The 258,275-nt window shown below is 41.8% G+C and overlaps 1 protein-coding gene across 1 annotated transcript; it reads right to left on the bottom strand.

Annotated features, from left to right (window-relative positions):
• Positions 1-16,426: 16,426 nt before the first annotated feature.
• On the bottom strand, positions 16,427-238,083 carry SLC7A11 (solute carrier family 7 member 11). The gene is made up of 9 exons (XM_044277144.1): positions 237,273-238,083; positions 191,498-191,624; positions 176,190-176,305; positions 144,969-145,094; positions 134,358-134,457; positions 118,749-118,793; positions 20,179-20,302; positions 18,148-18,251; positions 16,427-16,532 (listed from the first exon to the last, which is right to left on the bottom strand). The coding sequence occupies exons 1-9, from the start codon at positions 237,559-237,561 to the stop codon at positions 16,427-16,429; spliced, it is 1,137 nt and encodes a 378-aa protein (XP_044133079.1). The 5' UTR covers positions 237,562-238,083.
• Between the last annotated feature and the right edge of the window lie 20,192 nt (positions 238,084-258,275).

Raw genomic sequence — 258,275 nt, 5'->3', positions numbered from 1 at the left:
CAACTCCTGTGCGGTGTGGGGCCTGTCCCCCAAACATATGAGTTTCAGAATGGCCTCTGACGTTTACCCCGGGCTGTGCTGAAGTTGGTGGTGAAGGTGTGTGCTGACTGGATGAGCAGGTGGAAGAAGAGGAGGAGGAAGCCGAGAAGAGGAGGTGGCAACAGGAGCAAGAATTTTGCCCTGCGATCCTTGGCGGCGGAAGGACGTGCGCCAAACAGCTCTCCGCCTGGGACCCAGCTGCCACTACATTACCCAGTGTGCAGTTAGGAGATATAGCGTCCCTGGCCGTGCTTACTGGTCCACGTATCTGTGGTTAGGTGGACCTTGCTACAGATGGCGTTGCGCAGTGCACACTTGATTTTATCGGATACTTGGTTGCAGGGAAGGCACGGCTCTCTTGGAAAGTAGTGCCGGCTGGGAACAACATACTGTGGGACAGCAAGCGACATGAGCTGTTTTGAAGCTGTCTGTGCCACCAGCCTAAATGACAGCATTTCATAGGCCAGTAGTTTAGAAATGCTGGCATTCAGGGCCAGGGATCGAGGATGGCTAGGTGGGAATTTACGCTTTCTATCAAATGTTTGTGAGATGGAGAGCTGAACGCTTGGCGTGTGACATGGTTGGACGCTTGTGACGGAAGGTGGTGGTGGTGTGTTGGTGGTACATCCCCTGTTTGCTGGGCGGCAGGTGCCAACGTTCCTCCAAGGCGGAGGAAGAGGCCGAGGCGGCAGCAGCAGAATAGGCCGAGGCGCAGCAGCAGAAGAGGTAGCAGGGGGAGCCTGAGTGACTTCCTTGTTTTAAGGTGTTTACTCCACTGCAGTTCATGCTTTTGCATGCAGGTGCCTGGTCATGCAGGTTGTGCTCAGGTTCAGAACGTTAATGCCTCGCTTCAGGCTCTGATGGCACAGCGTGCAAACCACTCGGGTCTTGTCGTCAGCACATTGTTGAAGAAGTGCCATGCCAGGGAACTCCTTGAAGCTGCCTTTGGGGTGCTCGGTCCCAGATGGCGGCGGTCAGTAGCAGGCGGAGTCTCTTGGCGGCGGGTGTCTGCTTTTGCCCACTGCTCCCTCTTTTGCTACGCTGTTGGCTCGGTCTCACCACTGCCTCTTCCTCCGAACTGTGAAAGTCAGTGGCACGACCTTCATTCCATGTGGGGTCTAGGACCTCATCGTCCCCTGCATCGTCTTCCACCCAGTCTTGATCCCTGACCTCCTGTTCAGTCTGCACACTGCAGAAAGACGCAGCAGTTGGCACCTGTGTTTCGTCATCATCAGAGACATGCTGAGGTGGTATTCCCATGTCCTCATCATCAGGAATATAAGTGGTTGTGCGTCAGTGCATTCTATGTCTTTCACCGCTGGGGAAGGGCTAGGTGGATGCCCTTGGGAAACCTGCCAGCGGAGTCTTCAAACAGCATAAGAGACTGCTGCATAACTTGAGGCTGAGACAGTTTCCCTGGTATGCATGGGGGATGTGACAGACTGATGGGGTTGGTTTTCAGGCGCCATCTGTGCGCTTTCTGCAGAAGACTGGGTGGAGATAATGTGAACGTGCTGGATCCACTGTCGGCCACCCAATTGACTAATGCCTGTACCTGCTCAGGCCTTACCATCCTTAGAACGGCATTGGGCCCCACCATATATCGCTGTAAATTCTGGCGGCTACTGGGACCTGAGGTAGTTGGTACACTAGGACGTGTGGATGTAGCAGAACGGCCACGTCCTCTCCCAGCACCAGAGGGTCCACTAACACCACCACGACCATGTCCGTCCGCGTCCCTTACTAGATGTTTTCTCAGTTTATGGTTCACCACAACAACAAATATATTATTTGGCCCAATGTATTGTATTCAAATTCAGCGGATATAAATTTGAGGCCTAGTATTTAGGCGCTGGGTGACCGGTATGGATTTAGTGACAGAATTAGACTTGGAAATGACAGAAGCGTGTGTGTGTGAAGTTTTCTGAATGACCCAATGTGCACCTTGAATATTATATACCCTTTTAGGGATAGATTTCAAATAGCTCTGATATAGCAGAAACCACTAAATTATGAAATTGTTAAATTGGGAATTGTATTTAAACCCAGAACAAAAATGTGCTTTGACGGACACTAAATAACTTCCCAGCCACAACAGGACAGCGTTAATGAGAGATTTAGCAGGATATAAATTTGAGGCCTAGTATTTAGGCGCTGGGTGACAGGTATGGGTTTAGTGACAGAATTAGACTTAGAAATACACAGTAGCGGGTGTGTGTGAAGTTATTCTGAATGACCCAATGTGCACCTTGAATATTATATACCCTTTTAGGGATAGATTTCAAATAGCTCTGATATAGCAGAAACCACTAAATTATGAAATTGCTAAATTGGGAATTGTATTTCAACCCAGAACAAAAAAGTGCTTTGACGGACACTAAATAACTTTCCCAGCCACAACAGGACAGCGTTAACGAGAGATTTAGCAGGATATAAATTTGAGGCCTAGTATTTAGGCGCTGGGTGACAGGTATGGGTTTAGTGACAGAATTAGACTTGGAAATACACAGTAGCGGGTGTGTGTGAAGTTATTCTGAATGACCCAATGTGCACCTTGAATATTATATACCCTTTTAGGGATAGATTTCAAATAGCTCTGATATAGCAGAAACCACTAAATTATGAAATTGTTAAATTGGGAATTGTATTTAAACCCAGAAAAAAAATGTGCTTTGACGGACACTAAATAACTTTCCCAGCCACAACAGGACAGCGTTAACGAGAGATTTAGCAGGATATAAATTTGAGGCCTAGTATTTAGGCGCTGGGTGACAGGTATGGGTTTAGTGACAAATTAGACTTAGAAATACCACAGTAGCGGTGTGTGTGAAGTTATTCTGAATGACCCAATGTGCACCTTGAATATTATACCCTTTTAGGGATAGATTTCAAATAGCTCTGATATAGCAGAAACCACTAAATTATGAAATTGCTAAATTGGGAATTGTATTTCAACCCAGAACAAAAAATGTGCTTTGACGGACACTAAATAACTTTCCCAGCCACAACAGGACAGCGTTAACGAGAGATTAGCAGGATATAAATTTGAGGCCTAGTATTTAGGCGCTGGGTGACAGGTATGGGTTTAGTGACAGAATTAGACTTGGAAATACACAGTAGCGGGTGTGTGAAGTTATTCTGAATGACCCAATGTGCACCTTGAATATTATATACCCTTTTAGGGATAGATTTCAAATAGCTCTGATATAGCAGAAACCACTAAATTATGAATTGCTAAATTGGGAATTGTATTTCAACCCAGAACAAAAAAATGTGCTTTGACGGACACTAAATAACTTTCCCAGCCACAACAGGACAGCGGTAACGAGAGATTTAGCAGGATATAAATTTGAGGCCTAGTATTTAGGCGCTGGGTGACAGGTATGGGTTTAGTGACAGATTAGACTTGGAAATACACAGTAGCGGGTGTGTGTGAAGTTATTCTGAATGACCCAATGTGCACCTTGAATTTATATACCCTTTTAGGGATAGATTTCAAAAATAGCTCTGATATAGCAGGAACCACTAAATTATGAAATGCTAAATTGGGAATTGTATTTCAACCCAGAACAAAAAATGTGCTTTGACGGACACTAAATAACTTTCCCAGCCACAACAGGACAGCGGTAACGAGAGATTTAGCAGGATATAAATTTGAGGCCTAGTATTTAGGCGCTGGGTGACAGGTATGGGTTTAGTGACAGAATTAGACTTGGAATACACAGTAGCGGGTGTGTGTGAAGTTATTCTGAATGACCCAATGTGCACCTTGAATATTATACCCTTTTAGGGATAGATTTCAAATAGCTCTGATATAGCAGGAACCACTAAATTATGAAATGCTAAATTGGGAATTGTACTTCAACCCAGAACAAAAAATGTGCTTTGACGGACACTAAATAACTTTCCCAGCCACAACAGGACAGCGGTAACGAGAGATTTAGCGGGATATAAATTTGAGGCCTAGTATTTAGGCGCTGGGTGACCGGTATGGATTTAGTGACAGAATTAGACTGGGATATGGCCAAAAAATACCACACTATTGCTGGTTAAATGCACTTGGTGACGGGCGCAGCTTGCCCCTGATTAGTATATGGCCAAAAAATGAACAGACTATTGCTGGTTAAATGCACTTGGTGTCACAGCTTGACGCACCACACTACTGAGGGTTAAATGCACTTGGTGACAGGCGCAGCTTGCCCCTGATTGTGTATATGGCCAAAAAATGAACAGACTATTGCTGGTTAAATGCACTTGGTGTGACAGCTTCACCCTGATGTAGGCTTTAGCCAAAAAACAACCACACCATTGAGGGTTAAATGCACTTGGTCGCAGCTTGGATGCACTTGGTCGCAGCACCGCACAAGACACAAAATGGCCGCCGATCACCCCAGAAAAAAGTGACTGACAAACGGTCTGGGCAGCCTAAAAACAGTGAGTGAGCATTTGAATTTCAGCAGCTCAATGATGCACAGCTGCAGATCGATCGATTAATCAAGTGAAGTCCTTTGGAGGAGTTAATCTGCCTAATCTCGCCCTACTGTCGCAGCCGCAACCTCTCCCTACGCTAATCAGAGCAGAGTGACGGGCGGCGCTATGTGACTCCAGCTTAAATAGAGGCTGGGTCACATGGTGCTCTGGCCAATCACAGCCATGCCAATAGTAGGCATGGCTGTGACGGCCTCTTGGGGCAAGTAGTATGACGCTTGTTGATTGGCTGCTTTGCAGCCTTTCAAAAAGCGCCAAGAAAGCGTCACAAAAGCGCCAAGAAAGCGACGAACACCGAACCCGAACCCGGACTTTTACGAAAATGTCCGGGTTCGGGTCCGTGTCACGGACACCGCAAAATTCGGTACGAACCCGAACTATACAGTTCGAGTTCGCTCATCCCTAATAGCAACACATCTCCTTTTTTTTCTAATCAGTTTTTATTTTCTGATTCCAGATTTAGTTTTTATTCTATTTTTCTGAAAGTTATTGTGGGAGCTGCCATCTTGCCTGAGCTGTTCTTAACAGCGTTTACAAAGCATTAAAAAAATGCTTTACGGCAGCCACATGGTCAGGAGGGGATTCACTGATTCCTATGGAAAAGTTTTCTAGACATGCTCTGTGCCCTGGGCAGAGGTCATTGTACATGGAAAGAATAGATGAGCTCTGACAATCAGCAATTGTAAATGGTGGATCCTGTCTTATCTATACACAGAGGTGATATCTCCTTGTTAGTGTTGGTTGAGCACCAAAGCGCTCGCGTGCTCTGGTAGAACACATCCCAATGCTTGGGTCCTCTACAGAGCACCCAAGCACAATGGAAGTCAACGGGAGAACCCGAGCATTAACCAGGCACCCCCTGACCTGAAGAGGGGAGGGTGTCAGGGACCTTTAGTTCAGCCTGGATATAGCTATATATTGAGTAGAGCAGGGACTCCTAATCCCTGCTCTTACTCAATATATAGCTATATCCATATATGGAGTCAATGCTAGATGACACCCCAGTGTATTTAAATCTTATTTAGCCTCTATTTCTGAAAAGTTTCTGGTGGGATTCAAACTCACAACTTTCTACATTACAGCCAAAAAACTTCACCACTACACTATAGAGCTGCATGACCAGTTATTTAAAAATAGGAGAAATCTGCTGTTACAGATGAAACTCTAAAAATTAAAATATTGTGCAAAAGTCCATTATTTCAGTAATGCAAAGGAAATAATTAAAAGGAATTGCATTAATGCAGCTGAAAATTAGAATTTTGTGAAAAGGTTCAATATTCTAGGCTCAAAGTGTCACACTCTAGTCAGATAATGAATCCATACCCCCTGAGAAAAGGATACCTTAAAATTGTGACTTTGGGGTTTCATAAACTGTAAGCCATAATCATCCAAATATATAACAAATAAAGGCTTGAAATATCTCGTTTTGCATGTAATGAGCCTATCTCATATATTAGTTTCACCTTTTAAGTTGCATTTCTGAAATAATGAACTTTGCCCGATATTCTAATTTTTCGAGTTTCACCTGTATAGGAACACTCTAGTATAATATTCCTATACCGCAGAAGGTCTCATATTTTTTATTTTATTTTTTTTAAGTAACTAGTCATGCAGTTCTATAGGTAGTGGTTAACATTCTGGGCTGTAATGTCAGAAGGTTGTGAGTTTGAATCCCTTTAGAAATAGAGGCCTAAATTTAATTTAAACATATATACGTTTTTAGCCATAATATAGTTACAATATATTATTATATATTTATAATATATGTAAATACCGTATTTTTTGCTTTATAAGACGCACTTTTTTTCCCCCAAAAGAGGGGGGGGGGGTGACAGTGCATCTTATAAAATGATGGTTGACTTTTTTTTTTTACAGGGCTGACACTGATATATCGCTGGTCACTATGCTGCACAGCGTGGCCGGCGATACATCAGTTACAGTGCGGGAGGGAGGAAGGGGATGGAGGCAACTCACAGCGGGGCCCGGTGCAGTCACTGTATTACACCGGGGCCCCGCGCACAGAAGTCTCTTTGTATGTAAAATCTTTCATTAATCCTGAATCAATCGCTCTCCTTTTGATAAACTAGCCTAATCGCCTGCATCAGTACTCACTATGAATGTAGTGTGCGGTCCCTCCAGCGAATGACTTCATCCTGCTCCTGCTCATTAATGAAGTGGGAGGAGCGTGACTGACTGAGTGATGTCAGTCACACGTCGGCCGGACTGGCACGCTGCACTCATAGTGAGTACTGATGCAGGCGATTAGGCTAGTTTAATCAAAAGGAGAGCGATTGATTCAGGATTAATGAAACATTTTACATAAAAGAGACTTCTGTGCGCGGGGCCCGGTGTAATCAGTGACTGCCCCAGGCCCCGCTTTGAGTTGCCTCCAGCCCCTCCTCCCTCCCAGCACTGTGACTGATGTATCGCCCGGCCACACTGTGCAGCAAAGCGGCCGGCGATATATCAGTGTCAGCTAGTTTAATCAAAAGGAGAGCGATTGATTCAGGATTAAAGAATAAAGTACTGTAATGCTGTAAACATAGGGCCATGAGGGGGACCAGCATAAGATGCCTATATATGTGTGTCACCCACCACTATAGCATCTATATGCTGGCCCCCTTCATTGCCCTATGTGTCACAACACACATCCCCCATAACAGTGCATCATTCATAGATCCCACCATAACAGTGCATCATCCACAGATTTCCCCCATAACAGTGTGTCATCCACAGATCCCCCATAACAGTGCATCATCCACAGAGCCCCATAACAGTGCGTCATCCACAGATCCCCCATAACAGTGCGTCATCCACAGATCCCCCATAACAGTGTGTCATCCACAGATCCCCCATAACAGTGTGTCATCCACAGATCCCCCATAACAGTGTGTCATCCACAGATCCCCAATAACAGTGTGTCATCCACAGATCCCCATAACAGTGAGTCATCCACAGATCCCCCATAACAGTGCGTCATCCACAGATCCCCCATAATAGTGCGTCATCCACAGAGCCCCATAACAGTGTAATTCCCAGACCATTAGTTCAAAATCCACCAAAAGCACACCTTTTGGTTCAAATTTTTCTTCTTATTTTCCTCCTCAAAAACCTAGGTGTGTCTTATAACCAGGTGCGTCTTATAAAGCGAAAAATATGGTATATTATGGCTAAAACATCAGTACTAGTTTCCAACATATTATGCATTCATATGTCAGAAGTATGATTATATGCAGTCGAGTCCATAAATATTGGGGCCATTAACACAATTGTAACATTTTTGGCTCTATACACCACCCCAATGGATGTGAAATGAAACAAACAAGGTGTGCTTTAACTGCAGACTGTCAGCTTTAATTTTAGGGTATTTACATCCAAATCAGGTGAATGGTGTAGGAATTACAATAGTTTGCATATGTGCCTCCCACTTGTTAAGGACCAAAAGTAATGGGGACAATTAACTTCTCAACTGTTCCATGGCCCGTTGTGTTTATTCCCTCATTATCCCAATTACAATGAGCAGATAAAAGGTCCAGAGTTCATTTCAAGTGTGATATTTGCATTTGGAATCTGTTGCTGTCAACTCAAGATGAGATCCAAAGAGTTGGCACTATCAGTGAAGCAAGCCATTCATTAGGCTGAAAAAAAAAAAAAACATCAGAGAGATAGCAACAACCTTAGGCGTGGCCAAAGGTGAGCTCAGCAACACCAAGAGACCTGGAAGACCACGAAAAACAACTGTGGTGGATGACTGAAGAATTCTTTCCCTGGTGAAGAAAACACCCTTCACAATAGTTGGCCAGATCAAGAACACTCTCCAGAAGGTAGGTGTATGTGTGTCAAAGTCAACAATCAAGAGAAGCCTTCACCAGAGTGAATACAGAGGGTTCACCACAAGATGTAAACCATTGGTGAGCCTCAAAAACAGGAAGGCCAGATTAGAGTTTGCCAAACAACATCTAAAAAAAGCCTTCACAGTTCTGGAACAACATCCTATGGACCAGATGAGACCAAGATCAACTTGTACCAGAGTGATGGGAAGAGAAGAGTATAAAGAATGAAAGGAACTGCTCATGATACTAAGCATACCACCTCATCAGTGAAGCATGGTGGTGGTAGTGTCATGGTGTGGGCATATATGGCTGCCAATGGAACTGGTTCTCTTGTATTTATTGATGATGTGACTGCTGACAAAAGCAGCAGGATGAATTCTGAAGTGTTTCTGGCAATATTATCTGCTCATATTCAGCCAAATGCTTCAGAACTCATTGGACGGCTCTTCACAGTGCAGATGGACAATGACCCAAAGCATACTGCAAAAGCAACCAAAGAGTTTTTTTAAGGGAAAGAAGTGGAATGTTATGCAATGGCCATGTCAATCACCTGACCTAAATGCGATTGAGCATACATTTCACTTGCTGAAGACAAAACTGAAGGGAAAATGCCCCAAGAACAAGCAGGAACTGAAGACAGTTGCAGTAGAGGCCTGGCAGAGCATCACCAGGGATGAAACCCAGCGTCTGGTGATGTCTATGCGTTCCAGACTTCAGGCTGTAATTGACTGCAAAGGATTTGCAACCAAGTATTAAAAAGTATAAGTTTGATTTATGATTATTATTCTGTCCCATTACTTTTGGTTCCTTAACAAGTGGGAGGCACATATGCAAACTGTTGTAATTCCTACACCGTTCACCTGATTTGGATGCAAATACCCTCAAATTAAAGCTGACAGTCTGCAGTTAAAGCACATCTTGTTTGTGTCATTTCAAATCCATTGTGGTGGTGTATAGAGCCAAAATTGTTAGAATTGTGTCGATGTCTCAATATTTACAGACCTGACTGTGTATGTATATATATATATATATATATATATATATATAGCAGAAAAGGAGATTTGGCGGCACCAGCTATTGGCTCAGGTGCTGGGTCCAAAGGAATATATATATATATCATTACACAAAAAAAATATAAAATATATAAATTTTGACGGGATTTGAACTCACAACCTTCGATGTTACAGCCCAGAAAGTTAACCACTACACTATAGAACTGCAAGTGCAGTTGTGGGGGAAAAAAAATTATATTTATGTTATATACTACTAGTAACTATTCCTATACTGCAGAAGTCTGAATTTTTATTTTAATTAACTGGCCATGTAGCTCTATTATGTAGTGGTTAACATTCTTGGCTGTAATGTAGAAGGTTGTGTAGCAGGCTGTCAGAAACTTTTCAGAAATATAGGCTAAATTAATTACACTGACTCGAGCACACGTAATATTCGGCCGAGCATGTTTGCCCAATAGTACTCATACTCATTCTTGATATTACTTTTAAACCTTTGCCCCTCTAATTTAAAACTATGTCCTCTTGTAGCAGTTTTTCTTCTTTTAAATATTCTCTCCTCTTTTACCTTTTTGATTCCCTTTATGCATTTAAAAGTTTCTATCATATCCCCTCTGTCTCGTCTTTCTTCCAAGCTATACATGTTAAGGTCCTTTAATCTTTCCTGGTAAGTTTTATCCTGCAATCCATGTACCAGTTTAGTAGCTCTTCTCTGAACTCTCTCCAAAGTATCAATATCCTTCTGGAGATATGGTCTCCAGTACTGAGCACAATACTCCAAATGAGGTCTCACTAGTACTCTGTAGAGCGGCATGAGCACCTCCCTCTTTATACTGTTAATGTCTCTCCCTATACACCCAAGCATTCTGCTAGCATTTAATGCTGCTCTATGACATTGTCTGCCTACCTTTAAGTCTTCTGAAATAATGACCCCTAAATCCCTTTCCTCAGATACTAAGGTTAGGACTGTATCACTAATTTTATATTCTGCTTTTGGGTTTTAATGCCCCAGGTGCATTATCTTACACTTATCAACTAGTTATTGGTCTAACATTGGTTTTTGCAGTGTTATTTGGCTAGGGGATACCGTCCATGGTAATCCTGCATTGGTAATGAGATGACTACTGAAAAGTGATTTCTGCAGAGCAGGAGGTGTGACATGGAAAATGAAAAATAACATCACCGAAAATTCAAAAATTGATTTTCTGATGGCCCATTCCATTTAACAGTCCTGCTATGTGCTGCCACATTAACCTATGCATTGCCTTTATTCTGTCATTCAATTGCATAAAACTCCTGGGATAGGGCAGAGAGCACTGATGTGTAGTGTTCTGGAAAGACCACTGATCAGTGATGGTTTCTTCTTTATTTTTTTGGATGGCAGCCGTTCATAAATGTTTATTGTAGTTACAGTTTAAATGAACTGCCAAACAATAACTGAATTTAAAGACGACAATGAAAATTCCCTTAAGAATCTGGATAGACTAAAATGATATTAAAAAGCACAATATGTTATTTGGATTTTTTCCCTCTCTTATCCTAACAATTACACAGCTATGCAAAATCGGATTGTTTATCAGACACTATTGTGAGTTGGGCTTACTTCTATTGAAATGCAGAAAGTGCAATACCAGCGTCTCAGAGCTGAAACCTGAAGCTCCTAATGTAAGGTTGTTTCTTATGTGCCATTACAGTTTACTCGTACAGTATGTCTCATTATGCAACTTCTACCTCTGCACTCCTATACATAAACATAGGCTGGCATGGAAAGGCCACTACTGTTTTGCCAAGAAATCTCAAGTAACAGCTGACCAGAGGAATATTCAGTGATATTGTCACATTTTTAGAAATTTACAAGAATCCTTATGGATATTGATGGCATATCCTCAGTATATGCCATCAATATCAGATTGGAAAAAATATAAAGGGTGGTCCCTTGAGGTGGTGCAGAAGCACCCCCCAGATAACTACTCGTTAATTAGAACTATGTGAAAATAAGGGGTAGTAACGTATTAAAACCTAACTTTTATTAGGATAATTAAAGATCCCTATGAGGGGAGGAAAACCCCTACCAGACAAACAAGACACACAACAATAGGTAACCTGTAGAACAGGTCGCCTGATGGTCAGGTCCACTTTCACGTCTCTGAATGTGGCAGAAGGTGGACAGTGTGACCTATAAACATAAAACAAAAAATGAGACCGTGGCCGTCTCCCATGGTCTATAAACATGCCATAAGGCGAAATAAGGGTGGGTCTTACCGGTGGTGATCGGGGGGACCAATAAGTTCAATACCCAGGAGAAGGTCAATTAATATCAGATTGGCAGGGAGTCTGACACCCATCAACCCCACTGATCAACTGTTACCTCATAGTCTGAGATGGGCACCAGAAATTCACCACTCCATCAAGCTGGGCTGCTCCTATTGAATTTAATGGAGGCAGTCATGTAGCTACCAGCTCTCCCCAATGCAGAATGGACAGATCTTTGTATGTTATGACACCGACTTCTGTCCCTGGGCCTACAAAGTATCAACTGATCGGTGGGGGTCCCAGTTGTTGGACCTCCTCCTGAGGATAGACCATCAATATCAAAATCCTTGACAAGCCCTTTAAAGGGAACCTCTCACTGGGATTTTGTGTATAGAGCTGAGGACATGGGTTGCTAGATGGCTGCTAGCACATCCGCAATACCCAGACTGCGGGCCATGATGTATTTTCTAAACCAGTGCATTTTAATTAATTGGCAAATTACTGATAATTTTGTTGTAACGAAGGAACTTATGTTATTGATAATGGAACAATTTTAGGGATAATTTATGAATATTTTATTCACAGATTCGGATGTTCTATATAATTCAATGCTCTTATTTTGCCATAAAATTTTTAAATTTACACTGCATGGTTTATTTTCCAGTTCTTCCTGCAAGCATATGTTTTTATATCTTGTCCTTTTTGCCTGTAAAACATACTTTTAACCACAGATTCAATTTACTGACTAGTCTTTTTCCATTATAAATGCGTACACTTGTTTGTGTCCTTCATTACAGTGGTGCCTCTGATGAGCCATTGCGAATTCTCAGACGATAGAGCTTTACTTCACTTCCAATTAAGCAAATTTAGGTTTTATTAGTCATACCTCTGTTTCAAAAGACTTCATGTCTAGGAAGGAGCCTGAAATAATCAGTCCCTTTCCATCCATACAATCCCAGGGAACACACACTAATAAGAAGTGATTTACTTTCCTGCCTCTGAGAGTTAAATACCAGGAGCAGATGCACAAATCTGCCAGTGAAACTGATAACAGCATGTTGCTGCATGGCCTTCAAATACAATAAAATAATGGAAAAACGCAAAAGTAATGTTACACTAATGATTTATCATTTTCTTCCTAAGAAATATGGACAAGTTTAGGTCTCCAGAGAACCAAGAAATACTGTTTAAAGGGACAATCAATAACTATTAATAACTCATTGTCGTCAAGCCAAATTAAACTGTATATTTTTAGCAAATTGCGTAAATCCAAGACTTAGAATTTTATACAGACTTTCAGTGGATGTTTCTGCTATTTGCAATTTTTATTTCATTGAATAAAATAAATTATTGGAAAATAAAATCATTTGAGATATTTGATATGTCTTGTTTGCAATGTTTTTAGAGCACCCAGAGAAAACTTAAAGGAACTTGGCAGATTTGTCATTTCTGGGGTAAATAGCTATAGCTACATCCATGTCTGAGGGGTGACTATTGCACCACTAAGTTTTTCCCAATTGCACCACTAAACCTTGCCCCATCAGCCAGTTTAGCTTCATCCCCCATCTAAACACTGCTCTTAGTTTAGCAGTGCAGTCTGAGAAGCTGAAAAGGACCCTCTTCACATCTGAGCCCCTGCACTGCTGAACCAGCTGCACTGGTGGTATGTCCATCCCTCTAGTCATTTCTTTCTGCCTACCTATGGAGGCCACCTCGGGGAACCCTGATCTCTGGGGTCCTAAACATTTGCCATGGTGGTAAAGTCTGCCACTGCACAGGGAGAACAAACAATCTCCATGCAGATATTGTCCTTGGTCAGATCTGAACCTTAGAGTTTCCCTCATAGTTCCAAAATTGTCAACTGAGTAATTTATAAAGTGAATGACAAGAATGCATTTACATATTTCCCTAAACTAAAGACTGCAACATACTGTACATGTATGGGGCATAAAACTTTAAGTAAAATTAAGGAGTTATGAGCTCTTTAAAATAATTTTCTACATCATCAATGAGTCCTAAAGGTCCCTTCAGATGGGACAATTCAGTAGGCAACTGTCGGAAAGAAAGCATTCTTTCACGCAACGCCTGCTCGTCAGTGCAGAGATCTACTCCACAGACTTGTTTCCCAGCATCAGAGACTGTTTAGGCTACTTTCACACTAGCGTTCGATCGGATCCGTTCTGAACGGATCCGATCATAATAATGCAGACGGAGGCTCCGTTCAGAACGGATCCGTCTGCATTATTTTAGCATATAACAGCTAAGTGTGAAAATAGCCTCGTACGGATCCGTCCAGACTTTCAATGTAAAGTCAATGGGGGACGGATCCGCCTGAAGATTGAGCCATATTGTGGCATCTTCAAACGGATCCGTCCCCATTGACTTACATTGTAAGTCTGGATGGATCCGCACGCCTCCGCACGGCCAGGCGGACACCCGAACGCTGCAAGCAGCGTTCAGCTGTCCGCCTGTCCGTGCGGAGGCGAGCGGAGCGGAGGCTGAACGCCGCCAGACTGATGCAGTCTGAGCGGATCCGCTCCATTCAGACTGCATCAGGGCTGGACGGCTGCGTTCGGGTCCGCTCGTGAGCCCCTTCAAACGGAGCTCACGAGCGGACCGACGAACACTAGTGTGAAAGTAGCCTTACACAGCACAATCTTCTGCCAGCAAATTGCGATTTAGGTGCCTACACAAATGGACCAATTACCCGATGAATGGCGGCACCTTTACACCACCAGATAATCGCAAGTGAGCGTTCCTAAGACCGCTTGTTAGAGATCATCTAGAGTGTTCTCTGTCCGTGTAAAGGGCCTTTAAATATAACTACTACTGTGCTGCTACACAGTTAAAATCTATATAGTTTAATTCATTGAACCATTCATATATTCTATATTTGGTTATATGCTCCCATCTAGTGTCCGTTTTTGGTAATGCACTTGTTTTTTCTTGTTCGTGATATCTGACTCATTTCATTTCCTTGCTCCACCCCTTCTTCTGTGTACTTCACTTCCTGTATCTTCATACTGCTCTAGACTATGTACAGGTACACATGTATTCTCATGTACGCTTATGAAAGCATCATCTTTTGACTGCACAATACCAGAATCCATCTGTTCTGCTGTACTCTTATCTGGCTTACAGAATAAAGCAACTTACACGTATAAACTCGTATCACACACTATAGGTAGGTTAGTGGTAGGTCCCATGCTACACTGAGATACCTCTTATATTTTCATCCACACATTATTTCATCTTGTGTAGGATGTTATTGTGGTATATGTGGTTTGCTGCCGGCATCCTCCATTGTATGCATTGTTGCTGGGGATTGCCATTAGCAACGGATCACATGTGGAGGATCCTCTCCCCCGGTTATAAATACGCTACAGTATTTGGTGTTTGAGCATTTCCTCCCAGTTAGGCCACTCAAGCAGAAAACTATCATAGGTGTTATAATATGAAATTGTCACATTGTAGGTGTAGATACTGTATATCATAGATGTCATAATGTCATCGGTGTCATATTACTGATTTTTTAGGTGTACAAGGTATAATATCGGAGGTATAAATCATAGTTGCGAATTCATAGATGTCATATCATAGGCATACACCTCATATCAGAGGTGAATATCATAAATATCATCTATATCATAGATGTCATGTCCCAGGAGCATATCACAGATGTTATAACATAGGTTTATATCACATATACATACATATACTGTATATAATATAGGCATAGCATAGGTGTGCAGTACCCCAAATCTGGGGTTATCTGAAATTATTGTTTTATTGTATATAGTTCTGAATTGTTATGTAGATCGAATGTTTTGGCCATAAATACCAGTAAAGAATATGGTTGGTAAATTGTTAGCAGAAACCACCCAACCTCTATGTAGGAGTGAGCTGGTTCCTATCCTGAGACACAGAGGAAAGGAAGCACACTGCAGAGCTCCTGCAGAACTAAAGTCAGTCTCAAGAAAATACTTGAGAAATCAGACAGCAGAGTGAACAGCTGAATACCTGCATAATAGACACTGCTGTATGGTAAGGGACTAGGGTTTAGTCACCCACACTACTACTAGGCCAGTTAAAACTCAAATCTAGACCTGATAGTGGATATCTACACCCACAAGTGTTAACTTGCAGCCATTCAACCTGCCTCTATACTCTTTTACTGGTGTCGGAAATTGCACTGCTGTTGAATGCACGAAAAGTTGTATGCTACATTTAGTAAAATGAGACTGTTATACGTTCACTGGCCTCATTCTTCAAACTACATTGTCACTGCACCGATTTCCAGGGAGCAATGGCTTGAAAGAGTATACCGTGACACAATACCTTATCAGGGCTACTACCATCACTCCCATCCACTGCACTGGCTCCCCAGGGGATCACTGTACATGTCATAATAGTTTACAGCATAGGTGTTATATGTAGCATAAGTGTATATCATAGCTACCAATTTTGGATTGGTGATACGCTGACAGCATTTTACCTGCTGAATACTGAGTCAGTAGCACAAATTTGGATAAATGACTCTGAGATGAGACATTTCTTCATGTGATCCGCTGATCTTTATGCTGTTCGCTTATAAATATGCTTTTTAGCATCCAGTAAACAGCACAAGCTAATGCACCACAAATCCATTTTGCAAACATTCCTATACTATGCATGAGAAATCCAGTCTACATACACTTATCATAAATATAAACGTGGAGAAGATGCAAAATGAATGTGAATATATTACCACTAATAAATGATCATGATTAAGAGTGCTACATCTAGAAACAGTCAAAGATGTTCTTAGCTTACCAAAACAATGACAGCTGGCAGAGGAGTATGCTTGTGTACATGAATCATAGAAAGGATCTCTGGAAGGTGACCTTCTCGAGAGGCTACATAGAACATTCTGATGGAAAAAACACAGACTTTACAAACAACTATACATTTGTTCAGCTGTTTGATATTTTCTGATAAAATATACTGCAAAGTTTATTTTACACTGAACATGAACTTTACATAATTTAACAATATTTAACATATAGATGGTGCAAGGTTAAAGGCTTGCTTACATGAAGCTATTGCTAAATATCTTTCTGTTAGGTGTTATGTGTAAATGTGCTTAAGGCTGCAACAGCAAAATCCACATGTGGATCACCTCGGTCATACCCTGGGCCATGTCTGCATGTAATTTGAAACAAATGGCAAATATAAGTATGGCCCGGAAAGTATAGGTACAATTTACAATGTACCTCAAAGCGTGCCTCCTAATCGATAGGTATCGTCAAGAACTTCAACTTTCTCTATTACTTTACTTACCTTTAGGTTGGGGCTACACGTTGTGAGACCGCAAGTTTCAGAAAAGTTGCTCAGTAAGTTTAGAGCAGTGATTTGTCTCTAAAAGTACAACCAAATCTCATAAACATTGCAGGTAAGGCTTCATTCAGCCTTTCCGTTCCCCTGCTCGGATTAGGAAAAGGCACATAACTGAGTCAAACGGAGCCTAATGACCACATAGACTATAATGGGGTCCATTATGTCTTTGTTCAGAAGATGATTTCGGAGCAGAGACAAAAGTTGTGCGTGCAGGACTTTTGTCTCCGCTTCAAAATCATCTTCTGAGCAGAAACATAACAGCCTCCATTATAGTCTATGGGGTCCTAAGGGCTCTGTTTGGCTCAGTTATGTGCCTTCTCCGTCCGTTCCGTTCTCCTGCTCCTAAATGGAGCAGTAGAACAGAAAGGCTTAACAGTGAGGTGAACGAAGCCTAAGGGTCCATTCACACGTCCGTAACTGTTTTGAGGTCAGCAAATTGCGGATCCACAAAACACGGACACAAACGCATTTTGTGGACCGCACATGGCCAGCACTATGATAGAAATGCCTTTTCTTGTCCGTGACTGCAGACAAGAATAATACATGTTCTATTTTTTTGCGGGGCCGCGGAGGGAAAGTCCGGATGTGGACAGCACACCGTGTGCGGTCAGCATCTTTTGCGGCTCCATTGAAAATGAATGGGTCCACACCCGTTTTGCAAATTTGCAGAATGGATGTGAACTCATTTTGCGGACGTGTGAATGGACCCTAAGCCACAGTCACATCAGACTTGCATTGTGGTCTATGAGACATGCGTCCTGCGATCAGAAGTCCAACAGTGTTGAGTTTTCTGTGATTGTTGTTTTGTCACTGGGACACTATTGACAATCATTCAATTCAATGTTGCACAACTTTCATGTTGCTTGACACGTCACTGAGCAGCCGCAGCCAAAGGGCAGCCATGCACATTGACAGCTATCTCTTCCGACTCCCCCATACACATACACGTTTAGCTTGGCCTCTCTTTCTGATACAAGACCCCAGATCCCCTGTACATCAATATATTTTGAAGATAAAATGCTGAATAACATAAAGCCACCTCTAGAGGGAGCATGCTGCATTTCAACATGCCAGCTTTTTACTAAACCCAAATGTTCTGATCTCAATCCAGACTGCAGAATAACATTTTTTTTTAATATATTTATTACCTTGAAACAGCAAAAACTCCACCATTCATTGAGCCAAAGCAAGACAATGCAACAAAAATGGGAACAGCCAGGGAGAAGTTTCCCAGGAGACGTTCAGCAAATGTCTGAAAAGAAATGAAACAAAGGAAGTTCACTTTAAAATACATTTATTCTACAAGTGTTTTTTTTTTTTTTCTTCCCCAGAAAGATGTTTGACAAAGTGAATGTATTCTTTAGATGTGTGTCTATTGGGCCAATAACTATTTAAAATCTTCTTGGGTCAAACAGAAAGACCAACATGTTTTTTCCTCTCAATTATAACCACAATGCTCTGTCTAGTTAACTATATACTTGTCTACACTTAATATGGCAGAGCTGGAATATTTGGGGGATTTATTGAGTTGAGGTCATCTTGATTGTTTTTTCAGTGCAGAGCTAAGTTGTGATGGAAGAGCCATTTGAGAATGAATGCTTGGAAGTTTTTTTTTTTTTTATGATATGCAACGTATCACTTTTTTGTACACCAAAAAATGTATTATTTGTATTTACTTTCTAACTGTTGAATTGTCAAAAGATTTTGAAATGTGGTTTCCCATACAATGAACCTACTATGTGGAGGAGGTTAATGAACTATAATCACTAGGCAATTTATTTAAATGAGTTCTATGTATCTCACTGGCTTTGTTTGTTGCTAAATAATTCTGTGTTTCTACATACAATTTAAAGGTCAAGTTTAATAAAATGAACTTACCGTAGCAGCAAAAATGCTGATTTTAAATTCAAATCTTTATATTTTTTTTCAAATCTGTTAGCTTTTTAATGACCAGTTCTGAAAGGGTGTCAATGACCTGAGCCATTATTTTTTTATTTTTGCCTCTCTGCATTACAGCAGCCATAATTTTTAAAAACATTTTTTATTCGCATGGCCGTCTGAGACTTTGTTCTATGTTTGAGAAACAGTATTATTTTTTAAATTGTTTTCTAATACCTATAAATTATGGTGTATACAAGCAAGCCATTTTTTTACTTAGTTTATGTTACACACCAAATTACCTGATAATTAAAATCTTCGGGTTATTACAGTTCTGTGAATACCTGATATGTGTATCTTTTTAATTTCATTTCATTTAATGTGTGCACAATAAAATGTATTTTACAGCAGATAATGGAGACATTTTTTTTTTCTAGTGGGGGGGGGGGCGTGAAAATCGCAGCATGCTCCTCTTTGTGCATTTTCAACGCAACGCAGGCCCCATAGAAGTGAATAGGGCTGCGTGAAAATCGCAAGCATCCGCAAGCAAGTGCGGATGCAGTGAGATTTTCACGCACGGTTGCTAGGAGACGATCAGGATGGAGACCCGATCATTATTATTTTCCCTTATAACATGGTTATAAGGGAAAATAATAGCATTCTTAATACAGAATGCTTAGTAAAATAGGGCTGGAGGAGCCACGCAGCCCGGCTTGTCTTCTGTCTTTATCTTTGCTGTGCACAGGAAAAGGACTTGTGGTGATGTCACTACGCTCATCACATGGTCCGTCACATGATCCATCACCATGGTAAAAGATCATATGATGGACCATGTGATGAGCGCAGTGACGTAATCAAGGGTCCTATTCCTCAAAGAAGAAGACAAGTGGATTAAGGTGAGTAAATTATTATTATTTTTTTAACCCCTCCAGCCCAATTTTACTAAGCATTCTGTATTAGGAATGCTACACAACACCTAACCCAAACCCAAACTTCTGTGAAGAAGTTCGGGTTTGGGTACCAAACATGCCAATTTTTCTCACGTGAGTGCAAAACCCATTGTAATGTTTTGCACTTGCGCTGAAAAATCTTGCATTTTCCCGCGACGCACCCGCATCTTATCCAGGCCAAAAACATGACGCCCGTGTAAAAGAGGCCTTAAGTGTTTTGAAATCCAACATTCCTGACCTTTAAATCCCGCAGCTGCTGTCAGGTGAGAGTCAGGAGGCCCCATACACATTAGGTAGTCAGCAGACATTACTATGCATGTTGATTACATTGTTTCATTTTTGCTTCCTTACCACTGCAACTGCACTGGAGAGGACGAGTTCTTCTGCTGTAATGGCTGTATAGTAGGCCACATTGGTCAAGACGTATCCAACTGTTACGATCGCCATTGATATGCATATTGCAAGAGGTATGTTTCTGGTGAAGAAAACACAATTATGGCATTAGATTATGACATTAATACAGTTCTAAATCTAACAGCTGGTATCACATATTTAGTACAAGTTAGAAAAGTATAATAATTAAACACTGAATTATTGGGGTTGTCCAACCTATTCTCATAGTAGGCCATCACTAAATGATTGGCTGGGGTCTGACACCCCAGTCGGCGCTAGAGCTACAGAGGACCATCAACACTGTAGTGGACAGCACTTGTAAGGCTACTTTCACACTAGCGGCAGGCCGGATCCGACAGGCTGTTCACCCTGTCGGATCCGTCCTGCCGCTATTTTGCCGTGCCGCTGGACCGCTGCTCTGTCCCCGTTGACTATAATGGGGACGGGGGCGTAGCTCCGGCGCAGCACGGCAGTTCGCGGTAAGAGGCTGTCGGACTAAAAAGTCCGATATGCAGTACTTTTAGTTTGGCGGCCTTTCGCCGTGCACTGCTGTGCTGCTCCGGAGCTCCGCCCAGTCCCCATTATAGTCAATGGGGATTGAGCGGCGGCCCGGTGGCATGGCGAAATAGCGGCAGGACGGATCCGACAGGGTGAACAGCCTGTCGGATCCAGCCTGCCGCTAATGTGAAAGTACCCTAACTGATACAATGCTGCACCCATTGACTTCAATGGTAGGAGCGCTGTAGTAGTGAGCTCCTTCCTCTACAATGTTGACAGTGATATATAGCTCCAGTGGTGACTTACAGTGATAGAGCTACACCAAACATATGTGGGGTTGAGGGGTGTCAAGCACCTCCCAATCAGCTGGTGATGGCCTATCCTAAGGACAGGCAATTACTTGAAAAAGGCAGGACAACCTCTTTAACACTGTACCTGTTTATTTTAGCCCAAATGAAATTGCATTGCATTGCCTGTTTTATAAAGAGACAATTTCTTCTGAATGTGGTATTTTTTTATTCAACAGCCATAGAAAATGTACTTTTGTAGCAATAACCTCAGGGACATAAAAGCTCTCAATGGTAGAAGAAAGTCATCTTAGTTTACAAATTTGCTGCACAGGGAAGGGTTTATATGGAAAGTAATCTTGATGGACAAAATGACAGCTCCATAGTCATATTGATAGACCAGGATAATACATGCAAACAGAGGAACATTGCATTGATAAATGTAATGTAAAAAAGGCTGTGATCAGCCACACAACTGAGATAACATAGGGGAGTTGTGGTGGTGTAATTGTTTCCCCAGCCATCACCTCTGTCTAGTCTGAAAAATAGTCTGAAAAAGAGAGTTAAGTGAAATTCTACAATGCTAAAAGTCCATACAGGGAGTCTAGAGAGTTAATTACTCTGTTTGGCTTAAAGGACTTTTAATACTGATGACCTATCCTCAGAATAGGTCATCAGTATGTGATTGGTGGGGGTCGGACTCCTGGCATTGGACTTCTGTCCATTAGATAGCAGCTGTGCTTGGTGTTACAGCTCAGACCCATTCACTGAGACTGAGTTGCGCTTAGGCTATGTGACCAATAATGGGATGTCACTGGCCAAGGAAGAAGCTGCAGTGCTGACAAAGAGCTTCATGACCTCTTCAAACAACAAACTGGAGGAGGTGTCGAGAGGACCCCCCTCCATTAAGATATTAATTACCTATTCTGAGGATAGGTCGTCAGTATTAAGCACTTAGCCAACCCACATTTTTATTTCTAAATTGAGGATAATATTATCTGGGTTTCACACCTATTAGTTTAGACTGATGGTGGCTATATACACCAGAGAAAAGTTGTCTAAATCCTCTGGGATCAACCAACGTCCTCATGAGTATGAAGCCCAGAAAGCAGATGGTGGGGTAACGAAGAATTGGGCATTTCAGATGTCCCCCCGCATCTGCACATGGGTTATTCAGCTTTTCTAATTAAAAACACAAGGAGGCTTGGCTACTTGAAATGTTCATGTATAAATATCAGAAAAAATAGATTCAGCAAAATGAGCTTTTTGCCAATAAGTATCGAAGCATCATGGGCATCTTTACCTTTGTTATGATGGTGGATTCTTATGTGTTAGAACATAATGCAATGTCAAGGATGAAATATAGTGTCAAGTCATTTAGAACATTAAGATTTTGCAGTGGCTTTGTTTGTGATAAAGACCCTAGATGGTCTTCATTGACAAACCACAATCTTTGTATTTTGTTAAAATTATTGTTCATTGCTACTAGTGTTGAGCAAAGTGAAACATTCATAGTGGAATTTGGTCCAAAGTTTAAGAAAACTTTGATTCAGAGCAAATTTTTTCACGCTTAGTGGTTTTCCTAAAATGGCAGTTGCACTTGTTACAAAGAGAAAATAAGTATAGAGGAGACAAGCTCGAGAATGCAAGATCACCCATATTGTTGTGCAGCCAGCCAATCCGCAGATAGCTATCCCCTGAGGTGTCATAGCCCTATAAACCGCTCATCCTGCATGGTCTCCGTCAATTTCCTGTGAGCTGAGCATAGAGACGTGGCAAGCGCTCATGCGCTAGGGACAGTGTTGCTGCAAATGATTAATATAAAAATATTGGAGAAGGAGAGTGCAGGGAGACTGCAGGAAGAATGCAGGCAGAGTGCAGGGAGACTTATTCTGCATCAGTTTTATTTATTAATTCCTACATCGGCCATAAACTAAGATATGTAATTAAATACCAATAAGAAGGAATCCTTTATTATTCCACTTCCAGTGTGCCAATCAATACCATCCAGTCTGCTCCACTTAGAGAGGGGGCAGGTCTTAATAATGAACATCCTCATCGATTTGTTGGCTTTACTTCTTCCAAATCATTCATTACAGTCTCTATGTCCTAGGGAAATCAGTAAGATGCAGAGAAAGGAATTGGATGTTCCTGATGACATATTCTCCTCGATATTTGATGATATGGAAAAGGTGAAAAGGGTAGAATAGCAGATGGCAGAAGAAGGGCTCCCACCTGTAGGGAAGGAGAGCGCTGTGGTGGTTGGAGAAGTGGGTACAGCCACTGTTTAAAGGTGCATTAAAGGTGCCACATGGCCATTAACAATGAAGACCGACTATTTAGTGCAACCTTCATTATTAAAGACAGATGTAGGCCACGCGGTTCTTCACCGCAGCATAGCCGCAATCATACAGCAGCATTGCCGATCCATGTGGCCGTATCCTAAGGCAGATTAGACTGGGTATACCTAATTTATAGTGATTCATGACAAATTCATTTGTAACTAATCAGATCTCTTGTCGAACTTTGGGGAAGCTGCTGAATTAAATTTTTCTAAATTAATTGCTGCTATGCAACATTCTGACAGACAGCATTCTGTTTCCCTGTATTTCATTTTACTGCCCTGCTATCCATGTTTTCTACATTTTGTTTTCCTGCAGTATAAGTCAACCTCTTTATTATGTACAAGTTATTAAAATATTAAGGTCACAATCTTTTTATTTTTCGTGTGAATGTAATTAATTATTCAGAAATGTAATAATGAACCAGTCAGTATCATCACTTTTAAGAGAACTAATTAGCTCAAATAAAGGGAGTCTGGTGAACCTTCAATAAAGGTAAATACTAGTGATGAGCGACAGGGGTCATATTCAAATTTGTGATATTTTGCGAATATTTTGTAGAATATTCTTAGAATATTCGCAAATTCCAATATTTGTTAGGAGTAGTGTTGATTGCGAATTTTCATAATGCAAATTTTTGTAATGCACATTTTTGGAATGAGAATTTTAGTAATGCGAATTTTCGTAATGAGAATCAATGAGATCATGAAAACTATATATTCGTGAAAACTATAAAATTGCTATATATTCTTGTTTTACAATATTCCAAATATTCTAAAAAACATTCATTTTTTAGAATATTTGTCTTTTTTTTTTTTTTTTTAATCTGTACAGTTGTTCCACTTTGGCATACTCCAAATATGAATATGTATGAGGAAAAGTGATGGAAGTAGCTATTGCTCATCCCTGCACAGTGGAGGTGATTGCTGCATGTAAATACAATTATTTACAATTATCGGGAAGGAATGGTTCCTTTCCAATAATTGTTCACTCACCCGACATGTCTAAATGAGCCTTTTCTCTTTACTGCTATTTCTGGAAGAAGAAACAAAATCACCATGGGAACTCCTGGGGGTTAGAATATACCATCGGATCTGAGTTTTCACGATCTCTCTGAATCTCATTACGAAAATTTGCATTACGAAAATTTGCATTATGAAAAATCTCATTACGAAAATTCGCAATCAACACTACTCCTAAATTCAAAGATATTGCAGCCTTCTCATTGGCCCACAAGCTAGAAGCAGGGAGTGATCATGTGTACTGATAAAAAAATTTTTTTGAATATTCGAAATTACAAATATATATCACTATATTCTAAATATTCGCAAATTCTCGAAGTGCCGATATTCGCAATAAAAATTAGCAATTCGAATATTTGTGATCAACACTAGTAAATTTTGGTGATTTTGTTTCTTCTTCCAGAAATAGCAGTAAAGAGAAAAGACTAATTTAGACATGTCGGGTGAGTGGACAATTATTGGAAAGGAACCATTCCTTCCCGATAATTGTAAATAAATGTATGTACATGCAGCAATCACCTCCACTGTGCAGGGATGAGCAATAGCTACTTCCATCACTTTTCCTCATACATATTCATTGTTTGTGGGCAGCAGATCCTTGTTTACACAGCACAATCTACTGCCCATTTCACCTGATGAACGAGCATTTTGCATGTACATTGGGTGATCTGCAGTACATTTACATTGGCTGATCAGGAATGAGTGTCCATACTAATGTTCATTACCGATAATCGACCCTACAATTGCTCTGTATAAACCTGACTTTAGTCAAACATAGCTTTTTGACCCTTCAGAGACACTATTGGAAGTTGTAAAAAGTAATTCACCTGTCACTACCATGTATGCGTCAAATAATAGAGGCAGTTAAACCAGTTATCTAGTATAAAGACCTTACAATCATCTCTCCATATCTCAGCTTTCTGGACTCCTGAGAGTGTGACAGAAGGAGAAGTAGTGGGGTATTGAGATTAACTGCGGCAAAACCTTAATTTTTTGTAGTGTGCCCAGGAAACGTAGGGTTGAGTTAACTGGTAAAAAAATTATCTTTTCGACCCATCAGAGACATACACACACACACAGATTCACCACAAGTTTAAAATCAGTGTCAGAACATTAGAACATGTTAAGGCTACATGCACACGGGCGTATGTGTTTTGCGGTCCGCAAATTCAGTATGTCATCCGTATTTTTTTGCGGATCCATTGTAACAAGAATAGGACATGCTCTATTTATTTATTTTTTGTGGGGCTACGGAACAGACATACTGATGCGGACAGCACACCATGTGCTGTCTGCATTTTTTGCGGACCCATTGAAATGAATAGGTCTGCATCCTATCCGCAAAAAAAAAACGGAACGGACACGGAAACAAACAACGTTAGTGTGCATGAGGCCAAAGAGGAATGCTACATTAAGGAGCAAGTGAATGGTCAGTTCTTGAAATGAATGAGTTGGAAGCAGAAAAATGTAAAAGCATAAGGATCTGGGTGACTGGGTAACAGGGGTCAAACTGTGATGGCTAGACAACTGGGTCAGATTTTCTCCATGTGATTCCATAAGAGAACTTCATAGGTATTGTAGGGCACACAGTGAAGGCAGGATTGAAGCGCTCACCATGAGGCATCCATACTACAAACAGACAAGACAATCATCAGATCCCCAACAGAACATGAAACCGTTCCAGTCTGCAGCAGTCCAGGTTTCTCATTTACGACATCATTGCAAACATTGTGGAAAGTGGCTGGCTGTCAATGGCAGAACACTTAATAGGCACCATGACACAAAATTTCCTTCTGCTAAATGTCTGGAAATGGTTCGGAGAGACAGGGGTGTTTAAAGAGATTCTGTCACCAGGTTTCACCCCCTCCAGATAAAAATATGGTTATGTTCAGGGAGCTTTAACCATTCCTAATGTGGTCTTATAAATGTAATCTGTAGGCTCATTTTGCAAAAAATACGCTATTACTAACCTGTCAGTCATAAAAATAAGGTGCCCAAGGGTATGTAAATGGCTCCAAGCTGCCGCCCTCACCTGCTGCCGTTCGTGCCCAGCGCCGCCTCATAATCTTCTGTGACGCCTCCTGCTCTCCCTCTGTAACATGTTGTGAAAGCCTCCTGCTCGCTCTCTCTCCCTCCCCCCTCCTCCCTCTGTAACATGCTGTGAAAGCCTCCTGCTCTCCCTTCCTCCCCCCTCCTCCTGCTGCTGTAACATTGCGATGTTACAGAGGGAGGAGGGAGGAGGGGGAGGGAGAGAGAGCGAGCGAGCAGGAGGCTTTCACAGCATGTTACAGAGGGAGAGCAGGAGACGTCACAGAAGATTATGAGGCGGCGCTGGGCACGAACGGCAGCAGGTGAGGGCGGCAGCTTGGAGCCATTTACATCCCCTTGGGCACCTTATTTTTATGACTGACAGGTTAGTAATAGCGTATTTTTAGCCTACAGATTACATTTATAAGACCACATTAGGAATGGTTAAAGCTCCCTGAACATAACCATATTTTTATCTGGAGGGGGTGAAACCTGGTGACAGAATCCCTTTAATGAAGGTGCCACCTTTGTCTAAATCATGGAGAACAAAACTGTAGGAGTTGCTGTAGGAGCTGCTCATGCCTGCCGGCATTGTATTCCAAGTGAGCCATTCGTGTGACAGACGATTCCTTCTTAACGGATATCCAGTCGATTCTCCAGATTCCCAAGTGGTCCAAGTTTCTGGGGTCCTGTCTAGGCTAGACGCGTTTCGGGGTGTCACATTACCCCTTCCTCAGTAGCTATCCAGAGCTTCGCAAAGCAATAACTTCAGCTCATCGGAGCCAATACATTCTAATACTGTACAGAACTCCTGCTTGTACAGTATTAGAACAAAGGTTTATGCGAATCGACTTCGGATGTTCCATCCGAAGTCGATGCAGTCATCCCTACCTATCACATCCATAAATAATGATAGAATTTTGTTTGGCTCAGAAGGACATGGCTGAATACTGCCCCCTAATTGGCTGATTAGGCTGTCTGTCAACCTCTGAAACAACCAGGCAAACTCTCCCACACACTTCTTGTCACACCTTCTTTCTCCCTCCTGTTTTCGACACTAATTGTCACAGTAAAATGATGTGTAATATATATACACTCACCTAAAGAATTATTAGGAACACCTGTTCTATTTCTCATTAATGCGATTATCTAGTCAACCAATCACATGGCAGTTGCTTCAATGCATGTAGGGTTGTGCTCCTGGTCAAGACAATGTCCTGAACTCCAAACTGAATGTCAGAATGGGAAAGAAAGGTGATTTAAGCAATTTTGAGCGTGGCATGGTTGTTGGTGCCAGACGGGCTGGTCTGAGTATTTCACAATCTGCTCAGTTACTGGGATTTTCACGCACAACCATTTCTAGGGTTTACAAAGAATGGTGTGAAAAGGAAAAAACATCCAGTATGCGGCAGTCCTGTGGGCGAAAATGCCTTGTTGATGCTAGAGGTCAGAGGAGAATGGGCCGACTGATTCAAGCTGATAGAAGAGCAACATTGACTGAAATAACCACTCGTTACAACCGAGGTATGCAGCAAAGCATTTGTGAAGCCACAACACGCACAACATTGAGGCGGATGGGCTACAACAGCAGAAGACCCCACTGGGTACCACTCATCTCCACTACAAATAGGAAAAAGAGGCTACAATTTGCACGAGCTCACCAAAATTGGACTGTTGAAGATTGAAAAAATGTTGCCTGGTCTAATGAGTCTCGATTTCTGTTGAGACATTCAAATGGTAGAGTACAAATTTGGCGTAAACAAAATGAGAACATGTATCCATCATGCCTTGTTACCACTGTGCAGGCTGGTGGTGGTGGTGTAATGGTGTGGGGGATGTTTTCTGGGCACACTTTAGGCCCCTTAGTGCCAATTGGAGATCGTTTAAATTGCACGGGCTACCTGAGCATTGTTTCTGACCATGTCCATCCCTTCATGACCACCATGTACCCATCCTCTGATGGCTACTTCTAGCAGGATAATGCACCATGTCACAAAGCTCGAATCATTTCAAATTGGTTTCTTGAACATGACGATGAGTTCACTGTACTAAAATGCCCCCTGTATATATACACATCCAAAAGGTGAGGCAGCACACCAATAGATTAAGAGAAAAACGGTGGACCCTTTATTGACCCCTCTGCAACGTTTCAACCGCTCAATGCAGTCTTTATCAAGTTTATATATATATATATATATATATATATATATATATATCAGAGGATTAGAGTACATCTGTGAACATTTACTAACCTTGATATTTTTACAGTTTTAAAAAGGAAATAAAGTGGACCATAACCTTTTAAAATGAGCCCCACAGAAAATAACTCAAAGAAAGGAAGTTCTTCAGTACTCTTATATGACATTTAAAATGCTGATGCAATGTTCTTACCCTTCGTCAAACCTACTCTGAAAGAAATTGCTCTTGGTAGATGAGAAGAATTTAATAATGCTTTTGTGTTAAATAACACTTTTTTGTAATAATGTATTTTTTTTACAGAAGTGCTGAAAACACAAAGAATAAAAAAGATAAGTGAGGAACCATTAGGAAAAATACAGTGCAGAAAGCTGTTAAGCAACTGACCTTTGCTATTGCATGAAAACTTGGTTACCTTTCCTGAATGCAAACTATAAGCTCCCTGAGGAACATCTACCATTCTGCTGGCTACTTATAAACGATCATTTCCTATGATAATGGGAATCTGAAAACAATAATCAAATACAATGTTTCTAAGTACAATGTATTTTGCTAGCTGTGCTTTTGTCCTGTATAGTGACAAGTAACCTCTGCTAAATGTGGAAAGCTTCAGTCAGCCAAGAGAGTCACAGTTACAGTAGACATTACATATATCCAGCATCATATGTGGGGTTGTACTAAAAAAGGGGTAACTGCTTACAAAGCATAATTCATAAAATGTCAGTTTAGTATTTTAAGCCAATGCAGTCTTGGGGTAGAATAGTTTTTCAATGCAATATGGGGACCATAAAGTTGTGCATAGCATTAAATAGGTGGTATAGAGCAGATAAACCACTTTATCTTCAAGAACTTTCTCACTATTTCATTGTGAAGAAATACATGAGGGATGAAGCATGAAGCTCCTGGAGCTATCACAAATAAGATGCTACCTCATGGTAAACTAATAATTTGGGTGCTGGGTTGTCACTCGGTTGGGAAGCCCACTGAAGAGTATTTCAGTTACTATTGTACACAATTAGGTGGCGCCAGATGGAGGGCTTGTAAGGCCAAACAATCAAAATACTGTAGAAGATACCATGACACTCAATGGATCTTTGCATCAATAAGTTTGCTTTATTTTACACATAATGAGGTCCAGAATATTACATATGAGTGGCCTTAAACTATTATAATATGTAATATTGTGGACCTGAATGAATTGTGTATAAAGTAAAGCAAACTTATTGACGGAAGCTTCCATTGAGTGCTGTGGTATCTTCTTTTTCAGTTGCAGCACCCTTCACTTTTCACACTCAAAAAATGTATGGCTGGATCACAAATAGATTTTAAAGACATTTTTTGCAGGGTACCTCTCTTAGAAAATAAAATTAAATCAGAACTTAGAGTTTGCTCCTTTTCAGTCATACATCTTGCAACCTTTCCCCTCCCTTCTGTTGTTTGATTACTGCCTTATCACAGCAAACTGGATAATAGTTATGAGCGGCAGGGGTCATATTCGAATTTGCGTTATTTAGCGAATATTTAGTAGAATATTCGTGAATTTGAATATTAGTTATAGTCTACATTTTTTTTACTCTAAAAATCGGCAATGTTATGATTGCATAATATGCGAATATTACACGATCAATACAGGCGTGGATCAGAAAGGAATATATATCACTATATTCGATACAGTGCTATACGATATATTCTTTTTTTTTTTATATTCGTCATTTTTTTCCATCTGAAGTTATGAATCTGATTTCTCCCTGCTTAAGTTGCTTGTCAAGCAACTTAAGCAGGGAAGAATCATCACTTCAGATGGAAAAAAAATTACGAATATTCTAAAAAACAAATATATAGCACTATATTGAATATAGTGCTATATATTTGTTTTTTAGAATATTCGTCATTGACGAATATTCAAAAAAAATATTATATATAGCTCTATATTCAAAATATTTGCAAATTCTTGAAGTTGCGATATTCGTGATAAATATTCATAATTCAAAGTGGAATGGAGACTGAACTGATGCAAACTGATGCATTCTGAGCGGATCCTTTTCCATTAGGAATGCATTAGAATGCAAACTTATTTGTTTTGGGCCACTTGAGAGCCCTGAACAGATCTCAAACGGAAAGCCAAAACGCAAATGTAAAAGTAGACAAATTTCCATCTTCAGCTAAATATCTTCTCAGTCCCTCCTTCCTTTTTGCTAGTGATGTTCAGATGATTTTACTTAGCCAATGTAGAGTAGCCTGAGTGACACCTGATAGAAGATGTAAAAAAAAAAAAAAGTATGTGTGCTGGGGAGCCTAAAAGTCCTTCTATATATGCTTAGGATCAGGATAATTATTGGGGACAAGTATTCTTATGTATACTTGTTCCCAATTTTTGGCCCATGGAAATGGTCCACCAATCACCCATTAGCTGCAAAAGCGGCTAATTGTCGGAATGGTTAGAAAATTACATTCATAGAAATGTTTCTTCCTGATCATTACCCACTGTCTTAGCCCATGTAAAAAGGTATAAAGGGTGATTGTTAGTAAATCTGACTACAAAAGAGCCTCTTTGTAGTCAGGTTCCTCTATTTCACTACAACATTCTGTGCAATATTAGAAAATATAACCAATAATGAAACATAACTAAATAGATGATTGCAATATATCACACAGTCATATTGTATAGCTATTAGTCCCAACTTATCTAATGGAAAACTTCCAGTTTAAAGGAACACTATATTGCAACAATATGATAGCTGTTCTGTCTTCGTACACATTCACACAGTGTGCAGTCTGACATTCAGCATAAACCATTCCTGACTTCCAAATAAGAGGACTGTTCTTTGTAGTATAACTTGTTTATTGGTCAACAGGTTGTACTCTCTGCGCAATGCATGTGAGTGAGAGATTGTACAAGTGTGGTAAAACTACAGAATACAAATAGCAAGTATAAGTATAAATAGCATGTACTATAACATTTGCATTAACACTGAAAGCACATAGTAAAATAGCTGCCTATACATAGGATTACATGTCTAGCTAACAGTAGTAACGGCTCCCTGAGTAACAATTACAACTAGCTAAACAGCTCTCTATAACACAATATCCCTGAAACAAAGGTAGATCTCTCACCAGATATGATTTTACAAGGATGGTGAAGTCTAAGAAGGAGATATGCAAAAGGACAACTCTGATGATGTGTCCTGGAGACTGGAGGCTTCTTTTTCCCAGCATGCTTTGCACTCCCACAATGCTTTGCACCACCCACAATGTAACATAAAAACAAAGTGTAATACAACTTAACACCGCTAGATGGTGCTCTAACCATGCTAACGACTTCAGGAATGCCATGACTCTGGCAGAATGACTTAGAATAATTTTCAAACCCTGCTGGGCAGAACAATAGCAATATGGTGCACAAATTGACTCCGTATTGCAAAACTAAATTTACACCCAAGTAATGTCACAGTTACAAATTCAGCTTGGATAAATCTGTATAGTAATATGTCACCGAGTGTTGAAGGTTTCTTATGCTCCACAGCTGCCTATTGGCCTTTAGGCACTGGGGGCTATGCTACAGTTATAACCATTGCTCCTCTTATTTTTAAACTATACTTTTTCAACATACAGTATGGTGTAATTCTGCAATATGATTACAATGTGTTAGAAAGTTGTTGTGTTCAAAACCCAATGGAAGCTTATTATAAATGGCCTGTCAGGTAAGAACAATGCTTCATTCATCCCTACTCCGATTTGTATGATGATATTACAAAGGTCAGGCGGCAAACTAATTGCAAATATTATCTATCAAACCTTATAATGGGCTATGTTTGTGATGAATGACAATTTCATATCATGTGAAAATGTCACTATATAATGTTTATTGCTTCTCTTTGCTCTTCTTCAGTCTTTGAGAATTTAAAAGTAAAAGTACATTTGCAATAGGCATCTCTTAGTCTTTCAGCAATCCACAGAGCAGTTTGAAGGAGGCAACACTGGAGAATGATGGATTTAATTTTACAAGCAATTCAATATTAAAGAGAACAAAAATGGACATAATTGGAATTATTTAGGGAAAAACATATCCAAAAGTAATCTCTCTACCAATTTCCAGGGCAATTGGAGCATATTTGATTTGGATAGAGTTCATATATATATTTTTTTTTATTCTGCAGAATCGGAAACTGATTTTAAGAAATTGTAGTTCACACCACTTAACTACAATAATAATAGTCTTTTATTATGTAGCACATTATAGCTAAGGAACTAACAAGCATGTAAAGGATAAGGGACAATGAAACAAATTTGTAGCCACCATAGCACAACCAACAACTAAGAAAAGATGCTTTATGTTGGCCATGTAAAAAAATAAATAAAAATCACTAACGTTGTCCGAAGGCTAGATATTTTATCTGAGGCTGAATACATTTCTTCATAATATTATGTTCTCACAGCTTCTCTTTATATTGTATTGTATAAAGTGGTCCAGCCTTACAGCATGCCATGGAGAGAACAAAAGTATCTCAAAATCCAGAGAAGCTGAATGGTTTTGTGTTTGTTTCAAGGTTTTGCATTCATCTTATAAAGTGTGTGTACAAGGCAAAAGGGGCAAGGATGCCATTACAAAAATGATAAGAACATATTGAAATACTACAATAATCTGATTTTTACCTCAATAACATTTATTCTAAGATTCAGTGGACGGAAGAAAAACATGCACGTACTACATTATTTCTTTTAACTAAATCAGCCAAGGGGATCTCTAAGTAAACAAGCATGAACTGATAGAGTTCAATTGCATGCATCCATATGGATACACTTTAGTAATATAATATATAATATAGCAATATGGTTTTCTAATTATATTATTATATTCTAATATTTGATGGTCATTTATAGGGATGAGCGAATTTCATGTTATGAAATTCAATTGCGCTTCGTTTGATGGTAAAAGCAGAATTGCGTTATGGATTCTGTTACCACGGTCCATAACGTAATTCTATAACAGAATGCATAACAGAATGCCTTTAGACGCAATTCTGCTTTTACCACCAAACGAAGTGCAAACAAATTTCAAAATATGAAATTTGCTCATCTCTAGTCATTTATAACACAAAAAAAATCTAAACAAAATGCAGCATCCTCACGTGACTTCATTTATGCACTTCATAGACCTGTGACATCTTTTCTTAGGACTATATGTTGTTTGAAATTTAAGGTCCAGATAGATGCTTCCAATTTGGGGTGTGTCTCTGCACAGTCTGACACTATCCAATCAATGCTGGACAGGGACACACCACCAGCTGGTAACACCCATATGGACTGTCATTGTAAATAGCTTGAAATGTATTTATACCTTTTTAGAAGGAATTATAAAGGAATGGTACAACATAGAGTCATTAGTAGGGATGCGCAAAACGATCTTCAGATCCAAGATCCGAAGTTGACTTGTTTGGACACTTGTGCAGCATTAAAATGTATGGGCTCCAGCGAGTTGAAATTAGTTATCACTGAAGTATCAAAAGAAGTTGGCTTAAGTACCTGCTGTTACCTCAGTACCAAAGCCAGCTTTGGATCCAAGTTTTAAAATGATTTTCAAGTTGAAAAATCAAATCCCAAAGTTATTCACCGAAGAATCTCCGTACAGCATTGAAACGAAGTTTCGAACACTAATCGCTTAACACTAGTCATTAGAATAGAGAACTTTTACTAAATGGGGAGTGCAAGTAGCTATTACACCAGACATGTCAAGAAAGGTGACATGCTGGTGAGGGTGCATTCACACGAGCCTATGAATACAGATGAGGTCTGTGTTGCATCTGTGTTTTTTTTGCGTATCCATTGTAACAATTCCTATTCATGTCTGCAAAATGGACAAGAATAGAACATGTTCTATCTATGCGGACAGCACACATTTTTTTTTTTACGGACCCATAAAAATTAATGGGTCTGTGTGTAATTCAACAAAATGTATATCGTATCCAGGGCAAAAATACAGTATGTTCATGTAAATGGGGTTTAAACAGTATATTTAAGGCTAGTTTCAGATCTATGTTTAATTGGTTACCGGCCCCACACTGACTATATTGGGATCTGGTTGGATTTCAGTCAGACCAAATTTTTTTTGTCCACATAGACCTGGCACTGAATTCCATTATAGTCAATAGGGTCCAGCGCTGATCGGCAGTATCCAGCTAGGACGGGGCCGGTGAACTCCGGCAGGATGTTCCTTTGTTGGAACAGCCTGCCAGATCAGTTAAATGCAGATGTAAATCTACTTTAAGGCTATATTCACATATAACAGATTTGTTGCTGAGATTTCTGTGACTGAATATCAGTTCCATACATGTTAATTCAATTAGTTGACAATTACATGGATTTCTGCAAATCCCATTCCTATAAATGGAGCTAATGCAGAAATATAGGATAGGTCATCAATATGTGATTCCTAGAAAACCTCTTTAAGTAGCAGATTTCTCCTTGATGCCTCTGAATACAAGCCATCATCAATAACAAAGGTGTAGTGCATGGCTATCCTCACTTGGTAAATATTGGTATCTTGACAAATGTCCTTCATCTGTGAAGTTGAAATACTACTACTGCATGTAACTATGAAATAAACCTCAGTTGGCTATTTGGAAGCTTTTCTTTACATTCTGGCATATTATCTTTCAAAGATTGTAAGCTCTTCAAGCGGGGCGCTCACTCCTCGCGTTTCAGTTGTATATTAGCTAGTTTTGTTGTTACGTCTTTTGTTTTGGACATGAACCCTCTGAATTTGTAAAGCGCGGCGGAATATGGTGGCGCTATATAAATCAAGATTATTATTATTACTATCTTTAAGTTATAAAATTCTTTATCTGATCATTGGAATATACGCTAAATGGAATATGATTTGGAATGATGTGCGGCCATTGTTTACAGCTATACTAACTATCTGTAACCCCCTATTGAATTTATTCATAAACTTCACATTCAAGACTTGAATTTCCCAGGGGTTTGTAAAGCGGATCAGTAATCATTTTTAAATGATGAAAAGCAGCATTTATTTAGGTCTTAATGAATGTGCAATAGGGATTGATATCAAGGGTCATCATTTCAGAAATTGTTTTCTGCGTGCTTTTATGCACACTTTCAAACTTTAGCAAAACAGCATTGTTTGCATAAACATGCTATTCATTCCTAAAGTTTTTCTTGTTTGATTATGCATCTACTGTACCTAATTGTTTGCAGACAACAGGCAGCAATCAAGGTTATTTATGCAGTGCGCTACACCGACTAGTTTTCATTCTGTTTAGTGTGTTTATCTTGCTTATTTGCGTCCTTGTGTAGATTCCACAGAGACACAGCAGGATATTCACAGAAGCTGGCTTTAACCATTACATTTTAGTATTGTTTTCAGATGATTATAATAGGCATTGAACCGTTAAACTTTATAACATATCTTTTAATTAAAAAAATATATATAAAATTCTGTGGCGCCTGTTGTGTTGGGGACTATCAGAGTGTTATCTAGTTAAACCATTATTATGGAACAAAAATGGGGTGATGAATGAAGTACTGAAGCTTATTGACAGGTTTTCAGAAAATTGTTGATATTTCTGGCAGAAATTATTGCAATTTATTACCAGAATACAGCTAGTGTCTGCTCAACAAAACAACTAAAAAAACAACTTGAAAGAATTGATAATTTAAGTGAGGGAACTGGTTTAGAATATCAACTCTTTTTTCACACTAGCGTTATTCTTTCTAGTTCCGTCCTAGGGGCTCAATACCGGAAAATAACTGATCAGTTTTATCCCCATGCTTTCTGAATGGAGAACAATCCGTTCAAGATGCATCAGTATGTCTTCAGTTCAGTCTTTTTGACTTTCCAGGATTGAGATAATACTGCAGCATGCTGCGGTTTTATCTCCGTCCAAAATTCCGGAACACTTCAGATCCGGCATTTTTTCCCGATTAAAAAGCAATAATGCCAGATCCGGTCCCGATTGTTCCGGCAAAACAGATCCGGCATTGCGGTCTGCGCATGCTCAGACCGCCAAAAAAAAATTGAAATGACGACACCAGAGAAAAGGATCCGGCATTTCAATGCTTTCGTCATACGGATCAGGATCCTGGTCAGTTTGACAAATGCCATCAGTTTTGAACGATCCGGCAGGCAGTTCTGGTGACGGAACTGCCTGCCAGAATCTTCTGCCGCAAGTATGAAAGGGCTTGTACCCAAGTTCTGGAATTGCTGCAGATTTTCCATCCAGATTTGCAGATGGAGACTCCGCAGCGGATTACCTGGAGCATGGATTTGTGGTTCTATAGAGACTGGCTTAAGAGCACGCAAGGGAAGTGCCAGGGAAGATTAGCATGGTGTTTTTGTTCTCCTGATCTCCAGGTCCAGCAGCTTAAATCAGCAAATCTACTCTCAAAATTGAGCAATTGGTCACTGCAGATTTTCCTGTGGATTATTCTGGAATTGCTGTGGAAAATTGTCTATAACAATTCTGGTGTGTGTGAACATACCCGAATACAACAATATAACACTGCATACAAGTTTGGGCATCAATAGATATTAAAGGAAGCAGAACTGGAGATGGTTCAAAGTCAGGCAACGAAATAAAGGTTTTATAGTCAGTGATGGAACATAGAATGTATTATGAGGTTTAATGGCATGAGTGAAAACTGCAAGATTTCAGTATTGTTTTTAGATATATTGTAGATACTAACATGGAAATTATAGCATTGTTATTTTCTGATGGAACTTTTGCATTAAACCTAGTCATTGGTGGGTAAAGGGGTGAGATAGACTGTATTTGATATTTATTTTATTTCTTTATGTTTGAAGTTCTATTTTTAAATTTAATAAATAAATAACCAATAAATAATTTAGTACTTATCCCCTGTCCTCAGCACTATCTCCTGTTGATAGGGGATAAATATTTTTAAGGGGAAAATATGGGTACTGTAGGCTACAAAGCGTCAAAGTGTTCTATTGCCAAATGCACTGTATAAGATTGTTGCTTTTAAATGTAAACTTGATTTTTTAGTGACATCATTTTTCTTGAATACATGAAAGGAACATATAATGTAATACATGAAGCATCAGATACTGTAAGATCGGATGGTCTGAATACTGTAGAACTCCTTATAAGCCCCAAAAAAATTCATTTACAGTTTGGAACAGTTCATCGAATGGTTTTAAGATAATTTTTTATTGCTGAAATTAGAGTTAAAGGGTATGGCCCAGAGACGTAACAAGTCTTTGGCAAGTATATGATTTGTTTGTCAACACCATAGCCTGAAGCTGGCCATACACACGAGATCTACGTCAGCCTAACCCATGGATTTTGGCTGGTATGGTTGGCAATTTAATATCTAATGGGCCATCAGATTCACCTTTGATGACTGATGTTTGGGATGATAGGTATTGTGCATGTTGGTTTTTGACTGTCTAGTCCTTTTTGTTCTTAAAGGGGTAATCCCATGATTAATGTAAAATATGAAAATCAGACATCATGTAGTACATGACTAGTGTTGAGTGTGAATATTCGAATCACAAATTTTAATTGCGAATATCTGTCACGGCCATGGTTATGGCCGTGACTTCTGAACCGCATGCGGTTGTCAGCGGTCTTTGGTTTGGTTGTCAATCACAGGTGAGGGCTGTGGTATTTGCCTCACCTGTGGTTGCCGCTGGCAACAGTATGTATGTGGCAGCATAGCGGTCTGAGCTGTTTCGTGGCAGCTTGCTATGTTGTGCATGCGGTTCCGTTTGGTATGTGTGCACTTGGTTTTATGTTATTGTGTGCACTTCCCCTTTAAGTGGTGTTTTCCCTTCCTGGTGGTGGAAGGGTTAACTCCCTTTCTGTGTGTGTGACACTGGGTGTGTCTGTGTGGGTGTGGCCACTTAGGCCTATAAAGCCTCTGTGTTTGGCATGTCTCAGTGGGTTGCTTCAGCCATGCTTAGCTGGAGCAGCCTCCTGTGCATTCCATCTGCCAATGGGGGCCACCCTTGTGGTCATAAACAAACTAACTGTGACTCCTAGGTTTATGTTGATGTCCACTTGATGTTTTCCTTTGTTATGTTATGCACCTATGGATCTGGGTTCCTGTGTGTTTGTGTGTGTGCTGTGTCCATTTGTGTTTGGGTGTGGACACTTGCTGTCTTGCACGGGATCCAGTCTGAGTGTCTGTGGCAGGTAGGTGTGGAAGTGCTTTTCAGCCTCCTGCCATATCCATAGGCTGTTTATGTTCCTTTCCCTGCAGCTTGGCCAGTGAGACCCATGTTCCTCCGTGTCCAGAAAGAACAGGCCGTCCTACCCTGCTCCTTGTTCCAGGGCAATCCTGAGGGCTAGTAGGGACCCCAAGGCATCCGGTGTATGAGTCCTCCCACCTTCAGGGTTGACTCATATGGATAGGAGTCAAGGTCAGTTTAGGGACGCGATAGGAGGTGTCCTGTCGTCCTGGTCAAGCAGCGCGTAACATCTTCTGGCATCGCACGGCTGAAGGTTTTCCCCATCCTCAGCCGTGACAATATCGCCACTTTGAGAATTCACAAATATTTATAATATAGTGCTATATATTCGTATTTGCAAATAATGTTCGCGAATACTCTAATCACGAATTTATCGCAAAATTACATTGCCGATTTATATGAAGCTGACAGCTCAAGGGGAGTGTCTTTTCTTCTGCAGCTAAGTGGGCGTGTCTCAGTTCTCCCTATCACAGCTCAGGAGGCAGTTGAATGATGAAACTGAGCATGTGCGACCTTTTCAGTGAGCAGGTCAAAGAAATAAAAGAACAAACAGCAGGTGGCGCTACACAGATACATTTCACTGAATAACTCAGTGGCTATGCTAAATTTGCAATTCCATGCAATTACAAAAGTATTCAAATCCAGGTGCTGGTTTGAGGACTGTGGAATATTTTTCATGGGACAACCCCTTTAAGAGATAGGTCACTGCCAGAGTCGTCTGGCAGCAGCTTTCATCTCTCTATCCTGGCTGAGCATGCATATATAATGGAAGATTTGGAGAGAGCTGGGCAAGTGTGTGCTAAGGTTTAGTCAACATGTGCAACCTGTAGCAACTAGATGGCATGCAGAAAATGATGCTTCTTTGGAGGGAGCTGGTTAGAACGAATGATCCTTCTATGGACTCCTCTTTTTATGATGACATGCAATCCTTCATCAAAGGGCAATAGAAAAAGCGACCATATCAGTGGCAGAAGCATTTTTCTCAGAAGTAATCCTGAATTTAAAATGCCCAATGTTATGGCCGATTACTGGAAATGAGGGTTCCAATGAATGTTCATTCCTGATAATCTGCCCATCTAAAGGTTCCGCTGATCCCCCAATGAATGAAGGAAACACTCATTCATTGGGTAAAACAATCTTTCATGCGGACACCTAAATCATTGGTTATGGGCAGCAGATTATGCTGTCTAAATAGCACCCTGCTGTTCAGAAACAATGCAGCTGTAGTAGGACAAGCAAAGGCAGTAGCAGCCTTTCACCTCCACTAACAAAACAGGCAATTGTCAGGAAGGAACACTTCCTTTCCAACAATCGGATCGCTTCCGTAGGGTTTCATCTTGTACTTCCGTTCCACAAAAAGATAGAACATGTCCTATCTTTTTGCAGAAAGGCCGGATCGCAAACCCATTAAAGTGAATGGGTCCGTATCTGCTGCGGCTGCTCCACAGAGACGGTTTTCGTGCATTGAGGCCCGCATTTTGTGGGCCGCTGCACGACCACGGGGCGCACACGTTTGGGTGCAGGAGGCCTTATCAAAAGTTTACTAATGAGAATTTTAGGGGCATAGAAAAATCTCAGAATATGTTCCTCTTCTTTCCTAAAATGAGCAACAGTTTATTTTAATCAGCGAAGTCCTGCTGTACGAAACAGGTACAGCACTTAGATTTCTTTAGTTGGCAAGCACAGTATGCCAGCTTTAAATATATACTAAAATAAAAAGAATAAAAAATATTTTTAACTACACCAGAAATGTGTATTTATTTTATCCCAGAAGATCCTCAAATGAATGAATTATTGAATATTCCTGAATACCTGATTTATGAGCCGGATAACGTTGCCTTAAGCCCAAATCATTTCTAATAAAACAAGTCAGGCTTCCTTAAATTCATTGGGGACATGAAATAATAATGGGAGGATGTCTGTACACATCCGCTACGCAATTCATAATCTAAACTCTAAGGGGGTCATTTACAAACAGATATACGCTACCTATGGAACTGAGCACGTGTGACCACCACAGCAATGTTACTTAAGAGGATGGAGTCATAATGAAAAAGAGCAAATACTAGGTGGCGCTATACAGATACATTTAGAATTGCATGTACGTAATTGCAAAGGTATTCAGATCCAGATGCTTCTCTGAATAATGTTGAATATTACATTGATCATGAATTACAGCCTGAATTATAGCCAGAGTTTTAACTGTCTGTATATGAACTAACAGAAAATCCTATTTTGCTAGCAAGCTACATTTGCCCAATTCTACAGGTCTATTTGTTTCCACTACTGTACAATAGATAGACTAAAAGTGGAATACGGTGGTGTCATAAACTTTCATGTCTGAGCTCCAGCAGCCTGAACCTCAGCCTAGTCATAGCATTCTTATCAACAGAGTGCAGCGGGTGTGTGCTGGAGGCGGTTAGCAGTGGGTTAATTGCTCAGCTGCTCTATTCCTGCGACCACTCTGTCTCTCAACCCCGTCTGGTTCTGACCTCGACTCGTCTTTTAACCTCTCTCTGTCTCTTGTTTTTGACCTTTTTCTGTCTCTTGCATTTGTACTGCATTGTCCTCCTGGTTCTGACTCATTTACATATGACTCTGTCTTTGTGTCGTTTGTCTCTAGGTGTTTGTCTGTCTCTTCACGACAGTCCCTAGCCCAGGGACTGTTGACCAGTTGCGGTCTTGCTACCCAGGACTTGCACTGCAAGTAGGCAAGGAAAGTGGTTGGGTTTTAGGTTAGAGCTTACTGTCCATATCTATCCCTACCTACAGGCATCACAGGGGCCAAAGAATGACTAAAGAAAGATATAAAGAATAAAGAAACCTATAACTTTTAATGATCAGAACTGTGTTCTGTCCTTGCGACATATGTATATTAAATGTAGCAAAATCACATTAGCCATATTCAAACTGGTCAACAGGTTGCAGAACAAAAACATGCCTATAATAACAGGACGCATCGTTTCAGACAGAGACATTGTAATGTTTAAGCAGTTTAATAAGAAAGGCTGATTTACAAAAGTTCATAAGGGTAAGAAACTATGGATTTTACTTTTTTTTTTGAAATATTTGACATTTAATTTCTAAAGAGGGAATCTTAACTGCTTCAAGGATCATAAAGGAGCAATTTGCAATTTGATGTATGCTACCAATGATATTACAGTTATAATATAAATTGTACCATTCACTTATGAATAGAGCCACTTGTAGGTCCAGCAGCACCATGGTTACCAGAATATCATTAACCAACTAAACAATAGTTACAGAAAGTCATCAGTGAGCACAGAAGCACAGATGCTTTATAGAATTACACATTGTAGCCAATAAAGAAATGTTTGCAAAATCAATTAAACTATATGATGAGAGAAATTTCCATGGTAACGCTCATATTAGAATAATCAAAAAAGTTGAAGTGAAAGCCTATTTACCTTTCACAAATCTATACCACCTGCACGAAGATGATATGAGGTAGTTTGGAAGCAAGGCGTACTGCCAGGGCATGTGGCTCAGCTGCTGGGCATAAAGGGGGTCATTAGCACCAGAAGTCAGAGTTGATAATATTTTAACTTAATATGGAAATACATACTATGTTGCTAGTAGATGCATATGTGGAGTAAAATGTTAGCATTTTGCGCACTGTTCAGGAAAAATTATCGATGCTTCAATGTGTAATTATTGCATTAGCATTGCTATGTGACTAATAAATGGCGACTTTGCTTTGTCTGGACATATAGAGAGATATATAGTGTTGTTATAAAGGCTGAAGATGGAGCCAGAAACCAGGGGGCAAAGACAGCACAGCAGCAAGCGCTATAGTCATTGGGAGAAGTCATCATGGCAGTCTGAGCCAAATAGAGAGGAAAATGAAAGAAAATGACTACAATCTTTGTGAGTCACTGGATTCGTAGAGGACTTGTCTCCTATCATGACATGTTTGTTTTCAGTAATTCTTATGTTCCCAGGATCTATGTCTTACTTAACATAAAGCACAAGTCCCGCTTATGATGTACCTGTGGGTTATTCCCAGAAGCACGGATAACACCTGGTACCAATCTTGACACAAAAATATGGACACTGTTGTCTGTGTGTATGGCTTTTTAAGTTTTTGCTGTTTTTATGGAAACTGGAATTCTCCATATTTGTAATGCCTACTTTATCCACCATTTTTTTAAGTTTGACTATGCACACAGATTAAGACTGTAACCAGTTTTGGAAGGACCTACATTTATTACTATTTAAATACTTATTGTGTGGTTCTGGCAAGCAGCAACGACTGGACTCAAGAAATAAGCTGCACTACAAGCAGAAAATGTTTGATAGTGGTGTAGATGTGGTCTTCCTTACCTTTCCTCTTGGCTCAACATATCGTAAGGCTACTTTCACACTCGCGTTTGGTGCGGATCCGTCATGGATCTGCACAGAAGGATCCGCATCAATGATACAACCGCATGCATCCATTCAGAAAGGATCCGTTTGTATTATCTTTTACATTGCCAAAACGGATCAATCTTGAACACCATTGAAAGTCAATGGGGGGGGGGCGATCCGTTTTGCATTGTGTCAATGAAAACGGATCCGTCCCCATTGACTTACATTGTGTGTCAGGACGGATCCGTTTGCCTCCGCATCGCCAGGTGGATACCAAAATGCTGCAAGCAGTATTTTGGTGTCCACCTCCAAAGCGGAATGGAGAAGGAATGGAGGCAAACTGATGCATTCTGAGCGGATCCTTTTCCATTCAGAATGCATTAGGGCAAAACTGATCCATTTTGGACCGCTTGTGAGAGCCCTGAACGGATCTCACAAGCGGAAACCAAAGTGCCAGTGTGAAAGTAGCCTAAGATGTGTGGCGCAAGATGACCAGCTTTTAAAATAAATGTACTTTATGATTTTGCAATCTGTCAAGGCTTTTTCTAGCAGGTTGTGATATTGTATTGAATTGGTTTTAAGAATAATTGGAGTAGTTTACCAAATTTGAGCTAAGGCAAACGTAAATACATTTGTATGTTCCACGCAAGGATATTGGTCAAAGAGTGCCTACTACATAGACACAATTTAAAGGGAACCTGTCATGTGGATATTTGATTATAATCTAACTAATTATATACAATCATTAACTACTAAAAAGTACCTTAGATGTATTCACTTACTGGTGTGACAGATGGTTACCTCATAATATACACACAAAGATGCCTCATGCTGCATGCTAATGAGCTGATTCGAGTCCGGTGTGTCACGAGGGTGTCAAGAGCCACGTCTGACTCCGTTATACCCGGGGTCAGGAAGTCGCAGCGGGTGGCTGCGCGCTCTGTCTAAAGATCACGTTGTTTCTTAGTGATTGTTTCCTGTGTTTGCCTTGCAATCCTTTTTGTCTCACTCAGGGATCTGTAGCTTCTCCTCCTCAGCTGTTTCTTGTCTGCCACTCCCAACCTCCTTATATTCTCCTCTCACACTTCTCTAGTTGACAGTTATAGAGCTTCCTGCCTGGACTTCTATACTGACCCACTGGAGCTGTGAATCCTGGTTGTTGTTCCAGAGTGCTACCCTCCGGATCCCTGTTGGGCTTTTTGTTATCTCCTGTTGTCGCCCACCTGGGATTATATGTTGAGTCTGTATTGTCTGTCCTCCCCTTGGTGTTTTCCTTTAGAGCTAGTGGTGCGGACTAGTGTTCCCACCGCCCTGTTCACTATCTAGGGCTCATCTTAGGGAAAGCCAGGGTTTTAGGCACGTGATCGGCGTACGGGTGAGGAACCCGTCTAGGGACGTCAGGGCAGCCAGGTGCCAGCCGCAAGGTGAGTCAGGGGTCACCACCTTCCCTCTCACTTGGGCAGGGCCTTCCTCTTTCCCTCCCTCTGTGTCACGTATGTGATAGTCACGCCGATCGTGATACGGTGTGATGTAATTGAGTCCAGCGCATATTTAATTCAGAGCTATAGCCACTCCCCTGCCCACCTGCTGCTGATTCATATGGAAAAAAACTGTCATTCAGCAGCAGGTGGGCGTGGAGAGTCAGGAGCTCATGAATATTCATGACTCATCATTATCAGCTGGAGCTTTTCAATACAAGATCTTGGCAGATTGACTGGGTCAATTAAAGAAAGTGACCGAGCATTTTGCCAAGAGAATCAGTCACTTATTTATGTTGCCCTTAGTTAGGACACCATAAAACTGGTGACAGGTTCCCTTTAAATATTTTGATGTGTTTTGAATTTATGGTGACATTTTATACATATACAAGGCACTTTTTATTCCATCTATGAGATACAGTATACAGTGCATTAACGTAGGTTCATTTTTGTTTATTTTGTAACCACTACTGCGGTCTGGGATTAGGATTATTTGGTTCCTATTTCCCAACCAAGCTAAATACAGATGTAGTATAGTTAACACACATGCTTTATGAGATATGTTATCTAAACTAAATGCGTTAAGCAAACACCTTAAATTGCTTTTCAATGGCTTTTGTTTCAAGATAACACGATTAATTAAGAAATTTGAGTTACGAGGTTGTATGTTAACCCTGCTACATCTGTAAGTTCTTTAGCAAAACATTGTTGTGGATTTCGTCATGCTATCACATTAATGGCCTTTGACACGAGCCTTGCATCACAAAATGCAGCATAGTCACAGTCTACGAATTACTGACACATATTACCAGTAAGGTCACCTTGTTCTTTCTGTAATTGAATAATAGCGCGGCCTTGTTCTTACAAAAAGCATGAGTGTGATTATATCATGACAGAGGAGTAGAAGGTGTTCCAATGACTGCACAGGTCATGATTCTTCCAGAGTGACTATTTGTGAATTTTTAGTGTGCCTTTGAATTAGTGCATGCAGCTCTAAAACGTTTTTCATTGCCTAACAATGGATATTGCATATAAAGTGCCTTTGCCATGGACCGAGGGGTAATTGCATCAAAGCAAAGGCTCTGTGTTACAGGACATATTTTGAAAAGTAGGATCTAGAAGCAATAAGCACTAATCACCTTTTCCCTTGACATTACATGCATTATAGCAATATTGATTATAATTATCTTCACTTCTCGAGCTGAAATATCATTTGTAGGCCTGAATTTTCAATTAAAAAGATGGTTAAAATGCAGATCAATTATTTCTGTGTCGACAGTTCAGGGAGTAACATTTCAGCAGCATGTAAACCACAGTTCTCTTTATGTGTTATTTCAGCGATGGCCTTGCATAAAGAGTAATATAGCATTTTCTCGCAGACCTTGACGATTGAAATGCTTTGGAGCAGAAAATGTCATTGCTGAGGTAAAACATTATATTTGTTTTGCATTTATATACTGTGCATAATGACAAGTATGACGCTCCTTGATTAACCCCTTAAGGATCGGGCCATTTTTCATCTTAAGGACCAGACTGATTTTTGCAGATCTGACATGTGCCATTTTATGTGGTGATAACTTTAAAAGTTTTTACTTAACCAAGCCATTCTAAGATAGTTTTCTCGTCACATACTGTTCTTCATGACAGTGATAAATTTGAATCTAAATATTTAATTTTTATTTATAAATAAAAATACCAAATTTACCAAAAATTTCAAAAAATGTGCAACTTTCCAAATTTAAATTTCTCTGCTTTTAAAACAGATAGTTATTACTTTACATTTCCTATATGTCTACTTCATGTTTGGATCATTTTGGGAATGCCATTTTATTTTTTGGGGATGTTAGAAGGCTTAGAAGTGTAGAAGCAAATCATAAAATTTTTCAGAAAATTTCCAAAACCCACTTTTTAAGGACCATTTCACTTCTAAGGCTTATATAATAGAAACCACCCAAAAATGACCCAGTTTTAGTTTTAAATACACCCCTCAATGTATTTAAAACTGATTTTACAAACTTTGTTAGCCCTTTAGGTGTTCAACAAGAATTAATTGAAAATGGATATGAAATTTCAGAATTTCACTTTTTTGGGCAGATTTTCCATTGTAATATTTGTTTTTTTTGTGCTACCAAAGCAAGGATTAACAGCCAAACTAAACTCAATATGTATTGCCCTGATTCTGTAGTTTACCCATGTGTGGTCCTAAACTGCTGTATGGCCACATGGCAGGGCGCAAAAGGAAAGGAACGCCATATGGTTTTTGGAAGGCAGATTTTGCTGGACTCGTTTTTTGACACCATATACCATTTGAAGCCCCCCTGATGCACCACTAGAGTAGAAACTCCAAAAAAGTGACCGCATTTTCGAAACTACGGGATAAGGTTGCAGTTTTGTTAGTACTATTTTAGGGTACATATGATTTTTGGTTGCTCTATATTACACTGTTTGTAAAGCATGGTAACAAAAAAATTGCTGTTTTGGCACTGTTAAAATTTTTTGCTATTTACAACTAAATATTTGAATCACAAATTTTAATCGTGAATATCGCCACTAAGAGATTTCGTGAATATTTAGAATATATTGCTATATATTCGTATTCGCAAATAGTGTTTATTGCGAATATTCTAATTGCAATTTTTTATTGCGAATATATTACACTGTCGATTTTCATCAAGTAAATAATGACTGGAGATCACGAATAATCGAATTTGCCAAAAATGTGCTAAATATCGCTATTTTGAATATTACCTATGCCGCTCCTCACTATTTACAGTGTTCATCTGACAGGTTAGCTCATGAGCAAATTTTATAGAGCAGGTTGTTATGGATGCAACAATACCACATTTTTTGGGGTTATTTGTTTCAGTTTTACATAATAAAGCATTTTTTGAAAAAAAATCTTTTTTTATGTCTCCATATAAAAATATGGAGACATTAAAAAATCTTTTTTTTTTTTTTTTCAAAAAATGCTTTATAAAAGCCATAGTTTTTTTTAAAATTTTTGGGTGACTGTTATGTAGGGGCTCATTTTTTTCTGTATGAGATGACGGTTTTATTGGTACTATTTTAGGGTGCATATGACTTTTTAATCGCTTGGTATTACACTTTTTTTTTTTACGGTGTTCACCTGGGGTTAGGTCATGTGATATTTTTATAGATCTGATCGTTATTGACGTGGAAATACCTAATATGTATACTTTTTTTTATACAATATCAGCATTTTTTTAACCAAAAAAATCATGTTTTAGTGTCTCCATATTCTGAGAGCCATAGTTTTTTGTTTGTTTTTTGGGGCAATTGTCTTAGTTAGGGGCTAATTTTTTGTGGGATGAGATGACGGTTTGATTGGTATGATTTTGGGATGCTTATGACTTTTTTTATTACTTGGTATTACACTTTTTGTGATGTAAGGTGACAAAAAATTGCTTTCTTGATACCGTTTTACATATATATTTTATTATAGTGTTCATGTGAGGGGTTAGGTCATGTGATATTTTTATAGAGCAGGTCGTTAAAGACGTGGCAATACCTAATATGTATACTTTTTAATTTATTAAAGTTTTACACAATAAAAGCATTTTTTAAACAAAATAAAATAATGTTTTAGTTTCTCCTTATTCTGAAAACCATAGTTTATTTAAATTTTTTGGGCAATTGTCTTAGGTAGGGCCTTATTTTTTGTGGGATGTGGTGATGGTTTTAATGACCCTATGTTGGGGTGCGTATGACTTTTTGATCGCTTGCTATTACACTTTTTGTGATGTTCAGTGACAAAATGGCTTTTTGATACCATTTTTGTTAGATTCTTTTTTACGATGTTCACCTGAGGGGTTAAATCATGTGATATTTTTATAGAGCAGGTCGTTATGGACACGGCAATACCTAATATGTATACATTTTTAATTTATTTAAGTTTTATACGCTTTTTTTCCCCTTCCTTGTCCAGGGTCTTGCAAAGGGTCTTGCAAAGGTGAGTAATTAGGGTGTGGCTGTCTAATTAGGAGAAGTTAAATATCCAGCCTTGAGGGCAGCTCAGTTCTTTGAATCCAGAGAAAAAAAGCTGACTGGTTTAACATGGTTATAATGTAAAATAATAGCATTCTTTCATTCAGAATGCTAAGTAAAATGTCCATTCTGGGGTTAAAAATAAAAATTTTTAACTCACCTCATCCACTTGATTGTGCAGCCAGGCTCGTCTTCTGTCTTCTTCTTGAAGGACCTGGCTGGAAAAGGACCTTCGGTGATGTCATCGTGCTCACCATGTGGTGAGAGCGGTGACGTCAGCGCAGGTCCTGCTGAATGAAGATAGAAGAACATTCTATCTTAAGTCAGCAGGACCTGCGCTGACGTCATCGCGTTCACCACGTGGTAAGCACGATGACATCACCCATGGTCCTTTTCCAGCCAGGTCCTTTAAGAAGAAGAAGAAGAAGAAGAAGAAGAAAGAAGATGAGCCTTTCTGCACAATCAAGTGGATGAAGTGAGTTACATTTTTTTTATAAAATAATAACGTAAATTTGGTCCCGGATAACTCATCCCTCCTCTCCTTAATAACCATGCGTGAAAATCACATTTCATCCACACTTGCTTACGGATGCTTGCGATTTTCACGCATCCCCATTCATTTCTATGGGGTCTGTGTTGCATGAAAAACGCAGAATATAGAACATTCTGCGATGTTCACGCAACACACAAGTGATGCGTGAAAATCACCGCTCATCTGAACCGCCCCTTTAAAGTGAATGGGTCCGGATTCAGTGCGGGTGCAATGCGTTCACCTCACACATTAAACCCGCGTGGAATTCTTGCCCATGTGAAACAGGCCTAAGTGTGTTTGTATTAAGTGTGTGACTTTAGAGTACATGACTTGATATTCAGGGACTTTAGGAGGCGACTACAGTAAGTTATATACTTATCACTGTGCTAAATTGTATTTTTCTCTTTGTTGCATAATCCCCATTTAGTATGTGTTGCAATATTGACAGCGCAGTCCAGTGCATATCGTATCTAATGTATGCAGTCCTGGAACAGCCGTTTGAGGGAGTATATATTTGTTCAAAATGTGAGCAAATTGCCCGTTTGTAATCGCACATCGAGTATCTAAATGGGCGAGTTTCAACACTGAGAGGCGTTGACAATTTGGAAAAGAGTTTGCTGCTCACTGAGCAAGCACTCTTTGGGGTAGATGGGAGGAGGGTGGTAGCGAGGAGGCAGTGTAAAGTGAGGTAGCTAGCTGAGTAACAGTTAGAAAGCATGGTAGAGGGAAGAGTTCCAGGGAGGCTAGCCCTGATCTGACACACCCCAACAAGTTTGCAAGGTTGGAAGATGAGGGGGATGTCAGTTCAGAGAGAGCACTGCTGCAACCTGACACTTCCTCTACCAATCAGGGGAATGTCGGCTCCAGTAAGCAGGGAACCAGAAGAGTAGGGAAGGCCAGACAGATGCTGGTAGTGAAAGACTCAATTATTAGGGGTACAGATAGGGCATCTGTCACAAAGACCGGGATCGTCGAACAGTGTGTTGTCCTCCTGGCGCATCGCTGATCGGGTTGACAGATTACTGGGTGGAGCATCCTTAAAAAATATTTTAGGAATTTAGGTCAAAAGCTTAGGGCAAGAACCTCAAGGTAGTATTTTCTGAATTACTGCCGGTACCACGAGCCACACAAGAAAGGCTGCAGGAGATTGGGGAGGTAAAGAAGTGGCTCAAGAACTGGTTATGGAAGGGGGGGTTGGGTTCCTGGAGAACTGGGCCAACTTCTCTCTCCTCTACAGGCTCTATCGTAGGGATGGGCTGCACCTCAATGGGGAAGAGGCAGCTGTGTTAGGGAAGAAGATGGCTAGAAGGTTGGAGGAGTGTTCAAACTAGGGACTGGGGGAAGAGTAATTATGTTATAGAAGGGGAAGGTAGTGCAGATAGAGACCAGGGGCAAGGTATGGGACTGGGGGAGGAATGTATGGAGGGACTAGAACAGTTCAGAAGGAAAGGTGTAGGGTAAAAAATATACATAAACCTCTTAAATGTATGTATACTAATGCCAGAAGCCAGACTAATAAAACTGGGGAACTGGAATTAGTCATATGTGGGGAGGACTATGACATAGTGGGAATAACTGAGACATGTCTGGATGATAGCTATAACTGGGCGGTTAATGTACAGGGTTACAGTCTGTTTAGAAAGGATCGCCAAAACCAGAGAGGGGGAGGGGCCTGCCTTTATGCAAAGTCCTGTTTAAAGCCCACGGTCTGAGAAGATATAAATGAGGGACATGAACATGTGGAGTCACTGTGGGTAGAAATACAAGGAGGCAAAAGCAATAATAAATTATTAACAGGGGTTTATTATAAACCACCTAATATACCACAGTCCGCAGAAAATCTGCTACTAAACAACATAGAAGAGGTGGCAAATCATAATTAGGTCAATATTATGGGGTACTTCAATTACCCAGATATAGACTGGGAAACTGAAACCTGTACATTTCATAAAGGAAACAGGTTCTTGGCAATAACCAAAGACAATTAAATTTCCCAACTGGTTCAGGACCTGACTAGAGGGACAGCCATACTGGACTTAGTGTTAACCAATAGACCTGACAGAAAAACAGATGTGCAGGTTGGGGGACACCTGGGAAATAGTGACCATAAAGTAATAACCTTCCAATTATCATTCAAAAGAGTGTTTCTTCAGGGAGCAACAAAAATACCAAACTTCAAAAAAGCTAAATTTAGCCAAGAGAGGCCATAGGCCTAACTAACTGGGACAAAGTCCTCAAAAATAAAAATATAGCCATAAAATGGGATATTTTTAATGTATCTTAAAATCTTATAATACATACCTTATCGGAATAAAAGGTTAAGGAACAAGAAGAAACCAATATGAATAAATAGAACTGTAAAGAAGGCAATACATTACAAAAAGAAAGCATTAAAATCACTAAAACAGGAGGGTGGCGAGGAAGCACTGAAAAACTATAAGAAAAAATATAGAATATGTAAAAAAATGTATAAAAGCGGACAAACTAGAGACCGAAAGATTAATTGCCAAAGAGAGTAAAACTAACCCTAAAATGTTCTTTAATTATATAAATGGTAAAAAGTATAAATCTGAGAGTGATGAGTGGGTAGTTGAAGAGAGGGATGAGGAGAAAGCAAAGCTATTAAATATTTGTTTTCTCCACCGTATTCACTGAAGAAAATAAACTGTCAGATGAAATGCAGAATGTAAAAGTAAATTCCCCATAACAATTGCCCTGTCTGAGCCAGGAAGAAGTACAGCGGCATCTTAAAAAGATTAAAATAGACAAATTGCCAGGACCGGATGGAACACACCACCATATCCTAAGAGAATTAAGTAATGTCATAGCCAGACCCATATTTATGATATTTAAGAACTCTATACTGACAGGGTTCCACAGGATTGGCGCAAAGCAAATGTGGTGCCTATATTCAAAAAGGGTCCAAAACAGAGCCTGGAAACTATAGGCCGGTAAGTTGAACATCTGTCGTGGTAAACTGTTTAAAGGTTTTGTAAGAGATGCTATCTTGGAGTACCTCAATGAAAATAAGCAAATAACGCAATATCAACATGGCTTCGTGAGGGATCGGTCATGTCAAACGAATTGAATCAGAGTAATACACTAACAGGTTGCCTAGGAGACGCAGCCTGAGGCTGGATCTCCTGGGCACTCGTAGAAGGCAGGTCCCAATGCCGTGCAAGGCATTGGGCAGCCTATGCACAGCATGGGGCTGCCTTATCACACATCGGGTCCCACACCACAGCAGCACGGGGACCCGATGTGATCCTTCATCAGCGCTGACCGCGGCATAGAAGGGGTTAATCCACCGGCATCGCTGTAAACAGCGATGTTGGCGGATACAGCAGGGGCCTGACTACCAGGTACTAACGGACCCCTGCAGCGATCAGGCAGGCGCAGCTCCTGCACCTGCCCGATCAGCCCGCCGTGCATGTACAACCGAATGCGCTCTGCAACAGCTTCGACATTTTGCATTAAGGGGTTGAAGCATTAAAAGTGTTCAGTACAAAAGGGTAAAGCTAAATAGCTTTTGGATAGCAACAAGTCTAATGTATACTCTCCTGGCACAATAATTATCATTAAAAGCACCATACATCTACTTTTCTTTTTTTTTTTTTTTTTACTGTTCTTGATGTTTGTAGTACACTTTATCCCCATTCACAAAAGGTAGATGCAGATTTCCAGGATCTGACTGGCACATCTCATATATTGTAATTCAGCTAATATAATTAGTATTGTGCAAATCGAAATCCACAAAGTGGACTTCGATCCGAATTTCTGAATAAATTCAGTTTGCTGCGAAGCAAAATTTTCTTGTGCTTTGTGGTAACGAATCAATTTAACCCTTTAGTGTAAAAAAAATAAAACCAAAAATATTCATACTTACCATTTGCTTCTGAAAGGCCGGCCACCGCCATCTTGCTGGAAGATCTCTCATGAAATCCCATGTGCAGTGGCGTACGACGTCACCACGCTGGCCGATAAAACTGCAGGTAATACCATTTTAAGGCACGTGACTGTGGGAAAAAGAACTAAGGAGGAAGGAGGGTGGTCACATGACCCTGAGAGGAAGTGTGTGGGGGATAGGACTTGCCCTGACTAGAGGTGTCCTTGTAGAATGTCATTGTGTGTTGGGCTGTGAATAAGGGCGGTTGGGTCTGCAGTGTCTGACAGAAAAACGATCTCATGGAGTCAGGGACAGCCAAAAGTCATAATCAAGCTTCTATTCCACTGCCAGGGACATTGAGAGGGAAGCTAGAATTAGAAAAAAAAAGAACTGTATGTGTAGAATAGGGACACAGAGGGAAAACTGTCAGCCAGGGAGTGAGAAGTGAGGAGCTGATGCTCGGTGTGTCTCCTAGCACAACTGCAGCTGCTGCAAACATCAAAAGCATTTATTTCATTTTTTTCCGTCCAGAAAATAACAGAAATAAATTTGTTGCAAAACTGTACAACATGTGTTTTACCATCCAGACCATAGATGTAGCATTTCAAATCTCAGTGAAAACACCTGAAATACTAATCTAAACTCTCTGTCAGGGCATCTTCACATAGTTCATTTTTATTTTATTTTTTAAAGTTTTGAAAACCAGCATAAACTGTAAATGTCTTACAATATGTAGGGTAGCGGTTATCTGAGTGATAACATGACATACTGTATTAGGCCTGTATTAGGCCTAAATCTGTGTATTTCCGTCTCCCCACAGTTCCAATAGAATTAATTAAAACCAGCATATATGTGTATGCAGGGTAACAAAGGATAACATCTGTGTGTGATAAGGTGATATACTGGAACGAAATCCAGGTTGATTAATTTCCAGGCACTTCAAGTGTTGGTGTGCTGGGGGAAATAACTGCATAGTAGTTTGTCAAATTGTGTTTTACACTGGAGATATTTGTTTTCTGAATCTGCATATTTTAACGAATGGAACTGCATTATTTCCACAGTCAACTATCGGTATCAGTGTCTTCAGTATGTTTGGGAAAAGGGAAGGACATCATGCGCCATCCTGTCTTTAATTTCTAGAAACACATTTGGAAACCGTTCCATACTTTGTGTGACTGTGTACATTTAAGCCCAAAAAATTTCAGGGCTACAGAGGGGTTAAAAACTTAAGACCCAGGGCTAGAATATGGATATTAGCAGCACCAGCTATCTGGCCAGTAGTAATAGAAGTAGTAGGCCGCAGCTGTTCCTGGCTTCGAAAAGGCGCAAAATTATCATTGAGGAGAAAGAGGATGAGATTGTGAATTGTAACCCAAGAGAAGGCTTTCAGTGGAGTCCTCTCAGTCTTCACTGCCCCTTCCTTGTGGAGCACCTTCCTTTTTCCTAAGATGTGGCAAGAATCTCCGACCACGTCCTAGAACAGATAGTCAAGGGAGTCTCCCTGTTGACAACCTGCATGAGAGTAGTCTCTGTACTGCCCTGAAGAGGAGGTTCAGGTGAAGGTTGCAGACTCTATGCATAGCTTTGATGATGGTGGTAATAGTGGCACTTGTAGCCACTGTATTGGTGTTGGGGGCAGTTACAGTGGCAGTTGGGGTAAATGCAGAGCAGGGGAGGGATCCAAAGAACCCTACCATGATATCTCACAGTCTGATAGAAGTGTCAGGAAGGGTGAAGACTCTGATGATGATTGTGTAATGGATAGGACCCGGGAGCCAGATTGAGGTGCTGAAGAGGAGGAGGCAACATCCGAGGAGGAGGGTGGTAAGAGCAGCAATAAATAACAGAGGCCACGTACCTCCCAAAGAACAGCTAGGACCGTGTCTGCTTCAGGATCTTGTGCTGCCGCTGACACAGTGGGTGGGTTAAGCATAAAACATGTCAGAACTAAGCCAAACTAAGCTGCCTCTAGCTCTGCACAAGTTTCTCCCCTCCATGCTGCCGGAAAATAAGCATTGTCCTGTGCAATAAGGGACGATTTTGGGAAACTTTGGAATATGAAAAAGCATAACACATGTGACAGTGCGGTGTGTTTTTGACCCGTAGGATACCAGCGCCGTACATGTACAGCGCTGGAAAAGGGATCAGAAATCCCAGCGCTCTACAGCTACGGTGCTGTGTACACCCAGTCCCTGAGCAAAATTGATTGGTGACCGGGGCACGATGGCTGCTCTACATGTGCAGGCTGCCATATTTCCTACGGGCACAGGGGGGTTTACCCGTCCCCCTGCAGCTCAGATCGCTGCCATTGGCTGGTTTCTGCAGACCGGACAATCGCAGCTCCAGATGGTTTTTTTAGCCATTCATGGAGCTGCAGGGGGGTTGTACAGGGATGAATGGGGCTTAAAGTGTTTGGCGTGCCCTGCCGGCGCCACGATTGGCTGGAACGACGCTCCAGGCAATGGCAGCGCTATAGCAGCACAGGAAGGGGCTGAACCTTTTTTACAATTTTCCTGCTCTGCACTACTTTATCTGCATGGGAGCTGTGACCGCCAAGTGCTGTTCAGTGCATACGTGCTTGATCAGCACCTGGGATTATTTTTTGCACTTTTGATCCGTGTATGTGTGCTGCACAACATTTTATTTTTTTTTGTGTGAAAAATGACCTGCAGTTAGTGGTAGTTTTATATATATATATATATATATATATATATATATACAGTACAGACCAAAAGTTTGGACACACCTTCTCATTAAAAGAGTTTTCTTTATTTTCATGACTATAAAAATTGTAGATTCACACTGAAGGCATCAAAACTATGAATTAACACATGTGGAATTATATAAATAACAAAAAAGTGTGAAACAACTGAACATATGTCATATTCTAGGTTCTTCGGATGAACTTATCCTCCACAGCAGAGGTGACTCTTGGTCTTCCTTTCCTGGGGCGATCCGCATGTGAGCCAGTTTCTTTATAGAGCTTGATGGTTTTTGTGACTGCACTTGGGGACACTTTCAAAGTTTTCCCAATTTTTCGGACAGACTGACCTTCATTTCTTAAAGTAATGATGGCCACTCGTTTTTCTTTACTTAGCTGCTTTTTTTCTTGCCGTAATACAAATTCTAACAGTCTATTCAGTTGGACTATCAGCTGTGTATCCACCTGACTTCTCCACAACGCAACTGATGGTCCCAACCCCATTTATAAGGCAAGAAATCCCACTTATTAAACCTGACAGGGCACACCTGTGAAGTGAAAACCATTTCAGGTGACTACCTCTTGAAGCTCATCAAGAGAATGCCAAGAGTGTGCAAAGCAGTAATCAAAGCAAAAGGTGGCTACTTTGAAGAACCTAGAATATGACATATTTTCAGTTGTTTCACACTTTTTTGTTATGTATATAAATCCACATGTGTTAATTCATAGTTTTGGTGCCTTCAGTGTGAATCTACAATTTTCATAGTCATGAAAATAAGAAAACTCTTTGAATGAGAAGGTGTGTCCAAACTTTTGGTCTGTACTGTATATATATAAATTTCAATTAGTGTCAGTTTAGAATTTTGCACGAATACACCATCTGCGTGCGTGCACTTTGCAACCACTGAGCATCGATTAGTAGTGTCCATTACTGATCGTGTCTGCTCAGTTTGCACTGCAAGTTTTTTTTTTGTGCAGAAAAGACTTTTTTTGTAAATCTTTTTTCTCCTAAATTTAATTTAAAATTTATTACAACCCCCTTCACGTGTGAAAACACAACATACACACCCCTCACACTAAATAAAGGTTTACACATTTCACACGTCACACCCCAATAAAATAAAAATGGCCCGTCCAGCCCAACGAGTATACTCAGCTGCAGAGGCATACACCATGTTTGCCTCCGATACTAAGTCTGCCAATGGGGGAGAAAAGGATGCCACTTTCCTCTACTCCTCTACCCCCTCCTCATCATCATCCGCTGATGAGGGACCCTCTAGAAGGTGCCCCAGAACAACAGCTGAGGCAGCCCCATGGACCCCACCCTCTGAGAACTATTAGCCCCATATTCCTGAGTTTGTGGGCAACTCAGGAATTCAGATAAATTGTGCGGGCTTTACAGAAATTGATTTTTTTTAAATCTTTTTCTTTGAAGATTTTATAAATTTGATGGTAACCCAAACAAATTTATATGCCCTGCAATTTATTTCCCAGAACCCCACAATGCCATACGCTAGACCCCAAGGTTGGACCCCAGTAAATGCAGCAGAGATGATGACCTTTTGGGGGCTCTTGCTGCATATGGGTGTTATAAAAAAAAAACTAAGATCAGTATTGAAGTGTGGATGTCTTGTACCACACTCCAATTTACAGTAATACCATGGCCCGTAATCGATTCCAATCAATACTTAAGTTTTTGCATTACAACTATAATGCACATTGCCCACCCCAGAATGACCCCACATTTGACCGTCTGTTGAAAATCCTTGACCACTTCAACACAAAGTTTTCAGAAGTGTACACTCTAGAACAAAATGTCTGCATAGACAAATCCCTATTACTTTTCAAGAGTAAGGTAAGATCCTGCAAGTACCTTCCCAGCAAGCGGGCAAGGTATGGCATAAAACTGTATAAAATCTGTGCGAGTAGATCTGTGTACACTCACAAGTTCTGGGTTTATGAAGGGAGGGACACCCAGAGCCTTGCTCTCCTTAATGTGAACATGTTGGTGATTAAGTTCAAGGACAAGAGGGATGTCCTTTTGCTGACCACCAATCACAGTAACACCAGCTCCCCTGCCCCTTTACGTGGCATCACTACCACTGTCCCCAAACCAGACTGCATTCTGGACTTCAACAGGAACATGGGCGGGGTTGATCTTTCAGATCAAGTTCTGAAGCCCCACAGTGCCACACGAAAAACAAAAGTGTGGTACAAAAAGCTGGCCGTGCACATTGTACAGATGGCGTTGTACAATGCGTACATGCTATTTAGAGCTAGAGGCCAGACAAGAACATTCCAACAATTTCAAGAGCTGGTGATAATGGCCCTAATTCTTCCAAACCAAGCAATGGAGGGCCCCAGTACTTCTGCAAATTACGGTGCCAGAGTTGTACCAGGGCAACATTTCCTTGGTGAAGTCCCCCAAACAGCGAGGAAGGGAAGGACCCAAAAAAGATGCAGAGTGTGTTCCAAAAGGAAGATAAAGAAAGACACCATTCACCATTGCGAAACCTGCCCTGAAAAACCTGGCCAGTGCATCAAGGATTGTTTCAGAATCTAACACTCATCCATGGAGTATTAATTTAATTTCATCCTTGATGTACCCTGTAGTTTTACCACCTAATATCTCTGATTTAGTCTGCATAGCTTATATATCCACTTTTCACCAACCACTACAATGGGAAACACATACTGGGGTGCATTTTCTCCTTTAACCCCTTGTGAAAGTGAAAAATTAGGGTCTGCTTGTAATTTTTTTCATTTTTACAAATGTGTGCTTTGAAATCCTTTAACAAGTGTTTCTGCCTTCTATTGTGATACCTGTTTGCTGAAAAGTACCCTTTCCACTACTTAAAATGTTTGTACGGGGGTGCTCTTTCCAAAATGGGGGTCACTTTTTGGGACTTTTAATTTCTGGGGACCTCAGGAATTATTAACGTGCAACATGGCACCTAAAATCCATGTCTGTTTATTCAAGCCTTCAAAAACCATATTTTGCACTGTGTGCTAATACAGCAGGCTACAAGCACATATGGGGTGTTGCCGTATTCAGGGGGAAATAGGTAACAAAATGTGGGGTGCATTTTGTCCTGTTACTCATTGTGAAAGTGAAAAATGTGGGTATAAAGCAAGTTTTTCTGGAAAAAATGCAAATTTTTCATTTTCACAGCCAAGTGTTTCCTAATTCTGTGAAATGCCTGATCGTCAAAAGTGCTCACTACAAACCTTTAAAAACTCCTTGGTCTAGTTTCCAGAATGGGGTCACTTTTTGGGGGTTTCCTCTGTAGGACCACCTCAGGGTGTCTTCATATGCGACATAGCTCCCAAAAGCCAATCCTGCTAAATCTGTCCTCCAAAAGCCCTATGGCGCTCATACGACCCTTTTGAAGCCCGCCATGCGCTCATACGACCGTTTTTGAGCACATATTGGGGGTTGTAAACTGAAGAATCAGGGTAATAAATAATGAGGTTAATTTTCCTTTTAACTCTTGCTATGTTACAGCAAAAATTAAAGAAAATGGAAAATCTGAAGAAAAAAAAATAGAAATTTAGAAATTTTACCTCAATTTCCCGTTAATTCTTGTGGAACACCTCAAGGGTTAACAAAGTTTGTAACATCAGTTTTGAATAATTTGAGGAGTTTAGTTTCTAATATCTGGTCATTTATGGGTGGTTTTGATTACATACACCCCTGAAATTCACTTTATAACTGAATTGGTACTTAAAAAAATGGTTTTGGAAATTTTGTTGACATTTTGAAAAATTGCATCCAAAATTGTAAGCATTCTAACTTAATAAATGAAATAACATTTACAAAATGTAGCCAACAAAGTAGACATAGGGAAAATGTAATGTGATAACTATTTTGTGAGGTATCACTATTTGCCATAAAAGCAGAGAAATTCATATTTTGAAATTAGTGAATCTTTCCAAAATTTCTGTTAGTTTTGAGCTTTTTTTTTAAAAAAAGGTGAAATATATTGACTACAATTTACCACTAACATGAAGTTTAATGTGTCACGAGAAAACAATCTCAGAATGGCTTGGATAAGTTAAAGCGTTCCAAAGTTATTACCACATAAAGTGACACGTAAGTTTGCCAAAATCGGCCTGGGATTTAAGGTGAAAAGTGGCTCGGTAGTGAAGGAGTTAAACACAGTGTACGTTAACGCCATCAAATGTGCATTTACAGACATGATTTACTATTGCTTTCATTGTGTTCGAGAGCTTGGGGGAAGGAAAAGAAAAGAAACAAAATAAAAAACATTAACAAAAATAGATAACAAGTTTGGCTAAACATTCGGTGTCCTAGGATACTAGAGGGCATTTATATCCCAATGTTCAGGGCAATTAGCCGAAAACCACTTTGTTTAGGCTCAAATTGATTCCAGTTCGAACTGAACATTTTGAAAAATTCAGCGACCCTTAACTGAACCAAATCTTGAGTGGTTCGCCCATCAGTACCTCTTTTCCTTTTCCCTTGACTCAATATATTCCTTAGCTCTGTTCCAGCTAATATAAGGGTAGTCACATCTGTATTACTGAAAGGACTATAATTATAGTCATTAGCAGCCATAGCACTTGCTATGGATCTTAACGTATTGCTATAATGTGGGTATTCTGATATATTGTGCAATTATACAATTTCATACCTATAATTGTTGCTATTTATGTGTTTTTAATTTTATTTTGTATTCGGTGGTGAGAGCCCCATAGGGCCCTAAGAATTATAGTTACGCCCCTGAATGGATTCCTAAGAACCGCTGACTAAATACTGACTCAAAGATTAGTAACTTTGAATAATTTTGAGTTCAGTTGTTTTAGGTTAAAGGGGTTGTCTGGGAGTTTGATACTGATGGCCTATCCTAAGGATAGGTCATCAAAATCAGATTAGTGGCGGTCGGTCTCCTGGCACCCCTGCTGGTCAGCTGTTTGAGGAGTCGATGGCCTCTTCCTAGGCCAGTTCTGTCACGTTCATATGGCCTAGGTACAGCTGGAATGAGCTGAAATACCGACCACATTTGAGTGCTATCAAATGGATGATGAGCTGTGTGGAGGCGTTTGCGGTCACTAAAGCGCTACTACCTCCTTTAAGGCCTGTATACATTAAGCGTAAGACTAAAAAGTATTTTGGACCCAGCCTAACTGTAAAAAAAAGTATAGTCAATGCCAGTGGTTGCTATTGTGAATAGGCGCAGATATTTGTTCTTGATACATTCTAGTAGCTCGTGATTCTTTTTGCATTATGTAAACTATACTTACATGCCAGGCCTTCCTACTGTGATAATTTAATTTACCATGAAAGCACAACAGTTGCTTTCCCTGTTGCACTGCTCAGATCTCTCTGTATTCTGTTATTTTCTCCCACCAGGACCATAATATTCTAAGTAACTTTCAGAGTCTGTACTAGTCTGTTATTAAAATAGCTTGTCTCTTATGGTATCCAATTTGCCAAACACAACAGCCGCACTTCACACTTCTGTCATTTTCACATTAAAATAGAGACAATACTTTGGAGGCAGCCACCAGCATGATAGGAAAGTTATCCACTTCTAAAGAACAGGCAGCTGGCACTTCTGAGGAAGAAAAATAATTCTAGGTCATATAGATTGTCAGTAAGAAGCCTCCAGTGGCAGAAATTACTGAGGTCTAAACTGCATGTAATTTCTTTTTCCTTTGCTATAGTGTGACAGTAAATGAACCTCTGTGAAGACTTCAGCTGCCAATATGACACAAAGCAACTTGAGAATTGAACAAAACTGGATTACAATGGGCCACCTATGTCTGTGATATTGAAAGATTGCATTGCGTATTCTAGGCAACAGAACAGCTATTCATCTTTTGCATTATTTAACTTTGTTAAATTTGTGTTAGAAAAATTGTTACATTTTTCTACCAATATGGTTTTTGTACGAGCAAAAACGCATTTAAATAATAGAAGTCTAAATATTATTTTAAGATTTTTCGCTATAAGTATTATCTTAGGGGTCTTACATCTTTTAAAAAGTTGGAATATCACTAGGATATCCCATCAGGTTATGATTGGAAGGGGCTGTCTTCAGGAACCCTCACAGATCTGACAATGAAGGAGCAGTGGCACTGGTTTAGCCATGCTTCTTCCCTCCACAGCGGCACTCTCAGACACCCAGCTGAGAAGAGAACAGCAGATCCCTGCACAGATAGTGGCCATGATGCCACTATGCAGAGAAAAATAGTGAAGGGGACACAGTACTGCATCAGGGCTGTGACACCTTCTTCCTCAGGATCACTGGAAGTCCCAGAGTTTCGACCTCCACCTAACATATCCGAATGATGTCTGTGAAGCCTCTCATTTGTCCAGGTTATGGTAAACCAGTAATAATATGTAAGTCAGAGCAAGTGGACTTGTATTTTGTCCTAAATGGCCACCTAAAAGAGCATTGAGAAAGCCAGTTGAATGAGTAGTGAAACGTCTTCAAAAGAAAATACAAGCCCAATTGCTTATTACTACTGATATATCCTAATGATTTGCCATGATTTTATGAGATGGGAGTATCCCTTTGGAAGTCTGTAATCCATTTCTCTACTACAGAGCACCAATGATGATCCTGTAAATCAGTGGACAAGCCATCACATTATCAGTAGTGGACAAGTCATCACAGATATACAGTGATATCACAAAGCTCCATATACAGTAACAGATACATGCCATATACCTTACCAGCCACATATAGCCCAATATGGAGTCCAGGTATGGAACTTGCTAGCAGTTTTATGCTGCCCTAATCATAGCCAACATGAAATACCAATAGGCTCCCTCAATACAAAAAAACGGCATATTACTGTTACTGATGGGCTGCAGCATTTCAGGGAAAACTGGGCCTGCTGGGCAGCTTCCCATCAGCTTGTCCCCTTTTGGCTCTGCTAGAATGACAGATCTCTTCCTGTTTGTTTAAAAATAACGTACCCCCTACATTTTGTTTTACTAATTAAAACCAGATAGTAAAACATATTCCATATTTTTTATCTGCTTTTCATTTTCTGTTGTAGTTTTTCATTTATTTTTATGTACATGATCATGGGGGCAGCCATCTTGAGTGAGATGTTGTTAACAGCCTTCAGACATATGTTTTACAGAAGCTAAATGGACCATAGCACAGAAGAGGACTCGACTTCTAGGGGAGAGTTTTCTAGACATGATTTTCCAGATATTCTGTTATCTGCATAGAGATCATTGTATAGAGTGGAGTAGGTCAGCGTTGATCATCACCTATTGTTAATGGAAGTTCCTGCACTATCTATAGAGAAGTGTAATTTGCCAATATGTTGAGGCCTCTTATGATAATAAGATGACTGATCTCCGCAGAGCAGGAATTGTCTAGCACGAGGCTCAGTGGCCAGTGTGAAAAATGCAGGTTTATAGTATATACATAGATGGAAAATCACTTTCAATTCTTACAAATATTTTTAACATACTGTAAAAAATGTATTTAAATATTTTCTTATACATACCTTTTAAATATAGAGATCTGTACCCCTTAATGGTTCCTTGCCTTATAGAACACTCTCTTGGCTTTGGATAACTGGATTTGACTTTGAGACTAAGATTTTGGCTGCTGCCGTTCTGGTATCGTATTGATCTTCTGGTTCTGACTCTGGCATTTTTTGTCCTGTATTGATGACTGGCTTTTGACGCTTTTTCCATACAACTGCTTTCTCTGCATTTGTTTGTTTGCCCTGTTTGTGTGTTGCCCTTCATGTATTGCAGTATAGGGACTGTTGTAAAGTTGTTGGTCACTGCCTAGGGTAATCATGCAAGTAGGTATGTAGGGATTGTGGGTCTGGGCAGTTTAGGGCTGCACTATCTCTGTTTGGGTGTGATCGTAGTCTTTGTCCTGACAACTGACTGCTGGAACACATCCAAAGCCATAGCTACAACGGTTACACCATAAATATGCAAATTAATATTGAGTTGAACTTATGGAGTTGAACTTATGGACATGATCTATAGCTATACATATGTTTCTAATGTATAGGTTAACAGGGATAAAGCCCAATTAAGCACTTATACTGCATCTATTGCTATTTTTCTTTGCATAAGCTTTCTAAAAATATCTTAAATCACAGATTATAGGGTTGCGCTTCCTTCTTCATGCTTCATGGGAAATTAAACAGAGGCAGCGTGGGTGGGCACAATACAATCTACATTTCATTATGAGAATACGGGTCAGTTCAGAATCTAGGTTTTAAAGAAATGGAATATTTCACAATGCAGCTTGTCTATTTTAGGTGAGCATTAAAGGGAATATGTCATCAGAAAATGACCTATTATTTAGATAATTTTCCAATGTTATTTTTAATTTCCCATGTCACTATCTATATTTAAACAAAAGCTATAAATTCCTGCAGTTTTCACATTGACCATTAAGACTAATAATAGGTGCCATCTCTTGGTTTGGACAGATTATTTTACTGCAGTTACCTGCTTATGTGTCATAATAATCCTGCCTTTAATGATATCACCTTTGTGTATAGATAACACAAGATCCACCATTCTCAATAGGCTATTGTCAAAGCTTATCTACTCCCTTATGACCTCTGCACAAGTCACAGCGCATGCCTAGAAAACTTTCCCATAGAAGTCAGTGAGGTCCCCTCCTGACCATTGTGTCTATGTCCCATGTGGCTGCCTTAAAGCAATTTTCTTAATGCTTTCTAAATGCGGTTAAGAACAGCTCAGACAAGATGGCTGCCCCATAATCATGTTCAGGAAATAAAATAAATAAATATTCAATAGTGTTGATCGCAAATATTCTAATCGCAAATTTTTATAGCGAATATCGGCACTTCGAGAATTAGCGAAGATGTAGACTATAGTGCTATATATTCATAATCTCGAATATTCTAGATTTATTTTTCATCAGTAACCTCCCTTCTTGCTTGTGGGCCAATGAGAAGGCTGCAATATCTTTGTCAGAGATTAGAAACATCCCTAGCAACCATTACGAAAGTTGCCTACCCCTTACTATATGATAAACTCCCCAGCAGCCATTTCCTGCTGTTTTTTGCAGTTCTGAGAGAGACAGCAGGGACATTGCTGTGCTCTGTTCTTTCATCTGGATCCTATTCCTTATCTAATTACATTAGATAGTTAGTTAGCTCATATATATAATACAGATAGTTAGTGTGAGATAGTCAGTGTAGGTTAGATAGGGATATAGTGTAGCTGATAGGTTCCAGTGCAGGGTGTTAGGTAGTGTGATAGGAATTACTGTTTTTCTGCTGTCCATACATACATGCTACAGATATAGTGTTGTGATGTCACAACAATACTTAGTGCACCAATCGGTAATATCTACTCAGACCTGACGCATCATTAGTGTCAATTTGCACAATCACAAAAATAATGACTGGAAATCACGAATTCTAGAATTCACGAATTTATGGCAAATATGTGAAAAATTCATGAAATATAGAAAAAAAACGAATATTGCCTATGCCGCTCATCACTAATCTTCAATCAGAAATTAAAGAAAATTAGAAAAAAAAAATACGTGTTGCTATCATGGTTTTAACTAGCAGATAAACTTTTGGGTGACACATTTTGATATCAGAAAGGTATATGGAGTATATAGATTTATTTTTTTTTACATTTTAAACATACAGGGTTGCCTAAATTTAATAAAAATCATTCACATTTGAACTTGAATATGATAATGCACAGACCGTACATGATTCAAAAAAAAAACTTTCTGGACAGAGAAAAATAGCAAGGGCCTCAAGAATTCAGATTACCGGTTAAAGGGAAAAAAATGATAATAAGCAAATGTGATAAGCTCCGAACCTCAAGGACGCACAGAGGCAATTCATCTCACAGCAGCATCACACCAGATTTATCAATCCCGCATCTCTATAATATATTCTATGCACTATGTCCTACTTGAGCAATGGCATATTGTTCTTATTCAGGTGGGAAAATATCCCTAGAACACCTCTCCTTAGTGCAATATATAGAAGTATGGTTTAAGTACATTGCAATGTGATATGCATACTGTAAGTATAACTATATGTATATTCTTATTTGTGAAAATAAGATACAGTTCACTCATGCCAAATAAAATAAGTAATAGATACCCCATAACATACTAAATGACATTTAATTTAAAAAAGAAATGAGCAAATTTTTTGATTTGTTTAGTTTCAAATTGATTGAATAGGCCATCAGGCTTGATTTGCTCCAAATAAATTTAGTACAATTGTACCTGGATTGCCCTAAAAATTGTCTATGATTTCCTGGGGTCTCCTAGGACGTTTTTCTCTTCTCTTCAACATCTAGACAGCATTAGTAATGTCAAAGTGACAGTGAGATATACAGTACATCTATGTGTAAACAGATGGTAGTCGGTAGTAACACTGCATTGTCTGATATTTTTATGCTTTTTAAAAGGATATAATGGTCCAAAAATGTTCCCTTTTTTGGAGTGAAAATGCCTGTTAGTGTTTAAACACACATAGAAGCAGTGATGTTTTAACGAGCTGTTCAAAAATGATACTGTTTTGGGGAAAAGCAACAGGTTTGGTACTATTTTAAACAAAAAAAAATACATACTCACCTCATCCATTTGTGTGCAAAGAGGCCGCTGTATCCATCTTAATTAATTTGCTTGGTGTTTTCAATCAAGATGGCCATGACAGCTTCTATGCGATCAAACGGATAAGGTAAGTATTTTAAAAAAAAATTGGATTAAACCCTGAAATCCCTTAATGTTAATCTCAGGTGAACGCAGTATCTGCAGGGTTCAATGACGGGAGAGGGGGTTTAAAAGCAGTTGCCCATCATTGTGCCCATTACATACAAAGAAATGTGTTTAGTGACAAAGTAATTAGAGATGAGCAAATTATAAAAAAATTGGGCTGGTTCGCTGAATAAAACAAAAAAAATTAGCTTGGATCTGAATTTATTTGCGGCGAATCACGTTAAAAACGGCTATGTGAGAGCCTTTATAGTGGTACAGAACACTGTGCCTTGCAGTAACACACATAGAGAGTCTGCTTTGGCAGTAAAATAATACTGTGAGTCAGTATGACATGCAGATGACAGGCGTCACTCTTAGAATCGCTGCACACTTCACTTATTAGGGCAGTCACAGGGCCAAAACTGACCAAATAACTCAAGTGTGCACTCAGCCTTATAGGTCGATGTTTGCGCCAGGAAGAAGTCCACTCCCTTTACACCGTCGTCAGCTGATTCCATATAGTTGTCTACAGAACCTGTTCTATTAAACGCTTATACAAATAAAACCTCCCTGACAGAGTGGAGAGGGTGTCAGCAGTAAGCTTGTGTTGACGTCACTGATTAATTTTCCCCATCTTCTGAACAGTCAGAATACCCAGAAAAAACGGATCCTGTCTGTGGAGCATCCGCCTTCACTAGGTCAGCATTTGCTCAATAATCCATCAGTATTGCTAATGCCAAAAAAAAAACAGGACTGGATCTAAAACAGATGACACGTGAATGGAATATTTGCATGTCTTCCGTGCATTCTACCCACTCCTGCTTTTGGCTACCAAACCATAAGCTAATTCTGATGGTACCATACAGGCCTTAAAGCTGCTACACAGACAGGATCCGTTGTGTGTCTCATTTTTCCTTCCTTCTGACAGATCAGAAGATGTGTCAAATAAATGATGATGTCAGCCAGGCCGAAAGCCAAAATAGTGTACCAGTCATGAAGTGGGGAGGGTGGAAACAGCATGAGAAGTCCACAGAGTGGACCTATGACATAGTGGTGAGGTAAAAGCAGCATAAGAAGACCACAGAGTGGCCCAATTACAGGGTGGTGGAGGTGGAAGCAGTATAAGGGAGGCCACGAGTGGCACAATGACAGTATGTAATCATATTTAGCATGGCTGGATCTTAACAAGGTTCCAAGTAGAGCTTCAACATGCAACAAGAAGAAATGGGAGTAAGACAAAACATTTTTTGAGCATTCATTTTAATGAAAACAACGAATAAACTGAAACAGGCTGTTTTTCAGCCGATCAAAAGTTTAGGACCACACCTCCAAAAAACACTAAACCCCCCCAAAACAGAAATCCAACTTCCAAACATGAACTCAGTAATGAGTAGCTCCGCCGTTATTGTTTATGACTTCCAAAATTTGTTTCGGCATGCTTGATGCAAGCTTTTCCATGAAGTGAGTGGGAACATTTCTCCAAGTGGTGAAGACGGCCGCACGGAGGCCATCTACTGTCTGGAACTGTTGTTCATTTTTGTAAACTTCTCTTGCCATCCATCCCCAAAGGTTCCCAATTGGATTTAGATCAGGGGAACATGCAGGATGGGCCAAAAGAGTGATGTTATTCTCCTGGAAGAAGTCCCTTGTCCTGCGAGCATTGTGTGGTACTGTAGCGTTGTCCTGTTGAAAAACCCAGTCGGTACCACACAGACGAGGGCCCTCAGTCATGAGGAATGCTCTCTGCAACATCTGGACATAGCCAGCGGCCGTTTGACGCCCCTGCACTTCCTGAAGCTCCATTGTTTCACTGAAGGAAAAAGCACCCTAGACCATTATGGTGCCCCCTCTACTGTAGCGCGTAGAAAACATCTCAGGTGGGATCTGCTTGTCAGGCCAGTAACGTTGGAAACCATCAGGACCATCAAGGTAAAAAAAATTCTCATCAGAGAATAAAACTTTCTTCCACCTTTGAATCTCCCATGTTTCGTGCTCTCTTGCAAAGTCCAAACGAGCAGTTCTGTGGCGTTCAGGGAGACGAGGTCTTTGAAGACGTTTTTTGTTTTTGAAGCCCTTAAGTCTCAGATGCCATCTGATGGTTTTCGGGCTGCAGTCAGCACCAGTAAGGGCCTTTTTTTGGTCGAGGGTCATCCAGTGTCTTGACGGCCAGCCAATTGGATCCTCCTGACTTTTTTGTTCCATAACCCTCAGGATCATTTAAGAAATGCACGCTATGAGAGACCCTGCTTATGCAGTTCAACAACCCAACCACATAAAAAAAAAGGAGAGTTTCTTTGCCTTTGCCATCACAACGTGTGACTACCTGACAAATAATGACAATGAATCCACATCTTTGCGCAGCTTTGGCCTTTTAAAGGCATGTGGTCCTAAAATTTGGATCAGCTGAAAAACAGCCTGTTTCAGTGTAATTGTTATTTTCAATTAATTGAATGCTCAAAAAATGTTTTGTCTCACTCTCATTTCTTCTTATTTCATGTTGAAGCTCTACTTAGAACCTTGTTAACATCCAACAATGTAAAGATATGATTTTTTGCCATTTTTCAAGTGGTCTTAAACTTTTGATCTGGACTGTATATCTTAATTTTGGTTGGAGTCCCATTTTTCATTCACAGAGTGTAACATAAAAATTAAAAAAAATCATACTTCCCTCATACATTTGATTGTGAAGAGCCGTTCACCGCCATCTTGATTGAAGAACTAGCTCGAAATCCCATGTGGCCCGTGATTACATCAGCACGTTGGCTGGCATGGTGATGTCATATGTCACCGCACATGAGATATTCAACTAACTCGTGCAAGATATTCAACCAAGTTGCCAGTGGCCCGCTCTTAGCGCTCAAACGGATATGGTAAGCATTATTTTTACATTTTTTTACCGTTATTCAGAGAAAATGGATTCACTACCTGAAAGCACGAAGAAATTTGGTTTCGCAGAGAAACAAATTTTCCCTGAAATTCGGATTGATCAATTCGCTCAACGCTACACTAGACACTGGATAACAAAATAAATTTTACTGTTTCTCTTTGCAATCAACTTTGATCTTTCACTTTGAAGGGGTTGACTGTGATTTCATGAAGTGCTATAGTATTTTTTTTCATAGTGTAAATTATTCCCAAATCTGAAGTTTTAGAAGAGAACAAAAAATCAGACTATAAACAAATACTATAGCACTATATTAGCTAAATTACAGTCTATATGTGTATTTTACGAATATTCATTATACTGCTATATATTGTTTTAGAATATGACAAATATTTAAAAAAACAAAGTTATAGCAATATAGCGATCATCGTATATACAGTTGCAAGAAAAAGTATGTGAACCCTTTGGAATTATATGGATTTCTGCACAAATTTATCATAAAATGGGATCTAATCTTCATCTAAGTCACAACAATTGACAATCACAGTCTGCTTAAACTAATACCACACAAATAATTAAATGTTACCATGTTTTTATTGAACACACCATGTAAACATTCACAGTGCAGGTGGAAAAAGTATCTGAACCCTTGGATTTAATAACTGGTTGAACCTCCTTTGGCAGCAATAACTTCAACCAAATGTTTCCTGTAGTTGCAGATCAGATGTGCACAACGGTCAGGAGTAATTCTTGACCATTCCTCTTTACAGAACTGTTTAAGTTCAGCAATATTCTTGGGATGTCTGGTGTGAATCGCTTTCTTGAGGTCATGCCACAGCATCTCAATCGGGTTGAGGTCAGGACTCTGACTGGGCCACTACAGAATCGTATTTTCTTCTGTTTAAGCCATTCTGTTGTTGATTTACTTCTATGCTTTCGGTCATTGTCCTGTTGCAACACGCATCTTCTGTTGAGCTTCAGCTGGTGGACAGATGGCCTTAAGTTCTCCTGCAAAATGTCTTGAAAAACTTGGGAATTAATTTTTCCTTTGATGATATCAATCCGTCCAGTCCCTGATGCTGAAAAGCAGCCCAAACCATGATGCCCCCACCACCATAATTCACAGTTGGGATGAGGTTTTGATGTTGGTGTGCTGTGCCTTTTTTTTCTCCACACATAACTTTGGTTTCAACTGTCCACAGAATATTTGGACAGTATTGCTGTGGAACATCTAGGTGCTCTTGTGCAAACTGTAAATGTGCAGCAATTTTTTTGGACAGCAGTGGCTTCCTCTGTGGTATCCTCCCATTAAATCCATTCTTGTTTAGTGTTTTACGTATAGTAGAATCACTAATAGGGATGTTAGCATATGCCAGAGACCTTTGCAAGTCTTTAGCTGACACTCTAGGATTCTTCTTCACCTCATTGAGCAGTCTGCGCTGTGCTCTTGCAGTCATCTTTACAGGACGGCGACTCCTAGGGAGAGTAGTAGCAGTGCTGAACTTTCTCCATTTACAGACCATTTGTCTTACCGTGGACTGATGAACAGCAAGGCTTTTGGAGATATTTTTATAACCCTTTCCAGCTTTATGCACGTCAACAATTCTTAATCGTAGGTCTTCTGAGAGTACTTTTGTGTGAGGCATCATTCACATCAGGCAATGCTTCTTGTGAGAAGCAAACTCAGAACTGGTGTGTGTTTTTTATAGGGCAGGGCAGCTGTAACCAACACCTCCAATCTCATCTCACTGATTGGACTCCAGTTGGCTGACACCTCACTCCAATTAGCTCTTGGAGATGTCATTAGTCTAGGGGTTCACATACTTTTTCCACCTGCACTGTGAATGTTTACATGGTGTGTTCAATAAAAACATAGTAACATTTAATTATTTGTGTGTTATTAGATTAAGCCGACTGTGATTGTCTATTGTTGTGACTTAGATGAAGATCAGATCACATTTTATGACCAATTTGTGCAGAAATCCATATCATTCCAAAGGGTTCACATATTTTTTCTTGCAACTGTAGATCATGCAAATGTATTACTATAGTGCAGCCAATGACTCAGTGGACTCCTGCTGTCAGCAGGATGCCATGCCGGGATACCACAGACCGCTCACGGCCGTGTGCATTCGGCCTTAGGGTGTCACTACATTTTTTCTTTGCACTTAGCTTTGGTTTCAAATATACTTTCTTAAGGGAGAAAATAATCTTACTAAGATTTCTGGATTTTAGCTTCTTCTGTTTCCTAGCCTACAATATTCACACAAAACAAGATGTGAAGCAGATTCAGGTCACTGGAAATGTACCCAAGAGATATTTGTTTGACATGTAATTAAAGTCAAACTACTAACATTAAAATCCAGTCCAACCTGCATGCTATAAAGCAAGAGGAGCTGCACAGATTAATAGTTTTGTGGGAAAAATTCTGTACAATTTGTTGTTTATGCGAGTGCAAAACACATTACAATGTTTTGCACTCGTGCGGAAAAAACGTGCATTTTCCCGCAACGCACCCGCACCTTTTCCCGTAACGCCCATGTGAATCCAGCCTTAGATGGAGCAGAGATTGAAATGAAATAAATCAAAGCTGTACTGAATGTCTGTCTTCAGTGTTAATGGCCATGGGCTAATTGTGTGGCCATTAACAACGAAAACAGAAGAAACCATGTGGATGTAATTGGTTACTGAAATGCAAAAAAACTACTGTATATATCAGTCAGCTCCTCTTGCTCTACAACATGTCGTCTGCTGATCACATACCCATAGTAACAGGTTTGCTCCAAGTCTAATTTCCAAATCAGTATTTCTGCTCTGAGTTTGGAATGGACAGCACCCGGACTGACTACTAACCAATTCAATTGAATGGGTATCATCATTTGAGCAAGTTTCCATACAGACCATAAGTCCATGCTGAGAAGATCACAGCATGTTCTATAGTTGTCCAATATACCCACAAGAGTCATTAATTGAAGTGAATGGTTCTGCAGAAAAAAATGGACTGCGAACAGGCTCATAGAAAGCACCATCCCTGTGGAAGAGGCCTTAAGTGGTCAAGCAACCCCAGATCTGCTATGCAGTGATCACTTGATTGACACATAGAGACCTGATAATAGCTTGGAGTTAAGGGTACACAGATCTAAGGGTACACAGAGCTAAGGGTACACAGAGTTTGGGATGTGAGCGTCTGCTGTGGATAACCGCGCAGTTGTATGAGCTGCATGCCTTTAACTAATTAGGGTGCACTCACATGCTGAGGATTTTATTGCAGAAATTCCCGCATCTGAAAATAAGTTCCGTTCACCTAAATTGGGCTTGCAGAAATCCATCTTCTTGCCAACCCATTCAAACAAAATCCACAGCATTTGAGTATACCCTTACATCCAGTGGCGTAGCTACAGAGGTTGCAGTGGTCGCAATTTTCACTGGGCCCCTAAGCCAGGGGGCCCATCGAAAATTAACGTATTTTTTGGTTTTATAAGACACAGTGCATCCTATAAGAGAGTATTAGTGAGTTCTTCCATTATGGAGTGTGCGCACTATGACCTGACACTGCATGCAGGCTACAGTGCAACACGGGCCCAGAAAAAATCAGGAAGCTGTGACTGCAGGAGACATGCAAATTAGCGGCAGCACTGGAGATATAAGTTAATTTATTTTGGGTCTGATCTGAGGTCTGAGATGGGGCTCTGAGGATCTGATATGGGGTCTGAGGATCTGATATGGGGGTCTGATCTGAGATCTAATATGGGGGACTGATCTGAGATCTGATCTGGGGGTCTGATGTGATGATCTGATATGGAGTCTTATCTGAAGTCTGATATGGGGGTCTGATCTGAAAGGTAAGAGGAAGAGGGTATTTTTTTACTGGCACACATTATAAGGGGGTATTTTCTGCACTAGAGCACATTATAAGGGATATTTTTATAGTGATGTATACTGTAAGAGAGTGTTTTTTGTACTGGCACACTTTGTAAGTTTTTTTTTTTTTTTACTGGCACACATTGTAAGGGGGTATTGTTTGTACTGGTGCACATTAAAAGAGGGCATTTTCTACTGGCACACATAAGGAGAATTATTACTGTGAGGGGCACCCCGGCACAATATCAGCTTAGCATAGTCATTTCTGGGATACATTATGTTTATACTTTTATTGTCAGGGACACTATTTGTTGGATATAGAGTTGAGCGAACACCTGGATGTTCGGGTTCGAGAAGTTCGGCCGAACATCCCGGAAATGTTCGGGTTCGGGATCCGAACCCGATCCGAACTTCGTCCCGAACCCGAACCCCATTGAAGTCAATGGGGACCCGAACTTTTCGGCACTAAAAAGGCTGTAAAACAGCCCAGGAAAGAGCTAGAGGGCTGCAAAAGGCAGCAACATGTAGGTAAATCCCCTGCAAACAAATGTGGATAGGGAAATGAATTAAAATAAAAATTAAATAAATAAAAATTAACCAAAATCAATTGGAGAGAGGTTCCATAGCAGAGAATCTGGCTTCCCGTCACCCACCACTGGAACAGTCCATTCTCAGATATTTAGGCCCCGGCACCCAGGCAGAGGAGAGAGGTCCCGTAACAGAGAATCTGTCTTCATGTCAGCAGAGAATTAGTCTGCATGTCATAGCAGAGAATGAGGCTTCACGTCAGCCACCACTGCAACAGTCCATTGGCATATATTTAGGCCCAGCACCCAGGCAGAGGAGGGAGGTCCCGTAACAGAGAATCTGTCTTCATGTCAGCAGAGAATTAGTCTGCATGTCATAGCAGAGAATGAGGCTTCACGTCAGCCACCACTGCAACAGTCCATTGGCATATATTTAGGCCCAGCACACACACAGGCAGAGGAGAGAGGTCCCGTAACAGAGAATCTGGCTTCATGTCAGCAGAGAATCAGTCTGCATGTCATAGCAGAGAATGAGGCTTCACGTCAGCCACCACTGCAACAGTCCATTGGCATATATTTAGGCCCAGCACACACACAGGCAGAGGAGAGAGGTCCCGTAACAGAGAATCTGGCTTCATGTCAGCAGAGAATCAGTCTGCATGTCATAGCAGAGAATGAGGCTTCACGTCAGCCACCACTGCAACAGTCCATTGGCATATATTTAGGCCCAGCACCCAGGCAGAGGAGGAGGTCCCGTAACAGAGAATCTGTCTTCATGTCAGCAGAGAATTAGTCTGCATGTCATAGCAGAGAATGAGGCTTCACGTCAGCCACCACTGCAACAGTCCATTGGCATATATTTAGGCCCAGCACACACAGGCAGAGGAGAGAGGTCCCGTAACAGAGAATCTGGCTTCATGTCAGCAGAGAATCAGTCTGCATGTCATAGCAGAGAATGAGGCTTCACGTCACCCACCACTGCAACAGTCCATTGGCATATATTTAGGCCTAGCACACAGGCAGAGCAGAGAGGTCCCGTAACAGACAATCTGGCTTCATGTCAGCAGAGAATCAGTCTGCATGTCATAGCAGAGAATGAGGCTTCACGTCACCCACCACTGCAACAGTCCATTGGCATATATTTAGGCCTAGCACACAGGCAGAGCAGAGAGGTCCCGTAACAGACAATCTGGCTTCATGACAGCAGAGAATTAGTCTGCATGTCATAGCAGAGAATGAGGCTTCACGTCAGCCACCACTGCAACAGTCCATTGGCATATATTTAGGCCCAGCACACACAGGCAGAGGAGAGAGGTCCCGTAACAGAGAATCTGGCTTCATGTCAGCAGAGAATCAGTCTGCATGTCATAGCAGAGAATGAGGCTTCACGTCAGCCACCACTGCAACAGTCCATTGGCATATATTTAGGCCCAGCACACACAGGCAGAGGAGAGAGGTCCCGTAACAGAGAATCTGGCTTCATGTCAGCAGAGAATCAGTCTGCATGTCATAGCAGAGAATGAGGCTTCACGTCAGCCACCACTGCAACAGTCCATTGGCATATATTTAGGCCCAGCACCCAGGCAGAGGAGAGAGGTCCCGTAACAGAGAATCTGGCTTCATGTCAGCAGAGAATCAGTCTGCATGTCATAGCAGAGAATGAGGCTTCACGTCAGCCACCACTGCAACAGTCCATTGGCATATATTTAGGCCTAGCACACAGGCAGAGGAGAGAGGTCCCGTAACAGACAATCTGGCTTCATGTCAGCAGAGAATCAGTCTGCATGTCATAGCAGAGAATGAGGCTTCACGTCACCCACCACTGCAACAGTCCATTGGCATATATTTAGGCCTAGCACACAGGCAGAGCAGAGAGGTCCCGTAACAGACAATCTGGCTTCATGTCAGCAGAGAATCAGTCTGCATGTCATAGCAGAGAATGAGGCTTCACGTCACCCACCACTGCAACAGTCCATTGGCATATATTTAGGCCTAGCACACAGGCAGAGCAGAGAGGTCCCGTAACAGACGATCTGGCTTCATGTCAGCAGAGAATCAGTCTGCATGTCATAGCAGAGAATCAGGCTTCACGTCAGCCACCACTGCAACAGTCCATTGTCATAAATTTAGGCCCAGCACCCAGGCAGAGGAGAGAGGTCCCGTAACAGACAATCTGGCTTCATGTCAGCAGAGAATTAGTCTGCATGTCATAGCAGAGAATCAGGCTTCATGTCAGCCACCACTGCAACAGTCCATTGGCATATATTTAGGCCTAGCACACAGGCAGAGGAGAGGTTCATTCAACTTTGGGTAGCATCGCAATATAATGGTAAAATGAAAATAAAAATAGGATTGAATGAGGAAGTGCCCTGGAGTCCAATAATATATGGTTATGGGGAGGTAGTTAATGTCTAATCTGGACAAGGGACGGACAGGTCCTGTGGGATCCATGCCTGGTTCATTTTTATGAACGTCAGCTTGTCCACATTGGCTGTAGACAGGCGGCTGCGTTTGTCTGTAATGACGCCCCCTGCCGTGCTGAATACACGTTCAGACAAAACGCTGGCTGCCGGGCAGGCCAGCACCTCCAAGGCATAAAAGGCTAGCTCTGGCCACGTGGACAATTTAGAGACCCAGAAGTTGAATGGGGCCGAACCATCAGTCAGTACGTGGAGGGGTGTGCACACGTACTGTTCCACCATGTTAGTGAAATGTTGCCTCCTGCTAACACGTTGCGTATCAGGTGGTGGTGCAGTTAGCTGTGGCGTGTTGACAAAAGTTTTCCACATCTCTGCCATGCTAACCCTGCCCTCAGAGGAGCTGGCCGTGACACAGCTGCCTTGGCGACCTCTTGCTCCTCCTCTGCCTTGGCCTTGGGCTTCCACTTGTTCCCCTGTGACATTTGGGAATGCTCTCAGTAGCGCGTCTACCAACGTGCGCTTGTACTCGCGCATCTTCCTATCACGCTCCAGTGCAGGAAGTAAGGTGGGCACATTGTCTTTGTAGCGTGGATCCAGCAGGGTGGCAACCCAGTAGTCCGCACAGGTTAAAATGTGGGCAACTCTGCTGTCGTTGCGCAGGCACTGCAGCATGTAGTCGCTCATGTGTGCCAGGCTGCCCAGGGGTAAGGACAAGCTGTCCTCTGTGGGAGGCGTATCGTCATCGTCCTGCCTTTCCCCCCAGCCACGCACCAGTGATGGACCCGAGCTGCGTTGGGTGCCACCCCGCTGTGACCATGCTTCATCCTCATCCTCCTCCACCTCCTCCTCATCCTCGTCCTCCTCGTCCTCCAGTAGTGGGCCCTGGCTGGCCACATTTGTACCTGGCCTCTGCTGTTGCAAAAAACCTCCCTCTGAGTCACTTCGAAGAGACTGGCCTGAAAGTGCTAAAAATGACCCCTCTTCCTCATCCTCCTCCTCCTCCTCCTGGGCCACCTCCTGTTCCATCATCGCCCTAAGTGTTTTCTCAAGGAGACATAGAAGTGGTATTGTAACGCTGATAACGGTGTCATCGCCACTGGCCATGTTGGTGGAGTACTCGAAACAGCGCAACAGGGCACACAGGTCTCGCATGGAGGCCCAGTCATTGGTGGTGAAGTGGTGCTGTTCTGTAGTGCGACTGACCCGTGCGTGCTGCAGCTGAAACTCCACTATGGCCTGCTGCTGCTCGCACAGTCTGTCCAGCATGTGCAAGGTGGAGTTCCACCTGGTGGGCACGTCGCATATGAGGCGGTGAGCGGGAAGGCCGAAGTTACGCTGTAGCGCAGACAGGCGAGCAGCGGCAGGATGTGAACGCCGGAAGCGCGAACAGACGGCCCGCACTTTATGCAGCAGCTCTGACATGTCGGGGTAGTTGTGAATGAACTTCTGCACCACCAAATTCAGCACATGCGCCAAGCAAGGGATGTGCGTCAAATTGGCTAGTCCCAGAGCTGCAACGAGATTTCGCCCATTATCACACACCACCAGGCCGGGCTTGAGGCTCACCGGCAGCAACCACTCGTCGGTCTGTTGTTCAATACCCCGCCACAACTCCTGTGCGGTGTGGGGCCTGTCCCCCAAACATATGAGTTTCAGAATGGCCTGCTGACGTTTACCCCGGGCTGTGCTGAAGTTGGTGGTGAAGGTGTGTGGCTGACTGGATGAGCAGGTGGAAGAAGAGGAGGAGGAAGCCGAGAAGGAGGAGGTGGCAACAGGAGGCAAAGAATGTTGCCCTGCGATCCTTGGCGGCGGCAGGACGTGCGCCAAACAGCTCTCCGCCTGGGGCCCAGCTGCCACTACATTTACCCAGTGTGCAGTTAGGGAGATATAGCGTCCCTGGCCGTGCTTACTGGTCCACGTATCTGTGGTTAGGTGGACCTTGCTACAGATGGCGTTGCGCAGTGCACACTTGATTTTATCGGATACTTGGTTGTGCAGGGAAGGCACGGCTCTCTTGGAGAAGTAGTGCCGGCTGGGAACAACATACTGTGGGACAGCAAGCGACATGAGCTGTTTGAAGCTGTCTGTGTCCACCAGCCTAAATGACAGCATTTCATAGGCCAGTAGTTTAGAAATGCTGGCATTCAGGGCCAGGGATCGAGGGTGGCTAGGTGGGAATTTACGCTTTCTATCAAATGTTTGTGAGATGGAGAGCTGAACGCTGGCGTGTGACATGGTTGAGACGCTTGGTGACGGAGGTGGTGGTGGTGGTGTTGGTGGTACATCCCCTGTTTGCTGGGCGGCAGGTGCCAACGTTCCTCCAGAGGCGGAGGAAGAGGCCGAGGCGGCAGCAGCAGAATAGGCCGAGGCGGCAGCAGCAGAAGAGGTAGCAGGGGGAGCCTGAGTGACTTCCTTGGTTTTAAGGTGTTTACTCCACTGCAGTTCATGCTTTGCATGCAGGTGCCTGGTCATGCAGGTTGTGCTCAGGTTCAGAACGTTAATGCCTCGCTTCAGGCTCTGATGGCACAGCGTGCAAACCACTCGGGTCTTGTCGTCAGCACATTGTTTGAAGAAGTGCCATGCCAGGGAACTCCTTGAAGCTGCCTTTGGGGTGCTCGGTCCCAGATGGCGGCGGTCAGTAGCAGGCGGAGTCTCTTGGCGGCGGGTGTTCTGCTTTTGCCCACTGCTCCCTCTTTTGCTACGCTGTTGGCTCGGTCTCACCACTGCCTCTTCCTCCGAACTGTGAAAGTCAGTGGCACGACCTTCATTCCATGTGGGGTCTAGGACCTCATCGTCCCCTGCATCGTCTTCCACCCAGTCTTGATCCCTGACCTCCTGTTCAGTCTGCACACTGCAGAAAGACGCAGCAGTTGGCACCTGTGTTTCGTCATCATCAGAGACATGCTGAGGTGGTATTCCCATGTCCTCATCATCAGGAAACATAAGTGGTTGTGCGTCAGTGCATTCTATGTCTTTCACCGCTGGGGAAGGGCTAGGTGGATGCCCTTGGGAAACCCTGCCAGCGGAGTCTTCAAACAGCATAAGAGACTGCTGCATAACTTGAGGCTGAGACAGTTTCCCTGGTATGCATGGGGGTGATGTGACAGACTGATGGGGTTGGTTTTCAGGCGCCATCTGTGCGCTTTCTGCAGAAGACTGGGTGGGAGATAATGTGAACGTGCTGGATCCACTGTCGGCCACCCAATTGACTAATGCCTGTACCTGCTCAGGCCTTACCATCCTTAGAACGGCATTGGGCCCCACCATATATCGCTGTAAATTCTGGCGGCTACTGGGACCTGAGGTAGTTGGTACACTAGGACGTGTGGATGTGGCAGAACGGCCACGTCCTCTCCCAGCACCAGAGGGTCCACTAACACCACCACGACCATGTCCACGTCCGCGTCCCTTACTAGATGTTTTTCTCATTGTTATGGTTCACCACAACAACAAATATATTATTTGGCCCAATGTATTGTATTCAAATTCAGCGGGATATAAATTTGAGGCCTAGTATTTAGGCGCTGGGTGACCGGTATGGATTTAGTGACAGAATTAGACTTGGAAATGCACAGAAGCGTGTGTGTGAAGTTATTCTGAATGACCCTATGTGCACCTTCAATATTATATACCCTTTTAGGGATAGATTTCAAATAGCTCTGATATAGCAGAAACCACTAAATTATGAAATTGCTAAATTGGGAATTGTACTTCAACCCAGAACAAAAAATGTGCTTTGACGGACACTAAATATCTTGCCCAGCAACAACAGTACAGCGGTGGGTAACGAGAGATTTAGAGGGATTTAAATTTGAGGCCTAGTATTTAGGCGCTGGGTGACAGGTATGGGTTTAGTGACAGAATTAGACTTGGAAATACACAGTAGCGGGTGTGTGTGAAGTTATTCTGAATGACCCAATGTGCACCTTCAATATTATATACCCTTTTTGGGATAGATTTCAAATAGCTCTGATATAGCAGGAACCACTAAATTATGAAATTGCTAAATTGGGAATTGTACTTCAACCCAGAACAAAAAATGTGCTTTGACGGACACTAAATATCTTGCCCAGCAACAACAGTACAGCGGTGGGTAACGAGAGATTTAGAGGGATTTAAATTTGAGGCCTAGTATTTAGGCGCTGGGTCACCGGTATGGATTTAGTGACAGAATTAGACTTGGAAATGCACAGAAGCGTGTGTGTGAAGTTATTCTGAATGACCCTATGTGCACCTTCAATATTATATACCCTTTTAGGGATAGATTTCAAATAGCTCTGATATAGCAGAAACCACTAAATTATGAAATTGCTAAATTGGGAATTGTACTTCAACCCAGAACAAAAAATGTGCTTTGACGGACACTAAATATCTTGCCCAGCAACAACAGTACAGCGGTGGGTAACGAGAGATTTAGAGGGATTTAAATTTGAGGCCTAGTATTTAGGCGCTGGGTCACCGGTATGGATTTAGTGACAGAATTAGACTTGGAAATGCACAGAAGCGTGTGTGTGAAGTTATTCTGAATGACCCTATGTGCACCTTCAATATTATATACCCTTTTAGGGATAGATTTCAAATAGCTCTGATATAGCAGAAACCACTAAATTATGAAATTGCTAAATTGGGAATTGTACTTCAACCCAGAACAAAAAATGTGCTTTGACGGACACTAAATATCTTGCCCAGCAACAACAGTACAGCGGTGGGTAACGAGAGATTTAGAGGGATTTAAATTTGAGGCCTAGTATTTAGGCGCTGGGTCACCGGTATGGATTTAGTGACAGAATTAGACTTGGAAATGCACAGAAGCGTGTGTGTGAAGTTATTCTGAATGACCCTATGTGCACCTTCAATATTATATACCCTTTTAGGGATAGATTTCAAATAGCTCTGATATAGCAGAAACCACTAAATTATGAAATTGCTAAATTGGGAATTGTACTTCAACCCAGAACAAAAAATGTGCTTTGACGGACACTAAATATCTTGCCCAGCAACAACAGTACAGTGGTGGGTAACGAGAGATTTAGAGGGATTTAAATTTGAGGCCTAGTATTTAGGCGCTGGGTCACCGGTATGGATTTAGTGACAGAATTAGACTTGGAAATGCACAGAAGCGTGTGTGTGAAGTTATTCTGAATGACCCTATGTGCACCTTCAATATTATATACCCTTTTAGGGATAGATTTCAAATAGCTCTGATATAGCAGAAACCACTAAATTATGAAATTGCTAAATTGGGAATTGTACTTCAACCCAGAACAAAAAATGTGCTTTGACGGACACTAAATATCTTGCCCAGCAACAACAGTACAGCGGTGGGTAACGAGAGATTTAGAGGGAATTAAATTTGAGGCCTAGTATTTAGGCGCTGGGTCACCGGTATGGATTTAGTGACAGAATTAGACTTGGAAATACACAGTAGCGGGTGTGTGTGAAGTTATTCTGAATGACCCTATGTGCACCTTCAATATTATATACCCTTTTAGGGATAGATTTCAAATAGCTCTGATATAGCAGAAACCACTAAATTATGAAATTGCTAAATTGGGAATTGTACTTCAACCCAGAACAAAAAATGTGCTTTGACGGACACTAAATATCTTGCCCAGCAACAACAGTACAGCGGTGGGTAACGAGAGATTTAGAGGGAATTAAATTTGAGGCCTAGTATTTAGGCGCTGGGTGACAGGTATGGGTTTAGTGACAGAATTAGACTTGGAAATACACAGTAGCGGGTGTGTGTGAAGTTATTCTGAATGACCCTATGTGCACCTTCAATATTATATACCCTTTTAGGGATAGATTTCAAATAGCTCTGATATAGCAGAAACCACTAAATTATGAAATTGCTAAATTGGGAATTGTACTTCAACCCAGAACAAAAAATGTGCTTTGACGGACACTAAATATCTTGCCCAGCAACAACAGTACAGCGGTGGGTAACGAGAGATTTAGAGGGAATTAAATTTGAGGCCTAGTATTTAGGCGCTGGGTCACCGGTATGGATTTAGTGACAGAATTAGACTTGGAAATACACAGTAGCGGTGTGTGTGAAGTTATTCTGAATGACCCTATGTGCACCTTCAATATTATATACCCTTTTTGGGATAGATTTCAAATAGCTCTGATATAGCAGGAACCACTAAATTATGAAATTGCTAAATTGGGAATTGTACTTCAACCCAGAACAAAAAATGTGCTTTGACGGGCACTAAATAACTTTCCCAGCTACAACAGGACAACGGTAACGAGAGATTTAGAGGGATTTAAATTTGAGGCCTAGTATTTAGGCGCTGGGTGACAGGTATGGGTTTAGTGACAGAATTAGACTTGGAAATACACAGTAGCGGGTGTGTGTGAAGTTATTCTGAATGACCCTATGTGCACCTTCAATATTATATACCCTTTTTGGGATAGATTTCAAATAGCTCTGATATAGCAGAAACCACTAAATTATGAAATTGCTAAATTGGGAATTGTACTTCAACCCAGAACAAAAAATGTGCTTTGACGGACACTAAATATCTTGCCCAGCAACAACAGTACAGCGGTGGGTAACGAGAGATTTAGAGGGAATTAAATTTGAGGCCTAGTATTTAGGCGCTGGGTCACCGGTATGGATTTAGTGACAGAATTAGACTTGGAAATACACAGTAGCGGGTGTGTGTGAAGTTACTCTGAATGACCCTATGTGCACCTTCAATATTATATACCCTTTTTGGGATAGATTTCAAAGAGCTCTGATATAGCAGGAACCACTAAATTATGAAATTGCTAAATTGGGAATTGTATTTCAACCCAGAACAAGAAATGTGCTTGAACGGACACTAAATAACTCGCCCAGCTACAGCACTAGGGACAGATTTAGCTGGATATAAATTTGAGGCCTAGTATTTAGGCGCTGGGTGACCGGTATGGATTTAGTGACAGAATTAGACTGGGATATGGCCAAAAAATGAACAGACTATTGCTGGTTAAATGCACTTGGTGTGACAGCTTCACCCTGATGTAGGCTTTAGCCAAAAAACAACCACACCATTGAGGGTTAAATGCACTTGGTGACAGGCGCAGCTTGCCCCTGATTTTGTATATGGCCAAAAAATGAACAGACTATTGCTGGTTAAATGCACTTGGTGTGACAGCTTCACCCTGATGTAGGCTTTAGCCAAAAAACAACCACACCATTGAGGGTTAAATGCACTTGGTGACAGGCGCAGCTTGCCCCTGATTTTGTATATGGCCAAAAAATGAACAGACTATTGCTGGTTAAATGCACTTGGTGTGACAGCTTCACCCTGATGTAGGCTTTAGCCAAAAAACAACCACACCATTGAGGGTTAAATGCACTTGGTGACAGGCGCAGCTTGCCCCTGATTTTGTATATGGCCAAAAAATGAACAGACTATTGCTGGTTAAATGCACTTGGTGTGACAGCTTCACCCTGATGTAGGCTTTAGCCAAAAAACAACCACACCATTGAGGGTTAAATGCACTTGGTCGCAGCTTGTGCTGGCGCACCACAAGACACAAAATGGCCGCCGATCACCCCAGAAAAATGAGACTGACAAACGGTCTGTGCAGCCTAAAAACAGTGAGCAATTGAGGATCAGCAGCTCAATGATCCACAGCTGCAGATCGATCAGTTAATCAAGTCCTTTGGAGGAGTTAATCTGCCTAATCTCGCCCTACTGTCGCAGCCGCAACCTCTCCCTACGCTAATCAGAGCAGAGTGACGGGCGGCGCTATGTGACTCCAGCTTAAATAGAGGCTGGGTCACATGGTGCTCTGGCCAATCACAGCCATGCCAATAGTAGGCATGGCTGTGACGGCCTCTTGGGGCAAGTAGTATGACGCTTGTTGATTGGCTGCTTTGCAGCCTTTCAAAAAGCGCCAAGAAAGCGTCACAAAAGCGCGAAGAAAGCGACGAACACCGAACCCGAACCCGGACTTTTACGAAAATGTCCGGGTTCGGGTCCGTGTCACGGACACCCCAAAATTCGGTACGAACCCGAACTATACAGTTCGAGTTCGCTCATCCCTAGTTGGATACAGTTATTTTTCAGGGCACCAATAATTATCGAAGGGCACACTTTTTGCATGACACTAGTATTTTCAGGGGGATTTTCTGTTTCTGCAGTATAGAATTATAGAGCACAGTGGCCACAGTATTGGGGTATTGAGAAGGATAATGAAAAAGTGGGAAGCTAATAAACCTTTTTGGCAAACTCTGCATAGAAAATAGATGGCTGGAAGAAATTATCATGGCGGTCTGGTCCGAATCGAGAAGATCCAGAAAGGGAACATTTACATCCGAGGAGACGTCAATGAATGTAAGAGGTATGTGGCGGTGTATTAGCTTGTATATTTTGTAGTGCTGTATGTAATGTTTTCAAGTATGTCTTTAACAGTAGGGCTGGAGTGAAGGGGTTAGGTTGAGGATTTGTCATGGGGGGTTCTTTTTCTATTTTGCCTCGGGCAGCAGAAAGGACAGGGGCACCCCTACCCTTTGCCACAAAGCACTGATGGAAGGGAAGCCCATGAGTCCCTGATTACATCTGCATTGTTTCTTCTGTCTTCATTGTTAATGGCTGAGTGGTTTGGCAAAATTAGTTAATAGGATGCAACTGTAGCTTATGCGCTATACTGTATATTACTGTATATTACTTGGCCGCAGGCGAATGCACACCCAAGGCTGCACGACCGCTCCTTGTGGTCATACTTTTAATCTATGGTATAAAGCTCACAAATACTGATTAGAGATGAGCGAATCGAAGCTGATGAAGTGTAATTCGATCCCAATTTCAGGAAAACTTTGATTCGCAACAAATGCAATTTTCCTAAAATGGCAGCTACACGTGTAATGACTAAGGTCATGGGGCAAGGAACTCTGGGAAGGCAGGATCACCCAGGTTGACATGTCTGCATGCAGCCAATCGGAAGCCAGCCAGCCCAATAAATACAGCAGCCATTTTAGATTCTACCATTTTCCAGCGTTCAGAGTGCAGGGACAGAAGTGTGAAGGGCGCTAGGGACAGCTATTGGAAAAACCTCTATGATTAAAAAAAATATATGAGAAAAGGATTTATAAGTGCAGGGAAAGGATAGCATCTTAGTGCAGGGAGAGACGTCAGAAGGTGCAAGGGACATTGATAGGAAAGTGATTTACAAGTGCAGGGAATGAATATTTGGGTATCCAAATAGTCATTAGGCAGCTCTGTTATTCCAGCTTTTTGTTATTGGGCTGCAAGTGTTATGTTGGAAAGCCTTTAGTGGCTTATATCTTAGTATCTTATACAGTACGACAAGAAAAATATATAGGCATTTCACTACTGCAGTTATTTCTGGTGAAAGGGTACAGGGGCGTATTACAGTAAAAAAAGAAAAATATAAACGCACTGCACTGTTAAAGTTATTTCTGGTGAAAGCGTATAGGGGTGTATTACAGTAAAAAATGAAAAATATATATTCTCAGTGCATTTCTGCAGTTAATTTTGGTGAAAGCGTATAGGGGCGTATTTCAGTAAAATAAGAAAAATATATAAGCAGTGCACTATTTGTTTTCTGGTTAAAACGTATAGTGGCCTATTTTATTCCGTAAAATATGCTGTTCAGTATGCCTTCAATTTTGAATAAATCCCCAACAGTGTCACCAGCAAAGCACCACCACACCATCACACCTCCTCTTCCATGCTTCACGGTGGGAACCAGGCATGTAGAGTCCATCCGTTCACCTTTTCTGCGTCGCACAAAGACACGGTGGTTTGAACCAAAGATCTCAAATTTGGACTCATCAGACCAAAGCACAGATTTCCACTGGTCTAATGTCTATTCCTTGTGTTCTTTAGCCCAAAGAAGCCTCTTCTGCTTGTTGCCTGTCCTTAGCAGTGGTTTCCTAGCAGATATTCTACCATGAAGGCCTGATTCACACAGTCTCCTCTTAACAGTTGTTCTAGAGATGTGTCTGCTGCTAGAACTCTGTGTGGTCTCTAATCTGAGCTGCTGTTAACCTGTGATTTCTGAGGCTGGTGACTCAGATGAACTTATCCTCCGCAGCAGAGGTGACTCTTGGTCTTCCTTTCCTGCGGCGGTCCGCATGTGAGACAGTTTCTTTGTAGCGCTTGATGGTTTTTGTGACTGCACTTGGGGACACTTTCAAAGTTTTCCCAATTTTTTGGACTGACTGACTCTTAAAGTAATGATGGCCACTCATTTTTCTTTACTTAGCTGCTTTTTTCTTGCCATAATACAAATTCTAACAGTCTATTCAGTAGGACTATCAGCTGTGTATCCACCTGCCTTCTCCACAACGCAACTGATGGTCCCAACCCCATTTATAAGGCAAGAAATCCCACTTATTAAACCTGACAGGGCACACCTGTGAAGTGAAAACCATTTCAGGTGACTACCTCTTGAAGCTCATCAAGAGAATGCCAAGAGTGTGCAAAGCAGTAATCAAAGCAAAAGGTGGCTACTTTGAAGAACCTAGAATATGGCATATTTTCAGTTGTTTCACACTTTTTTGTTATGTATATAATTCCACATGTGTTAATTCATAGTGTTGATGCCTTCAGTGTGAATCTACAATTTTCATAGTCATGAAAATAAAGAAAACTCTTTGAATGAGAAGGTGTGTCCAAACTTTTGGTCTGTAGTGTATATATGCATTTTTGACTAATGCACTTTTTTGTGGCAAAAGCGTTTAGTGGCCAATTTTGGTACAAAAAGAAAAATATATTCTCACTTCACATCGGCAGTTATATATGTTTAAAGAATGGCTGGGAGTCAGCAGGGTGGCAGCATTGGAGGCCGGGAGCCAAACGTGCCCGGGGTAGAGCACCTGATTTGCAGCAGCCTACCTGCCCGGGAAGTAGTGGTGCAGGGGTTTACGGAAGTAGCGGCTGTAGCAGTCAGTCAGTGCAGCAGTTATATGTGTTATTTTGTATTTCAGAACAAACAGAGAAATGCATTCTCAGTTCACGTCGGCATAGGTTAGATGTGTTGAAAGCGTTTAGTGGCCAATTTCACTACAAACAGAAAAATACATTCTCAGCTTATGTCGGCAGCGGTTATACGTGTATGTGTTGAAAGCGTTTAGTGGCCAATTTCACTACAAACAGAAAAATACATTCTCAGCTTATGTCGGCAGCGGTTATACGTGTATGTGTTGAAAGCGTTTAGTGGCCTATTTCAGTGCAAACAGAAAAAATAGATTCTCAGTTAACATTGGCGGCGGTTAGATATGTTGGAAGCATTTAGTGGCCTATTTCAGATCAAACAGAAAAATACATTCTTAGTTCAAGTTGGAGGTTATATGTGTTGAAAGCATAGCTGGGATTCAGCAGGGTGGCAGCAGTGGGAGGTCGGGCGCCAAACATGCCCAGGGTAGAGCACCTGCTTCACAGCAGCCTACCTACCTACCAGAGAAGTAGCAGGGGTTCATGGAATAAGGGCGGTAGAAGTCAGTCAGTGCGGCGGTTATATGTGGTGAAATCTTTATTAAAGTATATTGGTCGAAAAACAAAATGTATTCATTGGTCAGTGCTGCGATTATATGCGGTTAAATCTCCATGATGTCTTTATGATAAATCTGCAGCCAGGGGGCCCTGTGTGGCTTTTACACACTTTCAAAATATTCCTTTAGCAGAGCGAAAAGATGCCGGATGACCAAGACGCTCCATGACCTTCCCAGGAGCTGCTGTCGGGAGCAGCGGTTCATTTCTGAGACGTCCATATAGTGCAGGGGGAATAAGAAGACCCATTCCATCTCTGTGCTCCATCATATGTGGTAAAGTCTTTATTGAAGTATTTTGGTGGAAAAGTAAATTTGATATAGCGTTTAGCGCTGCACTTATATGCATTAAAATATTTTGTGAATTACTTTGGTGGAAAAACTAATTTTATTTAGCGTTCAGTGCTGCAGTTATATGTGGCAAAATCTTTTGTCACTTAATTCAGTGAGAAAAAAAAATGTATTCAGCGTTCTGCGCTGCAGTTATATGTGGTAAAATCTCCATGATGTCTCTATGATAAATCTGCAGCGTGGGAGCCCCTGTGTGGATTCTGCATTCTTTTAAAATAATCATTCAGGGGAGCGAATAGATGCCGGATGACCGGGACGCTGCATGGCCTTCCCAGGAGCTTGTATTCAGCAATGCTGTTATATGTGGTAAAATCTTATGTGATTTATTTTTGTTGAAAAAAAAATTTGTATTCAGCATTAAGTGCTGCACTTATATGCGGTAAAATCTTTTTTAAATTATTTCGTTGGACAAAAATTTTTGTCTTCAACATTAAGCACTGCACTTATATGCGGTAAAATCTTTTTTGAATTATTTTGGTGGACAAAAAATCTTGCCTTCAGCATTAAGCGCTGCCCCTCCATTAACTTCCTCATCTCATCATTAGCATCGGACACACTAACTTTAAACCCCCCTAGCTATATATATAGGTGGTGCAAGCACCACCTAGCGGCCAATAAAGGTTAACGACACTGCCAGGCTGTTAAAGGGAATTACAGTATGATAGCACAATACATTTGATATGACATTTAGCAAGAGTTTAAAGTGCCCACATATAGCACATAGTGGGACACTGTATCAAGATGAATCAGGCGTGGATCATCCAGAATTTCCACACACCAATGCCTGATGCATGAGACTAGATCATCCACACCAACAATTTGACAAAAGAGACCGTTTTCTTCTGGCTACCTGCCTCAGCTACTATTCTAATTCTGTTACCCACCTGATGCCCACACATCTGATACCTAGTGCTCTTTCTTTTACCCATCATCTTCAGTGGGTACTGGTATTGCCACCCACCTCCACAGTATGTCACCTCTAGACTCTGTCATTGTACCGCTCTGTGGCCTCCTCCCGATGCTGCTGCCGCCACCTCCAGCCTCTCCTTCATTCTGCTGCTCTGTGGTCTTCTCATGCTGCTGGCACCACCACATTATGGAACGGTATTTACCTTTTTTCCGTTGTGCTACTACACTTTGTTTTTTTTTCATATGCTCCTCATGTTGCTGCCACCTCCAGACCCTGTCATTGTGCCTCTCTGTGGTCTCCTCATGCTGCTGCCACCTCTAGACCCTGTCATTGGGCCACTCTGTGGTCTCCTCATACTGCTTTCACCTCACCACTATGTCATAGGTCCACTCTGTGGGCTTCTCATGCTGTTCCCTCCCTCCCCACCTCATGACCGGACCACTATCTTGGCTTTCGGCTTTGCTGACATTTATTTGACACTTCTTCTGATCTATCAGAAGGAAGGAAAAATGAGACACACAACGGATCCTGTCTGTGTAGCAGCCTCAAGGCCTGTATGGTCCCATCAGAATTGGCTTATTATTTGGTAGCCAAAAGCAGGAGTGGGTAAAAAACACAGAAGACATGCAAATATTCCATTCATGTTTCATCTCTGTTTTAGCAATACTGATGGATTATTGAGCAAATGCTGACCAAGTTAAGGCATGTGCTCCACAGATAGGATCCGTTTTTTCTGGGTAATTGTTCTGACGGATCAGAGAATGGGGAAAATTAATCAGTGATGTCAACACAAACTTACTGCTGACACCCTCTCCACTCTGTCAGGGGGCTCTACTTGTATAAGCATTTAATAGAACAGATTCTGTAAACATTTATGTGATACCAGCTGACGAGGGTGTAAAATGAGTGATCTTCTTCTTGACGCTAACATCTACCTATAAGGCTGAGTTGATACTTGGTCAGTTTTAGCCCCCTGACCGCCCAAATAAAGGAAGTGTGCAGTGATTCTAAGAGAGACGCCTGTCATCTGCATGTCATACTGACTCACAGTTTTATTTCAGTACCAAAGTAGACTCCCTATGCGTGTTACTACAAGGCACAGTGTTCTACACCCCTATAAAGGCTCTCAGCAGCCATGAAATAGACATTTTTAACGCAATTTGCCGCAAATGTATTCGGATCGAACCCAATTTTTCCCAAGAAATTCAGCGAACCGGCGAATCAGATTTTTGAAAAATGTGCTCATCTCTAGTACTGATGGCAAATTCTACAAAGAATAGTGAATACCTGCAATCACCTTGCTCTTTAACAAGCTACCATAGAATATGGTTGTATATCGATAGAATTTGCCATAATTCTCATTGTAATGTTTCACACTAGCAACAGTGTCTAAATGCAGGACTAATTAATAAGGCTTAAGAAGTGTACATTCTGCCCTGTCAGTGTGTGAGTTGTGTTCTATAATGACAGTTTATAATGCAAGTGTCTTTGCATGTTGTGAGCAGATGTCCTGTATAAGATACTGCTTCCCGTGTCGTCGTCGTCCCCCCACTGCCAGGTTTCTTACTGTGTTCACATGCTTCCTATAAAGGATTCTGCTGTCTCAAATATAAAGTCAATTACCGTGCTGGGTTCTTACTTGTTAAAGTTATTATAGGTGTGTGAATTAAACAATATGCATAAATGTGCTTAATAATGAAATGAAAATGCCATCTGTTCCCATATTTGTTGGTAAGTGGTCTAAACTGGAAGTTTTACTGTACTGAATGACTACAGCTAGTTTACTGCTACTAAAGCACAATGATTTAATACAGAGCCTAATTGTTGCTTTAGTTTTGTTACAATTAAACAGGTTTAGACATTATTTTATCAAACTTTTGCATTTGAATTTTAAGGGTGTCAACTAAAGTAATAACTGGAATGGGTGACTACACTACCCTGGAAGATTATCAAAATTAGGGTTATTCAGTTTAGAAAAAAGACGACTGAGGGGAGATCTAATAACTATGTATAAATATATCAGGGGTCAGTACAGAGATCTCTCCCATGATCTACAGATGTAGCAGGTAGAGATGAGCGACTTTTTCAAAAATTTGATTTGGCCGGTTCGACAAATAATTTTTTTATTTTTTTGCTTTAATCTGAATTTATTTGTGGCAAATCACATTAAAAAGAGCTATTTCCTGGCTGCAGAGATCCTGTATAGTGGTGTAGAACACTTTGCCTTGCAGTAACACGCATAGGGAGTCTGCTGTGGTAGTGAAATAATACTGTGAGTCAGTATGACATGCAGATGACAGGCATCGTTCTTAGAATCACTGCACACTTCACTTATTTGGGCAGTCACGGGGCCAAACCAGACCAAATAACTCAAGTATGAACTCAGCCTTACAGGTCGAAGTTAGTGTCAAGAATACAATGTCATGCAGGCCTTACAGCTGTTACATATACAGGATCCGTTGTGCGTCCAATTTTTCCTTCCTTTTGACAGATCAGAATGTCAAATTGAGAATGTCAGAATGTCAATAAATGAGGATGTGAGCCAGGCTGAATGGCAAAATAGTGGCCCAGTCATGAAGTGGGGAGAGTGGGAACAGCATGAGAAGTCCACAGAGTGGCCCTATGACATAGTGATGAGGTGGGTGGCAATACCAGTACCAGCTCAAGATGGTGATTGAAAGAAGGAGCACTTGGCATCAGATGTGTGGCATCAGCCGGTTGGCAGCATCAGAACAGTAGCTGAGGCAGGTACGTAGCCAGAAGAAACCGGTCTTTTTCGTCAAAGTGCTGGTATGGCACCACTGTTGATCTAGTCTGATGCATCAGGCATTGGTGGGTGGAAATCCTGGCTGATCCACGCCTGATTCATCTTAACAAAGGTCAGTCTCTCCACATTTTGGGTGGACAGGAAATTTTTTCTTGGGGTAACTATGGCCCCCAGTGCATTAATCACCCTCTCTGATGCCACACTACTGGCCGGGCAGGACAGCTTTTCCAAGGCAAACCCAGCCAGTTGGGGCCATAAATCCACTTTGGCTGCTCAGTAGTCCAGCAGATCTTCAATGTGGGATGGCAGGGTGCTGTACAAGTTTGCCACCACCTGCTGGTTCAGGTTCTGCTCCAGGTCTAGCTGCTGCTGCTGCTGGTGAGTAGTTTATTCACTAGGCGGGTAAAGTAAGCTGCTCGTAAGCTGCTCGTAAGATGCTCAGCTACTCTAGTTTCAGGCTGATGCTGATGGAGCTGGTACTGCTACTGCCACCCCACCCCTCCCCAGAAGCCATGGCAGTGGAACATTAGCGCAGAGGGCCCGGTAAGACCTGCGAGAGGATGGACAATGGCGCAGATAGGCAGCGGCCAACTGACTACATAGGATGTCTCTGTAGTAGTTCACTTTGTCCTCCCTCTCAGTAGGTGTAAAAAAGGCCCCCATTCTGGACCGGTATCGAGGGTCCAACAAGGTGAAGAGCCAGAAGGCATCCTTCTTCCGAATGATGACAATTCGGCTGTCACTATGCAAGCAAGTGAGCATGCATCGGGCCATTTATGCAAGTGACTCGGAGGGACTCCCTGCCTCCATCTCCACTGCATACTGCCACGGTGTGTCTGGGTCCTCTGCCTCATCTTCCTCATTGCCCTGTAGCTCGTATGCCTGCTCCTGCTCCTCCTCTCCTGTCACCTGTGTAGAAAAACAACCTATTTCGCTACACATTGCTTGTGCTCCAATGTCCTCCTACTCCTCCAGTTCAGCCCCCACAGGGCTTATGTGGCTGCGAGATGTAGGCGCCGTGTCTACAGTCCCCTGACCAGCCTGATTTACCAGCATCTGTTTCAGGACATGAAGCAGTGAAATGACGTTGTTCATCCCATAGTCCTGGCGACTGACAAATAACAAGGCCTCCTCAAAAGGCTTAAACAAACGGCAGGTGTCATGCATGAGCTGCCACTGTCTGACACCGAAGTTACAGGGGAGTACTACTGTCCTCTTGGATCATTAAGAAATTGTTTATGACCTTTCTCTGTTCTGAACAGTTGGTCCAACATATGGAGGGTGGAATTCCAACCAATGGAAATGTCACATATCCGCCTTGCGGTGTACTAGTGGCTGAAGTGCATGCAACGTTTCCTGGCCATTTTTAGGATATCTTGCAGATGGGTGGAAAACTTCAGGAAACGCTTGACAACCAGATTGAACATGTGTGCCATGCAGGGCGCATGGCTCAGCCCTCCTTAATGCAGTGCTGACACCATGTTCTTCACGTTTTCTGTCACCATGGTCCGATTTTCAATTGTCGAGGAGAAAGCTAGGATTCGATTTCTTGATGAAAGACACAAAGCAGTTCCTCCCCAGTGTGACTCAGTTCGCCCAGGCAAACGGGGTGCAGAACAGCGTGACACCGCCGTACCCTGCACATGTGGTATGCTGGAGGGGCACTGTGACTTGTCTCTGTAGAGGACATGGTGGAGGATAACGAGGCAGAGGCGTACATTGTCGCAGGACCAACAGCGTAAGAACATAGAGGCAGAAGCAGCATCACCTGGCCAAGTTGCTGGTGTGGCTGTGCAGAAACCTCATTCACCCAGTGGGTCATAAAGGACATGTATTGTCCCTGACCGTAGTTACGGCTCCACACGTCAGCACTGCTGTGCACTTTGGCAGACACTGATAGGCTCAAGGACTGGCCCACCTGCTGTTCTACATGTATGTTCAGGGCTGGTACTGCCTTTTTGGCAAAGAAATGACGACTTGGGACTCTCCACCTCGGCTTGGCACAAGCCATCAGTTCTCTGAAAGGTGCAGAGTCCACCTCTTGGAAAGGGAGGGACTGCCGCACCAGCAATTTGGACAGGAGCACATTCAGCTTCTGCACCGTTGAATGAGTGCATGCATACTGTTGTCTCTTTGCAATCGCTTTGGTGATAGATTGTTGACGGAATGACTGATGAGGAGTAGGAGGATGTGGAGAAGGAGAATCAGGACCAGCAGATGGTGGGAAGGACAGACAGCTTCCTTTGGATGAGGTCGCCTTTACTGCCTGAAATTGGCTGAGTGCCACTGAGTGATGAAGCCGTTGCTGCGGCAGGCTGGACCACCACATCGGACCCACAGTTCCCCCAGGCCACCTTATGGTGACGCTGCAAATGATGATGCAGGGCCATGGTGCCAACATTGGCACCCTGACCATGCTTCACCTTCAGCCCACAGATTTTACATAACGCCATGTTCACCTCCGGCGGCTTAACAAAAAACTGCCATATCGTCTAGAAGGTGGTTTTACCCCCAACACTATGCACTGACTGACTGCTACCGACGCTGCCTCTGTGAACCCGTGCACCGCTACTTCCAAGGGCAAGTAGGCTCCTGTGAAGCGGGTGGTCTACCTCAGGCATGTTTTGTTCCCGACCTCCCACTGCTGCCATCCTGCTGACTCCCTGCCACACTAGCGAATGGTTAGCTCTGCTGCCACCCTCTTCTTCCGATGATAATGAAGCCCCTTCGTCACCCAGCTCCTAAGTGTGATCAGCTACATCCTCACCATCGAGTACTATCTGCACATCACTAATTTGCTCCTCAACCGTCTCTGGATCAGGAGCCTGAACGCTCGCAACACCAGCTCTCACGCCACTCTCCTCATCACTTTTTGCCCGCCTAGTGGAGAAAGCGTCTGATGTCTCCACCATATCTTGGCTTGCCAGGAGCTGCTAACTGTCTTCTAATAGCTCATCCTCACTGTATAGTGGAGCTCAGCCCACAGCATACAATATTTATTTGGCTGAGGAAACAGAAAAGGACTCAGGTAGGTTGAGGACAGGTGGCCTGTTCCCGGGCCATGCCAACTACAGGTTATGTCTGACGAACTCAGTGACTCTTGGCTGGGGGCATCTGATGTCATTTGCGACAAAGTGGAAAGATCTAGTCAACCATTTAAGAACCACTGGGTTGCTGGTCAAGACACGACCACTAGCTGGCACTGGGAGCTCAGGCCTCTTGAAGTGACCCTGCTGCCACTGCCCCTTACCCTGCCGCAACCTCTGCCTGCACCAGGAACTTGTAGGCTTCTGCCACTCTCCTGTGCAGGGCCTGGTACTTCTCTGTCTGACATACTGTTAGATCAAATAAATAACTAAAAAGGATATTAAAACACCCCAAAAAGTCTGCAATTTTTTCTCTTCACCACACAACGGCTAATAAGCACTTTTTTTTTTACACTAATAAACCCAAAAAGGGCTTTAGAACATACAACTGCACCGCTGAACGGCAAATATATTTATATTTTGCCAATTATACATGCCACAAAAGGCTTTAGAACTTATAACTGCACCCCTGAACAGCAAATATATTTTTCCTTTTCCACTTATTTACACCACAAAAGGCTTTAGAACATATATCCGCACCGCTGAACGGCAAATATATTTTACTTTTGTCACTATTACAAGAGAAAAAGTGCTTTAGAACATATACAGTGGATATAAAAAGTCTACACACCCCTGTTAAAATGTTGCGTTTCTGTGATGTAAAAAACATAAGCCAAACATAAATCATTTCACTTTTTCCACCTTTAATGTGACCTATAAACTGTACAACTAAATTGAAAAACAAACTTAAATCTTTTAGGAAGAGGGAAGAAAAAATATAAAAATAAAATGATATGGTTGCATAAGTGTGCACACTTTTAAACGAATACTTTTTTATAGCACCTTTTGTTCCATGGTATATCTAATGCCTTGGAAATTCTTTTGTACCCTTCTCCTTACTGATACCTTTTAACAATGAGATCCCTCTGATGTTTTGGAAGCTCTCTGTAGACCATGGCTTTTGCTGTGGGATGCGACTAAGAAAATTTCAGGAAAGACCAACTAGAGCAGCTGAACTTTATTTGAGTTTAATCAGAGGCACTTTAAATGATGGCAGGTGTATGTTGACTCCTATTTAATATGATATTGAATGTGATTGCTTAATTTAGTTTTTCAATTGAGTGGTACAGTTTATAGGTCACATTAAAGCTGCAAAAAGGTCTGAAATTATTTATCTTTGTCTCATTCTTTTACATCACAGAAACCTGACATTTTAACAGGGGTGTGTAGACTTTTTATATTCAATGCATCTGCACCGCTGAAAGGCAAATATATGTTAATTTTGCCACTAATTCACGCCATAAAAGGCTTTAGAACATATAACTGTACCACTGAACTATAAATATATTTTATTTTTGCCACTAATACACGCCACAAAAGGCTTTAGAACATATAACTGCACCGCTGAACGGCAAATATATACAGTACAGACCAAAAGTTTGGACATACCTTCTCATTCCTAGAGTTTTCTTTATTTTCATGACTATGAAAATTGTAGATTCACACTGAAGGCATCAAAACTATGAATTAACACATGTGGAATTATATACTTGTCAAAAAAGCATGAAACAACTGAAAACTTGTCATATTCTAGGTTCTTCAAAGTAGCCACCTTTTGCTTTGATTACTGCTTTGCACAATCTTGGCATTCTCTTGATGAGCTTCAAGAGGTAGTCACCTGAAATGGTCTTCCAACAGTCTTGAAGGAGTTCCCACAGATGCTTAGCACTTGTTGGCCCTTTTGCCTTCACTCTGCGGTCCAGCTTACCCCAAACCATCTCGATTGGGTTCAGTTTCGGTGACTGTGGAGGCCAGGTCATCTGGCGCAGCACCCCATCACTCTCCTTCATGGTCAAATAGCCCTTACACAGCCTGGAGGTGTGTTTGGGGTCATTGTCCTGTTGAAAAATAAATGATGGTCCAACTAAACGCAAACCGGATGGAATAGCATGCCGCTGCAAGATGCTGTGGTAGCCATGCTGGTTCAGTGTGCATTCAATTTTGAATAAATCCCCAACAGTGTCACCAGCAAAGCACCCCCACACCATCACACCTCCTCTTCCATGCTTCACGGTGGGAACCAGGCATGTAGAGTCCATCCGTTCACCTTTTCTGCGTCGCACAAAGACACGGTGGTTGGAACCAAAGATCTCAAATTTGGACTCATCAGACCAAAGCACAGATTTCCACTGGTCTAATGTCCATTCCTTGTGTTCTTTAGCCCAAACAAGTCTCTTCTGCTTGTTGCCTGTCCTTAGCAGTGGTTTCCTAGCAGATATTCTACCATGAAGGGCTGATTCACACAGTCTCCTCTTAACAGTTGTTCTAGAGATGTGTCTGCTGCTAGAACGCTGTGTGGCATTGACCTGGTCTCTAATCTGAGCTGCTGTTAACTTGCGATTTCTGAGGCTGGTGACTCGGATGAACTTATCCTCCGCAGCAGAGGTGACTCTTGGTCTTCCTTTCCTGGGGCGGTCCACATGTGAGCCAGTTTCTTTGTAGCACTTGATGGTTTTTGTGACTGCACTTGGGGACACTTTCAAAGTTTTCCCAATTTTTCGGACTGACTGACCTTCATTTCTTAAAGTAATGATGGCCACTCGTTTTTCTTTACTTAGCAGTTTTTTTCTTGTCATAATACAAATTCTAACAGTCTATTCAGTAGGACTATCATCTGTGTATCCACCTTACTTCTCCACAACGCAACTGATGGTCCCAACCCCATTTATAAGGCAAGAAATCCCACTTATTAAACCTGACAGGGCACACCTGTGAAGTGAAAACCATTTCAGGTGACTACCTCTTGAAGCTCAGCAAGAGAATGCCAAGAGTGTGCAAAGCAGTAATCAAAGCAAAAGCTGGCTACTTTGAAGAACCTAGAATATTACATATTTTCAGTTGTTTCATACTTTTTTGATAAGTATATAATTCCACATGTGTTAATTTATAGTTTTTATGCCTTCAGTGTGAATCTACAATTTTACAATTTTCATAGTCATGAAAATAAAGAAAACTCTTTGAATGAGGAGGTGTGTCCAAACTTTTGGTCTGTACTGTATATATATATTTTTTTTTTTTCACTTAAACACGTTACAAAAGGCTTTAGAACAAATAACTGCACCGCTGAACGGCAAATATATTTTTATTTTGCCTCTATTACACAACAAAAAGGGCTTTAGAACTAGTGATGAGCGGCAGGTCCCATAATCCAATTTGCGATATTTCACGAATATTCGCTAGAATATTAATTTCATATTTGCGAATATTGGTATTCGAGATTATTTACGTGATTGCGATTAATCTAAAATGTAAAAATCACGTAATGCAAAGTTGATCAAAAAAGAATATATAGCAGTAAATATAGTGCTATATATTAGTTTTAAGAATATTCATCATATTCTAAAACAAGAATATATATCAATATAGCGAATATATATATATATATATATATATATATATATATATATAGACTGCAATTAAGCTAATATAGTGCTATAGTTTTTATTTTTTTAATAGTGTAAATTATTTCCAAATCTGGAGTTCAGAAGATAAATAAAAAATTAGACTATAAAAAAAAAGATTATAGCACTATATTAGACTGTAATTTAGCTAATATAGTGCTCTAAAAAAATATATATAGTTCATTTTTTTTTTTCTCTTCTAAACTTCAGATTTGGAAATAATTTACACTATTAAAAAAACGAAGTTATAGCAATATAGCGAATATTCGTAAAATACACATATAGACTGTAATTTAGCTTATATAGTGCTATAAAAAAAAACTAAGTTATAGCAATATAGTAAATTTTTTATGAAAACATGATTCCTTCCTGCTTAAGTTGCTTGTGGGCCAATGACTCATTGACCCACAAGAAAGAAGCAGGGAGGAATCATGTTTTCAGATGTAAAAAAATTATGAATATTCGATATAGCGAATATATAGCACTACATGTATAATCAAAATATTTTAGAATTACCGAAGTTGTGATATTCGCGATTAATATTCGCTATTTGAATATTCGCACTCAACACTATTTTGAACATATAACTGCACCACTGAATGGCAAATATATTTTTCTTTTGCCACTAATACACACTACATAAGGCTTTAGAACATATAACTGCACCACTGAACGGAAATATATTTTACTTTTGCGACTAATACACACCACAAAAGGCTTTAGAACATATAACTGCACCGCTGAATGTTAAATATATTTCACGCCACAAAAGGCTTTAGAATATATAACTGCACCGCTGAACGGCAAATCTATTTTACTTTCGCCACTAATACACACTACATAAGGCTTTAGAACATATAACTGCACCACTGAACGGAAATATATTTTACTTTTGCGACTAATACACACCACAAAAGGCTTTAGAACATATAACTGCACCGCTGAATGTTAAATATATTTTACTTTTGCCACTAATACACGCCACAAAAAGAATTAGAACATATAACTGCTCCACTGAATGTTAAATATATTTAACTTTTGCCACTAATACACACCACATAAGGCTTTAGAACATATAACTGCACCACTGAACGGAAATGTATTTTACTTTTGCCACTAATACATGACAAAATGTGCTGTAATTTTCACACTTCACCACACAACGGCTAATAAGCATTTTATCGCATTAATACAAGCCAAAAAATGATTTAGAACATATAACTGCACCGCACAAGGGCAAATAAGACATAGAAATATTTATTTGTAATAAACACTGTTAATGGCTGTATCACCCCAAGAACAAGAAAAGTGTGCTGGAATTACAGAGCTGTATAATGGCAATATGGGTGCCCAGTCAGTGCAGCAAGGTGTAATAGGATTGTTCCTACTACCCAGGCTGTAACCTCCCCTACTGAACCCTGTTCAACATAAATGCTGTGGAAGGATTCCTCCCTATCCTTTCCCTACACGTTGAATAATCTTTCCCTGTACTTGTAAATCGTATTTTTTATTTTTCTTTAGCACAATTACGTTTTTTCTAGCACTGTCCCTAGTGCCTGCTGACATCTCTCCCTGCTCTAAGTATACTGGAAAATTGCAAAATCCAAGATGGCTGAGGCTATTTATAGTCTGCTTGCTGTCATTATGTTCTGCACCATATGACTGCTGCACTGCCGCAACCTCAGCTGCTACTCCCTGCTTCTAATCCTCCAATTGCCACTCCCATTCCCCCAACTGCTACTACCATTACTGCTACCCAGTCATCATTACTACTACTACTACTATTATCCCTAAGCAGCCATACACATTTATTTCCTTGTCTATTCCACGCTGTGCTGCTGATACTGCTGCTGATACTATTGTAGCCACATACCAATGTTATGCTAGCCCTTCTACATCCACACTGTGCTGCTGATGCTCCCAATTACGAGGGATAATGTTTCCTGGCTTGCTCAGAACAAGCCACTGTTTCTTTTGACAATTAACACATGTGTGTAAATATGGGCAGACATTCTGCCCCAATTAACACATCATTTATGGACACTTGTGCAGATCAAGCAACAGTTTTTTTCCCCAAAAAACTCTACATGTGTTCAACTGCTATCTGCCCCCCACCATAACGGATAATTTTTGGAAGCTTTCTAATACGAAAAATCCAAACACATGACGGTGTGGTGTGTTTTTAAACATGCAGTTTTTCAACATCATCAACCACACATTTACCCATAGCTACTGTATATATGTCAGGGTCACTCTGACATTATTAGCTATTGATGACATTGCATTCCAGAGCTTAAAAGGATAGATGAGGGAATGGAGGGAAAGAGCTAAAATTTGGAAAAAGGGGTTATTGAAAGAATGTTTAAGGAGACCTCAATGTATCATATTCCAGACAAATTGGAGCATATTTAATTCACGTAGAGACAAATTGGACACAAATCACATTTTTAAAAAACGCTGACCAATTGGACCCAAATAAAATTTCTCAAAATTCACTAATTTTTACACCTGAACCCCATGAGCAGGTGTTATCATCACAAGAATCATACTGAATCTGTTATGGTTACATAAATCCATTAAGTCAAATTAAACATGCAGAGCTAGCAACACTGTTTAAAACTTTATCTTCAAGGCCAGAATGCAATGAAATAAAATGTAAAAACAGAAAACCAGCACTAGATTCTTGTTTTCAATAAATTCATGTCATGCATTTTTTCTTTAAAGCTTCATTTACCACAATCCATTCCTCAGCAGCACTCCTATGGTTCGATTTTAATTAAAGCGACTGTTATTCTTGGATATATTATTTCTCTCTGAGCATTATTTTCTGCTTTGTTTGTAACCTGTAATGTAGTCTACATTATATATTTTTTGGTACAGTGCATTTCTTTTATGCTGCTGCCTCCGCAAGAGAACCTCACAGTATGCAATTCAATGGGAAAAAAAAGTGATTTGGAACTGGTATCTTCTGTTTTTTGATCAAGGCTGTTAATAATGTGCATAGGAGTTCATACCTCTTGGCGATGTCTGGATGTTATAATTTATACATGGTATAGCATTGTTATTTTTATTAATGAACATATAAACCCTGTCTAAGGGACCCGTGGCCATATTTTGAAATAGCTGATTGTATATGAGTTACATTTTAGATGCTTCTTCTTCTGCTGCAGTATTTCTCAATACTAGTATGTAATTTAAATGGACAATGGCATATCATTACATAGTGGATGGCTGCTATTAGGCGAATGAAAGCGAATGGGAAATGAATGCTTAGTGAAAGAAAAGAAGAGCAATTTCCAGTACTGCAGCAAGTCCTTATGCACTGATAGCTGCATCCCCCAACACTTTATTCAATCCCTGTAAGAGACTTAAGGAGAGTTGGAAGCTATTGATTATTTTACTTTTGATGTTGTTGGAATGATTTATATAGATTGCAGCCTACGTTCATGCTGCCTCTTAGTTTCCATTTGCAAGCTTACAGTGCATATATTTTATGCAAAGATATTTCAGGAAATGTACAAAAAGACACAAACTGTTTCTTTGAAGATCTGAAATATGGTAGCTCCTAACTTGAATGAAAGGCTTTGAATCCATGAGGCTGAATTTCTGTCAGGAGTCTATTCCAAGACACAACAGTGTCAACACTTTTTTCAATAGTCTAACAGATTGATTTAGTTGATTTAAAAACTATATATATATATATATATATATATATATATATAGTGGGGTTTTGCTCTGGTAGACAGGCTAGCGGACGCCGTATAGAGGCAATCACAAAGTCTTTAACTGAAACAGTTTGGTGTTTTTTCACACATAAGGAAAAAAACTAAAATGACTGTTCACAGTCTTGGCCCTTTAGCACAACACAACTTCACAGGTCCCAAAACACAGAAACTCCCCAGCTTCTCTGTCAGATGGAGGATAAACCACACCCAGCTGAGACTGCTGGCTGGGTTTTAAATATGCAAAAAAGACCTGGCCTGGAGCGTGGGGAGGAGCCACCAACCCAGCACTTTGGCTACTCCCAGTAAGAGCCGGATCGGTTTTACAGCCATACTAACAACAAACAGTGTCGACCAGCACTAGCTGCCGCTGACACTTAAAACTACCGGCTCTTACCTCACCGAGGCCAGGAAGCTCGGTGACACACACCTTCCATCAATGACGGCCCCTTGCGCCTTCCTAGAAAATATATATATATATATATATATATATATATATATATATGTATTACATGTGAGGGACAAAGCACCCATCAGGTTTGGACTTTAATCAAGCAAAGGGAAGTTCTTCCCCAAATAAAATTAGTTGAGAAACTTGCCATCAATAGGGAGGAAGGAGAACATGCACAGTCTTTTAAAGGTTAATTGGCTGTGTAGTGGAGGTGGAATAGTTCACCAAAACGCAATTTATGTCGGCATGACTCAAGTGGGTGGAGAACGGGGAGCATTTCATAAATAAAAAAAAACTGTTCCATCCAAGAACAGTTCAGTTGTGGGTGTAGCCTATAGGTTAGCAGAAGCAATAGGTGTGCACAGAGTTGCAATAGAGATGATTGGCTAACTAATGTGGGATCGATGTAGAGAAGCGCAGTGCTAAATTGAGCACCCAGACACGAACACTTCATCAAAAAAGACACAGAAAATAAGCTACACTGAGAAGCAAAAGCTAAGCAGCTCTGAATGCCGTGTGCAGTGTTATTCAATGGAGGCAGCAGATGAAATCATTATTTAACAGATCTTGTAGACCCGATGAGGCTGTTGTACTTATTAAAAAAATTGTGTCATAATAGCTGTATAATCCTTAACGTTTTCCCACTAGATATTAAAACAAGAATTTTAATAGTTCAGGTAGAGAGTGAGAGAGCTCATGAGTCTGTGTATTCACAAGCTAGATCTAGTGCTCCTCCGACTATTTTCCAAACTTGTAGATTGTAAGCCCTCACGGGCAGGGACCCCTCTCCTTCTGTGCCAGTTTGTAACTCGCCTTGTTCATGCTTACCACAATTGTCTGTATTATGCATGTATACCCCTTATCATATGTACAGCGCCATGGAATGAATGCTGATTTAGTATTTAAAAATAAAAACAATAATAATAATAACAACTCCCATAGAAGTGAGTGGGGAGCACAGCGCATGTGCACAGTGCACTCTCATTAACTTTAGGGGTGCCACTTTAGAGAAAGTTGCGGGTCCAAGCACCTACAGTATATGCCACCAATGTGTGAGGTGACACAACCCCTTTAAAGTTATGAGTTCTGAAATATATTTCCAGTTATTTGTGGTATTTCCATACATTCACGTGAATCCCTATTGCTAGTCTTCAGTTATTGCACAGAGGTGGCAATTTTGTACATCTACTTTCTACAAATTTACTAAGCATTATCAAATCAGTTATTGCTTCTGATGATGAAAAGAGTCAAACAATTGAAGTTTTATGGGAATCATCATTTGCTAAAGAGATTTCTTAAAAGGCTTGTCCTACAAAAAATATTCTACAGTTTTCAAACCAGCAGTTTTATAGCTATTGAGTTTTCCAATGAAATGTGTATGACACCACCTACTGTTTCCTTTTTTCTAATTTCTCTGTCCTGCTCACTGAGACAGAAGCATATGCTCAGATCCATCCTATAACTGCCACCAGCTGCAGCAGAAAGGACTCACCCCTAGGAAAGGACACGTACACTAAGGCCTAGTTCACAAATTTTTCACACATTTTTTGATGTTATTTTCATCAGTTATTGTGAGCCCAAATCAGGTGCGGGTCAAAAACACAGGACAGGTGCAGACCTTTACATTACACTTTATCCATGTGTAGCCTCACAAAAACTGATGAAAATAACTGATCAAATAACGGACGTGTGAACAAGGCCCAAGCTGACAGCTTGAAATTATTCTGTCTGAGCAATGAATGGGGAGATCTTTGGATTCGTGTGAAATACAGGGCTAGTTGTAGCTTTGTTAGAAAGAGGTTATCATGTGCTTGATTACTGTATGTATGATTTTGATTTTTTTACATTATTCACGGGATAAATTATTTCACAAAGGATTCTTAGTCTGGTGGCTACTAGGGATGAGCGGACACATGGATGTTCAGGTTCGCTGGGTTTGGCTGAACTTCGGGTCAAAGTTTGGGTTTGGAACCCGAACTTGACCCGAACCCCATTGAAGTCAATGGGGACCTGAACTTTGGTGCACTAAAATGGCTGTAAAATAGTCGTAGTAAGGGCTAGAGGGGTGCAAAAGGAAGCAAAATGGGGGGAAGAGCAGGACAGTTTCCCTGCAAAAAAATGTGGATAGGGAAAGGACTTAAAATAACATAGAAAATAAAAAATAATAATCTTGAACTAGGAGGCGGAGGTCAAAGTGGAGTAGGAGATTAAGGAGGCGGTGGACGTGGCAGTGTAGGTGGAAGCGACGGTGAAGGAGGAGGTAGCCAACACTGTTTTTGTTGTTTATTTATTTATTTTTCCTTTATTTATTATAAATTTGGGAAATGTGCTAAACACATTTTCGGACAATACACTGGCCGCAGGGCAGGCCAGCACCTCCAAGGCATAAAGGGCAAGCTCTGGCTATGTGCCCAATTTGGAGACCCAGAAGTCGAATGGGGCAGACCCATCAGTAAGTATGTGGCATGTGCACACGTACTGTTCCACCATGTTGCGGAAATGCTGCCTCCTGCTAAGACATTAGCTGGTGGTACTCGTTGTTGTGGCGTGCTGACAAAGATTTTCCACATTCCGGCTATGCCAACCCTCCCTTCTGAGGTGCCGGCGGTGCCCCAGCTGCGTTGGCGACTTCTTCTTCCTCCTCCTCCTCTGCTTTCGCCTTGTGCTTCCACTGTGCCCTTGCTGTCAGGTGTGAATGCCATCAGTAGCTCGTCTACCAGCAGGACAGCACTTTGTCCTTGTAGCGGGTATCCAGCAGGGTGGCCACCCAGTAATCAGCACTGGTTAGAATGTGGGCAACTTGCCGGTCTTTGCACAGGCACTGCAGCATGTAGTCGCTCATGTGTCCCAGGCTGCCCAAAGGCAACAACAAGCTGTCCTCTGTGGGAGGTGTATCGTCTGTGTTTTCTGTATCCCCCCAGCCATGCTCCATTGATGCCTATAAGCTTCTTTGGGTGCCACCCTGCTGTGAACAAGGTTCCTCCTCCTCATATTCCTCCTCATCCTGCAGAACTGTGCCCTGCCTGGACAGTTGTGTACTTGGCCTCTGTTGGTGCCCACCCTTCGAGCCACTTGTGAATGACTGGTCTGATAACCGTGGAAATGATCCCTCTTGCTCCTCATCTTCCTCCTGTGCCACATCCTCTTCCATCATCGCCCGAAGTGTTTTTTCAAGGAGACACAGAAGTGGGATAGTAATGTTGGTGGAGTACTCGAAACAGCGCAACATGGCACACACGTCCCACATGGAGGCCCACTTATTGGTGGTGAAATGGTACTGTTCTGCAGAGCAACTCACCCATGCGTGCTGCAGCTGAAACTCCACTATCGCCTGCTGCTGCTCACAAAGTCTTTCCAGAATGTGCAAGGTGCAGTTTCACCTTGTGGGTATGTCGGATATGAGATGGTGAGCAGGAAGGCCGAAGTTAAGCTTCAGCGCATACAGGCGAGCAGCAGCAGCAGGGTTAGACGGCCCATACTTTATGCAGCAGCTCTGACATATCGGGGTAATTTTTCCGGAACCTCTGCACCACCAAATTCAGCACATGCGCCAGGCAAGGGATGTGCATCAAACCTGCTAGCCCCAGAGCTACTATGAGATTTTGCCTGTTATTGCACCCCACCAGGACAGGCTTGAGGCTCAGTGGCACCAACCACTCATCGGTATGTAGTTCCATGCCCATCCACAGTTTCTGCAAGATGTAGGGTTTTCCCCCAAACAGATGAGTTTCAAAACAGCTTGCTGTTGTTTTCCCCGGCTGTGCTGAAGTTGGTGGTGAAGGTGGTATGCTGACCGGATGAGGAGGCGGTAGAGGATGGATCTTACTTTTGGCAACTTCACCAGTCAGCAATTTGAAAGGTGCCACAGCACTTGTGTTAGTTCAGCAGGCTCTTCAATGTTTACCTGCACATCATATCTTGAAATGGCAATGCAGATTTCTCCCATTTAAGTGAATGGGACAAAGCTTTGAGTATCCTCTACTATAAGGTCTGCATGAAGGTAAAGAGGCTATCGCAATAAGGGTGGTGTGGCACCTTTTAAACAGGTGATCAGTGGGGGTAACAAGTTATACTCCTGTTAATCTTAACAAGTTATACTCCTGCTAATCTGACTATATTGATTGCCTATCTGAAGGATAGACCATCAATGTTTTGAAGGTAGAAAACCCCTTTAATTTTGTACTATAGCTTCATGTTTGGCATGACTCATTTTGTTATGGGTTAATATGTTGAGCTTTAATGGATAGAAATCATTAAAATATGAACACTGTCTGGTACTAATCCTGAATCCAAGACGATAAGAAACAAGAGCAGAGTCCAAAAATCATTAAATGCAAATATAGAATATTAAACCTCACCGCTCAATAATGTTACAATTTAAATTTTTTCGGAACTTGCTTTGCAGACAGCATCATTTCTGTTCATGAATATATGTATTAGATTTAGCGAGATTTATCAAAACTGATGCAAAAGAAAACCAGTTTAGTTGCCCATAGCAATCAATCAGATTCCACCTTTCATTTTTCAGAGCTCCTTTGGAAAATGAAAGGATTAATCTGATTGGTTGCCTTGGCAAAAGTCTTTTGCACCAGTTTTGATAAATCTCCCCAATAAAGGCTGTGCCCGATTTCCTTGCAGGATGATCCCTGATCAACGATAAACATCTCCATAGATGCTTGTTTGCATTGGCCTATTGCACTGGGCGATAAGAATACAATGTATATGGCCAGGAGTGATTGCTACTGCTCAAATCATCTTATTACTTATTTTTCTGGTTATTTATAAGTCAAACGTTAGTCAAATTTTGCATATCATTTTATCAGTAATGGCTTTTTCAAAACTAGAATTGTCTTCTTGTCTCTTTCTACATGTAATAATGATATTATCTGCAACACAATTGCATTGTGCAATTTATAAGAAATAATGATATGTCTTCTGAAAAAAAAACAAAAAAACATGTGGTATAAATGCTCTTGACAATAATGTAGGCAGATTGTTCCCAGTGTCAGCAGCTGGAGGAATCATAGTAAAAGCATCTGCCTGTTTAAACAATTGTGAGTGAAACTCCTGCAAACAATCCAGTGATTAGTGAACCGTCACCATCTTCTAGGGAGATTAGATAAACAGATTTCTCATGAGTGGAAAGCAAAGAAGAGGCGTCAACCTTCATTTACATGTGCAAGATAAAAATGATATGCCTGATCAAGATATTTATCGAGGCTCATTATCACTTTTTGTTCTTTTTCATATCATTTTGTGCAGATGCATCCTGAAAACGCAATACAAGACTACCAAAGTGATTGCCACAATAAAGATGGTTGATTCCAAAAAGTTTGTAAGCCAAAAATACTGGTTATAACCTAGAGGCTGTTAATTATCATCACAAGTCATTAAATTCATCTAACTGAATAAAATAAAAAATGGAGAATGCATAAGATTGATGCTCATCTTCCTCACACTAAGGGCCACCCTGATGGATATGAACATCAAGTCAGTGGTTCTTGAAGTTGTTGCAGGTTGCTCCGAGAAGAGCTGCTACACCTTTATGGTTTCAGTAAAGGTTTGAGCACCTCATCCTGGTCTTTCAAAATAGTGCCTGCTTTCAAGATGGCAGGGCTCCATAGGAACATAGCAAATATGCAATGAATTGGCAAAGCAATCTAATGATTGCTTATTGTAGTCATTTAGAGTGCCTTACAATGAGTCTGCCAGATCATTTTCATCAATATAACTAACAACATTGCCCCACAGAAGATTGCAAATACATTTCAAAAATACATGTGTTTGCTGTGTGTCTTTATTCCATTCCATTCTGCTAAAAAAAGCTTCCAAGCGCCCACCTGGGCAGGCTTTTCCATTCCAAGTGCACAAAGCAAACCAGACTTAAGAAGAGGGGAGGGCTGCTTTAGCTGATTTTATCTTGGGACTGGTAGCAGGTAGCGATATGGGCCCAGTCTTGTTTGAAAGCTGACATTCCAATACCAGAATCAATTCAGAAATTAAAGCAGTGAAATTTGCTTTTACTTTCAGCTTCATTCACAGCCATCCTAATATAGCCATAGTTCCTAGCCTACAGTATATCTCCTCTAGCTGCTACCAATCCAAAAATATGAGCAGCTAAATCAACCCTCCCCTCTTCTTAAGTCTGCTTTGCCTTGGGAACTTGTGACAGCAAAGCCCGCCCAGCCAGGCACTTGGGAGTCGTTTTTCAGCAAAATGAAAGCACTTTTCCTGGACGTGGAATAAAGACACAAAGTTGGTATGTGGGTATGTTTGAAATGTGTTTGCAATCTTCTGTGGGGAAATACTGTTAGTCTTATTGGTGAAAATGACCTGACAGACTCTCTTAAAAAAAAAATAAAAAAAAAAATATATATATATATATATATATATATAAAATTAAATATCACTTTATTATAAATATATTCCCAAACAAATACCTTTCATTAGTTATAACTGCTCGTTTTGTCTGGAGAGCAATCAGCAAGAGAAATAAAATGGTGATGTCCTATTAGTACACGCAAAACCTGTCCTAATCAAACAGCAGGACAAGTTACTTGACATCATCGAGCTAAAGAGCTGCCTCATCCTCCTCTCTGGTCTCATTGTCAGGGACCTGAATGCAGTTGATCTTAGCTAAATCTCTATAGGGATGGAGTTTATGAGGAGACATGAAGTTCAGAGAGGATTGACAGGACAGACTGTGGTAATGTGGGGCTGTGGTAATGGCTACAGCATACAAGTGCTGCTGCTCATTATACACATCCTCACCTCCTCTCTGTACTTCATGTTGCCTCATGAACTCCATTCCTACAGATATTCAGCTAAAGTTTTTATTAGATATATTCAAGATCATAATCCCTGACAAGTAGGAGATGAGGCTGAGGCAGGTCTTTACCTCAGTGCTCTGAAGTAACTTGTCCTCCTGTGTGATTAGGACAGGTTCTGTGTACAACGTATTATTTTTCTCAATGATTGCTCCCTAGACAAAATGAGCAATTATAACTAATGAAACTTATTTGGGAATATATTTATAATAAAATAATATTTAAGTATTTTCATTTTCTTAATTCCCGGAGAACCCCTTTAACAGGTCAGTTTTACCACATAGGCAGAAATGCTTTTTTTCCAATTTCCTCCCAATTGGATTTTTCCCCAGCTTCCCACTATATCATATACAATATTCAGCGGCGCTATAAGAAACTACAGCTTGTCCCGCAAAAATCAAGCCATCATATGGCTATGTAAATAGATAAAAATATAAAAGTTATGGCGCCAAGAAAGCAGGGAGAAAAAAATAATAATAATAATACAAGACATATTGCTAGAAACATGCGAGCCCTTTTGCCAGAACCAACAGCATCACTCAGAATCAGTGTTGCTGCTCCTTCACAAATTGTCAGTACATATTAATGCTGTCAACCATCCACTGTAAAAGGAACTTCAAAATAGTCCATTTACTTGAATGTGTCTTTGTTGTAGTATGCCACCAGTGAGTACGGGACCTCTGTCTCTTCCCTAGGAATGCTTATTGAGAAACCAGTGGGAATTTCCACTATGGAAATATTGACTTCCAATTTTCCAAGAAACAGATGTAACTGTGAAAATTCATAAAGGTCATTTGTCATACAAGGACAATTTCCTGGAGATATTTTGCATTTTAGGGGCATTTATTGTTTAAAGTTAACACAGATATTTCATGTGACAGGAAAACTGTTAATAACTTTGGACAAAATTGACTTTTCTGATACAATACTTTAGAGCCGTGTATATGTTATTATGCCTCTGAAATCCAATATGGGAAACAGAACTATTACATAAAGTTCAAATAATAATATGATTATAGAAGTCAAAATGCAAATATTAATACTCCCAATGCAAATGGACTAAAACATTTCTGGGTCAGAAATATGCCTAATATCGTTGTATTTCTGGATAGTAAATGAAACTTGTGCTGGATAAAAAACGGATGAACCTCTCCTAGGTTTTTATTGTCCTGATGAAGGGGGTAATTCACCCCTGAAACGCGTAGACGTAATAAAGCCATTTCAACTACACGCTACATCTATATGGTTTTCTTGGCAGTGCCCACAGAAGACGTTCATCCGTTTTTTATCCGGCACAAGTTTTATTTCTACTCCAGCTCCCGTACGTATTTGGGCGAGGCAGGAACCCAGGCTGCAGCTGTTGTGACTATCTCATAACAACCTATGGTAAGCAAATTTTATACGCATATACATCAATATTGTCAGCAGTACCAGACATGAGGCGCGGTCCTCTCTCTCTGTTTTTCTTTCCAATTTTATTTGGATACTAAATTACCCACTATATGTACAGTACATACATTGCCAACCTATGAGAACATGGTCATCTGAGGACAGTTAAAGGGAATATTTTCATAGGAAAAAAATCTTTAAATCATGTTTTTACATGGTTTTTATTAGTTTTTTTTTTAGGATTTTTTGGGTGAATTTTGTTTTAATATTCCATGACACTACATATATTTAAAAAAAATACCTAAAGTTGTGCAGGTTTCATACTGACCACTGGGTGTAATAATGTGTTGACACTTCCTGTTCTGTGCAAATAACTTTTCAGTACCCGTCGTATTATCATCACAGGCAGAATTACAATGACAGATATCAACTTTGATTACATATTGATTAGATAAACAGAAAGTCCAGCTTATGTACCCCCTCCTGACCTCTGCACAGGTAAAGAGTATGCCTGGAAAAATCTCCCATTGAAGTCAATAAGTTCTCTCCAGGCTATTGTGGCTGTGGGCCATGTGGCTGATCTCAATTAATATTTAATATACATAATGACATGGTAAATTTAAAAAAAAAAAAAAATATTCTAAAAAAAGTTAAGTATACAAACTTCACTCAAACAATATGTAATTATGTACTGATACATTCCCTTTCAGAGAACCAATATCCAGCCAAAACTGATTCTCAGCATTCATTTGTGTGTATGTCAAGTCATTTTAGAGTATATTTATCCAAAGCAAATACACTATGTGTACAATAAGCTTAAAAACTGTAGGTATTTGGTTTACCTATGTACTCCTCACACAATGTTCTTTTCATAGTTCTTAAAGTCAGGTCCAAACATTTGGACATATTCCAAATGGTTTAAAGAAATAGTGCCAAAATAAAACAAAAGAGGTTCCACATGTGTTATCCTAGATTTTCTTATACTCTGTGATCTTTTACTTTGCTTTACAATATACAGTTAGGAGTTGACTACCAAATATATGCAATAAAGGCCAGCTATGGCCATTTAGGCCAAGTAGTCTGAATAAAACTCACATCCATTGTTGACCTCACAGATGCATTATTTATATTAGTTATATACATTAGATCTCACTAGTAGAAATTGATTATTCCAAACATGATAACTAGTCATGATAGATGAACAGTAATTAGAGAATGTGCTTTATATAAGCATAAGACTCTTTTAAAAAGTTACTGAACTTTCAAGCAATTTCATTTCATAGAGAAGGATGTAAACAGCAAATTTCTAAATCAGTTCATTAAAAAAAATATGCCTGCATCCAACTGAAAAATGAAGCTGTAAAGTCATGGCTGTCACGAACCATCAGGTATGAACCCACTGTGCAACATGTCCTACCTCCTCTAAGGGCATTGTCTAAGTGAACCCCTGAATCTTCACAGTACCCCTGATGGTGGGGATAGACTTTCCTGAGGGTGAACACCAGGTCACTACCTTTTGAGGAGGATAAGCACACAAGGCAGCTGGTCCAGGCGGACCAGGAGGTACCTGAGAAAGGTACCAGAGGTACAGGCGTTGTCAGGAGCAACAGTACAGGACCGGAGGATGAGGCAGAGGCAATGTAAGACAGGCAATAGGTCAGGGCAGGCGGCACAGGTATAGGTCAGGCAATCCGAGTCAGCAACAGTAGAGTCAAGGCAAGTCGGCAGGGATCAAACAGGTAGCAGAGTCCAGGAACACAAGTACAAGTTAGGAACACAGGAACACAAGCAGATATCAGGAACCTTAGCAGGACACAAGGACCTTGATACTGAGGCATCTGGGAAGGGGGCTGAGCCACTTATATATGTGCAGGGAGGCTAGGATTGGTTGGCGAGGTCACATGATCCAACCGATAAAACACAGGAAGTAACGCACGCCGGCCCTTGAGGAAATGCTACAGGAAACAAGCATGCTGTGGCCAGAGCTGAAAGGAAACACTAGCAGCAGATCACCACTGAACACGTAGCCCGGAACAACGGAGGTAAGCAGGGAAACAGCGGCGGACAGCAGCCGCTGTTACAATGGCGACTAGAGGTCTCACTTCCACCTAATTAGCAGTCCACTTCCTTTTGTATAGCAAGATACCTCCTTAATAATAGAGACACAGAAGATGGCAGAGAGGAAATGGGGGGTTGTTACAGATAGCTGAGATCCTGAACATAATAAAAGGACTGCTTCTATACTGGGCCTCCTGCCTTTCTTCAAGTGTGATCTCTCCCTCATTATCTGTTCCGTGAGCTCCAAAGCTGAAAACAACATAGTGGTAAATATGGGAAAGGATGTCACTACAATACATTACTGGCAGATTCCACAGAAGGGAGATGTTCCCTGCTTGTAAGAGAAATGCATCTAGCTATGCATCTAAAGAGGGGGATAATTAGGCTAAAGCAGGCTTTAGAGAAGCCGAAAAAAATACATATTTCTTAAAAGTTATGATTGAACAAAAAAAGCCACAGCCACTATGCAAACTTTTTTTTTTTTTAACTCAGGCACACTTTAAGAAAATGGACTGTAATTTTTTTCAGAATGTTTTACAATACATGATAGAAAATTCCTGTCTCTTCTTTTACAAATATTAAAGAGCAGAAGAAATATGCTTGACAGTATAGAAAACAGTAAAGTGTTACATTCTTTGCAATGACATACATTTTAAGGGGATATTTTAGTCACATACATTTAGAGCATATCTGTAAATATGTGATAGGTGGGAGCCCCAACAATGGGATCTTCACTTATCAAGAGAATGGGGATTGTATATTTTTGGCGGCCCCATAGAAATGAATGGAGGATGGCTGTGCATGTGCAGTGCGCCCTCCACCACTTTCCCTGCTCTGTTCTCGGTGTAGGTGTGGGTCCCACCTATCATACATGTTAAGGGGATATTTTAGTCACATACGATATGCCCCCATTGTCTGTGATGGGAGCATCCCTTTAACCACTTCAGCCCCGCTAGGTGAAACCCCCTTCATGACCAGAGCACTTTTTACACTTCGGCACTACACTACTTTCACCGTTTATCGCTCGGTCATGCAACTTACCACCCAAATGAATTTTACCTCCTTTTCTTCTCACTAATGGAGCTTTCATTTGGTGGTATTTTATTGCTGCTGACATTTTTACTTTTTTTGTTATTAATCAAAATGTAACGTTTTTTTTGCAAAAAAATGACATTTTTCACTTTCAGCTGTAAAATTTTGCAAAAAAACGACATCCATATATAAATTTTTCGCCAAATTTATTGTTCTACATGTCTTTGATAAAAAAAAAAATGTTTGGGCAAAAAAAAATGGTTTGGGTAAAAGTTATAGCATTTACACACTATGGTACAAAAATGTGAATTTCCGCTTTTTGAAACAGCTCTGACTTTCTGAGCACCTGTCATGATTCCTGAGGTTCTACAATGCCCAAACAGTAGAAAACCCCCACAAATGACCCCATTTCGGAAAGTAGACACCCTAAGGTATTCGCTGATGGGCATAGTGAGTTCATAGAACTTTTTATTTTTTGCATCAAGTTAGCGGAAAATGATGATGATTTTTTTTTTTATTTTTTTTTTCTTACAAAGTCTCATATTCCACTAACTTGCGACAAAAAATAAAAAATTCTAGGAACTCACCATGCCCCTCACAGAATACCTTGGGGTGTCTTCTTTCCAAAATGGGGTCACTTGTGGGGTAGTTATACTGCACTGGCAATTTAGGGGCCCAAATGTGTGAGAAGAACTTTGCAATCAAAATGTGTAAAAAATGACCGGTGAAATCCAAAAGGTGCACTTTGGAATATGTGCCCCTTTGCCCACCTTGGCAGCAAAAAAGTGTGACACATCTGGTATCGCCGTACTCAGGAGAAGTTGGGGAATGTGTTTTGGTGTGTCATTTTACATATACCCATGCTGGATGAGAGCAATATCTTGGCAAAAGACAACTTTTCCCATTTTTTTATACAAAGTTGGCATTTGACCAAGATATTTTTCTCACCCAGCATGGGTATATGTAAAATGACACCCCAAAACACATTCCCCAACTTCTCCTGAGTACGGCGATACCAGATGTGTGACACTTTTTTGCTGCCAAGGTGGGCAAAGGGGCACATATTCCAAAGTGCACCTTTCGGATTTTGCAGGGCATTTTTTACACATTTTGATTGCAAAGTTCTTCTCACACATTTGGGCCCCTAAATTGCCAGGGCAGTATAACTACGCCACAAGTGACCCCATTTTGGAAAGAAGACACCCCAAGGTATTCCGTGAGGGGCATGGCGAGTTCCTAGAATCTTTTATTTTTTGTCGCAAGTTAGTGGAATATGAGACTTTGTAAGGAAAAAAGAAAAAAAAAGAAAAATCATCATTTTCCGCTAACTTGTGACAAAAAATAAAAAATTCTAGGAACTCGCCGTGCCCCTCACGGAATACCTTGGGGTGTCTTCTTTCCAAAATGGGGTCACTTGTGGCGTAGTTATACTGCCCTGGCAATTTAGGGGCCCAAATGTGTGAGAAGTACCTTGCAATCAAAATGTGTAAAAAATGGCCTGCAAAATCTGAAAGGTGCACTTTGGAATATGTGCCCCTTTGCCCACCTTGGCAGCAAAAAAGTGTGACACATCTGGTATCTCCGTACTCAGGAGAAGTTGGGGAATGTGTTTTGGGGTGCCATTTTACATATAACCATGCTGGGTGAGAGAAATATCTTGGCAAAAGACAACTTTTCCTATTTTATTTATACAAAGTTGGCATTTGACCAAGATATTTTTCTCACCCAGCATGGGTATATGTAAAATGACACCCCAAAACACATTCCCCAACTTCTCCTGAGTACGGCGATACCAGATGTGTGACACTTTTTTGCAGCCTAGATGCGCAAAGGGGCCCAAATTCCTTTTAGGAGGGCATTTTTAGACATTTGGATCCCAGACTTCTTCTCACACTTTCGGGCCCCTAAAAAGCCAGGGCAGTATAAATACCCCACATGTGACCCCACTTTGGAAAGAAGACACCCCAAGGTATTCAATGAGGGGCCTGGCGAGTTCCTAGAATTTTTTTATTTTTTGCATAAGTTAGCGGAAATTGATTTTTTTGGTTTTTTTCTCACAAAGTCTCACTTTCCGCTAACTTAGGACAAAAATGTAAATCTTTCATGGACTCAATATGCCCCTCAGCGAATACCTTGGGGTGTCTTCTTTCCGAAATGGGGTCACATGTGGGGTATTTATACTGCCCTGGCTTTTTAGGGGCCCTAAAGCGTGAGAAGAAGTCTGGAATATAAATGTCTAAAAATGTTTACGCATTTGGATTCCGTGAGGGGTATGGTGCGTCCATGTGAGATTTTATTTTTTGACACAAGTTAGTAGAATATGAGACTTAGTAAGAAAAAACAAAAACAAAAACAAACAAAAAATTTCCGCTAACTTGTGCCAAAAGAAATGTCTGAATGGAGCCTTACAGGGGGGGGGGGGGGGGTGATCAATGACAGGGGGGGTGATCAATGACAGGGGGGTGATCAATGACAGGGGGGTGATCAATGACAGGGGGGTAATCACCCATATAGACTCCCGGATCACCCCCCTGTCACTGATCACCCCCCCTGTAAGGCTCCATTCAGACATCCGCATGATTTTTTACGGATCCATGGATACATGGATCGGATCCACAAAACACATGCGGACGTCTGAATGGAGCCTTACAGGGGGGTTATCAATGACAGGGGGTGATCAGGGTGATCACCCCCCTGTCACTGATTACCCCCCCTGTAAGGCTCCATTCAGACATCCGCATGATTTTTTACGGATCCATGGATACATGGATCGGATCCACAAAACACATGCGGACGTCTGAATGGAGCCTTACAGGGGGGTTATCAATGACAGGGGGTGATCAGGGTGATCACCCCCCTGTCACTGATTACCCCCCCTGTAAGGCTCCATTCAGACATCCGCATGATTTTTTACGGATCCATGGATACATGGATCGGATCCACAAAACACATGCGGACGTCTGAATGGAGCCTTACAGGGGGGTTATCAATGACAGGGGGTGATCAGGGTGATCACCCCCCTGTCACTGATCGCCCCCCCTGTAAGGCTCCATTCAGACATCCGCATGATTTTTACGGATCCATGGATACATGGATCGGATCCACAAAACACATGCGGACGTCTGAATGGAGCCTTACAGGGGGGTGATCAATGACAGGGGGGTGATCAGGGAGTGTATATGGGTGATCACCCGCCTGTCATTGATCACCCCCTGTAAGGCTCCATTCACACGTCCGCATGTGTTTTGCGGATCCGATCCATGTATCCATGGATCCGTAAAAATCATGCGGACGTCTGAATGGAGCCTTACAGGGGGGTGATCAATGACAGGGGGGTGATCAATGACAGGGGGTGATCAGGGAGTGTATATGGGTGATCACCCGCCTGTCATTGATCACCCCCCTGTAAGGCTCCATTTAGACGTCCGTATGCGTTTTGCGGATCCGATCCATGTATCCGTGGATCCGTAAAAATCATACGGACGTCTGAACGGAGCCTGACAGGGGGGTGATCAATGACAGGGTGGTGATCAATGACAGGGGGGTGATCAGAGAGTTTATATGGGGTGATCATGGGTGATCAGGGGTTTATAAGGGGTTAATGAGTGACGGGGGGGTGTAGTGTAGTGTAGTGTAGTGTGGTGTTTGGTGCGACTGTACTGACCTACCTGAGTCCTCTGGTGGTCGATCCTAACAAAAGGGACCACCAGAGGACCAGGTAGGAGGTATATTAGACGCTGTTATGAAAACAGCGTCTAATATACCTGTTAGGGGTTAAAAAATTCGGATCTCCAGCCTGCCAGCGAGCGATCAGCCGCTGGCAGGCTGGAGATCCACTCGCTTACCTTCCGTTCCTGTGAGCGCGCGCGCCTGTGTGCGCGCGTTCACAGGAAATCTCGCGTCTCGCGAGATGACGCATATATGCGTGACTGTGCGCAGGGCTGCCACCTCCGGACCGCACATCTGCGTTAGGCGGTCCGGAGGTGGTTAGGAAGCTTTACTATTTGCTTAATAAGATGGTGTTGGGCCCTTTTTTGAAGTTGCACAAGCTACATATATGATATGTCAATCTGAGTAAAAAGGAAACTGGAATACAAACATACAAATCAGTATTCCTTCCAAAGGAAGAAAAACGGAGTGTCCCACACCAGCAAACAGTTCTTTTGGAATGAAAACTTATTTGCACATGTTTGCATATCTTTGAGTTTCTGGGAAAAATATTCAAATTAGCTTTCCTTCCAAAAGGGTTAGAAAGTTAAACCTCTCTTATGTCAGCATATGTGCTAATTTCCTATGTTTTTTCCTAGAAAACCAGAGGAGCATTTCTGGGCCTACAATACTCCTCATGCATTCTAGGCACTCTCCATAAAGAGAAAGAGTACCCCACCAGAAACCCAATAAAGGCCTCTCAGCTAGCTAAGCCAATTTTCTTTGCTCTGATAAAGGGTAATTACTCAGAAAGAGCTGTTGGAGCTTGGGGCCTGTGACTCCCCTCTCTTTCCCCTCTTCCCTTCCCCTATCATTTGTCTGATGCATGTTGATTGATGTCTTATATGTTTATTTTATTAGAATGTCAGTGTGGTGCTGTGTATAGTACAGAATCTGTGCCTTTACAATGCATTCTGCCTACACAGTAGATGTTTACATGTAGTATTATTGTACTGTATTGCAGCCTGCGCTGTGTCACAGTTTAACATTTGTTTGTCCTGATGACTGATTGTGAATAAATTCTATTTTCAATTTAAAAAAAGCTGTTTGCTGGTGTGAGACAGTCTTCTTTTTCTTTTTAGTAGGAATACTAATTTGCATGTTTCTGTTCTATAGTCTCTCTCTCGACTTCATCAGAATAAAAATTTTGTGAAAAATTTGGGATGAATTCCAAATCAATAGAATCAATTTGTTCATCTCTATTATACATTTAATTTATGTAATACAGCTACTAATAATAATTTCTATTGTTTGTAGTCCCACTTACTTTTCTGGGTTTTCTACTTCTTCAGTAACAAAATTGAGGTAAAACCTAAAAAATGTAAAATTAAAAGAGATAAAAACATAGGTAAAGTCAATTATGAGGATGTTTCAAAGCCTATACAATTTAGACTTGATTTACACAAATATGTGAAATAATTTTTCATATTCATTCATACACTCAATGGATAAAACGAGGCACATTGTGATCCAGTATTGGTCTCATAAGAACTTGATCACTAACTGCATTTACAATAGTTATGCTGTCAATATGGTCCTTTTAAATAGTCATATGTAACATGTAAAATAAATGGCCATAACTTTGTGACTGTGGCTGATAAAAGGGCAATATGTGCATTATTCTATGGGGTACTGTGACTAAGGGTCCATTCACACGTCCGTAAGTGTCTTGCAGATCCGCAAATTGCAGATCCGCAAAACACGGACACCTGCAATGTGTGATCCACCGCACATCACAGACACTATAATAGAAAATTCCTTCTCTGGTCCGCAATTGCGGACAAGAATAGGACATGTTCTATTTTTTTCAGGAACGAAATTGCGGATCCCCAGAAAAACGGATCCCGAAAAAACGGATGTGGATCCCGAAAATGCGGATGTGGATCCAGGAAATGTGGATTTGCATCCGTTCCAGCCCTATTGAAAGTGAATGGGTCCAAATTACGTACGTGTGAATGGACCCTAACAGATGTGATTTCTGACAATATCTGTACAGAGCTGTAGAATTTCTTGACCCTATATGAGATACACAAAATATATCCCTGTCCTTGTAATTTTTTTATTTTTATAGAAGAACAATTGCTTTGCAAACAATTGGAGTTAATTCACTCCAAACAAATTAGATATGGTACAATTTTTGGGGAATATATCCCTGTCCTAAAGAGATCACCTTGTCGTTGGCGGACAGGCACACATCATTTTGTACAAAATGTATTTGCCAAAAATCTCACATTTATAACATAGCATTAGCATTAGTACATTTTCTATAGTGAGTATGTCACTATTGTATTTACTTTATTATTTGTGTTTGCAGAGTGCTGTTGCATTGCTTTTTATTTTTATTTTTTTACTCAGAAATGTTAGATTGCTTCAAAACTCGACATGCAGTTATGTCTCAGGCAGATATGTAAATGATTATTGGTGTGGTCTCATTAGACACTTAGTCTTGCCACAAGGGGGCATAAAAATGCTTTCCCCTGCTACCCTATAAAAGGTTCTCATACGTTAATTTTCAGTAGTGTGCCTCTTGGAAAGAGATTGTTGACTGCTAGTCATGACTCTATGACACACTCAAAGACATTTTATCTAGTTTGCAGACTTTGAGATGGGGCACATCATTGGACTCAAATAAACAAAATTACAGTTTTGATGAATTGCCCACCATCTATGCCACTCTGAACTAGCTCTTAGGAGATGTTGGGCGCAGTGGTTACATGAGGACATGGCCAAAGGCAAACAGACTCTGGATGACCCAAACAGACCACCAGTAGTGAGAATTGTTTGATCTGCCAACAAACACAAATAGCACAAATAGTGGTTTCTAGAGACAGCTGTAACTTTCATTATGTACCTACTGTATGTCTCTGCCTGGACTATTTCTAGGTTCCTAGGAAATTTGTTGTCATAGTGCCAACTACCTATCCTGCAATTGACAGCCAGCCACCTTCATTTGTAGTGGAGTCATGAACGTAAAACCTGGACTGTTATGGATTTGAACCATATCATATTTAGCAACGATTCCAGTTTCTGTTTGAGATTCAACAATAGTAAGGTTTGAGTATGGAGTTTTTGTGGTGAGCGCTAAAATCCTGCCTTTTCTATGATCTAGGCCTCCTCAGTCGCCAGATTTTGTTGCCAATTAAACAGTTGAGGGACTAACATGGACGCTAGCTTAGGCAACCTACGAGTGTACCTACGAGTGTACCTACGAGTACAGGATCTACAGCAGGCATCCTCAAACTGTGGCCCTCCAGCTGTTGTAAAACTACAACTCCCACAATGCCCTGCTGTAGGCTGATAGCTGTAGGCTGTTTGGGCATGCTGGGAGTTGTAGTTTTGCAACAGCTGGAGGGCCACAGTTTGACGATGCCTGATCTACAGGCTCAACTGTAACTGTAACGTCTGTGGGCAAATTACCTGCAGGTTACCATACCGAACCTGTATGCCTAAATGCCCAGTAACATCTCATCTTGTATCCAGGCTAGAGACGACCCAACAGGGTACTAGAGCCTCCTTTCAACTGTATTTGTCCCAACTAAACTTACTGTATCTCATTGCTATAATATTTTAATCTCTTACGTATATCATTATTACATTCACACATATTCTTGGTTCGTAATAATTTTTTTTTTTAAATGAGGGTGAAAGATCTTTTTTAACAAAGCCCAGTACCCTTGTAAATCATGTAGCGTTCCCCATGCCAAAATAAACTTAAACTATTAGTCCCTGTCATGTGATTGGTTACAATTCTCTTGTGATCTGCCTTCTGCATATTTCTAAATGGGCAGTTCTCCCACGATACCATGTGAACTCTGAATGAGTGCAGTTCCCATAAGCACACTGCATCTCCCCCTGAGCTACAGGCACCGCCTTGACTGATACTTTACTGATACTTCTGTTGGAATCTCCCTGTATAGTGTATATATTTTCATTGGTAGATCTCATAGATATTTCTTTGTGTGCGCTTGGTTGCAGCTCTGACACAGCCAAGTGGCAATTACTTAATTCAGGGCACAGTGAGAAAGCATATTGGTCTTCTCTGCACATGATTGCCCTGAAAATGGGGAAATGTACGTACATGCAGTTTTTTTTTTTTTTTTAAGAGAGACAGTGATTGTATTGGAGGAAAGGGAGGATGAACTGAGCATGTGAATTGACAGTTAAGTGCACTGAGGTTGGGCCCAAGCCACTCTGCCCACCTTTTCTTCTTCTGCTGTCTCTCCTTTTTGATTGTCAGAGCTAGGTTCCTGCATAGTCATCTCACCTGGCCCTGTGTATTTGGAAAGAGAGGGAGAGACTGGCAGAGAAGCAGGAGGAACAAGGGCATACAGAGTGGTTTGGGCCCAACCAACGTACATTTATGTGCTCATTTCCATATGGACTAAAAGTATGAATGAAGCAGCTGATTGGTAAGAGAAAGTTATCATTACATTGAAGTCACCGAGCCCTACATGGCAATGTGTCTGGTTTAACAGTGAATTTCCTGGGGACAGATTCCCTTTAATTTCTTATTTAGGTTATATGTTATATTTTTCTATTATATGGATGTTTAAAATGTGTCCTGAAAAGGTTCTGAAAAAAAAAGCCAAAAATAGTCATCCAAAAATTGGCATTTAGCAGTTAAACCTCTATCAGATGCTACTGCATTATGGTATTTATTAACGTCTAGAGTGTATTCTTCTCAGTCTTTTACTTATAATTCATTTCATGTCCATTGTGATATTTGGCTTGGTATTTGTTTTCATTCTATGTGTGCTCTATATTTTTCATTTCGTTTTCCTCAAGGCCGCTACAATATCAGTACAATATCCATTACATCATCAGCAGCTAAAACTACTGGTCTTTACTTTCACAAAGCTCGTATTAATTTCAGATCATTGATGGCTCAGTCTAAAACAAATGTCAGCATTATCTAAGTTCAGAAATGCCTGCAGAAATTAGAAAGTCGGGAAATTTCTTAAGTCATCTCTGAAAATACAGTGTCCAGTGTCTGAATATGGGAAGTCGCACATTGTTGTAGAATTTGTGCTAGTTGAATGTCTCCCTTAAATCTAATAGAAATGGGATTTCTTGTTTCATTCTGTGTAAAATGTAGCAGGTTGAACAAGCTTTGATGAAAATTAATTTTATGCAAATTGGTATTTTAATAGGAGTCAGATTAAATTTCAGTCCATTTCCCTGGCACCATTTTGCTGCCCACAATGCTATTATATCATAGTCTGACTAGTAATTAGTGTATTGTTTCATTCTAGTTAATGTAACATTTCCTTAGGTTGGATATGAAGAAAAATAATTCCATGATAAGGACTAATCATTTTTAAATTTGAAACTGAAAGATTTCCTTTGAACACTATTTTTCAGTTTACCTATAGAATGAATACATTTCTATATACATTGCATTTTTTTTCTTCTTAATATTATTCCCAAGCTACAGAGAAGGCATATGTTGACAATTCTGGAGTCTTTAAAGCTATAATATTCCAATGTTCTTTGTTCAATGTTTGTAAAGTACCTCTCCTGACATTTCAGTTTTAGTAACTTGCATTTCCCATGTAATACCATTTCTGGAACATCTATTCTTATGACTCTATGTTGTGCCATTTCTGTATTATTACTGCTAGAAGTTTTGAATTAATTACTAGCAGTATAAAATGAAGGTCTAGATGCTTGATACTAGTTAGGGGTGTGCCCCGGAACAATCTGAAACAGGCAGCACTGATTGGATAGTGGCAGACTGCCTCTTTAAGAGGCAACAGCTTATGCTCTCCATTGGCTTGAAAGGCATCCAACTTCCCTGGCTGAAGACTCCTCAGGTGGCAGCAGCTTTCTCTGCCGCACACTCTCCAATTTGATTGATTTGAGGGTCAGGCATAACAATATTTACATTGACTGGGCCTGTCAATCAAAGTGCGTCGTTTGTGGCAATTGCAGAGAGCTAAGCCTCAAGGTGTAACGGCAATGTTCCCATTGCTCATAAAGGCTTATTTACATATATTAAGACATTTTTCTCAGCAATGCAGGCACATATGAACATGGGACCAACACAGATGCCTTCATCTGCCAAGCACACATGTAACAGGCCATGTGTATTTTCTGACAGATACCCTTGGGACATGATGACAAAGTAAAGTAGCCAAGCTCAATTTCCATCCGTAGACACCTTTTTCAGGGTGTTTGCTCCTCATCAGTACTGAGTAGGACTCTGGCTGGCTAAGTGTGATGCCTTGAATGTAGCTTTGGCAGGGTACTGGCTCTCCTTAAAGAGACCAGTCCTGTATGGAGACTTATTAGCAATGCTCCATGGGAAAACAATATACAAAGAGGTATCTCCTAAGGAAAGAGAACCACCTCGCTAGCACCACTTAATGGAAGTGGCTCCTTATGAGTCAAAATCCAACTTTTTAACAAGCCTTGGGACATGACAAGGGAACATAGCCAAGCAAGATATCCATCAGTGGACAGCTGTTTTAGGGTGCCTGCCCCTTATCAGTATGAAGTAGGATTCGGGCTGACTGAGTACAATGCTTTGGGAGATCCCTCTTTGCATATCATTTTCCTGTAGTGCATGTTCAATATCGGTAGGTCTATGCCAACAACTAATTATAATTTAGAATTTAGCTTTTTAAACCCCATAGATCTTGAAACGTTTTATATTATAGTATATGAACTATTCCCGATTTCAGCTTGCTATACACTGGCAAGGCTCTTATGACAAATTCAAACACCCTCCAGTCGTCTCTCTCTTTTTCTCTAGTTAGATGATAATTACATGCTGTGATATAGTAAAAAGGAGCTATTTTCTGACATATTTTAATGTGATTTTATACTTCTACCTACTCTCATTATTTTTCTAACATGTGTTAACCTTGTGTTGCCTGTGGATGTGGCATCAAAATCCATCACATCTGAAAACAAATTTGTTACATTTTGCTATGTTATTAAGAAACGGTGTGTTAAGCATCTGACAGATTACATTATACGACTGCAGACAGCTTGATAGCTGGTTCCAACCATCAGTTCACTTGATTTAAAGAGTATGCAGCAAGAATAAAGAGATGCATGTAGGAAGATTTGTATTATAAATAGAACTGGGAAATTTGTAAAAGCTATGTCAATTTAATCTAGTGTCTCGCTTTCTAAATTCTATGTTGTATTTGTTTTCTACTTTTCTTAGTTTATAAAGTTTTTAATCACTCAAGATATGATTTCTGTCAGTTTTTGTATGTAATATTTTTTTCAATACACTATTATCTTTTTAGATATAGCACTATTACTATTATTTTAGATACAGCACAATGAATGTGTCTGAAAACCCGAAATCAACAATAATGAGGGATGTCCACACATACAGTGCTTTTCATTATATAGTGTATTCATTCTTGAAACAAAAGGGAGTTACAGCCGCTATTGTAGTCTATAGCAGTATTGTCTATTCTGTTGGTTATTATCGGAAAGCTACTAGCATGCTGATTGCCATATTTCTAACGCTATGTTTACACTGAGTCCACAGTGCACATTCAGAATATATGCTGGGAACTGCTTTTGGTGCATACACCAAACATCAATTGACTTCTGTGGATTGGATGCTAAACACTCCAAAATGGTATCAATCAAAACTACATGAGCTCTCACACACCTGCATAGAAATAACTATATGAAAGTTAGGAGGAAAGGGAGGCAGAAAATGGCGATGAAATGAAAAACATATTTTTTCCAAATTTTTTTTTTCCAGTATTAAAACACCAAAACCAAACTATATAAAAATGTGGTATCATTGTTGGTGTTGAGAGAATGTAAGTGTCCGAAGTGGACTTCGATCAGAATTTCAGGAAAAACTTTGAATTTCAGGAAAGTTGAATTGCTTTATGTTAACGTTAACTACTTGATTTTCCCTGAAATGGGGTAAAGAAATGAATCATACTTACCTCATCCATTTGAGCGTGAAGAGCCTGCCCCCACCATCTTGATTAAAGATCCTACGTGAAATCTCATCGTGGTGATATATGACATCACCACACCGGCAGACTGATGAAGTCATCACGCGCTGCACAAGATGTCGCTCTGGATCTTCAATCAAGATGGCAGCGGACTGCTCTTCACGATCAAATGGATGAGGTAAGTATGAATTTATTTTATTATTATTATTATTTATTATTTAAGCGCCATTCATTCCATAGCGCTGTACATATGATAAGCGGTGCACATACATAACAGACAATTGTACTAATCATAAACAAGATTATAGACCTTAATATTAATGTCAGATGCCACAATCATCAATGAACACCGCATCTGAGGGGTACAATAACAGGGTGCAGAGCAATCCCCTTTCCCCATCTTTGCACCCACTACTTACAATGAAATACGCTTCATTATGAAGTAATTTGTCACAAAGCAAATTTTTGCTAAATTTGGCAAAGCAGCCGAGTTGAATTTTCAAGAACCTCATTCATCTCTAATCAATATAATCTTACTGACTGGCAGACTGAAGGTAATAGATCAGTTTTAACATATAGAGAAGCAGTATTTTGTTTTTTTTTATTACCCCATTTAGATGTTTTTTTCATACTTCCAACTACATCGTCTACAATAATAAATGGTGGCACTAGAAATTACAACTTGTACTGCAAAAACTCATACAACTATGTGAAAAAAATATAAATAAATTATGGGTTCGGGAAGGCAGGGTGTATAAAATGAAATGCAAAAATGGAAAATCAGCACGTCAGAAAGGGGTTAATTAGAGGCATGATTTTGTCTTGACCTATGCATATATCTATCTACTTACCAGTAGTAATGGACGAACATCGGCCGGGACGTTTTGCAAAAGCGCGTTCGTGATCAAATGTTCGCGAACGGCGTGTCCACGGCGGGCCCCTTTCACTTTAATGGCAGGGGAACCTGAAAAACCTTCAGGTCATATTTGCAGCCACCAAATACTTACTAGAAGTACACAATTACATGGACAGTGACATACCAGGGGGGAAACAATGGCAAAATTCCCACAAAAAATATGTATTTTAATCAGGGGTCATTTTTATGTGTCTTAAAGGGAAACTCTCAAAAATGTGCCCTGTTGGAGCCTAGAAATTTTTTATTTTAGGCCATGGGAGTACAGGTCCCAAAAATTAGGCATTCACCTGACAGAAAAGAACAAGTAATTATGTGGCTGGAGGTATATTAGATGGTCACTGGATAACTATTTTACTGTAGGCCAGTACAGGAGTACTCCACTGTCCTACAGTAAAATTGTTATTCAGTGACCGTCTAATGTACCTCCAGCCACATAATCACTTGTTATTTTCTGTCAGATGAATGCCTAATTTTTGGGGCCTGTACTGGCCTACAGTAAAATAGCTATCCAGTTACCGTCTAATATACCTCTAGCCACATAATCACTTGATCTTTTTAGTCTGGTGAATGCCTAATGTTTGAGGCCTGTAGTCCAGTGGCCTACAGTAAAATTTTTATCCATTGACAGCATAATGTACCTCGAGCCACATAATCAGAATTTCTTTTATGTGAGGTGAATGCCTAATTTTTAAGGCCCGTACTCCTGTCACTGGCGTAAAATAACATTTTTCTAGGCTCCGACAGGGAACATTTCAGAGAATTTTCCTTTAAGATGCATAAAAATGTCCCCTGATTAAGACACATATTTTTTGTTGGAATTTTTGTCATTGATCCCCCTCTAATATGTCACTGTCCATGTTGTGGGACTATTTGTGCACTTCTACTAAGTATTAGGTGGCTGCAAATATGAGCTAAAGGTTTTTCAGGTTCTCCTGCCATTAAAGCAAATTTTTGATTCGCGAACATTTGATCACGTTCGCGAACCAACCTGGCTGATGTTCGTTCATCACTATTAGGCATTTAACTGACAGAAAAGAACAAGTGATTATGTGGCTGAAGGTATATTAGACGGTCACTGGATAACAGTTTTACCATTGGCCAGTATTGGCCCCAAAAATTAGGCATTCACCTGACAGAAAATAACAAGTGATTATGTGGTTTGGAGGTACATTAGGCGGTCACTGGATAACAATTTTACTGTAGGCCACTGCAGTAGAGGCCCCAAAAATTAGGCACTCACCGGATAGAAAAGAATAAGTGATTATGTGGTTGGAGGTATATTAGACAATCACTGTATAACAATTTTACTGTAGGCCAGTGGAGTACAGGCCACAAAAATTAGGCATTGACCTGACAGAAAAGAACAAGTGACTATGTGGCTGGAGGTATATTAGACGATCACTGTATAACAATTTTACTGTAGGCCAGTACAGGACCCAAAAATTAGGAATTCACCTGACAGAAAAGAACAAGTGATTATGTGGCTGGAGGTACATTAGGCGGTCACTGAATAACAATTTTACTGTAGGCCAGTGGAGTACAGGCCCCAAAATTTAGGCATTCACCTGACAGAAAAGAACAAGTGATTATGAGGCTGGAGGTATATTAGACGGTCACTAGATCACTATTTTACTGTAGGCCAGTACAGTCCCCAAAAATTAGGCATTCACCTGACGGAAAAGTGGCTGATCATGTGGCTGGAGGTACATTAGCCGGTCACTGAATAAGGTGGTCGTCCCTAGGTGAGTGTTGGGCTTACCGTGACTGTGACCGTGCATGGTGGATGGCTCGCTCCAAATACATTTGCAGTCTGCTTTTTGCCTCCTGTGCACTGTGAGTTCTGCCTGCATCTCCTCCTTCTACTCCCTATCTGCTGCTCCGTCTCTCCCTCTGAACTCCTCTCCTCTTCCTCTCTTATGGGCACACACATGATGTCCATCGACGCACCATCATCGTCACCTTCACCACCACTGAAATTAGAGATCTCGGAGTAGGCAGCAACAGCGGGGACCATCCTCCTTGGGTTGATCTGGGTACTGTCGTCAGACCGCTGGGAGCCGGCCGTTGCTACCTCCTCTTCCTTATCCGATGCCAAGAATGGCTGACCATTGGTAGGTCTGGGAAAGGATGGGAAAATAATTCCTCTGACTCAAGTGGAGGTGCTATAATGGTGGTGGTGTCTTTGTGGGTGCACACAGCAGAGAGTGAGGAGGGTGCAGATACAGAGGATGAGGAGGGTGCAGAAGCGGAAGGCTGAGCGAGCCACTCAACCAACTCTGTTGTGTCCTTTGACATAATCGCATCTACCTTTTCTAACTTCCCACTTGCCCGACCCCTACCACCCCTGCGGAACAGCCTGCCTCTATCTCTGCTTGTCATTTTCAAAATGACCCTGTGACAAATTCCCTACAGAAGAGCAGTATTTGTGGAAACAGGTACTGTATATCGCAGGCCTCAATCAGTATTTGGTGGTAGCTGGTATATCAAACTCCTAAATCAGTATTTTGTGGAAGCAGTTGTATCGCAGGCCTCAATCAGTATTTGGTGAAAGTCAGTGGCGGATCCAGGGGGGGGCAATGGGGCAATTGCCCCCGCCCCGAGCTGGCGGCAGCGGCGGGGCACAGGGAGATGAGCGTTTCCATTGTGGAAAAGCTCATCTCCAGTCATCTGTATCGCAGTCCTCAGGACAGCGATACAGATGGCTGTGCTGCGGCAGGGAAGGGAGAGGCGTGTCCCTTTCCCTTCCTCTGATAGGCTGCAGGCACTAGGCCGGCAGCCTATCAGAGGCCGGCGCAGGCGGCGCGATGACGTCATCGCGCCGCCTGTGCCATACAGCGCAGGACACAGGCCGGAAGAGGCCTGCATCGCTGACATGGAGGTAAGTATGTGTTTTTTTTGTTTTTATTTAATATATACAATACTTTTTACTGGCGGGGGGGCTGTTAATACTGGCACGGGGGGCTATTAATACTGGCACGGGGGGCTGTTAATACTGGGACAGGGAGGCTGTTAATACTGGCACAGGAGGGCTGTTAATACTGGGGGGGGAGGCTGTTAATACTGGCACAAGGGGGGGCTCTTAATACTGGCACGGGGGGCTGTTAATACTGGCATGGGGGAACTGTTATTACTGGCACAGGGGGGACTGTTATTACTGGCACAGAGGTGGGTGTTATTACTGGCACGGGGGGCTGTTATTACTGGCACAGGGGGGCTGTTATTACTGGCACAGGGGGGGCTGTTATTACTGGCACAGGGGGGGCTGTTATTGCTGGCACATGGGGCGCTGTAATTGCTGGCACATGGGGGCTGTTATTATTACGGCACATGGGGGGCTGTTATTATTACTGGCACATGGGGGGCTGTTATTATTACTGGCACATGGGGGGCTGTTATTATTACTGGCTCATGGGGGGGTCTTATTATTACTGGCACATGGGGCGGCTGTTATTAATACTGGCACATGGGGGGGCTGTTATTAATACTGGCACATGGGGGGCTGTTATTAATACTGGCACATGGGGGCAAGTTATTAATACTGGCACATGGGGGGCTGTTAATACTGGCACATGATTGGGGGCACTATAGGGGAATCTACTGAGGCCACAAAGAAGGGGTATTTTATATGGGTGCTCTGTACAGTACAATTTTATACTGGGACAAATTATGGTGGGTACTATGGGGAAGGAGGGAGAGGAGTACTATAGGGTCATCTACGGGGGGCACTAAGAAGGGGTATTTTATACTTGCAAATTATGGTGGACACTGAGGGCATCTACTGGAGCATTTTTTACTGGTACATTATGGGGGGCACTAGGATGAAGGAGGGTGTGGAGCACTATGGGGGCATTTACTGGGGGCACTATATAGGGGTATTTATACTGGCACATTATGGGGGCACTATGGGGACATTAGCTCAACTGGGGGCATTACAAGGGGGTATTTTTTGCACTGTCACATTATAAGGATAATTATTTCTATGGGGGGACATTATGGTGGGCTTTATTACTCCCCCATGGTATGAGTCCCCTAGTAGCAGCACCAGCCTCTCCATGCTCTGCTATTCCTCTGCCCCTTCTTCAAATACTTATTCTGAAATCTTTCTCATTAGGATAAAACACAACATCAGCTCCGCCGACCCCCCGGCCAAAGTGTGGAAGTGGTGTCCGAGATCCCCAAGGGCCAAGTAATTGTAAGTTTTCTTGTGAAATATGTTTATGTTATACACATATAGCCTACACTGTGCCACACAATATACAGTATACCACTACACTGTGTAGTCTGCTCTATAAGCACCATTGTTTTGTGGCGGCTGACAGAAAATAATCTGAAAGAGCCCCTCCCGAGACCAGGCTCTGGATCCGCCACTGGTGGAAGCTAGTATATTAGTCCCCTTAATCAGTATTTTGCGGAAGCAGATGTTTCAAAGGCCTCAATCAATATTTGGTGGAAGCTGGTATATCAAACACCGTAATCACTATTTTGTAGAAACAGGTGTATCGCAGGCCTCAATCAATATTTGGTGAAAGCAGGTATATCAAACCCCTTAATCAGTATTTTGTGGAAGCAGGTACATTGTAGGCCTCCATCAATATTTTGCAGAAGCAGGTATATCAATCCCTTTAATCAGTATTTTGTGGAAGCAGGTGTATCGCAGGCCTAAATCAATATTTTGTGAAAGCAGGTATATCGCAGGACTCAATCAGTATTTGGTGGAAGCACGTATATCAAACCCCTTAATCAGTATTTTGTGGAAGCAGGTGTATCGCAGGCCTCAATATTTGGTGGAAGCAGGTATATCAATCCCCTTAATCAGTATTTTGTATAAGCAGTTGTATCACAGGCCTCAATCAATATTTGGTGGAAGCAGGTATATCAATCCCCTTATTCATTATTTTGTGGAAGCAGTTGTATCGCATGCCTCAATCAATATTTGGTGGAAGCAGATATATCGCATCCCTCAATCAATTATTATTTTTTGGAAACAGGAATATCAAACCCCTTAATCAATATTTGCGGAAGCAGGATTATCGCACTCTTTAATCAGTATTTTGTGGAAGCAGGAATATCAAACCCCTTAATCTGTATTTTGTGGAAGCAGGTATATCACAGGCCTCAATCAAAATTTTGTGGAAGCAGGTATATCACACTCCTCAATTAGTATTTTGTGGAAGCAGGTGTATTGCAGGCCTCAATCAGTATTTGATGTAGGCAGGTATATCAAACCCCTTGATCAGTATTTTGTGTAAGCAGGTGTATAGAACCCCTTAATCAATATTTGGTGGAAGCAGGTATATTGCACCCCTCAATCAGTATTTTGTGAAAGCAAGTATATCAAAACCCTTAATCAGTATTGTGTGGAAGAAGGTATATCATAGGCCTCAATCAATATTTGGTAAAAGCAAGTATATCAATCCCCTTAATCAGTATTTTGTGGAAGCAGGTGTATCACAGGCCTCAATCAATATTTGGTTGAAGTAGGTATATAAATCCCCTTAATCAGTATTTTGTTTAAGCAGGTATATAGAACCCCTTAATCAATATTTGGTAGAAGCAGGTATATTGCAACCCTCAATCTGTATTTTGTGGAAGCAGGTATATGAAACCCCTTATTCATTATTCTGTGGAAGCAGATATCGCAAACCTCAATCTGTATTTTGTGGAAGCAGGTATATCAAACCCCTTAATCAGTATTTTTGGGAAACAGGTATATCACACCCCTCAATCAGTATTTTGTGGAAACAGGTATGTAGAACCCCTTAATCAATATTTTGTGGAAGCAGGCATATTGCACCTCTCAATCAGTATTTTGTAGAAGCAGGTATATAAAAACTCCTTCATCACTATTTTGTGGAAGCAGGTATATCGCACCCTTCAATCTGTATTTTGTGGAAGCAGGTATATAGAGCCTCTTAATCAATATTTGGTGGAAGCAGGTTTATCACACCCCTTAATCAATATTTTGTGGAACCGGTTTTATCACAGGCCTCAATAAATATTTTGTGGAAGCAGGTATATTGCACCCTATAATCAGTATTTTATGGAAGCAGGTGTATCGCAGGCCTTAATCAATATTTGGTGGAAGCTGGGATATCAATCCCCTTAATCAGTATTTTGCGGAAGCAGGTGTATCAAAGGCCTTAATCAATATTTAGTGGAAGCTGGTATATCAAACCCCTTAATCAGTATTTTGTGGAAGCAGGTGTATCGCAGGCCTCAATCAATATTTGGTGAAAGCAGGTATATAAATCCCCTTAATCAGTATTTTGTGGAAACAGGTGTATTGCAGGCCTCAATCAATATTTGGTGGAAGCATATATATTGCACCCCTCAATCAGTACTTTGTGGAAGCGGGTATATAGCAGGCCTCAATATTTGGTGGAAGCAGGTATATCAATCCCCTTAATCAGTATTTTGTAGAAGCAGTTGTATCACAGGCCTCAATCAATATTTGGTGGAAGCAGATATATTGCACCCCTCAATCTTTTTTTTTTTTTTTGGGATTCAGGTATATCAAACCTCTTGCGGAAGCAGGTATATCACACTTTTTAATGAGTATATTGTGGAATTAGGTATATCAAACACCTTAATCTGTATTTTGTGGAAGCAGGTGTATCGCAGGCCTCAATCAAAATTTGGTGGAAGTAGGTATATCAATCCCATTAATCAGTATTTTGTCGAAGCAGGTGTATCACAGGCCTCAATTATTATTTGGTGGAAGCAGGTATATCAATCTCCTTAATCAGTATTTTGTTTAAGTGGGTAGATAGAACCCCTTAATCAATATTTGGTGGAAGCAGGTATATTGCAACCCTCAATCTGTATTTTGTGGAAGCAGGTATATCAAACCCCTTATTCAGTATTTTGTAGGAGCAGATATATTGCAACCTTCAATCTATATTTTGTGGAAGCAGGTATATCAAACCCCTTAATCAGTATTTTTTGGAAACAGGTATATCGCACCCCTCAATCAGTATTTTGTGGAAACAGGTATATAGAACCCCTTTATGAATATTTTGTGGAAGCAGGCATATTGCACCTCTCAATCAGTATTTTGTGGAAGCAGGTATATAAAAACCTCTTAATCACTATTTTGCGGAAACAGGTATATTGCACCCTTCAATCTGTATTTTTGTGGAAGCAGGTATATAGAACCCCTTAATCAACCGGTTATATTGCATGCCTCAATAAATATTTTGTGGAAGCAGGTATATCGCACCCTTCAATCAGTATTTTATGGAAGCAGGTATATTAAACCCCTTAATCAGTATTTTGTGGAAGCAGGTATATTGCACCCCTCAATCATTTTTTTTTTTTGGGCCAACAGGTATATCACACCCGTTGCAAATAGTTATTCCAATAGCGTTTGTCCCTCTATATGGCTGCGGTATCGCAGCAGAACTGCACACAATTGCTGCACAATACAAATGCACTATATAATTTGTATGTTAGAAAGTATCTTATAGGTATATTACATCCCTCAATCAGTTTTTTGGGGGGCAACAGGTATATCACACCAGTTGCAATTTTAATTATTCTATTAGCGTTTGTCCCTCTATATGGCTGCGGTATCATAGCAGAACCGCACACAACTGCCGCACAATACAATTGCACTATAATATACTTTCTTATATCACACCCCTCAGTATATCACACCTATCGATAGCACACCTATACCAGTCCTTAAAAAGACTTTTCTGGCCCTATTAGCTAGCGTTTAGTGTCCCTAACAGTCTGTCCCTGCTCCACAAAGCAACCTTTCCCTACAATATCAAAACACAGAATGTAAAATGGCTGCTAGATTGGTTTCTGCTATAGGGTGGGGGTGTGTCCATGTGCGGAAAAGTCTCAATTGGCTTTCCTATCCCACCTGATGTGTGTGTCATGGGTTAAAGTTCGGCCCAATGCAAAATAATATGGTGCCGGAGGTCATCGCCAGATGTTCGCATGTTCTGCGAATCGCAAGCGCACAAAGTTTGCAGCGATATGACGCCGGGCGAACCACAAGGCCATCTCTACTTACCAGCCAGCGTATGCATACATTCCAGAATAAAAAGCCAAAGGGAGCCCCATAACACTGACATCTTTCCCAACAAAGGCATCTTTGAAGTTCTGTGTCTCTCCTGAAATAGACAAGTTTTTATTGGCATGACTTAATGTAGATTGTCACTCCACGCTGTTCATGTTAACTTACAATTCTGCACGGTCACTCATAATTATGTACCTGTCAAACACCATGTACATGGGCGCCCTTTTTCTGACATTCCACCATAGCAAATTTTACTTAAACAACAGAAGCAGAGATAAATGTGCCTTTGAGGTATGCCAATAAAAGTGCGACAAACGCAAGTACAATTAGAATTGATTGATTTGTCCAGCACATGTATGCTGTCAGGAACTGACATGTTTCTTAACGCTACTCATCTAGTACATGAAAAGTTGTGGGCAGCATTAATAATGTTCATGTCATGACAAGCAGTAAATAAACTGATAAAGCAAAAATCAATCAATCTGTCGTAAAGAATTCTCCAGATTACCATCTCTACAATGGATGCTGATAAAAATTCCAATATATGTGCAGGTGAATATTACTTGGGTCCCCCCTTCCGTTAGCCATAGTGGAAAACTAAGAAAGAGCTTCTGCACTCTGGAAGTCTTGGAGCATTCTTATACTGAATATCATGTAATACTATAGACGCTGCACCAGACACATGAATTACAAGAAATGGATCAGTTGAGTACAAATCATTGCTGGAGTGACTTAATTCAGAAATAGATATCCAGCAATGGAAATGTCCAACCAACTGTGTCAGTTGCTGTACATGTCAATGTTGTCACTGTACAGTATGAACATTATAACAAAAATCCCAATTAAAGCTACTTTCACACTAGCGCTATACATCCTAGAGGCTGTCCTGCAACAGCCTGCATGGTCTCCTTGCATTTAGGCATTGACAGAAGTTTGTAGACCTTAGTCTGACCCCATGTGTGACGCGACTGTCAGTTTGGAAAAATGAACCACGTCTAATCTGGGAACAGGACGTCCATATATGGTCGTTCCTGTAGCCCTTTGGAGACCACAGACTCTAATCATCCCCTGCTGAGATCACTTCACACTTCGGACAGCTTCTAAGGACAAACCCCAGCCCATGCATCTCCTGCCCACCTTGGAACCATGAAAATTAAACACATGCTAGTTGGCCCTTCCTTGCAGCCTGCTCAATTTACACATCTGAAGCAGAGATAGCTGGGAGGGGGGAGCGCATAGGAGAGACATGTGAACCGTGCTCTGTGAACCCCAAAAAGCATATTGGGGCTATATGGAATTATGACCCAAAAATGTAGGTACCCTCAAAATGCACCTCTCACCGAGAGGAACCAGGAGAGTCCAAACTTGACAGCTCTGGGGTCTTCCCAGACTGGGAAATAGGTTACTAGTCATCTGGAGGGGAGAGAGGTGGGGTGTCACCCATAGAATCGTCCATAAATTCATGGGGGACCCAGCACAAGTGCCCGGTTTTTCATATTTATTACGTCGGCAAAGTTATGGGCCTTTTTGTAAAATTAGGGAAAACTGGTCTGGCCAGCAGCAGGGAGGGGCAAACAAGCCCTCCCAAACCCTCCTTCAGGAACACCCACCATGCAGCCCTTGGCCAGCGATTGGCTGGGCCAACCCCCCTTACCCTCCCACAGAATGGGGCATAAAAGTCTGTGCACAATGGGAGAGGAGAGCTTTTTGCCCTGTGGTCACATCGCCGATAGGCTGTCTGTTGGAACGTAAGTTTGTGCCTGGATTTGCAAAGGCAAAATCCAAGATAGTATTTCTCTTTTTATTCCTGTTTATTTTCCACATGCTTCCCAGCTTGCTATTGTATTCGTTTTCTGTAAATTTGTGTATGCATTGTTTGTTTCACTTCTGTGTTACTTATAGTAAAATATATTTTCATATCTTTTAAATTGTCTCTCTCTTATTGCTCTAAGCCCCACTGCAACAAAGCACTCGTACGCCCTGAAGAGACCTACCTGTTTTATAGTATATACAGCCACAAGAGTGGGTTTCAGATGATGCATTCTTATGGTTTACAAAATACAATGTACCTGTACACAGGGATTAAAAAGGCTTGCTAGCCTAAACCTACCTCATGATACCAAAAAGGTGTGCAGGACACATCACTACCACAAGTAACCAGAGTAATGATGGACAAAAAATATGAATTTAAACATATTGGGGGAGATGTATCAAACTGGTGTAAAGTAGAACTGGCTTAGTTGCCCATAGCAACTGTGAGGAATATGGATTCATATTTACTGTCAGCCATGTCCTCACAACCCCATTTGCTGACAGATAGCAGAGGTAGTGAACTCCACAGGAGGTCCCTGCTTCAAAGCCCCAGCCCTGATTGTCATTTGATTCACCTCTTGGCTTGTTCAGTGTACATGCAAAATAAGTTTCCACCCCCCAGCCAGCTGAGTGTCAGCAGGCAAGGAAGAAAGCCCCAGGGGTCCAGGCTTCAAGGAGGCCCCAGGTGGAGAAGGTCATACGTCAGTCAACCAGTTTGGAGCCAAGCTAAATCTTGCAGAAAACCCCCAGCAGGAGGTATCAGCCCTTGTCCAGGATCAATGATACCTCCCAGACATGTTGGCACCTTCTTTTCATAAGGAATTATGAATCGCCTGGCCATGGCTGGCACAAAGCAGATACATATTTGTGTCCCGGTGGACACGAGGTACGTGCCCATGGTCTTTGTTTAATGGGGCGAGGTCAGGGAAGGGGGATATCCATATCTCCCTATAGAAATCACATAACGGTACCAGGTTTGGACTCTACTTGTAGCCGGAACCCGGGCAGGTCCGTTGGTCCCAGAACCATCTCCCTGTGACCCTCTGGTCTGGAGCTATGAACCTTAAAGGGTTTTGTGGGTCATTTGCTGCCAGCCCAGAAGAGGGGGAGTGGACCCTTCCCTAATTCCGGGAGGGGAGGGCCCGGCTACAGATTAAAAGGCTTGTGCCAGCAAATTTAAAGTTCCAAATATGAGTTTCAAGTTTCAAGTTGCAAATATTTCTAATTGTATTATTTGGTAGTGAGGTCTGCTATATGTTCCGTTATTCTATCTCACAAGCCTATATACTGTTTAGGGAACAGTTCACACATTGTACAAACCGGATTCCAAAAAAGTTGGGACACTAAACAAATTGTGAATAAAAACTGAATGCAATGATGTGAAGATGGCAAATGTCAATATTTTATTTGTAATAGAACGTAGATGACAGATCAAACGTTTAATCCGAGTAAATGTATCATTTTAAAGGAAAAATACGTTGATTCAAATTTTCACGGTGTCAACAAATCCCCAAAAAGTTGGGACAAGTAGCAATAAGAGGCTGGAAAAAATAAATTTGAGCATAACGAAGAGCTGGAAGACCAATTAACACTAATTAGGTCAATTGGCAACATGATTGGGTATAAAAAGAGCTTCTCAGAGTGGCAGTGTCTCTCAGAAGCCAAGATGGATAGAGGATCACCAATTCCCACAATGTTGCGCAGAAAGATAGCGGAGCAATATCAGAAAGGTGTTACCCAGCGAAAAATTGCAAAGACTTTGCATCTATCATCATCAACTGTGCATAACATCATCCGAAGATTCAGAGAATCTGGAATAATCTCTGTGCATAAGGGTCAAGGCCGTAAAACCATACTGGATGCCCGTGATCTCCGGGCCCTTAAACGACACTGCACCACAAACAGGAATGCTACTGTAAAGGAAATCACAGAATGGGCTCAGGAATACTTCCAGAAACCATTGTCAGTGAACACGATCCACCGTGCCATCCACCGTTGCCAGCTGAAACTCTACAGTGCAAAGAAGAAGCCATTTCTAAGCAAGATCCACAAGCTCAGGCGTTTTCGCTGGGCCAGGGTTCATTTAAAATGGAGTGTGGCAAAATGGAAGACTGTTCTGTGGTCAGACGAGTCATGATTCGAAGTTCTTTTTGGAAATCTGGGACACCATGTCATCCGGACCAAAGAGGACAAGGACAACCCAAGTTGTTATCAACGCTCAGTTAAGAAGCCTGCATCTCTGATGGTATGGGGTTGCATGAGTGCGTGTGGCATGGGAAGCTTGCATGTCTGGAAAGGCACCATGAATGCAGAAAAATATATTCAGGTTCTAGAACAACATATGCTCCCATCCAGACGTCATCTCTTTCAGGGAAGACCCTGCATTTTTCAACAAGATAATGCCAGACCACATTCTGCATCAATCACAACATCATGGCTGCGTAGGAGAAGGATCCGTGAACTGAAATGGCCAGTCTGCAGTCCAGATCTTGCACCTATAGAGAACATTTGGCGCATCATAAAGAGGAAGGTGCAACAAAGAAGGCCCAAGACAATTGAACAGTTAGAGGCCTGTATTAGACAAGAATGGGAGAGCATTCCTATTTCTAAACTTGAGAAACTGGTCTCCTCGGTCCCCAGACGTCTGTTGAGTGTTGTAAGAAGAAGGGGAGATGCCACACAGTGGTGAAAATGGCCTTGTCCCAACTTTTTGGGGATTTGTTGACACCATGAAATTCTGATTCAACATATTTTTCCCTTAAAATGGTACATTTTCTCAGTTTAAACTTTTGTTCTGTGATTTATGTTCTATTCTGAATAAAATATTAGAAGTTGGCACCTCCACATCATTGCATTCAGTTTTTATTCACGATTTGTATAGTGTCCAAACTTTTTTGGAATCCGGTTTGTAGAATGCATTACATAAGATTCATGAAATTTCTTACGGGAAATGTTTCTGCTGTACTACTTGATGCTGTTTGTTTTGTTTGTTTCATATATCCACATAATCCAAATCTAGTTTTGCCAGTGTGGTGACACATCTAGCTGCAACCTTGCTCCTTCTCATCTCTGCCATTAGTCTGAACTGGTACAAGGTAGAAACTATGCAAGGTAGAAAACGTGACTTTAGAATGTTTGCTTTAATTTTTATCCTTAATCTTAGATGTTAAAAGCACATTTTGTGTCTTATATTGTGCTATAGCTTTTGCTCTTTTCTATATAGTCTTATTATATCCTTGTTTAATGAAACATGTTCTGATTCTATTTGTTTCTAAGGCCTCATGCACACGACCGTTTATTTTTTTGCAGTCCGTAAACCGCGGATCCGAGCGGGGCCTCGGAACGAATAAACAGATTCAGACAGCACACAGAGGTCGGATGCGGACCCGAAAAACGGTTGTGTGCATGAGCCCTAAAGTTTCCTGTTTCCTGATTACTGCAGCATCTCATTGACTGCCTTTAAATGAAGAACATGCTGTTTTGAAGAGTGCCGGATACATAATAATTTTCAGTAGTTGAGGCGCTGAACAACCCATCTGATTTAGCAGCAGAGGTGGATTAGCCATAGACTGTTACGGTCCCTCCCGTGACAGATGTCAGAAGATCGAAGAGACTGGCTACATGTGAAGGGATCTAAAAGCCTCTTTGATTACTCTTGCTTCTGTGTTGTTGTTAATGACCATATCCCTTGTTTCAGGTGTAGCTTAGTGGTCATTACACCCCCCCTATATAGTCTGACTTCACCCTCACCCAATAGACTGTAAACCACCGCCATGCCGCCACACCTTATAAATGGTTTATCTGTATGCATTTAGAATACTAAGGGGCACATTTATTAAGAGCTATGTTTTAGACACTGGTCTTCATAAAACCCTAAGCTAGAGGAGGATCTGCCGGAGTTATGAAGTCCATAACTTTGGTGTATTCATTGCCAGTTCTGAATGTAAGACAACTTCCTAACAAATATGCCTAATCTGTATCCCTCTGCGTCTAACCTATATCCCTCTAGTAACTGTTTTTTAAACCTTGTATCAGTAAATATGCAATTTTTCAGATGTATGCTGTAAACTAGTATTCTTACTAATGAGAATATAGAAAAAAATATAAAATCTATAGGTATATGTAAAGTCTTACGACTTTACAAACCAGGAAATTCACACTATGAAACATATTTACCCATACTGTCTAGTATTCAGATAGGATAAACTTAGAGGATGTGGTCAGAAAATGTGCAAAATTTATTAAAATAGAAACGTTATTTTTCTCCAAACAACTGGTACACTCCATTGATACATTTGGTTTATTTTATGAATCCAATCTACCTAGCTATTCCCCTTTTCGAGATACCTTAAAAAAAGAGGTGCAAAAAACTTCTAAAACAGTTAATAAATCTGATGCTATGGGTGAAGGTTATCAAGACTGGCTTTCTCATAGGCCAGTCTTGATCCACCTACAGTACAGACCAAAAGTTTGGACACACCTTCTCATTCAAAGAGTTTTCTTTATTTTCATGACTATGACAATTGTAGATTCACACTGAAGGCATCAAAACTATGAATTAACACATGTGGAATTATATACTTGTCAAAAAAGCATGAAACAACTGAAAATTTGTCATATTCTAGGTTCTTCAAAGTAGCCACCTTTTGCTTTGATTACTGCTTTGCACACTCTTGGCATTCTCTTGATGAGCTTCAAGAGGTAGTCACCTGAAATGGTTTTCACTTCACAGGTGTGCCCTGTCAGGTTTAATACGTGGGATTTCTTGCCTTATAAATGGGGTTGGGACCATCAGTTGCGTTGAGGAGAAGTCAGGTTGATACACAGCTGATAGTCCTACTGAATAGACTGTTAGAATTTGTATTATGGCAAGAAAAAAGCAGCTAAGTAAAGAAAAACGAGTGGCCATCATTACTATAAGAAATGAAGGTCAGTCGGTCCGAAAAATTTGAAAAACTTTGAAAGTGTCCCTAAGTGCAGTCACAAAAACCATCAAGCGCTACAAAGAAACTGGCTCACATGCGGACCGCCCCAGAAAAGGAAGACCAAGAGTCACCTCTGCTGCGGAGGATAAGTTCATCTGAGTCACCAGCCTCAGAAATCGCAGGTTAACAGCAGCTCAGATTAGAGACCAGGTCAATGCCACACAGAGTTCTAGCAGCAGACACATCTCTAGAACAACTGTTAAGAGGAGACTGTGTGAATCAGGCCTTCATGGTAGAATATCTGCTAGGAAACCACTGCTAAGGACAGGAAACAAGCAGAAGAGACTTGTTTGGGCTAAAAAACACAAGGAATGGACATTAGACCAGTGGAAATCTGTGCTTTGGTCTGATGAGTCCAAATTTTAGATCTTTGGTTCCATCCACCGTGTCTTTGTGCGACGCAGAAAAGGTGAACGGATGGACTCTACATGCCTGGTTCCCACCGTGAGGCATGGAGGAGGAGGTGTGATGGTGTGGGGGTGCTTTGCTGGTGACACTGTTGGGGATTTATTCAAAATTGAAGGCATACTGAACCAGCATGGCTACCACAGCATCTTGCAGCGGCATGCTATTCCATCAGTTTTTGTTTAGTTGGACCATCATTTATTTTTCAACAGGACAATGACCCCAAACACACCTCCAGGCTGTGTAAGGGCTATTTGACCATGAAGGAGAGTGATGGGGTGCTGCGCCAGATGACCTGGCCTCCACAGTCACCGGACCTGAACCCAATCGAGATGGTTTGGGGTGAGCTAGACCGCAAAGTGAAGGCAAAAGGGCCAACAAGTGCTAAGTATCTGTGGGAACTCCTTCAAGACTGTTGGAAGACCATTTCAGGTGACTATCTCTTGAAGCTCATCAAGAGAATGCCAAGAGTGTGCAAAGCAGTAATCAAAGCAAAAGGTGGCTACTTTGAAGAACCTAGAATATGACATATTTTCAGTTGTTTCACACTTTTTTGTTATGTATATAATTCCACATGTGTTAATTCATAGTTTTGATGCCTTCAGTGTGAATCTACAATTTTCATAGTCATGAAAATAAAGAAAACTCTTTGAATGAGAAGGTGTGTCCAAACTTTTGGTCTGTACTGTACGTAGGAGTAAGATGTGCCTATTTTATTAAGAGGCAAATGGAAATTAGTCACATCTCTTGCAGTCCGTACACCAAAAACTCAAATCTACGCCAACCAGGGGCTGGAGTAGACTTGAGCTATAATGTATGCCAGTTTCCAGCATAAGTTATATCAAATCCGGAGGGCAGTGCTAAATCTCACTCCTTCAATCAAATACAGTTCCCTTTACTCACCACTTCAGAAAAGTGTTGAGAAGCTTTAAAAGTGGCAAATGATGGGGTGAATATGGTATCCTAATTTACAACTTTTTTTAACAGCATAATAGTGGAACAAAAGCTTTAAAAAATGTCCCCCTCTGTGTCTACTCATTACACCATGGTATAAATAGACTAATTCATGTCATTATTAAATGTACTTCCTAAAATTCATTGTAGCAGTGAATACTTAATATGTAAATTTTGATGCATAGATTTATAAATAAATCATCACCAGAATTCAGAGATTCACGTAAGATCACATTTCGTTAGCAATCCTGACACTGAGTTTCTTTGAGAACTAGATTCTTGCTCCATAAAATGTAATCAGAGTGCATTATGATGACAGGGGATACATCTGTAGGCTCCCAAGCAAGTCACTAACCTTGCCGAGACTGGACTATTTCTCATTGTAATGTATCGCACTCATATATTATCAAATAGTGTTATACTGCCAAGAATTTCTAACACTCATTAACATGGTGTTGCACGTGTTTTCCTCTGACATTTGCACATGTTATTCAGGCGCACAGCTGTCTGCAGTAATAACATCTGTGAGGAGCGTTGTGTCACTTTTGCAATATTGTGTTATATGTTTCGTTCCCTAAGTTTCTTAATGCCAGTTTTTGTCAACTTACACTTGACAAAGTTTTATGAAGAACCTGTGATCATTTGGTTAAGTTATGAAGCAAACATTGGCTTAAAGGGCATGAGAGCCAGACCAGAGAGAAGCTACCGAGCAGTGGCTCTCGATCTGGTAGACATGATTTGTGCATTTATTGCAAGGAATTTAATTTATTGAATGGCATCATGTAACACTGAGTTTCCCATATAGTACCCGCTACCTTTCCATGGAAAAAGCATCTGTTTTCCATTGCAGTTCTTATATTAAAGGGCTTGTCTGTGATAGGAATAGCCCTTTAACTAAAGAAAATGCCTCCTGTGGGCCCAAAGATCCAGCAGAAGACAACTTCATTTGAAGTCATTTTTCAAGTCAATTACGTGATGCTAGGGTTTGTTTTTATTATGCGTTTATTCACAAATATCCAATTGGACTTGATAATTCTATACATGTGCAATGGCTAACTATTAATGGAGGCAGACCATGCAACTGCTACTGGGACCAGGCCCTGAGGCCCTGAGCTGAACTTCATCTTCTTTTCCCCAATAACATAACACTGTATTTATGTGCAGAAGACACTAGAGGGAGCTCAAGAGATTATAACAGCTTCCACTCCAGTAAATGGTAATTGTAAACATTCCTATGCACTGAGCTCCCCCTAGTGGTGGCTGCAGCCAGTCAATGTTGTAATAGAAGAGAAATGGAAAATGTATCAATGTATTTTGGCTAGTTGTCTAGTATAAATACTAATATAGTCCTGATAGAGGGCAACTTTTTTATTACAATTGTTTCTAAATTAAAATGTCTTCCACTTAATAAAAAAAAAATCTGAAATCTGGGGCATTGCACTTTTTGTTGCCTTGGTGTGATTGTAGCAAGTCTAAAAGGAAACTGGGTGGGGCAGGAGGCCCATACTAAGTTTTTTTATTGGGCCCTATGAGATCTGTGTACACCTCCGGGCATAAGTGTGCACAGTTTATGAAGCACTCACAAGTAGTGTTGAGCGAACTTGTGTTTTAAGTTCGGCATCTAAAGTTCGGGTTCGGGTTATCGAAGAATCGCGTTATGGATTCCACTACCACGGACCATAACTTGGTCCGGGGTAGCGGAATCCATAACGCGATTCTTCGATAACCTGATCCCGAACTTTAGACGCCGAACTTAAAACACAAGTTCGCTCAACACTACTCAGAAGCATTGTCTGAGAAAGTCTTAATAGGGCATATAGACATCATAGAGATGAATGCCTGGTTTGGGATCCTCCTCTAGGTACCAGAATTGAGAGCATTTCTGTATAAGCGACTCCAGTTCTGACCCTTTCCATCCTTGTGTTGCAAGAATGACCAATAATCTGATGGACCTTCATATAATGCTACATTTCCTCAGCATGGGGAATGTTTAGCTGACCATAGCTTCTCTTTGCAAAATGTGCTGTTTGCCGGGAATGCCTTTAAACGTGAAAGTGAATATGTTCTGAAAGGATGGAAAGTGGGACAACAGAATAATTGCTTTGGTGGGTTCAATATTTTTCAGTCCCAAACCATCTTCATTTATAAATTCTGTGCTTATATAAATGAGCAAAATAGTCTTCAATGGTGCACGTAAGTTTTACATAGGATGAGAAGGGTCATTCAACCTACACTCTTCCTATTAAATAATGTGTACATTTAAATACAGGGTGCCGTTTTTCCTAATTTTAGTACTGCGAATGTTGGATTGTGTGTTTCATTCTTTATATATATATTTTTTATTTCAAAGCAAAAATGATAATACATATACAGTACATATACTACTACCTGGTCGGTCGTACCAGGAAATAATAAATACATGCAGTGTTACAAAAATGTTAGCGCTTACCTTTAATTAGCTGCATAACTCCAGGGACTATAATTATCAGAATTGCTACAAGCTTGCAAAAGGTCAAGAAAATCTGAATACGAGCACTCCAGCTAACACTCATACTGTTCAGGACCATTACAAGGGCTACAGGAAAGAAACAGAAAGAAGGATAACATTAGAAAACACTTTGTATGTACATGTACACTATCTAGAATTTACTACGACAGCTCAATATAAATTTACAATATAGATAGATAATAGAGAGCTAGACGGACAGTCTGACATACAGATATATCAGATGGGACATTTGAAGGCCAAGTCAACACCTTCAACTCTTTATCATGTTCCTCAAATTATTCCATGACAATTTTGCAGTGTGATAGGGCACATAATCCTGCTGAAAGAGGCCACAATTCTGTGCAGATTTCTGTGAGCGCCAAATCTGCATTATTTCCGGAATTTGTTGTTATTTTCTAACAGATATCAACCTTCCACACCAAAAATCGCACAAACAATTGACAAGCTGCAGATAAAAAAAATAAAAAAAAACGCACGGCAGGCCAATTTCGGCACAGAATGAAAAAGCAAAGTGTACATGAGATTTGTGTAATCTCGTAGACATTGCTGGTACTGTATTATGCTGCAGCTTTTCCCCATGAGAATCCGTGCGTAAAAACTGAGCATAATTTGCAAGGTGTGCCTTACGCTTGTCTGTTTTTACAGCTTCAAGAAGTAACTACTCACTTGCTCCCTAATAGAGTAAATCCATCCCTTGACAGGTGCCATTTTCGCAAGATAATATTATTCCTTCACATGTCAGTGGTTTTAATGTTATGGCTGAACAATGCATATTTTTACATTGCAATTAATTAACCTTATACTGTAATTACCTTTTTTTACTCTACAATTAAGAGTGCGCTGACAAGTAAAGGGGCTGTCACGCATTGTGGTGGTGACGCATTTTGTATGTTGGACGGTTTTTGCAACAACATACAGTACAGACCAAACATTTGGACACACCTTCTCATTCAAAGAGTTTTCTATATTTTCATGACTATGAAAATTATAGATTCACACTGAAGGAATCAAAACTATGAATTAACACATGTGGAATTATATACATAACAAAAAAGTGTGAAACAACTGAAAATATGTCATATTCTAAGTTCTTCAAAGTAGCCACCTTTTGCTTTGATTACTGCTTTGCACACTCTTGGCATTCTCTTGATGAGCTTCAAGAGGTAGTCACCTGAAATGGTCTTCCAACAGTCTTGAAGGAGTTCCCACAGATGCTTAGCACTTGTTGGCCCTTTTGCCTTAACTCTGCGGTCCAACTCACCCCAAACCATCTCGATTGGGTTCAGGTACGGTAACTGTGGAGGCCAGGTCATCTAGTGCAGCACCCCATCACTCTCCTTCATGGTCAAATAGCCCTTACACAGCCTGGAGGTGTGTTTGGGGTCATTGTCCTGTTGAAAAATAAATGATGGTCCAACTAAACGCAAACCGGATAGAATAGCATGCCGCTGCAAGATGCTGTGGTAGCCATGCTGGTTCAGTATGCCTTCAATTTTGAATAAATCCCCAACAGTGTCACCAGCAAAGCACCCCCACACCATCACACCTCCTCCTCCATGCTTCAAGGTGGGAACCAGGCATGTAGAGTCCACCCGTTCACCTTTTCTGCATCGCACAAAGACACGGTGGTTGGAACCAAAGATCTCAAATTTGGACTCATCAGACCAAAGCACAGATTTCCACAGGTCTAATGTCCATTCCTTGTGTTCTTTAGCCCAAACAAGTCTCTTCTGCTTGCTGCCTGTCATTAGCAGTGGTTTCCTAGCAGATATTCTACCATCAAGGCTTGATTCACACAGTCTCCTCTTAACAGTTGTTCTAGAGATGTGTCTGCTGCTAGAACTCTGTGTGGCATTGACCTGGTCTCTAATCTGAGCTGCTGTTAACCTGCGATTTCTGAGGCTGGTGACTCAGATGAACTTATCCTCCGCAGCAGAGGTGACTCTTGGTCTTACTTTCCTGGGGCGGTCCGCATGTCAGCCAGTTTCTTTGTAGTGCTTGATGGTTTTTGTGAGTGCACTTGGAGACACTTTTAAAGTTTTACCAATTTTTCGGACTGACTGACCTTCATTTCTTAAAGTAATGATGGCCACTCGTTTTTCTTTTGTCACGGAAGGTGTGCAGGAAACAAGACCATGCAAAATGAATATATGACTCACTGGATCCAAAACTAAGGAACAAAAGGGAGACTCCTGCATCAGACCTGGCTCTCTCCCTGTCTGCTCAGCCTATGCAAAAATCCCAATGGTGGATGGTCGCATATCCATGTACTTCGACTATATACCACCTGAACACCCTACACTAGTGAGGGGACACGACCACCGGCTCCCTACACCAGACACGGAGGGAGTCAGGGTCACCTGGGATCCAGCAAACAGAAAATCACAAATAAATGTACAGCACTTATCTAGTAGAAGGCTGGAAGATAGGATCAGCATGCACACAAACTCCAGGAAGTTGTATAAGCTGCACACTAATGCATTATGGGGAGGAATTTAAAGGGATGCAATCAGTCCAACTACATGACAGCTGAGAGAGGCTAACGAGATGAGGAACTGAAATTCAAAACAAAGAAAACTCAAGGAGGAGGTTCTGAAAGGCTTCTGTCAGAGCTTCTCAGCTGTCTGGTTGTGACATCTTTACTTAGCTGCTTTTTTCTTGCCATAATACAAATTCTAACAGTCTATTCAGTAGGACTATCAGCTGTGTATCCACCTGACTTCTCCACAATGCAACTGATGGTCCCAACCCCATTTATAAGGCAGGAAATCCCACTTATTAAACCTGACAGGGCACACCTGTGAAGTGAAAACCATTTCAGGTGACTACCTCTTGAAGCTCATCAAGAGAATGCCAAGAGTGTGCAAAGCAGTAATCAAAGCAAAAGGTGGCTTCTTTGAAGAACCTAGAATATGACATATTTTCAGTTGTTTCACACTTTTTTGTTATGTATATAATTCCACGTGTGTTAATTCATAGTTTTGATGCCTTCAGTGTTAATCTACAATTTTCATAGTCATAAAAATAAAGAAAACTCTTTGAATGAGAAGGTGTGTCCAAACTTTTGGTCTGTACTGTATCTGTGGTCTGTATGTTTGGTGCTGTATTTCCTTCCAGCAAGGGAAAAAAAATGAATTATACACAACAAACTAGAATTACATAAGTTATAAAAATAAAATGCATTAATGTAATCCAAGTTTGCTGTCTGTGATTTACTTATGTCCTTTGCTCGAAGGAAATGCAACATAAAGGCTGCTATTTTATTGCAAAAGCTGCACGCCTAAAGTTCTTACCACTCAGAGAGGCCCTGTCTCATAACAGCCCTATGGTCCACAACAGGCTATAATTAAACTAATGATGACTGCACTGCTTAACAATATTGTCCTTATTGTTAAAGGGGTTGTCTCACTTCATCAAATGGTATTTATCATGTAGAGAAAGTTATTACAAGGCACTTACTAATGTATTGTGATTGTCCATATTGCTTCCTTTGCTGGCTGGATTCATTTTTCCATCACATTAGACACTGCTTGCATCCAGGGGCTATGGCCTCTGCTGCAGTGTATATTGTGATGAAAAAATGAATCTAGCCAGCAAAGGAAGCAATATGGACACTCACAATACATTAGTAAGTATTGTATTAACTTTCTCTACATGATGAACAAAGGACCCACAATACCACAAGGCAATCAACTTAATACTCATTTAATTTATGCATGGCAAGCCTTCCTGATCCCAGTGATGCTTCTTGTACACCTACATTCTTCTGTACAATAGTTCATCACAACTGATGTCTTTCACTACCAATTTTTTAAGAAGTCTCATGGATGATAGCAAACTGTACATCAGTTTTGACCGGAAAACCACACTTTACCAACAAAAGAGAACAATGTATTTTCTTTGGGTCTGAAGAGTGTTTAGGGCCTTCATACATATGGCATTCATGCAACAAGCCTTTTTATTTTTTTATATACGACTCACAAAATCATTAATTTCTCTCCTGTTGCATACATAGCACTAACATATTCTGCAGCATTGTACAAAAAAAATTTCAGTCACATCAGTCCCTGTCCCCAATAGGGACAACTTAATACTAGGAAACAATTGGTATATTTTGCAGGCACGGAAGGAAAAGTCAAGAATCACATCCCCACCTATGCCATGGTTGAATCTGATTGACGTATGTCTTTTATCAATCTTATTAGCTTTGTAACTATGTAACCAAGTGGAAACCCATGCTGACACTGGGAGGACATACAAACACCTTGCAAATGTTGACTTAACCCTGGAACCTGGTGCCACAAAGCAGCAGTGCTAACTATTCATTTACTCTGGTACATTTCCATATATATGACCATTATTATGTTTCACTAGGATTATATAGTAGTGTTTTGTAAAGTGTTTAAAGAGATAGTATTAACGTTCCTGCATTTTCTTTACTATCATGCTTTTTTCAAACTAAATAGCAAGCGAGAATTGTAAAATGAAACGAGAACTACAGTATTGCAGCATCCTTTCCTCTCTCTCCCACGTATGTTTCCTGTGCAAGCTGCAGGGCTCTGCTCCTGATCCCGGGCAACTTCCCACATATAGCTTGGCAGTGCGTAGCGGTCAAATTAAAATATCCTCCAAGTGACAACCCCACTATGAGTTTATACATAGAGCATAATATATTACCGGTAAATGTCCTAAAGGAAAACAAAGAATACAAAATTGTGGACAGAAGTAATGCTTTACATGATAAGCCACCTCTAATTGGTGCATTTTGCCAACTTTACCTTGGGCATCACAATTACTTGTCCTGATTCTGGTGTGAATCCATATTTTTCTGCCAGTACTTCAAAAAGTAAAGTCAGCATGCTTAAAAAAGTGGACTTTACAGTGAGGCAGAATCTTCTCATGAAAGTTGTTGTATCTTGACATTTAATTTCAGCATAAGGTTTTAGAAAACTTAAAAATCTATGATTAAATCTTGTTGGACTAAAAGTGGAAAACTTATTTTTATCAGTAGTTTATGTTCATGTTCTTAAGTAAAGAATATAGAAATCTGAGGCAAATAGGGTACTCTAAGAATTTCCGAAACAGCTGTTTGCAGATGAGATGCTGGCTTATTTAATATCCGAGTCATATTTCAAGACCCATTTATAGGGTTGAACATTGACTTATAGGATATGCTGCCTTACCTGTGGTAGCATTAGAAGCAGGGCTTGTTAAGAGCTCATTTGCCCTCTTTTCAAAATTCCAGGGGAGCATGTATGGCCTATAGGTTTCCTCATGCAGATTAAGGTGCTCTCGCCAAGGAAATATAGTATCCCCCAAATCCTGACTTAGGCCTCTCACCCAGTTAAGCCAGAACTCTCTGTTCTGCACTGATGAGGGGCAATCACCCCGAAACAGCTGTCTGCAGATGAGGTGCTGGCTTATTTAATATCCGACTCATGTGTCAGGGTCTATGTAAAGGGTTGAACATTGACTTATAGGATAGCTGCCTTACATCTGGTGGTATTAGAGGCTGAGCTTGTTAAGAGGAGCATGTGTGGCCTATAAGTCTCCTCATGCTGATTAAAGCACTCTGTCCCCAAGGAGAGATAGTACCCCCCAAATCCAATCTACAATGACTTTATTCTGCTGCAAGTGAATTAAATATTTTCTAAAGGTGCAATTGTCATATCTATCCCTGTAAAAATGAAGTATTGCAGTTTTTCATTTTGTTGACATCTAGTGGTTAGTAAGGCTCCACTGCCTTTAACTAGCTAAAAAATAAGTATTTTCTTTAATGCCTACAGTGAAATTAAACGTTATCACTTCATTAACACTAGACGACAGGGGAATGATGAGACCGTGACCACCATATTGTAGTGGTTGGACAAGACACCAAGCGAGGAACATAGACAGAGAGAACAGAGCAGGGAGTGTACAGTTTTTTGGGAAGCTTGTTCTAGAATCCATTTACTAAAGACCTTTTAACATGGACTGATGATCAGCTGAAATTGCTGAATGCAACAGTTCTGTGATCACGTGAAAAAGGAGCAAATGGATGGTTTATGCCAGCATAAAAATGCTTGCAGGTCAGCAGCACATTGTTAACAGAGGGTATGCAGCCACCAATATGAAAACTGAATAGGGATTAACGATCATACTAATGATCATTCATCCCCCTTTCAGTTTGCAAAGGCCCATGTGAAAAGTCCTCTAAACAAGGACTTTGCCAGTCCTCGCTTGGCTGTATCAGGCTCTTAAAGGGATTCTTTCATGAGATTTTAGCCCTATAAGCTAAAAATATGCCCATGTCCGTACTAATAACATGAATCCTAAACTGTCCTTATTAAACCTGCCTGTGGCTCTATTAGCCCAAAAAACAGGTTTTCATAACCTGTCAATCACCTACCTAAGATGCCCAAGGGGATGTCCGTTAATAAAGGGTACTTGGCCGTCTGGTGCCCAGCGCCTCCTTCCCAGTCCTAATCGCCGCCCTCCCTGTCTACAGTGCTGCCTTCCTAACCTCAGCGCCGCCTCCACAATCCTTCCGTCCTTCTGCCAGATCCTGCGCACTAGGCTCAGCCTGATGCGCCGCGAACTCCTGGCAGCGGCTTCGTTGAGCGAAGTGCGCATGCGCCCGGCCTGATGTGCACACTGTATTAACGGACGTCCCCTTGGGCACCTTAGGTAGGTTATAAAACCTGTTTTTGGGGCTAATAGAGCCACAAGCAGGTTTAAAACGGCCAGTTTAGGATTCATGTTATTAGTACGGACATGGGCATATGTTTCGCGTATAGGGATAAACTCTCATGGCAGAATCCCTTTAAATATATGCCTCCTTCTTTTGAACAGTATTTCCGCTGAGCATTGTCTCCAGGAGATAACTTGCACTTAAAACAAATTAAATCAGTGCAAATTTGTGGAATTGGAGAAAGAGAAAAAAATCCATGTACTAGTTGAAATAATTTTAGCAGTAGTGTCCTGAAAGCCATGTGTTTGCACAAGATCCACATATAAACTGATAAATAGCCTGCCACCCAGTGAAACAAGCTAGATTGGGGGCTCACGCCTTGCCCTCTCTGACTGTACTAGTGACCTTTTAAATATGGATTAACAATATGTCGTCTAAGCTGCAGTACAGGACCGCCGATCTCACAGAGGCCTTCATTTTTCTTTCTCTTCCGTTTTGCCAAGAGCTCAGCGAGATTAGATCACATTGTGACTTGCTCCTGTGTAAAGAACACTGAGGATATTATAAGGTCAAGGACCTGCAAATATGTTCTGCTCTGGTCATTTTGATACAAGATGTCATATCTTGGGATCATAGAAAAGTTATTTATTATAAGAACATAAAGAGATTTCTGCACACCGTTTCATATTTCTCCAATGCTGTAAGTCAGAGGTAATATTTGTGTGCTTTTCTGCAAAAGGATTATGACCACCTATATGTATTTGTTTTGTACAGTCTCCCACTCTCTTTCTATCAGCTATTATATATATATATTTTTTTTTTATTAGCTTGTTGTCCCCAGGTGTTACCTTATATAATATTGCTATTTAAACAAGAACTTGAAAACAAACTGAGTTTTCATTGCTATTAGTCATTAGGCAGATAACCTTAAAGAGGACCTTTCACCACTCCTGACATGCCTGTTTTAATAGCTTCATGCATTCTCCACGTACTAACAATTCTGGAGCATCTATTCCTATGTCTGTATGTTGTTCCATTCCTCTATTATTTCTACTAGAATTTATGAATTATTTCTAGCTGTCTGCAGTTAGGCTACAAAGGGGAGGTAACAAGTTGGGGGTATGCACCTGCAATGTCTGAAAATGGCAGCACTGATTGGATAAAGGGAGACTGTTCAGGTACACACCCCCAACTTGTTACCTCCCCTCTGTACCCTTACTGAAAGCTAATAGCAATTCATTCATAACTTCTAGTAAAAATAACAGAGGAATGACACAACATACAGACACAAGAATAGATGCTCCAGAATTGTTATTACATGGGAAATGCATTAAGCTATTAAAACAGACATGTCAGGACGCTAGAAAACTGGTCCTTAAAAGGTTTTAAAATTAGATAAATATAACTTCAGATGAACAACACATGACAAATTATGACTTGTCATTATTTAACAAAATCTAGACCAAAATGTAGAAGCTGTGTGTGAAAAACTAAGTACACCCCCTACTGCTTTAGGAATTAAGAGGGTAAGTAGCAGTCAGGTACTCAGAATCAAATGTCATTGATTAATTGATTATCAGCAAGTTTGACCACCTCAATAAAAGAAGAAGTTTTGGCAGTTTGTCAGTCTGGAACATTCAAGCATCTGTTGACACAACACAAAGGGGGACATACATCAACAATGATCTTATAGAAGCATTTGTTGCTGCCCATCCATCTGAGAAGTGTTATAAAGCCATTTCCAAACAATTTGAAGTCCATCATTTTACAGTAAGAAAGATTATTCAAAGGTGAAAAACATTCAACACATTTGACAATATTCCCATGAGTGGAGGTGCCAGTGAATTCATCCCAAAGGTCATGCAATGCTCATGTTACGGCATTGGGTCTGGAACCACTGTGTCAACCAACAGATCTGGCTTTGAGCTACTTCTAAGAAAGTTATACTGGAAGTCCCCTGGTATTCACTCTTTAACTCCTGTATATGTATCAGGACTTTGCTGCAAGGGAGCCACCAGACCACTACTTCTTGAAGTAGTCTTTGTATGATTGACACCTGACCAGAGTCAGGAAACGTTGGTGCAGGACACCAAGAGATCAGGAAAAATTATAGTCATGAATAAGCCGAGGTCAGAACAGGCAACAAATGTGCAATATGGTACAGTAAATGGTCTGATATCAGGGCAGCTGGTAAAGGGTCAATATAGATGTGAGGGACAAGTGAGGTCAGGCAACGGAGGGTCAAAATCCAGGAAATGGGCATAAAGATGGTACACAGACAGACAACAATACAGCGTACATTTGCAGGAAACTAGCCGGCTAGAAACCTCTTCCTCTCACATGGAAAGGTGTTTTAAGTAACCCAAGGTGACCAGCCATTGACTAGTGAAGAATAGGGTGAGTGGTGATCAGTAAAAGACCTAGGTGTATGAATAAACATTTAATCTATAGTTATTACTCTACTGTCCCCAATCTGTGAGGCAGCAGTGAGAGCAGACGTCCAGCAGCTTCCCGCCAAGCCAACCTTCTCATTCAGAACTCCACTGTACTGTATTCGGAAGATGGATGTCCTTTAGAAACGCATTTGAGAGTGCTAATATAAGCTATATTACAAAATGTTCCCTATCTATGTCCCTACACATTAGGAAATAAATTACAGTTACACTTTAAAATGTTAATTTTATTGTTAGACACATTGCGTTGGAATTACATACTGTATCTCCCAAAAAATACAGTAGTATAAAATGATATAAACCACTAACTTTAAGGCTACTTTCACACCTGCGTTTTCCTTTCCGATTTTGAGATCCAGCAGAGGATCTCAATATTGTAGGAAAGCGCATCCATTTAAATAATACAAACGGTAGGTATAGCACCCGTAGGTGACGTAAGACACAAGCGCTGGAGTGGCAAACCTGACCGCTATCTCCCTCTATTTCTTTAATGTGTAAATGAGTGTAGAAGGAGGAAAGAGAGGGTACGGATGGCTCTAAATAGAGACTATATATAGAGACCATAAATGGACAGTCCGTAGCGGTCACTATCTGTGCTGAGAGGATATAAAAAAAAGCTAATACAATCGATGAGGGCACAAATCTCCAGTGTGCAATATAAAGTGCAATATATACCTGATAAATTCCTGCTTTATTAGATTCAATGGTGTATCATTTTCTTTTCCTGTAAGTCTTTTGTAGTAAGTACGTCCTCCTGGCTCACCTGCTAGCACGGACGCTGCCCCGGCCGGAAGCAAGCGTGGTGCGAGGGAGCTTGTTGTTATGGTCATCCTGGAAACCGCTTCGGTGACGTCACCTCTGTGAATACCGTAGCCTCCGTGGGACAAAAAACCTCCTACGCGTTTCGGGGACTGTCGGGCTCCTTCGTCAGGGATGGTTAACGCATTGTCCATGGAGGTTTAAGTAGTTAGTCCGGTCTCCATGACAACATGTATCAACATGTGTCAAACAGATGTATAAGTAAGAGGACGTTCCGTTAACGGAACGTCCTCTTACTTATACATCTGTTTGACATATGTTGATACATGTTGTCATGGAGACCGGACTAACTACCTCCCAATATATAGTTTATGCTTTATACAAAATTTGGTATGCAATGTAATATATTTTAGTTTTACTAAGTGTTTGTAGGTATATTCACACTTAGAATTCTGAAAAAAGATTATACTAAAATATCAAATTGCGTTTATTTCAGTTTTTTTATTTTATTATATCCTTTGCAATTATTTCATTCTTAGCCCATGACATTAGAAGGCCCCATACAAGAGAGCAGTCAACCAAATCTGCCATATGTCAAGACATAATGGCCCAGAATTACTAATCCTAAAGATGGTGTAAGTTTGTCTAGACCTGCACTAGATTTATCAAAGAGGTTCAGACTGGATGATAAATGTGGTGCAGGTATAGACATTTTTTTTACCAACTATTGGTTGGCTTACTGTAACAGCAGCTGCTTTGCGCCGCTGTTTCGTTAATTTCTAACGATAATTTGTTTTCCCTTAGTCCTAACAGTGGCACAGATGGGGTATTCTGCCCCTGTGGACTGGTTAGGACAGGTGGAAGTTTAATGAACAAATAAAAAACACTGGCATGTACACGCCCTCCCTGCCCCCAATAAAGAGGGGTGTAGCCCTCATGCAGTTGTGTAATAACAAGTAGACAAAAAATACTAATAATAATAATAATAAACAAGGGGGGGAAATTTGTGTGCCACTGTTAGGACTAAGGGAAAACAAATTATCGTTAGAAATTAACAATTCCCTTACGTCCTAACCAGTGGCACAGATGGGGATTTAGCAAGTAGAAACCCCCATGGGAGGGTCCTCATGCCTGGCGGAAGATAACACTGTCCGGCCAAATGAGGAATAACCATGTATTCTAGTATCCACTCTATAGTGTGAGATAAAAGTGGAGTGAGAACTCCAAGAAGCTGACTTACAGATCACATCCAATGGGATCGAGCTTCTCTCTGCAAAAGAAGTGGCCACTGCTCGAGTAGAGTGGGCCCTTACAAATTCAGGGGGCTCCGAGCCCTGAGACATATAGGACTCCCGAATTGCCTCTTTAATCCAGCGACTGATGGAGGGCTTAGAGGCTTTCCTCCCCTTATGGGTACCGGAAAAAAGGATAAGGAGGTTTTCATCCTTCCTAAATACCTTGGAGCGTTCCAGGTAAATCCTAAGACATCTCGCAATGTCGAGGGTATGGAGCCCTCTTTCCTCAGAGGAGGGGGATGGAGCCAATGTTGGTAGGGAGATCACCTGATTAATATTGTCAAAGGAGGGAACCTTTGGGATGAAGGTAGGTAAAAATTTGAGGAGTACCCGATCCTGCAGGAACTTTGTATAAGGCTCAAAGGCAGAAAAAGCCTGGAGTTCCCCAACTCGCTTTGCAGAGGTAACAGCCAACAAGAAGGTGATCTTCCAGGTTAGAAACCTGAATCCCGCCTCCTCTAGGGGCTCAAAGGGGGGAGATGATAACCCCCTGAGCACGACCAATAAATCCCAAACCGGGATGGGTCTGATTACTGTAGGCTTTAATCTTGAGGCTCCCTTCAGGAATCTCTTGATAAGGGGGTCTTGAGAAACAGCTCTGTTGAGACAAGCAGAGATTGCTGAGATCTGCACTTTAAGGGTAGCGGGTGATAGCCCCCTGTCCAGACCGTCCTGTAGAAACTGTAGGATCATCGGGATGGAAGCTTCAGCGGATGTTTGCTGATGCCTAGCACACCAGGACGAAAAAATCTTCCAGATTCTGGAGTAGGCCTTGTTGGTCGCTTCCGATCTGGAGTGCTCCAGGGTTCTCAAGACAGACCCCGATAGCCCTTCTATCCTTGGAAGGGACTGATCAACCTCCAGGCTGTCAGGTTGAACATTTGAAGATTTGAGGAGACCTGGGTGCCCCCCGACACCAGTACTCTCTCTGGGGGAAGCCTCAGAAATTGACCCCGACTCATCTGTAGGAGTTGGGTAAACCAAGCTCTTTTCGGCCAGTATGGGATAATGGCGATAACTGACGCTTGGTCCTGCCTGATTTTCATCAAGACCCTTGGTATCAAGGAAATTGGAGGGAAGATGTAGGCCAGCCTGAACCTCCATGGGATTGACAGTGCATCTATTGCCACCGGGTTGTCCTCCCTGTAAAGGGAGCAATACCTCTCCACCTTGGTGTTGAACCTCGTTGCCATGAGATCGATCTCTGGCATGCCCCACCTGAGTGTTATCTCCTTGAAGACCTCTGGATGAAGTGACCATTCTCCGGTTGGAAGACCTCGGCTCAGGCGATCCGCAATCACATTGTGAACTCCGCGAATGTGAACGGCTGATAAGTGGGTGAGGTTCAGTTCTGCCCAATCCAAAATCACCCCTATCTCTCTCAGGAGACTTTGTGACCTCGTGCCTCCCTGCTTGTTGATATACAACACAGCGGTCATGCTGTCTGACTGTACCTTCACTGCCTTCCCTCGGATGATGGGAGCAAAATGAAGAAGAGCTAGTCTGATTGCTCTGATCTCCAGGAGATTCGATGACAATAACCTCTCCTGAGGTGTCCAAGTTCCCTGGACTGTTTTGTCCTGAAGATGCGCACCCCAGCCTACTAGGGATGCGTCTGAAGTAAGTATGATCCAAGAGGGCTGGATCAGGGACTTGCCGTCCATGAGGTGGGACCACCACCTCAGAGAGGATCGGACTTTGTAAGGCAGGGAGAGCACGGAATTGAGTCCTACCGGACTGTGATTCCACTTGGCTAATACTTCCGACTGGAGCGGACGTAGATGCCATAATGCCCAAGGTACCGCCTCTGCGGTTGAAGACATTAGTCCCAACATCCTCATCCACGTTCGGATTGTTACCTGTTTTGGTACAGAGAGGGAACGGGCTGTCTGTTGTACGGTTTGCCTTCTTTCGGGAGTGAGATGAATCGTCATCCTGACTGAATCCACCATGAACCCCAGGAACCTTACTGAGGTGGCTGGTTGGAGTTGGGATTTGTCCCAATTGATTATCCATCCTAACAGATGTAGGAATGTAACAGCCTGTTGGATGTGTTGGGACAGGATCGCTTGGGAAGGAGCTCTGAGGAGCCAGTCGTCCAGGTATGGAACTATGCTCAAGCCTTGAAGTCTTAGTGCGGCCACCACAGAGACCACCACCTTGGTGAAAGTGTGTGGGGCTGAAGAAATCCCAAACGGGAGGGCCACAAACTGAAAATGCTTTAGGACCCCCCCGATGTTTACCGCGATCCTTAAGAATCTTCTGGACCCAGGATGGATGGGAATATGGAGATAAGCATCCTTGAGGTCCAAGGTTGCCAGGAAATCTCCCGGCATAAGAAGATTGGTCACTGACTGGATAGTTTCCATACGGAACTTCTTTTGTCTTATGAAACGGTTGAAGAACCTCAGATCTATAATCATTCTCCACCCTCCGGTACTCTTGGGTACCAGGAAAACTGGGGAGTAGATACCTGTTCCCCTCTCTTGGAGAGGAACCTCCTCTAAGGCCCCCTTCTGGAAGTATTCTAGTACGTAACTTTCTAGAATCTTCTGCTTGTTGCTGGGAAGAAGCCTTGTCTGGACAAATTTGTCCAGAGGCCGACTGCTCAAGTCTACCAGGTAGCCCTGAGAAATTACACGCAGGACCCAACTGTCCTGGATATGATCCTGCCAACAAGGTAGAAAATGTTGTAGGCGACCGCCTACGGGAATGTGGGGAGAAGGGGGCCCGAGATTTCCAGTCAGACCGGCTAAATACCAAGAGCCTCGAGGAGGCCCGCAATCAGAGCGCCGAGGACTTCTTGGGGGGTCTAGAACCCCGAGAGGATTTTCCTCCTCTACGGGAACCCCAATTCCTCTGGGGTCTGGGTTGCGGTTCCGCTCTGGAACCATACCCCCTGCCCCGACCACGAAAGGACTGCTGGGGAAGGGACTTGCCCTTCTTGTCCGACAGCCCCTCCATTATTTGGTCCAGCTCTGCACCAAAAAGCTTGCCGGGTTCGTACGCCATGGCACACAGATTGTGCTTTGAGGTCGTATCGGCCTTCCAGGGTTTCAACCACAGCGGACGCCTGCCCGCGGTTGAAAGGGCCATCGACTTAGATGCCAGCTTCAGTTGTTGTGGAGCTGCGTCGCACAAGTAATCAATGGCAAGGCTGGCCGTCTTGCATGAGGCCAGAATGTCGTCCCTAGAGACCCCATGGTCCAGGTCAGACTCAATTTGGGAGAACCTTGTTTTCAAAAAATTCGCCACTTCGGACGACGCAATCGCGACTGAGGCGGAGGCGGAGGCCGAGGAATAGGCGCGCCTAAGGGCGCAGTCCGCCTTCCGGTCCATCGGATCCAACAAACTTGACCCGTCGTCTGAAGGGATCAGGGTCCTCCTGGATAATTTTGCAATTGCCATGTCCACCTTCGGGACAGGCCCCCAGGAAGATACCTGATCCTCCCTGACCGGGAACACGGCCTTGAACCTTTTGGTCAACACTGGACCCTTTTCCGGCTTTCTCCACTCTGTTTTCATCAGAGATAGGAGAGAATCATCCGCTTTAAAGGCCCTAGGCCCCCTAGAGGCAGAGGATGAGGCTTCCCCCGGGTCAACGTCCTTGTCCCCCGACCGGACGGACTTTAGTAGCCGCTGGGCCTTCTCCAGCGGGAAAAAATAGGAAAATCCATCCTCCTCGTCTGAGGAGGAGGCGGAACCTTCCCTCGCCTCCTGACCCCCCGAGACCTCCATCGCACGATGGGGGGAGGAGGGACGATGACGCTTGGCGACCAGGGCATTCTTCAATTCCTGGATGGAGGCGTTGACCTGGGTCATGTTGGACTCCATGTATCCCTTCACCCAATCAACCACGTCGTGGACAGATGGCTCCAACTGGGGGATTGACTTGGCCCTACAGGGTGGGCAGCGGGAGAAGTCGTAAGAGTCCTCCAAGACAATCTGGCAGTCATGGCACTGCAGATGACGCCTCTTGCCCGCGGATTTCCTGCCGGGGTCTCGCTCTCCGTCACCGGTCGACGACATGGCTGAAAATTAAAGAAACATGAATTTAGCAAAATTCAAGGAAACAAAGCTTAATCGCAAGTTTCAGGATCTTTACCCAGAAGATCCTAACAAGCTTTTTTATAGAAATAACGATTTTCAGCACAGAGGTAGCAAGACTCTCTAGCACCAAACACCAAACCACACTCAAGGTTGACAGCAAGCTGCGCTCCAGGAGACTGAACTTGGAGCTTCACCAAGTTTAAATAGGTCGTTTTGGCGCCAAAAAGAAAGTCCCGCCCACAAAGGGGGCGGGGTAATCTTAAGGTTTATAACTTGGTCTACAATGACCAAAATATAACTAAGTGCCCCAGAGAGGGAACCTAAACATTCAAAAGGGCCCCCCACGGCCTTAAATAATCAAAAAGAACAATCCCGGCAGCGCAGCAGCGCTCCGGAGACAGACCCGGAAGTGACGTCACCCGACGTCACTTCCGCAAGATGGCGGCGCCCAGCAAAACATGCGGACGCCGCTACCGCCGCTCCAGCAGCTCCCGCTCCTGCCCCGGCCACACCACCTGGCAAGGTAAGCCCAAGCGTGATGGGGCTCAGCAGCAGGAGCGGAAACTTAGCCAAGGCCCGAGACACGTCCTCCGGCCGCATAGAAGGAGCGGCCTAGTTCCCAAAGGGAACAAAAATATCAAAAAAGGGGAAAATAATACACTCTCCCCCCCGAGGGGGGGGGGGGGAGTGCACCACCCGTCCCGTCCTGTCCGCAGGACAGAAAAAAACACAACTGCATGAGGGCTACACCCCTCTTTATTGGGGGCAGGGAGGGCGTGTACATGCCAGTGTTTTTTATTTGTTCATTAAACTTCCACCTGTCCTAACCAGTCCACAGGGGCAGAATACCCCATCTGTGCCACTGGTTAGGACGTAAGGGAACCCCTGCTTACCACCGCTGTCCCAGGCACTGTGTTCAGCAGTGATCTTCTGCCAGTGTTTCCTTTCAGCCCCGGCCACAGCATGCTTGCTGCTTGTTTCCTGCAGCATTTCGTTAAGGGCAGGCGCTCGTCACTTCCTGTGTTTTATGTGTTGGATCATGTGACCTTGTCAACCAATCCTAGCCTCCCTGCACATATATAATTGACTCAGCCCCCTTCCCAGATGCCTCAGCATCAAGGCCCTTGTGTCCTGCTAAGGTTCCTGATATCCGTTTGTGTTCCTGTGTTCCTGACTTGCTACCTGTTTGATCCCTGCCTGCTTGCCTTGACTGTAATGTTGCTGATCCGGATTGCCTGACCTGTACCTGTGCCACCTGCCCTGACCTATTGCCTGTCGGATTTCGCCTTTGCCTCTTCTTCCGGTCCTGCACTGTTTCTCCTGGTAACAACTCACCCTGCTGACAATTCCTGTACCACAGGTACCTCCTGGTCTGCCTGGACCAGCTTGCCCACCATCAGCGTAGGACAAGTTCACAGTGGGTTCACACCCGCTGGTTTGTGACACTTACTTTGAGATATAGTTTTACGTCAGAATTGTAGGGCAATTTTGGCACAAAATCACGCATGATAGGCTGCCTATTTTCTGCAAAGCTCCACTTATTTTCCACTAGGTCCCACCTCCTTGTCCAGCATATCAGCAAAACGTGTAGATTTGCCAAATTATGCCAATTTAGACACATTTTTGTTGCAGACACATTAGTAACTTTAAGCCAATTTAATGTTCTTCGATAAATATCATGCATCAGCAAATTTTGCTCTACCTGTTCATGAAACTAACCCCACACTAGCGTTCATTAAGCTGTACTGTATTTGGCCAAGACTAAACTGTGTATTAAGAGCTCAAGAACTGACAAGCCCATGGTTTACATGGTTATAAAATGAAATTGCTCCCAACACTGACACTGATGTGAGTCACACCCTTTCCACATAGTATTACTCTTATGTCACAATGTATCAGCATAAAGTTTTGCTGTGATCCTGAATAACTACTAAAGTAAGACAACTCCACCCCCGGGCAGTATGTTTGTCCATAATTACTTACAGCAGCCTGAATAACGACGCGGTGTTTCGAGGGCTCGCTAAGTTTACAAGTAGCACTGCTATGCCTGTAGGGCTTCTTTCTCACGCTCCTATGATCTCAGTGACCTTGATGTTTTTCAACATCTGCTATGCTCCGGTTTTCAATTTTTTTGGAAAAAGTATGAATAAATTAATTAACCTCAGAAACTCAATCTGGCATTTCAGCCACCATTTAATTACTAATACCCTTGTGCTCATATAAGTCTTTACTTACAACAGGTGGTCAGGTTGCTAATTCGTTTTTTTTATTCCTCTTTTTTTTTTTAGGTTTAGAAAATAATGTAAAATAAGTTTTTGTTTAAAAAAAAGGCTACACTTGACATTTTGAAGGGACTGGCCTTCAGCATACCAATTAATTTACAGTCATTCTATTGCATGCTCTAGATGAAAAAAAATCCTTTACAAATATTTGCTTTGCATTTAATTATACTTTCATGTCTAGTGCACTATGACCTATTGTCTTAATGAGATTACATATTAGGCATGTGTGTCATTGTTGTCATGACAATTATCATTACAAATATTTCACAGAAGCAATGGGATTCATTAGAGCAATTAGTGTTGATAATAATCGTCTCCATGTTTTTTTTTGCAGACAGCATTATTTCAATTATATTTTCAAAAAATATTATGACAAAGAGAAAATATGAATACACAAAACTGCACAATGTGTAGTGAGAGCAAGTGGTGCACGTGTTCATACGTATGTGCTCATATGGCCCTTATTAGTAAGGCTTCATGCACACCATCCAAGTCAATTTTTTGCGTATAGCACATGGACCCATTCATTTTTAACTGTCCACCAAAAAAGTAGCACATGGATGTTATCTGTGTGCTATTCACATCCATGTGTCCTTTTCGGAAATTAAAGAACATGTCTAGTAATAAGCGAATCGAAGTCCACAAAGTGGACTGTGATCCGAATTTCAGGATAAAGTCGATTCGCCTCTTAGCAGAATCTCCTGGTGCTTTTCTGTAGCGAATCCATTTAAACTGAACTAGTTTAAAAAACAAAAAAATATATACTTACCTGATACATTTGCTTGTGACTGAGCAGCCGCGACCATCTTGCTTGAAGATCTCGGCCAAAATGCGCTCCATACATTCCTTCAGCCACTGTGATGTATGGGTATAGCTGATTTATAGCGTTTTGTGACAACAAATTAATTAGTAACAAATCTAATTTCTTGACCAAATCACATTTTTCAAAACTTCGCTCATCTCAAATTTTGATCTTTTTTTTCAATTATACCGCCCACGGTATTGGAAAAATGTTTTTTGATTGTAAAAGTATATGGGCAGCGATGCCTATGATATTTATTTTCTTAATTGTTTATTTGTATTTGTTTTTGGGAAAAGTGGTGATTAGAATTTTTTTATATTTTAATTTTATTTATTTATTTTTAACTTTTTTTTAGCCTTTTTTTTTTATCGTTCCCCTAGGGAACTTCAACATGCAATCATGAGATGTATTTCAGTATGTTCCTAAGGAGCCTGCCACAGTTAGTGTCTTCCTAGGATCCTTCTAAAGCTGTTGCAGGGAATAAACGGCTCTCCCGATTGCCACTAGGATTGCTTCTGGGTTTTCAGCTCTCAGATGCTGTGGTGATATTTGACCATGGCATTTGAAGGGTTAAATGTCTGCGATCTGAGTTATCGCTGATTATATACATTAGCCCCAGGTGTCTCCTTTTTTTTTTTAATACTAGGAACCTGCGGGTCATGAGCGCCATATTTAAATCCCCAACTTCCACTGTAAATTTATGACTGGTGGTTAAGGTCTATATACAGTACATGCCCACATTGTAGCTCTGTACAGGAGACCATGAATGACATCCATAGGTTTTTTGCTGAGTTTTCTATTGAATAATTTTTGATTATATGTACTGCATATTTAATGTAGAAGCATAGCACTAAATATTAATGACTATATCTTGAAAATCTAGTACAAATGACTATTTAGATTACTGATCATCATAGTAGATATCATTGGTCCTTCATGCTGTAGATTAGAATAAAGTATATACAGTACAGACCAAAAGTTTGGACACACCTTCTCATTCAAAGAGTTTTCTTTATTTTCATGACTATGAAAATTGTAGATTCACACTGAAGGCATCAAAACTATGAATTAACACATACGGAATTATATACATAACAAAAAAGTTTGAAACAACAGAAAATATGTCATATTCTAGGTTCTTTAAAGTAGCCACTTTTTGCTTTGATTACTGCTTTGCACACTCTTGGCATTCTCTTGATGAGCTTCAAGAGGTAGTCACCTGAAATGGTTTTCACTTCACAGGTGTGCCCTGTCAGGTTTAATAAGTGGGGTTTCTTACCTTATAAATGGGGTTGGGACCATCAGTTGTGTTGTGGAGAAGTCAGGTGGATACACAGAGCTACAAAGAAACTGGCTCACATGCAGACCGCCCCAGGAAAGGAAGACCAAGAGTCACCTCTACTGCGGAGGATAAGTTCATCCGAGTCACCAGCGTCAGAAATCGCAGGTTAACAGCAGCTCAGATTAGAGACCAGGTCAATGCCACACAGAGTTCTAGCAGCAGACACATCTCTAGAACAACTGTTTAGAGGAGACTGTGTGAATCAGGCCTTTATAGTAGAATATCTGCTAGGAAACCACTGCTAAGGACAGGAAACAAGCAAAAGAGACTTGTTTGGGCTAAAGAACACAAGGAATGGACATTAGACCAGTGGAAATCTGTGCTTTGGTCTGAAGAGTCCAAATTTGAGATCTTTGGTTCCAACCACCGTGTCTTTGTGTGACGCAGAAAAGGTGAACGGATGGACTCTACATGCCTGGTTCCCACCGTGAGGCATGGAGGAGGAGGTGTGATGGTGTCGGGGTGCTTTGCTGGTGACACTGTTGGGGATTTATTCAAAATTGAAGGCATACTGAACCAGCATGGCTACCACAGCATCTTGCAGCGGCATGCTATTCCACCCAGTTTGCGTTTAGTTGGACCATCATTTATTTTTCAACAGGACAATGACCCCAAACACACCTCCAGGCTGTGGAAGGGCTATTTGACCATGAAGGAGAGTGATGGGGTGCTGCGCCAGATGACATGGCCTCCACAGTCACCAGACCTGAACACAATCGAGATGGTTTGGGGTGAGCTGGACCGCAGAGTGAAGGCAAAAGGGCCAACAAGTGCTAAGCATCTGTGGGAACTCCTTCAAGACTGTTGGAAGACCATTTCAGGTGACTACCTCTTGAAGCTCATCAAGAGAATGCCAAGAGTGTGCAAAGCAGTAATCAAAGCAAAAGGTGGCTACTTTGAAGAACCTAGAATATTACATATTTTCAGTTGTTTCACACTTTTTTGTTATGTATATAATTCCACATGTGTTAATTCATAGTTTTGATGCCTTCAGTGTGAATCTACAATTTTCATAGTCATGAAAATAAAGAAAACTCTTTGAATGAGAAGGTGTGTCCAAACTTTTGGTCTGTACTGTACATATTTTTTTACCTATCCCATACTTACCAACATGTCTTAGTAAATTTGAGTCTATCACATACCTGCCCATGGCCAGGGACACTTTGGATAAACCGTGCCTATCTTCAAGCCAAAAGAAGATGAATTTGCTGAAATTGTCTAAAAAAATTGCGGTAATCCTGAAAGATTAAGGATTTTTGACAATTATGCTATCATGAGAAGGGTTGAGTAAACCCAAACTGTAAAGTTCCGGTTCGTACCAAACTTTATGATTTAGGATAACTTCGCCACTGGGTTTTGGAGGGGCCTGTTTGCCAGCCTCTTGCCTCAGGATTATGGCCCCTATACTAACTTTGAAGGAGAAGACAGACCGGCCACACAGCCTAAATCTGTGGAACTGTTTTGGACATGCTTGCGGTCGGCCAAATGTGACTTCCATGGAATTCGGGAACTCCTGCTCGGATCTGGGTGATTTTTGGATATGTTGTTCACCCAGATCAGAGCTATTCATGGATGTATAAATTATTGGGATATGTGGGGTGTTCAGGTGGTTTCTGTGTGTTGGGGAAAAATATGTGTTTTCTGCCTGTGAGTGATTAAGTTAGCCCATTATGTTTGGTAATTGTATCACAGGCAGAGCCCATTGTGTTTTAGTAACTGTATTTTGTTGATTGCGTCAAAGACAATGCCTATTCTGTTATTGAGTGCAATGCCAGGCAATGCCATTGTTTTTGTTAATTGCATCACAGACGATGATGTCATTGTGTTTGTTGAATGTATAGTTTTTGTGTTTAAACTGTAAAACTGTAAAGGATTGGCTGCTATGTTATGTCCTCAGTTCCCAACCAGGGCCACGGGGGTGGTACCCTTGCTGGAAAATGTGTATATAAGTCAATGCTTGTGTGTTCAATAAGGAGTTCCTGTTTTACCCTTCATCATGTTGAGGCTGGTGTGTGGGTAACTGATTGACACTGGGGATTGCTATACGCTGAAGATTTGCTATACTTCCCTGGCTATAACTACTAGCTCTTGTAACAGCTGTTCCTGTTCCTTGTTCCTGTGGTGGTTTTGATGTAGAGCAGAGTGCTTAGAGTCCTCAGGAAGTGCTAGGAGCATCCATCAACGGAGGTACCCAGTCGGGGTGCCAGGAGATCCGTTACAGGATTCAGTAAAAGTTTGGGTTCGGGTTTGGTGTTCGGTGATTTCTTAGCGCTTTTTGAAAGTGTTTAACTGTGTGACCTCAGAAGCCATCACAGCCATGCCTACTAATGGCATGGTTGTGATTGGCCAGTGTAGAATGTGACCCAGCCTCTATATAAGCTGGAGTCACGTAGCGCTGCATGTCACTCTGCTGTGCTTAGTGTAGGGAGAGGATGCTGCTGCTGCTGTGAGGGAGAGAATAGGACAGAATCTGTTATCAGAACTCCAATTGAACTCAGCGATCTACAAAGATATAGTTGTGTGGGTGCAGTGCACAATCTTTTTAACCTGCCCTGAGCCCAGTGCCAGAGAAAAATAACTTTTATCCGTCTGTTAGTTAGGTGGGCGGTGGCAGCCATTTTATGCAAGCTCAATGCACCAGCACTGCATCTGTGCTTTTGTGACATTCAAATCCAAGCTTGAAATACTGCAATAATAATCTGGCTTTGAAAAAACACACATTTTTGGCAATATCAAACATCTGGTGACTTTGCAGGATTAGTTAGTGTGCAATTTAATCTAGGAAAACAGCTATAATTTTCAGTGTTTTGAAAAACACCCTTTTTGGACAAAATACACTATTTTACAGCCCTTGCTGCATCTGCACGTGTGAAATTCAAGGGTAATATACGGCTGTCATATTCTGTTATTAAACAAACATCCATTTTGGTCAAAAAACTTAATTTTGCAGCCTTTGCTGCATATGTCATTGCGAGATACACACTTTAGATACTGTGGTTCTATTTAGTTATTTGAAAAACAACCATGCAAACTTTGAGATACTGTGAGATGCAAACTTTAGATATTGTGGTTATATTCTTCTATTAATAAAACAAACTTTTTGGGCAAATTACACAATTTTAAAGCCCTTGCTGCATTTGGGCAAAAAATAATAATTGTGGCCTAGTCTGGATCTGTACGTGTGAGATACACCCTTTACATACTGTGGTTCTATTTGTGTATTTGAAAAACAACCATTTTGGGCAAAAAACGTAATTTTGCAGCCTTTGCTGCATATGTCATTGGGAGATACACACTTTAGATACTGTGGTTCTATTCAGTTATTTGAAAAACAACCATTTTGGTAAAAAAAACTTTCATTGCGGCCTAGTCTGGATCTGTACGTGTGAGATACACTCTTTACATACTGTGAATCAATTTAGTTATTTGAAAAACAACCATTTTGGGCAAAAAAAAATTAAATTGCGGCCTAGTCTAGGTCTGTACATGTGAGATACACACTTTAGATACTGTGGTTATATTCTTCTATTAATAAAACACCCTTTTTTGGCAAAATACACAATTTACCACGAGTGGCGTGCCAATCACATACGTGACGCAAAGGGAGGGAAAAGAAAGGCCCTGTCCAAGGGAGAGGGAAAGATGGTGACCCCTAACTCACCTTGAGGCTGGCACCTGTCTGCCCTGACGTCCCTAGAAGGGTTTCTCACCCGTACGCCGATCACGTGCCTAAACCCTGGCTTTCCCTAAGATGAGCCCTAAGTAGTGAATAGGGCGGTGGGAACACTAGTCCGCACCACTAACACTAAAGGGAAACACCAGGGAGAGGACAGACAATACTGACAAAACATATAGTCCCAGGTGGGCGACAGAACCTGCAGCGGTATTTGGTCTGGCCAAATGCGACTCTACGAATGGTGAGGCCAGAACAAGTAAAGGCGATAGTAGATTGGGTTGCTGACAGTGCCTCCAGTTCCTTCACATTGTCTCCGACCCAGTCTCATGCTAAATAATCAGAGATGGCACCTGCAGCCGATGTCCATCAGTCTTTCACATCACTCCCTTGCAAATCAGCCAAGCGTCTGAGCCCCAAATCATGTAGCAGTCTCTTCTGCTTTTTGATGACTCTGTTAGCAGGTTTTCCCAGGGCCATCCACCTATCCCTACCCCAGAAGTGGAAGAGATTGAGTGCACTGATGCCCAACCACTTATGTTTCAAGATGAGTACATGGGAGGACCATCGCAGCATGTCTCGGATGATGACGAAACATAAGTGCAAACTGCTGGAGCTTTTGAAAGTGTGCAGACTGACAAGGAAGGCAGGGGTGAAGACTGGGTGGAAGATGATGTGCAGGACGATGAGGTCCTCGACCCCACATGGAACCAAGGTCATGCAAGTGACCTGCGTAGTTCAGAGAAAGAGGCGGTGGTTGCACAGAGCCACCAGCACAGCAGAAGAGGGAGCAGGGTGCAAAAGCGTAGCGGCCGTCCCCTAGACAGTACCCTGGCATTGCAGTTCTTCAGACAATGTGCTGACTACAAGACACAAGTGGTTTACACGCTGTGCAATCAGAGCCTGAAACGAATCATAAATGTTCTCAACCTGAGCACAACCTGCATGACCAGGCATTCAAGTGCAAAGCACGAGCTACAGTGGAGTAGACACCTCAAAAACCAAGAAATGTCTCAGGCTCCTCCTGCTTCCTCTTCTGCTGCAGTCTCAGCCTCTTCATCCACCTCTGGAGTAACAGCGCCACCTACCACCCCGCAAACAGAGGATCTGCCAGCAACACCACCACCTGGGTCACCAAGCATCTCCACAATGTCCCACGGAAGCATTTAGCTTTCCATCTCCCAAAGACTGGAGCGGAAGAGGAAGCACCCCCTACCCACCACCAATCCCTGGCCCTGAATTTCAGCATTTCAAAATTACTGTCCTTTGAAATGCTGTCATTCCATCTGGTGGAGACTGAGATTTTTAAAGGCCTTATGGCAGTATCTGTCCCACAGTACGTCGTGCCCAGCCGCCACTACTTTTCCAGGCGAGCCATCCCTTTCCTGCAAAACCAAGTGGGGGACAAAATCAGGTGTGCACTGCGCAACGCCATCTGTGGCTAAGGTGCACCTCACTACGGATACGTTGACCAGTAAGCTCGGTCAGGGATGTTATATCTCCATAACAGCACACTGAGTAAATGCAGTGGCGGCTGGGCCTGAGGCGGGTTTCAGTTTGGCGCATGTCTGTCCACCACCGAGGATTGCAGGGCGCTTCAGTTTGCCTCCTGTTGCTTCATCCTCCTATTCCGCTTCCTTATCCTCTACCAGCTCCGCATCCGGTCAGCATAACACCTTCACCACCAACTTCAGCACAGCCAGGGGTTAACGACAGCAGGCAGTTTTAAAACGTATCTGTTTGGGGGACAAACCCCACACCACGCAGGAGCTGTGGACGGGCCTTGAACAACAGACCGATGAGTGGTTGGTGCCAGTGAGCCTCAAGCCCGGCTTGGTAGTGTGTGATAATGGGCCAAATCTCGTAGTAGCTCTGGGACTAGCCGGTTTGATGCACATCCCTTGCCTGGTGCATGTGCTGAATTTGGTGGTGCAGAGATTCCTTAAAAATTACCCCAATATGTCAGAGCTGCTGAATAAAGTGCAGGCTATCTGTGCGCTCTTTCAGCGTTCTCACTCTGCTGCTGCTCACCTGTCAGCGCTGCAGCGTAACTTCGGCATTCCCGCTCACCTTCTCATATGCGACGTGCCCACAAGGTAGAACTCCACCTTGCACATGCTGGCCAGACTGTGTGAGCAGCAGCAGGCGATAGTGGAGTTTCAGCTGCAGCACGCACGGGTGAGTCGCTCGGCGGAACAGCACCACTTCACCACCAATGACCTGGCCTCCATGCGAGACCTGTTATCCTTGTTGCGCTGTTTCGAGTACTCCACCAACATGGCCAGTGCCGATAACACCGTTCTCAGCGTTACTATCCCACTTCTATGCCTTCTTGAAAAAACGCTGCTGGCAATGATGGAAGAGGATGTGGCACAGGAGGAGGAGGAAGAGTGATCATTTTGTAGGGTTTCCGGCCAGTCATTCACAAGTGGCTCCGAGGGTGGGTTCCTACACCCACAAATGCCAGGTACATCATTGTCCAGCCAGGGCACAGGAGGATGAGGAGGTGGAGGATGAGGAGGAGGAGATTGGGGAGGAACCTTGTTCACAGCAGGGTGGCACCCATACCAGCTCATGGCCATCACTAGTGCATGGCTGGGGGGATACAGAGGACACAGACAATACACCTCCCACAGAGGATAGCTTTTCATTGCCTCTGGGCAGCCCGGCACACATGAGCGATTACATGCTGCAGTGTTTCTGCAACGACCGCCGAGTTGCCCACATTCTAACTTGTGCTGATTACTGGGTGGCCATGCTGCAGGATACCCATTACAAGGACAACGTACCGTCCTTAATTCCCTCTCTGGAGAGTGATCGTAAGATGCACGAGTACAAGCACATGCTGGTAGACGCGCTGCTGGTGGCATTCCCACCTGACACAGGGGGCACAGTGGAAGCACAAGGCAAAGGCAGAGGAGGAGGAAGAGGATGCCAACGCACCACAGAAGGCAGGGTTAGCATGGCTGAAATGTGGAAAAGCTTTGTCAGCACGCCACAACAACCAGAACCACTAGCTAATTTAGACAGTCTTAGCAGGAGGCAGCATTTCACCAACATGGTGGAGCAGTATGTATCCACACTCCTACACATACTGAATGACGAGTCTGCCCCCTTCAACTTCTGGGTCTCCAAATTGGGCACATGGCCTGAGCTTGCCCTTTACACCTTGGAGGTGCTGGCCTGCCCTGCAGCCAGTGTATTATCTGAACGTGTGTTTAGCACGTCAGCCGGCGTTATCACAGACAAGCGCAGCCGCCTGTCCACAGCCAATGTGGACAAGCTCACATTCATTAAAATGAACCAGGCATGGATCCCACAGGACTTGTCCGTACCTTGTGCAGAATAGACATATATACCGGCCCTAACCAGCCATTGTTATACTACAGCGCAATTGCTCATTCTTGTATTTTGGATATTTCACACTCTTTTGGAGTGTACCCTAATAAAATAAAGTAAAATATTAAAACAAAAAAACTGTGTTGGCTACCTCATCCTCCTCCAACGCTGCTTCCACCTACACCGCTACGTCCACCGCCTCCTCATACTACTACACCATATGGACCTCCACCTCATGAATCAATATTTTTATTTTTTTTGCACGTATTTTATCTTATTTTATGTCATTTCACTACTTTGTCTGTTACATTTTCGGGTGAAATTTACCAATTTTTGGGTGTGATGTACCACTGCTATACCTAGTAGACAGGTAAAAAAAAAACACAAATTTGTCTGTTACATTTTAGGGTGAAATTTGCAAATTTTTGGGTGTGATGTACCACTGCTATACCTAGTATACAGGTAAAAAAAAAATCACTAATTTGTCTGTTAAATTTTTTAGGGGAAATTTACCAATTTTTGGGTGTAATATATCCCTCCTCTACCTAGTTGACAGCTTAATACATTTCACAAATTTTTCTTTTACATTTTCGGGTGACATTAAGCAATTTTTTTCTGTCATAGACCCCTGCTCTATCAAGTAGACAGGTTAATAAATTTCACTAATTTTTCTGTTACATTCTTGGGTTGACATTTTTCAATTTTGGATGTGAATAAACCCCTGCTTGGCATAGGTGACAGGGAATAAAATTTCTGAAATTCTTCTTTAATTGATGTGCGCCACCTCCTTTCATTCAATGCTTAAACTTTAACAAGTTGTCCCGATTTGCGCTTAAATAATTTGTCCCACATTTGTGCTTTAATAATTTTTCCCACATTTGCACTTCAATAATTTGTCCCACATTTGCACTTCAATAACTTTTCCCATATTTCCGCTCGATCAAAATAAAATTTCATCCATTTATCTACTTTGGATGTGGTCTCTCTTTCTCACGCTCCCTTTCCGGCGTGGAACCCTGATTTGCCGATAACCATGATCAACATGGTAGGTTGAGAAAATAACATCGAAAGTTGATAGAGAAGATATCCAAATAGATAGTGGATGTAACAGGGACGTGCGATCAGGCAGAAGTTATCTAGAGTCAACAAAGCGGCAGCAGGGCCTCTCCTGGCTAACGTTTCCAAATCCAAAATACCACAGTGACATTCCCTATAGTTTTTTATTAATCATTCCAATAACAGGGCATCTTAAGAGTCCTATATTGTTATTTATCATCACTACCTCCCCGAGTCGGGAGTAGGTAATTGCCTTGTGCCCCCTCCTTTCCTTCAATTCTTCCGTTTTAATAGCTTCTCCCATATTTCCGCTCGATCACAATTAAATTTCATGCATTGATCTCCCTTGGATGTGGTCTCTCTTTCTCATGCTCCCTCTCCGGGGTGGAACCCTGATTCGCCGCTAACCTTGATCAACATGGTAGGCGTAAAAAAGAACATTGAAGGTTGATAGAGCAGATATCCAATTGGATCGTGAACATCACGGGGACGTGTGACATGGTGGGGCAGTATGTTTGCACACACCTACACGAACTGACTGATGGTTCTGCCCCCTGCAACTTCTGGGTCTCCAGATTGGGCACATGGTCTGAGCTTGCCCTTTACGCCTTGGAGGTGCTAGCCTGCCCTGCATCCAGTGTATTGTCTGAACGTGTGTTTAGCATGACTGGAGGGGGTTATCACAGGTTATATTTCCCAATGTTTTGGGGTGTGCCCTAATTTAAAAAAATATAAATAAATTTAAAACCAAAAAGCAAAAAGTGTAGACTACCTCCTCCACCGCCATTTCCACCTACACCGCCACATCCACCGCCTCCTTAACCTCCTACTCCATATGGACCTCGTCCTCCTAGATAAAGATTCTATTTTATTTTTTAACGTATTTTATGTTATTTAAAGTCATTTCTCTATCCACATTTGTTTGCAGAGCACTTGCCATGCTCCTAACTGCATTTTAATGCCATTTGAAGCCCTCTAGCCCTTTCCATGACATTTTTACAGCCATTTTAGTGCTCAAAAGTTCAAATCGCCCTTGACTTGGGGGTTCGGGTTTCGGGCTCAAGTTCAGGTACCAAACTCAAACTTTTTTGTGAAGTTCGCCGAACCCGTCGAAGCCGAACATCCAGGTGTCCGCTCAACTCTAATCATGAGTTCATATTTTAAGTTTAAGTCCTGAAGAGAAAGTTAAGCCTCCTGTTGAGTTAAGCCTCCTGTCCACTGTGTAATTAAGGAACCTGCCTGAGTAAGGTTGCCTTGTTGTGGAAGGTGGGCTCGCATAATTTGTGTGAAGGACCTCACATTTATATGTACTGTATAGTAAAGACAGCAGTAATGCAAACATAATAAAATAATAAAAAATATTACCCCTTTGCATATGCTGTGACTTTGTGCTTGTTAACTTTTTAATCTCCACGTGTCTGGTTTTGGCACAATCAATCAACTAAAAATAACTGTAGACTAACCCTGAGTATACAATACAAAAGTAATCATAACGTATGCCAAGATCTCATGAACTGAAAAGGCTGAATGAGTGCATAGATTCAGAATGCACATAGAATTATCTTTTTTAAATTGTCAAGCTAGCTGAAATTTTATTTGTATGCCTAGATGAATGCTTTGTAAAGGCTGTAGACAATCTTACAATTAATGTTTTCACAAATTACTTTGAAGGTGTCAAGTCAAGATTCTCTTGACCAAATGGTATGTATATTCAGTGGGTTGCTATGCATAGAGAGGTCGAAGGGTTCTCTGCCATATGAGAAAAGATATGCTTATTAACAGCTAATTATGCTAAATGGAGCTAATTAACCAAATAAACATCTCACTGTAAAATGTACATGTAGCCTACCATTACGTAATATTACAATAATGTTATATGGTGTCCTATAACTAAAAGCTCTTAAAAGCAAAATCCCCACAAAAGACGAGGTCACTGCCTATATATGGAGAAGAAAAGGTTTACTTTCCAGAGATGACAAGAATTATATACCGTAAGAACTGTAAACCTGTGGAATAGTCTACTTCAGGATGTGGTCACAGCAGGAATAGTTGATGAATAGTAGACAAATTCTTAGAATTAAATAATATTAATGCTGTGTAGAAGTCTGGTTCTTACTGCCCTTCCCTAAAAATCACATTCCCATATCCCTTGGTTGAACTTGGTGAACTTTAGTCTTTTTTTCAACCGTACCTTGTAACTATGTAATATATTGTATTTGTGGCATACATTAACATTCAAAATCTGTGGAAGGTCAAGTTAAATATTTGATACTAGCACCCAGTAGAGTAAAACCAAATCCTCACATGCCCATAGATTGGGGATGACCTTTTTTATTTACACATTTTAACACATGAAAAAGATATTTAAGCCAAATAATTAAAAAAAAAGTCTGTAGATGGACACAAATTATGTAAAAAAAATAAAAAATCTGAGCCTTTATTCACCTCACCAATCTACTGCCACTTCTTTTTCAATAGTTCCACTGAGAACTACTTCTGTCTCACATCCCAACATGGCTGGAAATTGCTGGTAATGCTGCTCAGCCTATCACTGACTGAGGCTGGATATTTCTGCAGCAAGTGATTGGTGAGATAAGTAAAATTCTTACATTTTTTTTTTACACTAACTGCATACCACTGCTGCAACCATTTTTATCTGGCTGGAATATCCCTTTGATGTCTTTTAATGTGGCACCTCCTGCTGTTAAACTAGCTGAGTATCAAAAGCTCTTAGAAGAATGTAAAATTGACTTTCTGTGCAAGTTTAAAGATTAGCTGTGCAGGAATGTGACCTTGGGCTCATCTGAGTCATGGGGAGTCTGATCTGAGGCATGAGGGCTGATCTGAGGCATGAGGGCTGATCTGAGGCATGGGGGGCTGATCTGAGGTATAAGGGTCTCATCTGAGGTCTGAATGGGGGGGGGGTCTTATTTATATTGAGGCTCTTGGGACTTGTGGGACTGATCTAAGGTCTTATTGGGGTCTTATTAACTTTGGGGGTCTGATTTGGGGTCTGATTGAGGGTCTTAATAATATTTGGGGTCTGATTGGGACTATGAGCTGAGGTCTGATTAACATTGGGGGCCTGATTGCTGATCTGACCTCAGTCTAATGAAAAAAAAAAAATTTTTTATTGTCCTCCTCTAAAATTTGGGTGCGTCTTATAGGGCGAAAAATACGGGTACTTCTCATTTTTAAATTCACACCAGGTTTTAGTTTCAAAACTGTATCCAAAAACCTGATCAAAACCTGATTGTGTAGAGGCAGCTTTATATGCTAGGTCTCAGGCAATCCTATCTTACCAACATGCTCAGTCCATCGTTATAATTTAAAAAAAAAAAGACTTATTTCTGGAAATCATGGAAACTGATCATTAAAACATTTATACCAACTCATAAAGAAATCATTCCTAAGAAAAGTATCTTGAATTTGATGCTTACTTATTCCAAGTGCTGTAACTAATTTGACAGCGAGGTCTGGTATTTCACATTGTATAAAGAAAGGCTCCAGGATATAGCGTCCAAATGCTAGTGATATCACTGCCGTAGCAGCTGGCCTACAAGCAAAAAGGAGAGAGAAAGAATCATTGTAATGTAAAGTATATAATAATTCAAAGTAAAGATTATAAATGCATTACATTCTCTGTGGCAGAAACTGCTTCTTGTGTCTGCTTTGTTCTGCAGCACATCTTTCTCATTATGCATAGTCTCAAAGTAAAACACATTTATTGTATTGTAGTTTTACAAGCAGATGCACAGAGATATAATTATAAAAGCTGTTAGTTCCCGTGGAAATGTAGCACTGACCGTGAAGGTAAAGATTATAGGACTGTTCATTAAAGTACGTATTTTTGTCAATGTGAAATCAGCCAGATAAGGCACGCCATTTCATATGAATCACGTCTGCTGTTTTCACTATATTGAGCAGGAACTGTTACTGAAACAAATTGCATGGTTTAAAATGTGCCTTTTGGCTTCAATACCAGGCAGAAGTGACAACAACCTCCCTTCCCTTAGGAGAAAAAGGGAGAAGAGAGAAAGTATGAATTACTGATGTGTATTAGGGCAATTAGTGAGGACAAGATCAGCCAAGCAGTGCGTGGTGTAGATGGTCGGAATTCGTCCTGTAAGCTGGCTCACTCTGCCGAGACACATCTTATACCATCACGAGTCGAGAAATTAGAGGTTTAAACTTTAAATCTTACCAAAGTTCGATTTTTCTAAGCATGTAAATTCTCTTGGCATCGCTACAGAGAGTGTCTCGCTCGTTGAACCGTTTATTTAAATTAGTAAAAAGGAAAAAAAAAAAGAAACATAAAATGTATCATATGTTGCACAATTATAAAGACATGCTTTTTTGCTGCCAAATTCCTTTTTACAAAGATGAAAAATGTGACTGCAAGAGGCCAAAGGCCAATTAATACTGTAGATAGCACTGCCAACTGTGTCCCATTACTATGGTTTTATCTGCAAACTGTGTTATCCATTAAATTACTTGCATGTTTGCAGTCTGGAATATCCTGAGAGCACATCTTCTCAGTGCTGCTTATCGCACTTCTTAAACACTACACAGTAGCATCGGAGACCCTAAAGTTTATTTTTTATTTTTTTTGTTTGCATCCTTTAACCCCTACTAGTACAGCGCTGACTGAGTTTTTACTGACTTGTAGAATGAAAGTGACTGGTCAGTTTTATTGAATTAAATAAATAAAAAAAATTCAGGTGGAATTTATTTTTATTTTTTCCATTTCCACCAGATTTGAAAATGTTTTCCTAGTTTCAACTACATCATATGCAATATTAAATGGTGGCGTTGGAAAGTACAACTTGTTCTGCAAAAAAACAAGCCCTGATACAGTTATGTGAATGGAAAAATAATCTTGAAAGGCAAGGTGCACAAAACGAAAACGTAAAAAATGAAAAAAAAAAAAAAAAAAACTTCTGGGGAAGAAAGGGTTAAAGCATTTATGAAAGTAGCTGTAATTTAATATTTTATTTTTATTTTACCTTCATTGATCCTAGCTCCCAATCTGCACTGTGGTTACATGACCATGTCCATGCAGCTCTTTCTTATTTCCTGTCCATGGGCATGTCAAAGCAGTAACAGGGGCAGTGATGGGGGAGTGTCTGTGCAATTAGATCAGTGGGAAATATATAAACTTTCTGGGAGTTGTTAAGGGAGCTCCTGGAGTTGTGGCTGAGAGAGAAATGCATCATGGGTTTGGTTGGATACAACAACATACAGGATGAAAACAAACTACTTGAATTGTACATGGTGAAAATCATTCAGGAGAGTCCAAATTGACAAAAATTAAATGGGGAAGATGCAAATGAGGTAAGCAACTACATGATCATGTCTGTTAACTGCTTCATTACTGGAGTATTTACCCCCCTTCTTCTATCTAAACTGTAAATAACTAATTCATTTCTTAGACAACCTACATGTATTTGATATAATTTTATATTATATATGATAAAATATAAATATTTTCATTCTTGTTTTTTTTTTATTTTTGTTACAAAAGGTTTTAAGAGAAAGCATTTCTAAAACCATTATCGTACGTTTGTACTCTGAAAATGGATGTCATTTATGAAATGTATCTACTGGCTGGGCTCACCACAAGACTTCAAAAGACTGAAGTGCATTTTGGATTTTGGCGGCTTATTTTTCCATTGCTTGGTCTATGGCACTGCACTGCCAGAAAAATGTTGTACAGCGAACATTTTAAGCGTTAGTTTTTGTCATTTTTTTTATAAACGAAAGAAATGTGTGCATTTGTACTGCAATATATATATACAGTGGGATGCGAAAGTTTGGGCAACCTTGTTAATCGTCATGATTTTCCTGTATAAATCATTGGTTGTTACGATAAAAAATGTCAGTTAAATATATCATATAGGAGACACACACAGTGATATTTGAGAAGTGAAATGAAGCTTATTGGATTTACAGAAAGTGTGCTATAATTGTTTAAACAAAATTAGGCAGGTGCATAAATTTGGGCAGCTGTTGTCATTTTATTGATTCCAAAACCTTTAGAACTAATTATTGGAACTCAAATTGGCTTGGTAAGCTCAGTGACCCCTGCCCTACATACACAGGTGAATCCAATTATGGGAAAGAGTATTTAAAGGGGTCAATTGTAAGTTTCCCTCCTATCTCAAAACAACTCTCAAATGACCTTTGGCCATTCTGAGACTGTTTTCTTGTGACACATTTTACTTCATGATAGTCATAAATTTTAGTCAATATATTTCACCTTTATTTATATTACATGCACTTTTTTTGATGTAAGCTATTTTACACTGATTTTATTTTATTTAATGGTGTTTATTGGACGTGGTAGATCATGTGATATATTTATAGAGCCGGTCGTTACGGGTGTGGCGATACCTAATATGTGTGTTTTTCCTTTTTTCTTCTTTTTTTTACTTGAAACTTTTTTTCATTTATTAAAAACACTTTTTTTTAAACTTTTTTTTAAACTTTATTTCTGTCCCACCCTGGGACTTCAACTTTTTGGGGTCTGATCCCCTCTGCAATGTATTGAAATGCATTGCCTGTTAGTGTATAACACTGAGTGATACACTAACAGGTTGCCTAGGAGACTCAGCCTGAGGCTGGATCTCCTCGGCACCCATAGAAGGCAGGTCATAATGATGTGCAAAGCATTGGGCAGTCTCTGCATGGCATCGGGCTGCCTTGTCACCCATCAAGTTTCACGCCACAGCAGTGCGGGGACCCGATGGGCTCCTTTACCCGCAGCAAACCCCTTCTATGTTGCGGTCAGCGCAGACCACGGCATAGAAGGGGTTAATCCGCTGGCATCGCTGTAAACAGCAATGCCGGTGGATACAGCAGGAGCCCGGCTATCAGGGACTGCTGGACCCCCTGCAGTGATCGGGAGCGCACCACTCCGGTGCGTGCCTGATCACCATGATGTACTTCTACGTCAGAATGCGGAAAGTCACTGACTTCAATGATAATAGTATGGTAATAGTACGTCACATGTCGGTAAGGGGTTGAGTGTGTCTGTGGCAGGAAGGGGATAATTCCCTGCCTGCAGGCTCACAGTTAATTTTACAGCCAGTTACTTTTAAATCCAGAGGGGTGTTTTCACTTTAAGAACAGTGCTCCCTGGCGGCTTTTTAAATTGTAGACTGCGATAGATCCATGTAGCGGGGTGCTACAAGGATGCCACACAGCTAGACCACTTCTGCTGGTCTCGACACTCCTCACTGTGACTGCAGCTGTCTAATTTCAGTGCGGTCATAGCGTTTTTCAGCACCAGCAGATCGCAATGCAGCGCTTTTATACATTGGGCTGCAGTCATGCCACAGTAGGCAAGAGGTTAAAAACCATAGCAATCCAGAAAAACTACTTCAAATAATACCAGTTTGAGTACCTAAATAAGTATTGCTCCACTGAATCCTACATGTTTTCCAAATAGCCCCACCATTGTCGGCATGGGTGCTGTTATTTAACCAGTTCAGCCCCCCTAGCTTAAACACCCTTAATGACAGACCACTTTTTACAATTCTGCACTACACTACTTTCACCGTTTATTGCTCGGTCATGCAACCTACCACCCAAATGAATTTGACCTCCTTTTCCTCTCACTAATAGAGCTTTCATTTGGTGGTATTTCATTGCTGCTGACATTTTTACTTTTTTTTGTTATTAATCGAAATTTAACAAAATTTTTGCAAAAAAATGACATTTTTCACTTTCAGTTGTAAATTTTTTCTAAAAAACGACATCTATATATAAATTTTTCTCAAAATTTATTGTTCTACATGTCTTTGATTAAAAAAAATGTTTAGGTAAAAAAAATGGTTTGGGTAAAAGTTATAGCGTTTACAAACTATGGTACAAAAATGTGAATTTCCGTTTTTTGAAGCAGCTCTGACTTTCTGAGCACCTGTCATGTTTCCTGAGGTTCTACAATGCCCAGACAGTAGCAAAACCCCACAAATAACGACATTTCGCAAAGTAGACACCCTAAGGTATTCGCTGGGTGTAGGCATAGTGAGTTCATATGTCACAAGTTAGCGGAAAATGATGATTTTTTATTTTATTTTTTTCCTTACAAAGTCTCATATTCCACTAACTTGTGACAAAAAATTAAAACTTCCATGAACTTACTATGCCCATCATGAAATACCATGGGGTGTCTTCTTTGCAAAATGGGGTCACTTGTGGGGTAGTTATACTGCCCTGGCATTTTAGGGGCCCAAATGCGTGCAAAGTACTTTGAAATCAAAATCTGTAAAAAACTGGCCGGTGAAATCCGAAAGGTGCTCTTTGGAATGTGGGCCCCTTTGCCCACCTAGGCTGCAAAAAAAGTGTTACACATGTGGTATCGCCGTACTCAGGAGAAGTTGGGGAATGTGTTTTGGGGTGTCATTTTACATAGACCCAAAACAAAATGGGAAAAGTTGTCATTTGACGAGATATTTCTCTCACCCAGCATGGGTATATGTAAAATGACACCCCAAAACAAATTTACCAACTTCTCCTGAGTAAGGCGATACCACACGTGTGACACTTTTTTGCAGCCTAGGTGGGCAAAGGGGCCCACATTCCAAAGAGCACCTTTCGGATTTCACCGGCCATTTTTTACAGATTTTGATTTCAAACTACTTTGCACGCATTTGGGCCCCTAAAATGCCAGGGCAGTATAACTACCCCACAAGTGACCCCATTTTGGAAAGAATATACCCCAATGTATTTAATGATGGGCATAGTGAGTTCATGAAAGTTTTTATTTTTTGTCACAAGTTAGTGGAATATGAGACTTTGTAAGAAAAAAAAAAATCATCATTTCCAGCTAACTTGTGACAAAAAATAAAAAATTCTAGGAACTCGCCATGCTTCTCACGGAATATCTTGGGGTGTCTTCTTTCCAAAATGGGGTCACTTGTGGGGTAGTTATACTGCCCTGGCATTTTAGGGGCCCAAATGTGTGAGAAGTAGTTTGAAATCAAACTCTGTAAAAAATGTCCTGTGAAATACGAAAGGTGCTCTTTGGAATGTGGGCCGATTTGCCCACCTAGGCTGAAAAAAAGTGTCACACATGTGGTATCGCCGTACTCAGGAGAAGTTGGGGAATGTGTTTTGGGGTGTCTTTTTACATATACCCATGCTGGGTGAGAGAAATATCTCGGCAAAAGACAACTTTTCCCATTTTTTTTATACAAAGTTGGCATTTGACCAAGATATTTATCTCACCCAGCATGGGTATATGTAAAATGACACCCCAAAACACATTCCCCAACTTCTCCTGAGTACGGCGATACCACATGTGTGACACTTTTTTGCAGCCTAGATGCACAAAGGGGCCCAAATTCCTTTTTTTGCAGGGCATTTTTAGACATTTGGATCCCAGACTTCTTCTCACGCTTTAGGGCCCCTACAAAGCCAGGGCAGTATAAATAGAAATTTTCTTTTTTTGGCACAAGTTAGCGGAAATTGATTTTTTATTTTTTTTCTCACAAAGTCTCCCTTTCCGCTAACTTGGGAAATTTTTTTAAATCTTTCATGGACTCAATATGCCCCTCATGAAATACCTTGGGGTGTCTTCTTTCCGAAATGGGGTCACATGTGGGGTATTTATACTCCCCTGGCATTTTATGGGCCCTAAAGCATGAGAAGAAGTCTGGAATATAAATGTCTAAAAAATGTTACGCATTTGGATTCCGTGAGGGGTATTGTGAGTTCATGTGAGATTTTATTTTTTGACACAAGTTAGTGGAATATGAGACTTTGTAAGAAAAAACAAAAAACAAAAACAAAAAAAATTCTGCTAACTTGTGCCAAAAAAATGTCTGAATGGAGCCTTACAGGGGGATGATAAATGACAGGGGGGTGATCAGGGAGTCTATATGGGGTGATTACCACCCTGTCATTGATCACCCCCCTGTAAGGCTCCATTCAGACGTCCGTATGTGTTTTGCGGATCCGATCTATGGATGCGTGGATCCGTAAAACACATACGGACGTCTGAATGGAGCCTTACAAGGGGGTGATCAATGACAGGGGGGTCATCAATGGCAGGGGAGTGATCAATGACAGGGGGCTGATCAGGGAGTGTATATGCGGTGATCACCCCCCTGTCAGGCTCCATTCAGACGTCCATATGTGTTTTGCGGATCCATGGATCCATGGATCGGATCCGCAAAGCACATACAAACATCTGAATGGAGCCTTACAGGGGGGTGATCAATGACAGGGGGGGGATCAGGGAGTCTATATGGGGTGATCACCCCTCTGTAAGGCTCCATTCAGACGTCCGTATGTGTTTTGTGGATCCGATCCATGGATGCGTGGATCCGTAAAGCACATACAAACGTCTGAATGGAGCCTTACAGGGGGGTGATCAATGACAGGGGGGGGATCAGGGAGTCTATATGGGGTGATCACCCCTCTGTAAGGCTCCATTCAGACGTCCGTATGTGTTTTGTGGATCCGATCCATGGATGCGTGGATCCGTAAAGCACATACAGACGTCTGAATGGAGCCTTACAGGGGGGTGATCAATGACAGGGGGGTGATCAGGGAGTGTATATGGGGTGATCACCCCCCTGTCAGGCTCCATTCAGACGTCCGTATGTGTTTTGCGAATCCATGGATCGGGTCCGCAAAACACATACGGACGTCTGAATGAAGCCTTACAGGTGGGTGATCAATGACAGGGGGGTGATCAGTGAGTGTATATGGGGTGATCACCCCCCTGTCATTGATCACCCCCCTGTAAGGCTCCATTCAGACGTCTGTATGTGTTTTGCGGATCCAATCAATGGATGCGTGGATCCGTAGAACACATACGGACGTCTGAATGGAGCCTTACAGGGGGTGATCAGGGAGTCTATATGGGGTGATCACCCCCCTGTAAGGCTCCATTCAGACGTCCGTATGTGTTTTGCGGATCCGATCCATGGATGCGTGGATCCGTAAAATACATACGGGCGTCTGAATGGAGCCTTACAGGGGGGTGATCAGTGACAGGGGAGTGATCAATGACAGGGGGGTGATCAGGGGAGTGTATATGGGGTGATCACCCCCCTGTCATTGATCACCCCTCTGTAAGGCTCTATTCAGACAGGGGGGTGATCAATGACAGGGGGGTGATCAGGGAGTCTATATGGGGTGATCAGGGGTTCATAAGGGGTTAATAAGTGACAGGGGGGTGTAGTGTAGTGTAGTGGTGTTTGGTGCTACTTTACAGAGCTACCTGTGTCCTCTGATGGTCGATCCAAGCAAAAGGGACCACCAGAAGACCAGGTAGCAGGTATATTAGACGCTGTTATCAAAACAGCGTCTTATATACCTGTTAGGGGTTAAAAAAATTGCATCTACAGCCTGCCAGCAAACGATCGCTGCTGGCAGGCTGTAGATCCAGTCTCTTACCTTCCGATCCTGTGAACGCGCGCGCCAGTGTGCGCGCGTTCACAGGAAGTCTCGCCTCTCGCGAGATGACGCACAGATTCGTCCAGGAGGAATGAATCCACCGCCTCCAGGACGCATCTGTGCGTTAGGCGGTCCTGGAGAGGTTAAGTGTCAGATATGTACAGTAAATTTGGCACCAAAACTCTGTTCACAAAAATTTTCAACCTGATAACTTGAACACTACACACTCAACCAGGTCAGTGCAGTGACTCAGTGGATCACTGCTAAAGGGTTAATACAAGTTTCATTGCTAAAGGGTTAATGCTACAATACTCAGGTTCACAATGTTAACCCCTTCCTTAACACCACTTATGTCTCACCGTGCTTCTGCTTTGTAGTCTGACCTGGTGTCCTCCCCAGCACATATGCACCAAACACTGTGGCACTTGACTGGGTTCTATTCCTACCAATCTCATCTATGCAACTGCCATCTGGCACCTTTACAGTGTGTGGGACCTTAAGGGTCCATTCACACGTCCGCAATTTTTTTCCGCATTTTGCAGAACAGAATTGCGGACCCATTCAGTCCTATGGGGCACTTCCGGGTCCGCACTTCCGTTCCGCAAAAAAAATAGAACATGTCCTATTCTTGTCCGCAATTGCAGACAATAACAGGCATATTCTATTAGTGCCAGCGAAGGCACATTGCTGCTGTCCGTGTTTTGCGGATCCTAGGATCCGTGATCCGCAAAACACGCTACGGACGTGTGAATGGAGCCTAATCCTGAGTCCTTATATACTTACATAAATTAAACAAGTTTGGGCTGCTGTGATTTATTTGTCAAGAATATTATTTTATTTTATATGCTTTCTCAGTGAATATGAGATGGCATGGTATACTTAGAAAGAGGGACTTAGAGAGGAACCTCATACTACCTACCTCTAAAACAGGGCATTTGGGAGCATTACTGCATTGTAAAATACAATAAAACTGTTACTGCTGCTTATATTTGTACTGCAATCCTCATCATCTATTCAGTAAGTAAAGAAATACTTTTTTTTATTTTAACCAAACAGCCTAGTCACTGCCTTCACCATCCACCAGCCCCTGCTTCTGTCCTCCTACCTTGCATTCTGCCAACCACGCACCATCAGCCACTCCTATCCTCTCCGCACGCGCATGTGTCACAACAACTAATGTAGCAGGATTTTGAAACGGGCATCATTCATACAGTTGCACTATATTCTAGACCCACAGTGCAGAATTTTTACATTTGAAGAAGGCCTTAGCTGCCACAAACATCCATGTACTGTAGTGGATGTTGCCAGAATAAACCATGTGCGTTCCGCATGACCTCCTGGAGTGCAGCAGCCTTTTTTGAGTTAACTTTTGAATTATATACATTATATCACTTGGACTACTTTGGCCTAGGTATGATAAACATGGCAACACTGCCCTACAAAGAGGCCGTAACTCACAGGATTGCAGCAGCGTCTTCAAACAGGAGGGATTTTTGGGGGTTACACCCCCACCGATCAGAGGATAGGTCATCAATATCAAAATCTTACCTTCTGTGGTGAAAATTAAATAATTACCTCCAGGTTTCCCCACAGATAACAGCTGATCATGAGAGGCATTAGGAAGGAAACCATTTATGATCAGTCTATTATCAAGGGGACCCAACAAGTAAGAGTCCAAAATAGAGAAAGCCTTTAACATTCACAAATCTTCCCCCTTTGTTATATATCCTACTGTATTCCATAATTCTTCACAATACACCTTATGACACAGCCCAGATCCTAGCTGGCTGGAGCATTAAATAAATTCTTCAGCATTCTGAAAATATGCTAGATTTCTTCCAAAAACAGTAATCCACTTGTGCACAGGTTGTGAGTTGTAATGCAAATTAGTCTAATTTACAAAGGCGTTCACACTTACAGTAACTCAGCTTTAATGTTGTCCAAATTGGATACAATATTGTGACATGCTAGCAAAATGTTTAACAGACTGTAATACAAAACACAACCACTGGGTGACCGGACATCAACACGTATAATTTGAACATCTTGTAATATTACATCTTGTAATATTGCAAACTTATGTTTTTGTTTTTTGTTTTGTTTTTTCCATAAAACTAGTCATTGCACACCACACATTTTCCGATATAAAATACCATATACAACCCAGGAACTGGTGTAATGTTGTTTATTATGGCTGCATCACCTATTAGGTGACGCGACCCCAGAAACAAGAGGGGGCTAAGGTAAAATGAGAGCTTCTATTGTGGAAGTGCTCATCTCTCTCTATTCAACTATATCACCATCCTTACGTAGAAAAATCCTATCCTTGTTCACAAACGGGCAAGAATAGGACCTGTTATATCACGGGTCCACATCCGATCCCCAAAAATTGGGAATTGAATGTAGAAAGAAACTATAGCTGTGCGCATGAGCTCTAATTTCCAATGCAGTTAAGACTAATTAGGCCACTAATAAGCATGTGCTTGTGTATAAAAGTGGTGGTACCACTCATATTGCTTATGAGCAGATCATTTTCAGACTATATTTGTGATCACTGAAGAAAAGGGAACTTGTTGAAAGTGCATTGAGCAGATTTTATAGTAGAATCTACTTTCCATCTTAAATAGTGGAATTACCTACTGGCATAAAACTGGAAAAATAGCTGAAAATACTGGTTCAGATTATAGTCAAGAAAATGCAGCAATTATAGAGAGCTCAAACATCTTCTAAAATGATGGATAATAAGGAAAGATGTTTCATTTTTTTAAACAGCTTTTTACTCTGTAATCTTCCATCTCTCAAAGGAAGTCACTAGTATAATACCATACACAGATCTGAATGCACCAATTTCTATATTATCAAAAACACAAGAGATCTTAAAACCTATGCTTATTGTATATGCATGCAATTAGCTATTGTCCATTACAAAGCGTTGGTACAGAGACCACACACTAGCAATCTAATGTTAGTTTCCTACCCATAGATACATGTCACTTTTTACTTCCATCAAATGTATGAAATCAATCACAATGGCATCTATCTATCTATCTATCTATCTGTCTATCTGTCCATCCATCTATCATCTACTGTCTATCATCTTTCTAATCTATCTATCTATCTATCCATTTAGTGTCGGACTAGGGTACCTAGGGCCCACCAGTAAAATTTATTTTGGCGGCCCACCGTACAGATACATTCAAATATAATAAATAATCTAACATGTTTTTTATATGAACATAGGCTGGTTGAGGTGCTGTACATTGAATACATGTATGTAGTGCAGTAAGTCTACTGTGCTATGTACCACTTGTGCAGGGGGTGGGAGACTAGAGGTCCACCGGTGGATTCCCCTGTACCCCTGTGGGCCAGTTTGAGCCTCTATCTCTCTATCTATCTATCCATATCTATCAATCTACTATCTATGAACTTTCTAATACATCTATCTATCTATCTATCTATTGTAATCATTCAATGGGTGAGCTCATAGATGGCAGGTATGTGTCACTGAGAAAGCTGCTTTCAGTGATGTAAATCCTGGAGGTAAGTTGCGACCAGTGATGTTAGATCACTGAGTTTGTGGTAGCTGGAGTTTGGGTCTGGGATTTAGGAGTGACTGAAGAGTTTGGGTGGGAGGGTCACTCCCATACTCCGTCTCGGATGTTACCACCTCACACAGGTGGGAAGCTCATTTAAAAGACGTGTAGTGTGTGTGTGTGTTGGTCTGGGAGGAAGACTTATCAAAACAAACCTCTATGCAGAGAGGAATCGCTAGGCAAGCGTCTACAAGCTGGTGAGAAGACTGTATCACAGTTTTTTTGTTGTTATTTCAATGAACTGTTGTTTTGATTGCAGAGGCAAGCCTGTGCCGTTTTGCCGTGTGCCCAATAAACCCTGAAAAAAAGACTGAATGGTCCCGTCTCACACTATCTATCTATCTATTCTATCATCTACGATCTATCATCTATCTATCTATGTCACAGACGTACCAAGACATACGGACATTCCCGCAACAGGTGGCAGGAGATCTGTGAGACTGGCAACATGTGGTTTGATCTGACATGTTTTCCTTTTTGGATCAAATTACGTCTGTGTTGTTTCTGGTGCTTGCCACACCTTCCTTCCCCATGTGTGGCTATTGTGGTCATTTAACCTTCTTTATTTTTAGTTTTTTTTCCCACTATACTATGCTGTTTATAGATCGATCTACGGTATCTAAAAGAGTCCAAAGTATGTGAACAGCAGAAACAAAAGTATTGAACTTGGGTGCCAGCGGCTGATGGAGCAATCTTCCTCCAAAACTATAAAAAACTAAATGTCCACGGCACATAATTGAGTAAAAAAGTGTAAATTTATTCACCAATTTTCGGTCCACACACTGGAACCTTTCTCAAGCAGTGCCGTGGACATTTAGCTTTTTATCTATCTATCTATCGTCTATCTATTTATCTATTTATCCATATATATCTATCCATATCTATCTATCTATCTATTGTCTGTCTGTCCATCTATCTATCTGTCTATGTATCTATCGATCTATCTATCTATCTAGCCATCTATCGTCTATCTATCGTCTATCTATTTATCTATTTATCCATATATATATATATCCATATCTATCTATCTATCTATTGTCTGTCTGTCCATCTATCTGTCTATGTATCTATCTATCTATCTATCTATCTATCTAGCCATCTATCGTCTATCTATCGTCTATCTATTTATCTATTTATCCATATATATATATATATATATATATATATCCATATCTATCTATCTATCTATCTGTCTGTCCATCTATCTATCTGTCTATGTATCTATCTATTTATCCATATCTATATATTTTTCTGTCTATCGATAAAAAGAAAAAGTCTGCGACACTTCCATATGATGAAAATATGTGTAGTCCTTTATTCACCCATGCAATGTTTCCATCAACTTCAGTTCTCAAGCTGTCCCAGTAAGTGGACTTGAGAACGGTCCCAGTAAGTGAACTGGAACGTTGCATGGGTGAATAAAGGAGTACACATTTTTTCATCATATGGAATTCCAGCGGTCTTTTTCTATTTATTTATCTTTGATGTTTGGCTACAACTCATCTGCTGGTACTCCGTTTTCTTTGTTACTGATAGTGCTGCGCTGATCTACGTTGTTAAATCTATCTATCTATCTTTTATTCTATCATCTAAGATCTATCCTCTATCTATCTATCTATCTATCTATCTGTCCGTCTATCTGTCTCTCTATCTATCTATCTATCTATCTATGTCTATGGGCAGCTTCAGGGGTATCTATTATTTGATTTTGAGAATAGTGGAAGGGTTTGAGGTTATCTTCATACTGTTTTTTAATAGTAGGACATATTGGGGTAGATTTATCTAAACTGGTGTAAAGAGTGGCTTAGTTGCCCATGGCTTAGTTGACACTTGTCATTTTTCTGAGCTCCATTGGAAAATGAAAGGTGGCAGCTGATTGGTTGCTATGAGCAGCTAAGGGTCGGTTCACAATACGTTTTTCCCATCCTTTTAACATATACAAAAATGTATACGTTAAATGCATGCCATACAGTGGCATCCATTCACCCAACAGTTCCATTGTAAAAAAAAGACGTGTATATATATATATATATATATATATATATATCATTTTTTTTAACGGACTGTGCACGATAGAAGAACGTGGTGTCATAACGTCAAATGGTGGCATAAAACCTGATGTGAACCCACCCTAAGCCAGTTTTCCTTTATACCAGTTTTGATAAATCTCCCCAATAATTAATTATTCTATGTTGGCATCTGGCATATTTAAATTGAGGAAATTACTGTATATTTGGACATTTTATTATACTCAAACCAAGTACAAAAACTTTTTTTCTATTTTTCAGCTTATGTATTTGTTTAGGATTCTTGATTATTATCAACCCATATTTTGAGCATTCAAATTATGTATAACCAAGAACTACGGGCAAGTAAACCATCCTATTACCACAATCACCTATATTAGTGGTGCACATAAGGGTTATAGTCTCCTCCATGTGTGTAAATTACCTGATCTTCTTATTTTTCTCATTGGTGGCTTATTGCAGTTTCAGGTGATTCTGTTCTTGCTGTCAGGGAAATCTTACACAGGATCCAGTGTATGGATAGAGCAGCAGCCTTAGCCACTGATAAGACTAACAGTATGTTGTAGCCTACCTTCCAATTCCATCACAGCTTAAATAGTTAAGTAGAAGTCCAGCAGTTGGTTTCAGCAGAGGAACAATGAAACACCAAAAACACTTCCCCATACAATAATTACGCAGGAACAGACTGGCGTAGTTTACCATACCCACATCCCTATTACCTATAAATGGATCTGCCTGAGATCCAGCTGGTTTTGGGCATAAATGCCGGTACAGTCAGGACAAAAAGTACCGCATGCAGGCCATTTTGTCAGTCTTAAAGCTGGTATTTATGTCAGAAAACCAACACATCTCCATCAAATCCCATTAGAGTCAAAGAGCTTTTCTAGAATAGACTGCTGAGGTTCACAACACATATGTGAACACAGCCTTAGTTTCCTTAAAGAGAACCTGTGAAGTTTGAGCTGCAGGCAACATGATATAGAGCAGGAAGAGCTGAGCAGATTGAGATAGAATTTTGTGGGAAAAGATTCAGTAAAACTTGTTAATTTATACATTTATATTCCTGCTCATTCTGGGCATTGACGTCCAGGAGACGGTCCTATCAGTGATTGACAGCCTTCTCTCTATGACTGTGTATATAGAGATAGCTGTCATCACTGATAGGACTGCTTTCTGGACTTCAAAGGAGCAGCGATGTAATTGCATAAATTACAAGTTATACAGAATATTTTTCCATAAAACCATATATCTATCCGCTCAGCTCCTCCTGCTCTATAACCTGCTTCTTGTAGCTTACGTAGCATTTTCATGATGACAGGTTTCCTTTAATAGTGTTGCAGGGAGTAACTATAGGAGGAATAGGGGATGTTGTTGTTCCTGGTCCTGGTGCCTGAGTAGGTCCAGTGGGCACTTGGCCACATATTAAGACACTAATATTAAAAATATTAAATTCAGTTGAGGGGCCTGATACAGATTTTGTACATAGTCCTAGAGGCTTCAATTTACACCTTGGTGGAGCAGAGCTAAAAAAGTAGCAAAGCAAATAACACCATTGAAAGCAAGCAGGAAAGCATAACTCATTTTCGCATTACACTTTAACGAGTTCAATCCACTTGCTGTCTTGCTTTACAATCTGCCACCGGATCATAGAACCAAGTTCAAATGTACATTTTTATGAACAAACACTCATCTAAAGCAAACTGCACATACACTACTCACCGAATAACAAGCAGTTCTACCCACACCCGAACAAATGCAGGTAATGGACCAAAAGCTTCTAGGATGTATGTGTAGTGGCCGCCAGATTTCTTTATACATGTTCCAAGTTCTGCATAGCAAAGAGCACCTAGAGAACAAAACCACATGTTATTCCATCATGTACAGAGCTCAGTGCCTGATATTAGGCAACCAATGCATATATGAGATAATACAGACTAAAGCGTCCTATTGTAATTACAGTATATATTATATATTTTCAGACTGCCGGGAGAGAAACTGGCAAAACCTGATGGAAGTTTGCTTTAATTTAGCTCAACCAGAATAGGTTAAGAATACAGTGGCGTGCCCTGGAAGAAAGGGGGGGGGGGGGGGGCGGACGGTGCGGTCCTCTTTAGGTGCCGGCTCTCACGGGGGTGCCACTGCCAGGCCCAGAAGCAATGAGCACTTCTATCAATACAGATGGAAGCACTCATTACTTAAGCGCTAACGCCTACATACTGCGGCGGGGCATAGGAGCGGAGCGCATAGTTCCCTGCCCCACGGCCGATCACCACCATAGGCTTCAGGCCTAGTAGGCCTTAGGCCTATATGGTAGTAAAAATCCTGACACAGGTGCGCGCGATGACCTCATCTTGCGCCTGTGTCGAGACTCAGCAGCACAGAGCCGGGACTCTGCGAGCAAGCGCAGGTGAATATTCAGCTTTTAGCTTTATTTTTCTTTTTTCTTTTATGTGCCAACTTTGGGGGACATGAGGGGGGTGCACACAGGATGACATGTGGGGGGGGGGGAAATATGGTGGGATACTGTGTGTGGGAAAATTATTATGGGAGGGATTACTAAGTGGGGGCAATAATTATGTGGGGAGCAAATTACTATATGGGCAATGTGGGGAAAACTACTTTGTGGGGGGCAGTGTGAGGGAAACTACTGTGGGGGCAGTGTGGGGGAAATTACTGTTGGGGTAGTGTGGAGGAAATTACTGTATGAGTACAGTGTGGTGGAAACTACTGTGTGGGGGCAGTGTGGGGGAAATTACTGTGTGGGGGCAGTATGGGGGGAAATTACTGTATGAGTACAGTGTGGTGGAAACTACTGTGTGGGGGCAGTGTGGGGGAAATTACTGTGTGGGGGCAGTATGGGGGGAAATTACTGTGTGGGGGCATTGTGGGGGAAATTACTGTGTGGGGGCATTGTGGGGGAAATTACTGTGTGGGGGCATTGTGGGGGAAATTACTATGTGGGGCAGTGTGGGGAAATCTACTGTGTGGGGCAAATTACTGTATGGGGGCAGTGTGGGGCAAATTACTGTGTGGGGGCAGTATGGGGGGAAATTACTGTATGGGGGCAGTGTGGGGGAAACTACTGTGTGGGGGCATTGTGGGGGAAATTACTATGTGGGGCAGTGTGGGGAAATCTACTGTGTGGGGCAAATTACTGTATGGGGGCAGTGTGGGGCAAATTACTGTGTGGGGGAAATGACTGTGTGGGGCAGTGTGTGGGCAGTGTGAGGGAAACTACTGTGTAGGGGAAATTACTGTATGGGGCAGTGTGGGGGAAATTACTGTGTGGGGGAAATTACTGTGTGGGGGAAAGTACTGTATGGGGGCAGTGTGGGGAAAATTACTGTGGAGGGGCAGTGTGGGGGAAATTACTGTGGAGGGGGGCAGTGTGGGGAAAATTTCTATATGGGGCAGCGTGGGGGGCCTTGCTATTTGCGAGGCACTGCAGGGGCAATTCTATTATATCTGGGGACACTTTGCAGGGATTATTGCTGGGAGCACAATATAGGGTGTTTTTATTACTGGGGGCACTCTAGGGGACATTATGGCTGCTGTGGAAACTATAGGGACATTTGGGGTAATTTATCAAACTAGTGTCAAGTAGTCATAGCAGCCAATCAGATTCCACCTTTCATTTTTGACAGCTCTTTTGGAAATCCAGTTCTACTTTACACCAGTTTGATAAATGACTACAATTATGTCTACTAGGGTCACTATTTTTTCAGCAGTATAGTACCTGGGGCATTGGGGGGCACAATAAATGACTCCAATTATGTCTACTAGGGTCACTATTTTTTCAGCAGTATAGTACCTGGGGCATTGGGGGACACAACAGGCAAAGTATTGGGGGTGACAGCAGCAGGATGGCACTGTGGGGACACCAGGATGGGGAGGTTGATGAAAAAATTTAGAAATCTAACGTGTCTGTGTTACAAACTCTGTAGAGACGAGATGTGGCTGAAAGAATTTGTTATGGCGGTCTAACGGAGGAGAAGAGGAAAGAGAAGGTCTACATGACAGGAGATGTCCCTGGATGTAAGAGGCATGTGGTCAAGTATTCGGGGGGTGCCAGAGAAAGGACCCGCCCCGGGTGCCAAACACCCTAGGCGCGCCACTTCATTTAAAGGGGTTATCCCATGACATTGTAAAAAATGAAAATGAGAAATCATAAAATACATGCATTGCATGCATTTTTCTAGCAAAGCTAGAACCAGCCCTGTACCTCACATGGATCCAGAGATCTCCCCATTTATTCCTCTGCTAGATTTATATCAAGCTGGCAGCTGAAGGGGAGTGTCTTTTCTGTTGGAGCTAAGGGGGCGTGTCTCATTCTCCCTATCACAGCTTTGGAGGCAGTTGAAGGATAAAACTGAGCATGTGCGGCCTTCTGAGTGAGCAGGACAAAGAAATAAGAAAAAAATGGTGGCGCTATACAGATAGATTTATTGAATAACTCACTGGCTATACAAAAAATGTAATTACATGCAATTACAAAAGTATTCACATCCAGGTGCTGGCTTTAAATGGACATAGAGATTTTTATTTTTGTCTCATCACATTCCGAGACAACCTTTTTTTTTATTTTTCTGTCGCTATATTCTATGCCACTATGTATTTTTCGCTGGTCAGTTTTATTTTTTAAAGGAGCCAATTTGACATATATTTCATTTTTTGGTTAATTGTTATTGTGATGCCTTTTTTTGAGCCAAAGCTAAATATGGATGTCGCCGAAAGAAATATAAACCCTTCCTTTATATTTCAAATTCCTTTTTTATCCACATTTGTCTTTGGCTCGAAAAATAATTGCACAAATCTTACAACCTCAAATTGACAGTCAGTCTATTCTGTCCTTCCATTGGCAGGGTATGATGGCAGACATATGGGCTTTTGTCAGGTCTATGACTGCCATGGTTGCCCAATGCCCATTGACATCCACAATTCAATTGGGTGACAGAGGGGTGAAGTAACGGGATGTCAGCTATATTACTTGCTGATTCCAGGTATGCTGTGGTGTAAATTGGGGATAGCATTTCAGATTTCTGGCTTATATATACTATATATACTAACAGCTGTGGCATATGAGGCACCGCATAATTAATACTATTAGAATACATGTTCACAGCACATATTAGTGACTGTAAAAATGTTGATAAAACCACAGGGGAGAATGAACGTTGTATCTATGATTGCCAGCTTTTCTGAATGACACCTACGATGAAAGCCAGATATTACAGCTATTATGTAAAAGCTATTTACACCTTCACAATATTTTTTTATTACGCTAATGGCTCCAAAATGGAAAATAAAGCCTCTTTTCAGAAAGTTTGAATTTCAAATCTCCTACTGTCTACTGCTCCTATGCATACCTAGATGTTTCCATGGTAACAGTCAAATAACAAAGTTTTCTGATCCTACATGTAACCTATCAATTTTAGGTAAGTGTGAATAAGAGGGGAGACAAAAAATCCCATTAAATAAATTAAATGTGATGGACTTTATCATGTAGGGAAAGTTAATGCAAGGCACTTACTAATGTATTGTGATTGTCCATAGTTACAAATTAATTCATCCAAATCACTATAAATCAGGAATACTCTGCCTTAGCATGCGGCCACACAGAGCATTGCCGCATGCTAAGGGTTGCGGCCATGCTGCGGTAAAAACCCGCCAATTAGCCAGCAAATTATTGCTGTTCTGGCCTATAATCCCCTGCAGGTTGTTTGACAGTAAACAGTGAATAGTAACAGCTGGGAGCCCTCCTTCTGCCATCTGCTTTTCCTCCTTTTCCAAATCATCTAATATCCTGGATTGTCTGGCTGCACAGCATTATGGATGATCTTGCGCTCTCTTCTTACTTTCACTTCGTAACACATGCAGCTACCATTTTAGGAAACACTGATTTGTTTCCACGAAGAACAAAGAAATTTGGATTTGTTGCAAATCAAACTTTTCCTAAACATCAGACAGAATTGCACTTGACATGCTTGACTTCGCTCAGCACTAATTACGACCGCCCTTCCATCCAGCAGCAAGGGCCGTGCTTGCACACTATCGGAAAAAGTACTGGCCTATTCTCACTCCTGCAGCCCTGGTCACCAGAGAGGCCACTGCTTTTTTCCTATAGTGTGCAAGGATAGCGTTTGCTGGATTGCAGGGTGGTCATAACCATGAAAACAACCAGCAAAGGAGGCAATATGTATAATAACAATACATTAGTAAGTGCCTTGTATTAACTTTCTCTACATGATAAATGCCATTTGCTGAAGTGAGACAAACTTTTTAATAAATACAGCGCTGACATATTAAACTTAGATAATATGTGCATGATATGTGATTCATCAGTATGCGAGGAAAGGTTTATCATACACTGGAAATGTCATTGAGTTTAACAAGACATATTGATGTCAGGTTGTGCTGAAATGCAACCCTACTACACCGATGCCAGGAGGTTGCACAATATCAATGACACAATTAATTGTGTTCTGGGAACACTGCTTCCATAATGAGAGACATAATGGCATCACAGTTTGTACACAGGTTGCTCAGAATGGGTGTTGCAAACAGAAACGCGTCAGTACTCAGTAGTAAAAATACTTTCCAGGTTTCATAACCACAATGGCGACACATTTAAGGAAGTTGTGGTAGAATCAGGAAGATTTAGAAGCGACCACAATATGGTCTGCTGCACAAACAGTAAAAAGCAGACAAGGCTTCATTCCCACAGTATATGCATTTTGGAAGTACAAGTCAAGGTCTGCCAGGTCTTAATTCATTTGTGCAGGATTTATTGTGTATCACTGATGTTATTTTTATTAGGTTTAGGTTGGAGTTTAGCAGTTTACTGTATGCTTCTGTCTACAGTTGCTTAATGGACTTTCTTTTCCATAGATGTAAATATTAGTGTTGATCAAGGACCAAAGTAGAGCACCAAAGTGCTTGGGTGCTCGAGTAGAACACTTCACAATGCTTGGAGTTACTCCTCCTAGTGGTTGTGTGTTGCTACTGCCCATTTCCCAGATAACTTCAGAACCAAATACCAAAGTGCTGTACAATATACTGCCCCAGCACAACCAAATACCACAGTACCATAGAATATACTGCTCCAGCCTAACCAAATACCACAGTGCCATACAATATACTGCCCTAGCATAACCAAATACTATTGTACTATACAATATACTGCTCCAGCCTAACCAAATACCACAGTGCCATACAATATACTGCCCTAGCATAACCAAATACTACTCTACTATACAATATACTGCTCCAGCCTAACCAAATACCACAGTGCCATACAATATACTGTCCTAGCATAACCAAATACTACTGTACTATACAATATACTGCCCCAGCACAACCAAATACCACAGTACCATAGAATATACTGCTCCAGCCTAACCAAATACCACAGTGCCATACAATATACTGCCCTAGCATAACCAAATACTACTGTACTATACAATATACTGCTCCAGCATAAACAAATACTACTGTACTATACAATATACTGCTCCAGCATAACCAAATACTACTGTAATATACGGTATACTGCTCTAGCCTAACCAAATACTACTGTACTATACAATATACTGCTCCAGCATAACTAAATACTACTGTACTATACAATATACTGCTCCAGCATAACCAAATACCACAGTGCCATAACATAGACTGCCCTAGCATAACAAAATACTACTGTACCATACAATATACTGCTCCAGCATAACCAAATACTACTGTACCATACAATATACTGCTCCAGCATAACCAAATACCACAGTACCTATACAATATGCTGCCCCAGCATAACCAAAAAATCACAGTACCATACAATATACTTCCTCAGCATAACCAAATACCACACTACCATTCAATATACTGCCCCAGCAGAACTTCTCAAGAGATGGGGGGAACGGGTGGACCACTGAGCATCGGCCCTCTGTGAATTTTCCCTGTATGGTCTATGGCCAGCCCCCCCCCCCCTCCCTCCCTCCCTCCCTCCCAATTGGTCATTTTCTGATAGCACATTGAATTTAATGTCAATGTAGCTTTATCTGTGGAGCTGTGGGTTGGAAGCATAAACTACACTGTGAGATTCTTTGCAATATATGAAAATATTGAGGCGAGGGAAGCCTTTACATGCAGAATTATGACTTATATCATAAACTATAAACCCTTTAGGGTGGAAGCTGCATTGTGCATTGTCATGCTATGTTAGCATTTGCAGCAGTTTCGGTTTACTGTTTTATAAAGATCACGGTGCATGATTCACAGACTTGCGACTATATGAAACACCTTAAGCTACAGTATGCCTTGACTTGAAATGCACCTCTTCACCATTTTGGTCAAGTAATCACATAGAAAGATGCCTGTACTATCAAAAATATTCCATCTTCTTCAATTATAGAACTAAGCCCTTTTTTGTTTCAGAATGTCCCCGCTGGGTGCATTTTACTGAGAGTTCTGCTATACAATTTTAATGCTCAATAAGAAGATTTATATCCCAGGAAAATCCCATGATTTAGGTGAATGAATCTTGCAACATCTAGAAACTGCGCTGCGGTAGTCTGACAGCACTGGGTGATTAAATAGTTTGTTATACATTTGTTTCATAAGGTGTGATAAAGTAATAATGAGCTATGAATATTAGAAGATCGCAACACTTTGATATATTGTAATGCCAGCTGATGATTTATTTTTTAAAGAAATCACCCACTTTAATATTAGCTATCTAATTTGGAGGATATAGAAATACTGTGCTGGTTAACCCCTTAAAGACCCTGGGATTTTCCATTTTTGCGTTTTCATTTTTCACTCCCCGCCTTCCCATAGCCTTAACTTTTTAATTTTTCCATTCACATTTTTGCAGGACAAGTTGTACTTTCTAATGGCACCATTTACAGTTGCATACAATGTAGTAGGGAGCGTGAAAAAAAATCCAAATGGGTAGAATTGGGAAAAAAAACGCAATCCTGAAGTTTTGGGGTTTTTTTACACGGTAAAATTGACCTGTTATCTTTATTCTCCAGGTCAGTACAGTTCCAACGATACCACACTTTTTTCTTGCGTTTTAATACTGAAAAAATAAATAAACCTTTAAAGGATATATTTTTTTTTCATAACCATATTCTGATCATTATAACTTTTTTGTAGCTATGTGTACGGTGCTGTGTGGGGGCTCATTATTTGCGGGACAATCTGTTCTTTTTAGTGATACCAATTTTAAGTGTGCGCAACTTTTTGATCACTTTTTATTAAAAAATTCTTGGGTAGTTGAAGTGACAAAAAATGGCAAATTGGCTGTTTTTACTTTTTTTCCTGCTATGCCATTTTCTATATGCCTTAAATATTTTTTATATTTTATCAGCATGGGCATTTTTGCATGTGGCGATGCCCATTATGTTTATATTTTTATTGCTTAAGTATTTTTATTTTAAGGAAAGGGGGGTGATTTGAACTTTTTTTGTATTTTTAAAAACTTTTTTTTATATTTTTTTAAGTCACCTTGGGTGACAATAACTGGCAATCATTTGATTGCCCATAGAATTCAGTGATGGCTAAATAGCCATCATTGAATCCTAATTTGCACTATATCAATACAAGGCTGCCACCTAGTGGCCTGTATTGATATATACATCTAATTGACTCTGAAGCCGGCTTGAGGCTTCGGTCAATTAGTGCAAGGTAACAGATTACCCAATCTCAGCCGGGGAAAGCTATTACCGGACCGGAAGCGTGCAACTTCTGGTTCCAGTCTGCGCAGATGCCGTGGTCACATTTGACAAAGGCATCTGAAAGGTAAGATATATGTGATCAGCCTTATGTCTGATTGCATACATGTGCCGCGGGTATTTTAAATAGCAGAGACCCTGCGGCTAAGGCTCCCACTGCACTTGCGAGCGGGCGCCATGTTTAGGGATCAGACCCATGACGTACAGCTACTTCATGGGTCCTTAAAGAGTTAAAGTCCACATCGAGCAAAATGTGTGTAAAGGCAGGGTGTCACAAGATAAAGTCCCCATTATTCACATTAGAGATGAGCGAACCATTTCCTAACAAACTGGGTTTGGTACAAACTTCCCAAAAATTTGCCAGCAAGACGAACCCAAAGCTTTTCAGGTTAGCTTTGAACTAATCCAGTATAACGGCACACAGAGCCATTTTATTGTACATGTCAGGAGGAAAAATCATGAGGGAGCAAGAAGAAGGATGCATACATGACCCTGAGAGGAAGTGGAGGGAGGGCTTGCCCTGATTGGCTCCCAGGCCAACAAACAGACAGCCTGGATGAGCCAATCAGTGCTGCAGCAGGCAAGGAGGTGCCCTTGCAGAACAACTATAACATCATTTTGTGTTGGGCTGTCAATGAGGTTGGAAGGATGTAGCAGAGTCTGGCAGAAAATGATCTTAGGGACAGTGTACAGTCACAATTAAGCTTCTATTCTAGTGTCAGGGATAGATTGGAAAGAAGAATTGTGAAGACGTAAGGGCGGGGAAAGCTTTCAGCCAAGGAGTTCAGAGATGAGGCTGGCTGTGTCTGGCGCAGGCAGTGCCTTCTAGCTACAGTTACTGTCTTATAATACAGCTGCTACAGAATTTCAAAAACAGCCACCTACAAGAATGAGTTTTCTCATTTAAACAGAAAGACAGATGTGTTTTTTTTTTTGTTTTTTTTACCTGAACTTTCTGTAGGCTTATTGCCAGCTTATTCCCAGTACTATTGCCTAGTAGTAGTCTGGTAGTGGGTGTCTTAGTTGGTAAATGCTGATTGTAGCAGTTCTGCTGTCTAACTTCTCAAGGCTTCACTTGAGGAAGTATAATGCTTGATCTCTCTGAGGAATCTTTTCCAGGACCAGAAGCTCTGACTTATGCTTACTCTCTACACTACATCCTCACAGGAACTCCACCTTTATGCAGGAAGCAGGACAAGACCATTCCTACCAAGAGGAGAGGAACCAGTGGTTAGCACTGTTCCTGGTTAACCCTTGCCATTAATATGTTACTGGTAGATAAGGCCATTTCTTACAATACAAAATATATAACATTATGTAAAACAGTACAAAACTATATATATAATTGTAGTACCCCTAGGTCTGGGGAGTATAGCATTATGCTACAGTACTGGCTGCTGAGCAATTATTGTACTTTTCTTCAGTGCATCATACCTATCAATGCTAAATGCGTTGTATTGTAGCAGAAACATTTTACGGCAATGGCAATAACACCATCTGCTGCTGAGCAATTTTTTCAGTGTATCATATCTGTTTTGTTTTTAAAGGTGTTGCCATTTTTCTAACAACAAAATTGAATGTTAATAACACTATACACAGAAATCAAAACACCCTATCTGCACAGTTGAAGTTTTGGTATGTGTTTGAGGGGGGGGGGGGGAATTAACTACAATACAATTATGCAACATGTGTTTTACAATACAGAAAGTACCGTTTTAAAGCTTTGAGTGAACTCTGTCATAGGGCATCTCTAGACAGTTTAAGTGTTGGTGTGGGGTGCAGAAATATCAGTACAAGTGTACAATGTGTGTTTTACAATACAGAGGGCACCGTTAATCTTTGAGTGAAAACACCTGAAATAGTAGACCAAAATCTGGGAAAGGCCATCCCCAGACAGTTCAAGTGTTGGTGCGGGGTGCAAAAATTGGACTACAACTGTACAATATGTGTTTTACTATCCAGGGGGTACCGTTTTAAATTTCTGAGTGAAAACACCTGAATCAGTAGTCTGAAATCTGTGACATGGCATCTCCAGACAGTTCAAGTGTTGGTGTGTGTGTGTGTGGAGGGGTGATTAACCGCAATACAAGTGTAGAACCATCCAGAGAGTATGTAATCTCATAGTAGGTTGACAACTTGTCTTTTAAAGTACAGAAAACTATTTTTCTTAATCTGTGTATTTGAACCATCAAGACATTAGGCCTAAATCTGTTATAGCTGTGCTAATAGCAGTGTCTTCACTGTGTTTCTACAAAAGGAAGGACAGTTGTGCCTCTGTCTTTAAGTTCCAGAAAACAGACTAGCAAACAGTTCCATACTTTGTGTAACTAAATACATTAGGCCAAATGTCTGGAATACAGAAAGGTTCCAAACAAAAGACCCATGGCCAGAATTAGTAGTAATAGTAGTGGTAGGCCATCGTTCTTCCTGGCTTCAGAAAGGTGCAACATTATCATTGAGGAGAAAGAGAATGAGATTGGGATTGAATGGCTCACTCCTCCTCTCCAAATAACTGACCAAATAACTGAAGTGTAAACTTGGCCTAACTCACATTCAGCACCGGCATCTTTATAGGTTGTGGTATTCCACCTTGTGACTGCATACAGCTCGGGTTTTGTTTACATTTATGTTTTTCACTGACTTGCGCTGTCCGCAATTTCTGTGGATAGCACATATACCTATTGATTTAAATGTTTTTGTTCACACATCAGTATTTTTTTACTGACTGTAGGTCAGTGAAAATTATTACAGAGACATGCACAACTTTGGTCTGTATTGCGGATCAAACACGCCCATTGAAGTCTATGTGTCCATTAAAAAAAAGAGACAGGAGATGCTTTGGACAGCTTTTTTCACGGATGTCAAATAGACACAGAAGTGTGAACAAGGCCTCAGTATGCCACTATCTACACAAGCGTTTCTCACTTTCAGCAAGCTGGCTGCCTCTGCTTCAGGCTACCATTCTGCTCTGGGTTTACTACTACTTCAGTTCTATCTGTGGTACACCAATTGTCAAGTTCCACTCTCACCTCTACTTGCTAGCTAACTACAATGCAGTTTGGCTGCATTGCCTCTCATTCTTATTATGGTACATGTATCTCACCACTGTGTACTGACAGTGAGGTCCTTTTAGGCACCTTCAATTATTATTTACTCAGAATGTGCTATACAGCATTGAGACACAATGGCATGATCATTCCACTGACTTCTGGCTCAGTCCAGCATTGCTGTGTATCAGCGCCAGGGCCTGATACTGGAGGCCTGGAGACTGGAGTGCTTATCATGCAGGTGAGCTGAGCACTCTGAAAGGGCCCAGCTTTAAGTACAGTGAAAATGCCGGGACCTGTTATATGTGAGCGCATTGGGCCCGACCCCCCACCGGGCCAGGTCGTTATGCCCCTGCAACCTTTTATACAAATATTGGTAGGCTTGGTTAATGTAACGGATCTCCTGGCACCCCGACTGGGTACCTTCATTGATGGATGCTCCTAGTGCTTCCCGAGGGCTCCAAGCACTCCACTTGACACTGTAAGCACTGGAGACCCCATGAACCGCCGCAGCTTGGTTGGGGTCTCGCTGTCTCCTACCCACCCTGGACCTACGACAAAGCTCCAGGCTCCAGTGGGTGAACCTCTGAGAGCGATGCAGAAACAAACTCTTAAAATAGCTCAGTGATTATAGCCAGAGGAATATACAGCGTATAGCATTTCCCAGTGTAGATGCAACCTCCCCCCCCCCCCACACACATGACATGAGGCTCTATGTTGAGAGTAAAACAGGATTACGAACAGCTCTTACAAGAGTTAGGGATTATACTCTGGGGATTATAATAATTATAGCAATCCCCAGAGTGTAGTTCTCCAATCCCCCAAACATGAGTCCAGACTTCATGAAGGATAGAACAGGACACTTTAATGGGGCAACAGGTCAGCCTTTTATGCAGGTCTTCCAGCAAGGGACACTCCCATGGGGGACCTTGTGGAAGACGGAGACAGTTTCTTACATAAACCAATCACATGCAGTTAAATAAAACACACGTGATACAATTAATAAACACAATGGGATAACATAATCACTCACAGGCAGACAACACCCACCTGTGATACAATTAACCAACACAATGGGATAACGTAATCACTCACAGGCAGAAACTACCCATTTTTCCCTTTGTACAATAATGAGCTGTGGGGGGAGGGGTCTCCATAGTTCTGGGTCCATAGTTCATTGGAAGGAGGCTAGTCCTCACGCAGACCCAGTGAGGTTCAGTCCGTCACAGTTAATATCATTCTTATGTGTATTGGGACCTTATTAGGGCTGTTTCACACTAGCAAGTCCATTGTAGGAATCACGCTCCGTGTGTGAGCATGATCCTCCATTCTGGACTTGCAGGAGCACATGGTATTATCATGATGCTTTGTGCCTTTGCTTTACCTTACTTCTACAGAATCATACTGATAGCTTTATGTCGGTATGATCCTGTAGAAGTGAGGTCATGCACAGGCACATAGCATTATAAATCAGTGTAATGCTGTGCACTCCTGGAAGTCCAGAATGGGGGATCACGCTCACACATGGAGCATGATTCCCGCAATGGACTCATTAGTGTTGTTATATACAGCCAGGTCCATAAATATTGGGACATCAACACAATTCTAACATTTTTGGCTCTATACACCACCACAATGGATTTGAAAAGAAACAAACAAGATGTGCTTTAACTGCAGATTGTCAGCTTTAATTTCAGGGTATTTACATCCAAATCAGGTGACCGGTGTAGGAGTTACAACAGTTTACATATGTGCCTCCTACTTGTTAAGGGACCAAAAGTAATGGTATAATAATAATAACAGAATAATAATGATAAATCAAACTTTCACTTTTTAATACTTGGTTGCAAATCCTTTGCAGTCAATTACAGCCTGAAGTCTGGAATGCATAGACATCACCAGACGCTGGGTTTCATCCCTGGTGATGCTCTGCCAGGCCTCTACTTCAATTGTCTTCAGTTCCTGCTTGTTCTTGGGGAATTTTCCCTTGAGTTTTGTCTTCAGCAAGTGAAATGCATGCTCAATCAGATTCAGGTCGGGTGATTGACTTGGCCATTGCATAACATTCCACTTATTTCCCTTAAAAAACTCTTTGGTTGCTTTTGCAGTATGCTTTGAGTCATTGTCCATCTGCACTGTAAAGTGTTATCCAATGAGTTCTGAAGCATTTGGCTGAATATGAGCAGATAATATTGCCTGAAACACTTCAGAATTCATCCTGCTACTTTTGTCAGCAGTCAAATCATCAATAAATACAAGAGAACCAGTTCCATTGGCAGCCATACATGCCCACGCCATGACACTACCACCACTGAGCTTCACTGATGAAGTGGTATGCTTAGGATCATGAGCAGTTCCTTTCCTTCTACATACTCTTCTCTTCCCATCACTCTGGCACAAGTTGATCTTGGTCTCATCTGTCCATAGGATGTTGTTCCAGAACTGTGAAGGCTTTTTTAGATGTCGTTTGGCAAACTCTAATCTGGCCTTCCTGTTTTTGAGGCTCACCAATGGTTTACATCTCGTGGTGAACCCTCTGTATTCACTCTGGTGAAGTCTTATCTTGATTGTTGACCTTGCTACACATACACCTACCTCCTGGAGAGTGTTTTTGATCTATCCAACTGTTGTGAAGGGTGTTTTCTTCACCAGGGAAAGAATTATTCGGTCATCCACCACAGTTGTTTTCTGTGGTTTTCCTGGTCTTTTGGTGTTGCTGAGCTAACCCGTGTGTTCCTTCTTTTTAAGAATGTTCCAAACTGTTGTTTTGGCCACGCTTAATGTTTTTGCTATCTCTCTGATGGGTTTGTTTTGTTTTTTCAGCCTAATGATGGCTTGCTTCACTGATAGTGACATCTCTTTGGATCTCATCTTGAGAGTTGACAGCAACAGATTTCAAATGCAAACAGCACACTTGAAATGAACTCTGGACCTTTTATCTGCTCATTGTAATTGGGATAATGAGTGAATAACACACACCTGGCCATGGAACAGCTGAGAAGCCAATTGTCCCATTACTTTTGGTTCCTTAACAAGTGGGAGGCACATATGCAAACTGCTGTAATTCCTACACCGTTCACCTGATTTGGATGTAAATACCCTCAAATTAAAGCTGACAGTCTGCAGTTAAACCACATCTTGTTCGTTTCATTTCAAATCCCATGTAGTGGTGTATAGAGCCAAAAATGTTACAATGGTGTCGATGTCTCAAGATTTATGGACCTGACTGTAGTCGTTTACTATTGCAACTTCTGGCTACATTATTAAATGGTAGTAGATTACATTCTATATAGACATGACCACAGCTATACATAGAAGACAGAGCAGCACTTACATATCTTTTGTGTGATAGACCTCTCTACAAGAACGTGTGAATTATTGACATACAGAAATCTGAAGTGATTTGCCTAATTTATGCAGCATTAACAGGTAGGAGATACAAATCATGTCTGCATCATCGCTCTACTTTCTATGCAAGTATGGACGTGCATAGAGTGTTTCATGGCAAATATTTTACTACAGCTTCATGGCTGGAGAAAGTAACCAAGTGGAAAGCCTGTAAGAATGAGCAGCTGTAAGCTAGGGAATCTGGGAATGCTAAATATCGCAGAAGAACCAACACCGGATTTGCAACCTATTCTTACTTAAACAGACTTTTTCAGGAGGATTTCTCAAGCCTGACATTGTTTTCACATTTATGCACAAACCAGGTTATGCGTATTAGCTTAGATTGAAGCAAGAAAGCATTGATAAAATCTTGAAGCAGCATAACTAGAACAGCTGGTTATATTGGGTGGAGTAGAGTCTTATCAAATGATTAGGCTACGGAGACCTATTAACACATGTATATCCAGGGCTTTTTTCTGGCGGAACGCACCGGAACGGCGTTCTGCCACCTTTTGACATCACAGCCTGCCATGCTCCAGCATCGCAGGCTGCGATGTATCAGCGGGGAGGGACTGGGAGGAGGAACTGGGGGCCGGTGCGTTCACCGTGCTCCGGCCCCACCGCTCCAGTACAGTTATAAAATGTGTAATTCAATTAATAATGATTCTTGCTGCCCCCAGTCTGTAGTATAACATTCAATATATCTACTCACAGGGCTACTGTTTCATCGTAATGCAGGCCGGCCGGGCAGACGATTGGCAGCGTGACTGACTGACGTCACGTGCCTGCCCGGCCTACTTTATGAATGAAGCAGGCGGCGCAGGCATGTGACGTCAGTCAGTGACGCTGCCGCTCGTCTGCCCGGCCGGCCTGCATTACGATGAAACAATGGCCCTGTGAGTAGGATATATTGAATGTTATTCTACAAAGGGGGCAGCATGAATCATTATTAATTGAATTACACATTTTATAACTGTACTGGAGCGGCAATGGGGGGTCTGCGGATGACACTGTTAAGGGGTGGGGGGGGTCTGTGGATGGCACTGTTATGGGGTGGGGGGTCTGTGGATGGCAATGTTATAGGGTGGGGGGATCTGTAGATGGCACTGTTATGGGGTGGGGGGTCTGTGGATGGCTTTGTTAAGGGGGGGTCTGTGGATGGCACTGTTATGGGGTGGGGGGGTCTGTGGATGGCACTGTTATGGGGTGGGGGGATCTGTGGATGGCACTGTTATGGGGTGGGGGGTCTGAGGATGGCACTGTTATGGGGGTGGTCTGTAGATGGCACTGTTAAGGGGGGGTCTGTGGATGGCACTGTTATGGGGTGGGGGGTCTGTGGATGGCACTGTTATAGGATGGGGGGGTCTGTGGATGGCACTGTTATAGGATGGGGGATCTGTGGATGCCATCCACAGATCCCCCATAACAGTGCCATCCACAGATCCTCCACCCCATAACAGTGCCATCCCCAGATCCCCCATTAACAGTGCCATCCCCATCTGGGGGGTTTCTTTGCTGGGCTGGACTTTTATAGCCCCCCCAAATTTTACTTGCATCCCTGTTCTCTAAAGGGGCGGTTTTAGGGGACGGTCCTAGGGGTGGGTAGCGGTGTGGCCAGGGGAGGGGGGCTGAGTTCCACCACCTTTTCTCTGAGAAAAAAAGCCCTGTGTATATCTGCCCCAGGCAGCATATGGGGATAATTTACAAAAAAATGCTTTTCAGAACGGTCTTGACTGAAGTAGCTTATCGCCAAAATGTATGCCTGTTTCCAGGTGTAAACATTAGTAAACTTGCTAAGGCTGTTGTTCTGACCCCGCCCCAGTTAAAAAAGTTGCGAAAAGGAGTTTTGCTATAATTTGTATGGAAAAAACTAGCATAAAAATGTTCGTAAATGACCCCCATTGAGCCCAGTTACATTATCCCCTCTATAATACAATATATCACAATATATATGTTCATTGTCCTCTACCTAATATTTTCAGCAAATATTCAATAGGGTTAGCTAAGGCCACGGATGTGGTGGGGCATGCAAGTTTAACCCTAACTTCTGCAATGATACTGAATGTAAGCTGGGTGTCTGGAGTTACAAAAGCAGAAAAGGTCTTAAAACATAAAATCTGTCTGCAGGAAATCTACTGTTATAAACCAGGTACAATTCTTCATAGGGCCAGCTGATTGTAATGACACCTTTCACTTATTTATTCATTACTCAACTTTTAACCATATGCAAATGAGAAATTAAGTGCACAGGAGGTGGGACCAAAGACACACTGCACACCCTTACTAGTACTTTGTCTGTCCGCCTCTCATGCTGCTTCAATGACAGGGCCAGGGGAGATGGATATGTGGGGAATATGGCCATGCCAGTCAAGAAGGAAAGGTAGAGGTTAGCAGAGGATGGAAGATCCGCCTTTGGTGCACTTAACTGCTCATTTATGTATGGATGACAAGTATGTTTTCACCAGAATGGAGAATGCAACATGAGAGGTGTAATTACACTTAGCTGAGCAAACCCAAACAACACAATGGGCCAGATTTATCATTAAAATAAGCCAATTTTGTGGTGTGAAAAATTCTCAAACTGCACGCCTGCGACTTTAGAGGAACTTGCACAAACTTTTTTGTAAAAGTGCAATTACTCCACCTGCCCGCACATGCTGTTACTCTGCCGGTCGCACCACTTTCCCAAAAAGGGGGCATTGCCGGTGGCCCTGACATATTTATCGTCTTGTATGCCAAATTTCGAAAATCCCTGCCAGTGGCTCATTTCAGCTGAAGTGCAAAGACTGGCAGATGCTGCATCTAATTTATGATGAGCCGTGCACTTTGTCATAAATCAGGCACAGCCTCCAGCAGTGAGTCTAGTTATCATAGCCTGGAGTAGGCCGCTGGGCTATGATAAATCTGCCTCATTGTGTCTGGTATAATAGTGACAAAACTCAATATTTTCTACACAGCTGAACATTTAAGGGCTCATTTATTAAGCCCCTGCTCTGGTGGTGGATCCGCCGGAGTTATGTAGAGGCGCCGACATGATATGTATGTTCACTTCATATTGTTTGGAGGTGCTGGTGTAACTTTTTCTAGCATTTTTAGCTATGTTAATTAGGTTCATTCCAGATTCAGTAAATGTGACTTTTTGAAAAGTTGCAGTTTATAAAATTCTCATGTCAGTAGGCGGGTGGTGTACAAAAGTTGGGACAACATCTCTAGACAAGTATAATATTTAAAGGGAACCTGTCACTTTGAACTTGGTGTCTGAGCTGAACGCACCATGTTACAGAGCAGGAGGAGCTGAGCATATACAGTTCCAATAAAAAGTATGTGAACCCTTTGGAATAATATGGATTTATGCACAAATTGGTCATAAAATGTGATCTGATCTTCATCTAAGTCGCAACAATAGACAATCACAGTCTGCTTAAACTAATAACACACACAGAATTAAATGTTAACATGTTTTTATTGAACACACCATGTAAACATTCACGGGGAAGGTGGAAAATGTATGTGAACCCCTAGACTAATAATGACATCTCTAAGAGCTAATTAGAGCAAGGTGTCAGCCAACTGGAGTCCAATCAATGAGATGAGATTGGAGGTGTTGGTTGCTGCTGCCCTGCCCTATAAAAAACACACACCAGTTCTGGGTTTGCTTTTCACAAGAAGCATTGCCTGATGTGAATGATGCCTCGCACAAAAGAACTCTCAGAAGACCTACGATTAAGAATTGTTGACTTGCATAAAGCTGGAAAGGGTTATAAAAGTATCTCCAAAAGCCTTGCTGTTCATCAGTCCATGGTAAGACAAATTGTCCCTAGGAGTGGCCGTCCTGTAAAGATGACTGCAAGAGCACAGCGCAGACTGCTCAATGAGGTAAAGAAGAATCCTAGACTGTCAGCTAAAGACTTACAAAAGTCTCTGGCATATGCTAACATCCCTGTTAGCGAATCTACCATATGTAAAACACTAAACAAGAATGGATTTCATTGGAGCATACCACAGAGGAAGTCACTGCTGTCCAAAAAAAACATTTCTCCATATTTACAGTTTGCACAAGAGCACCTGGATGTTCCATAGCAGTACTGGCAAAATATTCTGCGGACAGATGAAACCAAAGTTGAGTTGTTTGGAAGAAACACACAACACTATGTGTGGAAAAAAAGAGGCACAGTACACCAACATAAAAACCTCATCCCAACTGTGAAGTATGGTGGTAGGGGCATCATGGTTTGGGGCTGCTTTGCTGCATCAGGGCCTGGACGGATTGCTATCATCGAAGGAAAAATGAATTCCCAAGTTTATCAAGACATTTTGCAGGAGAATTTAAGGCCATCTGTCCACCAGCTGAAGCTCAACAGAAGATGGGTGTTGCAACAGGACAACGACCCAAAGCATAGAAGTAAATCAACAACAGAATGGCTTAAATAGAAGAAGATACGCCTTCTGGAGTGGCCCAGTCAGAGTCCTGACCTCAACCTGATTGAGATGCTGTGGCATGACCCCAAGAAAGCGATTCACACCAGACATCCCAAGAATATTGCTGAACTGAAACAGTTCTGTAAAGAGCAATGGTCAAGCATTACTCCTGACCGTTGTGCACATCTTATCTGCAACTACAGGAAACGTTTGGTTGACGTTATTGCTGCCAAAGGAGGTTCAACCAGTTATTAATTCCAAGGGTTCACATACTTTTTCCACCTGCACTGTGAATGTTTACATGGTGTGTTCAATAAAAACATGGTAACATTTAATTCTTTGTGTGTTCTTAGTTTAAGCAGACTGTGATTGTCTATTGTTGTGACTTAGATGAAGATCAGATCACATTTTATGACCAATTTGTGCAGAAATCCATATCACTCCAAAGGGTTCACATACTTTTTCTTGCAACTGTATATATATGTTGCTGTGGGAAAAGATTCAGTAAAACTTGTATTATATTCATCTAAATCCTTGCTCATTCTGGGCTTTGAAGTCAAGTAGGCGGTCCTATCAGTGATTGACAGCTATCTCTGTATACACAGTCATATAGCGAAGGATGTCAATTACGATAGGACCGCAGGAATTTAAGTTTTACTGAATCTAATCCCACAAAACTATATATCAATCTGATCAGCTCCTCCTGCTCTATAACACACTGCCTGCAAATTATTTATATAAGTTACCCGATGGCTTTGATACAACCTAACATTGATTTAAACAGTGTCGGTCAGTCTCAAAAACTGGTTTCAAAGAAAGCATACTGCCATGTAGGGTAGGTGACCCAAAACATAAACATAGTAAATGGCATTTTCAGTGGACATTAGACAGGACAACTCCATTCAGTGTACCTGGCTTCCCCTATTTTATAAATACTGGCTCTGAAATCTCAGAACCTGTCAGTCAAGAAGAGGTGCTGGGCACCATTACGGTAGAGCAATGGTGCACCACATGGAGCAGCCCTGCCCAAGGTTCCCCAATAAACATTATTTACACAAAAATGTAAATAAGCATTTTTCGAGGTAAGTGGGCAAGACTATCACATGAAATATACAGTATGGTTATGTGTCTGGGAGCCAACCCTACTTGACAGTAAGTTATTATTTTTTTAACCAGTTTTGGAGGTGACAAAAAACCCTTTAAATAAAACTAAAACTAAGCAGCGCACAATGTACTTGGCTTCAATGTCAGATTTCACATTTTCTACTTTTCATACATTCATAAATGTTTAGAAGCAGTTAAATGAACACAGATGGATTTGACATTTAAGAAAGCCTTGTAATTATAACATAATGATAATTGTTTCAACTGTAAAATGAACAAACTGAATAACCATTTACCTCCAAATTTCTTAGCTTGCGTATTACTCATTATGTTTAGAGAAGAGGCTAAAAGACAGATCTGAAACATTTAAAGGACACTCAGCACTGGACAGATCTAAAAATATTAGGACATCCACAGTGTATGATTATGCTGGTAGAAATTGGCACTACATGCACCTTGGTTGGTGGATTTGAGTCTTTTTTAATTCAAATAAATTTAACAGGCCGATAATGGAAATCCAACTAGTGTTGAGTGTGAATATTCGAATTACGGATATTTATCGCGAATATTGCAACTTTTCCCGAATATTTTGAATATAGTGCTATATATTTGTTTTTCGAATATTCGTCATTTTATTTTTTACTCGAAAAATCGGCAATGTAATGATCGCGTAATATATGCAAATATTACCCGATCAATTTACTCGATCAATACAGGCGTGGGTCAAAAAGGAATATATCCCAAGTATATTCCAGATAGTGGTATATACTTGTTTTTTAGAATATTTGTCATTTTTTTTTCCATCTGAAGTCATGATTCCTCCCTGCTTAAGTTGCTTGACAAGAACCTTAAGCAGGGAGGAATCCTAACTTCAGATGGAAAAAAATGACAAATATTCTAAAAACTAATATATAGCACTATATCGAATATAGTGCTATATATTCCTTTTTGACCCACGCTGTATTGATTGCGTAATATTCGCATATTATGTGATCATTACATTGCCAATTTTTCGAGTAAAAAAATGTAGAATATAACGAATATTTGAATTCACGAAAATTCTACAAAATATTAGCGAAATATCGCAAATTCGAATATGACCTCTGCCACTCATCACTAAATCCAACATGCCCCAATCCCTCTTTCCCCAACATTGGTCAACAGGAGATATTTGGACATGCACATACACTTTAGATAGTCTGCTGCTGACCCACAAAATCTACCATCAAATATATATATATATATTTCCAAAAATGGGGCAGCACTCCTCCAGTCAATGATTCGGGTGCCAGGGTTCAGCCCTTGAATTAAGATTGCATTAAAATAAATGAGTGAAAGTGATTGAAAGACTACATGTATGCACTAACAATGCTATATCCAGGGATCTTATGTAGATGCCTTGGCTATGTATCTGAGCCCCTTGAGGGGTTCATGGGAGAAGTGGATTGGGGCGTTGGATGTATTGGGCTCTGGACTTTGTTCATCCTATGCGTACTGAGACGCATGTGTTCTGGAGGTGAATAAAGGATATGTCCCCCTATATGGTATTGTGGTGTGACCAACAAGTAAATCGTGTTATACGGATAGTTTTGAGAGGATCCCATACGGAAATATGCATAAATAAGGTATTGCCCATCCCTATGCCCTAAATAAGATGGCGACCGCGAGTAACTAGGGAAGGTAGCAATATATACCGGCGCATCCGCAGTGGCAAGCTAGAGACGCTGAGGCTTCCACGAGGGGCTTGCATGTCGGCGGTACAACTGTGAAGGTGACTATGGAGAGGTTACAATTACCGTATTTTTCGCCCCATAAGACGCACCCCCCCCCCAAAAAGTGTGGGGGGGGGGAATGCCCCTGCGTCTTATGGGGCGAATGCTGCCATTTTACATCGCAGTCTGAGATGTATCAGCCGGACGGGGGAGGGAAGAGGGGCCGGTGTTATGCAAATGCAGCGGGGCCGATGCGGTTACTGTACTCTGGCCTCGCCGCTCACTCACTTTCTTAATGCCTAAACACTTTATAAAGTAGGCGGCACAGGCACGTGACGTCAGTGAGTTCCGGCCGGCCGCCCGCCCTGCTCTGCCTGCTACAGGACATTTAGTAAGTATTAAAGATGGGGCTGGGGATCGAAACTTCTATGAAAGCTATTAGTATAAAATCTTTAGGCATTTAAGAAGTGAGTGAGCGGTGGGGCTGGAGTACAGTGACTGCACCGGCCCCGCTGCATTTGAATGCCACCGGCCCCTCCCACAGGTATATTAGGGCATATGTGGATGGCACTATTATGGGGTGGGGGATATGTGGATGGCATTGTTATGGGGGGGAGGAGATCTGTGGATGGCACTGTTATGGGGGGTGATCTGTGGATGGCACTGTTATGGGGGTGATCTGTGGCTGCCACTATTATGGGGTGGGGGATATGTGGATGGCACTCTTATGGGGTGGGGGATCTGTGGATGACACATATATAGCAGTGCCATCCACAGATCCACCCCCCATGACAGTGCCATCCACAGATCCCCCTCCATAACAGTGCCATCCACAGATCACCCCCCATAACAGTGCCATCCACAGATCACCCCCATAACAGTACCATCCACAGATCTCCCCCCATAACAGTGCCATCCACAGATCACCCCCATAACAGTGCCATCCACAGATATCTCCCCCATAACAGTGCCATCCACAGATCTCCCCCCATAACAGTGCCATCCACAGATCTCCCCCATAACAGTGCCATCCACAGATCACCCCCCATAACAGTGCCGTCCACAGATCACCCCCCATAACAGTGCTGTCCACAGATCACCCCCCATAACAGTGCCGCCCACAGATCACCCCCCATAACAGTGCTGTCCACAGATCACCCCCATAACAGTGCCATCCACAGATCCCCCCATAACAGTGCCCCCCTCAGATCCCCCCATAACAGTGCCCCCCTCAGATCCCCCCATAACAGTGCCATCCACAGATCCCCCCATAACAGTGCCATCCACAGATCCACCCATAACAGTGCCACCCACAGATCCCCCCCATAACAGTGCCATCCATAGATCCCACATAGTAGTGTCATGCACAGACCACCATTAGTTCAAAACCCACCAAAAGCACACCTTTTGGTTAAAAATATATATTTTTTTTATTTTCCTCCTCAAAAATCTAGGAGCGTCTTATGGGCCGGTGCGTCTTATAGGGCGAAAAATACGGTATAAATCCCTTTGATCATGTTATGTATGTATGGCCAAGTAGTTTTTAAGCCTTTATATGCACTGATGCACTTTAGGGATAAATTTATTATTGATGAACACAAGCAATATTATGAATAGATTGATATTGTTTTTTGAGTTTAGTCACACATTATGTTTGGTTGATGCTGTATTTCTAATATTTACGCATATGAGGAGATAATTTGATGTATATTAATTATAATTGTATCACTAATTGATTAATCACATGCGATATAAATATATGCACTTGCACTTTGTTGTTTCACTTGGCTTGAGAAAGGTTCTGTGAGGAGACCGAAACGTTGCTGCTGTGACATGTTTGAATAAAGTCACTTTTTTTATACTTATATACACACATATATATATATATATATATATATATATATTAGCAGATGGACCCGCATATTTCATCTACTTCATTTAATGTTTATCTGTGTGATTAATACATATTTACAGTGTTCCCCATAACAGTAACATCCAGAGTGCTCCACAACGAACAAAGCAAGGGTGTTGGACCAGAGTGTCAGGAATCAGGTGAGTATTATTCTTACCTTAGGTACCACACACTAGAGGTCTAATTAAAAAGGGACCTAGTCCTAGAATGCCCCGTTAAGGCCTAATTACATGGAAAATGGTAGAGATTATTAAAGGGATGGTGTGTTTACATAAAGATTAATTCTTGATAATTGCACCATGTAATTAGTGCCATCAATCACCTAATAAATGAGTTACATTTTGTCTTTGATCACATCTCTAAGGCTACTTTCACACTAGCGTTCGATCGGATCCGTTCTGAACGGATCCGATCATAATAATGCAGACGGAGGCTCCGTTCAGAACGGATCCGTCTGCATTATATTAGCATATAACAGCTAAGTGTGAAAATAGCCTCGGACGGATCCGTCCAGACTTTCAATGTAAAGTCAATGGGGGACGGATCCGCCTGAAGATTGAGCCATATTGTGGCATCTTCAAACGGATCCGTCCCCATTGACTTACATTGTAAGTTTGGACGGATCCGCACGCCTCCGCACGGCCAGGCGGACACCCGAACGCTGCAAGCAGCGTTCAGCTGTCCGCCTGTCCGTGCGGAGGCGAGCGGAGCGGAGGCTGAACGCCGCCAGACTGATGCAGTCTGAGCGGATCCGCTCCATTCAGACTGCATCAGGGCTGGACGGAAGCGTTCGGGTCCGATCGTGAGCCCCTTCAAACGGAGCTCACGAGCGGACCGACGAACGCTAGTGTGAAAGTAGCCTAATGCAGTATATGAAATCACTGTTTGCCAGCAGTGTATCTTTCTGGGGTGAACAATCACAATAATAATTATTCATTCCAGAGAAGATGAATAGAAAAAAAAAATATATATATATATATATTTCTGGGACTAGCTGGGACACCGGTTTCTGTAGTTGCCTGTGAGCAGGATCTACAGGCCCAGCTTCAACATCTGTGGGTAAATGTGCCGCAGGATACCATATAGAAGCTGTATGCCTCCATGCCCAACTGTATCACATCTTGTATCCAGGCTAGAATGGGCTCAACAGGTTCCTAAAGCCTCCTATCAATTGTATAGTTTTCCCCAATAAATTTACGGAATAATATTGTAATCACACATGTCATCATTACATTCACACATAAAAAGCTTTATTCAATTCATTGTTGCATTATTATATTTTTTGCCAATGAGTGTATATGTTACTGTTAAGCCAACACAACAATTTACAAACATTATCATCATGTGCTGTTCCAAGTAGGGCTTACAATCTAAAGTCCCTATCAGTATGTCTTTTAAGTGTGGGAAAAAAAATGTGAGCATTAAAAAGAAAATATAACTGCATTTGTTTCCCACAGCTTTCCTGCTTAGAAAGGAGAACTGATGTTTGGTTATCACTAGGATTTGGATCAGGAATATCATCTCCAGCTATGAGCTCAGAGTGTTGTTTAACATTCAGGGCATCTTACCACTGAAAAAAGTATATTAACTGATGTTACAGATGATGGGCACGTAGTGAATTAATTAGAGTAAATAGAGAGGAAAACGTGCTTCTAAAATTACCTTTATTTATTTATTATGGGTAATAGGGCAACAAAATACCCTGATAATAATTTTAAGACCCCACATTAGTGTACATACCCGATCTGTACATACAATGTAGAAAACATATACAGCTATATAGATGACGCTTGAAGAGGGACAGATCTTGTGCCCTGATTCCCAAACTCTAGAGCATCCACAATCACAAGAAGATGACGGCGGGGAATGGCAATTACTGTTTAATGAGGTGGATGATGATGAGACACAGTTGCCAATAACTGGCTATGGGTTTCCCCATGCATGCCGGGTCTGCGATGCGTGCAGGCTGTGGCCTTGTGTGTGAACTGGGTCTGAATTTGGATGCTTCTCTGCTTGTCACTGTGACACTGGTTGTTTGTGCTCTGGCTTACTGGCTGCGGTGGACTCGGAGTTTGCTGGTTGCCAGGGGCAGCAGCCTGTGTGTTTTGTGGTTCTGGTACTCCTGTTCTGATGGGGTTAAATTCCCCTGATCTGTGCCTGGGTGTGGCTTATCAGGTGCTCTCATTATGCAGCTATATCTACCTGTGAGCTGAGGGGCTTGGAGTCAGTTTGTGGTGTCACCTGGTAATGCATTGTTGCTGCTTTGTCTGATGTTGTTGGTACCTGTTCTGTGATGGTGTTTAAGGTTTTGTCCTTGTTTGATATGTTCCTGTATGATGTTTATGTTAACCTGTCTGTTTCTTGTTAACCTAGCAGTGCTCTACTGCATCTGATAGCCTGAGGGTCCATTCACACGTCCGTGGGTGTTTTGCTGATCCATGGATCCGCAGATCTGCAAAACACGGACATCGGCGATGTGCGTTTCTGCATGTTGCGGACTGCACATCGCCGGCACTTAATAGAAAATGCCTATTCTTGTCCAATTGCGGACAAGAATAGGACATGTTCTATTTTTTTCAGGAATAGAATTGTGGACCCAGAAGTGCGGATCTGCAATTCCGAATCCGGGCAGCACATCGGAAAATGAATGGGTCCGCAATTCCGTTACGCAAAATGCGGAACAAAATTGCGGACCTGTGAATCAACCCTGATAGTGCTAAACTACTTCTTATTGTATCCTGTCCTTTGTCCTGCCTGGCAGTGCCTACTGCTTCTGATCCCTGTCTGTTCTTGTCTGCCTGTAGTTCCTTTCTGCTTCTGTACCTGTCCCATGTTTGTCCTGCCTTCGTGAGAGGGTTCCTGGGTTCTCTGGAGGGAGAATCTCTAGTCTGTGTGCAGCTGTGCCTGAGACCGCCATACTTCCATCCCGCTTGGGGTCCAGGCATCTGCTTCTGTGCTGGTTCCCGTTCGTCTTGTTGTCTGTTCCATGTCCTGTGTTTGCTTGGGTTCCAGTTCTGTCATCTGTTCCTCTGGTGCTTGCACCAGCGTGGTTCCTTGCAGGTAGGGGCCAAGTGTACTGGGATCTTCCTGAAGGTGCGACATGTGAGCCCTCGGCCCAGTTCATCCCCACCACCAGGGGATCTTTGAAGAACAGGGTTTTGCCTCTAGTCTGCTGGTGCACTTGGTTCTGTGGTAGTGCTACCACTATTGCCTAACCTGCTTATTGTCATGTGCTTTTTTTACACTTGAAATAAAGTTCTCTATGGGTCCTTGGTCTGTTTTGCCTGTGTCCTGCTTGCATGATGTCCCAGAGGTCTGCCTTGGGCCTACGGCAGGTGACACCCACGTTGTTATCTCCTCTATAAGTAGACAGCAGCTAAATGTTTCTGTTACATTATTCTATAGATTTGTCTTAAGGACATTCCATTAGGAATAACATAGTAGATATAACATTTAGCTACAAACAAGAGCAATTATTTAGTAGTAAAAGTAATACAAGAGAAATAATGGATAACTTGGATTATTTGCTAGATTAGAAACTATGCCTGAGAGATTAATAATGAGACTCAAGTAATTTAAGCCTTTTGTAGCATAGAAAAAAAAAACAAAAAAAAAAAAAACTCTTTAGATTGTCTTCCAGGCACAGTTTAAATGAACTTAAGAAATAAACTTAAGAAATAACCCCTACGTAAGAGCAGTGTTATCACATATGATGTAATGAATATAAGACTTTTGTATATACCATAACTTTTTATATGGAAAGGTTTCAGGGTTAGAGGAAACATATAATATTATCTCCACAGCATTTACCTGGATAACAAAATGAGAAATTGTTTCCAAAAAACAAGTATGAATCATAATAATGAGCACAAAAATTCTATTAGAAAATTGACCTACACAGCAATAAGCATAACATAATCTATAATGAAATAATACTTGACAATTATAACTTCACTGATGTGACAAAAAGTAATTTTGCTTGAAAATATGTTGTCTTACATATCAGGAATATAATTAACAACCATCTCGTCGCCACCACGTCTCAGAATTATATCAATCTAATTTCATGTAAGAAGTGACATGAAGTAGTCTAATAAATCAACTTGAAGAAACAATCTGAAAATATATAAACCTCCTCATGCAGTCGTGTAAAAGCCTGTCTTCCAGTTTTAATTTTTTTTTTTTCAATTGTAAAGTAAAGTTTGCAAATACAAGCAATCTTCACACGAGAAAGTACTTCCCAAAAAGTTATCAAACATACCAAATAAGCATCTAAAAATTTCAACCTCACTAGATTCAGGTAAGGTCTGTGTTTATATCCTCTCAAAAAAGGGGGAAAATTGGCAAAAATTCTAATAAATGGACTACACTATGGGAGACACCATTGCTATGAAAATATAAAATAAAGTTACAGATAATATGTCAAAAACATGGCAGGGGTACACACTACTTAGTCTGGGTTCCACTATGTTTTAGCTCCCCCACTGGGATCTCCATCTGGAAAATGGTATTCAAACGAGTGTACTGTACAGTATTTACTTCAATGAGGCAAACAAGTCAGTAGGATTCATGTTTGGACTCTGTTTAACCTGCTAGCCATTTCTGTCTTTTTTTGCAAGAGAGATAAATCTGGAAATTAATGGCAAGCAGGTCAAACAAAGACAAAACATTAATTCTGTCAACTCCATTTGTCCCATTAAAGTACAGTATATTATTGAATTTTGTTTTTGGCTATTCAAATGTATACTCCTGTTGGAGTGGCTAAAATATGGTGGAACCCAGCATTAAAACAGGTAAAGAAGTGTAGGAAACAGTAATATCTATAAGGGTATGGTACATCGAACGGTGCTTGTGTCATGGCAATGCTGTGTTCGAGTAAGGGCTACAGCGAGTAGGTAAATTAATGAGACCGCACTGTTGAGTAGGTCTGCATTGTTAAAAGCTGGACAGAATTGAAGGTGCCGCACCACCATTAACAATATAGACCCACGGAACAGTGCAGTTTTATTACTTTAATTAGAGCCTGCTACACATTACTAGAATGCACTACAGCCGTGTCACAAGTGCCACACAATCATTCCATTTGGTTTGTGCTTTAATAATCACAACAAACTTGGAGATCTTCCTTTAACTCACGTTTAGGGATGAGCGAACCCAAACTGCAAAGTTCGGGTTCATACCAAACTTTGCGAGTTTGGGTACTCTTACCCGAACCAGGACTTTTTCACTGAACTTCGGGTTCAGTGTTCCGGTCATTTTATTATTTTCCCTTATAACAAGACAGAATGCAAAAGAATATGGCAATTTAGGAGTAAAATAAACAAAATCACCTTGTCCACTTGATTGTGCTGCTGCAGTGTCTTCTATCTTCTTTCAGCAGGACTTGCAAAAGACCCCCTAAAGAAGCCGTGGGTGGCGAAACGCGTGTTTGTGCTGGGGACAGCATTCCAGCTGCAGTCGACTATATCTCTGGGTAGGTTTTTGTAGCTCCTTTTTGATTACCTCCATGTCTTGATAGGTATTTATTGTGGTATGTATGTTGTCAAAATATATTGGTGGATTAGTTGCCATTTGGGACTACTTGCTATATAAACATTACGTACATACCTTAATCAATTGGTTAATGAGGGGGTACCTTATGACATTATACTCTTGGTATGAGTCCTTGAGGTGGATATTATATTTTGGAGCTACACTTATACCAGATAATTTTTGACATAGATCTTTGCTGTTGGGGTATGCGCACAAATAAATAAATAAAATAAATTAATAAAGTCTTTGATATAAATTTTTATTTAAATTTTTATATAATATTATTTTTTTAGTGCACTTTGGTAGGTCCAGCTGAATGAAGATAGAAGGACCTGTATTGACGTCACCACGCTCACGACCTGGTGATGTCCGTAACGTCATTGTAGGTCCTTTTGCAAGTCCTGCTAATAGAAGATAGGAGACACTGCGGCACCATGACCAAGTGAATGAAGTGAGTTGTTTTTTTAACCCCTAAATTGCCATATTTTTTTGCATTCTGTCTTAAAAATGCTATTATTTTCCACTATAACCATTAGTGTTGGTCGAGCACCAAAGTGCTGGGGTGCTCGAGTAGAACACATCGGGATGCTCAATGGAAGTCAATGGGATAATCAGAGCATTAAACCAGGCACCCCCTGCTCTGAAGAGGGGAGGGTGTCTGGTTCACAGGTAAAGGTCAGAAATGGTTGAAAACACCACTGCAATGGTTTGGGAACAGCATGCGGAGGATGTCTGGATGCATCTTGGACTCCCAGGTCGCTGCTGGGAATGATGTTGTCCGAGTAGTATGCCACTTTTACAGACTGACAATAATATACATAAAACCAAAGATAAAATCTTTTAGAGGAAAACATTTTAGTAAACATTCTTTCCTGTATATTTACCTATATACAGACGTGGACAAAATTGTTGGTACCCTTTGGTCAATGAAAGAAAAAGTCACAATGGTCACAGAAATAACTTTAATCTGACAAAAGTAATAATAAATTAAAATTCTATAAATGTTAACCAATGAAAGTCAGACATTGTTTTTCAACCATGCTTCAACAGAATTATGTAAAAAAATAAACTCATGAAACAGGCATGGACAAAAATGATGGTACCCCTAACTTAATATTTTGTTGCGCAACCTTTTGAGGCAATCACTGCAATCAAACGCTTCCTGTAACTGTCAATGAGACATCTGCACCTCTCAGCAGGTATTTTGGCCCACTCCTCATGAGCAAACTGCTCCAGTTGTGTCCGGTTTGAAGGGTGCCTTTTCCAGACTGCATGTTTCAGCTCCTTCCAAAGATGCTCAATAGGATTGAGGTCAGGGCTCATAGAAGGCCACTTTAGAATAGTCCAATTTTTTCCTCTTAGCCATTCTTGGGTGTTTTTAGCGGTGTGTTTTGGGTCATTGTCCTGTTGCAAGACCCATGACCTGCGACTGAGACCAAGCTTTCTGACACTGGCTAGTACATTTCTCTCTAGAATTCCTTGATAGTCTTGAGATTTCATTGTACCCTGCACAGATTCAAGACACCCTGTGCCAGACGCAGCAAAGCAGCCCCAGAACATAACAGAGCCTCCTCCATGTTTCACAGTAGGGACAGTGTTCTTTTCTTGATATGCTTCATTTTTTCGTCTGTGAACATACAGCTGATGTGCCTTGGCAAAAACTTCGATTTTTGTCTCATCTGTCCACAGGACATTCTCCCAGAAGCTTTGTGGCTTGTCAACATGTAGTTTGGCATATTCCAGTCTTGCTTTTTTATGATTCGTTTTCAACAATGGTGTCCTCCTTGGTCGTCTCCCATGTAGTCCACTTTGGCTCAAACAACGACGGATGGTGCGATCTGACACTGATGTTCCTTGAGCATGAAGTTCACCTTGAATCTCTTTAGAAGTCTTTCTAGGCTCTTTTGTTACCATTCGGATTATCCGTCTCTTAGATTTGTCATCAATTTTCCTCCTGCGGCCACGTCCAGGGAGGTTGGCTACAGTCCCATGGATCTTAAACTTATGAATAATATGTGCAACTGTACTCACAGGAACATCTAGTTGCTTGGAGATGGTCTTATAGCCTTTACCTTTAACATGCTTGTCTATAATTTTCTTTCTGATCTCTTGAGACAGCTCTTTCCTTTGCTTCCTCTGGTCCATGTCGAGTGTGGTACACACCATATCACCAAACAACACAGTGATTACCTGGAGCCATATATATAGGCCCAATGGCTGATTACAAGGTTGTAGACACCTGTGATGCTAATTAGTGGACACACCTTGAATTAACATGTCCCTTTGGTCACATTATGTTCTGTGTTTTCTAGGGGTACCATCATTTTTGTCCATGCCTGTTTCATGAGTTTATTTTTTTACATAATTCTGTTGAAGCATGGTTGAAAAACAATGTCTGACTTTCATTGGTTAACATTTATAGAATTTTAATTTATTATTACTTTTGTCAGATTAAAGTTATTTCTGTGACCATTGTGACTTTTTCTTTCATTGACCAAAGGGTACCAACAATTTTGTCCACGTCTGTATAAAGTGCAATTGCTGCCAAAAATTACAAGGAAGAGGCACTCCAATACAAACTGTATATCACATAAAGGATGGCCTATGCACTAAGGGAAAGGGCTGCCAAAAATTACAAGGAACCGGCACTGCAATACACCCTTTATTACACATAAAGGAGGGCATGATACACACCATGGAAAAATTATGATTGATGGCCTGCTGGTGACATTGGTACAAGGGTGTCACGGGGCGCCAAAGGTGCACTCGGTCTCCCATCAGCCGCAGACCTGCTGCTTAGCTTTGAGAGCAAGGATCTGTGTTTGGCCTCGTTCCCAGGGCGGCTTTGCTAGCTGGGAGGCTCCTAGGTCTGCCTTGAGCGCCGAGCTGATCACTCGGTGCTCGACTTGTCTGTCTGTCGGTCATGTGATGCTGGCCACGTCACATGACTCTCAGACCCCATTATAAATACAGGCAGCCTGCTGGCCACAGGTTGCCTGTTAATTCTAGGTTCCTGGCTATTTGTTGGACTACTGAATACTCACCTGATCCTGTTCCCTGACGATCCTTTGCCTGCTCCTCCTGTACTGCGCATCCCTCCTGGTATTGTGTCCTCGGCTCCCACCTGACTACTCTTTTCTGACCCCTCTGGTACTTTTCTACTCTCCTGGTATTTGACCCCAGCTTCTCCTGACCATTCTTTCCTAAACCTTTTGTACTGCGTAGCTCTCTTGGTTCTGACCCGGTCCGTTCACCTTCCGTATTTTGTCTTGTCTGTCTTCCCTGCACATATCCTAAGTAAGGGACTGTCGTCCAGTTGTCACCTGTCATCAGGACTCGTGAGGCAAGTAGGCAGGGCCAGGGATGAGGGTGGAGCGCAGTGGTCACTATCCTTCCCTCTGTGTGTGTGTGGACGTGACCGTTACAAAGGGCCTGCTGATCTGACCATCTAAAACATTATGGGTGAGGATCTGCTGTTGATGTGACCATCTAGAACATTAGGGGTGAGGGTTTGCTGCTGAGCTGACCCTCTAAAACAATAGGGGCGAGTGCCTGCTGCTGATCTGACCATCTAAAACATTAGGGACGAGGGCCTGCTGGTCACCCTCAAAAACATTATGAACAAGGGCCTGCTGGTGACCCTCTAAAACATTATGGGCGACAACTTGCTGGTGACCCTCTAAAATATTATGGTTGAGGGCCTGCTGGTGACACTCTAAAACATTATGGGTGAGGGCCTGCTGCTAAGCTGACCCTCTAAAACTTTAGGAGCGAGGGCAGCCTAATAAGCATGTTGATATGATGGAGGAGGATGAGAAAAAGGAGATTGAACCATATGCCTTTTGAGTGGTGAAAGGGGTGCATGGGAATACAGTGTATTCAATACACCATAAAAGGCACATTTAGAGTGCCTTTATGTTCAGCCACTTCTCTGGTGGAGTAGAGAATTCAGGGGCCATCCAAGCCTTGTTCATTTTTATAAGAGCAAACCGGTAAGCATTTTCAGTTGATTATCAGTTATTATGCCCCCGGCAGCACTATATAAATGCTCTGACAAAATGCTGGGGGCGGGGCAGGCCAGCACCTCCAAGGCGTAGAGTGCAAGTTTGTGCCACGTGTCCAGCTTGGACACCCAATAGTTGTAAGGCACAGAGGGATCACTGAGGATGCTGACATGGTCTGCTAAGTCCTCCTTCACCATCTTCCAAAATGATTCCCTCCTTATGACACTAGGCCGCGCATCAGGTTCTGGGTGCTGGCGAGGTGTCATAAAACTGTCCCAGGCCTTGTAGAGTGTTTCCCTGCCTCTGTTAGAACTGATGTGTGTTCCCCTCGTATCCCCTCCTCGGTTGGCCAAGGAACTACGTACTCTGCAGCCAGCGTTGTCAGCTGGAAATTTTTGGATCAATTTTTCCAAAAGGACCTTTTGGTATTGCACCATTTTGCTTGTCCTCTCCACCACAGGAATGAGAGATGAGAAGTTCTCTTTGTAGTGGGGGTCAAGAAGGGTGAACAACCAGTAATCGGTGTTGGCCAAAATGCGTGCAATGTGAGGGTCACGTGAAAGGCAGCCTAACATAAAGTCAGCCATGTGTGCCAACAGACAAGACTTCGCTGTCCTAATCAGGAGGATGACTCTCAATCTCCTTATCCTCTTCCTCCTCTTCTACCTATCCACGCTGAACAGATGGAATAAAACTTCCATGGGTACTACCCTCTGTAGCGGAGACAACCATCTCCTGCTCCTCCTCATCTAATTCACGCTGAGAAGACCAACTGAGGGTGCTCTGGCTATCACCCTGTGTGATGTCTTCCCCCATTTCCACCTCTTCCACATGAAAAGTGTCCGGCTTAATTGTGAGCAGCGAGCGTTTGAGTAGACACAAAAGTGGGATGGTTACACTGATAATGTCGTCATCTCACCATCTGTGCTGATTACTCAAAGTTGTGTACAACCTCATAACCTCAGACATTAATGCCCACTTAGTGCTTGTGAAGAGCGGAAGCTGACTGGAAAGATGACGACCTTGTTGCAGCTGGTGCTCCACGTATGCCCTCTGCTGCGCACAAAGCCTGGCCAACACGTAAAGCGTGGAGTTCCAGCGCTGCTTACATCGCACAACAGTTGGTGAGCTGGCAAATGCAAGCGCTGCTGCAGCATAGCCAGAGCGGTGGACGCTGTCTATGACTTGCGGAAATGGCACATGTGGCACACCTTCAACAGTAGCTCAGGCAAATTGGGGTAGGTTTTGAGAAACCGCTAAACCACTAGGTTTAACATGTGGGCTAGGCATGTTATGTGTGTGAGCTTGCCGAGCTCCAAAGCCGGCACCAAGTTACGGCCATTATTAGACACAACCATGTTCAGTCTGGTCCCTTATCCCCTGCCACAGCTCTGCGGCAGTGTTCTGTTTGTTACCTAAGCAGATCAGTTTAAGCTTGGCCTGTTGCCCCTTCCCCACTGCAGTGCTACACTGCTTCCAGCTACTGACTGATGTCTGGTATATATATAGAGTTAGGTCCGCGCTTCTCATCAAGGCCAGTATGCAAACAATTTTTCTTTCTTCCTTCTTCCTTTTACAAGAGAGCAGAGGGCTGCAAATATCCTTTAGATGGATATCCTGCAACTAATAAAGATTAAAATAGTGTAAGTCCGTATGATAAGATAACCTGCACTGCACAGATTATACTCACACAGCACTGTGTAAAAGCAAGGCGTGCATACAATTCCTCCGTAGCCAGTTGTCTATATTCTATCGGAAATCCACATTCTCATGCAATCCCGCAGGATCTACAAACGGACTCAAATCAGGTATACCCCAGGTGAATCTGCAGTTTTTTTCTTTGATTTCTTTTCCTAGGGGTTTCTGTGAATACAAGTGGCTTCTGCAATAGTGAAGCTCCGTTGATATTTAATTAAACGTTTTTTATTTGTCCATACTCACAAACAACTCTTTAAAATTGGCATTTAAAATCCCAGCGTCTACTACTGTTGCCCGACCCGGGTTTCACTCCTTGAGCTTCGTCAGGGGCACACTTAATTTTACCCTCCCCCTTCTTTTTGTTTGGTGTTAATCAGGCATCAGATATGCTCCTTCAAACCGCTTGTCTTATACTGCTTTCACCCTATACTAGTATCACCTAATCCTCAGGAGAAAAAAAAAAACGGATGCTATTAGGTCCCAATACACATGAACATACTTATTCTGTCAATTTTATATTCTAATTTAGCACAGCTTGCAGGTCAAAGTCTACATTTAGACCTCCTGGTTGTAATGTACCCAATTCATATATCTACTTACTCTCTTTTTTATTAATTTTTTCCCAAAAACTTCCTCCCCTCCAATGATTTTGTACGGATTCTACTCCCATAAACTTGAGACCTTCTGGATTTTTTTTATGACATTTTTTGTAATGAGCCGATACCCCATGACTTTCAAGTCCTTTTTTTATATTTCTTATGTGTTCCTGTATGCGGACTTTAAGGGGTCTAATGGTCCGTCCTACATACTGGAGGCCACAAGGGCACTCCAGTACATATACAACCCCTTTACTATGACACGTCATCTCACCCACTAGTTCTAACTGCTTATCTTTGATGGTACTTTTAATTGTAGTGCTATTTTGTAATCTTTCTGTTCTTTTTCTTTTTTTGCAAGCAATGCAAAAACCGCACCAGTTGAAGCTGTTTTTTATTTTTTTATTTTTATTTTCCAATCGATTGGCACTATGTACCAATTTGTTTTGTGAATTGGGTGCTTTTTTGTAGATGACTGTTGGTTGTTCAGGAATCACAGGACCCAAAACTGGATCATTTTTTTAAATCGACCAGTTTTTTTTAATTGCGTTTTTCAATTCCCCAGAGCACTGTGTGAACTGGGTTATAAATGAAAAACGAAAATGCATGGTCCTTTCTGATGTTTTTGGTTTATTCGGGGTTCCCTCTCGTTGTTTGATTACATCTTTTATACATTTATCCAAGTCGTCATTTTTATAGCCTTTTTCCAAAAAACTTTCTTTTATTACATTACTCTGTTTTTTAAAAATAGCCAGATCAGTGCAGTTTCGGTGGATTCTGTGCTGTGCAGTGCTGTGTGAGTATAATCTGTGCAGTGCAGGTTATCTTATCATACGGACTTACACTATTTTAATCTTTATTAGTTGCAGGATATCCATCTAAAGGATATTTGCAGCCCTCTGCTCTCTTGTAAAAGGAAGAAGGAAGAAAGAAAAATTGTTTGCATACTGGCCTTGATGAGAAGCGCGGACCGAACTCTATATATCTTACCTGTTTAAAGTGTGATTGATCCCACATCACTTTTCGGACCTGCTGCATAACATTACTGCGGACTGGTGACAAATTTATTTTATACTGACTGATGTCTGACTGGTGCTGCAAGATGATAATTCAGAGGTGGAAGTGGAGGAGAAGGGGGTTTGCAGCCACTAACGTAGGTGGCGGCGGAAAAGCTGATGGAAGTAGGGCCCGCAATCCTTGCAGTCGGTAGCATTTGTGCCATCCCAGGGTATGACTCGCTCCCAGCCTCCACAACGTTCACCCTCTGTGCCATCAGGGAAATGTAGCGTCCCTGGCCAACAGCACTTGTCCATATGTTAGTCGTGTTGGTCACGTGTGTTGTTATGGGACACATGCTGGTGTAAGGCTGGGACTGCACACTGTGTGACCCGCAGACACTGATTGTGGACCCAGGCGTTTGGCCCACCAACTAGGGTGCTTTGATGCCATGTGGCGGATCATGCTGGTGGTGGTGAGGTTGCTAGTGTGTACTCCCCTGCTCATTTTGGTACGGCACAGGTTGCAAATGACAATTCTTTTATCATCCACACTTTCCTTAAAAAAGCGCCAGACTGCAGAACACCGACTCCTTGACAAGGGAGATTGATGCAAGGGGGTGCTCGAGGGAACAGTTGTGGGCCTATTTGGTGTGGCCCACCTTCTCCCTTTTGCCACCCCACTGCCTCTTCCAGCTTATTGCGGTGCTGCGGATCGCTCCCCCTCTGTACTGCTGTCCTCGCTCAGCTTTCCACCTTTCCAGGTTGGGTAGGTGACTTCATCGTCCACCACCTCCTCTTACACTTCCTGGTTATCTTTCGGACTTGTTTACCTAACAACAACCTCAGTTATTGACAACTGTGTCCCATCCTCATCATGAACTTCTTGAGACTCTAATTGCGGTTGACTTATTGGCAACTATGTCTCATCATCATCATCCACCTCGTGAAACACTAATTGCCGTTCCCCACCGTCATCTTCTTGTGACTGTTGATGCTCAAGAGTTTGGAAATCAAGGGACAATATCTACTCATGTTCCTCTTCAAGCGGGCTTGTCGAGAGGCCTAAATCAAGGAATGGCGATGAAAAGAGCTCCTCGGAATATCCGAGTGTGGGATCACTTGTTTGACAAGACTCTCCATGGTGGAAGGAAGGAGTATCAGGGTGAGGATTCTGTTGACCTGACTCTTGGCTACTGAGACTGGACTTTGTGGAAGACAGGATGGTGCTTAACAGACTGGAAGCATTATCTGCTGCAATCAAACCGACCGCCTGGTCGCACTGGTCTGACTTTAAAAGTGGTGTCCTGCGCCGCCCTGCAAACTGGGACATGAAGCTAGGTATCATGGATGAGTGTGTTTCTTGTGCTCTGGCAGCAGGCACAGTTCACCGCGTCCAGGGCCACGGCCTCTGCGTGCACCATCAGCATCACGGCCACTTCCCCGTCCCTTACTGCTCGCCTTGCACATATTAAATGGCATATATGCTTGCAAGTATGTCACACATACAGTAGCACAGGTTTTGTAAGTGTATGCGCAAATAAAGTACACAGAATGTCACAGATATTTTTAGGATGTGCACACGTTAAACAGGAGATGTAGCACAGATAATGTCTCTGTCCGCAGCATCTATGAAAAAAGTACATTGAATGTCACAGATAATTTTAGGATGCGCAAATGTTATACAGGAGGTATAGTGCTAGTAATGTCGCTGTCACCAGCGGCCAAACAATTGTGCTGAATGTCACCGATATTTAGGCTGCGCAAATGTAAAATAAAAGATGTAGCAGAGGTTGTGTCACTATCAGAAGCGGCACTAACAATTGCGCTCAATTTAGCGCAGGTTGCGCTAATAATTATATTGCTGCCAGATACAACAATAGTCCTTAAAAGGACTTTTGGGTCTCTAACAAGTTTTTTCACTAAAATATTACCATTTCACTTCCTACACACTCTGTCCCTTCTAGGGCACAGCTCTCCATGACTAAGACTGAGCCAAACATCTGTCATCGGGTGCTATATAGCACTCGATGACGCTTTCCGGCCAGCTAATCACTGTAATGCCAGTAACCAACATGGCTATGGCATTAAAGTGAGTTTTAGTACCTCTGCACACGTTTATTGGCTGCGTAGCAGCCAACAAACGTGCGGCGAAGAGACTCAAGCATCGCGCTCGAGCACACGCGGTGTTCGGCCAAACACTGCGATGTGCTGAGCATCGCAATGCTCGAGCAGAATTTGTGTTTGGCAGAGCATGCTCGCCCAACACTAATAACCATGTTATAACGGAAACTAATAAAGTGAATTTCAGGTTCCAATTGACTTAAATTGGGTTCAGGGTTCAGGGTCAAGAAAAGAGGATTCCGGCTGCGCCATCAAGTGGATGAGTTTTTTTTTTGTTTGTTTTTTTAACCCCTCAGTAGACATTTTATTTAGCATTCTGTTTTAAGAATGCTATAACCATGTTATAACGGAAAATAATAAAGTGAAGTTCAAGTCCCCATTGACTCAAATGGGGTCCGTATCCAGGTCAAGTTCGGGTCCCAAACCCAAACTTTGACCTGAAGTTTGACCGAACCTAAACTTCCACGGGTTCGCTGATCCCTACTGATGGGCTATCAACTGGAGAGCCCTGCTTTAATGAGCTTTCCCTTATTTCTGATTTAGATCAACGTAGATATACGTACAAAACTTTATTTCTTGGTCTAATGCTATGATTAAGGTCCATTTACATGACCAGATTATCTGGCTGATTATTAGGAATGGATGTAAGTATGAATACTCAATCCTGATAATTCCTGTGCATCAGCTCATGTAAAGGGTCCTTTAGGCAGAGAGATATGGCGATATGAGGCGTTTCTGATACAAACCTATATATTACCAGCTTGCTTCAAAAGGCAATTAAATGAGTGGTGGATCTTTCATAGCAGTCAATGCCTTGTAACATTCAGTATGGTAAAGACCTGGAGGGGATTTATAGCTCACCCAGAATGCTCAGATGGGTGAGGTAAAAAGAATTCAGAAAGCTGTGTTGTTTCAGCAAAGCATATTTTGCTGAGGCATTATTGTTTGGGTTATTTTATGTGCTGGATTTTTATGAAACAGCATGTACGTGTTGGTAGAGGGATGTGCTACCCCCTCCCTTCCAGTAGGACACTTTCTCCTAGCCTGAGGCAGACCCGGATGTTGCTTTAGGATCATTACTGTGGGGATAAAGACAGAACTGAGAGCTTCATTCAGAGTCATTGCCTGGAAGCTGCATGACCTTTGGTGGTTATGTAAACCTTATCCCCCCTGTGTTTGGATTTGAAGTACATAGGTGAGGTAACCTAATGTATAGTTATACCAGGCGGGCATGGTGATTTACTTTTTGTATGTCACAGACATGGGGATGCTTTAAAAGGGACTAATGAACTTGCATGCTACTGTCTTGTGTTGGATGGAAAATGAAATCTGTTTGAGCTTTTAACCCTAAAATCTGTGAGTCTGTCATTGACGCCCCCATCACAAGCACCCAGACTCGAGACACATTAAAACAGCAAAAAGATACACATGGAAACGAATGCATTATTGTTTTATTGTTAGACAGGATCATAAAGAGTTAGGCTACTTTCACACTAGCGTTTGGCTGTCCGCTTGTGAGCTCCGTTTGAAGGGGCTCACAAGCGGACCCGAACGCTTCCGTCCAGCCCCAATGCATTCTGAGTGGACGCGGATCCGCTCAGAATGCATCAGTCTGGCGGCGTTCAGCCTCCGCTCCGCTCCGCTCAGCAGGCGGACACCTGAACGCTGCTTGCAGCGTTCGGGTGTCCGCCTGGCCGTGCAGAGGCGTGCAGATCCGTCCAGACTTACAATGTAGGGGACGGATCCGTTTGAAGATGACACACTATGGCTCAATCTTCAAACGGATCCGTCCCCCATTGACTTTCAATGTAAAAGTCTGGACGGATCCGTTCAGGCTAATTTCACACTTAGACATTTTTTTGACAATATAATGCAGACGGATCCGTACTGAACGGAGCCACCGTCTGCATTATATGAGCGGATCCGTTCAGAACGGATCCGCTCGAACGCTAGTGTGAAAGTAGCCTTATTTGAAGGGCTTTACCCAATTCTCCATTTTAAGTGACAGCATATCACTAAGATGTGATATCAGTTGTTGATCAATGGTGACCCAACTGTCTGGATGCCTTACATATTTAGAATGAAGCATGAGTAGAGCTAGTTTAGCAATATTTATTGTATATTCATATACACTCACCTAAAGAATTATTAGGAACACCTGTTCTATTTCTCATTAATGTGATTATCTAGTCAACCAATCACATGGCAGTTGCTTCAATGCATGTAGTGTTGTGGTCCTGGTCAAGACAATCTCCTGAACTCCAAACTGAATGTCAGAATGGGAAAGAAAGGTGGGCTACAACAGCAGAAGACCCCACCGGATACCACTCATCTCCACTACAAATAGGAAAAAGAGGCTACAATTTGCACGAGCTCACCAAAATTGGACTGTTGAAGACTGGAAAAATGTTGCCTGGTCTGATGAGTCTTGATTTCTGTTGAGGCATTCAAATGGTAGAGTCCGAATTTGGCGTAAACAGAATGAGAACATGTATCCATCATGCCTTGTTACCACTGTGCAGGCTGGTAGTGGTGGTGTAATGGTGTGGGGGATGTTTTCTGGGCACACTTTAGGCCCCTTAGTGCCAATTGGCCATCGTTTAAATGCCACGGGCTACCTGAGCATTGTTTCTGATCATGTCCATCCCTTCATGACCACCATGTACCCATCATCTGATGGCTACTTCCAGCAGGATAATGCACCATGTCACAAAGCTCGAATCATTTCAAATTGGTTTCTTGAACATGACAATGAGTTCACTGCACTAAAATGGCCACCACAGTCACCAGATCTCAACCCAATAGAGCATCTTTGGGATGTGGTGGAACGGGAGCTTCGTGCCCTGGATGTGCATCCTTCAAATCTCCATCAACTGCAAGATGCTATCCTATCAATATGGGCCAACATTTCTTCAGCACCTTGTTGACTTAATGCCACGTAGAATTAAGGCAGTTCTGAAGGCAAAAGGGGGTCCAACACCGTATTAGTATGGTGTTCCTAATAATTCTTTAGGTGAGTGTACATTAGACATTGAATTGCATGTTAAGCAGTGGTGCTTAATGTCCAGCAGCAGTTGCAAAAGTAAATCATTATTTTTGGGTGTATAAAAGAGAGATAAAAACCTCTAGTTCATTTCTGGGCTCCACATTCTTAAAAAGATATTGGAGACTGGAGAGGGTTCAAAAGTTTGCTTTCAATGATTACCTGATTGTTGATTCGAGGGCAGAGCTACATTTATATTATATTATAATATATATATATACATATATATATATATATATATATATATATATATATACATATATATACATATACAGTGGATATAAAAAGTCTACACACCCCTGTTAAAACGTCAGGTTTCTGTGATGTAAAAAATGAGACAAAGATGAGTAATTTCAGAACCTTTCCCACCTTTAATGTGACCTATAAACTGTACAACTCAATTGAAAAACAAACTGAAATCTTTTAGGAGGAGGAAAGAAAAAATATAAAAATAAAATAATATGGTTGCATAAGCGTGCACACCCTTAAACTAATACTTTGATTTTATTACAGCACTTTTTGGGTATGAGTCTATCAGCATGGCACATCTTGACTTGGCAAGACTTGCCCACTCTTCTTTTGCAAAAACACTTCAAATCTGTCAGATTGCGAGGGCATCTCCTGTGCACCACCCTCTTCAGATCACCCCACAGATTTTCAATCGGATTCAGGTCTGGGCTCTGGCTGGGCCATTCCAAAACTATAATCTTCTTCTGGAGAAGCCATTCCTTTGTTGATTTGGATGTATGCTTTGGGTCGTTTTCATGCTGAAAGATGAAGTTCCTCTTCATGTTCAGCTTTCTAGCATATATATATATTTACATTTATATCCATCAATCATCCTCTCTGTATTCAACTCCATACGCATAAATATTCATTACTTGCCGGCAGTACTACCTATTTATACAGAGTGAGGTGCTGCCAACAAACAATGGTTTTACATGCTACATAAAAAGATATGATCACCGAGGAACTATCATTTGCTTTTTCATGGGGTGACTGACAGCACAATTTGCAAGGGGCATTATTCTTACAAATGCTGATTCCTGATAATTGCCCCAATCTTCGGCCATCTAAAAGGGCTTTTAGATGGCTTTTTCAGTGTGCTGTGGTGGCACCACTGTGTATTATTGTTATTTGAGAAGTTATTTGAATGGTGTATGGTGCTGTTATTTGGACCATACAGTATTTTACAGCATTTTGTTTATATTGTGAATATATTTAGGCACTGTTTGGTATGGTGATTGGTTCACTGACAGTCCAATTAACAGTATCATACAGGGCACAATCTAATGTATAGATTGCCCTGTATACAGAAGGTGAATGCATTCAAAAGTAGTCTGACCTGTTCAAAGTAAATAAAACTTTCAATTTGACATACAAAGGTGACCATACACACTAAATACATGTCTGAACTCTACACAGACAGAACATGTCAAAGGAAAGGCGGATTGAGCATGTCCAACATGCCCAATCTTTTGTTCTCATAGGAATCAAGTAGTCACTAGAGGTTTTTGAAGGTGACTTACTCCCCTCTGCATATTGAGTGCACTCATATCAATCAATAGTTCTTCCCACAAAGTGTCTACAATGTTATCACGTTCTTGCCCAATGCAAAACTCACATTGAGTACTGTGCCTATTTTTCCAACCATAACATTTAAAGAAGCTACAGTCAGAGAGGATAAATATGATTCTATGAAAGAATACTATATAACTGCTTATTTAGTACCCCAGAGAGACTACTGTAAAGGGTTAATTGCTGCAATGTCATGTTGTGATTTGTTATGTTCCTGCACTTAACTACACTGTACGGACAACTAAAGGGTCACACCTTGGCTCACTGTGTCTGGTTTCCTGGGTGATGGACCTGTATCAGCTCCTTGGTTAGATTAGTCTAGTTTTGGCTGACCTGTAAGAAAGACCTGCATTAACAAACTCCTTAGAGCTAGGCCCGAGTTCAGAGACATTCTGTCTCTGAGACTTCAACAGCCAAGTGTACTCCAGAAAGAAGGAAGTTGGAGGGTCTAGAACCCAGAGGACCATGCATCGGAGTCAAACAGCAAGGTGTTGTGCAAATTTATGGAAGAGAGACCATACTGCTATGGAAATGAATATTGCTTAAGCATCCCCAATATTTTAAGATGGATTGGCAACCCGTTTTCAAAATTCTGCACCTCACAGTCCTGGAATTGCAGAAAGATTTGCCAACAACCTTATTGCATGTTTGTAGTTCTGATGAGAGTCTTTAGAAAGAGTCAATACTCTGCTAATAGAAAAGGATTGCACTGTGATATGTTTTGAAACTATACCTTGTTACTGCTGCATGTACTATCACTTCCATTCTGCACTTTAGTAAAGAGAGATTGATTTATTGACACCAACTGGCCTGGTTGCTAACTCCACCATTCGCCGGCTATTTTACTTTGCTCTCCTGCCTTGCAACTTGACAAACAACTAACAACACAAGGACAGGAGCCCCTACTCGAGGGAACTCCCCATGGGAAGAAACAGTGCCTTGTCACTGCCCAGCCCTGGGGAGAGCCGGATGGGGAGTTTGCAACTGTGACCCATATGACCACTCTCAAAGCTATAATTACTACTCCTTTCTTCCTCCATACACTACCTCATGGGTTTCTACACTTATCTACTCCAGGGCTTAGGCCACAATAAGCTCATAACATGTTTGTGGTGAACATTTGGTGTATATTATGGGAAAATCTTCTTATTTTCTGAAGCTTGACCTGTCCACATGCTATAATCAGCCGGGGTAATATACCTCAGCATAGCTATTATTTCACTTTATTGAAAAATTGAGCAAACTATGTTGTCGAATCCAGGGAAATCCGACAGAAGGATAGGTGTATCATGCAGTACAAAGGTTTTTACAGTGAGAGTCAACTGTATGGAATATATTTGCTGTATATGTTGAGATATTTTTAAGAAATATTTGTTAAACATTGGTATGAACTCTATACTTCTGTGCATGGCAGAGGCTATGAATTTTAGCACTTAAAAGGGTTGTCCGGGTTTTTAATATTGATGACCTATCCTCAGGAAAGGTCATAAATATTAGATCGGTGGGGGTCCGACACCCGGCTCCCCCGCTGATCAGCTGTATGAGGAGACAGGACGTGCAATGTGCAAATGTAGGAATAAATAAATAAAACTGTGACATCACAGGGGATGGTTATCTGCAGATTGGCTGGCTCCACGGCATTAGGAGTGATCTCACTTTCCCGGGCTTCTTACTTTCACTCTGTAACACCAGCAGCCGCCATTTTAGGAAAAATTGATTATTTACCCCAAATCGCAAGGAAATTCGGATTTGTTGCATACTGAAGTTTTCCAAAAAATTGGACCAAATTCTGCTTTGAATGCTTCGCTCAACACTTTATCACAATATTCTAATTTTCTGAGATATTACATTTTAGTTTTTAATTAGCTTTAAACCATAATCATCAATATTTAACATTTGACTTTGAATTAAATTACTAAAATACACTTTTCGATGATATTCTAATTTATTGAGATGCACCTGTATGCCATTCTACGACTATATCCTCTAGGTCTGCCCTGGACACACATAAGGTAATTACACAACATTCCCAAAATCTTAAAGTACTCTTACTTTACTTGATTTTCAAGTTTTTATTCCATAAAGAACTTTAAAATCATGTCTCCATAATGACCATAGGTTAAAAACTTGGCAAGGAGTAGGTTAATGAAACAAAGGTGAGAGCTAGTATTTACTGACACACCCTCAAGCCGTCACGCTAACAGCAGTTTACTCAGTAGAAAGCAGATGTACACACAGTCTCTAACATACATATGAACACATGTATCTCATATAAAGGATGTCCCAATGGATTAGTCAATTTCACAAACATCTGGTATCAAATTAAATTAACAAGATATTAACGCAAAGCAAACCAAAGTCAATTAACCGTAACTTAATCATTGCATAAATAAAATATAATGTGTAATAGGATTAGCTGAAGGCACTTAAAGTCACAAAATATACATTTTATTGTGTCCTTTGGTCTACTAAGAGTTCAAAATTACTTTTTATAGCAGAGTTACTGTGAAGCTTAGTGTATCTATACAAGGTTGAGTAGATTTCCAATGCCATATGTACTGTAACAGTCCACATGTTTGACATAATAATGAATATTGAAAGCTGGTACTTACCAAGAAGAGACAGGATGCCACAGGCAGTCCAAACAATTAAGGACATTCCTATACTACCGGTGTTTTGTAGGATTCCTTTAGGGGAGATAAAAATTCCTGCTCCTATGATAGTCCCAATAATTATAGAGATTCCTCTCAATAAGGTCACTTTCTTTTTCAGTTCCACCTTTCCTCTGCTGTCGGCATTTTTACCCTTTTTTGATGGTAACGTATCTTGTGATTCCTTTTCCAGGTAGCAGCTGCCTTGGGATATCATGGACACATCAGCAGAAGCAGATTTCTTATACATGGTTAAAAGAACAATGGTCTAAAAGTGAAATCGAAAAATAAAAAAAGTGCAGTGCAGGTAGAACTTGCCTCTAGTTTTCCAATATAACGTCTGCAATGTAAAGTTTCTTAAAGCTACAACTTGTTGCTCTCAGTTGCTCTCAGTAACATCTGCTGCTTCACTGCCCTATTATTGAAGACCAAGTCAGTTTCCTTATGGGTTTGATGATTTGTACGGCATTTAGTCTGCTGTCACACTAGGTTATTTCTGCCGAGTGATGATGCAAATTCCCCAGGTTTGCATCAGCCACATGAAAAAAAAAAAAAAAACTTTGGATTACTCAGCACCAGCAGTTCTTCCGACAAAGGAGCACATTGCACAAGGATAGACTTGATCTTCTTACACAAAATCTGGAGGAGAAACAGGAACTCCTGTTGTTATAAGCAGATCATTGTGACTTGCAAAACTGCTTTAAGATAGAGAACAAAGCTTATTCATTTACATGGTATCAATAATGGTTAAGCGTCTGGTGCTTCTACTTCATCTCGGTGTTTGTTCACAGTGACTATGCATACACCTAGAAATACAAGTTGTAATAGCTCCATGCACAGGTGTGTCTCCTACAACACATTTCTATTGCTATATATTAATTAACTTTAGCCTAAGGCTTGGTTCACATCACAGCCTTTCCGTTCTCCTGTCCCGTTTAGGGGCAGGAAAATGGAAAGGATGGATTTGGCACATAACTGAACCGAACGCAGCCCATGGGCCCCATAGTCTCCGCTCAAAAATGATAGAGTATGGGGCCCGTGGGCTCCGTTCAGCTCATTTATGTGCCGAATCCGTCTTTCTAGGAGAACGGAAAGGCTGAATGTTGATGTGAATGAAGCCTAAGGCAGCAATACGGTCTAGAGATGGTGCCTCACCCCTGTCAGGGGCCTTAAATATTGCCTGGGTTAGGTTTCTTTTTATGGTCGCAAAATGTTTTTGCTTGGTAGTTTCCTAATTATCTAGAGATGACTGTATTTCGAAAAAATTTCATTTAGCTGCTTCACCAAATTTCACAAAGAAATTTGCTTTGTGGCAAATTACTTTGTCAAAGCATGGTTCTTTGTGGGCGCAATGGTGGGGAAATATGATTGTGCCATCCCTCATCATCCTCAGATACCAAGTTCAATGCTGATCATGGCATCTGAGATGACCCTTGAGGGCTATCAGGGGTTAATCTGTAAAAAAAAAATATAGAAATACTCACCTTATCGATTTGATTGCAAAGAGTCCACCTCGGCCATCTTGATTGAAATCTCATGAGGTGTGTGATGACATCATCACACTGGCCGGCATGGTGACGTCATACATCACCGTCCGCAAAATTTTGCGCAGGATCTTCAATCAACATCACGGACTCTTTGTGCGCAAATGGATAAGTTGAGTATGATTTTTTATTTTTTTACCATCATTTTAGGGAATTGATTCATTACGAGGCACAAGGAAATTCAGTTTCATGGTGAATCAAATTTTCCCTGAAATTTGGATCGAAGTCCACTTCGTGAACTTCAATTCACTCAACACTAATCTTGACTATCCCATTCGTCTACAGGAGTACAACTTTTATATAGCACTATGGAATTTGATAACATTGCAATTAGGAGGAAAATGGTCTGAATTTTAAGAAAAATTTAATTCACTACAAAGCCGTATTTCCTTTCACTTTGCGGTAACGATTATTTTTTTTTCATAAAATGGCTTCTGGAGTTGTCTTAGAAAGAATGAAAAAAAGAAACCCTCATCCACTTGCTCGCGCACAGGCAGTCCGCTCCTCTCTTGACATCATCGTCACCACATAATCATGCTGGGAGTGTGCGGTGATGTCATCACACAGATCCTTCAGCAGGTCTTTTTGAATCAAGAAAGGAGCGGACTACCTTTGCACGAGTAAGTGGGCGAGGTGACAGATTAAAAAAAATAAATAAAAGGCCATATTGCAAAAGCGTATTACTGTTTTTAACAACCTCTAGACAGGTGCACTTTAATGATGAGCGACAGGGCAATATTCGAATTTGCAAATATACTAGAATATTCGTCATACATTCATATATTTGAGATTATTTTCTCGAAATATTGGCAATGTAAAAATCGCGTAAAGCGAATTCGTAAGAACACATGATTCCTCCCTGCTTCTTGCTTGTGGGCCAATGAGTTATTGTCCCACAAGCGACTTAAGCAGGGAGGAATCATGACTTCACATGTAAAAAAATGGCAAATATTCTAAAAAACGAGTATATAGCACTATATTCAATATAGTGCTATATATTCAATTTTTTGAATATTCGTCATTGACGAATATTCTATAATAGGATTATACAGTAAAGCACTATAGAATATAGTATTCTATATTTGTTTTTTTGAATATTTGGCATTTTTTTCCATCTGAAGTGAACAGTCATTGGCCCACAAGCAAATTAAGCAGGGAAGAATCATAACTTCAGATGGATATATACAATACAAAAAAACAAATATATAGCACTATATTCAATACAATTACAATTAGTAATGGGTTCAGATGGAAAAAAAAAATATTGTTTTTTTTACTAATATATATCACACTATATTCTACATATTCGACAATTATAGCAAGCCAACCCAATAGGAAAGTTGTCTATAACTGGCCCTTACTGGATTAACGCCCATATTACATTGCCGATTTTTCTCATAAGATAAAATGAATTAAATAATGAAGACTATTCTAATTCACTACAGACTACAATAATGCAGCCTTCTCACAGGCATGGACTTGCGGGGCAGGCATGTAATACTACCACTTTACAAAGCATTGGTGTGGCCTCATCTGGAATATGCAGTTCAGTTCTGGGCATCAGTCCATAGAAAGGAGGGCACTGCAGATGGAAAAAGTACAGAGGAGAGCGACTAAACTGATAAGGGGCATGGAGGGTCTTAGTTATGAAGAAAGATGAAAAGAATTGAATTTATTTAGTCTTGAGAAGAGACGTCTAAGGGGGGACAGGATTAACATACAAATATATAAATAGGCCATTCAAAAAATACGGAGAAAAACTTTTCCATGTAAAATGCCCTAAAAAGGGGGGGGGGGGGGGGCACTACCTCCGACTGGAGAAGAAAAAGTTCAGTTTCTAGTAGCGTCAAAATTTCTTTACTGTAAGAACTATGAATCTGTGGAATAGACTTCCACAGGACGTGGTCACAGAAGGAACAGTGGACAGTTTTAAAAAGGGTTTAGATGAATTCTTAAAAGTTTACAACATTAATACTTATGAAAACATGTAGAAACAGGGCCGTCTTTACCAAGGGGCAAAAGGGGCAGCTGCCCCGGACCCAGTTGCTCCTGGGGGGCCCAAGGCAGATGCCTCTTGAGCCCTGCTAGCCACTGCCCCGGGTGTCAGGCTGTCAGCTTCACAGGGGGTGCTGCCATGCCAGCCGGCACTGAGTCCCAGCATCGTACTGTGTTAGAGTTGTGAATGTGATCTAGGACCTTAATGACATCATCACCATGTGACCAGTAACCTAGCAATATTACTGGTCACATGGCTATGAGGTCATTACAGGTCCTAGCAGGAGTGTTGCAGATGAAGTTTGCCTTAACTGTGGAGCTTTTTATGAAAACATGGGAAACATATTACTGGCCACATGGCTATGAGGTCATCACAGGTCCTAGCAGGAGTGTTGCAGATGAAGTTTGCCTTAACTGTGGAGCTTTTTTTGTGTGAAGATTATATCAGAAAAAGGTGACACTCAGGGTCTGTTATACTGTGTGGGGCTGTATACTGTGTGGGGCCTGTATACTGTGTGGGGCCTGTATACTGTGTGGGGCCTGTATACTGTGTGGGGCCTGTATACTGTGTGTGGGGCCTGTATACTGTGTGTGGGGCCTGTATACTGTGTGTGGGGCCTGTATACTGTGTGTGGGGGGCCTGTATACTGTGGGGGGCCTGTATACTGTGGGGGGCCTGTATACTGTGGGGGGCCTGTATACTGTGTGGGGCCTGTATACTGTGGGGGGCCTGTATACTGTGGGGGGCCTGTATACTGTGGGGGGTCTGTATACTGGGGGGAGCTGTATAGTGTGGGGGCCTCTATAGTGTGGGGGATGTATACTGTGGGTGCTGTATATTGTGGAGTGCTATACTGCTGTACTGTATACTGTGGGGAGCTGTATACTGTATACTGTGGGTGATGTATAGTGTGGAGTGCTATACTGCTGTACTGTATAGTGTCGGGGGCTGTATCATGTATAGTTTGGGGTGCTGTATACGGTGAGGTGCTATACTGCTCTACTGTATACTGTTGTATACTGTGGGGTGCGGTATACTGTGGGCTGCTATACTATATACTGTGGGGTACTGTATAGTCTGGGGTGCTATACTGCATACTGTGTGGTGCTGTATACTATAGGGTGCTATACTGCATACTGTGGGGTGCTGGGGTACACTGTAACACTAGGGTGAGCCTAGCCCCGGTCTCCTTCCTGCAGAGCGGTGCCCACTTCCAGCCTGAGCCCAGCTGCCCAGAGCACTGATCCTGAGTCTCCAGAACTGGAAGTATTTACAGTCATTCACTGGACTCTACCAGGTGTCTGGAGTTTTTGTGTGCGTTGTGGTGGAGGGCGTGATTGCCTGCTAAGGTGTGGGAAGGCGGGATCCAGGGGGCCCAAGTAAATTTTTGCCCAGGGTCCAATCAATATTTAAGACGGCCCTGTGTAGAAATCTGAGTTTCACTTTGTTCTGTCTTCATACGCGTTCACACAGTGTGCAGTCTGACATTCAGCATAAACCATTCCTGTCTTTACAAATAAGAGGACTGTTCTTTGTAGTCTAACTTATTTATTGGTAAACCAGGATTGTTAATTGGCAAAACAGGATTGTTTGGAAAAACTACAAGAATACAAACAACATGTATAAGTATAACGTATAGAATAGCATGTACTGTAACATTTGCATAACACTGAAGCACATGGTAAAATGTCTGCCTAACATAGAACTACATGTCTAACTAACAGTAGTAACAACTCCCTGAGTAACAATTAAAACTGACTGAACAGCTCTGCATAACATAATATCCCTAAAACAAAGGTAGATCTCATACCAGATATGCATTTACAAGGATGGTGGCATTTGAGAAGGAGATATGCAAAAGGACAGCTCTGCTAATGTGTCCTGGAGACTGGAGGCTTCTCTTTCCCAGGATGCTTTGCACTCCCATAATGTTTTGCACCATGCACAATGCAGTAGTCTTTGTAACAGGAAAAACAAAGTATAATACAACTTAACACCCTAGATGGTGCTACAACCACACTAATCACTACAGAAATACTAAAACTGAGGCAGACGTGATCTGTAATAATTCTCAAACTCTGATGGACTTATGTCTTTTTTCAACCGTTTTAACTATGTAACTATGATACGTGACAAATTAATTTGTAACAAATCAAATTTCTTGTCATACTTTGGCGAAGCTGCCAAATTCAATTTTGTCTAAATTTTGCTCATCTCTATCTGTAATACTTTCTAAGAAACAAAAATGCAAACATAGGTGCAGTCCCTCATTACTAATTCACACATTATTGTTTGATCAGCGATTTCCTGAACAAAAACACAGAACAGGTGCCAATTTTTCCATTATATCTTATCTATGTGGAGGCTCCTCTCCTGGTTTTGGCTCACAATCACTGATGGAAATCATCAACCAAACACTGATCAAAACATTGACTTGTGCATTAGGCTTAAGGTGGTGATGTAGGCTTCGCAATATGTAGGCAAAACTCTATTGCAAGCCATCCTCAGAATTACTAATGGTCATCAGTAGCTGCGATGATCATGGTGATTTATCTTCATGTCTTCAAGCATAAATATGTGAGAGTACAGCATATAATCCAATACAATTATTCCCTTAAATGATCTATTCTTGCTGATCTTCAATAAAAAAAATCTTATATTTACCCAGGTTACCAAACAACAATTCAATCTTATTAAAATTGTAAAAATAGCTACAAAATTGCGGGCACAGGCAACACATTTCAATAATGATCTGGGACCTTACTAAAGCATGAATACTATTGAAACTTCCACCTTATTTCTAAAAACTTCCACTGGGGTCAACTTGCTGTTCTGAAGGTGTCCATGGCTCTTCCACCAGATTCCCCTACACATGCAAGCTCAGCATGTTCTGAATGGATAAAGAGCGCCACTGTCAGGCACCACCTGTGAGAAAATAGGATTGGGCATGTGAAAATTTAACAGTCTGATCAGGGGCATACATAGAAATCATTTGGCCCCATAGAATGAATGTGAATTTACCCCCATGCCCTGCCCACTATCACTACCCACTTGTAGCCCCTCCCACTGCCTGCCCTGGCTATGCTGGAACAGAATACCAGAATCTGATCGCATATACACCTAGCCTTACACAATGAACTTTATATAGTCTGCAATCCTTCCCCCATGGACTATGCCAGCTGCTGCTTATGATATAGTGTGCCATACTGTTCCTGCTGCTGTTTCATCCTTCCCTTAATGCTGACTTACTGCATGTGCTTCTGTAGCCTGCTGTAACTGTGGCAGAGCATAGTCAGAGCCTGCGGCAGATCTTCACAGGTGACAATAGTAGACTGGTCAGGTCCAGACTGGTCAGTCAGGTCACAGTGGGACATGTGTTGGCAGAGAAACAGGGAAAGCACAAGGTATTTTGGTGCCTTAGGCAGATTAGGCAAATGGCTCCCCTTTTGTAGAAATAATTAAAATTACATTACTTGCAAATCAAATGAATTTTAAAACATTTTACAAAGTGCAGACACAAAATAATAAAATGTTTAACAAAGTCACAACTGATGTTTCTCTAACTGCTGCAGAACCTCCTAACACACACCTCATCTGCTGCAGCACCTCATAATACATACCACAGCTGCTGCAAAGCATCCTAATACACAGCTCATCTGTTTCAGAACATAATTATATGTTCCTCAGCTGCTGCAGGACCTCATAATACACCTCAGCTGCTGCAGAAACTCATAATACACCTCTCAACTGCTGCAGAACCTCATAATAGACACCTCAGCTGCTGCAGAACCTCATAATCCATACCTTAGCTGCTGCAGAACTTAATCATACACACTTCAGCTGCTGCAGAAACTCACAATAAACAATTAAGCTTCTGCAGAACCTCATAATTCACATCTCACCTGTTGCAGAACATAATAATATACATCTCAGCTGCAGCAGTACCTCATAATATATCTCAGCTGCAGCAGAACATCATAATACACACCTTAACTTATGCAGAACTTCATAATATACACTTTAGCTGCTACCAAACTTCATTATACACACCTCGGCTGCTGCATAACATCCTAATATATATATATATATATATATCAACTGCTGCAAAACCTCATAATAGACACCTCAATTGCTGAAGAACCTCATAATACACACTTCAGCTGCTGCAGAACCTCATAATACACACCTCACCTGCTGCAGCGCATGATAATCTGATGCTACAAAACACATAAGGCTATAATCACATCTGTGTTAGGGCCTTTATTGCAGATCAGGTCATAAATGGGCTGGACACAATTTTGCAGCCTTCCAGGTGATATAATGAAAACCCTTCAAATCTCAACAAAGTCAATGGAATCCATCAGGTGTTGTCGTCCAGATTGGGTATTACCATGATTTTCGGTGTTGTGCTCCTATGACAGAGCAGAATACAGTAAGTCACTAGTACAGATGTGAACAAAGCCTAATACACACCCCAGATGCTCATGACCGGGACAAGAGAACTATAAGTCTCATCATGACCGGGTTGTTATTGGAAATAAGGGGGCAATACATGGAAGGATAAGAGAGAAAAGAACCACAACTCCCAGCATGACCAGGCTGTTATTATTTATTGTAGTATGGTATTATAGGTTATCCTAGAACATCACTAACCTCTCCTCCAGGCACAGCACAGGAGCTCCCCCCCCCCCCCCCCCTCAAATTGTGACAGGTTCTTCAGGCATCTCTGCACTGCTGATCTCCAGCTTCCTGCACTGGTCACATGATGGTGACATTATCAAGGGTCCAGCAATGAGATAGCAAAAATGTAGACGTTTATTAGGCAATGCTGCTGTACAATATACGTAACGTTTCAGACACACACTGGCATTTCTCAAACTGGATGTGTCCCCTATAGTGCTGTTTCACTCTTCCTACCGAGCTCATCTTCATGATCCTTGTTACCACAGAGCCACCAGTTTGAGAAAGGCCAGTCTGTGTCCGAAACATTACGTATATTGTACAGCCGCACTGCATAATAAACGTCTACAATTTTGCAATCTCATTGCTGGAGTTTCTATTTTCATTACAAAACATCGTGGGAACCCGACTTCCAGCGACAACCAACGGCAGAGTGCCACAAAGTTTTACTTATATCATCACGGGTCCTTCATGACTGCTTCTCTGCACTGCTATTTTTTGGCTTCCTGCCCTGGTCACATGATGATGACATCATCAAAGGTCCTTCTCCTAATCTTGTCTTCTCTTCTGCACTGGTAGCTATACACATGTAATTAAGGTGCAAGTCTTTTGTCCATGGCCGGGCCTTCTTCCCCCAATGGGCTCCATAGCAGCTGGGTGGTCTGTCTCTATTGGAGATATGCCATTGAGCCTTATCCTTCTTACCTGACACTTTCCACAGATAAAAAGTCTTGGTTCCCCAATAGACGGTCAGATGGTTGGCTGATCCTATTGAAATAGGTCAGTTCAGCCACGATAAATCTAGTTTGCATGGCTAGCTCAATGTAAATATATATTACCTCTTTGTTCTAAACATCAGGCAACAATGTATAAGTCATTACCAAAGTTACCGTGCACTGAAATAAAGCGTTAAATGTTTTAGGCTACTTTCACATATGTATGCGTTTTGCATTGCGGTTTTGAGATCCGGCAGAAGATCTTAAAATCAGGGCAAAATGCTGCCATTTTGTCCCCGTTTATTGTCAATGGGGACAAAACGGAACAAACCAGATCAGGATGCAGAGGATCTCAAAACCAGAGCAAAACTATTCAGTTTGATTTCATACATCTGGATGCATCTGTTACGTTCGGATCTGTTTGTATTAAATAAAAAATGAACAAACTGGATCTAACACTAAAAACAATGCAAGTCAATGGTGTTAGATCCGTTTTATAAGGGGTCCATAATAAAACACGGATCGGTCCCCAATTGACTTACAATTAGGGATGAGCGAACTCGAACTGTATAGTTCGGGTTCGTACCGAATTTTGGGGTGTCCGTGACACGGACCCGAACCCGGACATTTTCGTAAAAGTCCGGGTTCGGGTTCGGTGTTCGTCGCTTTCTTGGCGCTTTTGTGACGCTTTCTTGGCGCTTTTTGAAAGGCTGCAAAGCAGCCAATCAACAAGCGTCATACTACTTGCCCCAAGAGGCCGTCACAGCCATGCCTACTATTGGCATGGCTGTGATTGGCCAGAGCACCATGTGACCCAGCCTCTATTTAAGCTGGAGTCACATAGCGCCGCCCGTCACTCTGCTCTGATTAGCGTAGGGAGAGGTTGCGGATGCGACAGTAGGGCGAGATTAGGCAGATTAACTCCTCCAAAGGACTTCACTTGATTAATCGATCGATCTGCAGCTGTGCATCATTGAGCTGCTGAAATTCAAATGCTCACTCACTGTTTTTAGGCTGCCCAGACCGTTTGTCAGTCACTTTTTTCTGGGGTGATCGGCGGCCATTTTGTGTCTTGTGCGGTGCTGCGACCAAGTGCATCCAAGCTGCGACCAAGTGCATTTAACCCTCAATGGTGTGGTTGTTTTTTGGCTAAAGCCTACATCAGGGTGAAGCTGTCACACCAAGTGCATTTAACCAGCAATAGTCTGTTCATTTTTTTGGCCATATACTAAATCAGGGGCAAGCTGCGCCTGTCAAGAAGTGCATTTAACCCTCAATGGTGTGGTTGTTTTTTGGCTAAAGCCTACATCAGGGTGAAGCTGTCACACCAAGTGCATTTAACCAGCAATAGTCTGTTCATTTTTTGGCCATATACTACATCAGGGGCAAGCTGCGCCCGTCACCAAGTGCATTTAACCCTCAGTAGTGTGGTGCGTCAAGCTGTGACACCAAGTGCATTTAACCAGCAATAGTCTGTTCATTTTTTGGCCATATACTAAATCAGGGGCAAGCTGCGCCCGTCACCAAGTGCATTTAACCAGCAATAGTGTGGTTATTTTTTGGCCATATCCCAGTCTAATTCTGTCACTAAATCCATACCGGTCACCCAGCGCCTAAATACTAGGCCTCAAATTTATATCCCGCTAAATCTCTCGTTACCGCTGTCCTGTTGTGGCTGGGAAAGTTATTTAGTGTCCGTCAAAGCACATTTTTTGTTCTGGGTTGAAGTACAATTCCCAATTTAGCAATTTCATAATTTAGTGGTTCCTGCTATATCAGAGCTATTTGAAATCTATCCCTAAAAGGGTATATAATATTCAAGGTGCACATTGGGTCATTCAGAATAACTTCACACACACCCGCTACTGTGTATTTCCAAGTCTAATTCTGTCACTAAACCCATACCTGTCACCCAGCGCCTAAATACTAGGCCTCAAATTTATATCCTGCTAAATCTCTCGTTACCGCTGTCCTGTTGTGGCTGGGAAAGTTATTTAGTGTCCGTCAAAGCACATTTTTTGTTCTGGGTTGAAATACAATTCCCAATTTAGCAATTTCATAATTTAGTGGTTTCTGCTATATCAGAGCTATTTGAAATCTATCCCTAAAAGGGTATATAATATTCAAGGTGCACATTGGGTCATTCAGAATAACTTCACACACACCCGCTACTGTGTATTTCTAAGTCTAATTCTGTCACTAAACCCATACCTGTCACCCAGCGCCTAAATACTAGGCCTCAAATTTATATCCTGCTAAATCTCTCGTTAACGCTGTCCTGTTGTGGCTGGGAAAGTTATTTAGTGTCCGTCAAAGCACATTTTTTGTTCTGGGTTTAAATACAATTCCCAATTTAACAATTTCATAATTTAGTGGTTTCTGCTATATCAGAGCTATTTGAAATCTATCCCTAAAAGGGTATATAATATTCAAGGTGCACATTGGGTCATTCAGAATAACTTCACACACACCCGCTACTGTGTATTTCCAAGTCTAATTCTGTCACTAAACCCATACCTGTCACCCAGCGCCTAAATACTAGGCCTCAAATTTATATCCTGCTAAATCTCTCGTTAACGCTGTCCTGTTGTGGCTGGGAAAGTTATTTAGTGTCCGTCAAAGCACATTTTTTGTTCTGGGTTGAAATACAATTCCCAATTTAACAATTTCATAATTTAGTGGTTTCTGCTATATCAGAGCTATTTGAAATCTATCCCTAAAAGGGTATATAATATTCAAGGTGCACATTGGGTCATTCAGAATAACTTCACACACACCCGCTACTGTGTATTTCCAAGTCTAATTCTGTCACTAAACCCATACCTGTCACCCAGCGCCTAAATACTAGGCCTCAAATTTATATCCTGCTAAATCTCTCGTTACCGCTGTCCTGTTGTGGCTGGGAAAGTTATTTAGTGTCCGTCAAAGCACATTTTTTGTTCTGGGTTGAAATACAATTCCCAATTTAGCAATTTCATAATTTAGTGGTTTCTGCTATATCAGAGCTATTTGAAATCTATCCCTAAAAGGGTATATAATATTCAAGGTGCACATTGGGTCATTCAGAATAACTTCACACACACCCGCTACTGTGTATTTCCAAGTCTAATTCTGTCACTAAACCCATACCTGTCACCCAGCGCCTAAATACTAGGCCTCAAATTTATATCCTGCTAAATCTCTCGTTAACGCTGTCCTGTTGTGGCTGGGAAAGTTATTTAGTGTCCGTCAAAGCACATTTTTTGTTCTGGGTTTAAATACAATTCCCAATTTAACAATTTCATAATTTAGTGGTTTCTGCTATATCAGAGCTATTTGAAATCTATCCCTAAAAGGGTATATAATATTCAAGGTGCACATTGGGTCATTCAGAATAACTTCACACACACCCGCTACTGTGTATTTCCAAGTCTAATTCTGTCACTAAACCCATACCTGTCACCCAGCGCCTAAATACTAGGCCTCAAATTTATATCCTGCTAAATCTCTCGTTAACGCTGTCCTGTTGTGGCTGGGAAAGTTATTTAGTGTCCGTCAAAGCACATTTTTTGTTCTGGGTTGAAATACAATTCCCAATTTAACAATTTCATAATTTAGTGGTTTCTGCTATATCAGAGCTATTTGAAATCTATCCCTAAAAGGGTATATAATATTCAAGGTGCACATTGGGTCATTCAGAATAACTTCACACACACCCGCTACTGTGTATTTCCAAGTCTAATTCTGTCACTAAACCCATACCTGTCACCCAGCGCCTAAATACTAGGCCTCAAATTTATATCCTGCTAAATCTCTCGTTACCGCTGTCCTGTTGTGGCTGGGAAAGTTATTTAGTGTCCGTCAAAGCACATTTTTTGTTCTGGGTTGAAATACAATTCCCAATTTAGCAATTTCATAATTTAGTGGTTTCTGCTATATCAGAGCTATTTGAAATCTATCCCTAAAAGGGTATATAATATTCAAGGTGCACATTGGGTCATTCAGAATAACTTCACACACACCCGCTACTGTGTATTTCTAAGTCTAATTCTGTCACTAAACCCATACCTGTCACCCAGCGCCTAAATACTAGGCCTCAAATTTATATCCTGCTAAATCTCTCGTTAACGCTGTCCTGTTGTGGCTGGGAAAGTTATTTAGTGTCCGTCAAAGCACATTTTTTGTTCTGGGTTGAAATACAATTCCCAATTTAACAATTTCATAATTTAGTGGTTTCTGCTATATCAGAGCTATTTGAAATCTATCCCTAAAAGGGTATATAATATTCAAGGTGCACATTGGGTCATTCAGAATAACTTCACACACACCCGCTACTGTGTATTTCCAAGTCTAATTCTGTCACTAAACCCATACCTGTCACCCAGCGCCTAAATACTAGGCCTCAAATTTATATCCTGCTAAATCTCTCGTTAACGCTGTCCTGTTGTGGCTGGGAAAGTTATTTAGTGTCCGTCAAAGCACATTTTTTGTTCTGGGTTGAAATACAATTCCCAATTTAGCAATTTCATAATTTAGTGGTTTCTGCTATATCAGAGCTATTTGAAATCTATCCCTAAAAGGGTATATAATATTCAAGGTGCACATTGGGTCATTCAGAATAACTTCACACACACACGCTTCTGTGCATTTCCAAGTCTAATTCTGTCACTAAATCCATACCGGTCACCCAGCGCCTAAATACTAGGCCTCAAATTTATATCCCGCTGAATTTGAATACAATACATTGGGCCAAATAATATATTTGTTGTTGTGGTGAACCATAACAATGAGAAAAACATCTAGTAAGGGACGCGGACGTGGACATGGTCGTGGTGGTGTTAGTGGACCCTCTGGTGCTGGGAGAGGACGTGGCCGTTCTGCCACATCCACACGTCCTAGTGTACCAACTACCTCAGGTCCCAGTAGCCGCCAGAATTTACAGCGATATATGGTGGGGCCCAATGCCGTTCTAAGGATGGTAAGGCCTGAGCAGGTACAGGCATTAGTCAATTGGGTGGCCGACAGTGGATCCAGCACGTTCACATTATCTCCCACCCAGTCTTCTGCAGAAAGCGCACAGATGGCGCCTGAAAACCAACCCCATCAGTCTGTCACATCACCCCCATGCATACCAGGGAAACTGTCTCAGCCTCAAGTTATGCAGCAGTCTCTTATGCTGTTTGAAGACTCCGCTGGCAGGGTTTCCCAAGGGCATCCACCTAGCCCTTCCCCAGCGGTGAAAGACATAGAATGCACTGACGCACAACCACTTATGTTTCCTGATGATGAGGACATGGGAATACCACCTCAGCATGTCTCTGATGATGACGAAACACAGGTGCCAACTGCTGCGTCTTTCTGCAGCGTGCAGACTGAACAGGAGGTCAGGGATCAAGACTGGGTGGAAGACGATGCAGGGGACGATGAGGTCCTAGACCCCACATGGAATGAAGGTCGTGCCACTGACTTTCACAGTTCGGAGGAAGAGGCAGTGGTGAGACCGAGCCAACAGCGTAGCAAAAGAGGGAGCAGTGGGCAAAAGCAGAACACCCGCCGCCAAGAGACTCCGCCTGCTACTGACCGCCGCCATCTGGGACCGAGCACCCCAAAGGCAGCTTCAAGGAGTTCCCTGGCATGGCACTTCTTCAAACAATGTGCTGACGACAAGACCCGAGTGGTTTGCACGCTGTGCCATCAGAGCCTGAAGCGAGGCATTAACGTTCTGAACCTGAGCACAACCTGCATGACCAGGCACCTGCATGCAAAGCATGAACTGCAGTGGAGTAAACACCTTAAAACCAAGGAAGTCACTCAGGCTCCCCCTGCTACCTCTTCTGCTGCTGCCGCCTCGGCCTATTCTGCTGCTGCCGCCTCGGCCTCTTCCTCCGCCTCTGGAGGAACGTTGGCACCTGCCGCCCAGCAAACAGGGGATGTACCACCAACACCACCACCACCACCTCCGTCACCAAGCGTCTCAACCATGTCACACGCCAGCGTTCAGCTCTCCATCTCACAAACATTTGATAGAAAGCGTAAATTCCCACCTAGCCACCCTCGATCCCTGGCCCTGAATGCCAGCATTTCTAAACTACTGGCCTATGAAATGCTGTCATTTAGGCTGGTGGACACAGACAGCTTCAAACAGCTCATGTCGCTTGCTGTCCCACAGTATGTTGTTCCCAGCCGGCACTACTTCTCCAAGAGAGCCGTGCCTTCCCTGCACAACCAAGTATCCGATAAAATCAAGTGTGCACTGCGCAACGCCATCTGTAGCAAGGTCCACCTAACCACAGATACGTGGACCAGTAAGCACGGCCAGGGACGCTATATCTCCCTAACTGCACACTGGGTAAATGTAGTGGCAGCTGGGCCCCAGGCGGAGAGCTGTTTGGCGCACGTCCTTCCGCCGCCAAGGATCGCAGGGCAACATTCTTTGCCTCCTGTTGCCACCTCCTCCTTCTCGGCTTCCTCCTCCTCTTCTTCCACCTGCTCATCCAGTCAGCCACACACCTTCACCACCAACTTCAGCACAGCCCGGGGTAAACGTCAGCAGGCCATTCTGAAACTCATATGTTTGGGGGACAGGCCCCACACCGCACAGGAGTTGTGGCGGGGTATTGAACAACAGACCGACGAGTGGTTGCTGCCGGTGAGCCTCAAGCCCGGCCTGGTGGTGTGTGATAATGGGCGAAATCTCGTTGCAGCTCTGGGACTAGCCAATTTGACGCACATCCCTTGCTTGGCGCATGTGCTGAATTTGGTGGTGCAGAAGTTCATTCACAACTACCCCGACATGTCAGAGCTGCTGCATAAAGTGCGGGCCGTCTGTTCGCGCTTCCGGCGTTCACATCCTGCTGCTGCTCGCCTGTCTGCGCTACAGCGTAACTTCGGCCTTCCCGCTCACCGCCTCATATGCGACGTGCCCACCAGGTGGAACTCCACCTTGCACATGCTGGACAGACTGTGCGAGCAGCAGCAGGCCATAGTGGAGTTTCAGCTGCAGCACGCACGGGTCAGTCGCACTACAGAACAGCACCACTTCACCACCAATGACTGGGCCTCCATGCGAGACCTGTGTGCCCTGTTGCGCTGTTTCGAGTACTCCACCAACATGGCCAGTGGCGATGACACCGTTATCAGCGTTACAATACCACTTCTATGTCTCCTTGAGAAAACACTTAGGGCGATGATGGAAGAGGAGGTGGCCCAGGAACAGAAGGAGGAGGAGGAGGAGGAGGAAGAGGGGTCATTTTTAGCACTTTCAGGCCAGTCTCTTCGAAGTGACTCAGAGGGAGGTTTTTGGCAACAGCAGAGGCCAGGTACAAATGTGGCCAGCCAGGGCCCACTACTGGAGGACGAGGAGGACGAGGATGAGGAGGAGGTGGAGGAGGATGAGGATGAAGCATGGTCACAGCGGGGTGGCACCCAACGCAGCTCGGGTCCATCACTGGTGCGTGGCTGGGGGGAAAGGCAGGACGATGACGATACGCCTCCCACAGAGGACAGCTTGTCCTTACCCCTGGGCAGCCTGGCACACATGAGCGACTACATGCTGCAGTGCCTGCGCAACGACAGCAGAGTTGCCCACATTTTAACCTGTGCGGACTACTGGGTTGCCACCCTGCTGGATCCACGCTACAAAGACAATGTGCCCACCTTACTTCCTGCACTGGAGCGTGATAGGAAGATGCGCGAGTACAAGCGCACGTTGGTAGACGCGCTACTGAGAGCATTCCCAAATGTCACAGGGGAACAAGTGGAAGCCCAAGGCCAAGGCAGAGGAGGAGCAAGAGGTCGCCAAGGCAGCTGTGTCACGGCCAGCTCCTCTGAGGGCAGGGTTAGCATGGCAGAGATGTGGAAAACTTTTGTCAACACGCCACAGCTAACTGCACCACCACCTGATACGCAACGTGTTAGCAGGAGGCAACATTTCACTAACATGGTGGAACAGTACGTGTGCACACCCCTCCACGTACTGACTGATGGTTCGGCCCCATTCAACTTCTGGGTCTCTAAATTGTCCACGTGGCCAGAGCTAGCCTTTTATGCCTTGGAGGTGCTGGCCTGCCCGGCAGCCAGCGTTTTGTCTGAACGTGTATTCAGCACGGCAGGGGGCGTCATTACAGACAAACGCAGCCGCCTGTCTACAGCCAATGTGGACAAGCTGACGTTCATAAAAATGAACCAGGCATGGATCCCACAGGACCTGTCCGTCCCTTGTCCAGATTAGACATTAACTACCTCCCCATAACCATATATTATTGGACTCCAGGGCACTTCCTCATTCAATCCTATTTTTATTTTCATTTTACCATTATATTGCGAGGCTACCCAAAGTTGAATGAACCTCTCCTCTGCCTGTGTGCTAGGCCTAAATATATGCCAATGGACTGTTGCAGTGGTGGCTGACATGAAGCCTGATTCTCTGCTATGACATGCAGACTAATTCTCTGCTGACATGAAGCCAGATTGTCTGTTACGGGACCTCTCTCCTCTGCCTGGGTGCTGGGCCTAAATTTATGACAATGGACTGTTGCAGTGGTGGCTGACGTGAAGCCTGATTCTCTGCTATGACATGCAGACTGATTCTCTGCTGACATGAAGCCAGATTGTCTGTTACGGGACCTCTCTGCTCTGCCTGTGTGCTAGGCCTAAATATATGCCAATGGACTGTTGCAGTGGTGGGTGACGTGAAGCCTCATTCTCTGCTATGACATGCAGACTGATTCTCTGCTGACATGAAGCCAGATCGTCTGTTACGGGACCTCTCTGCTCTGCCTGTGTGCTAGGCCTAAATATATGCCAATGGACTGTTGCAGTGGTGGGTGACGTGAAGCCTCATTCTCTGCTATGACATGCAGACTGATTCTCTGCTGACATGAAGCCAGATCGTCTGTTACGGGACCTCTCTGCTCTGCCTGTGTGCTAGGCCTAAATATATGCCAATGGACTGTTGCAGTGGTGGGTGACGTGAAGCCTCATTCTCTGCTATGACATGCAGACTGATTCTCTGCTGACATGAAGCCAGATTGTCTGTTACGGGACCTCTCTGCTCTGCCTGTGTGCTAGGCCTAAATATATGCCAATGGACTGTTGCAGTGGTGGGTGACGTGAAGCCTCATTCTCTGCTATGACATGCAGACTGATTCTCTGCTGACATGAAGCCAGATTGTCTGTTACGGGACCTCTCTGCTCTGCCTGTGTGCTAGGCCTAAATATATGCCAATGGACTGTTGCAGTGGTGGGTGACGTGAAGCCTCATTCTCTGCTATGACATGCAGACTGATTCTCTGCTGACATGAAGCCAGATCGTCTGTTACGGGACCTCTCTGCTCTGCCTGTGTGCTAGGCCTAAATATATGCCAATGGACTGTTGCAGTGGTGGGTGACGTGAAGCCTCATTCTCTGCTATGACATGCAGACTGATTCTCTGCTGACATGAAGCCAGATTGTCTGTTACGGGACCTCTCTGCTCTGCCTGTGTGCTAGGCCTAAATATATGCCAATGGACTGTTGCAGTGGTGGGTGACGTGAAGCCTCATTCTCTGCTATGACATGCAGACTGATTCTCTGCTGACATGAAGCCAGATTGTCTGTTACGGGACCTCTCTGCTCTGCCTGTGTGCTAGGCCTAAATATATGCCAATGGACTGTTGCAGTGGTGGGTGACGTGAAGCCTCATTCTCTGCTATGACATGCAGACTGATTCTCTGCTGACATGAAGCCAGATCGTCTGTTACGGGACCTCTCTGCTCTGCCTGTGTGCTAGGCCTAAATATATGCCAATGGACTGTTGCAGTGGTGGGTGACGTGAAGCCTCATTCTCTGCTATGACATGCAGACTGATTCTCTGCTGACATGAAGCCAGATTGTCTGTTACGGGACCTCTCTGCTCTGCCTGTGTGCTAGGCCTAAATATATGCCAATGGACTGTTGCAGTGGTGGGTGACGTGAAGCCTCATTCTCTGCTATGACATGCAGACTAATTCTCTGCTGACATGAAGCCAGATTGTCTGTTACGGGACCTCTCTGCTCTGCCTGTGTGCTAGGCCTAAATATATGCCAATGGACTGTTGCAGTGGTGGGTGACGTGAAGCCTCATTCTCTGCTATGACATGCAGACTGATTCTCTGCTGACATGAAGCCAGATCGTCTGTTACGGGACCTCTCTGCTCTGCCTGTGTGCTAGGCCTAAATATATGCCAATGGACTGTTGCAGTGGTGGGTGACGTGAAGCCTCATTCTCTGCTATGACATGCAGACTGATTCTCTGCTGACATGAAGCCAGATTGTCTGTTACGGGACCTCTCTGCTCTGCCTGTGTGCTAGGCCTAAATATATGCCAATGGACTGTTGCAGTGGTGGGTGACGTGAAGCCTCATTCTCTGCTATGACATGCAGACTGATTCTCTGCTGACATGAAGCCAGATTGTCTGTTACGGGACCTCTCTGCTCTGCCTGTGTGCTAGGCCTAAATATATGCCAATGGACTGTTGCAGTGGTGGGTGACGTGAAGCCTCATTCTCTGCTATGACATGCAGACTGATTCTCTGCTGACATGAAGCCAGATCGTCTGTTACGGGACCTCTCTGCTCTGCCTGTGTGCTAGGCCTAAATATATGCCAATGGACTGTTGCAGTGGTGGGTGACGTGAAGCCTCATTCTCTGCTATGACATGCAGACTGATTCTCTGCTGACATGAAGCCAGATTGTCTGTTACGGGACCTCTCTGCTCTGCCTGTGTGCTAGGCCTAAATATATGCCAATGGACTGTTGCAGTGGTGGGTGACGTGAAGCCTCATTCTCTGCTATGACATGCAGACTGATTCTCTGCTGTCATGAAGCCAGATTGTCTGTTACGGGACCTCTCTGCTCTGCCTGTGTGCTAGGCCTAAATATATGCCAATGGACTGTTGCAGTGGTGGGTGACGTGAAGCCTCATTCTCTGCTATGACATGCAGACTGATTCTCTGCTGACATGAAGCCAGATTGTCTGTTACGGGACCTCTCTCCTCTGCCTGTGTGCTAGGCCTAAATATATGCCAATGGACTGTTGCAGTGGTGGCTGACGTGAAGCCTCATTCTCTGCTATGACATGCAGACTAATTCTCTGCTGACATGAAGCCAGATTGTCTGTTACGGGACCTCTCTCCTCTGCCTGGGTGCTGGGCCTAAATTTATGACAATGGACTGTTGCAGTGGTGGCTGACGTGAAGCCTGATTCTCTGCTATGACATGCAGACTGATTCTCTGCTGACATGAAGCCAGATCCTCTGTTACGGGACCTCTCTCCTCTGCCTGGGTGCTGGGCCTAAATTTATGACAATGGACTGTTGCAGTGGTGGCTGACGTGAAGCCTGATTCTCTGCTATGACATGCAGACTGATTCTCTGCTGACATGAAGCCAGATCCTCTGTTACGGGACCTCTCTCCTCTGCCTGGGTGCTGGGCCTAAATTTATGAAAATGGACTCTTACAGTGGTGGGTGACGTGAAGCCTGATTCTCTGCTATGACATGAAGACTGATTCTCTGCTGACATGAAGCCAGATTGTCTGTTACGGGACCTCTCTCCTCTGCCTGGGTGCCGGGGCCTAAATATCTGAGAATGGACTGTTCCAGTGGTGGGTGACGGGAAGCCAGATTCTCTGCTATGGAACCTCTCTCCAATTGATTTTGGTTAATTTTTATTTATTTAATTTTTATTTTAATTAATTTCCCTATCCACATTTGTTTGCAGGGGATTTACCTACATGTTGCTGCCTTTTGCAGCCCTCTAGCCCTTTCCTGGGCTGTTTTACAGCCGTTTTAGTGCCGAAAAGTTTGGGTCCCCATTGACTTCAATGGGGTTCGGGTTCGGGACGAAGTTCGGATCGGGTTCGGATCCCGAACCCGAACATTTCCGGGATGTTCGGCCGAACTTCTCGAACCCGAACATCCAGGTGTTCGCTCAACTCTACTTACAATATTTTTAGTGTTGGATCCAGTTTGTTCATTTTTTATTTAACACAACCAGATTCGTACGTAACAGATGCATCCGGATGTATGAAA

This window comes from Bufo gargarizans, chromosome 1 (assembly GCF_014858855.1).
Source record: "Bufo gargarizans isolate SCDJY-AF-19 chromosome 1, ASM1485885v1, whole genome shotgun sequence".
Lineage (NCBI taxonomy): Eukaryota > Metazoa > Chordata > Amphibia > Anura > Bufonidae > Bufo > Bufo gargarizans.
Note: the sequence above shows the minus strand (reverse complement) of the source record. Positions and strands in the feature narration are given on the sequence as shown.

Excerpts from the sequence above, each read along its gene's own strand:
- SLC7A11 (XM_044277144.1), bottom strand. The coding sequence starts at position 237,561 with ATGTATAAGAAATCTGCTTCTGCTGATGTGTCCATGATATCCCAAGGC. Across the intron at positions 118,794-134,357 it reads ATGTATGCATACGCTGGCTG|GTTTTACCTCAATTTTGTTA; the intron begins GTAAGTAGAGAT and ends TACATTTTTTAG. Across the intron at positions 20,303-118,748 it reads GAAGTAGAAAACCCAGAAAA|AAACATACCTCTTGCAATAT; the intron begins GTAAGTGGGACT and ends TTTCTTCACCAG.